The sequence below is a fragment of the Epinephelus fuscoguttatus genome, linkage group LG1, assembly GCF_011397635.1.
Source record: "Epinephelus fuscoguttatus linkage group LG1, E.fuscoguttatus.final_Chr_v1".
Classification (NCBI taxonomy): domain Eukaryota; kingdom Metazoa; phylum Chordata; class Actinopteri; order Perciformes; family Serranidae; genus Epinephelus; species Epinephelus fuscoguttatus.
Genome location: NC_064752.1, coordinates 29,451,622 through 29,706,662, shown reverse-complemented (window position 1 = coordinate 29,706,662; position 255,041 = coordinate 29,451,622). Strand labels below are relative to the sequence as shown.

Here is a 255,041-nt window from a genome sequence, read left to right as displayed (position 1 = left end):
CACAAATTTAAGCTATAAATTAAAGTTAATTTTTTAAGGAATGACCAAAAGAACACACGGCATTTTTTACATCATATACTGCCTTTTTACTTAATTTACATTCCTGTAGCCTAAGACAGATAGATATTCCACTATATTATTGCAGCTGCAACTACAGTAACATAGGTGGATGAAATATTTGGATCCTGAAATGCTGAAAAGAAAAGCCACTCCATCATGAGTTGCCTTTATTCCAAAGCAAGTAAGCTTTAAAGTAAACTTTAAAGACCCAATAAGCAAGACAATTGCTGCTGCCAGCATCATATTGTTGTATATTATATAGCTTGATTACTATTATATATTAACATGTACCATGTACTTTAATATTAATATTCAATAGCTTGACAGTGTTAATCTATGTTTCCTATTTTGTATATATGTGGGGTAGTTTCAGTCAAGTCTAGTTTATTGTCATACACATTGAATGCAACGAAATGCATCTGCCCTGGCTCTCTCTGCCCTTAAATCTATATGTAAATAATAAATTAAATACACTAATAATATAGAATCCTACAGCACTTCAAAACACATTTAAAACATTTTGAAGTGCTTGCAGTGTCTCACTTTTACAACTGTAGCAATGAATTAAGGTTTATAGGAGGAATATGTCCTATTCTTATTTTTATTTAACCACGAAGTCCCATTGAGATTGAAAATCCCTTTACAAGAGAGACCTGGCCGAGGTAGCAGCCGATCAAAACACATTTAAAATGCAACATAATACAACATGTAGTACAAAAAAAATCCACAATAAAACAACAACTATTCAAACATAGTGGCCTCTCAAGAAAAACAAGCACATTCTTTATGATGCCCTTAAATTCATCGATGGATGTAAGTGTTTCTAATTTTAGATCTTTTTGAAGATTGTTCCATGTCCGAGGTGCAGAGTAGGAAAGTTCAAATACCTCAGAGCTGTACTTACACACATACACATTATTTGAGAACTTAGTAACATCCCACCACTGTATCATACCATATGTTTGGATTTTTAAGTTAAGCTCTTACAGATTATAAATACCTGTTTTTGCAGATTTCATTAATATTCTGATTATTGCACAGACTCACAGTCGCACTGTTTTTCATCACTGTAACTTAATTTGCATATTGAAGGAATTAAAAACAGCTTGTCCCCTTCACATTTTAATATAAAAGCTATTTAAAGAGCGTCTGCTTACATCTGCACAGATGTTTTGCCAGACCAAAGATAGCATCAGCATTGCTGTGCTGTCTTGTAACAAAGTTAACTACCAGGCCTGTTTCTTCGAGCTGTTGCAGTAGCCTGTAAAAACTTTTTAAGAAACTTTCTTTTTTTCCTCTTCTTTTTTTTTTTTTTTTTTTTTTTTTTTTTTTTGCCCTCTGTCCTAGGTCGCAGCTGACAGGGCGGAGGGAGGGCCGGGTGGGCAGAACAATGGGAGTGCGGTGCAGGGATTGTGGGAGAGAATCTAGGCTGGAGCCACAGTGTCTGGAGCGCCCCTCCACTCCCCTCATCCAGCTTTTGTTCAGCTGCAAAAGCTATCAGCACTTCCTACTGACACCAACAATAACTCCACACAGCTGGGCCCTTTTTAGCCTGTTTACAGCACATCAAGGCGAGGGGAGAGAGAGAAGACAGAGGGAAGAGGCAGAGGAGGGGAAAGAAAAGTGAAACATATTAGCTCCTGATTTTAACTGACAGAATGGCAGTGCCCTCTCCCAGCTCCCCTTCCCTCCTTCAGCGCTGACACACAATTTATTCCCCAGCGGACTCCTTACACGTGAGCCGATTATCACTTGCTGTTTTATTTCTACGACGGGCTACTGTTTGTGTCAGTGCTGTTGCAACATCCTGCATCCATCAAACAACAGAAAATCAACACTTGTGTGTGTGTGTGTGTGTGTGTGTGTGTGTTTCTTCTCTCTCAGGACATTGTGTATCTTGGCTATATTTATGCCCGCGGCACACAAACCGTTTCCCAGTAGCGTTTTTCAGGATAAATTGTTCCATTTGGTGGACGGGAAACATATTAGCTAATACGCCCTCTTTATCGCTTCAGCAAATAGATCTACAAAAGCACACTACAGGAAGTTGGTGCAGGAATCCATTCAGAGGAAATAGGACATTCCAGCAATGCTTTCACACTTTTGCTGCTGTTATTACTGCAGCGGGGACAATGAGCAGTGCGCGGACTACTTCCTGAAACATGAAAGTGACCGAGCCACAATAAAGGCAGAGGAGAATAAATGGTTTCTTAGACTTCAGTATGATTATTGAGATACACTGCTGAAAAGAAGTGAGCAGGAATTTGATTATGAGAGGACCACATGCAAGTTTTCAACAATTTTTACTCACACACATACTCACACACACACTCACACACACACACACACACACACACACACACAGAGGCCATCTCCTCGCAGCTGTGGGATTAGTTTCCAGTTCCCAGTCACGCTCTTCCTGTTTGCTTGATAATGATCACACCTGTGTGCAGGTGTGTGGAGAGGCTCACATGGGACTGGGAGGGGGGAGTGTGGTGTCAGATACAAAAACTTTTACCACGCCACAACGTCACATCTCGGCCCAGCTGGGCGACGGCTGACTGGTGGTACTGAGGACTCATCAGTCACAGGTACATGTGGAGGGAGTTTGTGCTGAATGTGAAGGTTTGTGAAACTGTGTGTCACGGTGTCTGTGGGTGTGTGTGTGTGTGTGTGTGTGTGTGTGTGTTATGTATGTTTCTGCCTAGATTCCTGGTATGTCCCGGCGTGGCCTGGCACCTCCCTGGGCAGCCCAGCCTCTGTAATGACTGAGGACCCGTGGTTGGGAGTCACTTCCTGTGGGAGTCCTGGTTCAGAGATGTGTCATCAGCAGTGCAGACCGGCTGGAGCCTCGCCGCCTGTTGGGTGTTTTTCCTGTGTGCAGGGAGGCAGCAGACTGGGTGGGTGGATGGATGCCCTTCCCTGAGAGCCAGGGGCACGTTACGGGAACACTATCTGCATCTGATAGTTGATGTGTGGCGAAGCCTCACGGAAATCCTTGAAGCCCCACAGGTGTCCTCTGCTTTGCGTCCTTGGCCCGGGAGGACATGCAGGGACAGCTTGGTCTCTCTCTATCTCTTTCTGTCACGTGTGTTCGTGTGTGTGTGTGTGTTTGTGTGTGTGTGTGCATTCACCGGACCCAAAGCTCCCCCCTCCTTTACACCCCTGTGACCATCTCCCTCCGCCTGGTTCCCACACACACTATCAAAGCCCTTTAATGGCTTCTAATTAGCTCCCCATCTGCTGGTGACAGCGCACTGGTGGCATGCTAAAGCACCCATTGAGAGCATAGGCATTGTGCTCTGGAATACTTTCCACTCCAGTGGCAATTGCCTGGAGAGAGAGCTTTAGTTGGGGGTGTGGGGGTGCCGGGGTGGGGCTGGGTGAGGAGGGGGTGATGAGGAGGAGGGGATGCTGGGTAGTGTTCTCTACAGTCAGGGGCTTGGGGGAGGGCAGGGGTGGAGGGATGCACAATGGGAGACAGTGTTACGGCTTGTTGCAAATCTAATAACGCCAGATTCCCTTTCCGTCCACTGGTCATCACCCCCCACCACCACCGGCAACTATTTTACAACCCCACCTCACCCCTCCCTCGACTTCTTTCACTTTAGCAACAGTTTGCTGCTGACATCACACAGGCGATGGTTGGTGAGATGTGACTTTGCGCTGAGGCCACGGTGAAACTGGCAATGCAACCTGATGAGGTGCTTCATTGTCCTGAGGAGCCCCATAGCTCCTGCTCCCCTCTCAAAGCCAACAATAGATGCACCTCTATAGGAACTGTAAATGTGGCCTAATGAGGCCTCTTCATTAGCAGAACCTGTCTATGTGTGAATGCGCTCTGTTTGTCAGATCCTATGAGGCCTTCTCCTCTGCAGGACTTCCAGCAGGGCCCAGGTCCACCAGTAGCAGAAGGGGGGACCAGCTGTTCCCAGCTGGGAGCCAGAGGATGCCTATGGGGGACAGGCCTGATTGCTGCTCACCAGCTGCCCCCTGCTTTAGGAGGGAGATGGAGGACAAACAAATAACAGCTTCAGCTCCAGCATTGTCCTCTCGCCACTGTGTGATCATCTACACACTACACAGCATCACTGCACCGGACAGAGGGCATTATGGGTAAATATATAAACACATGCTTATACTGTAAATATAATTTAATTCACACAATTAGACTGATTTAGCTTCAGACATAAACCCTTCTGTCATCATCAACACCAGAGGTGAGACCTTTGCACTCAAGTCCCAAATCAAATCCCAAGTCAAGACTGGCAAGTCCCGAGTCAAGTCCCAAGTCAAGACTGACAAGTCCCAAGTTAAGTCCCAAGTCAAGATCGACAAGTCCTGAGTCAAGTCACAAATCAAGACTGACAGGTCTTGAGTCAAACCCCGAGTCAAGACTGGCAAGTCACAAGTCAAGACTGACAAGTCCCAAATCAAGACTGACAAGTCCTGGGTCAAGTCTGAAGTCAAGACTGGCAAGTCCCGAGTCAAGTCCCAAGTCAAGACTGACAAGTCACAAATGAAGACTGGCAAGTCCCAAGTCAAGTCACTAGTCAAGACTGACAAGTCCTGAGTTAACTCCTAAGTCAAGACTGACAAGTCCTAAGTCAAAACTGACAAGTCTGATGTCAAGTCTGATATCATGACTAGCAAGTCCCTAGTCAAAACTGACAAGTCCTAAATTAAGTCCCAGATCAATTCCTGTTTTTAGACCGACAATTTCCAAGGCAAGTCCCAAGTCAAGACTGACAAGTGCTGAGTTAAGTCCCAAGTCAAGACTGACAAATGCTGAGTTAAGTCCCAAGTCAAGACTGACAAGTCCTGAGTTAAGTCTTAAGTCAAGACTGACAAGTCCCAAATGAAGACTGGCAAGTCCTGAGTCAAGTCACTAATCAAGACTAACAACTCCTAAGTCAATATCTAAGTCAAGACTGACAAGTCCTGGGTTAAGTCCCAAGTCAAGACTGACAGACCCAAGTCAAGTCTCACTAGTCAAGACAGACAAGTCTTGAGTCAAGTCTTGAGTCAAGTCTCGAGTCAAGTCACTAGTCAAGAGTTTTTAGTTCCTAAACAAGTCATAATGCACTCTTTACCAAATGTGATGCCATTTTATCAACAGAATAATAACATATCAAATTTACAGAAATCATTCATCTTTTTAAAATGTGTATTTATTTATTTATTTATTAAAAACAAGTGATACAGAACTTAATCATAAAAGGCAGTGCTGACATTGCACTTTCACAGCATACAGCACTATTAATCAGAGTGAATTTTGTCTCTGTCCGGTCTTGTTGTATAACTCATATTGGAAAAATGTCAGTAACTCTATTTTCCCAAATTGGCTTGGGAGACAGTTTCAAGTATTTTCAAGTCAAAAGGCTCAAGTCCAAGTGAAGCCATGAGTCATTGGTCTTAAAGGCTGATCCGAGCTATATGTCTTTTTTGATTTTGTCAAGTCTAAAGTCATTTGTGACTCAAGTCCAAGTCTTGTGACTTGAGTCCACACCTCTGATCAACACCCAGCATAAAAACAACGAAACTGCCAAGTGTGTTTTTGTGATTTTGCCAGATCGAAAAGAAAAGCAGAGAAATTAAGAACCGTGTGTTGTTGTTATTGTTTACTAGACAAGAATATATTCCCCTAAAGACGTCCTGATAAGAAACTGAACTAACGTAACAAAGTCAGGAACTCATTCTGGCATTTTTAAGATTCCATGGCAACTGAATGCACCACTTTGAAATGAGACCCTATGTAAGGCCACATATTTGTGTGTGTCTGTGTGAGTATGAGACGAATGGTCTGTCACCTAACCTCTCTCTACATCCCACACACACACACACACACACAAACCAGCACATCCCCACAGCTGCACAGAGGCGTCCAGTCAGCACGGCCAGGGGACATGGGAGCCAAAGCCCAAAGATGGAGCATGGACAGTGGCAGCTGGGGAGCTGACAAAGCCCCATTCAGAGGGCCCAGGCCTGGGGACAATGGCTGGGCCAGGCTGAGCCCTCTCCTCCACTCTTCCACCCAAAGATTAATACTTCAGATGGGCTTCCCGGTGGCAGGCAGGGCTAAAAGGAGAGCCCTCCTGTTTGTCACTGGGCATTGTGCGAGTCGCCTGAGAACCAACCTCTTGGATGGGCTTGACAAATGAGAGCCGCCATTGACAGTGAACAGATTGGGCCTGCCACTTTTGTTTTGATTGTGGAGCGGGTATAATCAAGTTATTTGGGCCTCGGGGAGTTTTTGTTTCTCTCTCCTGATGCTCTTGACACTTAAGTCCCACCTTAACAGCCTCTGCTGGTTCAGCTGTGATCTGAGCCCGCTCAAGTTTCGCCTCTTGTTTGTTGTTTCTATTTATCAAAGCTGTATAGACGGCGAAACAGAAAGAGGAAGTTAATTTACTTGGGTGTGGGAATCTGGCTATCTATTCATGCGCCCTACAGAAGGCAGTGCAGGTGCAACAGGTGTAGGTGTGTGTATTCTTGTCACATTCAATAGGGCTACAGTGCAGAGTTATTGTAATGTTTTCTGTGCAGATGTCCCCCGTACACCTGACCTGAATAACGTGTTAAAAGAACAGCATAGCCAGGGGACTACAGTAACCAGAGAGCCTGTAAGGTAAGGGTTGGGGGTAAACACAGGCAGCTCAGGTGTACCCCCTCCACCCTCTCTCACCTTTTTTCTACAACCCTGTGAGTGCAGCGCAGGTGTTTAGCCCCCAGCAAGGTAGCATTTCAGGTTAAACTGTAGGAACGCTGCCCCGCCTTTAACACCGGGAACTAGAAGTGGCCGCAGAGTACACACCGTCACACCTGCACACCTGTGCATCCAGTGGGTGTGAGTTTTTGTTACTGTGATCACATCACATGATTTCACAACGGGAAATACTCTGCCACAGAGTCATGCCAGAGAAGAGAGCACCCATTCAGACCATGTGCTGTATGCAAATGTCATTTTAAGCCCCATGGCTAAATTAAACAGACATAATATTTATCTTCCAGCGCCACTCAACACCACGCTGTTTGATAAAGCATCAGCCGGGAATTGAACATTTGTTTTCATGTGCTGTGGCTACAGGAAGGGACGCCTTGGGGCCATCTGCCCTGTCTGTCCTGGTGTTTTCGTTGTGCATCGACCAGCCATTCTCACGATAAAGGAATGTGCCCTCCTTGTAAACATGCATCGACCCCCTGCAAGACCCACAAGCGCCATTCCCTGTTCCCTCCTCTCACGCCCGGGTGTCCTCTCATCCACCCCAGTCTCCATCACCCTCTCATCCAACCCCCCAGGTTCTTGTACTGCCAGTCTCCCTCAGCTGCCCATAAAGATCCTCCCCTGGTTCCCATGTAGAGCTGAGAGACACGCAGCTAAGACAAGCGCCCTGTTTTTCACCCAGAGCCCACTTTCAGGAATCTGCTTGTGTGAAACTTCGATGCGGCAGAAGGTGCCCTACTTTTAAACTTCATTCTTCTCCCTGGGATTGTTTCAGGGGGTTTAACAAAAGGGCGAAAGAGCCTGTGTGCGGGTCAGCAGGGGTGTGTGCGTATGTGCGTCTAGGTTATACCGGGGTGCGTGTGTTCGCGTGCACGCCTGTGTTTATGCAACAGTGTGTATGTGTGTGCGCACGTGAGGGGAGGGCTGGAGGATTATAAAGAGGAAGTGAATGGGAAGTACACACTCAGTGACAAAATAAGAGGGAGACATTCCTTTGCTCCCCTCCTCCTCCTCCTCCCTTCTCCCTCTTTCTCTCCTCTCCCTCCGCTGTGGCAGGGCCCTGGGAAAATCAAACAGGTGGTTTGGGCCTGGCAGGAAAGCTGGCTGGGCCCGGGGTGGGCAGGCCTACAGGCTGCTGGGGGCTATCAAAAGCTCTTAGGCCCAGCTTTAGGCCAGCACTCTGAATGGCCCCGGGCTTCATTATCATGTGAATTCTGGGAACTGCCCCGGGCCCCCAGTAACACCAGTGAGCTGCCCATATGGCGTTCGCTTGGCAACTAGGGGGACCCAGCAACCCCCCCCCCCCCTTCCAGTGCTACTCCTCCATTCCAGCACTCCTGATATCAAAGGAGGACAAGGAGGAGAGAGAGACAGAGGCCCAAAGCCCCCCAGCCCAACCCTCTCCTGGGGGGGCTGGACCACACAGAGCAGCGCTGGACAGTCCTTAGGGACCCTGGATAACACCGCTGCCCTACAGGGCACTACAACTAGCTCGACTCTGGGTGGATTTAACCATTGAATTAGCATTAAAGACAAATTCTAAAGCTGTCAATTTAGCATCAGAGCCAAAGCTTTGACAGATAAAGATGTCGGCAGCCTCTCCACTTCATGAGGGTGCTCCTCCTTACACCATACCATTTCTCTACCCCTTTTCCACCAACATAGAACAGGTTCTGCTCCAGTTCAAGCACTTAATTTCGAATCGGTCAGCATTTTGACAAAAAGTTATCAGGTTCAGAGCCTTAAAAGTTAGGTCCGTGCTTAAACCAATAATGGCAGGTTTCCCTTGACCTGAAGTATAAACCATAACGACATCAGTGCATGTCATATTCTACAGGTTGAAAACAGATGATGAAGAAGGCAACAACGGAGAGGTCAAGTGAGAAACTGTCAGAAAAATGAGAGCGATGCTTGCTTGAAATTGGATAAAAAATATTTGTAATGACAGAACAAAAATTTGCAGGTAATCAATGTGGTCCGCCATCTTGCTACTACTGTTTACTTTCGTTGTGCATTGTGTGATGCACTCCATTGTTGAAAAATCCTTGTTTACAATGTTTCCACTTTAAACTGGTGGAAACGTGACCTGGTTCACTAGATAGACGGAACCTGATTAACGACTAGTGCTACTTTGGTGGAAAAGTTGTGACTGAGGACCCTAGAGGGTAAATTCTCTCTGAACGATCTTCAGTATTAGTAGTACACCTCATCAACTACCACCACGCCACTGCTAATGGGACAATAAATTGTATCTTTGTAGGTTACCACTGACTTGTGTCTCGTAACTGTCTGCAGACTAATCCTTTTTTAGTGGAGCAGTTTGTCCTCTGACACTAAGTAAAAAGTTAAACAGCTAAAAAGCCACAATAGCCTCCTCCATTTTGGACTCACTAGCCCTTTTTTCACAGATCGGGCTATAGAGATGCTACGAAGTCACTTCTTTATGCCTCCTTTGCATTTTACACAGAACCAAACAATGGCAGCATCATTGCGCTCCAGTGTGTGATTGTATACTACATTACAGCTTTGAGGAATCAAAAGAGGCAAGACAGGCGTGGCAAGTAACACAACAGCATCGGCCTCTGGTGTGACATGAAACATACACGTCAGCAGCACTTTCTAAACATCAACAATGGCATTAACGTGCCAATAAGAATCATTTACCGTGCCTGTTGTAGGGCGACTGATCTTGTCCTCTGCTCGGAGGGTAAGGAGCTCCTTGACCTCATCATTTTCCCAATGTGCGGACATTTAAGGCTGCGATTCTTCTACTTTGAGTTAGCCGCTAACAACTAACAACTAACAGCTACTTTTTAAATGTTCCGCAGTGGGTCATACATGTAACACATCATCAAAACATTGCACCTGTGCCGCCCATGACCCCATCTTGCAGACTATCTTGTTTATACAGACACTGTTTTTGCACGTTACCACCTCCTGTGGCGTATTAACCGATCATATCTGTACAGCATGGTGAGGTGGCATAACAGTGTGATATTCCCACCATGAACAGGCAATGTGAAAGGGGCTTCTGGCTTTGTGACATCAAAGGTCAGTGCTCTTGAGATAGCTAGCTATTGGTCAGTGGCTCAAATTTTTTATGAAACGTATGGATTTACTTTGTCCCTGTGAGCAAATTCACCAATGGACTAAATTGATTTTTCCACAAATTTTGCCATTTTAAATGCTGGTTCAACCGGTCCTATTATGAACTGTAGCGGCCAAATTTTCCTTTAATTTCTATCTGTGATACATGTGCAGCAATATGATGTAGGTACACTGACCTAAAGCAGCCTCCATAAGCATTCCAGATACATTAGAAGTGACATAAAAACCCCAGTGAGATCCATCTGAAGTAAATAACCTTGTGAGTCATCTGATTTTCCTGGATGAGGATGAGGACACTTCTACAGAGGAGATGTCACTTAACAACAGAGCAGGAATGCTGCTCCGGCTGCTGCAGTCAGCCACCTGCGTTACAGTGTGACGGGGGGAGGAGGTGGAGGAGGAGGAAGTGTGTGAGCGATGTGTGTTATATGTGCCACATGATCTCATGCTGATGAAGAGACTTTGGATGGCTCCAGCATTGTTCATTGTGATTAGCGAGGTGTGTGTATTTGTGTGTGTTTGCATGGCTGTGAGACTGGGGTGTGATCGTGTACTGCACATGTGGATAATCTAGTCAGCTTACTTCACTGCCTGCACCTGTGATAAAGAGGGCGAGGTATGGAAAACAGAAGAGAGCACAACAGGGAGGGAGGGAGGGTGGGAGGGGTGTGTGAGAGGTAGAGAAAGAACTAGACAGAGAGAGCGAGCTGAAAGTGTGATCTGACTTCTGAGGAACTCTACTGGTGATTCATGCTGTTACACATGGAGCGATTCACTCCCTCTGCAGCTGTGCAGGCCACATGCGCAATATGATTTCACAACATCTTCCCTGTCCTTGGAAATTCCTTTTTTTCATGCAGCCCTCTCACCCCCTTCCCTCCTGTCAGTGTGTTGGCTGTGTTACCCTGACAGAGAGGCAGGTGCACGACTTAGTCATTCTTTTCTTCCCCGAACGGCTCTGTGCTTCACTGAGGCTTTACTCAGCTAGAAGAAGGGCTTGACCAGAAAGCCCTGTCAGAGTCATGTGTTTATCAGACAGAAGGCTTCACAGTGCTGCTGGTGATGGTGTTGTTGCTATCACTCAGCCCATCACTCCTCCCTTCCATGTCAACAGCCAGCTGGGAACATAACAGTCCGCAAAACTGCAGTGACTCAGCATTTCTAGCTTTCAGTTCCTGCATGTTGCCCTACAGTGTGAGTTTCTTTACAGTATCACTCCCCCTCTTTCTTTCTTTTTTTTTTAAAAGATTATTTTTTTGAGCTTTTTGCCTTTAATGTACAATACAGAGTGAAATGGGGTGAGAGAGAGAGCAGGGGGTGACATGCAGCAAATGGTTGCAAGCCGGAGTTGAACCTGCGACCGCTGCAGCGAGGCATCGCCTCTGTACATGGGGTGCCGGCACTATCCACTATTCTACCGACGCCCCACTCCCCCTCTTTCTAGGATTCGGTCCACTCCGTGTCCAGTTGTGACCCAGGGGTGTTATCACACCCAGGATGACGTGTGTGTGATGGGGCTATGATTCATCCCACAGCTGCCCCCCAACGTTCAGACTGTTTACAACAAACCCAAAGCTCACAGCAGCGAGGGAACTAAAGCCGCTTTCGCACTTGGAAGCCGCAATGATTCCATGTTCAATTATCCAGGTAACATGATTGTTCCAGATAGGCCAGGCTGCGGTCTTGTGAGACTTGGCATCTTGCAAGGCTTGATTTTGTCAAAGCTTTGTTGTCCTTCAGTGGTCATGCACTTCAATGCAGAGGCTAAATATCATAGAGACTGGTTAAGCAACTCTCCTGCTCTCAGCTGAACTAAATTTCATAGCAAATGAGCATCACTGTTCCCATGGCATCCTTGGTTGTGTGCACAGCCTACTGTGAATATGGCAGCTGTGGCTCAGTCATAAGGGACTTGGCTTTGGAACCAGAGGGTAGCTGGTTAAAGTCCTGCACAGACAGATGGAGTGTGGACTGGTGGCTGCTCGGGGCGCTGTGCTGCAGCGACCCATCATTCTGACATCTCTCCACATTTGATGCACATGCCTGTGTGCTTGCATGTGAACACAGAAGAATAACAACAGAATGAAAAATGAATTCCCCCAAGGGGACAAACAAGGTGCATGATTATTTATCGTTATTATGCAGTAGGGATGCACCAATCCAATCCTTGAGATCAGTAGCAGCTGGGATGCTGATGTTATTAAGATGATTTAGTATTGACCATGATGTGCCTGTTACAAGTTTAATAGTTTCTTTGTCAGCGTTATTACAGAATTTTTTGTCATTCAGTCACAGCTGGCCACCAACACCATTTTAGTGTCATAACAATCCCTGGACTCATGTTACCTTTAATAAAAAATACTTCAGTGAGTTCCTTGTCATGAGAAAATAAATGCATCAGTACTCAGTATCAATACAGGCCAATATTTGGAGTAAAAGCATCAGAATTAGTATTAAAAAAGACAAACAAACAAAGTCCTGAACATTCGCTAATCACTGACGTTTTTGAGTTTCCTCTGAATGTTGCACTCATAAAAACAACTATATCAAAGAACATGATAACCTTTTTGAATGCTCTGGAAACGTCTTTAACAGTGAATCAGCTGTGGTACTTGAGACTGCAATGAAAACAATGAAAGGTGCCATAAGCCAAGTTAAGTTGTTTGGGTGAGAACACAGCGAAAAATTCAAAACCATCACCTGTCAAACAGTTAAAATGAGGTTTCTATATTTGAACTGGGGTGATTTATTAGCACTGAACTATGTAAAACTTCAGTTACACTTCACTTAATATGTGGTGATACTGAAGCCAGTGATAGAGCCTATAATAGAAATGATAGAAAGACAACAAATGGCAAAAACAAACAACTGAACATCAACCACCATTGTCACCACTTATTCATTGAAATGGAAAAGTGATATAAGAAGTATTTTAGCAAATACTCATTGCCCTTAGGGAGTCACTTTTTCAGCAGCCCCTGGAATTTATCCATGAGCCCTTTTCCATGCAGATGCTCTTTTGGTGTGACTCAGTTTGACTCAGCGCATCAGCCCAGCGTGGCAGGGGTTTGCATCTCCATACAACAGGGCTACCTGCTTGAAGATGTGTCTTTAACTGATAGCATAACTGATAACTTTCTTGTACTGTTGTCAGAGTTTTTAAATTTTTTCTCAGTACTACACAAACATACGACGGATGTCCATCTCCTGCCTACTTGGTCTTCCCACTTCAAACATCAAGCAGGGCTTGGGTTTCATCCCCATACCAAGCGCTTACCACTCGGCTTTCTCTTTGCTGAGACTGATGATCTGCTATGTCTGGCAAAAGCAGCAGAGACTATTTCATCTTGTCACTAAATTGTCACTGAATGTCGACCCTGAATAACATCTGACGTCACTGCAACTTGCTTGGAGGCGCTTGGGCACACTTTGGCCCAACCGACATGGCGCAACTCAGTGTGTTTGAACTGGTAATGGAAACGCAAATCAACGCGGCATGGTTTGACACTGCACGACCAAAAGTGCCAATGGAAAAGCCTTACATTTCACTGAGTATCGAGTTGGCATCAAATGTAAGCTCAGCTTAGGCTATATATAAGTATTCTGATACTTGATATCAAAACTCAGGTAACACATTTGCACAAGTATTGCAATTTTCCAATAACACCCTGCTCCAGTCATGACATTACCTCTGAGATGATGATGTTAAATATGATCACTTGGTCATCTTCAGATAAGCTCATTTGGTAACATCAGTTATTTCTTTAAAACTAGGTCTTTATAATGAATTTAACCTGTTTGATATGGATGCATAGTATCCAGTAAGATAGCTGATATATTCATTGTTTCGTGAAGTATTTAAATTCCTAATCCCCCTCTCCAACCACCCACACACCCACACACACACACACACACACACACACACATACACTTCTTATCCCTCTTCGCGCCAAAAGAGCCAGCAGGAGAAACTGAAAGAAAAGAGAATAGGCCTTCGAATGGCGAGGAATGAGAGTTGAGTTGAGGAACAAGTGAGTGAGTTAGAGAATGAGAAAATGAGAGGGAGAGACAGCATGGATTCTTTTCTTTGGGGCCTTAAAGACATGTTTCCCTCAGATGTTGGCTCTTCTTCAGATGCTAATGGTTCACTCTTATTCCCAAGCTGGGCCTTAGCATAACAATGCAGTGGAAGTGAAAGAGCTAAACCTCTGCTTTCTTTAAGAAGCCAAAGCTGGGCTTTTCTTGTGGACTAATGCCCCTCTCTCTCTTTGTGCTCCCAGTGAAAGGCCTGTGGAACGCGAAGGCAAGGTGATCACAGAGTTTACTGAAAACGAGACTGAAACAACACATGGGCCCAGGCTGAAATTGCATTGGTGAAGTCATTTTTAAGCCAGGAGAAATGACCAAATATAGAGCAGTGAGCTGGCTGGCCCCGAGCCAGAGTACTCACTCTCTCGAGTATGATGACAGCAGTCATTTTGAATATTATCAGCTTTTGCTTTTAAAGCTGTGTTGAATTATGTCTGTTGGAAGACTCCAACCCAAATGTTATGACTGTGTGTCCCGTGCTGACTCCAAGACGCCAGCGTCCCATCTGAAAAGCAGTTGTGAGCCTGAAGGGTTTTTGGATGAACTGCGGTCTGACCTTGACAGGGCCCTAGTAGATACTGTTGGAAGGCCCTGATAGCCTCTGATGGCAAAAGGACAACACATGGATATCTGCTTTATCATTTATCAGGAAGATAAAGCTCAGATAGAAAGCGACACACATCAGCACATCGGAGGTAAAGGACATGCAGGAGAACACAAAGACACAGGTCACACTGGCTGTGCCAAGATATAATGATGTCAGCATATCTAAAGTCAGACTGTTCCTTCTTATTATTCGTCATTCAATTTTCTGCCCTTCTGCGAAAGCGGTTCTTAGAAATTTGGAGAGATCTCAAAGGGCACATTTTGAGATGTGGTTTCGAGGCTGGCTGGAGTTTTACGACTGCATCTTTATGACCGACACACATAAAAATATTGTATGCTGAAAATACTATATTTACATGGCATCCAGAGGGAATGTAGGCTTTTAAAGGAGCACTGTGCAATAGTTCATACAATAATGGAAAAAAGTTATGATAAGGGAAAAGATGAACTTCACTGATCCCATGTGGAGAAATTAAAGTGTCACAGCTGCAAATGGAAGTTTAAAAACAGATGCATGGCAGAGGTCAATGTATCCTCATACAGCGGTTTGTATGATATCTAACAAATGAGTGAATTAGTGACATTACGTACTTCACTTAGAGTGACGTAGGTCAGGTTCAGATAAAGAAACATTGTGACAATTAGGGGTGTAACGATACATCAATCCACATCGATACATCGATTCATTGATTAACGATCCTATTACATTGATGCAAAATGAAAACATCGATCCATATCGTCATCTTAAAGATACACCTTTATTTTGAAATTCACTTAAACATGAGGAATGTGAGACTTAATGAACAGGTCTATTTTTGTTATTTTTTGTTACAGAAGAATACTGTTTTTCATTCAAATGCCTGATACCTGGAAGAGCTCAGAAATAAAATGGTCAAATCATATTCTAGTTGTTTTTGTGAGTTGATGTAAATGATTGTGTTAGATGGGCATATGATATCACATCATATTGATCGCAGGCTCCTGAATTGAATCGAATCGAAATCATATCGTGACAGACTCTGTGATATCGGCAAACATCGTATCATCATCCAAACGAATCGATATAATATCGTATCGTGATGAAGCTGGTGATTTACACCCCTAGTGACAATGTACCTTAAAAGGACTCAAAGATCACTAAAGGTACACAGTTCTGAACACCGGTCTCCTGTTGAAATGGCATAACGTTTGGTGAAGAACCCATTTTGAATCAGGGCTCAACACTCGAGATTTGTCTGTCTTGACTTGGGAGTTGAGTCCAAGAAGATTTGAGATTTAGTTGCAAAACAATGACTTGTAACATACTATATAACTAGAGCACTGTTTACAATATCAAGCACAAATATATAAAGGTGCTACAAAAGCACAAGAGGTAGTGAGTGATGCAACAAAACAAAAGGGTTGAGACAAAGACAAAAAGTACTGGAAGAAATGACTGATCTGAGTCAAGAAGCATCTGCACTTAAAGTGACACGTGAACTCCAAGAAATCCAAATGAGGCTTCATCTGTTGTCCCTCAGGCCTCACGATGACAATGGTAGACTAAGTACCCCCCAATTATCAGGTTTTAACCCATTAACACCTCTGATGTTCTCCCTCTTTCTCCCTCTGTCCTTGCAGCTCTCCTTCACTCCCCTTCACTCTTTATGCAGATGAGCAATCGGCCAGGTGCAACACAGAGGAAGTTAGCACCTCCTCAGCACAGCGACACACTATTTACATGCAAAACGCTGGGCTTAGTCAGAGAATGTGTGAACACAGGTGTGTGTGAGTGGGACGTGGTGGGGATGTTGTCACGGGAGCCTGTAATCTGTTTGTCCTGACGTCCTCTGTGTTTGCTGCGATAGTGTTGAATCACAGTATTGTGTAATTAGATGAACTGTAGAAACACATTTCAATTTTCTGTTGTAGGAGTTTGCAGAGGAAGGATAGAAGCAGCTGAAAATATGCCTCTCACAAACACAAGCCTGCATTTACATGTGCTGAATTGAGCTTTTTGTGCTCTTTCATTTGTGTGCGTATATACATATGTGTGTGTGTGTGTGTGTGTGTAGGTTGAGAGGAAGTCGTGGTGGCACCCAGTGTCATTTGAAGCGGAGCGCCTGGCGCCACAGCATCAGGAACATCACTCCCTGGTGCCAGGCTCATTTTTATAAGCACTCACTAAATGACACACAGCTGGCGGCAATGGAGACAGCTGTCACTGCCGTCACTACGCCCTAACTTGTCCCTCCCTCCCTCTCTAAGTGTCTTTCCCTCTCTTTTCCTCCTCTCTCACACTCTGGCGTTCAGCTGGGCTGCCTCCCTTCCTCCTCCCCCCTCCCTCCCTTCAGGGTCCAGACTTCGTGGAGCCGAAGCTGCAAAAACGCACTTCCTGTAGCTGGTGCTCACTTCCTTTTCTTTTTGTGGGACTTCCTGTGCTGCCTCTGTGATCAGGCTGGTCAGAGCTGACTCTCTGGGAGAGACTTCCTGATGCACAGACAGCTGGGGAGATAATCCTCTCTTTCTGCTTTCGTCAGGATTTTTTTTCTATCTCTCCTTCTGTGTCTCCTGAGGTCTTCTTTTCCCTCTGTTCTGTTTTTCCATTTACTCTGCTAAGCTGCAGGTTTATTTTGATACGAAGCGAAGCAAATCTGATCCCCCAGAGATGGATCATCGTCTGAAAAGGCAGACCTATGTAGGACAACATCATAGGAAAATGAGCCTAACAGATATCATACTGCCTAATGATATCAGACCGAGGCACAAAGCTCAGTTCATACCTGCTGATCTGGAGAAAATATCCTGCAATATTGCGCCAGGCTGTCCCATCCGTTAGGGCTGATGTTCACCTCATCCAGCACCTCACCCTCCCCTCTGGCTGTGAGTGGAGGAATGTAGTGGGTGTGGGTGTGTGGGCCCTGGTAGCGAGCAGAGACTGGCTCTCGTCGGTACGCCAAGCCTGAAAACAGGCTCCTGTGATGGGGCAGGCAGGGCAAGGTGGAGGCCTCAGTGGGTGAGCAAGCATAGGCTTACATAGAAAAAGGGAGCAACACAGAGGAAATAAACTCAATGTGTGTGTAGGAGAGAGTTTGATTTTAGGCGCCTTTCTGTCTGAGCTAATGGTATATCCCATCCTGCAACACATCACCCATCATCCATAAATGTTGGTTTATCACTGCAACATTTTTATCTCTCACATTGTCTCTGTTGCCAGAACAAGAACAAATGGACTTCCTTGCAAAAGCATCCACCTCTTTTTTGCAGCATATGTTCACCTTATGCCGCTTCCTCCCTGTATGTCCATCTGGCCACCTGGGCCACTGGTGACAGCAGGGTGGCAGGTCCGGGGTCACGCCTGAGGAGGGAGCGCAGCAGGGAGCACCTTTAGCCTAAGGGACAGAGGGTAAGGTCCTGTGGTGCTGGCCAGCCTAACCTGAAGAGAGGCTATAGACTGCTGAGAGCCAGTATGCCACCTCAGCGTCCCCCCACACAGAGGCCAAACTGTGAGAGTCTCCTCCGAGGGATGTGGTTAACACATGGGCTCCTTACAGACAGAACATGTTGTGTGTCAGCAGGCTCTGTGCTTTGTGCAATAGATAAATGGGTTTAGTGTGTTGCTCCTCTGTTTGCTCGGCTGCTCTCATATGTTTGAGGTCCTCTGAGGGGAATGACCCGGCAGGGGCAATAAATAGCTGCACTGGATAACTAGTGTTGTTTCACCTGAACACTCAATCTGTAGTCAAACAAGCCCAAGGGACAACTATTGGAGCATACAGCTGCTTAAGGTTTAAAATGCCTTAACTGATCTACACAGATAGTATCAGGGTGTCTAGAATCTGAACCATGCAAACAGAGCTAAAACACACAAGTGAAACTAGACATGTGGAGATGCCTTGGAGAAACAGCAGTGATATACTGTAAAGTGACATACGGCAGTTTCACTGTCCTGACAGCCGAGACACACCAAGCCGACAGTCGGCTGTTGGTTAATGTCGAGCTGTTGGTAAGCGTGTCGCTCTAGTTTTAGCGGGACACTGTTGGGACCAGTTAGCCATCGTCGGCCCTTGCAGACTTCTTGTCGGCTGATGCAGCTTGTTGAATTGGCATCGGTGTCAGCAGAGCCCATTGGTGAGTAAAATCCCTCTGATTAGCTTAGTGCACAAGGAGAGAAATGGAAGTGAGGACAGCAGACAAATGGCTAAAGTTAACAGGGCATGAGATCGAAACAAACAAGCCATTGAGCTCTTGAGCAGAAACTGTTTGTAATTTTGATATTTTAGTCTAGCGCACGATAAATATCATTTGTTCTTACAACATCAGGTTGTGTTGTTAATGTGCTAACTGGCTAAATAGTGTCTTGAATCCGTCCTTGGTCGCTGGCTCTTGGCTGCAGTGTGTTCAGGTGCAACTTTTTAGCCAAGATATAGGCAAGGTGAGGCAATGCACTACTAGTTCTTTGATGTCAGGTCAATTGGGCCTTTACACAAGATGCAGCAGCAAAGATACAATCTTATACTCAATCCATCATAATTAAGGTGATGTGCTTTTTAGGACTCATCCTCAGGGATTGGATGGAGGGAGAGCTGAGCAGTGGCTCCTGCCCAGGACGAGGCCTGTGCTCTGGGCATGTTCTGACGGGATCCCCCAGCTCTGCCGTGCTCTGGCCCCAGTCCGCCTGGCTCGGCCTGGCTGGCTGTTCCCTGGAGTGCTGAGTGACAGGAGAACACGGCGGCCTCTCCACACGTCCTCCACTTCCTGAGCTACTGCTGGGCCCGACAGCCCTCGGGAGCTCCACATGGCAGCAGGCTAAGTACACACACAGGAAGAGGTGACATCTGAAACAGCAAATGCTGCAACAGTTTGTTTGTCGTCTCTTCAAACTGGGGAAAGTTTTGAGTGTGTGCATTGTATCCCCAGGAAATTTTATCACACCGGAGCATCTGCCAAATTACAATATCCAACATTCAAATTCAAAATATACTAAACATTCCGTTACCTGAAACTGAAGTAAAGCAATTCTGAATTCCATTTGTTCATCATTTCTTTGATGCAGCTTGAACAAACATGCTGTCTATGATGAACATGGATTATTATGAAAGAATATTAGGTATAACCACCTGGCTTGATTATCTAAAGAGGCATAAGAGTGAAGAATTAAACATATAGGACACATTTTGTATCAAAAAAGTGCTAATATTGGTGCGTTTATCACAACAAACAAGCTTCAATTTGATTATCTACTGTGCAATACTTTTATTCTTTTGCTTTATATCATTTAAACTTGTTTGATAATTACATAAAAAAAACTAATAATGAATTCAAACACTTCCTAGGTATTAACCAGCTTAGTCCAGAATGTTTTTTTCATATAAAAGGAGATGCTTTAGGAGAGCTCAGGGATGAATGTGTAATGAGCTCGAAATAACCTAAAGCCCTTTTTTCTCTCTTTTTCTCTTCGCTGTGTGTCCTCCCTCCCTCCTCCCCTCCCTGCCTTTTTTTCTCCTCTTTTGGGAAACATGCCTTTCCCAGCTGCACAGCCCCCACAGCGCGAGGCCAGGCCAGGAGCACAGCTGGCCAGACTTGGTGGAGCCAGTCGACAGGCGCATGGAGCGCAGCCCGCCCAGGGCCCGCTTCCTCCGCAAACATGCCCAGGTGTGGGGCCTCTGAGCTGGGCTTCTGATCTCCACCAAACAGCACTCTGTGTGTGTGTGTGTGTGTGTGTGTGTGTGTGTGTGTGTGTGTGTGTGTGTGTGTGCGCACGCGCGCGTATGTGTGTGTGTAGGAAGGGACGGTGGGATGAGGGATCAAGAAGGCAAAAGGGGGGAGGAGGAGGAGGAGGGGAGGAGAAGGGGGGTGTCATAGTGTAGAAGGGGGTGTCCCTGCTGAAGCTGTGTCAACATTGTGTGCTGATGTGTGTGAGTATGTGCATCTGTATCTGCATGTGTTTGTGTTTCGGGAAGTGAGGGGTCACCCCTGGGGGAGACAGTGGGCAACAACAATTACTGCAGCATTGTAGCTAAATTGTGTCTGAATTGTTCGTCCCTGCCCACAGCCAGCCGGTGCCAGGAGAGAAAAGCTTAGAGTGGATACGTAATTACTGTGCAGTGGCTCATTTGAAAGATACAACAGTGCTTATTAGCATATAATGGAAAATAAATGATCACCTGCAGGATGAGTACACACTCATGCAAAGCTCAGAGGGCTGTTTGAAGAATGTAATTCTGTACAGATTACTGATTACCTTCCACATATAACAATATTGGACTACTTTCTGTTAACTGTTGGTTTCTGCACATTGTGTTGTGCTGGTTGAGCTGTGGTCTTAACACACTTAAACAAAAACACACTCCTGAACATATCCAGCTCAGGCCACAGAGCTCGCCTGAGTAACTTTCCCATAAATCACTTCATAAATCACTGCACAAATGTACGCTTAAATGATTTCAGATTGCCTCGTAACAGTGACATTACCTGTGGTTGATTTGATATGCACCCCCTCCTCTGCTCCCCCCTTTTTTTTTACTGTGTTACAACCGATGGTGACCTCACACTGGCCTGGTTGACATCCAATCCAAGCATTTAACATTATAACCAGATTCCAACTCACACACAAGAGCCTTCAATTGCATACTCGCACACACACAGGAACAACTTCCACACTCTGCACCAGATGAAACATAGTGTAACAGGAGGCGTATGAGCTGGGGTCAGATCAGATAAGGCGAGGCCAGACAGCCTCAGATAAGCTCTTTGAACGGCTCTATCTGCAGCGTCAGGGAGACGTTCTCCCCTCCAGCCGTTTCACATGATGACTGTGGGCCAGGCGGCGGCTGTTGGCCTGTTTGTGGCCTAGCCCTGCTACTAATTAACTGGGAGAGCCCAGGGCCCTCTGACTGACTGCCTTGTCTCCTGCAATCCCCCCACTCAGGATTGCTCATGCATGCATGCTAACAGACACTCACGCATATACACACATGCACACACACAAACTTCTATCTGTTGTGGACCCCAGGAGGATCTTAGATGGTGTAGGTGGCCCTCTTGTGGTATAAAATGGAGCCTGTTGAGGATGGTAGGTGAGTCCTGTTCACTTGCTGTCTATCTGAAAAGTTTCTTAAAACCTAAAATTTAAATCATTAAAAAAAAAATTTAGGCTCAATTATCAGTTCTACATTCTAAACTGGTATCTAGGGCTGCAACTAACTTAATATTATTATCATAAAATAATCTGTCAGTTATTAAGAGGATAAGCAATTCATTTTTTAGTTCAGTCACTCCCACCCAAAGTTGCATGTGCATTACCCCTCAACACTATGTGTTGCAATTGAAATGCTAGTTGGCAAGCAAGCACAGAAGTAGCCTAGGCTATAAACTGTAGGCTAAACACAAGGAATTAAGTCCAAATACTGTAGTTATGCAAAAATAATAAACAGCTGAAACAAACAGCTAAGTTTGACCTATTTGGACAAATCGTTTACCGGTTTGCTAAGAGTAATGGATAAACATTTGACACAGATAGCTAAATTTGTTGGACAAATAGTTAGCCTAAAAGCTAATTAGATAGATGAAAAATCCAAATGATAAATGATTGAAATAGCTACAAATAATGGATATATATTAGAAGGAGGAAATAGATTAACAGCTGAATCAGTTATATGCTAAAAGTTTTCTTTTATTTTATACAGTCCGGGATTTCAATGGTTGAAAAACCTCGTTAGCTAAGCTAATGGATAAATGATATGAAATAGCTGAAAGTATAGGATAATGGTTAAGTGGTTGGTTTAAAGTAGCCTAAAATGGATAAAAGGTTGAATAGCTACAAAAATTCACTGAAAGGCAGACAATTAAATGGTTAAAATGGATAGTAAGACTAGTATATTAACAGTTGAAATACCTTAAAGCTAGCTAAAAGTAAGGGATAGACAGTTGAAATGGATAGCTAAATTTGTTGGACAAATGGTCCAACAGTTAGCTTAACAGCTAATTAGATAGATGAAAAAGCCATATGATAAATGATTAAAATAGCTACAAGTATATATAGGCATATGTTAGATGGAGGTAATGGATTAACAGATGAATAGCTGGATAAATAAAAAAGCTAAAAAATTTCCACCCGTTTTATTTTGTACAGTCCAGGATTTCAAAGGTTGGAATAGCTTGTTAGCTAAAGTTAATGGATAAATGATCAAAATAGCTGTAAGTATAGGATAAATGGTTAAACTGTTAGTTTAAAGTAGCCTATAATGGATAAACAGCTGAATAGCTACAAGAAGTCAATGAAAAGGCTGATGATTAAAGGTTAAAATGGATATTTACAGTAAGCTCGTAGATTAGCAGTTAAAATAGTTTGCTGGAGATATTAAAAGGCTAAAATTTAAGGTATTTTGACAGTTTAAATAGCTTAAAGTTAGCTAGAAGTAATGCTACTCCAAGTTGTCATAGTTGGCTACAAATGCAATCTTGACTTTTGTGACCTAGTAATTGGCAGTTCAGTTGTATGGAAAAAATACTGTAACAATATCCACTTTTCCTCAATTAATAGTGTTTCTACATCCAACTTCAAATCAATGCCACTTGACATGATGGGTGGTGTTGATGAAGGGGTAGCCTACTTCAGTTTATCTGACAGGGCTATCGAGGTACATCACACAAAAAAGCTGGGAAATACAGGTTTACTCCATCATAACTTCCAAGAGCCTAAGATGACGTCTTGGCCAACTAACAGCCCCAAACCCAAAGATAATCACTTTAGAGTTATGTAAACTGGGAAAACAGTATTCTCATTAGAGGAGTGGATGTTTGACATTTTTGTTGATAATCCTTTTCTGGCAATTAATCAAATAATCACTTCAGCACTCCTACCAACCCATAAACAACCCCCCTTTTTTATCTCTGTGTGTTTCATAACGTCAAGGCATACTGTAGGTTTTAAACAACACTGACTACAAATCTCACAGTCGTCATATCGTTGAGACTTGTAGGGCCTACGCTTCATTGTCTAATGTAAGCTTCTGATGACAGTCCAGTCGGAGGTCTGTGTTGTGTTTCAGCAGCAATCCCCTCCCACAGTGCGAAGGTTAAAGCCCAGTTAACCTCTTATGTCCAGGAGCATTCCAAAGGCTGTCAGCTGTTTTTTCCTGCAGCGTCCCATGCAGGGTCTGGGCCTTGATGCTGGGAAATCTCCCACCAATCCCCTACAACAAGGAACAACACAATCAAGATGTTTGAAGAACCCCAAAGTACACACACTTACATATGGTCACTACAGGAGGAAGCTGTGTGAGGGCTGCTGCTACTGCAATCTCACCATGACCTAGCATAGAAAGGTTTAGAGGGATCAGCTGGGATATGTGTGAGTGTGGTTGCGTGAATAGGTGCATTTGTGTGTTTCAGTTAATGTGTTTGTGTCTACTGGTTGGACTTAAAATGGTGGCTTGCTCACCTGTTCACACACAGTGGACAGAAGGGGAGGCCGCCTCTTTTCACGGGGCCACAGTCACGGCTGAGTGTACACGCACACACAAACAGACACACACTGACCTCCACTGTTTTTTTCCCTGCGCTCACCTGTTTGTTCAGAGGATGTCTGCAGCCTGATCAACTTAAACACAGCTCCGATGTTTCCACGCTACCTGTTTGAACAGCTGAGTGACGCGTTGACTTTAGCACTTTGCACAATAGCACGAGATTGGTTTGGAAACACACACAGGCCTCCTCCTCCTGTGCTCCTTCTGCTCGTGTGGACTTGGATGTGTTAAACGCTGCACGGTGACCCACTGTAAGACTTTTTTCCCCCTTTAAAATAGCTCACTCTGGTCTGATGGAGTACAATAAGAAATCTGGTTTTAAGTGCATGTTTGTGGTCTACATTGCTTACTATATATGGGCCGGGCCTCCCAGTCCAACGTCTAATTATGTGTTGAGCACTGATGGGAAAGGATTACACACACACACACACATACACACACACACACACACACACACACACACACACTCACACACACACACACTCACATCCAGCAGGAATCTGTAATTGTGTGAATGTTCTCTGTGGATGTTGGAGTGGATGTGAAGTATGGGAAGCAGTGTGCTATTGAAGGAATGCCCTGGTGCCAGTGAGACTAGGGAGCAGAGCAGCAGACGAGCTGTGGTGGATCTAAATGAGGAGAGACGGCAGCGTTTATGACACCAAGCTGCATTCCTCTCTAATCTATAGTCAGCTGCTGTGCCCTGGTGCTGTACCCCATCTGCATTTAGAGGAACACCTACACATGCATGCAAACACACACTTAAAACCAAGAGGCAAAAAAGGGTGGTAATTCTTTAAACTTGGAGCCATAGGCAGTGAAGGAGACTATTACAGGCTTAACGCGGCACAGTGGGCTCATCGGCGTCCGTCTGTCGCTGGCCAGCCCGTTTTGGGGGTCCGGGCGGAGGGGTTTTGTGGCTGCGGTGCTGCCTGAGGCCTGGCTGGGCTGATTTACAGGCGGCGTGGGGACATGTGCCGGGGATACTCCCAGAGCAGCCTGGTGGGGGCCAAAACAGCCACACTGCTGCTGCCTGCACATCTGGAGTCTAGACTGAGTGGCTCTGCCGAGCGCCTCACTCCCTCCCTTCTTCCCTCTCCACATCCACATCCATCCATCCATCCCTCTGCCTCAGCTGCTGTGTCTCCCCCCCTCCCACCTTCATCCACTGTTTGTGTAGCTGCCGGGGCTCAATTGAAATTTAAGATCAGCTCTCACTTTTTCCTCTCTCCCACTCACTTTCCTTCACCCTTGTCTCTCTCTCTCTTTCTCTTCTTTCTCCTTGTTGCCCAACCTCCAACACATCTGATGAAGGATGAAATAGTCAGGGGAAAAAAATGAGTGCGCGTCATGGAGCGCATGTGGAAGACATCATAGAGGGGATTGTTATTCCTCTCCCTCTGAAAGCCAGAGCCTAAGTGTTCACAGGGGGACCCTCCAGTGATCTCTCAAGGAGTTGTGGACCAGGCTCCTGAGCCAAAGAGCGGTCACATAAACATATTGGCTCTGACATATATAATAAACAGCAGTGCGATAAACATGATACCTCACATACTCATTCTCTCACACACAGCCTCATTTTAATGGTGGCTCCTGTTGGCTGCTGTCAGGACAAATGTTCCTTGTTCTGCTGAAGACCTGGTAAAGATGACGGCTCCTGTCCATTCTGCTCTTTATCCTCCAAATGCATACACACACACACACACACACACACACACACACACACACACACACGCACACACACACATGCACACACACACACACACTCACAGAACAGTTTGTGTGATATCTCACAAACTAGCAACCCACGAAACGTAATGTTACGTACGTAGTAAAGTTATATAGTTAATGCAAAGTAATGTAGGTCAGGTTTAGGCAAGTAAAGCTATGTAGGTTAGGTTCCTGAAAAGAAATATGTTGTTACGCTATGTACTTAGGGTAAAATTACGTACAAATAGACCATCATAACCACCTGCAATGTATGCTCATACAGCGCTTTGTATGATAACTTACGATAACTTACAATAAATACAGTAAGTTATATCTAACAAATTAGTCGGCTAAGAATGCCGTTGTAACATTACTCACTTAACACAAAGTTTCATAGATTAGATATTTAAAGGAAAAGAAACATGTTTGGGTGTCATTAGTACTTAATGTAATGTTACATACAAAAGATGCATGAGAATACTCTGCAACGTATCCCCAGACAATGATTCGTATGATATCTAACCAATTAGCAGCCCAAGAATGTTGTCATCATGTTACATACTTAAACTAAAATTACATTCTTAACACAAAGTTTCGTATGGGTTTGGAAAAAGAAACATGGTTTGGTGTCGCCAAATTACATACTTAACATAAAGTTTTGTACTTAATGTAAAGTTATATAGGTTAGGTTTAGGCAAGTTAAGTTACAGAGGTTAGGCTTAGTAAAGCAAAGTTACGTAGGTTAGGTTTAGACAACTTATGTAGGTTAGGTTTAGGAAAGTTACCTTGGTTAGGCTTAGGAAAGTAAAGTTACATAGGCTAGTTTTATGCAAGTAATGTTACCTTGGTTAGGCTTAGGAAAATAAAGTAACTTAGGTTAGGGTTAGGCAAGTTAAGTATCTTAGCTTAAGCTTAGGAAAGTAAAGTTATGTAGGTCAGGTTTAAGGAATAGAAACATGATCACGACACACCTCAAAATAACAAAATAATATAACAGCAAAGTTTACTTGGTTGAGAAACTATCACTGGTCTCCTGGGGGCAAGTCCTGTGTTTGTTTGACTCCTCCACCACCCCAACCTCCCTCCTTACACAGAGTTTCGCTTCTTTCTACTCTCTACTCTACTCTCTATTCTACGCTCATCTTTACTCCTGTCAGCGCATTGATCATGGTTATATACAAATTCTGGTGCATTACTTTTTGTAGCGTGAAAACAGCCTGCAGACACACACACACACACACACACACACACACACACACACACACATTTATCTCCCCTCTCTCTATCTCACACACATAAAGCCTCTAATGCTGATGTTGCTCTTCCATAGCTTTCTCATACATACATCACATAACAGAGCACTCATTAGCTTTGTCTGGCAGGCCTTAATGTGTAAACAGAGACATACTGTATGTGTTATCTCTCATTACATTGAGCTGATGGATGAAGCTCCCTAAGATAAATATGTTTTGGTAGGTCAGATGGTCTTGGGAGGCCGTTAAGGAACTTCTACTGTCTAGAGACATGAATTATCATGCAAATGATCCATTGTGCCTGACAGTGGCTGTTTTAAATTTCATAACTGCTCCTCCAGTCAGCAGCATGCATCAGGGTTTCCCCTTGGCACATGAGCACAATAACAATAGTGTCCCCCTCTTAAACAGTGGAAAGTTGTTGTCGAAACAACTTGTATCAGTGGATCCAAAGAGGCAGGCGTCAGGGTAATTTACTGCAGACAAACAGGGACCTCTCTTTCTTTCCATGTAGCCTGATTTCCTCTCCCAGTAATGAACATTTTGAAGTTTTTTTTTTTTTTTTTACTGTCGTGTTCACCCTATCGCATTCACACCGTGTCATACACTGTGGGATAAATGGCTGCGTTCAACTCTCTGGTGTTAAACAGGTCATAAAAGCGGCTACATGATACCCTTCCAACAAGGCCTGAACCTGTGAGGCTGCGCGCCTGAGTGTCGCCTGCCTGCCCCCTCCCCTCTCCTCAAATGGAACAAATTATCCAGCTACTTGGTTAAAACAAGGTAATATTCATTTAAGAAAAAAGCAGTAAAGAAAGAAAGAAAACATCTGGATTGCACTGGTTGCTGTTTGCCTTCTCTGGAAGCCATTAGAACAAACAGTGTTCCTGGTCTATCTGAATGGTCTTCTCTCACTCTCATGTTTCACTCTGGTTGAACTTCACACATCCTCGCACCACCTGTATCAGCTCTGGTTCCCACCCTTGTTTTCTGTCACAGGACAGATACTGAGGGTGAGAGAAGGGAGAAAGACACCAGATACAACACAGGTAGAGGGAGGGTTTTTTTCCGTAAAAGTCAAAGAGAACAAGTACTCCCAAGTGACGGAGGTGACCTATCATTTAGGCTTCCGGTTTCAGGTGTAAGCTGTTAGCACAGCTCTCACCTGCACAAAAGCTGCAGGCCTTAAAAGGGCAGTTCATCCCCAAATTTAAAAAACATATTTCTCCTCTTACCTGTTGTATCTACATCGCTCTGGTGTGAGTCGCTGAGTGTTGGAGGTATTAGCCATAGAGGTGGCACTCGGCTCGTGGTGCTCAAAGAGCCAAAAACAGAAAAAAAAGGGGAAAAAATCTCAACAGCAATGTCTCTTTCCAAAATCTTGATCCTGTTACTCAAGATAGTCTTCAGACCTTGTCTCAAACTCAGACCAAACTGTTAAACTAGGCAGTGCTGATTAAATGTAAACCAAGATTCTGTTACTGGATTGCTCATTTCTCACCTAAAATGTCTTTTAAAATGTCACTAAAAACATATTTTAGTGCACTGTTTAGCTGAAATATGAGAATTCATCAACAGGAAGTGGGCACCATACTGCTTCCTGTATTATAAAAAAACACAGAGGCTGAGAAAAAAATTAGATCTTAACTGACAACTGTAATTTGAGATTGTTTTTTACCAGTTGACTGCCATATTGTTTCCTGTGTCAAAATGGACAACCTTGCATTAAGTCATCCACCAGCAGATTTTTTTGGTGTCTTTTAATGCATTCTGGTCGTAGCTTTATTACCGTAGAAAAGCGAAAGGTTAAATTGAAAGCCACAGCTTTTTCTCTGTTTTCTCTGGTCATATAGCATTAATTTCAAAAGTATCTGTATCTTCCTTCTGCATTAACAACCCAGTTTTATGAAAAGACTATCTTTCCAGCAGTGAAATACGTCCTTGTCAGCTGATCCGTAATGTTAGCTAGCTCACTGGTGCTAGGTGAGCTGGCATAAGATAACACTCCCTTCCTGCAGCGATACAGTTAGCGGGTGTAGTTCAGTAGACAGAAATTAATAAACATTGCGTACGCACCAAATGAGGCCTGAAAGAAGCGTAAGCCACCTCCCACGCAGGTGAGGTGGAAGCCTGATTGTAGAAGTTGTCAAATAGTTTTTGGCGCAAGCTATTTTCGGCTTTTGTATGTACATTTTGAGTATGGGTCCAACGTACTGTTTTATGAATGAGACCCCATGACTTCTGTAAAGACACATTGCAGTTGGGTTTTTCAATTTTTTTTTTTTTTTTTTTGGTGCTTTGAACATCAAAAGCTGAGTGCCATCTAGCTCCATTTTATTAGAGAGAAGGAAGACATCTCTACAGCCGATATATCTCAAACACTTAGCCACTCACACTATAACAATCGAGATTCATAAAAAGCACTACAGGTAAGCGGGGAAATATGTAGTTTAGATTTTGGGGTGAACTTTTAACTGTCACACTTGACAAAGGTTGAGGCAACAGGTTTTCCCCACTGTGCTGCTTTATGACAGCCATGTGGTTCAAAAGTTCTCCTTAAGCGCGTGCTAAAATGTCAACGTCACCCTGGCCAACCAGAGAACAAAAGGTGTTCTCTGCTGGTGTCCTAAAATACCTTCTATTGGTCACTGACAAAAGCTAAAACATTTTATTCAGTAGAGAGTCATAAAGACATTTTTTGACCTTTACAAACAATACAGCAGTGGTCAAAATGCTGCCGACATACCTATTTCTCCCCAATTGACAGCCACAAATAGATCTTAATGCCAAGTGATTTACTGCAAACCAGACTGAAAGGCAGCTGAATGGATTGTTATTTCAAAACTAAGTGCTGAATCATATTGTCCTAGTACCTATATGTTGCACAATAAGTGTGTGCTCTCTGTCCAAGCCAGAAGGAGTGTTTTCTCCTCATGAGTCAAGAAGATTTTTGGTGTCCTGTCGTTGCACAATAAGCCACCAGCTGGTTAGGCGTGTGCACCGTTGGTGTACGTTGAGACCTGCAGATTGGCACAATATTGTGTGTGAATCATCAGGCTTACTGGGGCAACACCACTGTCAACACAGGCCTGCCAAGCTCCCCACTGGGAGAGGCTCAACAGCAGTGGTGGTGCACCCACAGTGGTATTAGCTGTGTTTGAGCTCAGAGAGTAAGGTAAATACAGGCTTAACGTGTTATCAGGAGGCTTAGAATAAACTCTGACTGGTGATAAAGTCAGGTATGAAGCAAAGCAATCAGACTGCTGCAGTAGGTGAGAAGTGTTGTGTATATGATTTGACTACTGATAAAGTTATAAAGAGAGGTGTGAGGAAAGCAATTACACAGCCATAGTGGGTGAGAATTGCTGTGCGTATCATCCGCCTGGCAAGATAAATACTGATTAATGTAAATGCTCCTTTCACGTGTTTCCATCAATCTCCTGAAACCTCAACTTTAAGGTGAAGTGAGTCGGATTTAGAGGCATCTGTTTAACATATGACATTCACAGTTATTGCCAATTCAAGTCCCCTTACAGACCTGAAATGTAGTGTGGACTAGCAGCTGGACAGGTGCCCTCAAACAAGGCATCACACCCCTAAACTGCTCCGGGGTGCAGTACTATGGCTGACCCTTCTAAAATGCATGTTTCTGGTGTATTTAAAGGAGGGATATGCGAGGAGATAAATTTCAACGACCTTGTGTGAATTTACCTTGTGTAAAATTGCCTTGTGACAACTGACGAATAAAGATCATTTATAGATGCCACTAAATCTGACACACTAGACCTTTAAAGTGAGAATAAATCATTCTTCAAAACGGTGAAATTATAAAATGCAAAGTTGAATTCAAAAGCAACTAAATGCACCCTTGTTCGTTTCAGTTGTCTCACTGGTTTTGCAGTTACAGGCTTTGTGGCTCTAGAATGACCACTAGCTTATGGTGGCTAATGTTAGCAAACTGTACATGCTTATGCTTACATTGCTTGTACATCACTATGTTACAGACAGTACTGAGTGAGCTCATTCACTCTATGACTTATCTCTTACACTGAATTTGATCACATATAAACACATTTTTTTAAATATGAGAACTAAACAAAATATAAACATGTCATACCTCACCAGTAGAACTCAAACCACACCGTACACTTTACCTTCATATTACTACTATCTGTTTTACCTGATTACACCACGTCTAACAGTTTCTTTAAGTTACTTTATTCTATTTCATTTTTATATACATATATATATATATATATATATATATATATATATATATGGTGGAAGTAGTTTCATTGCCAGCGACTACTCTGCTGTAGCTGTGTACCTACATATGATATGACAAATAAAGACTTCAACTGAACTGTTTTAATGGATTTAACAAGTAAACTGGAAACCAGACTCAAGGATGGAATCAACTCTTTCCAATCAAAGTTGCTCACCCAGCTCAATACAGTCCTCTCTTCACGGTTTGCCTCTGCATTATCCAGTTCACTGAATATACACATACATTTCTCTTTCCCTGTGAGTCCATCCGATAGACTTTATGATATGATGTCACATTTATAAATAAAATAGCAGTTCTTGACTCTGGGGGAGTTTTACAAATGCTCACAACTTTCGAGGGTTCCATTTTGATAACACAAAGAGTAATAATTAGCTTCATTTGCAGTTTGTATTGTATTGTCAACAGTTAACAGTCTTTTTTATGATGGTTGACAATAGGGAAAATGCTGCTGGGATGCAGAGGATTTTTTTAAAGTGCAGTACCGGAAGTGGCCACTGGTGCTAATTGGCAGTGAGGTCAACTGGTGGCATTTTATTCAGCTCATACATCCTAATATATCCAAGCAAGGGTGTAGGTTTCATTTCAACACTGGTGGGAATGCATATGAAATGGGGAGTTTGGGGGTCCTCCAACAGAAAATTTTGAGTATCAAACACTTAATTTCCTGCATTATGTTGCATTTTATGCACCAATTTGTGCCTTTGGTACATCAATTTATCACCACCCAATCATAACAATTTAAAATCAACTGACTGAAGACACTCATGTTGGATGAATAGAAGTTGAATGTGTTGTTTGGCAAAGGTTACATGAAGCTGCTTTGATGTTACATCATATTCTGTGTCTGTACTGAAGCTATATTGCACTTTGCTGACTGAAAACTGAAGTATTCAATCCAAAATACAATGTTTTTCAATGGAAAATTCCGCAGTTGTTGTGCCTCTAACAGTGGGATATTATGAAGATTTTGGAATTGAGTGAAATTGGATTATATACTGTATATATATAAGGCCCTTTTACACTGCCTGTTCAAGGTGGCAAAGTCACATCATTATTCCGCCTCGCCATTCTTAATAACAGGTACAGTCAGTGAATGGGGGGGACAGAGCTGTGTTCACTTTAACTAATGGATAGATGGATTTACTAAAAGGTTTGCATCCGTGTTGCTAAAAATAAAGCATTGAATACCCTTTATCAAAGGTCGTATTGTGACTGAATGTGGGAGTTGAAAATGTCAGAGTGGTGTCAGCCGTCATGCCCTGTCAGGTAGAACCAGACCAGAACAGTCTCAATGTCAAGTGACAGGTGAAGTGTTATTATAGCACTCACTCAACTGGATCATATCAACATAAAGATTATAGTTCCAAAATCTGTGTGTGTGTGTGTGTGTGTGTGTGTGTGTGTGTGTGTGTGTGTGTGTGTGTGTGTGTGTGTGTGTATGTGGTGGTATCTGCCAGTCACAGTGACTGTGTAAAGTGCTTTACTGTGCATCAGCTCCAGTTGTAAACTGCTCCAGTGTGTTAAACTGGTTTGTAACAAACTGCCTTAAGAGGGTTTTTACGACTGTGTTGTGGCGTCTTGAATGCTCCTCTGTCTGCAGGTGGCTCTTAACCTTTCACTCAACTTCTACTCTCTGCAGCTGCATATTTCTCTTTCTCTTTCTCTTTCACTCATTGGTCTCTTTTTTTACATCAGATGCACTGGATTCGACGCTTGAACTAAAATCATGCGTCTGTCTATATATCATCAGTCATCCAGAGACTGTTGTCATCAGGGATCTCACCATGCTTGTGACAGTGAACTGAACCATTGCCATGAGATACTTGTCAAGCTCATGGTAATGCCTGTAATAACAGCTCTATTGGTAATCACAACAGCAATTCACAGAGACATATTTAAACAGATTATGGGCTCCTCTTGCTGGGTGTAGGCTGTTGATCCATCTGCAAAGGCTTTACCATCACCTCTAGAAAACACGCAAACACTTTGAGAGTGAAGCCGTCATTTCGTCTTCATGGTTACAGTTGTTTTTGAGACTAAAAATAGGACTGCGAAGGTTCAGCTTGTAGTGTGGATGCGACGCTGTTCAGTTCAGTTCTGTGTATGAGGCCTCTCTTCCAGGAGCTCAGTGCCGCTGGGAAATAATGAAAAATAAACACAGAGCCTTGATGTTGACTCAGAGAGAAGTGATCCACAGGTTATTACTGCACTCCTCTCTCGCCTGCTCTCCCATGGCTCTTGGATGAGTTTATGTAATATAAACAGATTGCCCCCCCCCCTCCACACACACAGCCTCTGGCCTCCTGGGCAATGGATGTCAGATGCTGCTGTCATGTCTCATTTACACCTATTGCTTTGCAGCTGTATTAGATAGAGGGAGGGTGTTCATGATACTAATCGTCTTGAGCTGAGATTTCTCACCCAAGGTTAAGGTCAATTCAATTAATCTAATCAATACATGTCATAAACAGAAGCAGCAATTCACACTCCGATGATGCAGCAGACATTCATTGTGGTTATAGACTGGCTATTGGAACGGATACATTTTCACCTCTCAGACTGAAGAGAAAATAAGCATCATGATGGTTTGATACGAAAGAAAGCTGACAGTGTTTCCTGACTTCCATGGTGGACTGTAACTAAGTACATTTACTCAAGTACTTTAAGTACAAATTGGAGGTACTTTTACTTTTTAATCTCATGCCACTTTCTACATCTACTCCACAACACTTCAGAGGCAAAACATTGTACTTGTTACTCCACGGTTTATTTGATAACTTTATTGACTAGTTACTTTACAGATTCTAATTCATGTGCACAAACCATATGAAAATACACAAATGCAGCTGAAATGATTAGGTGATTGATTAGAAAATTAATTGGCAACTTTTTTAATTATCATTTGCATTTTTCATGCAAAAACATTTCATGGTCCCAGCTTTGCATATAATGACTAGTTGGTTTTCCTTTTAATAAGTTAGTTATTTTTGATGTATGAAACTGATTTAATTTTTTCGGTACTGAATACGTTTTATACTTAAATACATGTTCCTGATTGTTCAGATGGACCAGACTCTTTCAAAGTTATACCTTAAAAAAAAAAAAAAAACAGTAAAATCAAGTTTGGACACCAAAAGTCCAGTTAAAGACAGAGATTGCTGTGCACACAAAAAACATTAAGATCTTTTGTAAAGTGCCTTTGCACCATGTGTACCTAAACCCACAGCTGATTTAAATGATCTATCTATCTATCTATCTATCTACCATAAATCTACAAATAGGCCTATGACATTTGTCACCACAGCATTCATAGGCTTTAAGTCAGAGCAGGATGATAAGGAAAACCAATAAAAGAGTTATTGATTGGTGTAAAGTTATTATTAAATTAGGTCAGACATCTCGCATCCATAAATTCACCCACTTAACTAAGTACAAACAAACTTTCATATTACTCAGAAATATAGGCCTACTCTGACATGACACATAGACTGACACATTTTCCTCTATCCTACCACCTGAAACTAAAAACTAGAGCCAGTGCTGCCTGCCTGCTTGGACTGGCACTACTTGTGAAAATAACCCAAGCTAGTGGCGCCCTCTTGTGTGCGAAATGGATAGGTAAACCAATACAAATAAAGCCAGTGTTTTTTAAATTCATTATTTCTGTTATTTTATCACAATTATGCTGTTATACCTGCTTTGAAAAGTTAAAATGTACAATTTAAAAGCCATACACTGAGCGACATGTTGTCAAATCACCACCCTAATCTCAGCACACCTGGCTGTGACCGGATAACACAGTGCAAATATCAATGCGCTGACTAACCGTAGGCTTCTCCGACGACCTCGTTTTGGGGAATAAGGAAAACAGCGACTAAACCAATGAATAATCGTCATTATAAATTATCTGCCTTTAGTTAATTACTTTTTAATGCAGTTTTATTAACTCAAGGGAGAAGACATTATGAAAAATCGGTAGAGGTCGCTGTGAAGCAATGTTAGGTCGGACCGCAGAGAGGCTTGAGGATAACTTTACACACACAGTAGGTAACGTTAACGGTAGAATATGGTGGCACAGGTGTGTGTGTGTGTAAAAATGTCTTTATTAATTACTTTACGAGCACCAGTGTATCAGGGTTTGTGTAAAACTGTTTCAAAATGTCCATAGTGACAAACACAATGTAGGGTCAAGCGTTTATCGGCCTGCTAGTGGCCACCAGTTAGCATAAAACACCTGTAAACAAAAAAACTATCCGTATAAAGTGATACTCTCCTCGTTACTAATGATTTATGTCCATTTAAAAGGTAAAATCAGATGAGAAGTCTGATGCAAATGGAGCAGTTATTGAAATATATGTGTGTTAGGTTAGTCTAAGTTTCGTCCAGGCGGTTTGTTAAAGGCCTACTGACAAACACTGAATTCAAGTGTTAGCAGTTGTGTCATGTATGCAGAGACACTTTGATCTCACTTTTAGTGTGTGAATTTGATATTAATAGATTGTGAGTGATGTTGGGAGATTCAATAGACTGAATGAATTATAGATGATATGTGCTGGAAAATATTACTCTAATCTCTGAACAAAACATGAGAGACCTCCAGAGCTGTGGTAGCCTGAGCTCTCCCAGTCTGCCCCAACACAGCCAGCCAAGGAGACAGACTGCCTGTCTGTCATAAAATACTACACTGTCTGTCGGTCTGTCTGGCTGTCTGTCTCACAGACTACAGCACACACAGACACAGACACAGACACACACACACACACACACACACACACTCACTCAGCCTGTTGTTAGGTGTATTTGGGACATCTGTGTCTCAGTGTGGCTCTCACAGTAAGGTCATTCACTCACTGAATTGTACTCTGTTATTCTTTTTATAGATGTCCTGTGACAAACGCTGTTGTGAGGCAGCTCCATGTGATGCAGATCTCATTTTCAACCAGCCAGCAACTGCAGCTGTGTTACAGAGGCCGCCCCTGTACAAGGTAGGAAAATACACATTATTGATTACAGCTGCTGGGGAAGAAACTCAGATCCTTTGCTTAACAATATCAATACAACAATGTAAAAATACACCGCCTGGCATGTCCTATATCCACAATTTTACTAAAGAAAAATGTGTGTCAGCAGTACAATGTTAGTAAGTAAGCAGTAAGATGCTGTATTCATCCTGCCCTGTTCATAGTGTTTAAATCTAAGCAGCATATTTATGTAACAGCTGATCCTGGCTACTTTACATACTGTTAATTCTAGACATGTTTTGGTTTTCTCATATGGATGTATGTAAAGTCTTTATCTTCAAATGAACCAGTGACTAATACAGAAGTTGGTTTAAAAGAAGTGCCATAAAAGTGTAAAACTGCACAAGCTAAAAACACTGTACTTCAGATGTGTACTTGCATACAGTACTTAAATGGCTGTCCTTAGTTACTGTCCACTAACTGTATTGAATTGCAATCTGTAATGTAGCCCATTTGGAACATTTTTGGATTACTTGCACATTGTCAGATTCCCCCTTCTCTCAACACATCCCAAAAAACCCACAACTACATACTTTATCATTTTGTACTAACAGGAAAATATATGTGACATCAGACATCAATGAAACTGTGACTTAAAGTCTCCTCTTGCAATGAGGCTGTTTTTTTTAAAGATTTAAAACTGATCTTTTTGTTTTCAAAGATCTTTCTGGCAGTGGCGCTCCCTGAAGGAGGGTCATCAGGACTCACAGCCGCCCCTATACAGTTGCTAGCTGCCTCAGCACACCCCCTGATGAAAAAAATGGAGGCTGACATTACTGACTCATGCTAACTTTTAAGATAGCATGAAGATAGTGCTTTGGAGCTAGACAACCTACGGCTTCCATTGGTACCATCTGACATAACTCACTCTAGAAGGGTAAAGGCTAAATAACGCTCCAAAGTTAGGCACACTTTTGGAGAGGGAACGACTAGCATGGTCATTTTCAAAGGGATCCCTTGAACTTTTACCTCCAATATATCTGAATGATAATGGGTTCTATTGGTACCCACCAATCTCCCCTAAACTTGGAAGGGCTTGTTCCTAGTCGATATTTTGTTCCTTACAATCAATGTGCTCCTCCATATTAAAGCCACTTGTCTTGTAAAGGAAAAGGACAACCAGCCTATCTGAACAACAATGAATCGCCTAACATGCATAGATACATTAAATATATAGACATAAAAAAAAAGATTGTTGTGTAACTCAAAATGTTAACTTTATCGGTATCAGTCTATAGTCAGTCAGATAATTAGTGACATCAACTGTAACAAAAACAAAGTATCTCAGTATGTGAGTCCATAACTCTCCATTTAAACATAGTTTTCAAATAGACTACAACAGCAAAGTCAAATTCCTGAAATACAGTTATGGCTTTTGGTCTTAATGTGCCACCCCAAAGTTTTTTAGTGGCTCCATCCAGCCACCCCTATGAAAAATTGTTTGGGAGTACTTCATTTTGTTACTTTTTCCAGTGTAAACACACCTACATACTAAAAAACCTGCCTATGATTAGCATGTGATTTAGACTGGGGCATGCCATCTAACTAATAAGTCACAGTTACTTAACAAGTAACTATTTTAATATCTCGCAGATGGTAGAGCATAGGTGCAAATAATAAAATTAATGAAGGCTGAATTCCATTCGGCTGCTTTAATTTCAAGGTCCTAGTATCGAGCGTGTTGGCTTATAGAGTGGTGCAGGAATGAAGTGTGCTGGTAGGCCAGCATGTATGTGAACATCTCCCTGGTTCCCTCAACAAAGATCAAATGTGATTTTTCCATTGGATTTTGGATAATTACAGAAAATACGCTCTGTGGTAAACAAAACACACATTTTGTTCAGCATGATAATCTTAACAAATTAATACAAATTTTAATGATTTTGAAGCATAAATGGACAATGATCACATGACTTAAACGTCATGGTCACATGACTTCAACGAGGCTGCCGTGTTCAGCGTGATGACGATCTGCAGTCTCATTTAGCCACTTGTCAGCGACTGCTTTTTTAAGACACACAAACGTTTCAAAAATTCATGAGTGGGGGATTTACAAAACATGACAGTCTCTTTAGTTTGTATTAAACACACCTTATTTTAGGCATCTAACCAAAAACCCATTCAAAAAACCTGTTTACTTTGAGACGAGGGAGCAGGGAGTGCTAAAATGCTAACTCGTGTTTGAGGACTCATTCCTGCACCGCTCTATTGTCACATTGTCGTGGCTTATTAGTACACTTGAACAGAACAAAGCTATTTTTGACGTTATTACTAATAGGGATGGATATTTTAAATAATTTCCATATTGGAGCACTCTGATTCTGTTATTATTGGGTGCTCTAATATAATAAAAATCCATCATAAGAATAGGGTCTGAAATGAACACAAGCAGAAATTACAGGGAGGGGTTAGGTTTAGCCTACCTTTTTGCGCCGTATAGGCCATAAAGATTAGCAATATTACCCAAGTTTAATGTTACATAGCTTCCACTACACAGTAATTTCATTTATTTTGTCAAAATACTTCCTAACATCCCTGTTATGCCGGTCCCCGTTCTGCCCATAACATTAGATTGAGTGATGTCTGACTGAAAACACTGAGTGTTATCTGTGGCTGCTGTATCATTTTTGCTCTACAGATCAGTGCAGATTTTTATAGTTAACTCACTGCGTACTGCCCAAAAAATGTAAACCTGTAATATATAACAGGATCAATTTAGGCTGATTATTCCTTTGCAGTAAACTTGTTATAAGCATACAGTGTGTTGTTGCATACTGTACAAACTATAATCAGATTACTGTAATCTAATTATGTGAAACACAGCGCTCTTCAGCCCGTTCTTGTCACCTCATCTCTGCAATAGACTGAGCGCACTGTGTGCTGAACACAAGTTTGCTTTTTCTCTGTTGGTGTGCCTTTGTCTCCCCCCTAGTCTCTCCTATCCATCCATTTGTGCTCTTCACTCACTGACTTTGCCTCTCCTCTGAGTGTGTTCCAGCCATATTGTGGTTTGAAGTGTTTCTGCCTCTAATGAGCCAATTGTTCTTGTGTTTTGTTCCCCTCGGGGAGCGTTGTGTAGCTAACAACATTCTGCTCACAACCATTTTAAAACATATTCACTGCACCGGGGAGGGATTGGGGCCAACAAAACAATAATGCCTTGGAGCATGTACAAAATGAAAAATGTGTTAATGACAGCCGCACCAGCGAAGTGACAGAGCATTCTTTTCCTGTCAATTAGACCTTGGTTATTCAAAAGCAATTTGCAACTCCCTGCGGAGTAAAATGTGTGCCATCTCCCAGGCCTTAGTCTATGATTGTGTAAGTGATGTATTCATTCCATTTCTCTGTGTGCGTCCTAGTTCAAGACATAGAAATTATATTAAGGTTACAGACAAGCCACGGTACCCTATCCACATAGCGTTCCTCATGAAAGCAGAGAAAAGTATCATTCTATTTTGAGGTGTGTGTGTGTGAGTTTCTTTCTGTGTGGACAAGTGTGCTCATGACCGTGTACAAGGGGTATTGATACAGCTGGCATTCAAGGCCCTGATTAATTGCCATGGCATTTGCCTGTTTGGCTGTGTAAATGCCATATCCCATGCTGAGTGCTTGGTTAATGGATGTCTGCCCATTGCAGGCCCAGCATCGGCCCTTTCTTTCTTTCCTCTCCCTCTATCCATCGTTCCTCCTCTTTCCTCTCTTCTCTGCTCCTCTGCCCTCTCCTCCTTCTCCTCCTCTGCTTTATAAAAGGTTAGCTGTGCTTTATCAGCAGGAATAGACACATGAGTGGAATGATCCTATACAGCTCAGATGTCCATGCTCTTGACAGTTTTGTCCAGAGTGGGCTCAACGTACAAAGGCTCAGCCTGCTCTCTATTTCTAGCAGCACCAGTTCAAAGGTATCATAAGGTTACGTCCTCTCCCTTTTTCTCTTTAATCTACAGTAAATGTGTTATGATAAGAGCAGGGAAAAAGCTCTACCTTCAAGTGTGTATACCCCGAAGACCCAATTTCGGTTTGTCTCTATATCTCTGGGAAAAAAAAAAAAAGATATGAAGAATTAGCTTTCATCCTCAAGTGAATTAGTTTGCTCTATCTTAATGAGGTTTGCCATGTCAGAGGGAACAGTTCAGACCCTGCATGCTAAACAGACTGAAATTGGAATAGAGTATTAGCTCCTTAACTGCAAAAATACCTTCTCTCCCCAGCTCTAATTCCAACACTGCCACGCAATTACCCTTATACACAATTTAATCTTGTCACTTCCAAATGGGAATAGAAGACCAAGCAGAGGAGAAATCATGTTTTTTTCTTTCTTTTTGGAAAAGTAATTCCAAAATCTAATTAACGGCAGAAAAACATGCCACCAGTTTGACTGGAAACATCGAACGTAGTTATGCAAATGGACCCAAGTATTGTAGAATGTGATTTGACAGGATCTCATTCTGGATGGTGCAAAGCCAGATAGAAAGATTATTCAGCCGTATCTGAGTGGAGGCAAACAGGAAACGATGAGCCTGGTAATTTATTGTGTTGGTATTTCTCCTGTTTGACTTAAGACAGCTCATTAAAGGGTGAGTTGTCACCCAGCTGGACAGAAAGACAGACAGGAGCATTTCTCTAATGGGCTCTCCTCCACTCTGTCTGCATCAGCTCTTTTCTGTCTTTTGCGTTGCTGGCTTAATCTCTGACTTCTTTAATATGAGGTGCCAAATAAGATTTTACACAATTCATCATTTTGCTCCTCACAGGGGAGAGGGAGATGCTATTTCATCCTCCCACTTGTCTTTAGTCTGCTTACGGGGCTGTTTCGGGGCAGTCGTGAAGAGATGGCCACTGGGCTGTGATAAGGAGAGTAGGTCTGCTGAGCAATATTTCAGAACAAGATGAAGCGACAACATACTTTGCTGTATTGTGACAGTCTGCTGTACAGGTGTCATTCTGCTGTAGCTGGCAGGTATTCCTTTTGGCAGAGAGTGGCTCATATGTTGCCAGAGTGCTGAAACTCAATTAACATTTGTCTCACACAGTGTGAGGATTTTACACTGACTATCCTAACCATGAAACTCTCAATGACCTGATCCAAATCTAATCCAAGCCTAATCTCAACAACAAACCTGAGGTCATACACTAAGCTGGCCTCACATCTTCACTTTTGAGAGTTCTTGTAATCTTTCTGGACATTTGGTCATCACAAGTACAAAAATAAACATACTCGCACATTATGAGAGTGCCCCCCTGCAGTGGTGACCTTTTGTTGTGATGTCAGTCTTTACACTGGACTCTTCAGGAGCCCTCCTCACACCCTGACAACTCCTGATTGCATGCCAGCGAGTGTTTGTTTGCAGACACAGGGAGGCATACAAAAAAGAAGCAAGGTCCACTCTGGTACAAACAAGTAATTAATTATTGAGGACACCAAACATGGCTCCTTACTAATCTACATAGCCGTTTAAAGCCTCTTGATTTATAATTCAGGCCCTTCTCTCACTCCGGTGAGTGCTGAGATTGGAAGGCTGCACTCGAGGGCACTTGAAATTTCACTGGGGCAAGGTGTGCCTTTTCACTGAGGGTCCTGTGTGGCTGTGTGCATGCATACTTGTGTGCCTAATGCAGAAGTACAAGCATGTGAAAAGTTGAATGTGTGCACCAAGCAAGTTCACGCAAATGTTCTTTTAATTATATTGTTAGATTCACTCCTGTTTCAGAGTAATTCAACTCCTCTGTGTAGCCGCCTTGACAACGTTTTTAAGTGATTACAAATGTATTTGTGCTGGGGTGCCTTGTTAGACAAACCCACGAGCGCTTCCTACTTAATATGTGTGGCAGATATTACACTGAGTGCTGTACATTAGGAATGCAAATAACATGGCGTCAAAGGGGTTTTAGTTAATTAGCTGGAGTTGTGATGTGGGCTCTGGCCCATAGCGGCTTGTGTTCCTCGGGACCGCAGACCTCAACGGGGGGCCGCTCTTTGATCTGTGGATCCCACGGTCTGCTAACGGTTCCTCAACCTCTGCAGTGCCTGCTGCGCATGGACAGATGGGAACGAAGTGTGTGTGTGTGTGTGTGTGTGTGTTTGTGTTTGTGTTTGTGTGTGTGTGTGTGTGTGTGTGTGTGTGTGTGTGTGTGCGCACCTTTGTGCATGTGACAGATCCAGTCTGTTCTGATTTTGTTTTTACCACAGCTTCCCTAAGGTGAATCAATGAAGTTGAAAAAACTTTTCAAGTTTGACCATTGATTGTTAATGTTGCTCACCTTTAAAACATGCTTGAATTTGTCCTCTCTTTCACAACATCACAAAAAAATGCCTGCACTGTACTAGATGATATTCAACAGCATCTCAATTTGGTTTCATTTCTTTCAGCAGTTTAAGTTTAAATTCATCATAAAATGTCCCATTCTGCTCATGTTTTGATTTAACTGAATTTCAATTTTGATTCATCCAAAAGTGTAAATTGCAAAAGGTATTTCAAGCGATTCTTTTAACATAAACTACTACATGTAAACATTGCTACGAAGCATTTTCAAAGATTGACGTTTATTTTCAAGGCCTAAATCTGTTTTTAAAACACAACAACTAATTACGTTTAGGAACACAAGTGAACAGAAACATAAACCAGAAAAGTAGCAGACAGCTTTCAGCATTACTGTTTCAATGAAAATCTAATTAGTACAGTTGTCTTTGCCACCTCAAATGATGAATAAGGTTTTTTTACACCCCTAATGCACAGTGGAAGATATATTCCTTCCAGACTTCAGTACACCTCCCCCTGCTGGCTGATCATCAAACAACATGGGCTCCTTTAGTGAGACTGGCAGGGTGTCCCAATTCTAATTACTATGTGCTAATACACCGTGTACTAATGTTGACAGCACACTGTTTTGGCAGATAGAGTACACAAGAAATCAATGTAGTGTACTGTTTTGTAACAAGGAATTAAACAAGCCATGTGGGATGTCAATGAAGCAGCAGCATAGGAAGAAAATTTTAAAAATGAAAACTTAAACTTTTCAGCTGAAAATCTTTTTCCAGAGATATTTTGACTTGTCAAATACAGGTGTAACTAATAACAATGCTAAGTGCTGTGCTACGCTCTGGTGTTTCAGTTCCATGGCCCTGATATTAGGCTCACAATATACCTAATAGGACATTATGGAGTCAAAATAGAGTCAAAATTATTGTAGCTGTGGATGACCATATCTGAATGTGTGAAAACATTTCGTGTGAATACATCCACATGTGTAAAAACGTTTGGTCAAATAATCTCAAATTTTTGAATGTCCAAAAAACATCTGAACCAATAGATTTTTGAATCGGTAAGGAGATTTGTATGTGCACGACAGAAAGATTTGTGAGTGCATAAGAATTTACTGTTACAGAGAATGTTTGCAGTTACACATCTATGGGTTTGTGGGTGAAACATGTTTGCACAGAACTCAGTTTTATTTGTGAGTCCCAGATTTATAGCCACAATCAAATCTACGAGTACTAATCAAAATTTTGACTGAACCATAGACTGATGATTCTATAAGTCATTTTTGGCAGTATGCACTATGCAGCAGAGTAAGCGCTCCTCGCTCCTTCTCTTCCTCCAAGCAGCTGCAGACACTGAGGCAGCTGCCTGCAGAGAGGCTTTGCCCAATCAGGCTCTGAGATAATGCTATCTCCTGCCCTGTGTTTAGAAATGGTGAATTTGCAGCTCACAGCATCTTAATACAATACAGTCTCTGGCTTTTGTTTGATATCTTGTGTCTGCAAAAATGTTGTTGCACATTTCCGATCTGTTGTTAGCTTTGTTAGCGCACATTAGCTCTCAACCTCTCACACTCTGTATGGAAGAAACGCATTATTAAATGGTATTGAACAGCCAAATCCAATTTGACTGACATAATCCTGAGTCGGGTACAGCTCTACAAATTGCCTTGACGCACATTTGGCGCTTCCTCTTGAATAGCCAATGGCATTGCTCAGATTAACATATCATTCCACTACTTTGACTCTATTTTGGCTCCATAACCACCTCAATGGAGTGGAGCCATCATTGATGCTGTTAGTATGACCGATGCTTATCCTGCTATGACAATCAAAATATATATCAAAGGTTTATTAAAGCTTGACTCACTTAACTCCAGCTGTCAGCAGCTCTTTCATTCCTGTTGTGCATTGCATTGTGGGACAATGGCATGCACGGTGGCATTTTTAAGTATAATTCAGTTTGACATTTTTACACACACACACACACACACACACACACACACACACACACACACACACACACATATGTATACACACACATCCGTATCTTTGTGTCTGTCTGCATATCTCTGTCTTTGTTGTCAGTTGTCCTCATCACTTCCAGAGTAGCTATATAAGAACTAGGAAAACTTCCACCCACTGCAAACTGTCTCAGGAAGGTGCTGCAGGGGAATCCACAGTCTGTAGTACAATTAAGGACTATAATGGCTTCCTCACAGTTTCACTTTTGGAGATTTCAGATTTTATTGCAGAGCTTTTAGTCGGAGACTTTCTTCAGTATGAAAAATGTCTATGACCAAAAGCTTAGCAATTAAATTTGAATCTATTCTGCATTGTAGGAAACTTCACTCAAGCCCCTATTCTTTTTAATTGTATCACTCAGAGTTGTGGGATGCTCATGAATGAATTATAACATCACCTCAGGATATGGAACCAACTGCTGGAAACCGATGGTCGCTCATAACTGACTTATTAACTATTTATATTTTCAATGGGAGTGTGTGATGTGACAAAGACAGGAGGAATGAAATAAATAAGAGGAGAATACATTAGACATGACAGGACGAAGTGTGGTGTGCATGGTTGCCAGGATGTAATGATGTCGGGGTATTCAGCTAATCCATGCCTGGCATTCTGACGACCTTCTGCACCACGGGAACTTGAGTGCAGGAAACACGGTCCAGGAGCAATGAGCACAGCTGCAGAATGTGACTCATTCGACTATTTGCATTTGTAATTAGCCAAGAAAGCTGTCCTCTGGACATATGTTTAATCTTCTGATGTGTGTGTGTGTGTGTGTGTGTGTGTGTGTGTGTATGTTGTTGTTGTTTGTGTCTGGTCATTGTAGTCTAACACACACTGGAGACATACTTATAGTACAAGATGGGCAGAAGCATGGTGTAGCTATAATGTGGCTGTCTGCCTCTGTCGCCTCATGCTCAGAGGTTAGATGGCCCTTTTACTATTCTACCTGCAGTAGCCACTCTGCCATTTCCAGTAGAGTTGTTTCGAGGTGCCAGGACTTCTCTCATCCCCAATTCTGTCAATCCTGTTTTTTTGAGTCCCCACATTGTCAGCTGCTAGGCTCCTCTTCTCTGTTTCTCTCTGTTCTTCTCTCTATCTCAGTTTCTCTTCACAATGTAGCCATGGTGATGTACGACTGTCTCTGCACTGGACCAGCTTGCACATTCACACACACATTCACCCAGGGAATCACAGACTGGATAGGGGGCAGGGTGCAGGGGATGTCTGCGCATGGTGGTGGTGGTGGTGGTGGTGGTTTAGGGATTGTCAGCTGTGAACCAGCTAACCAAGAGAATAATAGGAGTACTCTCAGAGATAGAGAGAGCTGGCAAGGAGGAGAAGACAGTGAGGGGGTCTGCCTCATTTGCACTGGAGTCCTCCCCTCTTCACACAGCCAGCTGACAGGGGATATTTTTATCAGCCTGGCACACACAGTGCAGAAAAGGAACAAATTCATTTGTGAAAGCCGCTCCCAGCCAAGGACAAGATCTCAGCAGGATAGAGCATAGCTGTCTTTCTGTGCTATCAGAATAGAAATCATTCATTCTTATTTATGCACCTGCCTCAGCACTATCATGCAAAGGCCCCACTGACTTTGTGTCCAATGACGCAGAAAACAGAAAAGCAAAAAATGTGCTCCCCAAGGTCTGGACCCATCCTGTGCGTTTAAAGTGCAGTTTCTCTTTGTCGACACGCAGACATTTGTATTCTTTTTGTTCATCTTGTTGTTTTCGTTCTTTGTCTGTCCATTTATGTCTGTGTCTTTTATTCCTGACCCTCTGTGGGAGTACCTCAGAATCCAGTGGGGTTGGAAGATGTAAGTCTGTAGTTGGAGACTTTGCCCTGATGATATACAGTGGGTTGATGGAATATATATGCATCTGTTGATCTAAACCCAATTTGAGGTATGGTATGACACAGCTTGTATGTGCGTGAGGGTGAGTGAGACAGACAGAGGGGGAGCATGAATAAACAATGTCCTAAAGTGGTGTCACTGGGCTGCTGTGTTGGCATGTCGGCACTGCTCAGGAAAAACATGGCCGTCTCTGGGGCATTGTCTGTAATTCAGCATGTTAGAGCAGCTAGATGGCGTCTTTATGTAAGCAGTCCCAGAGTCTCAGACATCATCTGATATGCATACAGTGGAGAAATAAATAATTTTCCAGCAGTATATTTTGTTTTAAGATGATTATGAATAGCATTAGAACAAGCTAATCCATTCTTACAAAGGGCTCATGGTTCCAACTGGCTTGAATGACAATACTTTTTTTTTCTCCACCAGGATTAGTGTTGAATGCACCTGACGTTAAAGCAGGAAATATAATTTTCTTTATCCTCAAATGCCATGCAAATCCCCCGCTCTGAATAGTTTGTTTTGCATCTGCATTGAGGCAGTCATGGCCGGAAAAATACTGTTTGATTTTCTCAAAGCAGCATGGTTTCATCTCATTGCAGTGACACAAATACCGTAGTGTGCCAAGCTGACAGATAGATGATCCATTGCAGACGTTGTAATTGAAAAAACTGAGAGGGGGTGGACAATTAATCTCTCTTTCTCTCCCTGCTTCAATTTTCCATAGAGAAATACCTCAAAATGCAGATAATAGATAAGAATGTTATTGATTAGATGGGGTGGGAGAAGAGGTGAGGAGGTGCAGAGGTTCTCCATCACTAATCTCTCTGGCTGTGACTGCATCTAAATAACCTGCAGAGAGGGATAAACAGGCGCATCCATCATGGGACGGCTGGTGCGGACAGTGATGGATGCCTCCGCCCTCCGCCACCCTCCGCCGAACCTCTCCCTCCTGGTCAGGGATAGGAAGTGACACCGGCACTCTGGAGAAATACCTGGCTTAAACTGGGCAGAAAAACGCCTACTTTAGCTCTGCTGAGATGGAAAGATTCGGGGCAGGCTTTGTGTGTGCGTCTGTGCGAGTTTGTAGAATCGTCCCCCTGTCCTCCGTCCCCTTGTCTCTTTGAGTTTGTAGGATTATCCGTCTTGATAGATCCTGTTTGTTTTGTCAAAGAGGAAATTGGTTTTGTGGATTTGTGTGTGTGTGTATGTGTGTGTGTGTGTGTGTGTGTGTGTGTGTGTGTGCTTGTGCTTGTGCTAGTGTATGTGAACTCACCCATATATATATATGCCTTTCCTGTGCTCGTGTATAAATTGATTTGGGTGTGTGTTTCCTCTCTATCTGCATGCCCATGCACTGTGAGCCAAATCCCCTGTGCTGCCTGGACCCAGTGAGCAGGCGTGCCCACGCCAGCTCGCCTCAGAGGTGCCAGCCTGATAGATACGGTGTGTGTGCCAGGCTGTGCCTTCCCTCCCCACCCCTGCAGCATTAAGATTGATCCCTCGTTCCCTCCCATTCCTTTCTCTCTCACTCCTCTGTGTGCCTCTGCCTTTATGAGACTGTGAATAGGTGAAGCTCACAGGCTCCAACAGATGGCCGGAGCTGCCCTGTTCCACTGTCTCACACACACACACACACACACACACACACACACACACACACACACGCACACTACTGCCCGATGAATGAGAGCCTAGAGAGAGAGAGGAGGAGGCAGAGTTAAATGTGACAAGGAGAAAGAGAAGAAACAGGAAACAACACACGAGAAGAAAGACTAAAACTATTGGAAACAAAGACTCAGTTAGGAATAACACGCAGAGGGGAGGGCGCAAAAGGAGAAGGAGCGATAGAATAACAGCAGGAATATGCTAAAAGAAGAGAGAAAAGAGAGGGACAGAAACGCTGCTGAAAAAAGGAGTGAGGGTAAAATTGAATTGTAGATTGAGGGAGCCTCTCTCCTCCCTCTTTCCCTCCCTCTTTTATTTATCTCCTGCGAAACCACGCCTCTCTCCTTTCACTTGTCAGTGCATCTATAACAGTGAGCTGTCTGCACCGGGCTGCGTGGGGGGTGAGACGAGCTCCTCACTCTGCCAGCACAGAGGACCGGATCTGAACGGACCGGACAGGACTGGATGGTACTGGACCGGCCAGAGCAGGTGTGTGGTTTTATGTCTGTGCATGTGTGTGTATTTGTGATAGATGACAGAGAGCTGCATATGTATCCCTCAGTGTGTGATCGCTTGTTCCTCCACAGGACTTGCTTCCAGAGTAGCATATCTAGAGGGTACAGTGTTGAAGCTTTGCCCTAGTTTACACTTGAATGCTCTGATCCGTTCTGTTCGCCTCTGAGATTTATGCATGGAGTCGCTAACGGCTCTGCTCATCAGGGTAAGAGAGATAAGACCTCTCATTCATCAGATGCACTGGACTCTTTTCACAGTCTGAATCAGAGCAGCGTGGACAGGAGCTGCTGTTTATGTGGTGGAACAAGTTGGTAGTTTTTTGAGCTGGACGCTGTCGACGTGCTGTGTCTCCAGTAGTTTGTGTTTATTTTATATATTAACTGTCTGTCCTGTAAGTGATGTTCATGTTTCTACACACTGGGGGAATTATTGCATTATGATGGTGTTTAGAACAATCCACTCAGCGAAACAAGTCAGTACAGCTTTCTCAGTTCTTTGGTGTGTCTTGGTGTTGACTGTAATTTGTGATTAGTTCTCTTTGTCTTCCTGTTTCACAGACTGTGGTGTTTTGAAATATGGAACATTCATTGTCTCAGCATTGCTTTGTATTTACTCAGCCAAATATAATCATGACTGTTGCTGAATGTGTGTGTGGGGGGTTTAAAAGCCAACAACAACGACTACAGCAGTGAAAATATTACTTTTTCAATATACATGACTGGTCCAGTTTTGGACTGGGATTTTGATTTTGAGGTATCTGGCACGCAGCATTCATTCAGGAGTCGCCATTTCAACAGTTGCAGCCGCAGCCACTCCTATAGATGCCTGCACGGCTTTAGTCTGTGAGGCTGGTCCCAGTGAATGTACTCACTATCAGTGTTTTGTCAATATCTTTATGGGTCAAAAGGCTGTGTCATCACCAAGTGGTGGCGGTTAAGAGCAGCGGAGTGGAGGGGGGTGTGAGCGCTGACCTAGAGGCTGAAATATTTATGATGGAGACAGCTGAACGCCCCGTGCTGTTTGTAGCAATATGGGTGGATGGATGAATGAATGCAAGGATGGAGGGATGGATGGAAAGTAAAGAAGAGATTCAGAGATATGTTCTTTAAGCATTCATTATTTATCACAACACACTCTGCCATGGAAGCTCTAACCCCCACATCAACTGGCCTCTTTTCTCACTGAGATGCCAGTGGACTGAAGGAGGATGCTCCTGCTAAGTCTACCTGTCAGCTAGTCCCCAGGCATGTCAAGACTGCAGCATGCGTGCTCCACACACACGCATGCATGATGCACATGCACACACCCAGATGTACAGATAACACTTTGCTCAGATTTATATTTACACACACAGTAAACAGTAATTGCATCGTTACACATCAGAGTAGGTGTGCTGCATAAATCTGTTCTCAAGCTCATACAACACACACACACACACACACACACACACACACACACACACACACACACACACACACACTCATTACACCCTAACCATTTTATTTTGCTCACATCTTTCTTCAGTTCCTTTTTTTCTGCCTCCATTGTTCACACACTTTTTCTAAGAGACATGAACACACACACACACACAATCAGTGGGAGTGACGACCTTGAGACCTGTTGACGTTGTTTGCAGCGGCCGTGTGGGGAATGCATAAGAGGCCATGTGGGACTCCCGGCGAAAATGGGGCGCTTGACATTCCGTTTGTAAAAATGACTGGAAAATGTGCAGGAGGGCCGGCGATGCAGTTGAGGGGAGACACCGGCATGAATATGTATTGTATGCTAATGCCACACGCTAAAGCTGTTGACTCAAGCTGTTGATGAAAGCAGAGGACATGTTCTCCCATCGCCACTCTGAGGAGGAAGTGCTATCGACAAACCCATTGTCAACGCAGCCGCATCCCTGGCCGCGGGGGCAGCGTGGTGACAGGTGGCAGATATCAGTGACAGCAGCCAAGGTGACACCGCTTGATGGTCTCAGCGGGCCCGTAGGCGGCCAGGGGCAGCGCCGGTGTCTGCTCGTTTTACCGCCGCCTTGACCTTTTGTGGTTAGACACAGTGAGGTTAGACTAGAGGGTCCTAAAGCTAATGTCTCCCATTAGCTCCATTCAGCAGTCTTAGAGCTACATCTTCTTCCACCTGCTCTACTTGCTGTTTTTATGCACATTTTTAATTTGCCCATAAAAACCTGAGTGGAAAACACCAGGAATATAAGAAAAGCTGAAATAGTACTAAAAAGTTTTTATGCTTGGCTGAGGAGGAAAAGTTGGCACACTGAAAAAGAGAAGATGCAATAAAAGCTGATGGAAACAGATTTTTCCAGTACAGCTTGACGTTATCGTACCTGCTTCTTCATCTAATGTAGACAAGGCATTCATATCATTCTGCCACACACCGTTACGAGGCACCAAAAAGGAAAATAAAGAATAAAGAGAGCAGGATTTCGGGGGTGTAGATAAATGTGATGTTGCTGGTTTGAAAAAAGAAACACAAAATGGCATCTGAGGTGGGAAGCAGCAATTAAATGTTCCGATATATATTAGGGGTGCTGGTGCACAATTAATTATGTAGTCTCGCTGCTTGAATAGATAGATATATATATATGTCAGCAATACTGAAATAAATTTGCATACATTTAGTTAATGGACACACACTAATACACTTTTTGCATAGATCTGAGGTTAAAACTTGAAACATAGTGTTTCATTATTCACACCTATGATTCACACACAGGGCTGCTGTAGAACACATTAAAAGTAGCCTGACAGTAAGTAGCACTCACGTGTTCCCTCTCTGAGTCCCTGTTCATCTGTATGTATGAGCTGCTGTTAACAGGTCCTGCGATGAGGCGGCATCAGGAGATCAGTGTGTAAATCTCGGTGCTGCTGCTCCTCTCAGCTCTAATGATAGAGAGGCAGAGGGGCTCTTTGACGATGCCTCTCAAACACTCCTCTCTCAGCAGTGTGTAGAGCGCGGAGAGTAGTCTACGGCTGATAGGAGCAAATAAGGAGAAGCACGTGTGTTTATTCGTGAGTGTGATTGTGTGTGTGTTTCTTATGTCTTGTTTCTCTGTGCACAGTGTGTGTGCGTGTGATTCCCAATGTTCACGTGTGGACAGCCATTCTACTGCTGTGTGTGAGTGCAATCAGATTTCAATCTCTTCCCTCTCTATGGTTGAGCTGCAGCAGCGGAGGTGCCCCACGGGGAAATGTAATTATACCCTGCTGGCCACAGAGTACGGGCTTCACTGCCCTATCCGTCTCAGGAGATACAGCGGCTAGAGGCCCCTTCTCACTTGCAATACCAAACGGCTGAGATGTCACTAAAACCCTGCTATATCTCTGGAATTTCCGTATTAAATCTGCACTCCAATCTCCTCCTCTAATCAGATTTTAGATCCCGGGGATATCTGTGGCCTTTTGCAACAGTTTTGTCACAGTTGTGAATAATTTATGACTGAATTAACTGCGGTTGCTAAGAGCAGTGATTGGGAGATTTTGGAACACAGCCAAAATCCGACTCAAGTTCAAAGCCAACAGTTTTTCTGTCTGATAAGCAAAGTCTCATCACCGTGAAAGTAATTATCACCATAATTATTTCCATCTGCATTCCCACCACCTGAGTCCCTCATGTTTGGATTTGAAGTATTTTTATTGATCAATCTGCTGCATATTCCTCTCATCCTGTCTCTGTCTCTTTTATGTCCATGTCTCTGCTGCTGCTTGCCATTGGCTCCGCTCGCACTGAGGTGTGTGCTGAGATGGTGTCCATTAGTACGGCAAAACAAACAGACACACCCCACTCTCCTGGATTTAGGCAAACAATCAATGGGAGCACTCAGATAACAGCATTCTAAGTGGCCCATTGATGTTACGATTAAATGAATACAGGATGCAGTGGTGACGGTCGGACACACTAATCCAAACCAAATGAAAGAGATTATTTTCTATTCTGGAATGCTATTCATATATATAAAACATCACCCCAACCCTCTGTGCCGTTTAGGCTTTTAAAGCAAAGACAGGTTTGTTTGGTAAATAAAAGAAGAAAGAAAGAAAACAAAAAAAGAACAAATTTAAGAAATCACTGAATAACGTGGCATCTGTGAAACGGGGATGATGAATTCAGCAGCAGTGAGGACACTGATTGTACACAGTGACTGGCAAGTTGAAAATTTTACCCTGTGAATCTCAGTGTGTCACCCGTTTCATCATGTTGTACCTAGTCACGGTAACTCACCAGAAGTGCATCCGTGCCAGAACACTTCTGTCTTCTTCATTCCCCTGATTTGCTACACTCCGACTCTACCTTAATCTCCATTTCAGTGTTTGTCACCCTCTCTCCGTGCCTGTGTTTGGCCTGGTCACAACTTCAGCTACCCACCCTCCCTCCACACGCTCACCCCTCCCTCATGCCTCTCCCTCAGGGTGTAGCAGCTATTGTTGTGCCTAATAAGGTTTATGGAATTACAGATCTCTGAAATTGGATTTTCTCACTCCACCAAAGCATTGGGATTACGGGTTTAAGGCCGGGTGCATCGGGGCACAACTGACCTGTGTCTGAACTGCTTTTTTCTTACGCTACCCTCAAGGTGGGCAGATCAAGAGATTGATGTGCCAATAGCTCTGGTGGGAGACAGAAAGACAGGCAGATTCCTTGTATCCGTATGTGTACCTGGCAATTAAATTGATTCTGACTCAGACAGCTTTTTGGCTCCTACGTCTGGATTTCTGTTGCTCTCACGTCGACCACTCTCACACACTCCTCCTCTGTCTGTCCTCGCAACTTTTGACTGTGTTTGATCTAATTCTAATCTAATGAATCTTTTGATCTTCCTCGCCTGACACCCAGACACATCCCAGATTTCTACATCCAAAGTAGCTCAATTCTCTCTAATCCTTAAAATCTGGCCGCTGGTGAAGCAATTGATTCTCGGTGATGTACAGAGATTTGGACTGTCTACCCTGAGCTTATGTTTAATGAACTGTGGAATTCTTTTGCTATTGTTAACCCCCCCCACCCACCCAAAAAAACCTCTACCTCATCACAAATCCAGATCAATTCCTCAGTTGTTGTTCAGATATGACTACACATTAACTACGATTGGAGCGGAGGACTAGAAGACAAAAGTGAGAAATGAAGTGAGACAGCACCACAGATAGACAGCGCAGTGTATGCAACATTGAGATGTTGGCAGGAAGGTGGTATTCATTAGGACCAGTCCATACTAGCGGCTTAGTGAACTCTTAATTGGGGAAGAGACAGGGCTGGGGATAAGGGATCAATAGGGGCAGAGCCAGGGTTCCAGCCCACTGAAATCAATCAGCCCCCTGCCCGACAGGGAGAATGCAGCCAATCAAAGAAAACATGGCTGTGGGCTCTGCTCATTTACCCTCGCGGTCAAACTTCATCACGATCAACGCACAGACGGCTCATTGCATCTTATCTCAGTCAGAAGAAGATGGAGTTGCCTGATTGGTTTTATTTGACGTGGGCATTTGATCCTGAAGCTTCGAAATGCCATTACAGTTTTGGTGTAACTCTGCCAAGAACAGGAGATTATTGCATCTAATAAAACATGATTCATTAACACAGGAGCGCTTTATGGAAAGGAATATTAAATGAATCCCTGGCGTATTTTTACACTGTTGCTAAAAATAGTCACTTTCTCCTCTTCTTCCTCTTTATCTTCCTCTTTGCCTGGGTAATAGCCATCTTTCTGCCCTGTCACTTTTTGATGTATCATCCTCTTATTCACATCAAGGACAAGGCCAGGTGTCGCATTTTCTCTCAGTTGCCACACTTGTCACACTGCCTTGTCACCCACAGCCTGTTCCAATCCCCTCACTTCTTCCTCCCCCTCTCTGCTTATTTATATTAAATCTGTCACTCCTTTATTTTAGCGAGAGAAAAGGAAAGTAAATCACTTTTGCCATTTGCAGCCCGCGGTGTCTGCTGAATGCTGCAAGTTTATTTGGATGTCATTTTTGGCCATATAAAATCCTGTCAAAATAAATGACGTCTCTGCTGGTTTGTATTGTCGCTGCACAGCCGAAATTCCTCCTCCTTGTTTTGTCCTTGGCTTCAAATGTGTTAAGCTATCTAGGAATATGCTTCAGATTGAAAGGCAAGCCTTGACAGAGGTCCTAGGCTTTTATATTGCTCCAGATGGACAGACAGGCAGATTGACAGACACAGGTGTCCGGCGCCACCTCTCTTTGATGCCCATGAGTGGCTGGCTGGCTCTGTTAGAGAGCAGCTGGGGTCAGAGAGACGTGCCTTGGCGGTGAGATACACGTGGGCTCGTAAGGTTCTGCGGTATATTCTTAGCCGTGCTGCACATACCATATGTGTGTGCATCACCACATTGTTGGGTGCAAAGCATTTCACTGAAGACTGCATATGACATATAAGAGGCTCTATCAGAAGAGAGAGAGACTTTATGGAGATGTCAAAGCCTGTTTGGTTGGGCTCAGATGTTTACATGCTGGACACCGACACCTGTCCAATCAGAACATGGATCAGACAGCTCCATTCCTGTCAACATGTCTTCACAGGCAGACACAGAACAAGGCGTTTTGGCGTACAAGATCACAACTAGAAGCTGCTGGAGACAGAGTTGGGAAAGATGTGATGGAAAGAGCTGCGTGAAAACAGCTATTTTTCTGTACCTCAGCTTCTTGGAACACCTAGTTTAAAGCATACTTGTCTGCCTCACTGAAAATGAGCGATGCTTACATAGCATCACAAACAGAAACTAATTATTGTTACTAACGCTAAAAATATTCTGGAGGGTGAAAAGTAATTATGTTACAAATGTAACCAGTGTTACACTATTTCTGGCAGAGGTCTAATTAAACCACCTCCTGAACTACTGCCTGCTCCCTTGGGCGTCACAGCATCATTCAAATATGGATTTTACCTTGTGCTAATACCATGAAGTATGTGTCTATTTATGTGCACGTCCTACAGCTTGTCGCAGTGTTTTCGTCTAAAACAGATGGGTCACCATCCTCGGGGTATGTGTGAGGGAGGAGTGGCATCTGGACTCAGGAATGGCTTATGGTGTCTGTTAGGGAGGACAGAGAAAATGCAGGCCAGCATCAGGCAGGGATGAACCGGGATGTGTGCAAGATTCATAGATTTTAAAAAAAAAAAAAAAAAAAAAAAAAACTTTTTGAAAAACAAGACAGAATGGCACAGATACGAGAAAGTCTGGCTCTGTTTGAGCTCCTAAGTGGAAGTTGCAAATGTTCCAAGTATTCATCCACTCTGGACTTTGTGTTTGCTTACAGAACTTGGCAGTCGGAGGCTGATTTCTGTGGGAGAAGAGAACATCAGAGACAGCTTGTTTAGAAAGGAAGGTAAGACTGTTCACTTCTTACACACTGTGAAAGTGAAATCTCCCTCTGCCCTGTCATTTCTCTCTCACACACACACACATAGAAACATTTTAACTGGTGCATGTGGGGATGCAGGTGTTTGCATGATGCTACAGCTACTGTAGGTTTCTGTGTCTGTTTGCATGTGAACACAGTGCCCAGCTGTCCAAGGTTTGTCTCCACTGCAGTCAGCCTGTCTATTTATTTGTCTATCTCACCAACTATCTGGCTATCACAGACATAAATCAGGTTCTAATTATTGTTCCTGTTACCATGGATTCTACAGTCTCAGAGGAAACAAGCACAGCAGGCTACGGTTAACGTCAATGCTTTGTTTACTGTGGGGGATAGATTCGTCACCTCCAGAGGCGACTCGCGCATCACGCTGCTTCAGTCAGTCTCAAAATCACATCACCTCATTTGATCCACCTGCCAGCGATTTAGCATTTCATTCTGCATGAATAACAGGATGGTTGTTGTTGCTGGCCCCACTGAGATGGAATTGATGATCAAAGATGGCTGTGGGTGTTTTGCGGGTGTGTTACGGCCGCAGCAGATGCGCCCTCAGTTGCCGTCAGTCCAAATGGTAATAAGCAAGAGAAGAGAAAAGAGAGTGAAATGATGATGCAGAGAGTGGGGGTGAGATGAGGTGAGGCTGAGGGAAATAGTCACGAGATTTAATGAGAAATCTACAACGCTCAGAATTATTAAATCAATAGCTGAAAAATCGCCTTCACCCCCTGTGGCTTTGGGCTGGCTTCGTGTCTCTGCTAAACAGGCAGTGATGACTTAGGCCATGTTTTATGCTTTTAATCAGTAGTTGGAGGCAGTGAGTTTTAAAAAATGGAAATGCTGTTGTGTTAACACTGTTTTAAAGAGGTAATAAATCTGCATGATCCGGACACATGGCCGCTCACCACTGTCCTGTTGGCTGTTTACCAGTAACATGCTTGTGTTGCTGCTGCGATCAGAATCATCCTGTGTGAACAGTTGGATAGCAGCAGACGAAGCAGCTCTCAGCACATGTGGGCAAATTATGTACACAGCTGTGCACAGCTGACTCATTATCACTTGCAAAAACATCAGTATGCACGGCTGTAATCAACTCTCCTTTTTGATTAACAAACGACTCGCAACAAACGGCTCCTAATATAGCCGTGATAGTTTAGTGTTTTGTTTGTGAAAAAAAAAAAAACACTTGGCGTAACTTTTTGCTTCACGGAGCATTTTAAGGAGCTGAACTTTGATTTTCCTTCTTGTCTCTCTGAAACTAGCAAGAGCAGACAGGTGAATGATATGCCTTTGGTAAGCTATTCTGTTTGAGGACTGATCTCCACTTCAAAACCCCAGCGTGAGGACAGCATTCACCTCTCTCTTTCTTCCTCCTCTTCTTGCTGGCAGAGGGGGCCTTCGGCAGTGAAGGATAAAAACCAAAAGTCTTAAAGAGAAACTCTTCAAAGGAGCAGTTCATCTGCCGAGTGAAGACCTCATCTATTCATTTTTCTCCTCTTAAACCACTGTCCCTTCCAAAGAGCTCTGGTTGTTTACGAACAGCGTTATGTGATATTCCTTCTCCCCTCCTTGCAGCTGGTTGCGTAAGGTGCTTTTGATATCTTGTGAGTGACGGAGGATATTTTCCCCTAACGGAGTTTAGCCTGTTGTTGGTGGCAATTTTCTCCTTAGACCGGTTCCTCACATCCTCTCTGGGGTATGTGATGCACATTGCGGGGCTCGGGGACCCTCATTTTCCACATCAGCAAGACGGAAACCGCCAGCTTGCTTTCATGCCCCAGCCTGCCTTCTGCCCACTGATTAAAAGTCAAATATTAAAGTGCTCTGTTGTGAGCTTGGCCTAATTGATTCTTTCCGCCGGGTGCACACAGAATGGGCTGACAGCAGGCGATACCAGGCTTTGTCAACATCGGGCATGCTGCCTGACGCTCGGGACGGCACCCCAATAAAGCCCCCTGTGAGCGTGCCAACCTGCGGCGCCACACACAGAGAGGCCACTTGGCACTCTGGCCAAGCTTTATAGTAACAACACAGAAGCAGCTCATTCTTTTGCTGTGTGTCAGCTCCCATCGACTGGCTGGGAAGTCGGCTCTCTATTTGTAAGGAAGTGGCTGGCTGTGAAGAAAGTGTGTGTGTGTGTGCGTCTCTACACTTGGAAAAAAAAAATCTCTCTGCCCACTTGCATAATCACTCAGCTAACTTAAGCTATCTGGGGCGATGGTGCTGAAAGGAGGCTTCATCTAAATTCCACAAAAGGCCTTCTTGTTCTCTTCCGATCCCCAGCTCTCCTGCCGTTAAGATAATTGCTGTAATAACTTTTAATCACAGCCATGTTTAACAAGGAGCTTACCAAACACAGGATGGCACCAAGCATGTCATCACTGCCCACCCTGTAAAAAATGCAGGGTATGTGGTAGAGATGCTTCAATCAGAAGCCCCATATCTTTTGCTTGTAGTGTCTTCCTCTCCCTTAACTACAATGCAGAGATAATTAATTGTAACTCTACAGCAGTAAAAGTGTGCCTCTCTCCTCCACAGACCGTCTGTCCCTCTCTTGTCTGCTTACCCTATGAATTTACTGGCCATTTTATGTGCGTCTTGAATTGGCTGTACTCCCCATTTATTTTGAAGGCTTTTCTGCTTCACATGTAGGAGAGTGCAACAGCAATCCTGGCGCTATACAATGCTCATTAAGCGCAGACATTCATCCACGACGCTTCTCTCATGAATCTGATTGACCTTTTCACTCATTGTGATCCACAGTAAAAGGTTATTAATCCCCCTCCCCCTGGTTGAAAAGCTGTGTATATCTCCTGTCCTGTCTGATGCTTAATGTTCCATTTGAGCTGATAGGAAGGTGTGATAGGACGGTTTGAAGGTGCGTGGGGGTGGAGGTGGGGTGATGGAGGTCAGAGAGCTGGCCGTCGGTGCGGTAATTACTCTATTAGTGAAACAGGGCCACGCTCTGCGCTCTGACACAGCATTAATTGCAACACAAGGGTGATGAACTTGATCAAGGCACTGCTAATTCATGTTTAATAAAACAGAGAGGGAGAAAACTGAGGAAGAGGGCAACAAAGAGGGCGAGCAGGTTTCCATCGGGGGTGTGTGAAGAACATTTTGAGGAGGACATAATCACAACATGTGCCATTTCCAACCGTGCAAATCCAGCGCATTTGGTAGTTGAATTTTTCCACATCACATTTCAGTGTGACCGATCGGCAGCACAGTCCTGGAATGGTCTCTCAGCCGCTTCAGTAGTAAAGGCCACTGAAAAGTAATCACAATGCCCTCTCCCCTGGGTACTGAGCAGGGTTTCATTTCTACCTCCATCCTGTTACTCCCCTGCTGTAGATCCCAGGGGGGTCCAGAGGCTGAGAGGGGGTCATGATCACAACCACAGGGGGGCTAACAGCTGGCTGCCTGTCTGACAGGAGCCTAATGGAGGGCTAATAGGACAGAGTCAAGTCTCAGAGACCACTGCTGTGACCTTGACATGAGCCTGTGGAGGCAGGTAAAGAGGAGGAGGGATGGAAAGGCACCATTATAGAGGCTGACAGGCAGGTGGTTTAAATATCTATTTTCTCTTCTCCTTTCTGTGACTCTCCATTTGTTTGTTTGAACTTTGCTCACCTCTGTTGTCCAGTTAGTGACCCATACAGAGAACTTAAGCATAAAGGAAAGACATGTTGCTTTTGCTGTCCTGTGTGTGGGTGGGTGGTTCACTCAGTAAGAAGTGTATGTGCGTGGGTGTTGCCATGCATCATAAAACTTGTTTAAATATTTTTCAACTTTCCCTAACTTTAGTTTTTTATTACTGTAAGTTGCTATTTCAGCCATTCTCTTTACTGAAAGAAATGCTTAAAGCGTTGTTTTTTCTGTGTAAATGCTGATAAAGTATTCTGTTTGGGGGCATAATTATTGAGATTACAGCAACTTGATCTTTTTATAACTACATGCAGAGTACAACTGAACAATTTTTTGTTACTTTAGAATTCAATTTCAAGTTTCTATTATGTTCTTGTAAAGTTTACTGCCAGTAGTATTTTCCACTTGATGAGACTGGCGGCTGATTTAGTCCCTTAACAGTTACATTGTGTTTCAGCTGTTGCAAACAGACTCCATCACCACTGCCACCTGAACCTTTATGATGCTCCAAGTTGGAGCATGTTTGTAACTAAAGCAAATACTTTTGCTGATGATCATTTTAATCACAACTAACTGTTGTAACTTCTAACTTAAAACATCCCTCCTGACATTTTTGCATTTCTCCATTTCTCCATGACATATGCCAGCATGTGTGGGTGTGACCATGTACTGTGGGCATGAGTGTGTTTGTCTCCCTCCTCAGTCAGTGATACAGATCAGAGGGGGATCAGGCCTGCAGGGACAGCCAATGAGCATCATCCACAATAACGGGAGAGCCACTACCGCCTGATCAATCTGAGCTCTCATTAAAAGGCTGCCAAGCCCTTTGCAACCCGATACAATATCAATACTGTAGCACCACAGAGAGACCTCCAGAGCTGTTAGGCAAGCCGCTGGCAGCTTAACTGTCATTACTGGGCGGGCAACATGCCAGAGACCCCCTTCGTGGACCACTTAGGCTCCCCCCATGGTCCCAAACACAGGTCAGCACAGACAGATGGGCTGTCTGGGCATCTGTCCAGGGGACGAGGCAGAGAGAGATGGATACCGACCTGTAGAAGAAGAGACAGCCTGCGCTCTCTTACAGTATGGACGGATGATGTGGGCTGTGTGTGTTGACTGCACGCAGTTACACATCGCTGTGGTTTCACCTGAGGCTTGTTTGTTTGCCGTCGGTATTTTCTGTGTTGGTCGTTTATTGTGGATGATTACAACACATGTTTGTGCTTAAATTGAACAAAAGACAGAGTTTAGTATAAAAAAAGACACTCTCTGAACTCTGTAGGTGTTGTTACAGATTCAAAAAACATGCACTCTCGGTGTTGGCATATATCCCAAGATTCCTGCTGGGAAAACCACAAGCACTGAATGGCGCTCTGTGGTGATTTCTGAGTCGAGCAAATGGGGGGAATATAAGTGGCCATACATAAAAATCCTGTGTAATTCAGATCATTGTGTGGAGGTCTCCCCTCTGTGCTCCAGTCTTAACCCCCTGTGTGGTTCCGATAGGGGAGGGAGGGATCAGTGTGTGCGTCTCTAAACCCCCAGTAATCCGCCGACAAAAGGGCCAGGAGAAAGCCAGCTAGCGAGGGGTAGGGGGGTTTGGACAGAGAATGGGCGGAGTGAAAAAGTAAAGAAGTGGCTGTCGCCTCTCCAACCCCCAAGGGTATGCTTAACACCAGAGAAGATGGCCCTTACGGCGCCTGCAGGCCTCCACCACTCCAAGGTAAAAATTCCCTCGGCTGTAAGTAGTCAAGACCCATTGTTTGTCAAACCATTAAAAGAATCCCGAGCCTATAGTGGTGATCACTTATTCAGCAGCTGAACTGTTACTTCCAGCCAGCGTATTGATTCATCTGAGCGGTAATTTATTCAACAGGCAGGCAGCAGTTGTTTACTGAAAGTTGAAACCGATATTGTCTGTAATCATCATTAAGTCGGGGCCATTAGGAGCAGTCCCCACTGCAGGTGCTAATTTGATGATGGGAGAGAAATGGCATGTAATTAAAACACAACAAATGACAGCTTAAAATCTATGAGTCCCATGGAACATGATCTAATTTTACCAACGCGTGTGCTGCTTGTAAACTAGAGGCAGACAGCTTTGTTTAGGGGGATAATTGCATTATCCCAAGCAGATAAATATCACTGTGTGCATCCCAATAATGTTCCTCTCATCAAGCTTTTTAATGTTATGCAGTTCTTAGCAGATTATACTTTGAGTGATGTTTGATTTCTCATTGGTGCTGCAGCCACACAATGTCATGCAGAAGTCACTTGGCTGCACTGAGGTCTCAGTGAGGTAGTTAGGTCTGTGGAACAATCGGCCCCGGCTGATTTGTCTGTAATCCATTTAGCTGAGATGTGACACACTGTAGGGGGGCTTTGCCTCTGGTCAATAAGTGCCAATAAGAAACAGCCATCACTCAGCGGGCTGCCCTGTCCACCAGCTTGCTCACTTGTTTCAGCTGTCAACCTCTGTCTCAAAGGAGCTGGCAATTGTGCCGCTCTCTCGGATGCACCACAAATGGCTTTCCCATACAAACCTCAATAGGACAGGAAAGGCAAGGACACTGGCAGACTGCAAAGCAGGCACATTTCCCTCTGACATCAGAATAAACCCATCTGAAGTGAAAACAGCTACGTATTTACAAAACACCATTGACAGTTGCTCATTCTCTCAGTCTTAAACCCCTGGAGGTGGGGCCGTGGGGGGTTGAACCCGAGTCAGGGACAATCGGGGCTCTGTTTGTGTTTTCTCTAACACCTCCGTGTTCTCTTTGGGCTCTGTTGGAGCGTACTGCAAGAGTGCAGAGGAGGGGGGGTAAATGCCGTGACCCTGCCGTGGACCCTGACTGAAGCCTCCCCAAAAAACCTGCAGACCACCACGCTAGCCTTACATGCCTCTCTGTTGCTGCTGGTAACAGGGAGCAGGAGCAAAGTGGACGTGTGTGGATGAAAGAGAAACCTAGGGTCTTCAGAGATGGAGACCAAAATCAGTTGCCAAAACATCCTGACTGCAGCAGGTTTTGATTTAGTTATTCGTGGTGTGGCTGCATTCCTATCTCATTATGAGGAATATCTTGACTGAGTTATTTTGTTAAACGTGGAGGAGACAAAGAGGCATGCAGTAGCTGTGTGATGTCCCTGTAGTGCTGCTGGGGCCAAACAATTTCAGAACAATACAACAATACGATGCTGTTCATTTCCTCCAGATTCAGAGATAATTAGCCTAACTGCTGTGCTCTCCTTTTATGTCCCCTTGTTGGAGAGAAGTTTGAAGTCTGATACGCAGAGTGTGGGTGTGTTTGTGTGTGTCTGTCTGTCGCTCTGACTGCATGTGTATGTGTGTGTGTGTGTGTGTGTGTGTGTGTGTGTGTGTATGTGTGTGCAAGTGTGTATGGGGTACATTTATAGTCAACAGAACAGACCCAGGGAGTCTGTCAGAGCTCTTTGTTCTCAAGCGAGAACACATCATGACTGGGCCTTTTGTCTGAACTGACACCATCATACAGTCTCTTTCTATTCCTACCTCTCTCTCCCTCTCTCTCTTCCTTACCCTCTTATTTTTTCCACCAAGCTATTCACCCGGCATCCCATCACTCGCACCATTTAAAAGATAATGGGCCCTGTGGATTATAGTTGCGGAGATACAGATGATTTTTCATCCCTGTGTCTGTGTACCAAGCTCTAACTGTGTGAGAAAGTCTTCCAAAATATAGCGTGACCAGAAGGTGACTTCTGTGGACAGTGCATCTTTGCATTTATAATTTACTAGTTTATTTGTTTATTATTCCATGAATGATATTTGCACTATGAATCTCAAAATCACCACTTAAAAATGTACATGGCACGGCCAAATGTATGTGGACACCTGCAAATTGCACCCAAGTGTGACTGTTGAATGTCTCATTCTTAATCCATGAGCATTAATAAGCTGCTACAACAGACTTCACTATACCGGGAAGGTTTTCCACAAGATTTTGGAACCTGGCTGCAGGAATTTGCTCCCAGTGAGCCACAAGAGCTGTAGTGAGGTTCGGCGGTAAGGCCTGGTGCATGGTTACTGTTCCACTTCTGCCCAAAGGTAATGAATAGGGTCTAGATCAGGGCTCTGTGCAGGCCAGTCAACTTCTTTACTTGCGTGGAACTTACAGGTGCCTTGCTTAAATCATAAAAAAAGCCCAAACTAGGAGTGTTCATGTACTTTTGGCCAGTAGATAAACTAAATTTAGGTGGATGTACCTAGAAAAAAAAATCAGTCTTTTCACTCCTGGAAAAAATATATACACAAATGGAATGTGCATGAAAGATAAGTGTGTGTGTGTGTGTGTGTGTGTGTGTGTGTGTGTGTGTGTGTGTGTGTGTGTGTGTGTGTGTGTGTGAACATATGAGAGTTTTCCAGCCAGAACACATCACAGCTTCACCCTTTCTCTCAGGGCAACAGACCCACTGCAGGATTAATGATGTGTTAAGTACTAAAATTACACTCGTTCATATTTCACTGTCTGGGCAGCACATTCCATGCGGAATTAAAGGTTAGAGAAGAATATAATGTATAAACACGGAGAGATCCACACAAATGAAGAGGCAAACAGTTTAACAGTAACAACACAATGAAACATTTCACACTCGAGTCTCCTCATCGAGGCACAAATCTCATTTTCTCACTTTTAAAGTCTAACCACTGCTCTTTGTGTCTGCGTATTCAAACAGAAAATTGCTGTGCAGGTTCTGACTGTCATCTTAAATGTCTGCAGAGTACCAAGCTTATCGGAACCTGAGGGAAATCTAAATTAAATCTTCCCGGTGAATGGGATCAGCCTCCGCATTATCGCTTGTCATGCTCAACTATTAAAGTTAGTTATTAGGAAGTAAAGGCACATTTGTCAAGAGGATGTGCAGGCACTATTTTAACCCAGAGAGCAGTTAGAGAGTTATTGAATATAATTTCAGGGTTATCAGCCAGGGACGGGAGATTTTTGAGGGGACAGTGCTGACCTGTTCAAGGAGCCATTGTTTATTGACAAATGGCTTAGAGGTCATTGGTAGAACAGATCATGTGTGACGCAGCTGTACTACCAGGATGCTTAAAAGAGAAATGACAGCATTGGTCGCTCGTTTAAACAGCGCAGAACTACCAATGTTTACATTCAGTACTAAAGCATGAATGTTCATTCAGACCAGAGAAAAGTAAAGAGGTAGGTGCTGAGATAGTTTACAAGCACACAAAGCATTTGAAACCAGAAAGCTTGGTTTGTTTTTGACATAAAATACATTCTGAAAGTTTTGCCAACAGTTGACCCATTACCTTTAGCTATGATGTTCGTCTTTCCCTAAGTTTAACCAAGTTTAGTTTTAGTTTGGTTGAGAAACAAGTTGCTTGTATCACCTGTATCTGCAGCTCCCCTCAGCTTTACGTAGCTTAGCAAATTTTCCTCTCATTGCATCGTGTTTGGGCGCAGCAGATGGACATTTTTAGTGAAAACTTATTACTCGTTTGCATGAATTGGGGGCTTCTTGCAGTCAGTACACGATTGACAGTGTAGCATGACGTTGCATTACGTTTGAACTTTGTGCCTCAGGCCACTGCTGGTTTATTTAGTATTTAGCAGCTAACAAGCCAGAGACATTTCCCTCAGGAGTTGGTAGAGACCAAAAACAGAGCTAAAAGGAAAGTGAATATCAGAATTATGTTCACCAGGGAGACAGGAATATGACTCTAAATGAATGCTAATGTCGTCTGTAACTGCTGGACATGTGAATAAGCAACTGTTCACCATCATTGTCAACTCAAAAGCGGATGATGTGTCAATTTTGTGCTCACAACTTGTTTCCACTGCTCCCAATTGGCAAATAAAAGTTAATTTATTGCATTTTTTTGACCATACCTCAACTATATGGGTGCATATGAGCAGGATATGCTCATATGGGTCAAAGAACATGAAGTCGACCTGCCTTGTTGAGAAGAACAGTTTTGCGGTTGTGTTTTTCTAGATTGTAGTGTTGGAGCAAAGATTTGCAAGCAGAGAATGATAGGTGACGGATGGCAACAAACCATGGCTTCTTATTATCATGAAAAAAGCATTCCATACTGTAGTGATTACTGCAAACCCCTCCCTCCACCGACACATACTCACCCACATGCACGCACACACACTCAAACACACACACACACACACACACAGGCAAAACTTCTCTGAGAGAAAGTTACTCTCACATAGATGCATGCCGTTGCAGAATTTGCATCTGAATACCAACTTTTGTTGGTAAATTCAAGGGTCCTTGGAGATTTTGCACATTCTGTTCAGAGCCAGGCAGGCCAATGGGAACAAAGTCACACATTAGCAAAGCCCTGCCAGCCTCAATTATGACCAAAGGGATCGGCTTGATAGTGTTGCGGCGGGCCACATTCAGAACTGGATGTGTCTATTTAAACTTTCCCGGCCACTTCCTTTATGTTTACCAGCGCTAGAATACAGTGGATGGCAAATTCCTCCATCAAGAACGACACCGAAGAGATTTGGAGGTTCTCCGCTACTGTATTCTGTTTTATTCTGTTCTATTTTATATGGAAGCCATGGTCTGTGAATCCAGTTTTCATTTTTGGGAAAAATCCATCTGCAATGGAAGTGCTCAGGCTTTGTTCTCTCCAGACTGTATGCCTAGAGGTTCTTTCCTTTTCTCACACTCTCCGTCTTTTTCTCTCCATCTCCTCTCAGAACATTTGTGATAGAGAATCCAGGAGTCTGACTTCAAGCTTGTGGGCTTTCTCCTCCATATTTCATATGCATTATGAGACACAGCTGATTAAATTGCAAGTGTACGCCATGACTCGTCTGCCTTCAATATGTAATAAATGTCTGTATTTTTTTCCCTCGGTTTTCTCATATTCTGTGTTTCGTGTCTTCTCAGGGGGCTGCAGATTGGATGAATCAGACTTTATGCCTGTTTCAAAGCCCAAGGTGTTTTATTTATAGGGAAAAAGTACATTAACGCCTCTGCAAAGCCTTTGGAAGATTTATCAAGCACTCTCTCAGCTTCCTCACTTCAACTGTGAAGTACAGATGCATGTTGTTGGGCAGTGTAACCTATCTGTCTGTCGATGTGGTGTGTGTTTTCATCCCTCCACTCTTGCCACCGTCTTACCATCATGCCCATGCTGTGACATGGCCAGCTCTGTTGTCATGGCATTTATAATTCAGTCTTATCAATAAAAGATGGATGGCATTAAGTTTTTATCCGGTGATGCAGTGCTGCTGTCTCTTAGAGCCTCTTTACAAGCGAATGACTGAAGAGCAAAACTTTCCTTCTCTGTTCTGACTTCCAGGCATCACTTGGCATTAGTATAACCTTAGACGATCCTTGTTCCTCAAACATGCTTTTAGAAGCTTATTCCCTGTGATCTCATATTCTGCTAGCTTTCTTCCCAACCCTTCCTCCCTGAGCCCCCAGCATTTAATGAGTTTTGCTGAGAGTTATATTTACTCATGTTGTCTTGTGCTTCTGTCTAAATGGCAAAAAATCCTCTTTCATTCTGTGTTGTCGGGCTGAATCAGCATTGTCGTTTCGCAGTTCACTTAGTGCAAAGAGCTGATGTGGGCAGAGCTCTGTCAGGAAAACGAGCTCTAAATCATCCCAGTTTACAGAAACAACATGACTCGTCTTGCGTTATGAATGCATAAAAACCATCACATTGGCCATGTTTGTTGGCAACTGAGAACAGCATGGCTACTGCTGCTTTCTAATGGTTGTCCATCTCTGTTTCCCCCACACATCTTCAAGGTATAATGGCTTCTGTCTGTTTGGACGTTATGGTTTCCTCTTTTTTTCATTGCGGTTTCATGTAGCATCTGCCACCCGGAGAGATAAACAATACGGGTAGATAAAAGAGAGAGGGAGAGAGCAAACTGGAAAGAAAAGGACTGTATGTGTCAGTTAGAGCTGATTAAAGCCTGAAAATCCAATTAGTCTTTAGTATCAGGGGGAAGGAGGAGGCCTCATGGGAGTAATGTCAGAAAATATCCACCACCGTAGCATGTCAATAACACAACATTTACATACTTGGCTATCGATAGACCAGCATGTTAAATCGAACTGGATGGGGTTTTCTGACTATATTTGGTACTCTTCCCTGACGGGTTTTGCCCACATCAGCTTTTCGAACAGATAAACAAATATCAAAGGAAAGTACTGTACCTTCCACACCACAAACCACTCTGAAAGAGGAGCCAATGGCAGAGTTTTAATTTGAGCACACTGAATCTATTCTTTATTCACTGTAGATGTTCTGGAATCCATTTTGGTGATAGAGTATTCATGGCTGGTTACAGACTGAGCTGGTTAAGTATGTGTCGTTCTTTCACTAGACTTTTTTTTTTTTCTTCTTGTAGATTTCCTCATTGCTTGTGTCTTGTTTTCATCCCATGCCAGACATGAATGAGGGATGCGGGCAGGGAGTGAGCATGAGAAAGAAGCAAGGACAATTTCAAACAGCACAGTGCCCCTGGGTCAGAGCTCATGTGTTCCTCCGGGGAAGAACCACATGCCCTGGGAGTAGGAAACCAGAGCAATCACAGCTGCTGTTGTACAGATTTATTTGCCTGTGTGCGTGTGTGTGTGTGTGTGTGTGCGTGCGTGCGTGCGTGCGTGCGTGCGTGCGCACATATTCACATGCACATGGTGTGTAGGTGCGTGCGTTTTGTGCAAAGCAAAACCATGGAGGAGGGCGGAGGACATGTGTGGGTGTTTGGGAAGACCTTAATGAGCACAATCTGGACAACAGCAGAGACCAGAGAGGAACAGGGAGCTTTGTGTTCGGCAGACGAGCGAAGTTCCTCTTCTGTAATTATCTCTTAAATGTTTAATACATTTTAGATTTTCACTTTTGAGGTCTTCATCCTGTCTTTGTTAAGCGCATCATTGCAGTTGAGAACGTGTGCATCCAAGCAGGGCAGGCATGTGTGTATCTGTTCATGTATTCCTTCTTGTCCCCCGTGTCAGACTGTATTCCAGTTGGGTTGTCGTTAAGGAGGAGTTGCCATCCCAGCAGAGAGAGGTTGCCGTTGTGTTGTTGTTATTGTCTTCATCTTCGGGCTATGTCGGCTAGTCCTTGTGGACTAACAAACACACACACACACATGCCCAAACCCCCGTCTGAAAGACAGTAGAGCATCCCAGTGGGCGTACTGATGCTGCTGCTTGTAAACTGTGTTTATGATTATGGTCACTGAGGTGTATTGCTTAGGGTGACCATATTTTGATTTCCAAAAAAGAGGACACTCGGTCGGCCACGACATAGCCTACTTAAATGTATGGATAGAAAATTCAGTTATATTACAAAATAATATCTCTCAAAGACAGAAATTCAGATGGGCCCCAGTAGGGGACACATACACACACTAGAGTGTGGCGATCCGAGCCCGATGGTGCCCGACAAGTCAGGCCGGGTTTGGTCAAAAATGTAGCTATAAATTGTATTCGGGCGCGGGACGGATTCGGTCAGCTTTCAGTGAAAATGTAGTGTAAAAATAAATAAAATCCTATTGTCTGTCCTGTTTATTGCTTGGGCACTGTTATTTACGTGACAACACCTGAACATAACACACACAGACACACATTGGCTGTTTGTTTCTACCTCTCTCCTCGCTGGAAGTCTCGGACCTCCAGCCGCCCGCCTCCGCCTTGATTAAACGCTGAAAATAAAATAAAAGAGGGAGACAGGTTTTTCCTATTTTATCTTATTTTGTTTTATTTCTCCCTCTCCTCTCGCTAGAAGGGTCGGACCTCCCGCCTCCCGCTCCCGTCTCAAACACGGAGGTCTCTCTCTCCGTAGCTGAGCACCCACGGCGCACGCCCGGCCTGTTAAATAGCCCGTAACCACTGTGTGACACAAACTCAGTGCTTTAGTCATTAAATAATGTCGGTTCGGGTTCGGACAGAAATATGCTGCCTGTGCCGCACTCTAACACACACACACACACACACACACACACAAACACATGGAAAACTGGACATTATCATCAGTTTATAAAAAACCCCCAGACGCCCCGGATGGGATGTGAAAAGTGGACATGTCCGGGCAAAAGAGGACGTTTGGTCAGCCTAGTATTGCTGCTCTGATGATATGACATGAAAAAAAAATGCACAAGTTCAGCTCCTCTCTTTAACCTTTAGATATTCATTGAATAATAAAAGCTCAGTGAAAGGTGTGGGGAATAACATGATTTCATTTTATATATCTTTTAAGGCAGCTTTTTGTTTTAGCTGCTGCAAGATTAACATGGTTTTTAGATTTTAGCTAGTTTTAATCTTATTCTAATGTTGACCTTTCAGTTTATATTGTAGACTAGTTTTATTTACTTTTCAGAGTGTGTTTGCTAGTTTTAATTTAGTTTCAGTTTTCAGAAGGGACTAGTTTTGGTTTTTCCATATTCAGTTGTAGTTTGACAGTGGTTTATTAACTTTTGTTAGGGTCAGATAGAATTTCTTAAAAGTATGTAGCTACATACTGTATTTTGTACAAGATACATGGTTGAGGAGCTATGCAGGACTGGCCATAATATTTAAAGTTTGTAGTGTCCAAATTGAAGCAATTTAGGCATAGCACCATCTCCTGGAATGTCAAGTCTGTCCACTTTATGTGTGTCATTGTTGACGGCTAGTCATGCTGTCTCTTTGCAATAGTGATATATATATGTATACAAAAATAAAAATGAATTCACATTATCATCTAAAAGATTAGGGTGCTGTGGGAATGACCGTAAAATCTGGAAATGAGTTAGCTTTTATTACATTCCCAGTTCTCTTGTCTCAAAGTAAATGGGCTTTTTGAATGGGTTTATAAGGTCTGTGGTTAAAACAAGCTTAAGAGACTGTTTTTCTACGACATAAAATTGTCAGTAAATATCCCACTTGTGAACAAGTGGCCACATGAGACTGCAGAATGTCGTCACATTGAAAACGGCTGTACAGTCTTGTTGTGGTGGTGACGTTAGGTCATGCGACCATGGAGTAGTCACTATAAAGCCTAACGTTAGCTTTTAATTTCTGCCAGTTGCGTTAAACATCATAAATCATATAAGCAGATGTCATCTACGCGCCACTCTTTATTACTTTCTCTAAGTTTCAGTTTATGACAGTATTTCTCACTGCTTATTTTCGTTTAGTTTCAGTTTGAACTCCTGATAGTCAGGTAAAACTGCAAAATGTTTGCAAGGGAGTCCAATCAACAGTTGCCATGGTAAACTCAGAGGGGATATACTGTTAATGGAGAAGAGTTATGAGAGAACTAATAGGATTGCAGTGTAATTTTGGTGAACTGCATGTAGAGATTAATTATGGAAAAGCTCTATTTAGCACGAACATGACTCTAATTGTTGTGTTAAATTTACACAAGGAGAATTTGTAATTTTCTGCACATCCAGAGGCAGTTTGCTTTTATTGACCTTGGTGATATTGCCATATTAATATTACCTGCTTTCTTTTTCCACGGATAATTTAATATTTTTCTGTTCCTCATGGTGTGTTCACTGTAAGTATAATCTAGAGTCAGTGTTTTCTAATCTTTAGGACTGGAGTCTTGCTCTCTCTTCACATTGTCACTCTGCTCATTGACCCCTGTCTTCATTTTCCTCCTCTCATCCCCTCCTCTTCTGTCTCTCCCCTTCACCTCTGCCCCCCCACCCCACCTACCCACATCGCTCACATCCACCCTAACCCTCTCAGGGGGAGGTGAGTCCTAAGCTGGCCCTGGGCCCAGGCCCATTAGCCCCAGCCTGGCAGCCATGTGCTCATCACCAGAGATCATTACACCCAGCCAATGACACCACTCTAATGCATCATTAATGATTGATTAACGAGCTGAGCTCAGCCCAAACGGGTGCATTTGTACGGAAGAGCACCCTGTAATGGCTGTTCAAGGCTTGCATCTGCTATTTTTCAGCGTGTTTTGTGTGTGTCCATGTGTGTGTGTGCATTTAATTCTTATCAGTCTCCCACTGTGTCACATCTCTCAGGTTGAGTGAGGGTGTTGCAGACTCCTGTGTGTGAAACGAAGGACTGAGGAGGTGACTGCAGGGTAGCGTGATGGCAGGGCGGGGGCTCTCCGCCCCTCTCCCTCTTCTTCTCCTCCTTCTTGCCCTGGTGGGAGTCCTTCCTGTGGCCCAGAGCTCTGGCTACCTGTCTGGATATCGCCTCAGGTCTCGCCTGCAGAGGGACCGCCACTACCGCAATATCCGACCCAACATCATCCTCATCCTCACTGATGATCAGGACATAGAACTGGGTGAGACATTTTCCTCCATTAATCCTTTTCCTGTGTGTGTTTACTGTGTGCATGTGCATCTGTCTCTGTTTGCTTTATGTCCATGTCCCATGGGTATGGGTATTCTCTCCATGTGTATCCAACAGCATCAGCAAGGGAAAGTCAGCCTAATGCTGCCTCTTGGCACCATAACAACTGGCCTACTCAAAGTCATGCGCTCCCTTTGCCAGCTCCTCCAATGCTGGCATGAAATGAGGGCGGCCTATGGCTTCCATTGTCTGGGTGCCAAACCCTGGCCATCTCCCTTCCCGCTTAAGTCCTTTAGCGGCGTATTGGACTGGAGTGGCTGCATAATGGCCTCGGTGACATCCTTTGTCCTCCTGTGATCGCTAGTGAGAAGACTCCCATTGAAAAGCAGGAATTTATGGTCAAGCATCTGTTTTCCCAAACAATCACCATCAGCCTGAAAAGCTTTTAGTACACAGGAATCCAAATGGGTTACACTTTACCAAAAAGATTTATTCCCTCGTTTACTTTATCCCCTTCTTTCTCTCTTACCATGTTCATAATGGTTTTTATTCTTAACCCCTTATGCCCTGTATTTATATTTTTCACTCTCTGTTTTCCCCAATCTTTCACTCTCGTCTTTTCTTCTCCAACGGCTTTTTATCCGCCTGTGTCCCTTTCATTTCACTCCTTGTCCTTTGAATCTCCCCTCACCCTCCTTATCCCTCTTACAACCTCCCCCTCCTCCCCTCGTTCTCTCACTGTTTTCCCCCAGGCTCGATGCAGGCCATGAACAAAACTCGGCACATCATGGAGAAGGGCGGCACGCATTTCTCCAACGCCTTCTCCACCACGCCCATGTGCTGCCCATCCCGCTCCTCCATACTGACGGGAAAGTATGTGCACAACCATCACACATACACAAACAACGAGAACTGCTCCTCACCCTCATGGCAGGCCCACCACGAGCCGCACACCTTCGCTGTACATCTCAACAACTCTGGCTACAGGACAGGTGAGCACCACGAGTCTGACACCATGAATGTCAAAGTAAATTCAGACGGGTACTTTCACTGACTAACCACTCAACATAATCCTCGCCTTTTTGTTACTCAGCCTTCTTTGGAAAGTATCTGAATGAGTACAACGGCTCCTATGTGCCCCCTGGCTGGAAGGAATGGGTAGCACTTGTGAAGAACTCACGCTTCTACAACTACACTCTCTGCAGGAACGGAGTACGAGAGAAACACAGCAGTGACTACTCAAAGGTATTTATACACCCCCACTGAGAGAGATCACACTTACTTTCACAGAATGATTGCCTGCATGAAGGTAAAAGTCAAACAAATTATAGATGCTTTGAGAGATTAGCAATACAATTTAAGCAGTTAACATTAGATTAACCATGATTCCAATAATTACACATAATTATACTGCTATTGACTGTGATTTAAAAATTAATTTCTGATATCATATTAATAACACACATATGATAATATCATGTAAATAATCCAGCGCCTCTTAAACAATTTACATTTCTTTTAGTTCATGCTTTGTCTCCCTCCCCTAACGCCCTTTGGTTGCCTTTTCACTATCCAATCAGTGTAATTGCTCTTTTTGTATAATTTAGTACAGTTACGGTTATAGACTCTCTCTTCAAGTCCCTACACTCCTAGTTTGAGTGTAATTCATTTGCCAAAAAAAGCACGCAACAGATGAAGCAAAAGATAATTTTACATTTTCTATAGATATGGTGATGATGTCATGATCATGAACTCTTTTGGCCACGAGAATCGTGTAGTGAAAATCTGATGTCGTTCCAGCCCTACTGTAGAACTGAAAAAGCATCACCAGCATTTAGAAATGACAGTTTTTGTCTTTGCAAAAAACTGTACAGTTACTTTTTCCATTTCTCAAAGGTCTAGTGTGTAGGATTTAGTGGCATCTAGCAGTAAGGTTGCAGGACTGAAACTTCTCCCATGTGCCAACTGTGTAGGAGAGTTACAGTGGCTGACGGGAAAAAGTGAAAATGTAAATGGCCCTATCTAGAGTGTTTGGTTTACGCAGTCTGAGCTACTGTAGAACAACATGGCAGACTCAGTGGAAGAAGACTCTAAATGTAGATATAAACAACAGCAATTCTTATTTTTGTGTGCTTATAAATGAATAAAAACATACTTATCAATATCATATATCACCTCTGCCAAAATTTGCCCCTAAATCCTAAAGACTGAACCTTTAACCTCCTCACACTGTTTAAAAGGGTTTAAAAATCAGGGCTGAAATGGTTAAACTGTTGGGTTTGGTACCAAATTCGGTACTTTAAGGGTACCGTACGAAATACATTGGTGCTATTGAGTACTGATTTAATTGGTGCCAAATTTTGTAACCTGAGAGTGCATCTCAGTGAGACAGAAACTCAGAATACAGAGAGAAAGAAAGAGAGCAAGCCTACATCACCTCTGCGGCTTCTTCAAGTCGCAGTGAGTCAGGGCAGTCGTGGGCTGAAAGCAGTCGCAAGTGTGGCACACATTCTTTAAAACTCGATGATGACAACACCTGCTGCGAGACACACACGACAGTGTTCTCACGCTATGCCCTGGTGACAGACTGTGACAGGCTGTAGGGACGTGTTTGGGAGGGGAGAGGGAGGTAGGGAGGGCATTAATTTTGCGTGTGGGTAAGTAAACTGTTCTAAATAACTGTAGCAGAAGGTTATGAGCTGTGTCTATACTAATGAAGGTTGTAACATAATAACACAAGGGCTCTGTGGTCTGAACAGAGATGGTAAACTCTTCGTTTCTTCCCACGTTGTATAAGGCAGCGCATCGCAGCTTCACTCCTTCTGCTCTTACCTCTCACAGTAGGAGCCTTAGACTGTAGACCCTGTATTACTGCTCACCAGAGGGAACTTAAATTTACTCAGAGCATTTCACTAAAATGAAAGTCTATAAAATGGCTTACATAAATAGCAAAATCTTATGAATAAATTACAATGTCAAAACTGATAAGTTTGGACTTATTTTTTACAACTGAAATTACATTTTGTTATTACAGAGAGAGTAAAGTACCCAAAAAAAAAGGTACAGTTGGATACTGATACCGAATTCCACGTATCAGTACCAGTTCAAATGTGAATGTACCCAACCTTGTTAATAAACAGCAGATGAAATCGATCGTGAATCATTATTTAGATACAGGATTATCATTATTTATAGAGACTGGATTTAGTAGTTGTACAGTAGTGCTTGGGAATGGTTGTTGACACACTCCAGGTCAGTAATGAGCGCTAGTCCAGCACAGTACCACAGACTTTGAGATCTGCTCTTTTACTCCCTCTGTCACTCACTGAGTGCCTGATGGACAATGTCTGCTCACTCCACAGGACTACCTGACAGACATCATTACCAATGACAGCATCAACTACTTCCGCATGTCCAAGAGGATGTACCCTCACCGTCCTGTCATGATGGTCCTGAGCCATGTTGCTCCGCACGGTCCGGAGGACTCCGCCCCACAGTACAGCGCTGCCTTCCCCAACGCATCACAGCACATGTAAGAAAATGAGTAAGCTTTAAAATGATAAAACCAGCTGTATGATACTCACCTAGTATGAATCGGACTGGCTTTGCCTATTTAAAAGGCGCTGATTTGGTTTATTCTGAACAAAGCAGACAAACACAAGGGCATTATTTATTTATTTATTTATTTTACATTTTCACATCCTCAGCTTTTTGCTTGCATGAGTCATCCACACATTCACGCTCTCTTTCATTTGACCCAGAATGACACAAATTCCATAATCTCAGCTCGATCTTATCTTCCTCTGCCTGCAGTATGCTCTTGGCAGCTGAGCCCTCTCCACGCACAGCCAGTGTTTCGCTCCAGTTTATTTGGCTCATGCGTTGTTCACATTAGTTTTACCAATGTAATGAGCCCCGCTAATTTGTACCATTTTGTCAGCGGTGATCAAAGAGGGGCATGAATGATGTATGTTCAATGCATAGGTAATGATTTAGGCAGTTACACACACACACACACACACACACACACACACATACATGCACACATAAAATTTTCAGCCTTTGTCTTCCTGACCCTCCATGCTCCTGACTGGCTGTCTAGTGCTGCTGGCTAATGGCAGGCCTGATATTGGCCTCCAGAGACAGATCCAAGGCCCGTAATGAGACTGCAGTTTCTGCCCCCTCCTTCCAACCCCCTCACACCCTTCTCCTGCTTCATCTAATCCCTCCAGCATCATTAACCTGTGCCACGCAGGCTTTACACACAGAATATTCTGAAAATTCAGCCCCAGTGTCTCTGTACAAACTTTTAATTGCTCTTTCTCCATAAATTTGCTCTCCCTCGGGTGATGTTTTCTGAGAGCGCTTCTGTGGCTATTTTTCTCACTCCATCTCCCTCCACCCTTATCAACACAATGAAGAGAGAGAGAGGCAGTAAAAGTCCTGCACTCCTCCGGTGATAAACCTTCTTCTCACCTTGGCTGCTTGCAGACACATCTTCACACTACATCAGTGAGTTTCCACTGTGGAACACACTGTGAGACATTAGCATTTCTTAAAAGTCAAATCGATCGCTTTAAACGTTAAATATATTTTCTTCTAGGATTCCATTAGCTATTTAGCAGTGTTTATTCTCAAATAATTAAAGTTCCATATGCCTTGGAGTTAATTATTGATCAAACTGTGCTCGCTGCGTACAGGCCTATCGATTGCAGTGCTACGCATTTTACACGGTTTATGTAACCCCCAGTTTAGCAATGCATAAACAGTTTTCTTGCTACTTTAGAAAGAAAAGGATAGGAGACATCAGCAGACACAGGCAGAGGATATTGCTGTGAATGCACAATGTTACTGTAAACACACTATAATTCAATTTACAGCTATAGAATATGAATCTCATTTGTAGAGACGGACAAAAACAGCTGAATGCAAAGGTGTGGGGAGTGTAAAAGAAGCAGCAGAAATGAAATGTTAAGTACACCACATTGAGTTTGTTATGGTTAAGCTTGATGTTTTTCTGCCTCTTTCAGAACACCCAGCTACAACTATGCCCCTAACCTAGACAAACACTGGATCCTACGCTACACAGGTGCTATGAAGCCCGTCCACATGCAGTTCACCAACATGCTGCAGCGCAGGAGGATGCAGACCCTGCTGTCTGTGGATGACAGTGTTGAGAAGGTAGGCGTACATGCAGGCAAATAGACATATGCTTAAACACAGAAACAGACACAGACGCTTAAACACAGACACGCACGCACGCGCGCGCACACACACACACACACACACACACACACACACACACACACACACACACACACACACATACACACACACATTTCATCTGACAGCCTAAAGTCCTGAGAGATCTGTGCTTGTTCTGACTGGGACTGTATAATGTATTCACTGACACACTTGGTAAATTGTTCAATCCCTTTTCCTTGAAACTGGCACAGGAGAGTTGAGCTATCAGACATGAAGTATAACTTTTACACTGTGTGAGTGTTCAATGAATTATATCCCCCTCCGCAGGTGTACAACATGTTGGCAGAGACAGGGGAACTGGACAACACATATCTCATTTACACCTCAGACCACGGCTACCACATCGGCCAGTTTGGTCTGGTCAAGGGCAAATCAATGCCGTATGAGTTTGATATCCGTGTTCCCTTCTACATACGAGGACCTAATGTGGAGCAAGGTGCCATGTGAGTGACACAGACGTTTATGTTATTCATTAGACTTGCCGTGGTAGTCATTGTTACTGGTGTTACACGGTGTTTGGCAACTTCTTTGCTCACCTGCCACTGTGGCTGGTGGTCGTCAAAATCTACCAGCCACTCAATAGATTACCATTGTTTTTCACTTTTTAACTTAAAGCCCCTGTGAAATGTAAAATACATTTTAATCTCGTGTCCCTGTATTAATTTATCATTTATCTGTTGGTATATGCGAAATATAAGTAAAAAAAAAAATCAGTATCAGAGTATAGTCACATCAAAATCCCTGTCTTTTTTTCATTATGTAAAACCAGGTTAAATGCTTTCAATTGTTTTAATGACCCATCCTGCACTCTGAGGCGTCATCCAATCAAATGAGATTTTCAGCCACTAGTTAGCTACACTGGACATATATAACTGCACTTCACCATTTGTGGGTTGTAGCTAGCTAGCAGGACAATACAGTGAGAGATAGGAGGAGATGTGTGTGTTTTCAGATATCAGTGGCAAAACCTTTGTTTTTTAATTTCCACAACATTGTAGTAGAGGTCAAATTCATTCATCTCTCGCCTGTCCTAACCCTGATCTAAAGGCAAGGGAGGTGGGTGTGGAGAGCAACAGTCCACTTAGGGGCGGACTGCGCTGTACCTGCGCATCACACTGAACTTCTAAATGGTCCGATGAAAGGCGAACGATTTGATTTAAATCCCTCTTGTAATTGTACACTGTTCAAATATTCCATTTTACTGGGAAATACATCACAGTAAAGAAGTGAAAGGCGCTCTAAATTCCGTTTCACAGGGACTTTAATACAGCACTTTACAGATACTGAGCTTCATCAATGAATATGTGTTCTTGTAAAATGTCCGGTATATTCAGTAACACCAGTGTTGTTACAAGTGTATGAACTGGTAGGAAGATTTCCTCAATATGGCATCTCTATTATTCATTCAACATTCTGATGTTGATTCTGTTTTCCAACATTATATGTGTGAGATTAATGACACTGATCATTTTTTTTCACTAAAAATGAAAATTATCACCCCATTCTTGCTTCCCTGCAGTAATCCTCATATAGTGTTAAACGTTGACTTGGCACCGACTCTGCTCGACATGGCTGGCGTTGATATCCCTGCAGAAATGGATGGCAAGTCTATCCTGAAGCTGCTGGACACAGACAGGCCAGTCAATAGGTGAACACACTGACACACAACAGTTATTTTACTCGGTGTCCTGGCATTCAATAGATATTTAAAGAATGGCATTTATAATGTTTAAGATTAGATAACAATGTGCCAGAAAGCAATTTCCCTGGACTTTGTGAAGTTTTACTAAATCTCTGCTCTTGGTGTTTTCTTGGACATAATGAAACCTACAATCTAAATATGGAAGTGTAAGATCACTCCCCTTTCAGTGTCACACGAGGATGGCATTTAAAAAATGGAATTCATGTTGTTCAGTGCAAATATCACAGAGTGGTCTGACAGGATTTTCCATTTCTTTTTTTCTCATTTTCAGGTTCCAGTTGAACAGGAAGGGTAAAACATGGAGGGATTCTTTCCTGGTCGAGAGAGGGTACGTTTTATTGATTGACCTTTTGCAGGACATGTTCTCAGTCCAGGCATTGTCTTCTGGTGACATCAGACTCCTTGTCTTTGGTTGGCTGGAAAAAAAACTGCATGTGTTTTCCTGTTCTTTCAGGAAGCCTCCGCACAAGAGAGCCGATGGGAAGGAAATGGCCCAGGAGGAGAACTTCCTGCCAAAATACCAGCGGGTGAAGGACCTGTGCCAGAAAGCAGAGTACCAGACCTCCTGCCAGCAGCCAGGACAGGTACCTGACCTGCAGGAGCTAAAAAAGAGAGGTTATTTAAGTTTCAGGGGAACAACATGGAGTGTAGCTCATGCTGGGTGATAATTTGCAATCTGTTTGACAATATACTGATGATAATATGCAGTCATTGTCCTCTCAGGGTTCAATTTGACATCAAGTCTCTTATGTAGTCCTTCAAAATGAAGTGTGCTGAGTATAACATGTGTGCACAAGTGTATGTGTGTAAAGAGCCCTTTGATTTGTCAAAAAATCTGAATAGAAAGACTATTATATCTTGCCACCTTTTATGTGGACATCCAATCAGTGGTGATGTTAAATATAGTCAGTTTAGGCAGTAAATTCTTCAGCACATGCTATATTGACTGAGAAACCTGAGTTTTCCTGCTCACCAAGCCATGCCATCAGTGCCTACATGTACCAGGAGATCGGATACATTACCCACAATAGCCTATGTTATGAGTTTGTTGGCCAAAACATAGTGTAGTATTTATGAGTTACATCCATTGTTCTGCAGGTAACAAAATAAAAACATTGAGGCTACGTAGGTAAAACCAGTGTGAACCAAGACAGCAACAACTCTATTATTTCCCCATATCCATGGCAGCACATCACTGCTTTACTCCATGGGTTTTTGTATCTTTCACAATGAAAGCTCAACTTCACAGCATTTTGCTAAGAGGCAACTCAACAAAATAGCTTTCAATAGTGTCAGGTGATTAAAAAATATTCACCCAGTGGTCGTCTGCCTGCTCTGTCCTGCTGGCTCTGGTTGTCTTTTCCAGTTTGTCTTCAGGATCTTGAAGAAGGTCTCCAGCACACCTCAGTCCAAGTGAGGAGAAAAACTTTCCCATATAGTAACACAAACTCAGGCTCTCTGGGGGTTGCAGTTGTGGACAGCATCCAACAAAAACTGCCCACACTGAAATTCTTTGCAGCAGAATGATTCAATCTCTGTTGGCATCAAAGCATAACCTGAGCAAAGGCACCACCAGTCAGTGTTTGCTCTCGGCAACTCAGGTTCTAGGGGGTCCTCACTGGCCATAGCCACAGCTTCGGCTCTCACCGCTGCATTTCTTCAGCTGTATACTTTGGCTTTAATAAATACAGCTAAATATCTGAGTCAACCAACACTAACATGTATCCTCATTGCTAACAACCTCTGACCAAGGAAGTTCTGTTTTTTGAGTGACATCTAGAGCAGTGATTACGCCAGGTATGTGAAAATATTTTAAAAAATTGGGATAATTAAAAAATTGTGATTGTTAAAATCTTTTTATATATATATATACTACAGACAGAATCATATAAAAAGGTCCTAAATACTCATCTCTGATGCAATATTCATCGAAATAGCTTATTTTACACAAATGTGTTCACTATTTAGATTATTGGTACAGTTTATCAGTTACAGTTAATGTTATCCATGAAATATCATATGTAATATCCCTAAAGTATGTCACTTAGTCAAGAGGCATCACTTTACTCAATGATAGAGAAGGGGTCCCTAAAGGAACCACTGACTTACAGTGAGCCCCCTAGTTCACTGAAATAGCTTGTAGGTCTTCCTGCCTTTAACTACAACACTGTCATGTCAAGCCGGAAGAACAGATTTTGCAGCTGCAAACTCAGCTTTCTCTGCCTCTGTAGCTCACACTGAGGAATTGACTGAATTAAGCATCTACATTTACTGTCAGCATTGATTGGACATCCACGTATGTTGTGGTGAATTTTACCTTTAAGGGTTCTTCAGAGCACCATTAGAGATCTTTGTAGGGGAATTTGAGCCTAACACCATAAAGACATTTTAAATCAGTGAGTTTCTATGCATCATAAATGAAGCTGTGCTATAGTACCATGCCATGTTATTTCCCTCTTCCCTATCTCAGAAGTGGCAGTGTGTGGAGGACCCGACTGGCAAGCTGAGGCTGTATAAGTGCAAGGGCATGGCTAGTCTCATTGCCCCTCGCATGCAGGCTCTGATGGCCAGCGGTGCCCCTCAGCTGCCTGCCACATCTAACTCCGACAGCTGCAACTGTGACAACGTGGGCTTCAAAACATCCGTCCTGAAGAGGAAGAGGCTGCTTACCAAGAAGAGTAAGTTCCTCTTGTCACTCACATGTACCATTGTTCTGGTGGTTATTAATAGATCTGATTTTGTTCAGAAAGACACTTGTGATTTACTTTGAAACGTCCTTGCAGTAGCCTACAAAGCCTTGCCAAACAGGGCCATTAATCGTAAGCTAAAATAACCAGCTTCTGAAGTATTCATGAGATGAGCAGCATGTGTCTGTGCTGCCATCAAGTGGTGGACTAGAGTAGACAAGTGAGCCTTTAATCACAAGGCCATCAAAGAAACAATTATTTGTATGAATTATTATTAAATAATATATTAATAATTATTCCTGGAATGTGATACCAAGTGCGTGAAACTCTTGTTTTATATCATCATCACCTTCTGTTGTCATGTGCTGGTCTTCACATGTCTACATCCTCACAGATCTTGATCTTGAGCATCAGAAACACATCCCTCTTTTTAATCTTATTCAGGTCCCTCTGTCTCGTCTTATTCAGAGATGAAACCCAGTAAGACTGTCTCAAGGAAGCGCTGGGCCCGCTCTGTGTCGTTTGAGCTGGATGGTGACCTGTATGCCGTGGATCTAGAGGAGGGCTACCGGCCATTGGGCTCCAGGAACAGCAGCATGGCCGCAGACAGAAGGAGAGGAGCGGTGAACGAGGAGGACAATGAAGAGTTCAGTGGCATGGGCGTCACAGCCAAACCCACCACCAGCAATAAACTCATGCCACCTGCTGCTCTTAAAGTCACCTACAGGTGCTACGGTGTACATCTGCTTGCATTGAAGGGATCATTCACCACAAAAAATATACATATTTTTCCTCTCACCTGTAGTTCTATTTATCTCTCTAGATTGTTTTAGTGTGCGTTGCTGAGTGTTGGCGATATCAGTCGTAGAGATGTCTGCCATCTCTTGAACATAATGAAACTAGATGGCTCTCGGTTTGTGGTGCTCAAGGGCCAAAAGAATAGACTGTTTCAATGCATCTTTCAGTTGTTAAGACACAACATGGTTGTTCCATTTAGACTTCCAGTCCAGTCACTACTGCACGTAAACAGCATGTAAACACAAAAATTTTGTTTTCCTAAACTGAAATACACTCATTTTGGGAAATGGCAAAGCTAATTTCAGGACCTTGCTGCCCAATGGTAGGTTGTTCCTTTTGAAGGGGTACAAACTTGACGTCAGAAATAAAAGTCTACCACTTTCCTGAAGAAGCGAACCAGCGCAATACATGTAGAGGCTAAAAGAAAGAATTGGGGTCCATTTCACAAAGCAGGTTTAGTGAAAACTCAGAGTCTGTTAACCCTGAAATGAGGGAAATTCTGAGTTTTCCGTTTCAAAAAGGGAGGTAACTCAAACCAGAGAAAGAGGGGTAACTCTAGCCTGTTTCAGAGAGAGAGGTAACTTAAGCTCACGGTCAGTTACCGTAGTAACAGACTCTATGAACCTAACCTGGTCAGGACCAGGTTTTTCTCAATGAACCTCAAGTTTCTCTCTGTCTCCGCCCTCTTTCAGAGCCACACACTCCATTTGATTTCCTCATTCATTCAGTCAGCAGGCGAGTTTTGGCGTAGCCGTTCTGCCGTCTGTCATTTAAAAAAATCAGAGTCAGTATATTAGAAGTCCATTAGGTACAGTAGGTGAGGACTTTTTTCACTAACATGGCATGTCCTTTTGATAACCATCCCGTGGATGAATGTGCAGCATTGCTGCGCAGAGAATTAAATAGGCCTATTCGTCAGGAGATGGTTATCAGACCGCGCATAGATGTTTTGTTTCCACACAATTATCTTTTTGAGCGGTACCGTTTCACGTCACAGTCCATCATCTACATACACAACCTAATCCGTCCTTACATTTGCAACATTACCAATCGTAGTCATGCTCTCACATCCCAGCAGATATTGTGTGTTGCGCTGCGTTTCTTTGCAAATGGAAGCTTTTGTACAATGTCGGAGATGCTGAGCACTTGAGTAAGGCAACTGTATGCAGGGTGGTCAGAAAAGTGTGCTCGTTTTACAGGCATCTGCCTTCTTTCTGTTGGCTGAGTAGAAGTCTGTGTTAGTTTAAATAGGCTTAATTAGCTTATTTAACAGAACATGATATAGATGAGAAGATATTTATGTGTGTGACAACAGCATTATGTTGGGGATAAAACAACTGCACAGTCAAACAGCCACTTAATATTTACTTTACAATGTAAAACATGATCAAAATGAGGTACCCCCATGAGATTATGCCGAGGTCTTACCTGTTTGAACAATGTTTTTATATTTCATCCTAAACTGCTGCCAAGTGCGCTTCTCCCCCGCGGGATTGCACCTAAGTGAAATAAATTAATAGGCTACCATTCAAACAGTTTTCAGTTTTCCCCTGTAATATTATTGTGATTGCAAAGGACTACATTTAAACTTTGCATTGACCCGAGCAGCAATGTTCTCCCACGTCTCCCTCTCTTTTGCAGCTGCAGCGGTGTTGCACTTCTTTTTGAAAACGTGTGCAAACTCGCCATATGAGCGCATTAAGATTTCTAATTCTAATGGGGTGAAAAACACAGCCCTCCTCTTCCCCGTTGCCATGGTGACTCGTCAAATCGGGGCTCCATTGATGCTGGCTTTTTATAGTTGTGGTGCACGTGCTTAACTCCAGGTGAAACTACTCTGAGTTGATTAAACTGATTCAAATCAGCTGTTCTGGAACCGGAAACTCAGAGTTTCCTATCTCAGAGTAGATCAACTCAGAGTTCAGGATTAGACTCAGAGTTTGTTGAACCTGCTTTGTGAAACGGATCCCTGAACACCATTTGTAAACTCTACTGTCTGTATGTTTTGCAGTTGTTTGGAGAATGAAAATGAGAAGACAGACCCACGGCACACACAAATACAAATGCTCCTCTCTCCCTCTGTAGACTGTTGGCTAGCTTGTTCAAGCTAACAATGTTGGCTAGTGATTGTTAGCTTGAACAAGCAAATTGAATGATAATGAAATGAGTGCTACAGACTCTGGAGCTTACGACGCTGTCCTTTTCTTTTGTTTGACCGCTGGAATCCCTCCTTTTTATTTGTTTCTTTAGGGAAGCAGAAGACTTTTATTTCTGAGAGTAGTGCGTGGATCGGTAGTGGAACAACAGTGTCGTTTCCCAGCATCCAAAAGACGCTTTTAAATGATCCATATGTTTTTAAAAAAAAACTCAACAGCATTGTCTCTTTCCAGAAATCATGACCTGGTTATTCAAGATAATCCACAGACCTTGTTGTGAGCAGTTTTATGTAGGAGCTACTTTGTTTCTACCAAACTGCAACTGCCAACTGTATCACTGCACAGAAGGAAGCATGCATCTACTGCTAGACACTGAGCTAGCAAACGTTACAGCTCAGCTGAGGAGGACTTTATAAATGTTTACATCTCGCACTGTTGTGAGCATGATCCTCTCGACCATGAGTAGATGCACGCTTCTTTCTGCGTGGATACAGTTAGCAGGTGTAGTTAGTTAGAAGGAAAATAGTTCCTACATGAAACTGCTCACAACAAGGTGTGTTGATTATCTTGAGTAACCAGGTCATGATTTCTGGAAAGAGGCATTACTGTTGAGTTTTTTAACTTTGTTTTTGTGGCACTTTGAGCTCCACAAGCTGAGTACCAGCTAGCTATGGCCCTGTTTGTAATTCTAGGATGAACTGTCCCTTTAATGTTTCTTGTGATAGAAGAGGAAAAATAAAATGCTAGGAAGTAATTGGGACTGAACATGCACGATTTTTAGTGGTGCTATTTTGTTTTTTTATATCCTGCAGGTGCTCCATTCTTATGAATGACACAGTAAAATGTGATGGAGGCCTCTACAAGTCTCTTCAAGCGTGGAAAGACCACAAACTGCACATTGAGCATGAGGTGCTGCGTCATTCTCTTCCTTGTTAACTCCAGCCCATAAAACCCATTTCACAGGTTGTTAGTAGCTTGTAGTGTATAATGAGCTTTGTGTGGCTGTGTGTTTGTTCCTCTTGTGTGTAGATTGAAACCCTGCAGACCAAAATCAAGAACCTGCGGGATGTCAAAGGTCACCTGAAAAAGGTGCGGCCGGAGGAATGTCACTGCAACACTCCCAGGTGAGGATGTGTCCAAGTCGCACTGTCACCTGCATGTAGATCTGATTACATATATGTGACAGCTGTTTCTTGTCTTTACAGCTATCTTCTCAAGAATAAAGAGAATTTCAGGCTCAATGCAGGACGCATGCACTCAGTCAGGTAAAAATTTACATTGTTTCACTATTATTTTTATTTCAATTAATCAGTCATTTTTTACAATATATATCATACAAGGTACACTTCCATTGGAATGCAGTCCCATCAGCCCATCAAGTTTTGCTTTGCAACTCAGACTTTAGGGTCCCCTCTGATTTGCCTGACTGTTTCCTGAACTCTGGCTTCAGTGGGGGCTTGCATTGTAGTTTGTTGACATATTTCGACCTCATCAGTCTCACTTTAGTTAATTTGTTTTGTTCTTATCAGAATGCCATCAAAGCAAAAGACTCAGTGGCTGCAGAAGGAGCAGAAGCGCAGAAAGAAACTACGTAAATTCCTCAAGAGGCTCCAGAACAACGACACTTGCAGCATGCCCGGCCTCACATGCTTCACCCATGACAACCATCACTGGCAGACAGCCCCCTTCTGGACAAGTGAGGAATAACATTCAGCTGTATAAAGAGATTTGACTACTGTTGTTGTGGAACTATTTTCCGAAGCAGGGATGGTAAAAATAATTTTCTGGAACATTCTTGTAATACCCCTTGTTTTCCCACTATCACCCTTCCTCTCCCACTCCCGCTCCCTTCCTCCCTCCCTCAGTGGGTCCATTCTGTGCATGCACCAGTGCCAACAACAACACCTATTGGTGCCTAAGGACCATCAATGACACACACAACTTCCTGTTTTGTGAATTTGCCACCGGTTTCCTGGAGTATTTTGACCTCAACACTGACCCATACCAGGTATTTCATTTGTACTATATGGCAGATACACAAATAGCTTACCAACAATAGCTATAAAATGATCCCACAACAGGATTTGTAGTGCATTCCTGTTAACACAAACGATACTGATTTTCCAGAGATTTTCCGTAGTTTTCAAAGTACTCGCTGACATTTTGTCCTTATTATTTTTATAGCTAATAAATGCTGTCAGCACCCTTGACCGCAACGCTCTGAATGCAATGCATCAACAGCTCATGGACTTACGGGGCTGCAAGGGACATAAGCAATGCAACCCAGAGAAGGGTGAGTAAGAAGCCTCTAAGGCAAACATGATTTATTATAGTGTCTCAAGTAATTTCAGACTGGGACTAATGTTACCTCAACTTCCTTTCAGGAGGAAAAGAGCGAAACTACTTCAGTGAATACAGGTATTTTCATCTTCCTCTTACAGCACACTTGATTACTTTTACAAACACCACAGATGGAATTCATGTTACGATTTGAACTCTGGGAGGTTACAGGCTCCCTAGTGTGCCTTTGGTTATGTTTCCTCTTACGGCGAGTCTTCTGGGGAGTCAAGAAAATAAAATACAGTGATGCTCTGCTGAAATTGAACCTCTTCAAACTGCCATGGTTCCTTAGTGTTGTGATCAAAGCCTTTTTAGCATGCAGAAGCAGAAGCCAAAGAGGGCCAAAATGCAAGCCTGCTTTTCAGCTTCTGCTGTTCCCTTTTTGTAATGAAGCCTAATTGCTTGTCTCTGCTGTGCGTGTGGGGGTGTATGTGTGCGTGCCTGTCTGTTTGTGTGTATGTGTGTGCGCATGCATGTATGTGTGTGAACCTGTATGTGTGTGTCTCTGTGTGTGTGTATATACCTGTGTGTTTGTCTCCATGCACGTGCATTTGCCCTGCACGTGTATACGTGCTGTGCATGCTTCAGGCCAGTTCATCGCCGAAAGAGGCCAAAAGTGAAGAAGCCTTCCTCCAAATCGCTGTGAGTTTGTCATAACCCATCTGTTCCTCTGTAGTCAGCCAAGCTCTACTCCTGTCTCCATCCAGAATTATTTCAGCTCGGTCAGATGACCCAGCAGCATGCGCCCCTCTCTCCTATTTACTGTAATTCTGTACACCTATACTTACAGTAACTCTCACTTACCTGCATTGCAAAGCTGCACCATCTTCTTTTTCATTCACTCACTCAAGTCAAATTCAACAAAGCAATGCAGATGTGACATTGTCTCATTATGTTGCGTTCTCAGTCCTGTTATCGTCATTTGTTACTTTTCCTCGCAGTGTTGGTAAGAACAGATCACAACTGGAGTCATGGTTTCCAGTGAATGCCTCAGGTGGCACATTTAACTCACACTCTTTGTTTCCCCTGCACAGAGGGCAGATTTGGGAAGGGTGGGTTGGTTAACCACCAGCATCCCACAATCCATCACATTGGCCTCCTCTAGAGAAGGAAGAAGAAGAAGGGGGAGTGCAGGCAAACCCTAGGACCTTGACCACACTTCGATGGACCATAACCTGAGATGCTACTTTACTTTTATCTGGGTTTTCATTTTTTTAGAGAGCTGCTCTTTAGAAGTCTCATCCAAGCAGGGGAGATGCTGAGACTGAGAGGACAATTAAAGACTCTCCAATTGTCAATTCTACCTTCGCACACGTCATTCTCATTTACATCTTCTGTTAAACCCAGCCGTCAGGACCATTAACATTAACAGGATGCTGTGAATCAGGTGGGACAGTTTGATGTCCACAAGCCATTCTGTCTAACAGTACTGCTTGTACATAATATATATCAGCTTTAATCAGCTTTCTTTCGTGTCATATGGGACTGCGTGGAAACATGACGAGTTACATGTCAACTCTGCTGCTACTCAATGATGTCATGGCCTCATGATGTCTCTGTGGCACATGCTGATTAGCTAAATCGTTAGCGTTCGGAGTAACAACAAGACATATGTTCTTTCTCTGCACCAACGTGTCTGCACATGGAAGTGGTATGGACTTTTAAATGACCGACTTTGCCATAATCTTTTGTATTATAGTTGATCCTAACGCTGATGAATGTCCTTTATGAAGCATCATCTTCCTCAAAGCTGTGAGATGTGAGGTGACTAGCGATTGCCTGCCTTGATCCACCCCCATCCAGTGTCAGCCACACCTCGAAAACAGGCCTACAATAACTACTATCTCACAATGATACAACCCAAACCTCCAGAATATTTGACCACTGGCAGAATGCGTCATTAGTAAATGCCATTTTACTCCTTTGTATTGTCAGTACCACACTGTAGAAGTATCCAAATAGTTTGTTCAGCTTGCTATACATGGTGCTACAGGATAACAATACAGAAGTAAAATCTTGCTGTACAGTACAGTATGTATTTGAATGTATGTTGTGCAATTAATATAAATGTTTACAATATTTTTTATAATACTGAAGAGGCAAACCTCATTGTATGATATGAGTCAACAAAATGAACTTGTAGGGAAAAATGTAGCTTGAGAAATTTCAGTGCCCGCAACTTGTATGTTTGTCCTTTACTTATTTACATCGGAAAAGCACTTGAAGGGTTCACTGTGAAGAGATGCGCCATGTACATTTGATGGATATATAGTTTACTCTGTGCCAGAGGAACAACACAACAGTGTAGTACTTATTGATGTGAATTTTAGCTACAAGCCTTTGTTAGCTTCTTTTTTTTTTCTTTTTTTTTTAGCAAATATTTCCATAGACCTGAGCGCTGATAGTAATTGTGAATAAAGTGTTGTTTGACCATAAACATGAGCTGACTTTTATTCTGAAACTGCTTGGTGGTTTATGTTCCTGTCCAGCAGGTGTCTCTGTCTGCTTGTCCTCCAGCTGACACCAATGTAACAAGGTACTTACTGACTACAATTACAGTAGTGTAAAGGCTGCTAGTTGTGATATAAAAAAAGAGAGAGAGATAGGTGAGGCCCTCGGCTCTCTGACTGGCTCAGTCAAGTGAGAATATGCAGTAAAATTAGCATATCATATTTCTGACATGATATTCAAATGTGAATCCATTAATCTAAGATTATCTCTCAAACTGTCAGAGTGTTGTACTTTTCAAAAAGATGTGCCTTTAGCAGAGGGATAAAAAGCTGCTCTTAGTTAGGTTAGCTATTTGAATGCCACGTCTTTTATGACTAACGACCTAATTTAAAAAACAACAGTGTCTGCCATTTTGTATCAACCATAATAAATAAACTGTGAAAACAAACTGTCTAAAATATGTCCATGTCATTTATTTTACAGAAAGACAGACAACTTTGGTAGCCTAGAAGTCAAGGGTATAGGTTTCATTTCAATATTGGGTGGACAAAAATGAAACTGAGGTTTGGGAGTCCTCCGCTAGGAAAATTTAAGCATCAAATACCTAATTTTCTGAATTCTGGTGAATTAAATTTTTATTCAACACTTTGTGCCTTTTCTGCATCTATGTATGGTATTTTGTTCTAAATCTTCAGGGGGTACGTGTTCCCGTGCTCCCTGCCCCGAAATCTACACCTATGCTAGAAGTTGTAAATTGCTCCAATTACAAGAAAACTTGGCAGACAGTTAAAGGCTGTAATGAAAATAATGTCAAAGCATGGCGTGATGCAGTTATTTTAATTCACAGAGAAATCTGACTTTGGTAGCTTAAGTTAATAATCCATAGGTAAGAGCCTGGGCTCTCTAACTCAATGAGTCTAGTGAGAATATGTTGTAAAATAAGCATATTAAAATTTGACAAAGTATCTCATATCAGTGTGTCGCTTAGCAACTGCAGTGTTATGGTACTTCTCAAGATGTGACTTTTGCATAGGGATAAAATCTGTTCTCAGCTTGGTCACCTAACTACTTAATAAAACAATAGTGCATCCCCATTTTTGAACAACCATTATAAATACTGTGAAAAAAAAACTGTCAAAAATAATGCAGTTATTTTAATTCACAGAAAGATGTACACTTCAGATGTGGCTTTAGCAGAGGGCTAAATGCTACTTTTAGCGAGGTTAATGTTAGCTACCCTATTTATTGGATAGCACAACGACTTGGTTAATAAAACAATAGTGCCTGGCTTTTTAATAGCCGAATAAAAATTGTGAAAGCAAACTGTCAAAAAAGTGCAGTTAGTTTAATTAACAGAAAGATGGACAAAGATGTGGCTTTAGCAGAGGGCTAAATGCTACTTTTTGCTAGGATAACATTAGCTAACTTAATTATTTGAGTAGCATGCTTAACAAGAAATAATGATTTAATAAAACAATAGCATGCCCCCCTCTTTAACAACTATATAAATGCTTTTAAACAAGTTGCCAAATATCATGAAGTTATTTTAATTCACAGAAAGATGGACACTTTCAAGAAGGGGCTTTAGCAAAGGGCTAAATGCTGCACTTCACTAGGTTACTATTATAACCCGCTCCTGGCTAGGTTAATGTTAGCTAACTTGATTATTTAAATAGTACATTGTAGAAAATAATGACTCAATTAATAAAACAGCAATGTTTTTCATAACCATAATAAATACTATGAAAACAAATGGTCGAAAATAATGCAGTTATTTTAGTTCAGAGAAAGATGCCTTTTCAATATGTAGCTTTAGCAGAGGGCTAAAAGCTGCTCTAAGGTTAACGTTAGCTAACTTAATTAGCCTATTCAAATAGCACGTTTTACAAAATAACAACTTAATTAATAAAACAATAGTGAGTCTGCCCTCTTTAACAACCATGGATACTGTGAAAACAAATGAATTCACAGAAAAGATGGACACCTTTAAAGATGTGGCTTTAGCTTTTCGCTAGGTTAACAACAGCTAATTTCATTATTTGAATTGCACATTTTACAAAATAATGACTTGTTTGTTCAAACAAAGGTGCTCCTGTCTTTTTTAACAACCAGAATAAATGCGGTGGAAATCAAATTGTTGTTTGTTGTCAGTTATTTTATTTCAGAAAAAGATGAACAACTTTGATAGCATTTAAGTTATAAATCGGTCCAACTAAGAACGGTTGAGGACCGGTGGTGTTCTGTCGGCGCGAGCTGTGATAGCTCTAGTCATATAACATTTCATCACTCTGTTCTGTTCAGCCATCTGAGCCACTAAAGATGTTTTGCTTTTGGTTTGGCCTCTACTCTTTCCAGCCCCAACTAGTCGAGGGAATAAAGGGTGTGGGGGGTAGTGGGGGATAAGAGGAGGGGTGTGGGTGCAGACTGGGTGACCCCCATCCCAACCTATGACTCACGTGCGAAGGCGGAGACTCCATATCGGATTCACCACCGGAGGACCGTCCCGTACTCACTCGTCGGACCGCTCTGAGCGCTCTGAAACTCACCTTCATCCCGATACCAGCTCAACATCGCTTTCCTCTTGTTTAACGTTACGCCTCGTTTACAATGTGAAGAAAATGGCCGGGACAAGGTAAGTTAACGCTCGCTTTAATCTCACATTGGTACAAACTTAACCAGGAGAAAGTTGCGGAGCTAAAGCCTGGTCGCCTCGCTATCACCCCGCCGCCGACAGCTTTTCAGAGGGCAGCCAACAGACAGTGAACAAGACCACGCCACTCAATGGATACTCACATTGTTCAAATACTTTACAGCGTTTGTGGGTAGTTTTAAAGCTTAAATGTTCCCGAAAGTTTGTTCAAATGAATTATATTATTGAGAAAATTCAGCAGTGTAAAGAGAGTTGGTAGAAAGTTTTCATTTTAAACTGAAATTCAAATTGTACTTTGCTTGTGGTGGTGTCGATATTTTATTTACAACATGGACAGTTACAATCAATTGGGCTGTTTTGGCTTGCTAGCACGTAGCTTGGTAAACTATGAGAGAAGTTTTGTTTTGCCACCAGTGAGTATTTGTAGTAGAGTTAAATTAGCTGTAACAGTGGGGGAGATAGAGCCTACTTTAATCTCTCACCAACAGCCCCATCTTTTGATTTTTTTCCCTCAGTCTTTGCTGTGGTTAAGAAGCCAATAACCTAAGCGGAAGGCACATTTGTTGCTCCCATTTTTACTGGTGGAGGGTAACTGGGGCTCCCACTGTAGGTTCAGCTACTGGTTTGATCCCCACATGTTGAATTTCTTCAGCATCTGCTTTGGCTGCATTAAAACTTTGTTTAGCTTTCATCGGTTTCTTGAGACAGATGGTTTGCTTTAGCCCTCACAGTCTATTTAAAGCTACTGAGATGTATGAGATAAGCTACTTTGGTTCCTTTATAATTTTCCCTCTGAGTTTTAGTGCTTATGACTATGTAAAGTTCATATTTTTTTAGCTAAAGCTTAAGTTTTGAGAGTCGTTGATGTGTTGATATTCCTTCTTTCTATGCATGTACCTCTTGTTGAATGCTACGCTGTGTCTGACAACCAAGCTGCCAAAACAGATGTCATTTATGTAGCCTGAAGCGCTTAGTTTGGCACGCAACGCCAACCTGACATCCTGGGTGCAGTAGTTTCTCCAACTCCTTGCCAGCTGGTGCTCATGTGATGACTGCTTGGTTTTACTTTCTGTAGACGTGTTAACGTCTCTATCTGTCCAGCACTAAAACTCTATCTGTTCAGCACAATATTACCGACAGAGACAGTGGTTCATTTGGTGTTGCACCCTCCTAAAATGTGTCTGCCATTTATTTGAGCTTATCAATGTCAGGAGCAGAAATTAGAATAGGATGTTGTCTCACTGTTTGCCCTGCTTGCTGACATAGGCATAAGGGAACAAACCATGCATCCCCCTTACAAGATGAATCAGAATTGGGTCTTTTGACAGGGACAAGGCAGGATGTCCATCCTACACAGGATTTGACAATGGACAAGTTTGTTTGCCTGTTGAGAGGAAGTGATTTTGAAGCTTGAACGGCTCGCTATTGGTTGTGACATGTTAATAATAGAATGACTGTGGAAGATCTTTTTCTCTTTGGATGAATTTTTTATAGCTTCAAATCATATTTTCCAGCTTTCACCCCCTTCTTTCCTGCTTCCTGTACTTTAATCCTTGTTATACTGCTGTAAATCAGACGCTCTTAACACTCTCCACACGCTTCTCGTCTGACTTTGATTCTCTTTGGCCTGCCACAATGACACTGTAATGAGGTTAAGGTGATATGCCACAACACATTTATCTGTACCTGTAAAACAGCTGACATGTCAAACTGTTCCTCTGCAGAGATTTAAGGCTGGGTTAGCTTCTTGGCCCACACTAGCTTGAACCTGATGGTAAGAGTGCTGATCATAACTCTCTAGCATTACAGGGGATTATGACTCGTGGGATGGTCATATGCTCAGATAGGCTGTAAGGATGAATGAGTTATTTGCTTCAAGAGTTGAACAAGCCAGTGAGCAGTTAACGCAAAACTTTAATGAGCTCTGCACAAAATTACAAAAGCAGTACACACAAAAATGTAACACTGAAACATGCAGGGATGAGACATGACAAATCCCCTTAGAGAAGTGAAGTTTTATTGGCTACTGAAATGCAGTGTCACAGTTGTCTATCCCTTTAACAAATCTAAAACCCTGTTGATATTAGGAAATATTAATTTGTCTTTACACTGCTGATCCCCAGCGATGGCCTCTTAAATCATAATCCACCCCACGTCTCCCCTTGGGCCCACACAGACCCAGCGTTAACATCTTCACCAGGCTGCTTTGCTTTTCTAAGCCTAAAGGGCCAGTCGTCTGCACCTTCACTTCCTCTGTGGGACAATCTGGACGTGTCTTTCCTGTGTGGGTCCTCGGCCAGCCGCTGACCCCCCTCTCACCCTGTAACTCGGCTCTGGGATTAGACTCTGGCCTCGTTTGTCATGTCAGCAGGGGAGGATTCAGGGGGATGGTGTGGTCCAACTCAAAATGAAGTTACAAACTGCTGGTGGTGGTAGGCAAGCAGGTCAGAAACTAATGTCATTTTGGCTGCACGCAGATGGCTGAGACTGAATGCTTGAGTTTATTTTTGAAAAAAGGCCATGTCTTCATGTTGAACATGCATGACCTGACAAGATAAAGTTTGGACAATGAATGTTTGGGGTTATTAAACACAATTACATCCTAAATAGGTTCGTTCGTTTCTCTTGTTTGGATAAGTGACCCCATTGTTCCCGCTCTGACAGCTGGTGTACTGGACAGAAAGGCCGGCCTGTATGTGGTAAACACCCTGATCCCATCCTCAGCCTCTCCTGCACATGTTCACTCTCGTCCAGAGTCTCATCTGACCCAAAAAATCCCCATGTGCTCCTCAACTAAGCAAAGGGGTGGCTTCAGGAAGGACAGGGACTTCTGTTGGGTCAGGCTTACCCCTATAAAAGGGAATTTATTGACCCTGTTGCTGAGTAGTGTCTCAGACAGACAGAGACTGTTCAGCAGAGCAGCAAGGGGGCCGGAAGTTCCCAGCATTTCTGCTGAAAGCTGCAGCATTTGTGGGAGAAGGGAGGATGGCAGGACAAGACAATACTCTCCATACAGAAATCACAGAGCGCTGTTTCTCTGCGGTGAGTTTGTAGGCGGATTACAGTGAGAGGGTATCTGAAGTAACATCCAGCACTGCCAACACGAGATTGTTCTGCTGGAACCGGTGGCGAGGTAGGCACTTTTATCTCACTTCTCATGAAGAATCAGTTTGTTGCAGTGGGGGGTGACCATTTTGGCATCAACAGAGAATGAATTCACAGAGTCCATGTAAAATCGCTAGTTGGAAAGCAGCATGGGAAAGACTGGCCTTGCTGAAGGTGGCTGAATGACCTTGTGAGATCCAGTCTAATCCGGTGCCAATGGAGAGGGGAAACTGTCTCTAGTTCTGGATTAGGGCAGCTGTTGAAGGAGGTCACCCCAGACCTCGTATACATGTCCCAGGCTCCTCCCCGCCGCAGCTCTGATTGGCTGCGCTCCGCTGTTTGGAGGCACCACAGAGAGTTCTCGTTGAATGAAGTCTGCCTGTTGATCTGACAATAGGCTGTATTGTTTTGCTCCATCACAGGCTTCAGAGTAGGGTGCATTTCACAGGCTTTGTAATGCATATGACTGTGAGTCATCACAGGACATTCTTGTCAACTAGGTAACCATTTTTTTTCTACTCCCAGATCGTCCGGAGATTTATGCATAACAATAAAGTGTTGGTGGCTGCAGCAAAAAAGGAATATTTTTCTGACTTCACGATCAGAATGGTGTGTTCATGTGGTTGTCTTTCACAAGCAAGCAGTCAACAAAGTCCTTTGTATTCCTTCTTGCTGAAGGCAGAGTTTAGTCTGGCATTGTGCAGAAAGCGTCAAAATCCACTTTGCATTTTTTACCACGCATTGATTTTAAAATAGACCCCATGTCCAACAGTGAAGCATGTTCATATAAGCCTAGCATATAGCACACAAACCAAACCGGACCATCTGGTTCTTGTGGTTTTAGGAGTGTGCATTTACTCTTGTGACAGAACTGCCAATTATACTGTTCTCAGTCGATACTAGACAAGATGTAAGAGGTCATTGAAAGTATATTTACTCATCTTTATTGAGTGTTGATTTTGCTTATTGTAGGGTTGCCGCAGGAGAATTATTGTGCTTGTCTTTACAGATAATGTCAGAAAGGCAGTGTTTGCCTCAGAGGTGTTCTTCAACCTCACAACTGCAGCAAGAGAAACTCCAGTGTGTCACAGATATCAAACTTTACTGTCATGTCTGGAGCATCATGCAACTGTACAGTATCTCTACTGCTTTTCCAGATCAGTACTGTCATAACAGAACTGTCACGTCCAGTATTAACAGCTTGTTTGCGTCTTATCCGTGCAGGTCTTTTGGAGTTGAATCAGGTGACAGAGTGAGCTCAGGAGTCTCCCCCTCTGTTCATCTTTATCCTCCCATGCCAGCCTTGTACTCTCTGCCAGGCGTGTGGGTGCCCGGCTGTTTGGTCTTAATGTGCTTTACCTCTCTCCCCTACCTTGGCAACCTGCAGTCCTGGTGCCTGGGTAGACTCACATAAGGCCGGCTCTATCATGCCTTACGTGTGTTGCCGTGAAAGACGACCCCTGAACTCGTTTGCCAATGTCAGCACACAAGGAGTGAGGAATGGACATTGACAACTGCAGCTGAGGGGTGTGGGGGGGGGGGAGTGAAGTAGAGAGAAAAAGTATGAATCTTTTTTTAGGCCATGTCCCCATTAATGTGGTTCATTTTAAAAATGCTCAATGTAAGTGTTTTCTAAACACATTAAACTGCAGAACATCTTTACACCCTCTCTATGATAACTTCTTTATAACACTATCTCAGTGTTAACATTGGCCAATCTGTGTAATTTAATGTATGACTCATAGATATAAGCAGATTTTTGAAAGTACCATTGGTAGGATCGTGCATTTGTCCGTCCTTTCAAGGTCTCTTCGATTATCCCAAATTCTTTTCCATTGATTTTTCACACCCTTTTGATCATCTGAATTCTTCAGGGGTTGTTCAGGAGATGGATAACACTTGGCCATAAGGCAAAGCAAACCAACAATACGCAGCATAGAGTTAATTGAAAGATGTATAAACCTTTATAAATCTCAACAAGGGGCAAGAATAAACAAGACAGGCAGTATGCAGCCCTGTGGGTCTGGTTTACAAAGCACATCACTGTTAAAGTCAGAGAACAAGATAAGTATACAGCATCCTAACTCCGAGCATTAACTTTATGAGGGTTTCTGTGGGGAAGAATGCCAAAGTGCCTCTCAGAAGTCTATTACTCTATAACAGACTCAGCAGTCTTTATTTGTTGTTAAATTAAATGCAACACACCCACACACAAACAGACCAATTGTGCCATGAGATCTACTGACCTCTGACCTTGGTGACAAGGCAGGAACGGGAGGTGTTAAACAAAAGAGCCGAAGAATGTGAGTATAACAGGTGCAGAGCTTTTTTTCTGTCATCTGAAACATGTGCACTACCCCGATTGTTCTGGGCGCTTGGGTGGAGTGTAGGAGCCTCCTCGCACATCCCGCACAGAGACGACCCACATACACCTCGTCCCAACTCTGTTTCCAACAGAAACATTTGGTTCAGTGGAGACACTCCTAGGAAACAAACATATGCCTTTGCAAAGGCTGAATTATGCTTCTGATGAGGACAGGATTAGCCTCTCTCAAACCTGATTCATGTCTCAACTATCAGCAAACACTACTGGCAATGGAAACATGACGGCTGAAACGCAGCAGACCAAACTGGCCTGTCATTTCTTGCCATGTCCCATATTCTTTTTTTTTAACAAAACACATTCAAAGGGCAGGTCCATCTGCCTTCTCTGGATATTATATGTAAATAGAAAAGCACACTCAGCTTTTGGCAGTAAGCCGTGACGTTGGTTTGAGTGGCAATTGCTGAAAATATTAATAATACCTGAAAGGCTCAGTTCGGATTTTTCTTGGAACTTGGCTTGTACTTATCCATAGTCTGTGATACTTTCACTGCTTCACCTTGCCGTCAAACAGCCCTTTCCAACAGGGAAATAAACCTGTCAAATCACTCTCTTACAGGCCACCAGACTCCACTGACAAAAACAGTAATTTTACCTCACAGAACACAGTAGTTGGTCTACTGCTGCCTTGATCTGTTGGTTTGTTTGTGTTCATGTGTGACTTTCAGATTCGAACTCACAAGGTCATGAAGAGGCACATTAGACAGGCTAGGGGGTTTATATGTAGCAGCATCATCGTGCAGAAACTAATGTCACATGAGAAAGTAGTTTATAAGAGACAAAAGTATTTTGACGCTAGAACATATATTCTTTAACCACAATTTGAATGTATGGGTTCGCAAACATATGGAACACTTCTGGCAAGCCAGAGAATGATATAAAAACCTCTAATAATAATAATTATAATATTGATAATAGACCCACATTTTAATAACACCAGTAACCAAATATCCAAAGTGAAGTGGAAAGTGAACCCAGATATAACTTTTTTTAATGGGTCTCTCCCTGTACTTCAGTGCCGTTGTGTCTTGCACTGCTGCTGATGGGGTTACACATGCTAGAGCTGCTGCCCTCTTCACTCCAGTAAACGGGACCGTGGCCACACCACTCAACATGCCAGGTTTACGATTACTCTCTTCGTTAGTCACAGCTACTGGAACTGCTGCCAAGCACTCAGTAGTCGCTCCGTGTCCCTGCTCTTGTTTTACAATATTTAGATAAGCAGGTTGCCTAGCAGCCATGCTGAATAGACTTTGCACATGGTTTATTCATAATCAAACAGCAGTCTGCTTATGGTGATCACTCCTTGTATTATATTGAGGTGCAGGCCTCTGCTTGCCCCTGGGAGAGCAATTTACCAGTAGTTTGTCATTGTTGCTGCATTTTTAATTGTTTTGTACCTGTGCAGCTAGGTGAGTCTGAATTCTTCTCTGAGCAGTGACTTATTTTAAGGCCAGTATCTGAGGAGAAAGGATGTTTTGTGTCTCTAAATAGGAAATAGCAGGCCTGCAAATATACCGGCCAGGGTGGACCTTGGCACTTGTTGCTGCGCCTGGTGAACAGAGTGCTAAGGTTTCCTAAATGAATGGCAAGCCCTGTGTGAGAACTCAGCTTGCCTTGGTCCACAAGGGACAGTCACAGGCAACTGCTCAGAATAGTCTGTTGTTGGAAAAGGTTAGAGGTTACCATACAAGAGTCCTGATTGGTAAATGGGTGCTTAGCTGGCTCACTGGTTTTGTCTAGTATCTGACCTTAACAAGTTTATGGACAAATGACTGCAGTAATACCCTCATTTGGCTCCGTTTCTGAAGGCGTGCTATCTGTCCATCAGAAATGCCACGATGGCATTGAAGCATGAAGCTGCATTTCAGCCATTACTAGACTATCTGATGAAACACTGCTACCATAGTTTGGTCAAGACTCTGCTACACAGAAAAAAGCTTTTCTCTCTCTGTATTGTGTAGCTTTTTGACGAAATCAACGACCACAATGGTATCTGAGTTTGTTTGAAATCCAAAGCTGGACAATGACACAAGGCAGCTTGTTGCCCCATTTCTAGTGAATGTATTGTGCAGTCCTCTATGTTTACCGTTGCTGGGAAAAGTGCCATTTACACTTTGGCGTTGGCTTTGAACAATGGGGCAGATTCCATGAGCTATATTCTGTTGTTTCCCTCACTCTGGGAAACCGCTCTTAGTTATTTTTGGAGCTGACTGTAAATTGTGGATGATGGATGAAGTATTTCTCCTTCAGAAGGAGACCTTCAGCACATTGGGACTGGGAATAACAAGATTGTTAAGAAGGTGTGCTTGTGTGCATGTGCATGTGTTTGTTTTGACCTCTTGGTCTCAGTGGCAGGCTCTGTTTGCAAGGATTTTGTTTTACAATTTGACAAGCTTTATTTTTAGTCGCTGTGGAATAACCATAGGCTGCTGAAGCGTCTCCTTGACCCGAATGGGAGACAAAGATCCTGTGTGCCAGGGGAGAGCACAGTGTTATTACACACAAGAGTAAAAAGGACATTGTACTTTATACTTAGATTTCCAAATATTTCAAAGCTGTGGACAGTTTTTGTCACCAGGTGAATGATAAGCCCTCTGTTAACAATTAAACAGTGTGTGGTAGATGAAAAATGAATGTAATTTTGAAGGGACATTGTCAGGAAAATAGATTCCTTGAAATGGAGAATTTAAAAGTCTTGTGTCACTTAAAAGTTACTATTAATGAAAACTCGGAATCTGTAAAGTCCTACTCCTTGACTCTGTATGTTCCTGTTCCTGTCTGTGTTTACTAAAGGCAATCAGATGCTGCTGTTGGAACACACAAACCCCCATCAAGGGTCTCTGGCATGCAAGTCTGCTTCAATTAGATTGAGTTTCCCCAGAGGTAAATCAGGTGCCGTGTCCTTCAGTCAAAGGGCTGTGTGTGTAATAAGTTAATTTTAGATCAATATAAAACATTTCTGTCTGAGTTAAACTTCACTGAGCTGGTGCAGACTGCATTCCAAACCATTTATGAACATTTGCAGCACGAGGCAGACTGCCCCAGTTGTTTGGAGTCCTGCTGTATACTTTTATGTCTGCCTCTCAAGTCTAGGGAATCGACTAAGCTGAGTAGGCTGGAGTTCAAAACATGCTGTTGCAGACAGTATCTTTTCACCAGAAATTTATAGCAGAGGACAAATCCATTTGTATTAGACAAACCCATGTAATGCACATCATTCATGTTGTTTCCCAACCGTGATGTTCCAGGAATTTCAGAACCTGAACACTGGCCTGTCTTCCTGCTTATCTGGTCTTGTCAACAGAGCCCAGCAGGCTCGCTCTCAGCTCTAACTGGTGTTTATTTACCTAGAGGGAACAGTCCTTATGCAACCACTACACCCCGTGCTGCTAAACTCGTCAGCCATGGCCTCCACAGTTGACCCTCAAACCCCAGTTTCCTGTTGGGGTGTTCAGGACACAGCCGGGCATGTTCAATTTTGTGCTGGTTTCCTCAGTGTCGTCTCTGGCGTGGAGTTTGGAGACTCAGAAAAGCACAGAGAGGGACACACGGCCTCAGCTTTCTGTCACTGCATGTTCATACGGGATTAGTTTATTTGTATTCTGACACAAACACTGCATTTACAGAGAGTGATGGCAAACACAGGGCTGAATAACAAAGAATGCAGCATGGAGGGATCAGTTTCTCAGAGTTGGAAGGCCTATTTTGGAGGTCAGGAGCAGTAAAAGGATGTAGGCTCTGGTATGTGTGGGGTGGTATTGACTGTTTGGCCTCGGCTTTGAATGCCCCATTATTTGCAAGGCTTCCTTCCCATGAAGTGTTGCAAATCTAATCAGTCTGTAAGTCATCTTCTGGATAGTCGAGCCTCATTGTAGTACCTCACACTACTCTGTGAGATTGAATTCTACCCCTGCAACACAGACAAGCACATTCACGTATTTTTTACCCTTCCTTACAGACTACATCCAGACTAATACATTTTCATATGAAAATGTGTAACTATTGCTACATTTACAACTAGTGTCCACATTACTCCGACTTTTTGGGGACCCACAAACGGATACCTTTTAAAACACTGCTGACCCCATTTTAGTTTGAATACTCATGGGTTGGGTTTTAGTCTGGATGGGCCGAAACGGAGACTTTTGGAAAGGATGACGCAGACACCAACATTAGCTTCTCGACTGGGTCTTCTCAGTCACGACTTCTCAAACCAAAACATTAGAGATAGGTGTACATACCTTTCATGATTTTATACTTTTTGCGTGGACTTCTTCCAGTAATGGATAATGCTTCTGACCGGTACCGCTCTGATACATCGCTGCATTTGCTTTTACCGCCAACTTGACTGTCTTAAACTCCACCTTCCACCTTGTCGCTAGTCCAAGCTTAAAAATCTCAAGTCTTACTTTTGAACGTCTGCATAGCGTTTTCTGTTCCTTAGCAATCAACCAAAGAGTGGACAATCTGCTTCCTGTGGATGGAGATTAATTCTGAAATGGTGCTAAAACTCTTGTGTGTACAGAGACGTTATTCGTGTGGATCTTACCACACTTTTTATTCCTAAATTTCCACTCTCACCTTCTTGTCGTCCCAGGTGAGATAAAAACAGAGTATAAGGCCCCGTTTATACGACAACGATTTCAACTGAAAACGGTAAACTTTAGTTGCGTTTTGGCCGATCGTTTACACAACAGCGGCATTTTGGGTGCCTGAAAACGCAACGATTTGAAAACGGGTTCCAGAGTGCAATGTTTTGGAAACAGCAGTGTCTCCATTGTCATGTAAACTTGCAATATGCAGCTCCTCTGAAAACGGACTTTTCGCACATGCGCATTGCGGTTCCAGTCACTCAGCATGCCGACCATTTCGCCATTGTGTCTTCTTTGTTTTGGTTTGTAATCACGGCGTTGTAGAGGAAGGCGCTTCAGCGCAGGTGCATGGTGTCATGCCGTGGTGTTGCTTTGCAAAGTTACATTGCCACCCATTGGCCTGGCGTGCATACTACAGTGTTTCCAGTAGATTTTGCGGCTCTGTGTGAACGGGGATTGTTTCAATAATGTCGTCATATAAACGCAGAAGTTTTTTAAAACGCAAAGGACAGACTTTTCCGTTTTTACCAAAATCGTTGTCGTATAAACAGCCCCTAAAAGCACCCTTCATGTTGACTCCACTAAGGTCAGGGCTGCTTGCCTAGTGTGAGGGATTGGACCAGATGGCCTCCCAGCATAGAGCACCAGGACACATGGGAAGACAGTATGCAAAAGGCTTGTATATCCTCTGCTCTTTCTTATTTTACCTGGCTGTTAAATCAACCTGTGCAGAGCCTGGTGCTGGCAGCACATAAAAGAGATGCTGACTGACACTTTATACTTGGTGAACAGGTACGTCAAAGTTGATGAGGTTAAAATGGAGAACAGCTGTTGTTTTCCAGTGAGTTGCAGTCAACACTGTGACATTGTAACCCTGGCAGACCTGACCGGCACCACACATCCCTGTGTCTATTTCTGAGGCTGGGGGTGCACACAGGGCTAATTTGGCAGGAACATAAGGAGCAAATGTGGGTATATGTGGTGGACATTGCAGGCACTCATATCCACGCTAAGTTTCATGCCCTTCTGATCATCACAGGTAGCTTGGACAGAAGGCTCACACCACAAACAACCATGACGGGGAGAAGAAAAGCATCTCTGTCCTGAGAAAGCTGGGAAAATATCCCAACCTGTAGCGGATTGTTGTGACACTAATTCTTCTCCACTGGCACTTTTCTCCCAAAGATACTAGGCTAGGGTTGGGTGGGATACTTGAACAAGAGAAATGACCTAACCTTGCCGAAGCCTTCAAGTGGTCATTATGGGAGATGAGAAAAGGAGCGTGGTGATTTATTGGATAATTTGAGTCCTTTCTCTGGCTCTGATCTAGACGACGTCTACTGTGTCTGGGTCTGGAGAAAGGAGTCTTGCTGGCTGTTTGTAGTGTTCCTGTTCCCACATGGATTTGCTGGCACAGTTAAGGCCTGCATTAGGGAACTGGATCAAAGGAGACATAATGGAGCCCACTAAAGGGTAGCATGACCTGGATATATAGCACCAGCAAACTGCAGCCTTTGCTTATTTGTCAGATATATTTATTGACCCTGATTTTCTGTAGGTAGCTACAGCATACACCTGTTAATTGCAATATGCCACACACTTTAACAAAGATAGATAGTGTCCTATAATTTCTCTGAAATTCAGTTCATGGTCCAACTGTGTGTAATTGGTTGTCCCATTATCTGTCCCTTTTGCATACTTTTCTTTAAACTGGGTTGTCTTTCCCTCTCAGCCTCTGTCTCTATTTTTGCACCTCCCCTCTCTACTGTCTCTTTTTTGTTGTGTGTATGTGTGTGTGTGTGTGTGTGTGTGTATTGTGCTGAGCTGGCTGTTGTCACTCTGTGATTGTAGATGAGCTCTGTGTTTTTTGCGTTAGTAGCACTCAGAGCTTTTGGTTCTCTTTGGGCCTTGTTGACTCCATGCCTGGTGTCTGACTGAGCGTGTCCACCTGTCCTCAAATTAAGGAATCGCACACGCACACCATCACTTGCTCCGTTGCCTACCAAAGAGATGACATCATTGCTAACGCACACACACACACAAACACACACAGATGGCTGCATGTCAGGAACACAAACACTGACACTCTCTCCATATGGGCAAGTGGGCATTTTGGGGCCTCTCAGTCTGTCAAACAGTGTGAGTTGTTTACTGCTTGTCGAGTTGATTAGTACTCAGGCGTGACCGTGGCCTCTAATGCATCATCATATCCTGTTGATGGATAATCTGTTGTCATTTTCAGCCATAAATAATACTCTGCCTTGTTTCTTCTCATTCAGCTCTGATTGGGTGGAGATCCTGGAGCCACGCTCCCGGGAGCGTATGTATGTGAACTTGACCACTGGTGAGTGCGGCTGGGATCCCCCCTCAGGCGTCCCTGTTCGCCAGGCAGACGGTAACCAGTGGTGGGAGCTGTTTGACCCTCACAGTGGCCGCTTCTACTACTACAACTCTACTGGGCGCCGCACGGTCTGGCATCGACCCCAGGGAGCTGATATAGTGCCTCTATCCCAGCTCCAGGCCATGAGGCGATGCTCTGAGGCCAAGCGGGCTGGAGGGGGTGCGGACAGACACCATCACAGCACCACGGGGAGTATCGGCAGTGTAGGGAGCCAAGGACGCTGCACACCTCTGCCCGAGCAGGACGGAGACAGTCCTGTCCCCAGAACTCCAGAGACCAGTGAGGAGGCTGCCAACCCCGAGGTGGACCCAGCAGTAGACAGCAGATTGCAAGGAGATGGAAGCAGCTCCGAAAACAGCACAGACGGAAGTAAAGACCCACCGAGGTAAGCCCGCCCAAACCTTCAGTAGCCTCTACAGTAAGTCTGGAAAGGGAATTGTGCTTAATCATTAGTGGATCATATTACTGGGAAATGTGATAGTCATCACAACATGTGGCACTGTGAATAGTAATGACTTTCAAATGCTTCTGCTATGAGAACTCGCAGGATTATTTTGACTTTTGACCGCTCAGGCCGAACTCAAACTGCCTTTTTATTTTCATTCTGACTTATCTGAACATTCCATATGTCCCATGTTTCCATACTATTGCCTGTGAACCATGCTCAGCCATTTCAGCAAATCGCTACCAAATGGGGAGAACGGTCAGTTATATTACAGAGCACGACACCCAACCCCCCTTAACGCTAGGGTTACTGGTGCAGAACGGCCCCTAACAGTAAGTCATTCAGAGACCCCATCATGTGCTCGACGTTGCGGCCTCGTCCAAACCACCATCTCTTCCCTCCAAGCCAGATTCCAGACATGCCACTTCTGTTTCCCCTGGCGCAGGGCCACTGAGTCCGTCTTAGTGTCCTTCTGTGTGCTCACCACCACCACCCTGCTCCACTCTGCTCCGATGCTCATTTAATTTTCCTAAAACAAATCTCGGCCCCAGGCCATCAAAGGCTGTAACACCCCGAATGGGTGAGAGTTTAAATGTGCATGCATGAGAGGCATGTGAGAGAGTGTTGTCTGTGGTTAATAACAAGCAGAACCGCTACATTCCAGCTGCATATAAACAAGGCAAACCCTGCTGGCTTTCAGAGGCTCTACCATGGCGACTCTTGCTCTCCGCTTCATCCTGGCTCTTCTTTTTCCTCACCTTGGCCATTAGGAGGTCTCTTCTCTGACCCTCTGGTCCTTTGGGATCACGTAGAGGTGGAGGGGGAACTAATTGGTCAGCAATGGCAGTTGAATGACACGACTGGAGGCCTCGTTGCATTGCCTCTGGTGTGTATGGGGAGTGTCAAAACCCCCCACAGGGTCCCACTGTGCCCCAGTGATTCAACCTCTCCCAGAGCATTTTCTGTCTGCCACTTAAAACAATGGCCAGCTGTGTTTCTCAAAGGCTGAAGAGTCTTTAGTCTACAGAGGCTTGATACCCTACTTAGCCATATGGCCCTTCACATGCTCTCCAGCCTCCATCTTTTAACAGGTAATTAGAAACCACCACAAAATGCGCAGAGACGGTGGAATGTGACAGCTCAAAATGGATGAAAACAAACTCTGAGACATTCTTGTCATCGGTTAGTTAACCGCATTATTGATAATGACAAGGATCAATGGGTAAAAGAAGCGAGGGAGAAAGTTTAAATGAAGGTTCACAGTGGTTTGAGGTTAGCTAATTGTTCTGTCCCACCCAGACCAGAGCAGTGTTAGGGACTTTCATGAGAGCATAGTCCTCTTCCTTATTTTGATCATACTACTTCTGGTCAAAACCTTTTTAGGTTCCATCGAGTAATGGGGTATTTCATTGTTCCTCAATGTTTGGTTCAAATGTCTGAGCTATTTTAGACATGTCCTTACATGTTCTTTTCTACTTCCTTTTTTTTCTCTGTGAAATTTCAACGGAGATGAAATGTTATTAAATTATGACCTTTGAAAAACAAAGCTGTTCTTTGTGGAGATGGGACAATCCCAGTTCTTCCAGCACCAGTTTCCTTTTGTTTCAAGCTATTAATATAAATCTGTTCATAATAGATAGAAGAGTTCCCAAAGTTTCCACACAACACACCCTGTGTGTTATTCTAAGCAGCAGCGGTTAGTTGATGCTGCTTCCTTTTGCCGTCTGTTTCTCCTTGTCTTTATAAAGCTCATATCTATGTTCGTGCTTATAGAGGCATAGTTGTGGGTCGACTTGAGTGCCAAATCTGTTACTCATTGGCCAAGTCTTATCACATGTACTGGGAATTTCTGGGTACTTTGGGCCTGTGGAGCTCATCAGGGAAGTACCGTGGTTTCTAGAGGTAAACATGTCAGTCACATGTGGTTACATGCACAGGAAACTGAAACAAACTGATCTCTTTCCATGATGTAGGACCTGTAGGTGTTACAGATCAACTAGCTTATAACATCTGTATTGAATTTCACCCACCTTCCAGTGTGTGTGTCTGTGTGTTGTGGTCATCAACCAGATAACATCTGCATGGGATTTCACCGTAGATGGTGTGTGATCCGTGCGTATGCCCGTCTTCACTGTGTGTGGGCTCCACACCGCTGAGCTTTCAAGTTACAGCAGACCTGCTGAGGTTGAGTGGATGTTAAAAGTCTGATGAGGACACATGGCAGCAGGGTTTAAGACAACCCAGAAGTGACCCAAGGTGGTTCACATCAGGGTCACAGCAGTCTTTTTGTCTTATGAGCTGGACCAGGGGTGTATAATGGACCACTAAAAGGAACAAAGGCTGTTACTTATACCCAGTTGTCCCCCAGGGTCAACGGAGAGCTTTCTCTAAGCAGGAAGTCTACGTATGCTGAATGGAGAACACCAAATGGCTTGTATGTTCCCTCTCATTTAGGCCTGTAATGATATAGTGGTGCACCATCATTCAATCTAAGGCAGTCACACTGACATTAGACACATAAAACTCGCTTTTCCTGATTGTTGACTGGCCTTTAAAAAGATTCAGTAAACGTACAGTGTTGAGTATCTAAACGTCTACTCTGTCTGGGTTGTTTCATTGTTATATGTTTGTGCCTGTACCAAAGTTGAATCAGTTTTTACATATTAAAGGAGGACACAATAGCTGGCTTTGTAAGCATGTGCAACAAGTTTAGTTCAAATTTTAGCGGTTTAATTTTAGTCTGACTTTAAGGAACCTGAAGGACAAATGTAGAAACCTCCCCCCAAAGGTGACAAGTGTCTGAACACATAAAAACGGAACTGGAAACATTTTGTCTCAGTTTTATTTTCTATTTTGGGGAAGTTTGCAGAGACATTTTTAAAAATGAAATACGGGCATGAAAGCAAAAGTAAAATCAAAACAAGCTTCTCCTCATGCACTCGAGACTGTCTGGCTGTGAGTCATGTAGGAGAAATCACCACCGGGTTTATTTAGGATAAAAGGGGGTGTCTTATGGGGTAGATAAAGTTTTTAAGTTTTTAATGAGTCGCACATTGTCTGCATGTTTACTGCGAGAGCACAAGCCTCTCATGCTTTTCATCTCCCGCCACGCTGAGGCCGTAGCCACAAAATCTTTACGCACACTGGAAAGACATGTTTCATCTCTGCTCTCCCGGTGTGGTAAGCTCATTTTCAGCTCTTTCCACATGGTGTTTTAAGTGTGCCCTTTTTTTTTCTTTTCTTTTCTTTGTGAAAAAGTTGCACTTTGGACTTGAGATCTGGTTATGTGCCTCAGTGCTTTGGTCTGGTTAACAGTGACAATGTCCTTCTTTTGTTTTATCTCTGCGCTGTTTCCTTACACACTCCATGTTTCACGTAATTGAAACTGTAGTATTCTCAAGACCTAGAGAGCTACAGTTTTGTGTGTCTCATTGAAGCAGCGTAAAATCATTGAAATTCTGCTTTTACAGTTAACTTCTCGATCTGGTTCTGTGCTGCAGTATAATATCTCCAGGGTTTTCATGAAGAACCAATGTCACCACATGTGAACTGGCCTCAGGCATGCTGCTCTGACTGCTTCACCTCGTGTCTAGACCGCAAGCGTATCAGACACGTTTTCACTCGCACTTCTCACGCAATAGATTTGCTCTCATTTTGAGCTCACATCTCAGCTGTGTCTCATGGGCGTAAACGCGACATGACATTTATTTATGTTTCAAGTCTATGTTAATTGCAAGGTTGATGCGTAATATAAAGGCACTGAATAAATGTGTTTATCCATGTTTTGTACCCCAGGTGGAGCAGCGTGCTCTGCTCCAGTTTCCCACAGACTCTCTCTTTGCCAGTGCCTCGCAGCTGGGAGGTAAGGCACAGGGATGTGGTATTGAGGAGTTGTAGTGTATTTATGGGCAAACTGTAATCTACACTGTACATTTACTACCACTACTGCACATAAAATTTGGCTGCTCTTTCGCTGCTTGGCACTTAAAAAAGTCTTGTATAAGACAGAACCAGTATACCAGCTTCATTGTACCGTGAATGTTGTTGTTACATGAGCCTGACGCTGAGGTGACACTTGTGGTCTAAACATGGGGTCAGCTGACTCGCAGCATGCAGAGATAGTATTTTTCTGGGTGTTTACGGGTTTTCCCACTCACACCCGTTTCTAATGAGACATTATTGGTTGTTACCACATGCTGCTCTTTTGTGTCCCTGATCATATCTCTGAGATTTGGGACTGACTGAAACAGGCTTTTTGAATGTGTGTGAAGAGGACGCAGCCAAACAGTGTTCTCATGGGACCTGCCCTCACAAAAAGAGTTGCAGATATTCTTTTTCAAATTCCAGAGGCGGGTCTCACTGGAATCCAGTTGGGTTTGGCCGCATCCCGTCTGTCCCTACAACATGATCCTAGTGGCTGTCCTCTGGCCCAGCCCAGTACTTCTCATGGGGTCGGGCTGTGGGAGCCACAGACATGCACAACTGGTAGACATCTTGGCTCAGAGGAGGGAGGTGCATCAGTTCAGCTGTTGCAGGACAGCTGGCCCTCTGGAGGTGCCTGACAGGAACTGGGGGGCTGCCAGCTCTGCCTCAAATTTTATTCCTCTGCTTGATATTTTTTGTGATCGATTATTCAAAAGTGAGAAGAAAAACCAGTTGTGAATGTTGGCGTAATGGATACAACATTGTCCTCGGTGAATCCTCTTTGTCTTTTTGGTTTCCTTCCTCTATGCGTATCGCAGTGATCTCATTGGTTTGTGCTCTGAGGTGTTTGTGCAGCAGAAGCTTGGCCTGTGCGACCTCATTTCCTCTTCCTGTCCAGCCAATGTTAATAATAACCCCTGTTTTTCAGACCCCTCTATTCCCAGGGGGTATATTTAGGAGCCTCCAAATCCATATCCCTATCCGCCAAAGTGACTCAGCTGATGGCTTTTCCAACAACAGTTATTCCAAGCTGGAAAGAAAGGAGAGACCAAACATCTGCTGACAGCAGAGTCACCGTAGTATATTTAGTTGGTTATTGAGACGACCTGACCACAGCAACATTAAGAACAGTGACAGAGGTATCTGAGACTGTATGTGGGTGAAAGACACCAGAGCTGCTGAGACTAATTGAAATTTGCTGACTGTTAAATTGATTTGCTGCCCCGGAGGCCAATCAGATTACCCTGTTGGTTTCCAAAGGGCCTCTAACTTCATTTTATCTTACATTTCTCTGTCTTCCTAAAGGTCTCACATGCTTGCTCCAGGCTCTGAATGAAGGGGTTTGTACAAGTGCATATGTGAGCCTAGATACGTGCATGCACATGCACTCCGTGTCTAGTCATGCGTGCTTAAGAAATAGTTGAAATGGAGATTATCGTTTTTCAAACAGTGAGGGATTTGGAAAAATTTGGTGTTTTTTTTTACACTGAGAATGATAATTATCATGTCTCCTTTAACCTCTGTGATAAATTGCTGTGTATAATCCCCACCTTCAGCTAACATTCAACACCTGACAGGCAAGCTACTAGCAGGCAACACACCCTTTCCAAACAACTTTCATTATAGAGTAAAGTTCGGGCCTGTTCACGGTTATGTAAGAGCCTGTCTAACTATGGAAGTTGAAGATGGCTCTTTCAGGTTCAGCCTCTTCCCTATCATCTTTCTCTCCCCCCACTCACACTCCATTGCTGTCGTTAAGGGAGGCGTCTCCGTGACGATGGCACAGCCATGCATTGTGTAAGGCTCCCCACACTGCCACAGAGGCCCCTGAATGAGCCCTGAGGAATGCCAGTCTTCCCGCTCATTCCCTTGCTGCACTCTCCCACGACTAATCCCCACCCCTTCTCATTTACACATGCTCACACCCTCCTCTCTTGTCTCTCTAGCTCTGTTCTCCTTCACCCCCCAAACTACCCACCCCCACATATCGTCTCCCCACACTAGGCCTGTTGTATTTTCTCACCATTGTACTGTCTTTTGGTTCAGGGTTTGTAATCATACTTCATTTAGTTGACCAGAGGTTTACTGATATGCAGTGTTGTTCTAGCTGTGTAATGGGATTAGAGGCTTTGGATAGAGATCGAAGACACTGTAAAGCTTTACTGTTGGAGTTGGCTCCCGGCCACCATGCGATCGCGGTGATCATCGCACCCAACTCTCTGCTGACATCCAACATAATATGCCAGTGCTGGAGGGGGTGAACATGCTAGACGTTTGCTGAGCCTGAGTGGGACAATGGCAGTCAGACAACAGAGACAAAGCCTGACAAAATCCCTCTCTCCCAACACTGTGAGCTGAACTTCCTCACAGGCCTCCGAATGTGTTCAGTTTCAGGCTACATCCACACGAATTAATTTCTGTTATAATACGTTGCTGCGTTTACCCCTAAAACACAGACTTTTGAAAATGCTGCTGATCCCATTTTTTTGTTTGAAAACTCTGTGGTTGCATTTTTGTGTGGACGGGCAGAAATGGAGACTTGAACACGATTTCGTAGACACCCACAATGTGTCATGTGATATATGTTTTCAGGCGTGGTAGAAGGAGATTATTTCTAAAACACTTGTGTGTGTAGAGATAGTTTTCGTTTTTAAAAGGTTGTTTTGAAATGAAAACATAGTGTGGATGTGGCCTCAGTCCCTGAAAAATAGTTTTTATTTATTGTTGCTACTGAACTTATCACAGGACAGGAAGGAATAGTATAGAAGCATGCAGTGTTGTGTTTTGGGATATTGATGTTTAGCCTTTAATCTGTTAAATCCCAAGAATACTTTGACTGGTTATATTTGTTGGCTTATAGGTTAATTTTGCCACTCTTCACTTTACAGCACTGCATACCACTCGGGTCTGGTGGGAGCTAACTAGTGGTGTCACTCATTCAGCGATTGTTAACAACTCTTAGCTCTGTTAGCATCATTAGCAGTGTCAGGCCAGCTAGTGGTGCTAACATAGCTACCAATACCAAAGGGGTTTTGTTGCTCAATGTGAAGCTGTTTACTCACTGGGACCACCTGGTGGAAGACCGGAAGGTGGCCATCATGTGTCTGCAGCAGCGCTGCCCCACCAACATCAGTGGAGCACCAGACTAAAAGGAGAGGCCTCCTGTATGTCACATCATTTTGCGTATTAATTCTTAGAGATTAACCAGTTAGTTACAAGTCAGTGGGTGTCAGGCTATCAGAAGCACAATTAACCAAAATTGACATCCCTATTTGTCTTCTTTGGACATGAAGATGGAGCCTCTAAGGGACTGGAGCCCAAGGATATAGAATTTCCCATGTATGATGTGAAACTTTTTGTAAAGCTGTACATAAGCTCCCTATAATTAAGATTCAGGCCATACTTCCGCCCTGAAAGCAGTGTGTGAACATTACCTTCGGCATTTCCTGTTTGTGTTATACATGGGGAAGCCCTCTCTACAACCCTCCAGAGGACCTCCTCATACAGGAAGTAGTGGTCACTATGATCTCAGGGTCAGTCCTCATAAAGTACGTCACCCACCCACCCAGAAGATAGAAGACAGATCCGTGTTTTCTTTCACAGTTGGCCATCACGTGAACCCTGGATTGTTTTATGTGTGAAACAACAAGGTTTGATTTGTTTGTGTATAATGAAAGTGGAATTTGATTATTGTGGTTTTATGTGTGAGGTCCGCTGTGTTCTTTGGCCGTCCCATTATAAGAAAAGCCTTGATGTCTCATGTGTGAGCTTTTCCTGCTGTAGCAAACTGGTGCTAAATGGTCAGCTGCCGAGGTGGGAATGATTTTGTATCATTGGTATCGCCTCCTCCTGTTTGACAGGGCAACAGTGAGAAAACATACACTGTTTCAAAGAGTGCAAACAGTGGCTTCTCATGTTTACAGCTGTCACCCAACAACACCCCACCCCCCCCACCCTGTGTAACACACTCACACATGCTTGCAACAACTAAACAGTGGTGGTTTCGGGTGAATCCCATCCATCAGAGCCTCTTGTCTTCACACGTGTCTGTCTGAGGGAGTGTGTGTGTTACGTGTTATTTAGGCAGTAAACTTCCTTCATTGGTCTGAGTGAGGTGGGGGCCTTGTAGCATTCCCAACAACAGTGATTGTGGCAGGCTGTCTTGGTGCTGTGCCAGGTGGCTGAGATCCAGCTGTTTATAGGCTCTGCCTGGCCTGGATGGTGATGTGTGGGACCGTTTGAAGATGAGAGCCTGTTTACATTCAAACCGCTGAGGTGCTGTGACTCACTGTAGATGGGGGTGGCACAAGGTCCTGAGAGAGAGAGAGAGAGAGAGAGAGAGAGAGAGAATGAGCTGTAGCTTGGAGGACTAAAGGAAGTTTGCCGTTGGCTGGAGGACCTCAGGGGAATTGTTTCAGCATTGTTCCACAGAGATGTGGGGAGGAGAGGGGGGGTCACTCCGCCTCTTTCCTCCTCCTTCTGCGTCTTCTTACTGCTGTTACAGCCCAATTCTCGACTAAAAACTCCTAATGCTCTTGGAACAGGGAAGCCTTTGAACACTTGCTCAGGCTCTACCCTGATCTGTGTTTATGTTTGGATTTATGAGGACAGAAGGTGATCCAATTTGATCTAATTAATTAACCCAGTGAATCCTAAGAGGAGGTTGGCGGGAGGGAAGGTAAGTCTCCTTTGCCTGCCTTCAAACTTACTTACCTGCTTGACCTTTGATTAACGGAGAAATCTACTGAGCTTGTATATGCTGTACTGCGTCACATGTGTCCTACTCAGGCCAGCCGCCAACTGTGTCCATGCGAGTATGCGCAATAATGCCCGCTTTAGACACACTAAATGGTTTAAGAGGGCAAGTTTTTGATCAGTCGAGGAATGAAAAGTCCTGATTGCGGTGGAAGATTATGAGGGGACAGCAGAGTGGAGGGCAGCAGACCAGAGCAGCGTGACCAGATTGATGGCAGATTGTTTTAGGTTGCTGGGATTATCAGTGGGCCATTGGGTTTGAAGTTAGCCCAGCCGCTCAACCAAAAGGAGAAGAATTAACCTTTGGACCCGAGTGAAGATATTCTCAGCCGTGAACTACTGCAATCCTGACTTCTCTCAGAGCAACCTCTTTTCATGTGGCCTCCTGCTTTACTGTTCAAATGTTGATTCGTTGGTTCAGATGGCAGACATTACTGCCATGTGATAGTCGTATGAAACTAGCATTAGCTGCTTCACAGACATACATCTACTGGCAATTATTTTCTGTAATGTTACCCTATGCATTCTCCAGACATGTTGGAAATCTGGATGCGTTCAGTGAGATGTGTAATCTGTAATTTTAGGCACTTTACACAACACACACTGGAGTTATTGTCTCATGGGTTTGACAAGGCCATTATGACTGCCAGACTAAAAATGGAGCAGAGTCTTTAGAGGTCAGTGAAATGTTTGGAGAGGAATTTGTGGATTGCTGCTGATTTTCCCAGCCCTGTCAGCTTTGGATTTTTTAGAATAGATGAAATATAGCTAAAGGCTTTATGCCTGTGTATGATTGTATGTGATCATAATCATTTTATGGCACTCTCCATTGACTTATGGATGTTTATTTAGACTTTTATATACTTTGTTGCTTTGAATCTCATTCGACTTATATTTTCTCCCTTTTAGGGATGCTTCTCAAAGATGGCAGCCTGCACCTGGTTCTAAGGCAGCCATGCTGGTGAAGGTGAACAGCATGAGCCGTAGCCAGCCCATCCCAGCCTTGCAGCAGCAGCAGCAGCACCTCCAACACAGTGCAACCAGCAAATCCAGCACCTTCACCCTGCACCCCTCTGGCAACAAGGCCCAAGGAGGACACTTAAGCTCTACCCAGGGATATAAAACTGCCCCTTCTGGCAAAATGGCAGCTGACACACGTCAGGCCCATCACCTGAGAAAAGCTAGCAACGGCAGCTTCTGTTTAGTTCCATCAGATGGTAGCCATCCCAGTCCGCTCCTTCACAGGTCACAGACCAGTACACCATGCCCTATCTCTCCCCAGTATGGTTGCACTGCCCCAATCTATGATGAGCCAGTTTCAGAATGTCCCATATATGATGAACCCCCAACAGACATGGAGGTAGAGGGGGCCCACCTGTACAACGGACAACCTCTTTCTCGCCTGACACCTACCCATAGCCTCCAAAAACCCAGACACCTCCAGCACCCTGGTTCATCTTATCCAGGGTCCAGACACAGGAGAAATCCCTCGTCCTCTGACTACAGCCCAGCTGGTCTGGAGTGCATCAAGCACATGATCAACGTTGACCCCAAACAGGGGCTTGTATCTAGCTCTCCTGTACCCACACGCACCCCTTCCCCTACATCCAGACAGGATCCTGTCTTGACCCAGCCTCAGCCACATCCCCAGCCGCAGGCCCACTCTCTGCCCCAGGCTCGAGGTCAGTTAAGGGACAGAGAGCCAGGAACCCCAGGCCCAAGTACACTGGACAAAAAGCAAACCTGGCGGGTCCTTGAGGCCACTGTCCAGCGTGCCATGGAGGCACGACACAGCAGGCAAAGCAGCCAGGCCTCGCAGGACTTCCCTTCATCGACCCCACAGGCCACAGCAAACTATCAAGACTCTGGCTACTCCACCGGCCCCTCCCCAAGTCTGAGAAGAAAGAGCAGGAGGAGGGTGGGAGCCGGTGGCGGTGCAGGAGGCAGGCCGGGGTCAGTGGGCAGCAGCGGGGAGCTCTGCGCCCTCAACGAGAGGCTCATGGCCGAGATGCGGGAGGTAGTGAGTCGCTCCAACACCATGAGGGAGGTGAGAGCGGGGCTGGACCCAGAGATGGGGGAGAGGGTTGTCGTACCTCGGACGCGCTCTCCTGCGGACTCACTCAGGTGGTATGGAGGAGGGGGGTCAGCAGCTGGCAGGTGCGCTTCTGGAGAGGAACTCACCGGGGCTCCCCGGTCACTGAGTAGGGCAGGTAACCATGGCAACCCTGCGCTTACACCTCTGGAGATACCAGGGAGGCAGAAAAGGACCTATGAAAAGGTGGACACCTTGGAGATGAGTGTGAATAGCCAAGCCAGTCTGTCCTCACCAGAGACCCCAGGACCGCCCTCCCAGGTAACCCCACCCCCATGTTTTGTATATGTATGTTTGCGTTTGTGTGTGTGTGTGTGTGTGTGTGTGTGTGTGTGTGTGTGGCAAACTAACAAAATAAATTGTTATTAACAAAGCAGACATTGTAACAGAATACATGGTTACTATTCCAGTATTGTGATACTTTCTTGTCTGATTAAGAGTTCAGCTGTGTGTAGGTTTTTGTGTGGTCTGTTTACCTTAACACGTTTGTTTGGATGCAACTTTGTTTTGTCTGGAAGTGGTCTGATTGCTGATATCTCTCCAGATTCACCATCAGAGAAGAATTCAGTCTGACAGTGTCAAAAGAGGCCGAGTCATTCCTTAACATAGTATCTTTGCACTATGAGAATTTTTAGCTGTTGCTTTTGTATTGTTTAGTGCGTCTAGTCCTCAGAACTATAAGTGGAAGAATGGACAGATTGTGTCACTGAGCAGAAATATTCCACTATTGGGGCAGATCAGACAACACTAATAATTTGGTTATTTTTTGACTTTGCAGAGCACTAAAATACAAAGAGACACATGTGGAGGAACTGTGACGGTGGCTTATCTTACCTTCAAGGGTCCTTACAAAATATGCACATGATCGAAGATGAAAGAACTATTTGACTTCTCAAAACAGTTATATAAGTAGCAGCATGTGGAGCCAGTTCCAAGATCTGCTACGTCTAATCTCCAAATCCCCTCATGCAACAGAATCACACCCCATACCTCCATACATTATAGTGCTGTTCTCAGAAGCAGTCCCACTGGACCTCTGCAACTAAAAAATGAATGTTTGAGTCAACACAGAGCTGTGGGATGAAAACAGTAGAGCTAATCTGTCTCTTTGAAAAAGAACACAGAGCATTTTGTGAGTAATGCCTTTAACATTCCAATCTTGAGTGCCTAAATGTCCCCAGGACATTAAGCAGTGGGCAGGCTGGGCACGGCTGACTGTAATGGCCTCAGGCCCAGCATTACCTGTCATCCTCTTACCACCGTCCATCTGCCCTGCACTGCAGGTGCTGTATACTCATATGCCAGCTCTTTGCTTGGGCATCTGGGGCCCATGCCAGGCCAGAGAGATTCAGGACATGGCTTCCCTCGGTCAGGAAGGAGGGCCGCTGCGGCCCATATGGCCCAGGCTTGGCAGGGAGATGAGGAAGAGGAAAAGGAGGAGGCAGGCTGGCACCAAGGCGTATTGGTACCACTGTAGTTTAAGCATGTTAGACATCAGCCAAAGAGCACTGAGCGGGCCCCCTAAGTCTGTCCTGGAATGTTATTCAGACCTGCTGTTATATCACTCACACACACACATTATAGCTTGTGATGTATTTGCAGCTCTATAATTCCATATTTGAACATTATGTTCTTGCTGAAAGACCTTTACCAGCTTGTTCAAAGGATGCACAGAAAGTGTCCATTTCCACAAAATCCATGAATAATTCATGTTTTCAAAGTTGAGAGTAGTTCCCAAAGTTACACTGTTGCATTTCGGTCCGTAGTATGACTAAATGACCATCCTGTGCTGCTGCATCTGTAAGCTATCTGTACAACAGTGTAATTTACTGAAAGTAGAAGTTGTACATTCCCGTTCCCTAGTTAAACATGTGCTTTGTTGCATTTGATCTTCTGTAGTTGACCTCTGTCGCCCATTTAAAAAAAAAACATCAACTCTGCACGACCGTATAAACCTTCTGCCAAAGCCAAACCTCACATCTGCTGCATTTGATTGAGAAACCAAAATGTGAAGTCCAGCTTGTCTGGCAGACGTGAGCTCCACATTACATCAGGGTCTCATTGAAAAGACATGTCAATGCGTTTCATGTTCCATTAGTAAATTTGAGCTTTGATTCTGGCGCAGATTTGGTGTTGTTCCTGGCTGTTTGCAGAGCATAGCTTGGTTACTGGCTTTCTCTATTAAGGGAGGTGAAGTGTTCCTTATGGTCATAAACTCCACCGCAGGGATCAGTGGGAGGTCCAGAGCATAGCTTTGGTTTCGCAGGGTAGATGAGCCCAGGGCGGGAAGGGGCAGGAGTAAGGACTGTTACGCCACTATCTGGTCACCTGCTCCTGAGGTAGGGATTCACAAGTTTTGTTTTTTTTTCTGGTACAATTTTTTTTGGCATCAGGAAATGAATGTGCCGCTCCTGCAACAACTCCCCCTCGAGCCCCAGCACTGCAGAGCAGAGCACAGTAGGCGGAAGGCAGCACAGCTCCTAGTGTGACACAGTGAGGACTCTGCAGCTGCACACACACAGTTTTGTACCTCTGCTGCACTCTTGCCTCACCCCCCTCTGTGTCTTCTATCCGCCTTCCTCCTCCTCCTCCTCCGTACAACTCTGCTCCTCTTTCTCATGTCCACCTCTTGTCTTCCTGCAGGCGGGCACCCTAGAACTGCAGGCTCAGTTGGAGAGCAGGAAGAAAGGCATGGTGGATGGGCGGACCGCCTCCCTGGGCCCTCACCGCCCTGCCAACCATGACAACAGAGAGGGAGCTGATGGGGCAGGAGGAAGAGCACGTGGATCGTCCTACCAACTCTCCTACGCCACCCTGCGGCAGCCCCCACCTCCCGACATGGGTATGGAGGACTGGGCCAGCAAACACCTCAACATGCACACGCAAGGCCTGTTCCGCCGCCGCGTCTCTATCGCCAACATGCTGTCGTGGAACCGCGGATCCATCAAAAAACCCATGCTAGTCACCAGCAACCGTGCCGTCAGGAAGGAAGCCTGCGAAATGTTCAAACTGGTGCAGGCCTACATGGGAGACAGGCCCTCGCGCCTGGACCGCCGTCACTGTGCCCTGCTCATTGTCACCAAGTGCTGGGACATGCCAGGGCTGCGGGATGAGCTGTATGTGCAGCTGGTGAGGCAGACCACAGGCAACGCCACCCCTAGAAGCTTGGCGGCAGGCTGGGAGCTGATGGCAGTCAGCTTGGCGTTCTTTGCCCCCTCGCCCAAGTTCCGCTGCTACCTGGAAGGCTACATCCAGAGACACACGGAGCCCACCAGCGACAAGAAATGTGAGTCTCAGAGTGAGCAGCAGGGTGGGTCACCTTTCTTTCTTCTGTACCTCCCTGTGTTGTGTGATAGTTAGCTTTGTTAATGTAGACCAGAGAGATGTTTCTCTAAATCGCATTTTCTTCCCTTTGTATTTTCCGTTTGGAATCATAATTTAATTTAGTCAGTATGATCGGGCTAGAAAGCACAGTATTGTTTTTGATAAGCCCAATAATCTGATTGTCGGCCTTGAGTTTATCTAATTGACTGTCAGAAGACTTGACCTTTGCTGTCTTGTGTTTCATAGTGACTCAGTTCATATTGGAACAGCAGGAGCTCAAGCTGAAGAAGAATTCAAAGTCCAGAAAGAAGCGCAAACAGAATACAGATGAGGAAGAAGGTAAATCTTTGTTCATTTACTTGTACATCCGTCCAAAACATCACTTCAAGAATATTGGATCTTCAGTATTTCCCATTAGTACCTAGCGTATCTGTTTGACAGAGCACAGTGTCGGCAGGGGAGGGAGCCCCAAAGATGTTTTTCTACTCTCTTCAAAAGCTGTCTAGAGTCTAAGCCGTGCAAGCCATTACAACTCTAACATATCGCTCCCTGTAGAGTGACCTCTCTTGAGTGGGATGGAAAATTCAGTACTGTGCAGTTTGTCAGAGGAGTACATGTTGATGTGCTTGCAGGCACAATGAATGGGTTTCACAGAAAGTCGAGCTGAAAAAAAATATGTAGGATGAGAATCTCAGAATGTTCTGTACGCGTACAATGGACCACGCTGTGAATCATATTTGCGGTCTGTCTTGCCACTTGCATGTCAAACAGCCATTTAAGGGGATACCTACTCATCAGCACGCGCCCTCATTAGAGCAGCCCACACTGCCAGCTCGGGCGATGAAGTCACCAGAGAGGAACCCAATCGTCTCACAGTAGACACCACAGCGGTGGCCTCACACATTGTGCTTCAGTGACTCAGACCCCAACTGACTAAGAGGTCGAAGCCTACTGAACGTTTCTGACTAAGTCTGAAGGTCTTTACAGAGGGGGATTCTTGATGAAAGCCAGCAAGAAAACAAAAGTCTCACATGTACAAAAACAGCATCATGAGAGCTGTTGTTTGCTTGATGAATGGAGGAGCAGGGACACTCACACTGTGTCTGACCAGAGTAATGAGCAGCTGTGAGCAGCAGGAGTAGGAGTCGCACGTGGGAACTGGAGGTCTCTTTTCAGGCCAGGCCTGATGTGGACTTGGAATTTAACTTCTTTGGGCTCAGGGCCCTGCGAGTGTTGTTTTCAGCCAGCACTTGGATTAGTGTAGACTCATAAACAATACCCAAGATGAGACTGAAGTTGTCTCCTCGACATCCATTAATGCAGCGATTGTCAACTGGCTCCCTGCAGGCCACATACGGTCCACCAAAGCTTCCCATCTGGCCCGCAGAATATTTTTGAATTCAGAAAATGTGAGGAGGCAAAAAAATGCGTTCTGATATTTAGGATTTCTAGCATTTTTTTTTTTGCTCCCTATAACAAAGTAATACCAAAAACAGCTGAAATGGAAATAATTCTAATCTGGAGGGATTTACCAATCCTAAATATGTGCGCTCAACCTGCAGGTACTAAGACTTTTTAAATCCATCTGTCAACTTATGTTAAGCAAGTAGCTGTAGAAAGAACAATATCATGACAAAATGTGATATGTGATAACGTTGTCGTAACCTGCACAGCCTGATGCAGTATTCAGGCCTACCTCACTGACAAAGCTCTGCTTGCTTTGCTGTTTGTTTACTGACTAGCAGTAGTCTAGGATCAGTGGAGCGAAAAGGAATTCTGTCTGTCAGAAATGTAAAGCAGCTTATGCCGTATCTTCATGTGCGAGCAGGGCCAAACTCATATTTCGCATTCAAAGGTCCTGTGTAGGATTTGCGGCATCCAGCGTTGAGGATGCAGACTGTGTGTAGGAGAACAAGGGTGGCCGACTTAAAAACATGAATGGCCCTATCTAGAGTCAGTGGTTTGTGTGTCCGCTCTGGGCCACTGTAGAACAACATGGCAACCTACGTGGAAGAGAGCCCGCCCTACATGTAGATATAAACGGCCCCTTCTAAGGTTACAAAGATGCAATGATTCTTACTTTCAGGAGCTTATAAACTAATAAAAATGTAGCAGTAATTTCCATTTCTGGCAAAAGAGGCCCCTAAATCCTACACACTGGACCTTTAACATTTAATTTTGTTACATTTAGGAGTCTGCTCACACTGATAAGGCTAATGAAATAATATTTATTTTGTAAGAAAGTAAAAATATTAAACAATGATAGACTAATTAGGCCTAAATGATTAAAAATACATATATTTGAAAGTCTGGCCCCCGCAGTGTCTCCTTAGAAAAATTCTGGCCCTTTTACAAATGTAGTCGACCCCTGCTCTAATGGCTCTGGTTTTTGTCGTCAAATTTAGCTTCAGCGCATGTGTAGACAGGTGTCATGCCGTTCTCAGTCTGGTACAGTACACTCAAGCTCCTAATGAGCTCGTATATCTCCTGGGCTTTGGTTGCCTGGTTGTTGTTGTTTTCATTGCATCAAACCTGATATAAATATAGACCACCAGTCGGGTTTAAACGCTTCCTCGCTGCAGCAAAAGGGCTCTACACTCTCGCTTTTTGTGCTAGCGTGTGTACAGCCTCTATGTTGGGAGCCCTGGGACACATAGCTGGTCTTTGACAAGATCAAGGGCAAATTATTGGTATGATCTCTCTAATTAGACGTAATTACAGTTGAACTTGGTCAGATTAGCAGCAGTTGTGAGCGTGCATGGGAGTCACCTGTTTGCCATAAATCTGGGGGCTTTGACTGTACGCTGGAACGTGTTTGCTACTTTTTAAAAACCCCACTGCGGGTTTGTCCATGTGGCCGTGGTTCAGGTAGCTGATTGACTGACTGTGGAGACTCTAGGAACGGGAATAGACCCCCTGAGAGCTCAGTGTTTAGTGTAAACCAGAGTTACCACAGCAATGCAAGATGGGGGTGATTTCTTTTCATGAGTGCACATGATGACACAAAAAAATTTGTATTTCAAATTGTTTTGTTTTTTAGTTGTGTGAGAACAAGTGTACAGAAGTTTTGAAACTTATAGGGACAGATTAGGTTCTTCTGTAGCGTGTGTCTCTTGAAGAACATCTCACCTCGGTACAACAGCACTGTGTTATTTTAACGCAGTTAACTTCCGAAATAGATCTGGGCCTTACAGTAGCTACTTAGGGCAAGTAGCAGACAGGGAGCCTCTGTATTTCTCTTTCTATCCAGAGCCCTTCATGTCTGTGTACGCAGATGAATCACCTGAACGCTGGATGTGTAGGCTGGATCCTGTCTCTAAAGCTTTTGTTCAACAGCAGTAAATCTTCCCTCAGCCTGACAGTTTAGCCGGGCCTGCTCTAATCCCCATATGCCAGAATCACACCATCAACACGTCTCTCCAATTACAACTGCCTGCCTTTCATATGCTATTTGACATCTGTGGGAAAAAAGACACTGTTTGTCCTTTTTGTGGGAAAGAATTTAAATCATTTATTATTTTGTGTGTTCAGTAATGCCCAACGCTTTAAGGGTTTTACACGGGGACTTTGAGGACATAACAAGGATGTGCATAGTGTTTCTCGTGGAGTCAAGTCTGAATTTCCCTCTTGTGTCAACCCACAGGTCTGCCTATCAGCACATATGCCAAGTTCTGCCATCGGAAACTGCAGAAAGTGGCAATCACTGGAGGCAAAAAGGTAAGCTAAAAAAAAATAGGTCACTTCCACATGATAAAAATAGGACCTATCAGTTTGAAAACTGTGACTTGCATCTGAGTCATCCCAGATACCATCACAGTGAGCAAGACATAATTACAGGCACACTGACAGTCACAGGTAGAGACATAAACACAGATCCAGTCATAGTAGCACAGCTGCAGACACAACCTTGATTAGTATCATAGTCCCTGACATACATAGAGTAGTAAATCTTCTCCTTTCCTCGCCTCTCGCCCCTCCAGGGTCTACGGAAGCCCACCTTGGAGGAGATCGACCACAGTAGGCGGGCCATCGTCACTCCCTCCCTGTTTGGCAGTTCTCTGGAGGAGGTGATGGAGAGGCAGAGCGAGCTCTTCCCCGACAGGAAACTGCCATGGGTGCAGGTTCAGCTTTCCCAGTATGTTCTTGCTCTGGGCGGAGCTCAGACGGAGGGCATCTTCAGGTAAGATAGACTCAGCCAATTACATGCCTCGACTTGTGCAGCGTGAGAGAGGAGGAGTCTAGGAAATTAGAAGGGGATCTTCTGTTCTGTACTGTACGTGCCTTATTGTATGTACAGTGTGTATAAACAAAATGTGTGTGGTCTCCTGTATCTCTGTATTTCAGCGTAGGCTCTCCCTGTGTACAGTACACACAGCAGACAGCAGAACAAACACAGCCCACAAGCGCTGTTTAATTTGATACTTCATAATATGTGTTTACATTACTGCTTAAGCTTACAAGCACGTGGGAACTACACGGCTGTGTGTTTGAGTAGGGTTTGCTCCAGCAAATGTGACTCTGTAACATCTTGACTTGTTTAAAAACGTGTTCCCTTAGCCTCAAACGTGCTATATGCGGATCTCCCTGTGAAACACGTACAACATGAGGACTGCCCCGAACAGTGTGCTGTTTGGTTGTGTAATGTTTGTTTTTGTTTTGTTCCAAAGAAGTACTGCAAACAAAGAACTGAGTACTTCCAGCCACCAGGCCACATTTGAGGCCAATTGGGTGTGCATGAGTAATGGTTTTGCCACAGGGCATGGAGAATCTGTAGCAATAGAAGCAGAGGTCCCTCTTGTGGCCACAGAGTGTAACTGATGTACTGTTTTATTCTCAGAGTGCCTGGAGACATTGACGAGGTGAATGCGCTGAAGCTCCAAGTGGACCAGTGGAGAATCCCAGAGAATCTCTCTGACCCCAACGTTCCTGGTGAGGATGGATGTATTTGGATGTTTTGTTGTTGTGTGCTTGTGTGCACACAATGGGGATGAATATGAAAATGATGTTTGTCTCATTCAGCCTCCCTAATGAAGCTGTGGTACCGGGAGCTGGAGGAACCTCTCATCCCAATGAACTTCTACAAGCAGTGCGTCAGTAACTGTGACGACCCAGTAGCGGCCATTGCTGTGGTTCAGTCTCTTCCTGAGCTCAACAGGCTGGTGCTCTGCTACTTCATCCACTTCCTGCAGGTAACCAACATGTTGACAAAGATTTAGAAACACAGACTTTAAAACCCATAATTTACTCTAACCAGCGTCCATATTCCACCAGCACCATTATGACAACATCTGTCAATTTTTTTTTTGCCTTTGTGCTTTTCTTGTGTTTTCATCTTTAGCTTATTTTAATGAAGAAGCACCATGTTACTTTGTCACACATGTTCACATCAATTTGTAATAATATTCAGCCCCTAAAGCAAAATAATCAAGCCAACTAATACTAATAGAAAATAGTTATAGCTATACTATGCAGGAGTCGTCAGCTACTGTTTGTAAATCATATCACCAGGGAGAGTGAAAGTGAAAGCCAACCCCCGAATCACTTCTGTTTTGGAACAAGTTTTGTCCGCCTGGCTGGATTTGCATTCTTTTGGCGCTGTGTCCACCATTTTCATAGCTTCCTCTTGGATGCATGCCGCTTATGATCTGGCACCTGGTCACTTCCTTTTTTATAAACAGCATATTAAGAAGAAAATAAGAAAGGACAGGCAGAGGGCAGAGTCACTGCAGATATATACAGTGCCACACATTTCTGTTGGGTAACAAGTGATGACTGACAGAATTACCTATGTCTGAGTCTATACATTGTGTTTAAGAAAAAATCTTCTATAGTTTGTCTTTAAAGAACCAAAGTAAAAAATGAATTAACTAAAACCATCTTGTCCATTGTGTGAGGGGCTCTTTGCATGGGTGAAATATGGCCTCATTAAAAAATATAAAATACAAGTCTCCTTCAGAAATAATCCAAGGTATACTGTAGGATTTGTGCAAAATTAAAATGCCTGTATTTTACATGGCAGTATGCATTTAAAATGACCAATGCATGGCAACCAACACAGGCCTTCCTCAGTTTCATTGCACGCAGATGGTTATTTTAAATACATGCCGCCATTTAAAATTTTAATTTTACACAAATCCTACAATGCGCCTGGATTATTTTTGCAGGAGACTGCATATTATAATTTTATTGAGACCATTTTTCACCCATGCAAAAAGCCCTGCACACGATAGAGTAAGCACAGAAGACTTGAAGTATCCAAAGAGCACCTGCATGTGATCACCAGCAGCACTTCAACTCTGTTATATACTAAATAGATCATAAACTCAAACCTCAGAATTGCTCAAAACAATTTTTGTGTAAAGTAACTCAACACTGTACACAAACATTTAAACTGAGGAAATTAATATATGTGAGCTCATGGGTAACTGAATGTGACTCATACATTCCTCACTGCAGGTCAAAGGTCAGTCTGTACACTCATTGTGCTCTCTCTCCTTCCATCCCGATTATCTCTAGGTATTTGCTCAGCCATCCAACGTGGCTATAACCAAGATGGACGTGAACAACCTGGCCATGGTGATGGCCCCCAACTGCCTTCGATGCCAGTCCGACGATCCGCGGATCATCTTCGAGAACACGCGCAAGGAGATGTCCTTCCTGAGAATGCTAATCGTTCACCTGGAGACCAGTTTCATCGAAGGGGTGGTGTAGACACTGTGAACCGTAGAGCTCACCTCTGGTGCTGAATCGGCACCTCCTGTTACACATTTACAGTCATGCATAAACACTGTCTCTGTTCAGACCACACTGGAAACTCTCGGGGTGAGCTATTACAGCTCTTACGACACAAGCAGTGTGAACACAGCTTGGACTCTGGACCCTCGTTCTCACTTGCTTTTTTTTACTGAGAGACAACACACATCACCTTCACTGTGTTTTTTGATACTAAAATCAGCAGTGATGGCTTTAAAGTGGCTCACTTTAATGACTATTTTCTAACAGCTGCGTGTGAAAACAGATCTACTCTTCATTTTGTTACTGAATGAGGTAGTCCTACAGTTTCATAGGACGACCAGGCTGTGTAAGTGAGAGTCTTACAGTATTCACTTCAGAAGTATTCACTTGCACAGCAAACCTAAAGACAGCAGTGTTGATGCGCTGCTTTTTTTTAACACTCTGGTTTCAATCAAGTGTGTTCGTGTGTGTGTGTGATTGTCAGAGTGTGGACGAAAGACACAGCCTTCCTTTATCATGTACAGAAAAAGTGAAAATATAAAAAAGAACTCTTGTAATGGTGTCTTATTAATAAGCTTGCCTGTGCTGTTTTGAGTAGTTGTACTGATAGCTGGTCTCTTCGTATTTCATTTTTACGAGACACAAGAAGCCGTGCCGCCACAACTGAGTGCAAAGCTTCATTTTAAAAGCACAAACTGGACAGATGTGCAGACGGATGGTGGCGATTTTCTAAGAAAATAAACTTAGAGGTGCTTCGACATTACAACTATAAACACTCAAGTGAAGCCAGATGAGAGTGTTGTAATTACAGTTTGTGTCATAGTGATGTGGGAGGTTGGTAATTAAACTGATAATACTCTTTCTCTATTATCTATTAAAAAAGTCTTTCAATTGGAGTTGTGTTCTCTTTTGTTTGTGGTCTGTATGTTGTTGTTTTTTTTTTTTTGGCTCAGGTCTTATGATAAAACGGGTGTTGGATGTGATAACTGTACATGGCCTCCCTCACAGAATGAAAATTTGATGAATCTACCATAAACCCGTGTACTGAGAATGGAGTAATCAACTGTCAAGCACTATGAGAATGTAGATTAAGCTTTTGGTGTCCCCTCTCAGGCTTTGCCGATGTAAATAAATTCAGCGTGTAAATAGTATTAACTCTCCTTAAGTGTATTCTAATGATCCAGGTTTAAGGGTGAAGTTAATGTTGCTGTAAAGAGCAATAAAAAAAATTGTTTTTGTAATTAACTTCATTTCTCTGCTGTAACCGCCTGCCTTTTGAACATAGGACTGATTCAAACCACTCTCCATGTGTGTGTGTATATGTGTGTTTGCATACCTTCCTGTTATAATATGGATTGACTGTCCATAAATAAAGGTTTGTTCAATTGTACAGTGGGTGTCTGGTGTTTGTGTTGGCACTTCTTTCTTTGTTTTGACAGTGGTTTGCAGAGAGCAGACAGGAAATGAGCGAGAGGAGGGACAACATGGAACTAACCCCCTGGCAGGAAGCTGTGGCCACATCATCAACGTCTTAGAATTAGTCACTGGAGAACATTTAATTTGCCTCCAGTGAAGAATTACTTCTAAATTACAGGATTTCTTCATTAGCTTTTATGACAAAATCAATATTCAAGCTTGGAAAAAGGCACTGCATGCATTACTTGAATAATAAAACGACGTAGTAAAATGAGCTCATCGAGCACAGACGGTAAGGCACAGCTGAATTTGTAGGATATTTGTCTGGCCACCAAGATCACTGGGATTTGTCAAAACAAAAATACTTGCAGGTGATAACTATAATTCAGAACATTGTCCTTTTTACTCAGAATATTATTTAGGTTTAATTGAGTGGGATTGTTGTTTCATTTCATGTGAAATTTAGTGATATCTAAATAGTACTTGTGTATGTATGCCTCATTTTGGGCTTATGAAATGGCTAAACTATTGATTATTATATGTTAAGGATTTTCAAACAGTTTAAGGGGTCTATAAGGGGTCAAATCCCTTTAAATTTGCAAAATAACTTTACCTGTATGCCTTAATTTGGACCTTAAAAAGACATCAACTTTTCAAGTAAGATGAAAACTCAAGAGTGTACCCCAAAACATTTTTAATATTTAAACTTTTTTTTTTTTTTTAAACATAATTAAGAGATAACTTAGTGTGTAGTAACATATTAATGTTATTGTTTTGGATAATATGCATGGTTTTAGGGATTGTTAAGGAGTTTATGAATCAACAAAAATATGAAAATCATTTAGTTTTACTTGAAAATGTATGCCCTTTATGGTGTTTGCAAGGCTTGTAGTCAATTTTAAGGATCTTTACTCCCTAAACTGGAATATAAGTAATTAAAAGTACCATTATGTATTACAATCAATTAATTTATCTATTAATGAACCCCTTAATAGCCCAGTTAAATGCCTAATTACCTCACTATTACCCAGCGTCTGTATGTGGGGCCCATGTGGGCAGTAAATGGGTTTAAAAATGGGACATGTATGGGATTGTCCATGGGTTCCATACTGGCCCCATGCCACTTGCCCACATCAATGGCTTTACCCAAGTGGACCCACATGGTTATGTTAGGGTGACCTGGGTACCAAGTGGGTATGGGCACAAAATGGAACTCTTATCCAGGGCCCACCTGGGTAAACCCACCCATGTCGGCAATATGTAACCCATGAACAATCCCATATATGGCCCATTTTTCAGCCAGTTTACTACCCACATGGGCCCCATACTCAAATGTTGGGTGGGTAATGAGTGAGTAGGAGGCTCTGTCTGGTCTCATAATAATAAACTTAATAGTTTTGATTCAGCGGTGCAAACTCTCAGTATCCTTTGAAAGCAGCGGTGGTAACCCTTTGCATTTCTCAATCCGATAGTATTTCTCAGACAGGCTTTTAAAAACTGAACACTTGCGATGAGTTACACAATCAGACACAGAGAGTAAGGATCTATTTGTCTCATGTGTCTGTAAGGCTAAAGATTGCATCAGCTTTACACACACAACATACTTTGACTGCTGAGTGTATTTGTCCAGAGTTATGAAAGTCTTATTCTTTTGTCTCTGTGACTACACAGGTGAAAGGGTTGGGCAAACACAAGCTGCTCACCATCCTGTCACACGGCATCACCCTCACTCATCCATCTGTACATTTTCATCTGTTTGTCCTTTTATGCACATCACTGCACAGAACTGCCACCTGTGTCATCCGTCACTCTCTTGCAATCATGTAGCTGTCTGCCACCGCTGAAAAGCTGGGCAGGCACTGTAACTATGACAGCGGAGTAAGAAGACCTCTGGCCTCAGTTTGTGCGACTGGAACATGTTAGAGAAAACAGACACAGGAGGGAAGAAGAAACACTGACAGCCTCTTTCAAAAAGCACATTCAGTGACAGAGGTCATGGAACAGGCAGCTTTTATTTTCAAATCATCCTGACTGCAAAAACTTAAGCCATACTTTACTGTGTTTACGAGCCACTGTGGTTCCACTACAGTACTTTGGTTACATTTATTATGAGTGTTTCATAGAGTTTATTTTCATTATCACAGTGAGAGCAGCAAGGGCAGAGGTTTCATTTCAACACTGTGAGGAACCACCAATCAGGACCAAGCACTGGACCCGGGGGACAGAGTCTTCTCCCTAGCTGTCCCCTCCCTCTGGACCTCTCTCCCTGAACACATGCAGGACTGCACCAACCTCTCACAGTTCAAATCACTGATCACAACTGCGCTTTTCAAAACTGCTTTTACTGTGTGAATAATATGTATTTTAGTGTATTCTTTTTTATGATCATTTTAACTTATGTAAAGCTCTCTGCGTACTGTGAATAGCACTCTATAAACAGAAATGTATTATCATTATTATTATTATTATTATTATTATTATTAGGCTATATAATGCAGGGCACTGGGGTTATGGGGGCCTCTGCCAGGATATTGTAAGCATAAAGTAAGCATGAGAGTTTACAAAAAGAAAAAAGCAGACAAAAAAACAGTAATAACAGGCAGGGACATCAAAGGCAAAGGTGAAATGCTCCACACTGAGAAAAACAGAAAATAAGAAGAAGCAAGGCTACACTACAGTGCCACTGACAGTGGGTCCTCCATGTCGTTCACGGACATGGAGGACATGGAGGACTCACAGAGGTCCCCATGGTCCCCAGCTTTGACCCCTGGAAATCCAGGGCCCCTCCAGGGAGGGAGAAATCTTCCAGTCATCCATGAGCCACCATTCATCCCAATTAGTGCCTTTTCTGCATAAATTTCAGGTGGAAATGTCTTTATTTCTGCTCCCTGTGGGGACATTAATGCCAGCCTAAAATGGTGGACAAACTGAAACCCATTCACTGGTAAACAGACTTCACCCTGGTCACCCTCCACTTCTGTAAATAAACAACAGTTCCCATGGGTGGACGGTGGGTGGAGCTATGCGCCCAGTGATTTGTATATTGTATATAGGCGTGAACGGTGATTTATAAGCTGGTCAGGGCCTTTATTCACTTACATATGTAGGAAGAAGCAAATAATAATGTTGTTCTCAGTTTGATTAATGCAACTGGTGAGGATACTAGAGTCAGGTTATGTCCTAAAAGCTTGATTTGCTCATTTAGGTCCATTCAGAATATATTTAAAGTGCTTTGACTAACAAATATTTACATGTTTATGGGAATAAATAAACAAGACATTTTAAAATCAACATATTTTTGCAGTATTTAGGTGATAAATGATAGAGAGATACTGAAGCGCCCTGTGTCGTTGCAGGCGCATGCGCAGTGTAGCGCCACACTGCCCGCGCGCCGGTGGTAAATGCATCTGGGAGAAATTCAACTGCGTGATCTGGTCCAGACAGGCGGAGGCGGCGGGACCTGCTCTTTAAAGGGATTACTCCACACATTTAACCCCAACCGGACAAAGAGTGACTGGAGAACAGGTAGGAAGCCTAAATCTTGTCTCCCCATCGCTCCGGAGTTTATAACCCCGAATAACATCGCGAACGAGGCTGGTTTGGTGGATGCGTCAACAGCTTAGATGGTGTGGTGCCGCATGTCGGCTTTTTGAGTTCAAAACAAACGTGACGAAGTAGGTAATAAAATGTAACGTTTGTACATTTCGTGGTCCTATTCGTGTGACTACGGTGTGCCTCTTGTTCGTCATGTTCGTTTTTCACCGGGTGCCTTTACATGGCTCCGTGGTTTCTCAGTTAGGGAAGTTTAATGCTTTGCATTTCCACGCTGCTCGTTCACAGCACGAAAAGTCTGAGAAAGTAGGCCTAGCGCGAGGCCCTGAAGAGCTCTGTGAGTGACAGCTGCGCGGCCAATCAGATGCGAGTATCCCGCCCATAGCAGACTCGTTCGACCAGTCATATCTGCTTAAAGCGCTGACGTAATCACCTACCGTTACGCCCACTGTTATAAAACACTGGACAATAAAGTGCTATTAGCAGAAGTGGTCAACAGGAGAATAGTAGGAGCAACGTGAGGCAACGTGTCCTCGTGTAATCTATGAAAACACAATTTAAAGACCTGTGAAGTATACGTATAAATGAAGAGGGTGTGGGATGCTTTTTTGCCACTTATTACTACAAAACATTAACCTACGATTAAGTGAATCGTTGTTTGTTGGTAACGTTACTATTTAAATCTACAACCATCACCCGCTTCCTGACTCATGATTGTTGCATCACCAACTCCCGGTTTGCGCCCTGCCTGTGTCGCTGTCGTCTGTCTGGCTCCTTATGCAGGCCATAAAAACGCACAGTTTCATCTTACATATTGAGTTTTACTGACCAGGATATTGTTTCCTCTTTGCTAACGTGCTGGGTATGTGCCTGCTGCAGACGATTGATGATGGGGGTCTTTTCCATTGTCTTCTATTGTGTCTATACGTGAAATCGCCTGAGCAGAAAACACGTGGGCCGAGTAGTGTGAAGATATCCGGTTTGTACGTTGCACGGAAAGCCAATAACTCCCGACTGCCTCCGCTATGGTGAACCGAGTCAGATATAACCTGGACAAAAGTAAGACATTGTAATTTATAATGTAGATCGTTTAGCTGGTAATGAAGGGCGCCGTTATCTCATGTTACCCTGTATGTGCCTGACAAAGGAGGCGCCGTTATCGGGAGGGAATTTACATTTTCTGTACAAGACCAAACGATCATCCTCCTGAACCAAGCCCTTTATTTCAGCTGACAGCAGCAGACTACGGGGCCGTGTTTGATGAGACTGCATGGACAAGGACCCAATTTAAGACAAAATACACTGTTCATCAGTCGAGTATTAGCTTGGTGCATGATTGCTTGCTGACTGTACTGGTGGGTAGGAAGTTAAAGCCATGATCAAGTTATGTAGTCATTTTTCTACCTCCTCTCATTGTGCGTTCTTGATAGGAAGTAAAATCAATACAGGATATTTAAATACTGCTCATTTTGATTTAAAAATCCCCATAGAGGTCGTTTTTAGACATCACTGAACATCTGGTATTAGTTGCACATTTCATCACCATTTGAGGTACATGGCTCACCCGTATAATGTCAGTTTTTGCTTTTCACCGTGTTGCACTATGTTACAACATGTAATCTGTAGCTTGTGTATGTTTACACTGGTGATATCTGTTCTCAGCCTGGACTGCATTGGTGTTCTGCTGTCATACAATGGGAGTGCCCTACTCGCCTTTTAATGCCAAAATTGCTACTCGGGTGCAAAGCTGTGATTTGCCACAGTCTCCTGGTAAAATAATGATTAGTGCTGACCTGAGAGAGACGAGGCTGACTGCAAGACTGTCTGTAAATTCCTTGATAGTCATGTGCATTGTGTTCTTCTTGGCTAGGCACAATGTTTTTCTCAGTAGTGTACCCAAGGTCATACAGTATGGGTCTAAGTTTGATTGGTATGTTTATTGGTTATTGTGTCTGTATGTGTATGTGTGTGCACAGGAAGGGAGCCTTGATGTGGGCAGTATGAGTAAGACGCCCCCTAACAGAAGAGGGATATCTTTTGAGGTGGGAGCTCAGCTTGAGGCCAGAGACAGCCTCAAAAACTGGTGAGTCATGGCCTCGCTCATTCCTCCCCATCCCTGTTATTGTTCACTCCCTTTACTCTCTCTCATATACCCTCATACTCTCCATCCCGGGCCAGTCTTAGCTATTCTGCATTAAATGTTAAAAGATTAAGAGCAGAGTGAAGAAATCACTGCTCCTTTGCCAGCAAATGACAGCTGGTGATGGGTGTGTGCTCTCAAGTAGCCTTTGATCTGGATTGTTAATGAAGGATAGTAGAATTAAACTGTGACCGTTTAATCATAATTTAAATTTTCTTAATAGCTGCTATATGGTCAGGATAGAAATCAAGACTGTTGTTGGTACCATAGAATTTTTTAAAGTAAACTATGTGAAATTGGTGTTGCAGCACAACTGTGTGAGCCACCTTCTTGTAGGGACACTTAGCCTAGTCCTTTGGCGGACACATACAAAAATACAGTTGATGTTGGTCCCCCTGTTTCACTCCTGCATATTACTGGAGGTTGCAGGGTTTTGTTTAACAGTTTGTTTATTACTTCGTAAACAGAACACAAAATTTATCACAAGATATACATACCAACCCCCCACCCAGAATCCCCCAACATGTCATCACTACATACACAGTTGTCCTTGGCTGTCAACATAAACATGCTCCCTCATATACAGTGGAAACAGATATTTAAAACAAGGAAGAACTCGACAAATAAACAATTGCAAAACAAGGAAGTAAAAAACAAATCCACATTTTGTCTACGCATAGACGAAGACATTAGACTAGGACTGTCATATTGGGATTATTTTTGACAGATATTGCGACTGTGATGTGTCATGATTGAGTAGGAATGGTAATTTTCGCATTTCATTTTCACTGAAAAAAATATTAAAATGATGATGATGGGATTTTTGCTGGAACTGTACTAAACAAGCATGTTCCCTTATGTCTAGAAAATGATTTGTAGGTCGGGGAATCTCTGTAGCACCACAATGCTTCATTTATTATGATATTGTGACACATTTACCCCCATCAAAATATTGCAGCTCCAGCTATTTGAATATTTTGCCTGACCATATTGCAATGTTGATAATATTTTGATTAGCTGTGCAGCCCTACACTAAATATAAAAATGCAACTCCCCACAAAGTGTGAACCATGTCAGTGGCCCCCCAAAAACTCATTAATATTTGCCCAATTTTCTAATACATACATCCAATTTTATAAATTGTTAATGGGACATATTTTCAACTGCTGCCACTCCTGCTGTCTCTGCAGCCCATTTGTGGGCTTAAGGCACCCTCTCAGTCATCCATCCTCAGAGAAGAATCTATCACTCATAATACTTGTTTGGACCCATTTTTTAATGTGTTCGTCTTTTCCCATAACCTTAAACAAATAATCTGGGGCTGAACAGAATTTGGGCCTCTGAAGTCTCACAGAGATTATCATAAATCCTGGCCCCAGAATTCTTAAACTTTGTCACAAGATTATAAAACATGACTTAGGTGGCCTTCTTTTGACTTGCATCGCCAGCAATTTGGCGTGTCTCTCGAGGCTCTAACTTAAATGCTGTACTGAATTTGTAATGGAAGAAAGTAATCACATTACAGTGGCATGTGTCAATACTCAACAGTGTCACCAGCACACCATCCTCTTAAGTTAAAAAGTGTTTCATGATTCATGGCTTCTTTATGTTTGACATTTTCGAAATTTACTCATTTTCACTTACTTGCGTTCCTCAGTTGTTTGAAATAGTGGAAAAGGAACATAAACCTCTCCCTGTCCAATCACACACTGTTGATATTTTTCTGTCATGTAGGTATGCTGCCAACATAGAGAAGATTGACTTTGAAGGTGAAAAAGTACTAATCCATTACCGGCAGTGGAGTCACCGTTACGACGAATGGTTTGACTGGACGAGTCCCTACCTGAGACCCGTGGAGAGGGTTCAGCTGAGGCGGCAGGGCCTGCAGGACGACACTCCTGTACCTGTAAGCTAAGAACATTGTTCATGCTTGCTTTAACTTCTGTCGCATAGAGAAATTTGAAATTCTGCCTCTCTCTTGTGTGCCTCTGGCCTATATTTCACAGTGTATTTCTGCATAAAAGAGTTCTTTATCTCCTTCTAAAAAATTGAGCACCATGTCTTTTTTAAAAAAGAATTAACAACAATGATGGTTTTGTAAGAATTTAACAGCTCCACCTTTCATTAAACTCTGACAACATGCCTCCAGTATGTTCCAGATCGAATGTCTCCTTCCTCCCTCCAGGGCTTTCATGTGAATGACAAGGTCCTGGCAAGCTGGTCTGACTGCCGTTTTTACCCTGCTAAGGTCATTTCTGTCAATAAAGATGGTGAGTATCAAGCGCTATCTTTGTCTTTAATGTTTAGATCCATAGTGTTTGAACTTAATGATCACAATAACTTTAAGCAGATTATTTTTGGAAGATGTTAAAGATTTTAGTTTGATTATTCAAATTAGATGGGTTTAATACAAGATTGTGTGAACTGGAGCATACGGCGGTCTAAAATATTCGTTTCCCTTTTGCTTTCGAAAGGGAAGCTGTTGTGTTGAATGGTGTTCAGTAACATCAATATGGCTTTTTCTTTCACTGGCACAGCAAAGAGAAACTGTGAAGACAGATCTGTTTGATGCACAATTACAAAACTCTAAATAGGGGTACATCTCTCACAAGAGGCATTTATACACAGGATGTGACAAATAAATGGCAAAAAATGTGAATTACTCGCCTGCGATTATTTTGCAACAAACCATTCATATTGGCAGCATTACAAATTCGTGACAGTTACAACATGTGTTCAATAAAAGGTGTAAACAGATTAGCCCTGAAGGAGTTTGACTTGCCTCTGGTAAAGATTTACACAGTGTGTAAGTCAAGGGCTTTTATTGTGGAACGTAAGGATTGAGGGAGTGGATCTTGCACGTGCTGCCTTTGTTGAAGTTGAAAAGAGTAATAAAGTTTGTTGTCTTGATTCAGACTATGGACCGTCCATGTTGTTCAATAATGCTACTCCACACTAGGGGTTGGGGGATGGGGATCGATACAGTATAGTATCGTGTATCGACTTGAGAACGCCAAGCATTGATTTTTTTTTTTTTTTAAATTATTTAAATTATTAGTATTGGTAATACCATCTTTTTGGTAGCCTCCTATAACACTAAAATCCATTGCTTTTTCAGTCTGTTGGATACATATTGCTGAAATAAAAATGACGTGAAATGAACAGACTGAAAGCTTTATATCATGAGATAAAAAGGATGTTGGAAAGTTTTCCTTTGGAGACATTATTTGCATTTAAAAAAAAAAAAAAAACGGGTAATAAAACGCAGTACATTTCAACATATTTTATTGCAATACGCCGCATATCACAAAACACATGATAGACGAGAATTTGCATGAAAAAAATGCCTCTGGTGTTTAAAGGCTTTTACAACAAAATGAACAATTGAAGTGTCGCTACAGCTTAAAAACTATTGTCATCAGCTACCCGACTAGCAGCTGGATCTTGTGTGAAACATGTTTTACATCTGTTTATCTTCTTCCACGTCAGCATCCTACACTGTGAAGTTCTATGATGGAGTTATCCAGACAGTGAAGGGGATACACGTGAAGCCTTTTATTAAAGAGGTAAATGTAATAAGTGAGCATGAACATCCAGAATAATTAAAGCATGTAGTCTTTGTCTTGTGTGCCATTGTTTCCTAATTTCCTCTTTGTCTTGCTGACAAATAGAGAGGTGGTGTTGGTGGAGGGAAATCTCGGTCCACTGAAAGGAACATGGTAAGGAGGGCCCCGACCCGCAGAGACAGGAGGCCTCAGGAGAACGGTGGTCCCAAGAACAAGCGAGCCAGACGCAGCACCTCTGACCAGGAGGAGGACAGCAACAGTGAGGACGAGGAGCGGGAAGAGAGGATGGTGAATGAGAAGAGCAAGAAAACAAACGGTGAGGTAGAGGCTGCACCCACTATCAAACAGGAAGAGGAAATACAAGAGCAAGCAGACCAGAACAAGCCCAGGGATGCAGAAAAGGGGGCAGGACTCACAAATGGGGTGAAGGTGGAGGAGGATGATGAGCATAATGAGAAAAGGTGTCACGTAAATGGAGAGGTGAAGAAGGAAGAGGAGGAAATAGAACAGAGTGGAACAAAGCCATACACAGAGACGCCGAAGCCATACACAGAATTTCCCACTCAGACGTCAGCACAGATGGAGCAGGTGCCTGTCACTATGACAACCACAGAGTCCAATGGAGATGTGGAGCAGAAGCCAAACGTCCAATCAGAAAGCTCTCAGCCTGCGGCGGACGTGCCGCCACCTCAGCCTGTGAAACGTAAGTGTTAATGAAGTAAATTAGCAGAGATGTCATCAGATCTGTAGGATTGTGAAAATTAGTTACTGGGTGCAGTTAATCTCACATCGCATCTGGGCATGTTTTCAAGACGTGAATAAATGAACTTCTTTCTTTTGCCTTTGGTAGCGGTGAGGAAGCAGGGTTTCCACAACCCCAACAGATTCAGCAGAGAACCATGTGAGTACAAAGCAAAACTTAGTAAACAAATACAGCCATCACTTCTGTTTCATTCTTTGATGTCCTTTCTTCACACACCTCACTTGTGTTATTCCTTGTTTTAGTGTACCGAGTTATCAAAAACCAACCTCCCCCCGTCCTGTCCATCAACCTCGACCACAACCCATTCAAGTGCAGCGCTCCCGGCTGCACAAAGTCATTCCGTAAGGCCAAGCTGCTGCACTACCATATGAAATATTATCATGGCGAGGAGCAGCCTCCGGAGGGGGAGCGCAGCCCCACCAGGAGTGTCCAGACCAGGGCCTCTGAGAAACAGGCTACTACTACCAGTTTGGACGGCCCGAAGAGAAGGCGCACCATCTCTGCTTCTATGCGTGAGCTCCTCTTGAGTTTTTTTAGAAACTGGCTATTTCTACAATTCAAACAAATGCATGTTGCGTGACTACAAAATCAGAAATGCTTTAATTACTAATCATACACTTCTAAAACAAGTATTTCACTTCCAGCCATACAAATATTTCAGAGCCTTGGGCTTATAGTTGGTCTTTGATTTTTCTCAGACTCAGTTGGGCCTACTGCAGCTCCCCGTGGCGAGGTGAAGACTCCAGGCAGGCGCACATCAGCCCCGCCTGCAGTCAACACCCAGAGCCATCAGCACAGGGCACTGCTGAGGGAGAAGAGCAAGGAGAACCAGCTGGACAGGAACGGATGCCAGCAGCAGGACAAGGACTCAGACAAGAGCGGCTTTGACATTGGTCAGTATCATGCAGTATGAGGGTGTTGTTTATTAATGTAACTCCTCTGCCTTGAAATGCCTAAAAACAACTGGAGATTGTTATGTATTTTGTTGAGTTGTATCCTGACATTATCTCAAACATTTAAACTGTATTCAAGCCCAGAGAAATCTGTTGTTTTCAAGGACAGGCTCTGTGTCATTTGGTTGCTGTCAGCTGTCAGTGGCGTCATATCCCCTGTGCACATGTGTAGAGTTGTGGTTTTCTCCCAGAAGCTTTCATAAATTGACTTTTTATGCTGTTTAAAGCAACATCTATATGATTCCCTTTTTAGATCTTAGTCCTCTTTAACTGTCTGTTTTTAACTGGATGACAGATGTCTGGATCATCAAGTTATCAGAGAAACAAGTTGAGCAAACGTTCGCTGCAGCTGGGCTCCAGCCCCTGCTGTGCCAAACATTACTGGAGAAACAACATTTTTAATGTAAAACTGCTTTATTCAGTGTTTTTTACCAGTGTAAATCACTGGGTCAGGTTGTTTTGAAGAGAAAGAGACTTCAGTGGATAATTCGGCTCCTGGTAAAAACCACCTGACCATCTGGATCTTAATTTATCCATGGAACAAGCAGGCACAAATTAGCAGGAGCTGGGCTAGTAGCCCCTTTGTGACGAGCCATACAGCATTGGATAAACCGGTGAAAACCTCCTGAACACTGTACACTGTAGGAATGTTAACCAGGGGAAACTAACTGCAATGAGACCACAGCTCCATCTTTGATTGTTATTGTTTTGATTGTTATTGTTTTGATTGAGAGAACCCCAGCAGCAGATAATTACACCTTGTATACTAAAGCTAGAAAATGACTACATTGTGTGTTACATAGAGTCCTTCTTGTTTACTGTTAGTTTCCCTTCTTGCAGTACAATTTTGCTTATAGAAAAGTCAACCTGGTGTGATTGCTGTGCAGACACAAGTCTTAACTCTCGACTCTTAATGGTCCCCAGGGTCAGTGAAAGACAAACTGAAAGAGAAACCGAAACAGAAGGACTTCCTCCGCATTAAACTAAAGAAGAAGAAAAAGAAAAAGAAGGCCAAGTCCGGTAAGAAGGGGTCCCGGGCACCGGGCCTCGTCACATATCTGCTGCTCTGCATGTGCACTCACTGTGACATCGTGGAAATGGCTAGCCTGCAAAGCATAAAGTACTCCATTCACTCCTCTTGGTGTGGTGGCTGAGCCTTTGTGTGTGGGAAAACTTGTTACATCTGTTGCTGGCCTCTGTTGCTCCATTATGCCAATCAGAAAGCTCCAACTCATTTCTTCTACACCATAGCTTGCATTTGCTCTCTTATACGACAACTCTGACAGCACTGGTGATAAAAAGCCAGATGTTGTTGTGGCACTGATATTGACTAATCCAAACACAAATCCAACACTGTATTCCTAGTTGGCACTCACATGTATGTAAAGTATGTTTGGCATGAACACAGATACTGTAGGTTACATTCCACATTGGTTATTTCATGCTATTAAAAGGCCTGAAACACGGCCGTGTGGATTTCATCAGATTGATTGTCCCTGAATGTTCTTGAGCCATTTATTTGTCCATGTTTGTTGTGCCACAGTTTCTCACCTCCTGATGGGCATTTGTTTGGCATTTACAAAGTTGACATTTTGTTCTACGTCTGCTTCCCCCCTTCCCTGTATTAACAGACTACACAGGTAGTGAGGAGAATATTGACATCTCAGTATTGGGTCTTCAGTCCAAATTGAATTTGCCACTCAAATTCCCCCCCTCACACAATCACAAGCCTGAGGCCTACCCCAGCAGGCCTGGATACAGCTACTCACAGCAGATACATGTGGATGGTGGGTATCTCTGTGATCGTGTGTGTGTGTGTGTGTGTGTGTGTGTGTGTGTGTGTGTGTGTGTGTGTGTGTATTACTTTGTCTGTGTGACTGTACATGGCTTCCTCTCCCTTCCATTCTCCAACTCTGGATTCAATCCATCATGCTGTTCTAGTTTGATGTGCGTCACACCTGAGGGGTGTACCATGAAGCCAAATTAGTGGGTTAGCGAGATAAGTTAAATCCAAAGCAAGTATTTTTACTGTCACAGAAGTGGCTCTCTTCTTACCTGACAAGATCACCATGGTAACTTAAGCTGCATTGTTGACCTGGTGGGGACCAATTTCTGTTGAGACTTGAAATTAGCTAAAAAAAAAAAAAAAAGCCTTTTGCTAATTAGCGCCTTGGAAATAGTGTCACCTTGTATTCAGTAGGCAATTTACAACCTGTTGCACCGTAACATTACATTAGTAATACCACCGAACGAAGCTATGTAATAACAGCACAGCAAACTGTATTCTTCACATTGCCACAGGAACTTGTATGCATTCAGTTAGTGATGCAGAAAATCTGAGGAAGAATATTGTTATATTTTATTTGCAAGGCTGTACTGCTGACTATGTTTTGGTGTTCCCTGGTCTGTTTGTTCCCACTGGCTCTAACAGCAGAAACCTGATATAAAACCACAGGTACCATTGTACAGTTAATAGTTAACTGTATTATTAATCAGGATGACGTTGAGTTGCATATGAAATGCAGTGTAATTCCTTCAAACTATAGCACAACATACCTTAATCCTGATTTACTGAAGTTTGTTTTTCATTTTACACTGCTGGTATATTACAGCTAATTGAACACTGATTAGAAAATTGATTAGTCTATTGGTATTCATCACAGTTATTCAATCAGTGAAAATAATTTTACTTTGATTTGACCAAAAGTGATTTCCACATTTCCTTCATTATGGGACAGTGTCTGTAAATGTGAATACAGTTCTTGAGTATAACATTTAAATCGGCTGCATCAAGTTCAGAGTTAAAGAGCTGTAGAATGAGCAGCTGTCATGTTAATTATAATTATACTGAGTGATAAAATACATTTTTTTTTAACTTAAGACTTTACACAGTGATTACTTTTCCACTAACAGTCCTCCATTGCCTTCATTGCATCAACAGTGTTGCTTTTTGCTAGAGCTGCACAGTTAATCTAAATATTACCATGGCCAAGTGCGATATCAAATTACAGGAGCTGCAGTTTTTTGATAAAGGTAGAATGTGTGACAGCATACCATTTTAAATGAAGCTTCCTGGTGCTGCAAACATGCCCCAAACTAAGAATTACATTCCAGAGGTAAGGGAACATGCTTGCTTGGCACAGACACCAGCAAAACTCACATCATCATTGTTTATTTTTCCCAGGAAAAATGAAATGCAAAATTACTATTCCCATGAAATTGCGACTCATATTACATTTGTGAAAATAATTTTTCATATTCTCCATTTTGTGTGGTACTACAGCCAAAAGATGCACCAGATGCCTCCTTTTATGGGAACACGCACAGAGCCTGAGGAAGAAAGCCTGGGTTAACAAAGCAACTTGATAACCACTTATCGTGGTACCTGTTATCTCTGACTAAGGCTTTCGGCTTTGTTGTGCCAGCTCAGGCAAAGAAAGCCTTGCTCTGTTGAACCTGCTTCATGGTACACCCCTCTGGTATCTGTTTCCAAATGTTGTTGCTCATCACATCTCACGACCTGCAGAATTAAACTTGCTGCTGTCACAGATGAGACCAGATTTTTTTATAATGCTTGATTGATTGAATCCGGAGCTGTTCTTTGCTGCTGCAGCTTGCTTCATCATGTGATCCACAAATACTCATTAAAACTCACATAGTACAGTATGATTAATATTAATTGAGCTAAATTGTGGAGGAATAGTTCATTTTTGTTGTCGTTCCCATGAAAAACCTGTAGCTCTGTTTGTCCTTGGTACTATAGATGAGGACAGCATCAGTGACTGGTCCACAGACAGCTGTGGATGGAGCGACGATGACTTTGGGGTGGATTTGGATGTCACCACGCCTCCCCTGAGTGTGGACTCTGGTGCTGTCGATACAAGTGACCAAGAGATTGTGCGATGTATCTGTGAGGTGGAGGAAGAGAATGACTTCATGATTCAGGTGAGCTGAAGCACATCTATTTTTAAGGCATTGCAAGCTTTGTTTTCTTTTTAGTATTAGGGTTGCATTAATGTGAAACAAATGTGTCCTTCCCACAGTGTGAAGACTGTTTGTGCTGGCAGCATGGCACCTGCATGGGCCTGCTGGAGGACAATGTTCCAGACAGATACACCTGCTACATCTGTAGAGACCCACCAGGTGAGGAAAAACCAGCACCACCTTAAGCTATAAATTATAAAATGTCATTAGGATTTGTTGACTTCAAAGCATTTTCTGAGATGCCTGTAGAGATCACTGCAGATCTGCCATCTAGTGGACAATACGTAAAATGACACCGTGTACAGTTATCAGTGGACGTTAATGATTTTTACGGAAACTTCTATTTTAAAATAACTATTAGACATTGCATTATACAAATGTGCTGTTTGACATTATGATTCTGATCAAGAATGTGCGTGATCAGTCGACATAGTGAATTAAATGTTATTACCTTTGTTAGTCAGCACCAAAATGACTAGTTGGTTAAATTAAATATTGAAATTAATAATAGTTTATGCCATTGCTTTCATCCAATCAAAATGATATTGTATTAATCAGGCATGTCTCCTAAAGATTTATTTATTCAAGGATTTGTTTTCAATAAATGTTACTTACTAAGTGAGTCGTCGTGTTTGATAGCATAATTAGTGATGTTTGCAATGCACCGTGCCAACATTACCAACATTTTAAGTACGATTTTGTTTCTGAAAAGTGCAATTAATGATTTTGAATGGCTCCTCTAATATATGCAATATTTTTTCAGACAGTGTTTAACCTCATAGATAAATTGTGCTCAATTTGAACCCTTCTCTAAATGTTTTTTCTTACTTTTAGATTGGTCATCTAGTCTACGTTTAAACTTCTGTTTAAACTGTCAGGGAAATTGAAAGTTAGAAACTTCGCTAATTCTGGTGTTAATTTTTTAAGTTCCTTTTTTTTGAAACCAATTTTTGAACATCAACATTTTAAAAAATAGATGGTCCACATGGATCTTGCCCCAGATTTTATGCTCTCACACATCAAAATATTTAACTGTTTCCTGCTGAAAGAGAACAGTGTGTATCACAGGATACAGTGCAGCGAGCACAGTCCAGAATATGCTTCCAGTTATAGAAAGTGATGAGAATAAATAGAATACACTGAAGCATTAATGTGTCCTTCAAGCTTATAAAACAGTGAAACTACAGAGGGTTTGTGCTGCAGAGTGCCTTTAAGGTCACTGATTTACAAAAAGAAAGAAACTAAAAATAACAAGCTGTAAGTATTGTCCCTTTGACCTGAACACTGCTGCTCATTGTGTTTGCTAAAGGAAAAACAAAAACTTGTTTTTTTAAGAGCAAACACTCTGCCAAGGTGGAGGAGTAAGCTGGTATGCATGATCAGAGTACGTTGAACTGTCAAGTATTTTGTTGACTTTGAACTGCACATCAAGCTAAAGCTCCACCGAGCCTGGTTATGACTGCACACTGCATCTGAAGGAATGCTATTTAAAATTCCCCCGATCCAAAAACTGTTACACCCTAACCAACCAACCAACCAACCAACCAACCAGGGCTGTACCAAATGGTTTGAAAAATCAAAGCTTAATTCAAGAACCTGCTGTCAGTCATTTCATTTTGCTGACATTTAACTGCATGTTGTTGATTCTTTCCAGGTCAGAGGCAGAGTCTGCGCTACTGGTATGATCGTGAATGGTTGAGCAATGGTCACATGTACGGCTTGTCCTTCCTGGAAGAGAACTACTCTCACCAAAATGCCAAAAAGATCACCACCACCCACCAGCTGCTGGGAGACGTGCACCACGTGGTAGAGATCCTCAACGGACTGCAGCTTAAGATGAACGTCCTACAGTGAGTACAGAGGTTAAATGTGGATCGTGACAGAAATTAAAGTTGTCCAAATCACTCAGTTCCAGTTGAACATCTTATTATTTAATTTTAATTTATGTGATGGTCACACAGAGGTCTAATCTGTCCTTTTGGCTTTTCAGGAGCAATACCCACCCAGACTTGCAGCTGTGGCGGCAGCCCTGGAAGCATATGGAGAGGTCACGGACCGCCTCTGACTCGTGTCGTGGCAGTGATGCAGCCCCATCTCCTATGACCCCTGATGAGGACATGAGCCGAGGTGAAATTTTAATGTCCAATGCTCTGGAGAAACTGAGCCGGGCTGCTACAGCTGCCACCTCCTCTTCGTCCTGCTCCTCCTCCCCCTTCCCATCCTTCCAGGACTCTTACATTACCAGTGAACATTGCTACCAGAAGCCGCGGGCATATTATCCGGCAGTGGAGCAGAGGCTGGTGGTGGAGACCCGACAGGGCTCCGAGCTGGAGGACAGCATGAGAAGCACAGAGGAACTGCTGGAACGGGAGCAGCGCTATGGGAGCCTGCTGGAGACAGACAAGCCCAAATCAACAGGCACCAGTAACAAGGTAAGACCTTAGTCCACAGCAGACAAGGATGTTTGAAGGAGCTGTATGCGACATTCAGAGCATATCTATGATTCAGAGTCTGAGTTGGGATTGTCTGCACACATTATACAACATGGAGGTAGCTTAGCCGGTGGCTAGCAGCTAACGGTGCTAAAATTTAGCAGTGTGAATCTGGAAGGGGAACCAGAGGGTCGGCAAAACATTTCTCTGACTACGCCATTATGCCACTGTGAGTCAGGACGATGTTCTCAGTGAGGACAGCATGTGAGCACAGTGCAGAATGGAAGCACTTAGCTAGCCAGAGGGGTACACACACAGGGACTCGCATGCACTGCACCACAACAAAGAACAGGCAAGCTCGGATTACAGCATACACAAAAGGAATGTGACTCCATCTTCTGCTGAGGATGCCACTGCTCCACTATATCTTCACATTACAAATATTGCTTTACTGCTGTCAGTCAAATAGCACTGAAACACTACAGTATCCATGATCACACTTGCTGGGGAGAAGATGTCTGCCACAGGCGGAGGGAATCTGGGATTTTCAGAATGCCTTATTGTTGCAGTCGATGACAAAAATAAAGCTCCAGTTGCAGAATCAGTCTTGAATAAATGAAGATTCTGTATGGCAAGTGATTAAAACTGCACAACATGTTTTATAAAGCTCAACTTCAGAACTCCCTGCTGCTGTTAGTGGCACCAGCAGCACATTTTAAGATGTTTTTGTCATAATGTTCCTTTGAACTCATCAGTGGCTTCTCCCCCAGAGTTGCACAGTCTTGATTACAGAATGGGCAACAGAACATTTTAAATTGGAAGGAGGAGAGTTGTCAAGGCAACGTTACTTCTGAGTTACTCAAGTGATTAAAGATTGGGCCAAGCCTCTGTTTGACCTCCAATCATGACATAACAACCCCTTTTGTTTGTTTATGTCTCGTGTGCATGATTAATGTGCAGTGATTTGAGAGTTGGTGGAAACAGAGGTCTAAAGTTAGTTGTGTTTAAAATCTTGTCTGATGATGTCACCTGAATGTCTCCAGGTTTCAATGGGTGGCTGTTGGTCCCAGGCTGAGACTAGGGAAGAGGGTGGAAGAGATCCTGGAGAAGCTGCAGATAACAGCAGGCAGCATCAGCAGAGGCAGATCAATCTGCTGGATCACATCGATGCAGTCCAGGATGAGGTCTCACACAGGATGGACTTCATTGAGAGGGAGCTGGATGGTAAGCCCTGCGGTGGCCTTGGCCTAGTTACCGACTTTGTCTCTTTAGCATGGTAGGAATCTTTGAGATTAGATTTAAAAAGAAATGGTGAAGGTGACACCTGCTTATATCACTGGTCCATCTGTCCTTAATGTTAGCTGATGTGTTTAGCTTTGATGTGTTTTTTACTACCTTAGTACGAGGGAAGTAAAGCCTGCTTGCAAAGCAAAAAGCTAATACGCCCACACTAGACCTTTGAACTACAAAAATGTACGGGTGTGAGAGGGTGGGTCAAGCACAGAGCCTCCATGTACAAGTCAGTGTTACTCAAGTGTTGTTGAGCAATGAATGTAAACATGCTTGCTTTTGATGATTTGTGAAATTATGCAACAGCCCAGAGATTGTCCTGCACAAATGGCTGTGAGGATTACATCATACCTGGCAGGGTTGCTGTTAAAAAATTGGTGCTCGTCCACATGTCCTGGTAGAGTTAAAATTCCCTAATAAGAGGGAGAAATTACTGTCAAATAATGTGTTTATTAATCATAAAAACAGTTGATAAGCAAGACATATAAAGACATCTTTAAGGCATGTAGCTTTATAATTTACTATGGAAAAGAACATAATTCCCGTGAATAGACTCATATCCATAATAATGTTAATTGAAAATAATCTTAAAAACAAATATTACACTAATGTCCCTTCAGCTTTATACTGTTCTTACTGAATGTGACTCGAGCAAGCATTGGCTACAAAATTAGTTTGATTTTTATGTCGTTCGCTTTGAAAGCGCTGCAGTGAATGAGAAACAGTTAATTCATGAAGTTGAAATGAGACGGTATCTATACAATACTTCCTTAGTTTTCTACAAAAATTATAAAAACAGAGGTACAAATTTCTGGTTTATGACCACTGCCAATAACAACCTCCTTGCTGTTGGTTTTATTGAATGTCATTTCTGGTAAATATCGCAATATATATAAACTGTGTGTTCTTTAAAAAAGTAGAAATGTATGAACTCACCCATCTTTCAAGTGGCTACATCTCCAGTCTGATAAGTGTGGACAGAGTGTCAGATGTGACACGACACAGCGTTTTTTTTGGTTCCTCATACATTCTTTAATCATATATTCAATATGACAGAGATTAAAATATTTTGGACTTTAATGAGCATGTGTATAGCATGTGTATACATCCAGTGGGCTACAAATGTAGCCCACTGAATGTATACACATGCTGCTTTTGCTTTTTAATGATTATTAAAACACTGAAAAAAAGACTTACCCTGGTGTAAAGGGAAGCAGGGACACTGTGCTGATATTCAGCCAGCTGTGTGTCATCGCATTGTGCGCAGATGAACATTGTTTGACTTCCCCCAGAGATCCCTGCCCGTGTGGTGGCAGAGGTCCGGGCGCTGGCAGCGGCACAGGATCAAAGCCAAACACTGTCACTTGCATACACTGTGATGCCACACAGCTGGTTCAGTATCAGCAAAGTGTCCCTTTATATTCATTATCTTTTGTGGCGATCACCAGTGATGTGGTGGTTCACTTTTACACTGTGATCTGTAGCCTATAGTTCGGCTTTAGCTTCTAACTGTCTTTGTCTTGAACTGAGACACACCTCTGGAGTGTGCTTGAGAGACAGAATCTTTGTGGGCTAAAGAAAGACATGATGTGTAACCATGTGCTCACCTGTGGTCCTTCTTCTGCTTGTCCTCCTCAGTGCTGGAGAGCTGGCTGGACTACACCGGGGAGCTGGAGCCTCCCGATCCTCTGGCCCGTCTGCCTCAGCTCAAACACCGCATGAAACGGCTGCTGACACAGCTGGGCAAGGTGCAGCAGATCGCCTTGTACAGCTCCACATGAGGGCGCCAGAGCACAGCAGCGGCTTCAGTCCCCACACAGCATGCAGAGACGGTGCAGCGGAGGCAGCTCCCTGGTCCCTGGCTGCAAAGATAATGATATTAATGCAAGTGCGAGAGATTGTTCAGCGCATTCGCTCTGACCTGACTTCTGCAGCTGTTTCTCCTTCTCAAAGAGGTTGTCTGTGGTGGAATCCGATGCTACAGCCAGCCAGTGTCATATATTGATATTTATATGAACATGTATGGAAAGAAAGCATCATAAATCAGGATTAAACACAAAAAGTAACCTCGTAAATGCAGGAGAAAATCCTTAGGACCAGATTACACTTCTGTGGTTCCCATGCAACTTTAAACCTAATGAATGCCTTGTGTCGGAGCTACTGCTTAAGGTTGCCCTGTCTCTCTCAGTACACAGTGCTTTACATGCAGAAGCTTTATATTCGGAATTGCAATCAAGTTCCTGAACCTACACGGCCTCTTTGCAATAGTTTCTTGAACACGTTTTCAAATGGTCACTGTTATTGCAACAATGTCCCAAAGTTCACTTTACGTCACCTGTCATGTCATGTCACATTGCATTAAAACCCTCACTGTAAGAGTGGGCAGACGTTAACTTGAAGACATCCAGTATGTAAGGACACTGTTGAAGCAGTCTCTACAAATAATCTGTTCTGTTTGACCTCCTCAAGGTTTTGTTTTCTACTACACTGTGAAGTTATTTTTGTCTGGAATCAAAGGCATCTTATTTTCATTTTTAGAGACATTAACAAGTGTGATTTCTGTTTTGTCTTAATCTGCAAGGCTTCTTTTCTAACAGTCCTCCCATCCGTGTACCAGTTTAATCAGTTAATGTGTTTGTCAGTTACTGTATCCTTTACTTCAGTTAACTCTTTGCATCGTCGTTGCTGTAGCACTTGACCCATGATTCACTGAAAACTGTTATGTGGACTTGTCTTTTCTTAACCTTAGCATCTTGTGCTCTGTCTGTGACAAATACTACTTAGGAGACCTGTATATTTCTTTTTTTCTGTTCTGTTTCATCCGTTTATTTTCAGTATTTGGCTTGTTTGTAAATATGTTATCCAAAAAAATGTCCTATTCTTTATTGAAAACATTCTCTGAACTCATATATTGTATGCTACTGTACTGTAAGTGTCTGGCTTAGAAGCAGGGAAATGTCAAAAACAATGCAAACAGATTTGCTGGTACATAAATAAACTATCATTGTTATTAATCACGACAGGCATATTCTTGGCTGGTTTCTCATTGTGTCTCTGACACGCCGGGTGTTTGAGGAAAAAAGAAAAGTGCTCCCTCTGATCCTGTTTATCAACCTGGCAGTAACACTAACACACAGTGAAGTCAAAAGTTGCATCACTCAGTTTGATGTAACATGTTTTCTTAGCCGCTGATTTGTGCTCTTACACAATCAGATTGAAATTGGGGCCAGCAGTAGTTTGGAAGGCTGAGAGTTTTTCCTGAACTAAAGGAAAACCCTGCTGACATTCCACTGAGCAGAGCAATTAACTCCACAGCAGAGCTGCTAATGACCCAAAATGGCACTAGTTGCACTGGGCAGCTGCAGTCTGAACGAGAGGGACTTATCTCTGGTGGAAAAAACATGCCCCTCCCCAAAAAATAGATTGCGTGCATACTTTGATGTAATGTGTTTTTATCACATAGCCGATTTGTGCAGTTACGTAATCAGATTGAAAATAGAAACTTGATGGGAATTCTAATCGGTTAATCTCTAAAATTTGAGCCAACATCACGTGGTGATAGATCAGAGCAAATGATATACTGCATATGAAGAACTTGTGTAGTGTCAGTCAAAAGAAGATGTCTGTTGATTTTGATGGTGTTGGACTGTGTGGATCCCAACCTTTTCTCCCTTTTATATCATTGAGTAAACGGATGACCCCTTAGTGACATATTTTATGAATGCTATATATCAGTGATTCCCAACTGGTCCAGCTACAGGGTCCAGATTTCTTCTTAGTCATTAGTTAAAGGTCCAAGCAGTTCAGCGTCATACATGACACATTCGTGAGTCATTTGTGGTCCATTGACAATGGACCCATGACCCACTTTTGGACCGCGACCCACCAGTTGGGAACCACTACTATATATTATATTAAGTGCATGACAATAACAGTATAGCGCAAGTGATAAACTGTACAATTAACCCAAATAGTGAACAAAATAGCTGCAGAAAGTTTGTGTAAAACAAGCGCTTTGGATGAATTTTGAGCAGATTATTTCCTGTGAATATTAGATGAGTTTTCTGGATATTTTTATATTATTCTCTGTATAATACTCTGTATAGTATTTTTTTAACAATCATACATACTTAATAGGCTTCTTTTCTGACATATTCAGAGTTCTCTTCTGCCCAACCATTGATCTGTTAGCTCTTTGGTTGTTTAATTTTCAAATGCACAACAAGGCTGTTGAGCAGAAAGTGAGGGGTCACGTTGGCAACCCCTTTTGAGGGTCAGGACCCCTGGGTTAGGAACCAGTGTAGCCTATGTTAAATAGACTTATACCCTTCAAGGGTGTCACTGCACACCACCCAGGTCTGGTGGGAGCTAGCTAGTGGTGCCGCTCAATCAGCGATTAACAGCTGTTCGCCCTGTTAGCAACATTAGCAGTGTCAGGCCAGCTAGTGGTGTAACATAGGACGCATTCACACTGGTGCTATTTGGTCCGCTCTAAACAAATAATGGTCCACTTCCATGGGTAGTTTGGTTCGTTTGGAGTGGTGTGAACGCTCATTCGAATTCTGGTGCTGACCAAACAAGCAGACACTGGTCCATTTGAAAACTGGGGGTCTCTGTTAACTTGCAAGTGAACCCTAATGCGGGTCGCTTACAGTGGGAAATGCAAACAGACTGGAAGTGACAGGAAGTGACATTGCATTTTGGTGTTTGGTGTTTTTGTGGTGACTAAGCCAGCTGAAGGGGATGGATTTCCGTTTTCAGTCCTGGCCAATCGATGAGGCGGGTTTTCTTGTTCCTCATGCTTTTTTTTCTCCCTGGTCAGTGGTCGTTTCAGGCAATACAGGCCCCAAACGAGCAGCTGTTGTAACTGCGTGACGTTGTCCAAGCGGTTTGGTCTGCTTTAAAAAGTGCAGTGTGAAAGTGAACCGAACCAAATGAAGGTGTGAAATTTTTCGGCATTCCCCGCCCAAATGGACTATCCTGGTGTGAATGCGCCCATAGTTAACAATCCTAAAGGGGTCTGCGGTTTAATGTGAAGCTGTTTACTCACCGGGGTTACCAGATGGGAGACCGGAGGGTGGCCACCATAGCGGCCATAGTGGGGAGAAAAGTGGGACTGACTATCCACGGCCCTGGAGGGAGGGGGGTCCTCAAAAGCCTAAAATAAAAAGTTGTGTTTGCAGTTTTTTATTTCTAATTAGTAAGTGTAAGTTCTGTGGAAGCTGTCTGAGGCCACTTTGACTTCGGTCATCCCAGCTCGCATTTAGAGTCGAGTGAGTGACTGCTTATGCTGCTGGAGTGCCAGTGAACACTGTCATGTCTTTCCCCAACAAAGTGAAATGAGGGTTTTGATAAAGAAAAGAAAGAAAACAAGGGAAGGAAAAGAAAGCAAAATGACTGTAAAGAAAATTCAAAAGGTGTGAGGGACATGGATCAAGAGAGGATGAGCAAGGGGCCCACAAAGATTGTTGATGCATGGGGCCCTGAATTTGGTGCTATGCCCCTGATACCCTTGATATGAGAAAAAATAAATGCTATTATCTCACCTTTTTCTAAGACTGAGTCCAGTCTGGATCATGGCTGAAGTAAAGTTGGTATCCAGCTTAAACAGTAACCTCAGTTTAAATACATTTGACTTGTCAGTATGACAGCTGGCGTGAACCCTTTTTGTGTCGTTACTGGGATCAGAGTCTCGTCTCCATGATTTCGTATCAAAGTGAGACCTCCTGCCTCCCCCACCTGTCTGTGGTGTGCACCGCCTCCTCCCATTGGCTCCTCCGCGGTGTCTGCGACGCAGCGTGTAGTTCCGCCCAGAGTCACATCGAAATACTAGTTGAGGCAGAGGAAGCGGCAGGCAGGCAAGAGCAGCGTGTACTCTAACACATACATACACAAATTACCATTGATATTCAACGATATACCTGGTGAGGAATTACCTGAGAGCCACCGGACACTTGTTTCACCGACGAGGTAAGTCTCACAGCCGTGTTTTCGCGGTAGCATTTCCCCGTTTACCGTTTACAGATGTGCCCGATGCCACAGAAGATTATCTCAGCTCGCTGGATCTCCCAACCTGTTCACGTTGCTGTCCATATATCGACTCGTTTGTGAGAGGGACGTTGGCAGCCGTTAGAACAACAAACCGTTATTGTACTTGATAAAAACAGACGTTTAAAACACCGGAAAGAACTAACGTTGGTACTTGAACGAGCGCGAGCGAAGCCGTTCAGTTAGATGAACTGCAGCTCAATTGAATTGAGTTGTTTGCTGCTGCTCTAAACAGTAATGCGACATAACGGCTGTTTTAACACCGTGTCTTCATTTTGGCAGGTCAGTACGTTTCGGTATTAGTTTGTTTTCTGTTACATTGTGTACCTGCTAAATAATAACTTAGGTTCTCTCGGTGTATTAAAATGAAATGAGGCCTGTCACGATGCGTTACATCGTAAATTACCGCGCTTAAACTGTAGAAATGATAGCCAGATAGCTTGTAGCTTGAATTTAACAGTCTTGCAATACACATTTAACAACTACAATCCTTATAAAATGAGTATTATTCTTATTTAAAAGTCAATGCCTTCCGGTTTAAGGCTGTAAACTTATTGTTGAGTATAATAAAATACAAGTTTTCCTTAGAGGAATATTAATATTATTTTCAGTTGGGAATTTGTCTGGAGTTTTGACAGGAAACCTTTAACGCTAGCTTAAAAGGCCTAACGTTACAGCTGTGTGTTGAATGTGTGGCTTGCCGTCTCTCACGGTGTCACTGTACTGTACATGTTACTCTTTATTCTGCACATTATTTTTCCAAAGTCGATTGTAGACTTGGCACATCCGTCATTATCAAATCAGTCACGGTGATATACCTGCAGGTGTTACACCATTCAGACACCACATGATGGATGGCAATGTCACTGGTAGCAATGCGAAGGTCACACAGGTGGGAAGTGTAAGAGACTGGGCATCAGGTGTTTCCCCCTAAACTACAAATAACCAGGGTCATCTTGGGAAGTATTTTAAAAGGACATTATGTTCTACAGTTTTACAGTAAAACTATTAGAAACAAAGGGGATATAAAAGTTAATTTATTTTTAGGAGATTTAAAAATACCATGAAGTAGAAGGTCATTATAACCTTTGTACTAAGTACCACCGATACACATCTGAAAGCCTTAATTTTGGTATCTACTGGGTTCAGTCTTAGTGTGTTATAGTGTAATGGTTTTAGGGTTAAATTCAGGTGTTTTATATAGCAGAGTGCCCTCCATAGTGTCACATGATCTGTAAGGCTCGAATGGAGCTTACACAACAAGCAACCAGCAGGCGTTTGTTGTCAGTCACAACACTGTTGTAAAAGACCATTGTCTAGACTGGAAAAACCAATAGATATCACACTGTTAACAGAAAAGCATCTCTCTCCATGTGGATCTGTAAAGTAGTCTTTTGTTTTAAAAACAGGAGTAAGAGCGAATGGTGGGTAGTCTGTGGTTTATTGCCATATCGATGGAAGCAGTCCACTCCTGGTTGATTATTACAGAGAAAATCTACTGCTTAACTAATGGGAGTGTCACAAGTTGTTAATTAAGCCACACATTGTACTTGAGGTCTTGAAATCTCTAGGAAATGTGTTCACCTGGTTTCTCTAGGCTCTGATCGTTCGCCCCCGTTGAAAGGTTTAATAATTTAAAATGAGTTTATGCAATCTAGGGAAGTACTTTGCTTTAAAGCTGTCAGATTTTTGCATATTCTTTTCAAATGTGTGGGGATTTGACCTTCCACAAGCGCTTGGAGAAATTAAAACAAACTCGTCTGAGTATTCAGAGTAGAGTTGTTCCAGTACTGATACCTGTATTGAAAATGACGCTGATACTGCCTGAAATGCAGGGTAGGGTATTGGCAAGTACTCGAGTCAGTCCACTGATCTGATAAATTTTAACGTAGTTTCACACTAGGATAAAACTACATTTTTTTGCTGCAAATGAATAATTCTTTGCTGCACTAAAGCAGTTGCCTACACAGCAAGTTTGCACTGTGCAGCCACTGGCAACTGCTGTTTGAGAGCGGCAGAGAAAAACTGATTTCTGGTGAATAGTTTAACGATAACTGTTAGCAAAATGTCAGCAATTTGGCAATATTTTACACTGGAAAGTCCCACCAATAAAAAGGAATCATGTACAATATGTAAGGCTTTAGTTTCAAGAGGTGGCACCAAGGTTGGAAATTAGCACCAGCCACTAGCCAAATACTGGGAAAATATACAAGTGCCTGCTAGATTTGCTTTACTCACCAGTAGAGTTGCAGTGGTCTACCGGTTTCACAGTATACTGTCACATAAAAATTGATGGTTATAATACTGTGTATATTAGCTTATTTTCGGTATTGAAAAAATGCAACAGGACAGAAAATCTCGTTTATTTTAGTTATTTTCAAAAGGGAGACTTTTTACGTATACTTTTATAAGAAAAAATAGCTTGAAGTTTAAATTATAGTAATAAAATATTGGTTTTACTAAAACCCTCCTGTTTTTATGCCTTTAATTGTCGTTGTAACTGATAAAAAAAATAATTCTGTAATACTGTGACACTGATATTTTCTGACACAATTATCATAGCGTGAAAGTCTCATACTGTTGCAACTCTACTCACCAGCCTAAAAAACATAGGTCATCGATTCATTTGCTGGTAGATTTTGAAATCCACCAGCAACAGTTGCAGGTCGATGAAAACGTTAGTTTCCAGCCCTGAGTGGCATTAGTGTTGCCAATTTCAGCACCAGCTTTCTTATAAATCATTTGCAGACGCAACACATATGTATTTAGTAGATTTAGTAGGTTAGTAGTTAGTAGTATAGGTTAGTAGTATACAGCTGTTATTATATTTACTTTTTAGTGCAATGGTAGGTGTTTGATTGATGTACTCTGTACTGGCTGATATGCAAGTTCAAGTATCAGAGTTGGTATTGGGAAGGGAAAAATTCTATCAGAACATCTCTAATTCAGAGTGAAAACAAAGTCAGCATAACATAACTGTACTGTACTTTATATTGCATTCATTCTGTAAGTATGATGTAAAGTAATTTCAATATGTCACCATCAAGAAACGACACTATTAAGGAGCATTTCAGCACAGATTACTACTTACACATAATTTATTACAGGGATTACAGAGTACTACACAAAAAGTGAGAAGTGCTCTTGTGTAGAAGAGGATTTCATGCAGGAATGGCAGGGATGAGTGTCAGGGAATAACACTCACTGGAGAGATGGAAACAGTAATTAAGCCACAGTGCTGACAGTCAGTCTGCCTGTTGTTCAGTCTCACCTCAGCATTACTGTTTCCACTGGTCTGCCAATCCTGCAGGGCAAAACATAACCTGTGCCAGTCCTGGACGTTTACTAGGACTTCTTGTCATAATTGGAAATGCCAATTATGAGTTGGAGCTCTGGTGCTACTGTTGTGTTTTTGTAACGGAACTGCATCTGTAATTTAAGCTGTACCAGGCTTAGAGTTACAGCACAAGCTATTGCACAGCAGCTTCAGGCTTTCAGAACAAAAACAGCTGATGCATTCAGACATCTATTCCAGGTTAACATCTTAAATTTCCCTTGACCCCAGCAGAACAGCATATGCAGACATCTATCCCATCTTCCCCTGCTCTCTCAGTCTCTTCTGCACGGATGGAATTGACAATAAATAAATGTACTTAGAGCAAACGAATAAATGACAAAATATCAGGGACATTCACTGCTTGTGTGCAGCAGCGACAGGGTCCACACATTTTTCAGACACTCTTATCTGCTGGATCACACCCCTGCTGGAGGGAGGGCTCTGTCTGTCTCCATTTTCTTTATCAGCATCAGCAATAAAATCAGCAGGTGGTGATGAGGAGAGGCAGAACACAGGTGGTAAGCTTGTTGATCCAAAGTATTGGACACAAGCCAAGCTGGACCTCTGGATGTCCCAGACTGTCCTTCAGTGCCGCTCTTCATTTAGGATCATATATTTTAAGAGCCTCGCCTCATACCCTTGTATTTTAGCTAACTGAACTAATTGCATCACATTAACCCTCACTTTCCTCTTTTCATTTAGTTTCTCTGGAGGTCATCATCGATCGCTTCAAACTATTTCCTCTCTAAAAGATGTCATTGTGTTCTTGTTGTTTCATGAATATGTGTGTGAGAGGGATGGGAAGCAAAGAAATAGGATGTTCCAGCTCTCAACTGAGACAAATCCCAGTTTGTCATAGATACAAATAAGCATGCACACACAGCACGAGGCTCTCAAACATGTAATCTGTAGCATTCAGCTTTATTTACACTATCTCACAATAGGCTGCACACAGCACAAATCATTTCATACTCTGCTTGCTTTAATGGTCAAGGGAACATCCAGGGAAGTTAAATGCTTTAGTGGGTGTTATTGTGACAGAGCAAATGGCAGATAGATACAGCGCCCTAGTGGTTTGAAGATCCTCCCCCTCAGGCTGTATTTCTACTAGAAACCATTCAATTCAGACTGAGATGAGACGCAAAGTCCCAATCATCAAACATTTGTATTTCACTTGGAGAGATTGGGTCCCTGCTGAGTGTGTAGCTCAGTCTAAGTTGTGACTTGTACATGTTACATATATACTGTTGATACATATGAGGAAGAGAAATTATTGTCTGTGCCTTTTTGTGACTCCTTTGATGCCTTTTTGCTGCATTGAATGTTAATGACAAGTACTTCAGCCTCCTGAGAGCTGAGTGGAAGCTACGCTTGTTGGTAAAGCATTCCACGTTGCATCGGTTGTCGTGATGAGAAGAGAATAACTTTATGTAAATGACGGTGAAAAAGGTCATTCGATTTCAGCCGCACCACCAGCTGAGCTGAGGGTGGCTCGGGGGGGGTATGGTTGCCAAGGACACCGCCAACCTCGACGGCGAGTATTCACAAGGGAAGGTGCCAGAGGAGCCACCTCTGTGTTTCTGTGGGAGATTGAGTTGTCAGTAATCAGTCATTGTGACAGCCACGCTGACCACATGGATGGCTCTATTAGCAGAGTCTGTGTTCCTGTGAGGCAACAGGCCTCTTAGCACTGATTCATACTCTGAAACATGCTGAGACATGTTCTGATTCAAAAGCCTCAGTGGATTCAAGAGGTCTTCATTATCTCTGGGCACAAGGGCTCTCATATCTCTGTGCTGTGTTAATGTTTTATGGAAGCGTTTCTAACGTTTCCGCCCAGCTTGTTGGACTGTTTCTGTGGGGGTGTGTGTGTTCGAGGTGGTGGCTGGGCTATACAGATGGTCTCGCTGCTGCCTCCACAGCTGCCCTCCGGACAGTCTGACCACGATCTGCAGGTCCTGCTGAGCCTCCAGCAGGACTCCGCTGTTCTGGACACTCTGCCTGCTCACATTAGCCAGCTGGGACCCAGGACACACACACACACACACACACACACACACACACACACACGTAGCATCCCTCTCTCACTTTGTCTCTCTCTGTGCTGTCTGCACAAGTGAGCATGGCAGAGGAAATCCCCAAAGAGTGAGCGGTGGCGAGCCTAGCGTAGCAGAGTAGGGGCAGGTACTCTGTTAGCAGCACTGAGTGCAGGTCCGACAGGCCTGGTCATTCAGTCTTATTTATAGCCAGATACCAGTAGGAGCCAGGAGAGACTCATTCAGCTGGGCTCACACTTCTCTTTGACCTATCGCAGCAGATTTATTGAGACTCGTCCGTCTCTTGGCTCCCCCCTTAGTAGCAATGATATGTTTTTTTTTCTTTTGCCTCATTCTCCCTCCATGCCTGTCTTTGTGTGAGACCTGTCTATGCTAGTGTGTATTGATTTATTGATGATGTGTGTCATGTAGCTACAGCTATCTAAATGGCTGCCTGTATTGCCATCCTCTTATTGGTCTATTAATCATCGTTTGAAAGGATCTGCTGTGGCAGTGCCTTGCAGGATATTATGTGGAGTCAAAGGATAGATGAAAAACCTTTTTACGTGTGTGTGTGTGTGTTTGTCAAGCACAGAATAAATGTATCATCTGTTGCCATTGTTCACACTTGGTACTAGTTACGTGGAGCAATAAGTGTCTTTGTTAGGGCTGATGATGATGACCAAAACCTGAAAAAAAGATAATTGTTTACATTTACCTCAGAAGCAATACAAGTGAAAAATGGTATAATATTCTGTTTCTCATTTCCGATATCTTTGTCCTGCATACCCCATTGACTGTATAAAAATAATGGACATAGCTGCTGTGATTTCACCTATTGGTTTGTCAAGTCCCATTTTAAAGCCTCGTCTGGCATTTTGGCCATCGCCATCTTGGATTTTTGGAGTCAGAAGTCACATTTGGACAATAGGGTGGAGCTGTGGAGGAGTGAGAGGTGGGTCTGATTCATGGCCTGTGGAGATGCCACGCAGACAACTTTTCTCTCAAAGCAGCCACACCCTTTATTATGGGTTTACTTAAGCCTTAATATAATGTACATTTGGGAGTTATATAAACATTCCACCCCGTAAAGAAAGTCAGTTATCAAGACCAAAATGTTTTTTGTACCAGTCTGTAAACATGTTTTTTTTCTGCTGGATATTTCAGCATATTAACATGGGGGTCTTTGGGGATTGACTCACCTTTGAAGCCAGCCTCAAGTGGCCATTCAATGCGCTCCAGTTTTTGGTGCTTTACACTGGCTTCATTTTTCAGTCTTGGAGGTTTCTGCTTGGCATGCCACCACAAAACAAGAGCTAGATGTCATCAACTGATAGGATGGTCAGATCTGCAAATGCTCATACAGTCTAATTGGGCCCATGGGTGTTAACCGATTGGTTGGTTAAACCTCCTGGTTAGATATAACTGAGTGCTGGAGCCATTTTCAGTTTTATTATATGACATTCAGACTATTTTTTTTTAGTTAAAAATGCAATATGAGGAAATTCAGGGCAAAATTTTGGTTAAATGTCCAGTCTTAGTTTTTAGTCCATTACAAGAGAAGAACCAGAATACAGGGTTGGAGGGCATGAGGACACAAACAAATCACATTAACCCATATGACTCAGTGAAAATTGATATGCAGCTTAGTGTGGCGACCACGTTTTTATTTATACATGAAGACCAAAATAGATGACTCTGTGGAGCTGTAGCGTACAATGTACTGAACAGGGAGGAACATGGGAGGACTGACTCACATCCCAGCTGCCCTCACACACACACACACACACACACACACACAGACTCAAGGCCTTACATATCATGCCCATACAAAATTCATAACTTCTACGCACACTTCCTTGTCTGAGTCAGGCCTAATGGATAAATTGAGTTTCCAGTTTGCTGGTCCGAAACATCACGTCACCAGTGGAAAATATTGCTGTTGGTCTGTGGGTCTGTATTAGTGCCATAAATTTAATGTGCCACTGGCAGTTATGACAAATAATTTTATGAACCATAGCACTGTATTTAGGAAGCCAGTTAGCTGTCCTCCAAGACTCTCTCTGGTTGTGTGAGTTTTCATGTGAGAGGTGACGCATGCTGATGATGCGAATAGATATGTGGTTATAAATCAATACAGCCAGATGATGCGCTTTAATCTCATTGGACCATTAGCAGATAAAGTGGCCCCTCAAGGAATAATGTAATTCTTTAAAAGCCCTCAGAGAGTAATAAGTGGGGTCTTGCACTTAGTGGCTTTGCAGGATTAAAGGTGTGTGAGTGTATATAGTTGGCCCTATGTATTGCTATGTGTGTCTGTATGGAGGTTATGTGTCTGTTTATTTCTGCCTGCTTCTGAATGCAACAGAGGCAGTCCCCAATCCTGCGTGAGCATAGAGGTCAGGGTTTGGATGTGCGTAGAAGGGGGCCCCCTTTTTTGGCAGGCAGATCAGTGCAGTGGCTGCTACGTGCCAATGAGTATCTTTGCTGATGAACCAGGCTTTTCCTCACAGACACACACACACCAAAGAATGGAAGAACTGATGGAAGATCAGTTTAGGATGTCTTCTACAAAAAGATGCAGTTGTGCGCTTCATTTGAAACATGCTTTGAATAGACAAAGATGTGCACACCATGACTCAGTACCACAACCTAGAAAACAAGGTCACGAGGTTCCTCCCAAGCAAAAATGTATTGGATGTGTGTGTCTTGTACTTCTACAGCAGCACTCGCAATATTGTTCCTGTGTGTAATATCCTATGTCCCATCCAAGTACAGCCTCTACAACATTTTTATCACTTGCATTTTGAGTTATAGCTGGCCAGAGGCTCAGGATATTAAATGTGGTAGTGACTGAGTGAGTCTGCCTTCAGATTCGCTTTCCAAAGAGGGGATGAGTCAATTATAGTAATGCAGTATTTAGCATTTATTAGACCTTTTTTAATCCTGGAAAGATCAAAGGAGGAGGTCGGTGTTTGAGGAGAAAGATTTGTTTCTCTTATTAACTGTCTTAAAATAGCTTCTGCGGCAGATGGAGTGGTTTATCTTTCCTTTTGTCTTTGCAAAAAACAAGACAATATTTTTGCTTTGTACTCTGTTCAGTGGTCATCTGCATGTTTCCATATGTGTACATTCATTATGTGAATTTACAGTGGAACAGGATTATGTCTTGAAAGAACACCAGTATTTTCCAACCTATCCAACCTATTTCCCATGTTCCTGTGTCTAAGTGACTAATGTAGACTGCTATTTTTAACACTGGTCCAGTACTGAGAGAGAGCGCTGCAACTGGCAGCAGCAAAACAGGCTACAATAAAACCACTTTGGGCATTTGGCACTGTCAATTTACATCCACTTAATGTCATTATTAAGTGTCTGACAAAGAAATAAGACGTTTGTCTTTACCTTTCTCTCGATCCAGTCTGTTTGTTACTGTGCGTAACCAAATCATGCTAAAGGCGAAGTGTTGCTGTTACCGAGCATTAGAGGAGTGCCAGGGAGTATTGTTGTCAGGGTGCTACAATTTCTAACTTCGATATGCTACCTTGAAAATATTGATATGCCATGTCCAAAGACATGCAGGTTAATTGGTGACTCTAAATTGGATGTAGGTGTGAATGTGAGTGTGAATGGTTGTCTGTCTCTATGTCTCAGCCCTTTGATGGTCTGGCGACCTGTCCAGGGTGTACCCCGCCTCTCGCCCAATGTCAGCTGGGATAGGCTCCAATACCTGGTGTATTCATAATATGGAGAATGAGTTTTGAATTGGTCAAATATTCAAAATCGATATGTTTATGTTATTGAGCTTATTTTGACACTGAAAAAGTCAGCAAGATTTCAGATTGAGACTTCTCCTTGAGTGAGACGTGGTTACACACAATAACAAACAGACTGGAACAAGAAAAAAAATTAATTTCCCCGTGTGGTCCTTTCCATAAAGTGGTCAGACACTTATACTAATATCTGAGCCTGTCAGTGGCAAAAACAAGCACTTTTAGTGGGCGTGAATTGATGTTTCCAAATGCCCTGGGTGGTTACATCGCAGCCCGTTTTGCCACTGCTGGCTGCAGCAGTCTCTCTTAATACTGGACCAGTTTCAAAAATAGTTGTCTCCATTAGGCACAAAAACTTGGAAAAAATAGGGTCCAGGTTAAAAAATACCTAAGTGTCTCTTCAAAGCTACCGAACACAGGGTTCTCAATTTGGTTTCAAAACCAGAGGTGGGTGTTGTTCCACTTTTTGAGATGGGATACTGGATAAGAATAGACTATTTTGGTAGAGTCATGACAGAAAAAGACATCAGAGAAGTGTCTCATCATAGTTTTTGTTATATCGTGAGAGGAAGAGGAAAAAAAAGATCTGTCAGCCAGTGTCAAGAGAATCATATAAACCGTAAGGAGGGTGATGAAGCCTCAGGAGAGCAAGCTGTCATTTAATTAAGTAGACGTGGAGCATGGGGAGCTGTGTGCGAGTGTGTGCGCATGTGAGTGTGTGCTCTCTGTCTCCGTGCTCATTCAGCTGTGTGTGGTTGCTGACAGTGTCAGCAGGAGATGTTCTCTGCTATAGGTCAGCTTTCCCATGATGGAGAACAACAAAACAAACTTCAGATCACATTCCCTCCTTGGTTTTACCCCTCAACATCGAGAACAGAACAGAATAGACTTCAACTCTCCTAGTTGTTGTCACCATCGTTGTTGTGAAGGGTGGGGGTGGTGGGTGTGGTGGCTGAAACACCAAACTCTCTTATAATTCTCTTACCAAACGGCCCGGGTTAGAGCAATAATCTGGAACTGAGCCTCGTCACAGTCCATTACCTTTACTCCAGCGGGATTGCTGCCTCTGCAGACTGGGAACTGTAAACACAGATTTGGCCTGGTTAGGAAAACTGAAGGGGAAAGAAATTTCTAGTGACGTTCCTCTGGATGGAAGAGTAAGGCGTCACCACAGTGGTGTCTCGGCAGGGATAAGTTGTTTTCACTTGTTTGTAGCCCTGACAGCAAAACCCTCTAGCGCATAAAGAAGGGCGGACATAGAAGTTTGGCTGTCTGAATGCTTGGCAGGCAGGTAGTATCTCTGGAATTTGTGCTGGCCTATTTTCTGTTGTGATGTGAAGCCTGGCGAAGTGCTGTCTGAAGACTAAGGCTCCAGTTGAGGAAAGACATGCTTGTGTTCCTCCGTGATAGGAACTGTCATTAGAATAATTTGGCTCCCAGAGAAAGCAGACAGGCAGATGACACTACTTCCTCTTGCTGAAATTGAATTGGTTATTAGCTGTGTCCCAAATTAAGGGCTGGATCTTCTGATTGATGCAGCCCATTTAGGTGTGTCCTCAGGATGCTTCGAAGGCCTCAATGAACCTGCTCATTTGCTCTAAGGAAAACAGTCTAGAATCACAGAGTGCAAAAATAATTTTTCATTTGAATGGTCTTTGTTAAGTATGGACAACTGGAAAAAAGTGTAATTTCTATGTAATCTCCAGGCTGCTAACAGGAACAAATGTTTTTTAAATTTTGGCAGCAGAAAGCTCATTTGGGAAAGACCTTGTCATAATGTACTCCTTCTAGAAATGCAAATCTTTTAAGACCCAGCCCAAGACTTGGGGCGCACCAACAATGCTCTGTCTGAAACATGTGGTGTTGACGTTGAGCAGGAATAAAAGATGAGTACAGTTTTTTCTTTGTATGATACTCTGTCAAGTCATAGTTGTGTCTCCCAGGGAAAACTACTGCAGCGCCTTTCATAATTCATGATCAAAGACCTTTACTGCAAGTCAACAGAAATACACGGTTTAGTGTAGGAAATATTGTAGCTACTTTTTCGAAACTGGCGGAAACAGTTTGTGCTACAAGGAAACCAAAACATTCATCTAAATGTATGCACTTTATGGACGGCTTTCAAGCAAGAAGTGCTTTTGCATGCCGCAAAAAAACATCCTTTAAGTAGAGCAGCATCAGAGGGTAGTTTGAAGTAAATATAATAAATAAACCATCATGTTTTCTAATACACAAAGACACATCTACAATGATTGTAGATGCTCTCTTTACTTTCTTACTAACTGTAACATTTGTATTAGATAATAAGTCATCACGCTGCACCTGTCTTGGTTGACAGTTGCATTTAGGTTTGTTCAAATTAGAGCCAATGCGCTGGAAGTGACACGTTTGTTTTTTTTCTACATCAAAGTCTTACATAAGCCCATTTTTATCACACTTTGTACAATTTTGTCTTACGTGGCAGATTGAGTTTAATAGATAAGTCTTTGCTGTAAACCTCTCCCCACTGCAAAGGATGACAATGTGGCGTCAGTTAAGGACTTCTGCTTTATATCACCATGGCAATACTCCTGATGGCTGAGTCATAGTCTCCATAGAGACCCGGAGGAAGGTTAATATGAGGTCACAATGGTGACATTCACCTTGGTCAACCTCATGCCAGAGAGGTCAGAGTGAAAGAACAGCCATGACGGAAATAATTATGACAACGAGTGAATCGGGAGTCACGGTTGCCATGGCGATAAAGAGGAAAGAGGACTAATCGAAGGGGCTAAAGGGAGGGTCAGCCTCACAGCTGGGCTCTCAGTCGTCCATCATGCAGCCTGCCTAGACTTCCTGACAGCCCAAGGTGAGATGGAGATGGTTAGACAAAGACAGGGAGAGAGTGCAGGAGGAGGAAAATGTGGGAGGGAGGGAGGAAAAGTGGGAGGAGGAGGTGGGGATGTGTTCATCGATCACTTGGCGCCGTCTGCTGACATGGCAGCTACAGGACTCCTTTGTGTTGGCAGAGACACCGTATATCTACAGTAGGTGTTTTGGCGCACGTGCCTGTCCACACATGCATCCATTCTGGCACCTTCGCTTCAGCATTAAGGTAAAGGCATGTCCTCTCTCTTCTTACAGCCGTAGAGATCAGAGGATGTGAGTGAGGTAGGTAGCAAGTGCTTGCCATGAAGAGAGGAGAGAGAGGGGGTATGCTAAATAAGTTATAAATTTATTAAACTGACATATCTCACCATGCCTTTGCTGTAAGTAATTGTGTCAAAATTGAAAATTATCCAGTCTCCCAGAGGCAGCACTGACACCAGGCTATAGGTTGACCTTTGCAGCGCAGACACCGGGCCTCATGTGGTTTCCTTCTGACACGATTTGTTTCTGCTGCCGTTTGTTCGCCCAGCTCAGTGTCCTTGTCCCTCGCTGCGTGGCATGATATTTAGTACTAAGATGAGGCCCTTGCTGGCAGCTACATGCTGTGCAGGGAAATGGACCTGAGGAACAGATGATGGAAATCATGTGTGAGAGCCAGCATGCAATTCATGTGTTACTCATCTCCAAGCAGAAGAGTGGAGTAAAACGGAGTCTGATGTCAGGGAAACCATTTGTGAGAGCAATCCAGCACAACAGACAGACCTGCTGCCGAGGCTGGAGGGACTTGTTCTACATCATCAGCTCTCTTCTCCCCATCCTCATCCACATTAATGGTATGGTGTGAATATGGGACAAAGCTCGCTGCACAGATTGCAAATGGAATTTCTCTCCTGTCATCTGGGACTACTTTTCCTGATTTTCCATTCCAATTACACAAAGCTTTGCTGTCATATCTAGACAGTTTGCATGGCTCATTTGAGTTCCTGTTATTGTCCGGGGTAAACGCTGCTGAAAGCACCTGCTTTGAGCTTCTCTTCATCAATTCTTCTCATTTCTACTCTCTCTCTATTCCCCTTGTCTCCTTGCTTCACATCTTGTCCCTTGGGGCTAGCCCAGCTTAGAATAAACATCGGCAACCAGCTTTGTCTCTATGGCAACAGCTGCACATACTGAACGGTAGAACAGGCATGGAGAAGGTAGAAAAGGGTGGTGATGGTGGTGTGTGTTGCTAAATGGAATCTAGTGTTATTTCAGGTGATTTGGTGCTCATTTGTGGAAGTCTGGGATCTTCTTGAGCCCCCCAGGGGACACGTCTTTCTTTCAGGTAGAAACCAAAGGAAGAAGCACAGGATGATGGTGGGGGAGTGATGGTAGCTAGTTGCCCGGGTAACCCAGTATAAGGGGTCAGTGGGGTTGGGCTGTGAAAGCTACCCAGTCAGTCTGTCAGTTGGTTTAAGCTCACCCTGACCCCGTCTCCCTTAACACTTCGTTTACCCAGCTAGCCTGTTTACAATTAAAGCAGCTTTTGCCTCCATCCCACTTTCTGTGACAGCCTGAGGAAGTGTTGGATTGATCCGGCCAATACGTTCAATCCGCTCAAGCATGCAGAGTATTTGTTTTTCTTTTTTCCTTGTTCACTTGTCTAAATATTATTTAGTTCCACCATTGAGCCGGATTTGTCAGCAGGGATTTTGCTGGGCATGTTTTCACTCCCCATGCTGATGGCTGAGTACTTCTAACACTCTATGTTTTTACAGTATTTTCCCCCTGACTGTTTTATGTAATTTGAGGATTGTGCTCAGTTGTGCCCATCTGCTTCTTTGGTTGTTTCCAAGCAAGTTGCAATTTGTTGCCAGAGCAGGATGGCCTCTGACCTGATTCATGCGTCAACAGGCAGCTGTCTGTTCAGACCTTTGTCAGGCAATCAGAGGATAAAACCGCTGGTAACACAGATATGGTGTGACGTCATTACTGCTGGAACCTCCCACTGTTAGTTCACTTCTGTATCTTCACTGACCAACCCTGAAGGTTATCTGATACCAGCATCTCAAGGTCGTTCCAGGGAAGTTGGCTCAGACTCCTCCAATTGGCTAGTCAGCTGCCCAATTGCATTTGCCTTTTCTTTTGTTTGCTATATGTGCATCTGCTCTGATAAATGCAATCTTCCTGTATCAAGGCTGTTTGTGGTGTGGTGCAGGCCAATTTGGCTTTGTCTTCCAGTTGTAAGCATTGACCTAGAAGAAGCAGACACTCCATCTGCTGCTATGTGCAACATGAGCCACCCTCTTGGGCTGAGCCAGGTAATTCAATACCACTTCCCGTCCTCACCTTGTGCTAACAGGCAAGGCCGAAGAGCTACCATTTCAGGGAAAGTGGGGGAGGGGGACACTTTTGTGTCAGTGTTCTTGTTCCGTAATTATGTGCACGGACAAACGGCTGGCTTCAAGGAGAAAACAAATGAGGTAGGCTCTAGAGCTCCTTGTTAAACCTGGGCTGATCCATCTTTGTGTGTGTGCATGTTTGCACACCACCTGTGTGGACTGGAAGTGTGACCTTTCCTGAAGAACTGATAGAGAAAATGCCCTCTGTCACATTCCCAGCTGACTCTTGTATCATCATATGTATCAGAGAATGCCTGTGTGGAGTCAGGAAGACATGTTACCCTAGAGAGAGAAAAAGACACTGTCATGGCTGGACTTGTGATTTAGCTACCTGCTGCCACCTCCTTCAGTCCCATACTAATTGATCAGTATCACACGAGTAGGTTGTGTTGTCATGAACTGCACCTACTGAAAGGAATAGTTGATTAATCATTCATGTCATTGCAAAGCTAAACTGTCTAACATGCTATAGTTCCTGTTTCTTAAACTTATGAATTTGCATTTTTCTCAGTTTTAAATCATTTGAATAACTTTGGGTTTTTGGCCGCTGTTCAGACAATACAAGGCCTCTGGTTACCTCACTGTCAAAAAAAAAAATTGATGAGCATTTTATGTTCTCACATTGTATAGTCTAAACCAGTGGTTCTCAAACTTTTCCTGTCATGCCCCCCTCAGAAGCTTAAAACAGTCATGACTTGTCAATCATTAAAGGAGCTCAATTCAATAATCAGAGTATTAATGTAGCAGCAAACAATTGTTTGCTATGTAAAGATACAGTGCAGTCATGGCGTCCTGAGCAGAGAAGTCACTCTCCTTCAGTGTGTTGTAATCAGAGCTTCTCTGTTCTTTGTTGTGGTACACAGCTCTTATAATCATGATGAAAGTCATGTACAGACAACCTCAGAATCATAGATGCGCTTTAAATATTGTATAGAGTACCTTTAACAAAACTGGGGAAATTTGTAATAAAATCAGCTAAATTGAATTTTACTGAAACTAACAAAAATTCACATGGCGTTATGACCGCCAGTTTTAGAACTAAACTGGTAGAAAAGATTTCACACTTAAACACACTTAAACCTATGCAGTGTTTCACTTTATTCTTGAGCTTTCCGTCTATTAGCCCTTCATCAGACCTCTGGTCTAAACAGTTACTCAGTTAATTGAAAAATGAACCACCTTATTAACTGATAATAAGAAGAGGTTATTAGTTACAACAAACAGGACCACCATCAAACATGATTCAGATATGAATCCAGACATCGTTTGAAGAATGTTATTCAGTCATTTTGGGCATTTTCATTTGTGCTAACAATTTTTTATCTATGCAATGCTCTCACAATGCACAGTTTTGCTTTCCTAACTGTTGATGCTTATTATTAGCAAGTATAATGTCTTCTCTTTGTCTTCTTGGACAGAGTGGTTTACAGTGACGAGACAGGAAGATGGATGAGTTGCAGGATGTACAGCTGACTGAGATCAAGCCGCTGCTGACCAATAAGGTGAGTCATGGGTGCCCAGGACACTGACAAGCTGCTGAGGCAACAGGCACACAAGTGATCTCATATGTAGCACCACACGTACAAACTAAACAGACATGTTGTGTTTACTTTAAGTGAATTAGCACCCCATATGGTCCTCCTGGGCAAATACATATGCTAATACACTCTGCATGCACACTTTGCAGTCCTGTTCATCAAAGTGAATTATTCATATCTGCTTGACTGTTGAGTTGGAAAAGAAAAAAAAGGGAGCGAGCAAGTCAAAAGAAAAAAAAATGTTGTAGACGGAATGAGGCAAGAGAGAAGAAGAGAAGAAGAGAAGCAGAGCGTATAGCATAAGACGTCCAGAAAAAACAGACAAGCAGCAATGAGGAGAGATCAGAGGAGAAACTTTGAGAAACTCATCTCTCTATTTCTAAGAGCTTGAAAGATTGTAGCAAGTGAGCGACTGCAAAAACAGAAGGGAAGTATGGAGGGGAAAAAAAACCCAATGGCAGATCAAAGCTCTTCCCATCCTCTTCGAGCCTCCTCCGCCTCCTTTTCCCTGCTCCGTCTCAACAGCTGATTAGCTGATTAGAAAGACTGTTTTGTTCTCCCCCCAGGCAACTGTCACTTACAGTCAGGAGGGTATAGTGCCTCAGAGGAGAAGTGAGTAGTGAAGTATCAGGTCTGAGGGGATTGTGTAAACTCAGTGGGGGGGGGGGTTTAAGGGAATGAACAGGAGCACATTTCCTCATGTCGGGATGCAAGCTGCGTAAGATAGATGTCTTGTGTGAGGTGACGGGTGGGGACCATACATTATAAAAGCCATCTGAATGAAGGATACTGGTACTGACCTCTCACTCCACCTAGTGGCCAGCACAATAAAAAGACAAGTCAGGAGTCTAAAAGGCAGATGGAGATCATGACATGATGACACTGATGTAGGAGGACTCTCTCTGATCCAGTGTAGAATGAAAACATGTTCTGATTTCCATACAGATAACACATTTATGAATGATTGCACTGATTATTCAGTTATGTATGAGGAAGAACTGAGCACTGTCAGTAGCACCAAAGCAATCTTAACAGTAATGTTGACTCCTTGTGTAGTGCAACAGCTGGCAAAATAGTAAGCATCAAGTTTTTAGCCAATCAGATTATGTGGAATAAACTTGTAAATTTATAAAAAAAAAAAACTGTCATCAATTTCCTCAAGATCTACATTTAGAGGCTAGTACACCTGGTATGAACATGCATCTTGGGTGACCTGATAACAAGTGGACAACTCTTAAGTCTGTCTGCTCACACCTGGCTTTAAAATGCGTAACAGCTGCAAGAGTGTGAGCTCCGCGCTGGAAACAGTTGGTGAGAGTCCACGTGCACACACACAGTGACAGGGCTTACTGTTAGCATCATACGGCTATCATTACCTATTGGTTATTAATGGGTATAATGACAAATTCCAGCTGGTTTGGTGTCGGTTTGGGTTTGTGCTAACTGGAAAGACATTAAAATTACTGTTTGGGTGGAGAGTGGCTCCAGAGACGGTCCTTCAGCTCTGTGTCTAATCTGTGTAACAGCAGCAACAGAAAGCTTTTCTGGTGGGGAGTCAGATAAACAAGGAAGTCAGCTGAGTGGGCTGTCCATCAGTGTGGCCCAGGACTCATTAGCGTACACTCTTTTAAAAGGATGTGGTCATATGCAGCCCAGACCACCTCCAAATGTGGTCTGAGTGAGTGTATTTTAAGAGGTATTGAGGACACATTTGGTGTACTTAGAGCGGCCTACTTGTGATCCAGTCACTCAGGGGGCATGTTAATACCAGGTGTAAACGGGGCCTTAGTTACTTCCTGTACTTTCATCTTGTCAATACAGTATTTTAGCACCGCATTACAGCAAATAGTGTTCACTTTATCCAGAAACATGTTTTTCCCATGATTTCAGTTTATTCTATTTCAGCAGGGAGCAGAAAGAGAGAGCTTTATAGCCACCATCTGCCTCTACACCCATGTGCACCCTACTGGTCTGGCCTACAACTGAATCCCACAAGAATCTTCTTTGTTGTCGCTGCCCACTCTCGCTTTTCTGCCCATCTAGTCTGTAGCTTCCTGCTGTCTGATTAAAGACAAAACACCAACTGAGATAATACTCTGTAAAAATGCCTCACCATTATTTATGTAATACATTTGCAGAAAATGAAGTTGTTAGAATACCGAAAACTAAACTAAAGTAATGATGGCAATTTAATGTACGTAGAAGACCGCAGTATGAGGTTTGCTGTGAAAACTGGCTGTGATCAGAAAATTGACACAATTATGTACCCCGACTCCAGTCGGTTGGACCAATAGATGCATAAACAACTAGATGAAGTGCTCGCCACAGTTTTGTGATCTGGCCACAATTGTCTACCTAAATGCCACTGCCACAGTGTGCTGAAAACAAACTGATCAGACATGATTATTGTTTGTAATAACCAAATGATTTGATCTGATTATGACAAAATATAGTACTAAACAGAAGTCGTTAGAGCTTTAAAAGTGGGTCGCAGCCAGATTTATCTATTTGTTCACACATGACTACTTGGAGCAGTATGTATGTTGAAAAAATCCTGCATGTCATGTGGCACCTGCACTGCAGTGCGTTCCATTGACAGTGAATAAACCTGCATCTGTGTTACACAAGTACAGTATAATTATTGGCTTTTTGTATATAGAAATATGGTATGAGCCTATGGTAAATTTGAACTGCCTCTTTTGCTTTTCTTGCAGAATGCACGCAACTTTCAGGATTTTGACTGCCAGGTGAGTGCTCCTCTCTGCGCCCTGTTGTGCCATGGTTTGAGGAGATGCTGTCAGTTGAAGGGGGGTTGGGGTATTGGGACATGGCCCCATTCCCGCCCCCCTACTGCTGAACCCATTTGTTTGCTTGCCCTACATCTGAACATTGTCCCCCACAGGCAGTATCCAGTTTTACAGTACACCACATGCTAGTGAAATATAGGATTTCTTTTGTGTGGATACATCAATGAGGGTTATCCAACACACTGGCCAACAGCTTTTCAAGGTGACAGCATTTTAATGTTTTTGTGGCAAACCATTTTGGCCCAGCTTGTTCTCCAAGTTTGTCCTTTGCTTAAGCTGACTGTGAGCACAACAGAAAAACAATGTTATAGCAAAACAGGCTCCTTCCTGATGGACCTGTTGTTGTTGCTAATGTGCAAGTGTGTGTGTGCACAGGGCAAAGGTCACATCACATTGGTCTTATATCATTTTAAATTCTCTATAAGCTCATGCTATTGTACTACTACCAGGTTGTATACAGAAAACAATCATGAAGAAGGTTAACATGAGTAGAATAGACTATAATTTGTTAGGAAAATGTTAGAAACAAAGAGCTTAAGTTCAGACATTGATTTTAGGACTTCTTGTTTTGTATGGCTGTATACTGTACTGATTTTCCTGGTGTTTTCGTAGACTGAGTGTGGGTCATTTGTACTGATGTGAAAATCACATTAGTGGCCTATTTTTTGTAGTTATGGCATAGTTTGGGATACGGAAAGTTATACAAAAGCACACACATCCAGACGATTAACACTTGGCGCTGGACAAGAGATCAAAGATGGAACACTGAACTATACTCCCATAAACATACTTAATTTAATGACCACCAAGGTGACGTTTTCAGTGCTCATCAGGGTTTGGGATATACCTTGTAAGGAAGATTTAAAGGTTAGCATTGTGTTGGCTTGTTTTTCTTAAAACAAAGCCTATGGGAGTGACAGCTGGATCAGCCATACTAATGACCATTTAAAACACAAACAACTCTCACCCAAATCTAAAAATCAGAGAACTGTTCATTAATTCATGCAAGGATGGACATCCACCCAGACCACACATTTAACCACTAGTACCCAATGTGAACACCGTGAGTCAGACGGGAACCCTTAATCACATGTCAGCCCACACTCTACTGTCCAACCCTGCAATAAAGACAGAAAAACAAAAAAGTAAGCAAACAGTGGACTTTTTGGAGTCATACAGTTTTTGTCTTCCTGTGCAGGGCTTTAAGAACATCGTGCTGGCCAGCCGTTGAGAACAAAACGTACAGATCAAGTCTGGTACAAGCGCTTACACTGCCTCTAGGGATCCTTACAGAGTATTCTTTCTTAGTAAATGTCAAACAGAGACATACAAGTGCAGTGATTTAAGACATCTTTTATGTCTTAGCTAGTGTCCTCCACAGTAAGACTGTTTGTGTGATTGTTTCTGTGCTTGCCTTTTCACTGTAAGCATCTCAACTACAGTCAGGTCTTTTTATGTGATAATTTAAGCGTAATTATCACCCAAGAAAAAGAGGTATTGGCCTTGAGCAGGCACTGTTCCAGAAACCCTTCTTTGATGGTTTATTTGCATGGGGAGTAGGATCGCCAGCCCTCCTCCTCTTTGCTGTAAAAGCTGCTTTTTTTTTTGTTTTTTTTTTTGCAAGGAGTCTCCTGCATGAGGAGTGACTTTCTACAGGCAAGCCCTCTGCTGTGTTTCATGAGCATCCCGACTGCAAAGGGTTAAATCTTTCATCCCTCTCTCACTTTCTGCAGTCACGGCTGCTTCCAGCATCCCACCAGAGCTAAATATAGCTCCTGCAGGCAGGGGAGGAGAGTAAAGCATGTTAGCTGGAGCAGGCATGCTACATGCTTCATTCCTGTCTGCATTGTCACAGATACATTAACATTCATAAAACGCTGCAGTCACTCAGCTGCTCATATTTTCAATGTCATAGTTCTTTACTCATCCTGTTGTGATTCAGTTCAGGTTCTGCAGTTGTACTTTAAAGAAAGGGTTGTACCAGAATTTGTGTCAGTGGTATTGAGGCAGACTTAAGTGTATGTGACCTTATTTCCGTGGCAGCCATTTTGACCTCACATGTTCATGTTACATTTGGGAGTCGTGACGAATTATTAAGACAATCCTTAAATTGGTGCTTATTTAAATGCTACTTGCAAATTTTTCTTTTAAATAATGTTACTTTAATAATGAAGTGAGATATGATTAAAAAAATAAATAAATAAATAATGAAGTGAGATTTGATAAGCCTTTTTCATGGAAATCCAAATTGACATATCTTGGCAGTAAAGCACATGTGTATATCATAAAATTAAGGATTACTGAATTACATTTAGTTGCTTCAGTTTCAAAGTCCTGATAGTATGCATCCTGACAGTATGCATGCCGGCTCACTGTCACGCTGTCATGGCTTGAGTGGCACACTTGAATAGAGGTGTTATTAGTAACATGAGAGTCTTTCCTACTATGATAAGTCAAAATGTCTGCTGTAAAAATGGCCAGTTGTCAATTTAGCATGCAGTTCTTTTTTCTGAACCTAAACTTTGGTCCTTATAGAAATAAAAAATGTACGTGTATTTCTGTTTTACATGCCATAAGCCAAAAATAGGATAACCTGATATCCCAGTGCAAGTCTTGCAACTCACCTGCCTGATTTTACGGGCAAGTGGTAAGAAAAGAATTAAACGTCTTTTTTTTTTTTCTAGAGATGATGATCGAAGTAGCTAAAGAGTGAGCCATCACTCTTCCTTCCCACCTCTGTTGAAAGGTGTAAATGCACAGTGCTGATTGGGCACTCTGGCAGCAGGTGAAGACAAAGTTTATGAGCTGAAGTGCAAGTGAACACTTTGATTATCTTGCTTGCTTACTAGATATTTACCAAATAGCCCATCTAAGCTAAATTGTGGTAGCAAGCTATATTTTACTAAAATATGCGCTAAATTAAAATGTGCTATTCACAGATTTTTTTAACTTTGGTTCCAATTCTCCTCAGTGGAATTGTATGAAATGGTAGCTATTTTAATCTCATGCCTTTCCTTTTCAACAACTGTTATTTGATTTTGAAGAGCAATTTCAATTTAATTTATAAAGCCCAATATCATAAATCACAATTTGCCTCAGAGGGCTTTTCAGCATATGACACCTCTTTGACCTTGACAGCAGACAAGGAAAACCAGTAGAAACCTCAGGAAGAGCAACTGAGGAGTGATCCCTCTTCCAGGACAGACAGACATGCAATAGATGTTGTGTAAAAATACAGTAAAACAACCACAACAACAGCAAATGCACAGGAAAAAAACAAGAGTGAACGAAAGAACAAAACAGAATATAAGCACTAACACAACCTTAATTGTTTAGTCGGAATAACGACCAGTTGCCAGATTTTCTGAAAGAGTCCCTCCCTGTTTGACAAAGTGAATCAAATTTTCTCTAAGTGTAAAACGTGTATAAACAAATGCACAAGATTTTTCAGTATCATGCATTTTTTGTCCAGTCAGGACAAGACTCAGCTTGTTGATTTAAATGAACTGATAGAAGCTCAAAAGTGATGTAAAAAGGTTTGTAATTTCATTGCACCTGACTACCACTGCCACACAGTTTAGTAATGCAATAACAGCCGGCGCCCACATGCAGTACAAGACATCAGTAGCAGACTTCCCATGAATACAGTCTGCATGTGGGGGAGGGGTCCTCATCGCTATCACTCTGGTTAACGGTGTGACATTCCAGCAGCTGGAGGACAAATCCAGCTGCTCTTCTCTTGACTGCGACCAAAGCTCCCACCACAGGCTGTCCTGAGGTACTGCAACAGTAATATCAAAACCCCTCTGCACCTGCATGAGGAGAGAGGCGTAGATGGAGGTGGTGATGACGTGAGATCAGAGAGGAGAACCCAAAGGGTGTGGTGCTGCAGTCTGGGAACCATAAGATGTCCTTCTTCTGCCATGATGAAGCGAGGGGTGGGGGGTTGAGTCAGCCTTAACTGCCCATGGGATCTGCTGTGTTTAAAGTGCATTCTTAAGAACACTGAGTTACCTGATGGTACTGGAAATGGCTGACTGTACACTTTAAAAATAGAACATCTTAGGGTTGATGGTGTTTGCTGTGGAGAGAATAACATTATGATGGTTTCCATGGAATCTGAACAATTGTGATGTTTTTGTTGATTAACTCAAAATATGTTGTGTATTTGTCATTATGAGATTATTTTTGACATTATTTCCACATAGTCTATCAGTCATCACCTACTAGGTTTCACATTTTGTAATTATGTCCAGTTATGATACCATATCTCTTTTTGACCTTGTACCATTCCAACACAAAAACTAGAAGAAGCTGTCTACTTTGTTTTCCACACAAATGGCTGCCAAGTCATGTCCTCACTGTCTCATTAAGCTCAGCAGAGGGCGCCATAAGCCTGTCAATTGTGTGGCTGGAGGGCTCTGTTTTGTGCTGTGCTTTTAGTCCGCTGTGCTTTTCTTGTTGTTGATTGTCTGTTCTGAAGATAGGCTCAGGCACTGCAGAAACGTCATGTATTGCACAGATGTTGCTCAGTCACCATCTTGGAAGAGGATTACATTGACAGAGTCATGTGGTACACCATGTCATGTCATGTAATTGGGTTGACATTTTAATACAAAATGTTTTCCCGAGCTTGTGCATTTTTAATTTGCTTGTACATGTGGTAATTACACCTGAGATTCTGGCTGTGTTAATGCAAAGCTCTACACTGAACTGAGCTATGCAGACCAGAGCATCACTGTGTGCCTTTATGGCTGCAGAGTCCTGCTGAGACACACAGTGACTCACTGTATGACACAGAGAGGCACCTGCTCTGTCGAGCAAAGGGTGAACATGTGTTTGGTCACACACACCATCTCTATGAGCTGATGTGACCAATCACATGTACACTATAACCTGGCATAGCATCACAGTGTACGTGCAATTAGTCATGTTCCCCTCCTATCTGGCTTGAAAGAGTGGAGATGGAAACAGGGTGTTATTCATTTTTTACAGTCCCCCCTACCCTGTGGAAAAAAAGCTCTATGGAAATAAAATGTTTAGAGATTCTGCTCTCTTGTGGCATTATATAGCATAGATCATATGTGTAACATTGATACCTGCATTACTTTATTTGTTTAGTCTGTAATTAAGTGTTTATTCCTTAAAATGTACATACATTACATGTGAGTCAGTGGCACCCTCTGTGGGTTAGGACAGGAAACATTTAGAGGAGAAACAGCAGTTTGCAACCAAACCTGCTGCTACATTGACTAACCAGTGAAGTGCCCCGTGTCTTTGTAATCCCACCCACTCTGTGTGGTTTGCATGTGAGCCATTGGCAGCACAAAGAAAAGCGTGATACTCTGCACTGCCAGCATTTGTGCAGATGACAGAGGAGAGTAAAAAAGGAGAGATCAATAAACTATGTGGATCAAATGATTCAGAGGCAGGTTGAGAGGAAATAGATCCTCTCATGCAGGGTTGTGAATGGGAAATAAAAATAGTAGCTTGGCTTATTTTCTGGTAATCCTGGAACATAATGAGGGTTATCTTTTGAATGTCAATACTGAAATGAATGGTAGAGCAGTGCAGGAATATTAACACGATAATGTTGCAGTATGAGCCAGCATATGCAGCAAAGCTGTTGTAGGTGTATGTCAGACTGAGACATTAGCAGGGTCTGATTGTTTATATTTATGCTGAGGTATTTCTCATTTGGATGCTGAGGTCACCTACAGTCTTCTCCCTCTTCAAGGTGAAGCTAAAGTGAACCTGGAGACAATTGTTGCTCTGTCCCAGTGATGAGCAGCCATTTTGCTGATGCAGACCACAGCCCAGGGCGAGCTGTCAAAGTCAGCCTCCTCTCCTCTCCTCTCTCTTCACTTTATCGGTATCATGGCGTGACGTCAGCAGCCTGCTCATTTTCCAGGACTGCCTCTGCATCCTTTGCACCCCATCACCCCTCTTCCACGCACCCATCACTCTTCCTCCCACTCGTCCCCTCCTTTTCTCTTCTCTCCTCTAAGCCCCACCCTCTCCCTCTACCCACCTGACCCTCTGCAATCCAATTAGACGCACCGGTGGCTGGATGTACGGACGCGCTGTGACTACCAAGCACAAACTGCAGTCTCACTCTCCTCCCTCCTCTCTCTTTTCCTGCTCTCTTTCCCACCTCTTGTCTCTGTCTCTCTCCTGTTCTCTCTGCATCTTATCCACCCCCCTCTTCTGCTTTCATTCAGATTATTTACCCATCTCCTCCTCACTCCCTCTGCTGTGTCTTTCTCCTCCCTCTCTTCTTCGTCTTCCTTGTCGCCGCTGCTCTTGCCGCCTCACCCCTACATCCCTCCCTTCCTACCAACGCTCCCGCCCTCCTCCTCCTCCTTTTGGAGATCTTCAAAGCTGCCCAGCACACACTTGCACATAGCATAACACACTCCTCTCCTGCGTGGGAAAAACATGTCAGCTATTCTGGACCTGGACCAGATTGCATGCTCTGGGAATGGAGTGGTGAGTGACAAATGCATCTTGCCTGTCTTGACACACCTGGCTGGGTCCTTGCAGCAGGGGGTTCTGGTTAAGATTAGGTATGGAGGTCGTTGTGCTGTTTCCCCAAAGAAGGTGACAGCAGCTGGTACTAGGGAGGGAAAAGCTGGTGGTGGTCTTTCCTGGCTTGGCTGTCACCACCTTCAGGAGATGGCTGAGACTTTTGGCTTTTTCTCTCCGGGCAGCTGCTAGTGTGGGGTGAACATTTGTTCAGTGTGTGTGTGTGTGTGTGTGTGTGTGTGTGCACGCCTACAGGTCACACAGTGCCCATGTGTGCAGTCTGCATAGTCAAAACATGCTGAGGGTGCAGTGGTGCATTTTTATGTGATGATATGAAAGATGCATGTGTGTAGTGCTCAAGTGTCTCTGAATCTGCAGATGCCACAACCAGAGGATGTGTACGTGCCTGTCAGCATATTGGTGTCCATTCATACTGTCATTGGTGTTTGTATGTTTCAGGTTGCATGTTTCTGTATGTCTCAAATGTGTATTTTTGTTGTCATCCATAACTGCAGGAACGTGTGTTTTCTGTGGATAGTGCATACTACCAGCATTGTCTTTCATTCTGTGTTATCACCAAAAACAGGCAGGGAGGTCACTCACCCCCCACACACTGTAGCTACACACCAAAACCACTGAAGCGGCTCCTTCCTTCCCCTGCAGAGTTTGTAGTTTCAACCCACTGCTTTGATGACACACATACGTACTGTATGTGTGCTGCAGGTGGAGGGGGCTGTGTTTGTGTCAGAGGAGAGCAGGCTGGCGTGTACCTGGGATGATCCCGCTGGAGAATATACATAGGAGACATTAATGTGTGAATGCACATGTCTTCGTGTATACAATAAATTAATTTACAGGCTGCTGGCTGCTTGGTGTTTCTTGCCCTGTAATGCTGGTCTCAAGGGGTGATTGATGCTGTTCCTGGCAGGGCGTGGAGAACAGGGAGGAGGGGGAGGAGGGATTGATAAGAGAAGGATTGCGGGAAGAGGAACAGCATGACATACTGCTCTCCTTTTTCACTTCCCTCATCCTCCTTCAGTTAGGGACCAAAACCCAAGTGCCTACCCCCCATTTTGCCCCAGGCAACTTCCTGAAGCCCCTCTCCTCAAAGCATGCTGCACAAAAAAAGCACAAACCCCTACTCAGTATTCTTGTCTCACATACGTCCCTCCAAACATTCGCACACACTTATTGTCCAACTACCAGCCACTATGAATGTTTAAAGATGAAAAGGGGTTGCTGCCAATGCAGTGCTCTCCTTCTTTTTTCCCCTCAGGCTGTCCAGGCTGGCAGCCCCACCCCATGTCTGTTTTCTTGAGATGCTGCTGTGTGTACATATATACCCATATGTGTCTGTGATAGGAAACAGTGAGAGGCAGCACTCCCAGATCAATACAGCTTTTAAACTATGCCAAGAGCTAAATGAATAGATAAAAGGTCCTTTTCTTTACTTCCTTTCCACAGCCCTTGTCTCCATGGTTCTCCACCCCTGTTTGTGCCAGGACATGGCTGGAAGGCATGATAAATTAAGCAATGCGTTCCTCCTGTTTTAAGGCACCCTTCAGTTAGTCATACAGGACTCCCCTGTCTTCTCTGTCCTCCTGTGTCTGTCACTCTGTCTCTGCTTGCTTTTACGCTCTATTTCCTCCTATCCACTTCCAGACTCTCTATCTCTTGTACTATCTGTCTCATTTTCTTTTTCTACCCCCCCCCAAGTTCCCCATCACCTTTTTCATTTCCTTTCACCGATGGGGTGTACACGCCTGCTTTTTCTGGCGCATGTACAGTGCACGTACATGACAGGAGGCAGACATTTGCACAAGTGTGTTTGCCTTGTTTCTTCGAGCAAAGCCTCTCTTTCTATACTGAGTGTCCTTGACTCTGTCCTTGCATTAACAACAAAAATTCTGCAGCAGCACAGCCACGGAGAGTTTCCTCTCTTCTCCGTCTATAACAGGTTGTTCTGCCGCCCCACCAGGCCGAGGTGGCAGAATCGTTTCATTATCTCTGAAAAGGTCTTCGATGAGTCCGAGGCCAGCTGTCAGCAGGAGCATTTCTTCGTGGTTTATTCCATCTCAGGTTGATAGGTTATATTCAGTATTGGTAGTTTGTAGTACAGAGTCAGTGAGGTTTGCTTTGTGTTGTTTTCATGTTTTGTGCGACAGGCTAATCTCTGTGCCAACACCCACACAGATGAAGATATCTTGTTCCGTCGCTGACAAGAGGAGTATTTTTTCCTTTTGTGTTACTGTGTCCATTACAGATTGCAGATGCAAATTACTGCAGCCTTGTCCTTGAGAATGTACCTTTTTCTCCTCTGTAGAGATTGTGACACATATCCATCAGACAAATGCCTGCAGTGGGAACCCAGAGGAGGGAAACAGTCAGAGTCACGTTCCCTCTGTGTCTGTCAGCCATAACCTGTGTCTCTCGTCCGCCCAGGCTCACTCTCTTTATTATTGATGACCAGTGGGCCTTGAGACCAGGCAAGCATTAGGCCCCACCCTGGTGCTCGCCTGTGCAGTACACATACACATGCACGTTGCCACGTCATGCACACCCTTGTATGCAGCACTAAGTCATGCTCACCTTGGGAAGTGTGTGTGTGTTTGTGATGCTGTGAATCTGAGGCATGGATGTATTTAGAGACCTGAGGCATGTCTGGAAACTGGCTTTGTTACTTCCTGTATACCTTATCACTTCCCGTTATATCATTTCCTACACTCTCTCTGAATCTTATAAACATTCATGAGAGCCTCTGATGTTTTTGCTGCGTCATCTTTAAAGTACTTGCTCTGATTTATCTTAACCACATTTCTGTCTTACAGTCCAAGTAAGTGTCAATTTAAATGGAAGTTTTTAAACCTGAAACCCATTTTCTCATGTTTTTGTGTGTACGTGCAAATGGAGACAACAATTTTTGAAACTGGTCCAGTATTGAGAAAGAGCACGGCAGCCGGCAGCAGCAAAACAGACTGCAATGTAACCACATGGGGCAATAACGCAGCTTCAGTTTACGCTCGTAAAAAGTGCTTGATTTTGCCACTGATAGGCTCAGATCGTTATTCTCAGTGTCTGACAAAGAAATAAAACATTTTTCTCTACCTTTTGCTTGATCCGGTCTGTTCTAATTTCTGTCCAACCAAGTCTCGTTCAAGGAGAAATCATGTTCTAAAGTCTTACGAATTTAATTGAGTTGCAGGAAGGCAATAACGGACGGATATCTTATTTCCTTGTCAGACACTTAGAATAACAATCTGAGCCTGTCAGTGGCAAAAACAAGCACTTTTAGTAGTCATACATGGACAATGCACTATTGCCCCAGCTGCCAGCTGCTTAACCAGTTTTAAAACTTGTTGTTCCCATGAATCACTTCGACACAAATACATGAGAAAATAGGGTCCAGGCTGAAAAATACCTGTTTCCCTTTGAGCCATTGATGTGTGTTTTTTGTAAAAGCACTGTGAAGTACTGTGGGTACGTACGTGTGGGCTTCCTCGTGCTCGATAGAAAAAGTTATTGAAAAGAAAGCGAAGGAGAGAATGAAGCTGGTGTGAGCTCTTTGAATTTTAATGGGTCTTCCTGCAAAGACATTCATTTTTGCAGAGTCATACTTGTGAATGCGCTGTGAGTTTCAGACCCTTGGATACAAAGACTATTTTCCCCGGATGAAAAGACTGTTTCCCAGACAGCCCAATCTGTGCTTTGTTTGTCCAAGAGTACAATGAATGTGTGGTGGAGAGGAGGCGCATGCTTTGCATCCTCAATCTGAGATAGGAACCCCAAATGTTGTGATCTTTGAGTGTTTACTTTAGGAAATATGCATCCCCTTTATCTGTATTTTTGTAAATAAAATACTCATCTCTCTGTTCAAGCTTTGTTTTTATGTGTAATTTTTTCCCCTTTTTTGTATTTTTTTATTTATGGCTGATGTGGGAATCCCATGGATTGCCTTGTGTTCTGTGCTTGGCTGAGATAATGTTCATGTAAAGAAAAAAAGCCCACACAATATAATTGATATTCCACAGCCTGAAGCATAAATCTGTCATATTTTAAAACAATCCTATGAATTAAACAGTCCTGAAATGGATTTGTGGTAGTAATAATATTGTCTGTGCAGCCACAGCCTGATGTACTGTACTGTAGCTTATCTCTCTGTGCCATAGAACTCCAGTAATGTTAATTTTTTTTTTTTTTTTTTTTTTTTTGAAGAATGCACAGTGTTGTTTTTTTTTTAGGACTGCATTTACTATCTCTAGTGAGAGAGCATGCTCGAGGATTTATACTACTTTCCTAGTTTGACAAGCCAAAAGAATTAAACTGCATTGGCAAGGCTCATCTTAATGAAGGTATATGTCACCCAAATGGCTCCTTTAGATAGATTTTAATAGTTTTTAGTTGAGGCTGGAGTTCTGGGGCAAAAGCTATACCAGGCCTTAGGTACAAAGACAGATTTGTTGTTGTTTTGTTTATTTATTAACACCAGAAATATCCTTTAAATGTGACAACATTGGCCATGACACAAACTGGACAACACACGTCACTTTAAAGATAAACATAAAAAGAGTAACAGACAATCTTGCATAGTACACTTTAAAGTATTGGAATATTAGGTCTTATGAGCAAGCCTTTTCTCTTTACACACACCATGTTTTTTCCATCAGTCTTGAATGGTACTTTCTTCTTCTCTGTGGCTGCAGGAGCATGACATTGAGACTCCCCATGGCGTTCTCCATGTCACAATGAGAGGTGTTCCCAAGGGCAACAGACCCGTCATCCTCACCTATCACGACATCGGCCTCAACCGTGAGTCAGCCAAAAATAGACACATCGATTCACAATGTCATTGATGTGATGCAACTGCTTTGTTTTAGCCTCTGCACCAGACAGTCTCACTCAGGTCCTTGACGGAGTTTAAACTCCCGACCTCTCACATTCTGTGGGTGTCCTCTGTTTGCATCCTTCTAGACAAGTCATGCTTCAACACCCTGTTCAACTATGAGGACATGCAGGAGATCACACAGCACTTTGCAGTGGTTCACGTTGATGCACCCGGCCAGCAGGAGGGTGCACCTCCCTTCCCCAGTGGGTGGGTGTCAGACTGGTTTTACATGCACTGATAAATGGGAACACATTTATTCCAGTGCTGATGTAGCAGCTGCAATCAATTTATTTAGTAAGAATGAAAAGTGAGCTGGTAGTTCATTTGCTAATGGATGCACATTCATTGTCCAAGCTATTAGTCAAGAAGGAGTTAGAGTATTTGAATTTATGATGAACTCAGTTTTCGTGATCAATTCAAACATGAATAAATGACTCCGTACTCACGACTCACATGGACTCACGTGCATTTCATCTGTCTCCAGTTATCGCTACCCGACCATGGACGAGTTGGCTGAAATGCTGCCCTCTGTGATGACTCAGCTCAAGTGAGTGGCCCCTGTGTTGATGGCTGATCAATGGTCATGTGCATAAATTAACTATTCACCTCCAGTCCCGCAGTAACCAGCCATTTCTCTGCAGGGTCAACAGCGTGATCGGCATCGGCGTGGGCGCAGGAGCATACATCCTCACCCGCTTTGCAGTAAGTCCCCATCCTGACCAGAGCGCCTACACTTTCAGCCCTTCCATTTTCCAGTCTTTTGCCCCCCTCCTTTCTGTTTCGCCTGTAATAATTGGAGGTTTTCAGGCCACACAGCTTGTTATACTGAACATTAAAGCCTCCCATCAAGCCCACACAGGGCATCAGGTTGCTCCACAGTCTGCTGCATGCGCTTCCGTTCCCCAAATGATGAATCACCTTGGTGATTCTCTCCTTTTTAGTTGCTTACGTCTTGTTTCCGCACAAGCTAAAATAAGCACGATGTGTACAATAGAGCAGAAAGAGCTAGAAGTGACAGAGAGGAGCGAGGAGGCAGTGAAAGATAAATAATAGAAAGAGGGGATGGTGGCCAGGGTAAAAAGGGGAGGTGTAGGGATTAGTAGTCGTACCGCCAGGCTTTCTATGGAGAGTCTGTTCTTGTTTAGAATTAATGAAGAACATTGATTCTGAAATGCATTTGCTCCGACCGACTTGGAACATAATGTCTTTGCTAGATTTATAGCAGCTGTTGCTGCACTGCATTTGTATCGCGTTGAAAGCAGCGTCCGCAGTATTCCCTCAGCATAGGGCGAGATGGAGTTTAGATTTCCCCAGACATCCTCTTTCTGTCTTCAGGCCATTCCAAAACCGCACTCCTTAATTTAGAAGCTCAGGATTCCATCTTCATTGTTTCATGTCTTCATTTTAACGAACAGACATGCCTCACTTTCTATCACTTTGCAGTGGCTTCACCCTGCATCTGCACTGTTAATGAAATGCACAAAATCCTGGGCAAAAACTTGTGAAGATGTAGCTATGCATAGGCATAAACCACACACGAACACTAAACCACACTGTAGGTTTGCACAAGAGGGAAAACTGAACATTTTAAGTATAGCACAGCACGCACAATGCAAGATAACACCAATGTTGGGCTATTTCACTGGTCAAAAAGTCATATTCTAAGTTGGCACTGACATGCGTCCTTTCCCTCCCAGCTGAACAACCCCACCCTGGTGGAGGGGCTGGTTTTGATCAATATCGACCCATGTGCTGAGGGCTGGATCGACTGGGCAGCTTCAAAGGTCAGTATTACCACTGCATCATAAACCTAGAAAGTCATCAGTACATTCTGCAACATAGAGCAGCTTAAATAATTAACCAGCCATTTCAGTTCAGTTTCCAGCCATTTGTTAGGTTGCTATTAATGAATGCACTCACTACCCTAAGTATACTATTTTAAGCTCTCTGCTTAATGTTGTTTATGTCTGGCATTTTATTTTGAGACTCGTTTATATGATGCAAAAACTAAAGAAGATTACTTGAAATAAAATCATGGATGCTGACAACGAGACACTGTTTACATTTCCAATGTTTATCAGCCTGTCAGTTTATTATATTTTGCTTTTTACTGTTTACTTATTAAATTGCCTCTTGGTTTTCACTGTTTACTTATTTTAATTATTTTTACAGGTTGCCCTGTATTTTCTTACTGTTTACTTATTAGACTGATCTGTGTGTTTTTTACTGACATTTACTAATTATATTGCTTTTTTTTTTAAATGTTGCTTCTTGTTTTCACCATCTCTAAAAATGATTATTTTATCTTATCTTATACCCATGATACACCTGATAATATATTGTTATGAATAAGGATAATAATTTAAAGAGACTTAAAAAAAAAAGTAAGTGTACAAGTTATAAGTGTTGGATTAATGGCATAAAAACACAGGCAGGGGCTCTAATCCTGTGTTAATTTGATTTTACCTGCAGTTTTTAGGGTTAAGGGTCATTCATTTAGATTAGTTTCATTTTGAGTTAGTCGTGCTCTGAAAGTGCAGGTAAGAACACAATGGGTCATAATATAGTACTGTACTACTGCACTTACATACTGTTGTGTGTACTATACAAGCTGCGTTAGTGTTACACACAGTAGTCACAGAGCCAGGGGGAGCTTAATATGACCTTTGTCCCATAAAGATTATAATCACCACACTTCACATGTTCTTCAGTGAATATTTGGCCCAACTAAGCCAAATGTATAAAAGAAAATGATAAAATTACTTAATTGAGAGATTTGTTTTAACATTTTGTTTTTATTGGATGGTGACAGTATTGATGGAGAAAGAGAGAAAGTGACAGAAGTGTTTTACTTGAACCAAAGCTGCCTGGCTTGAATCAAATGGCAAGGTTGCATTTATAATAGTGTAAGTGTTGCAACTAATAATTAATATCATTGTCTCCTAATCTGTTGTTTATATGTTTTTAATCAGTTGGTTGTTTGGTCTATAAAATGTCAGAAAATGGCGACATTGTCAATCAGTTTTTCCCATAGCCCAAAATGACATCCTCGAATGTCTTGTTTTGTCCACAATCCAAAGATATTCAGATTACAGTCAGAAAGGAAAAGGGAAACCAGAAAATATTCACATTTAAACAGCTGGAATCAGAGAATTTTTAAATCGGGGTGTTGGTGGCTTAGTGGGTAGAGCAGGCGCCCCATGTACAAGGCTGTTGCCACAGCGGCCCGGGTTCGAATCCAGCCTGGGGCCCTTTGTTGCATGTCGTCCCCCCCTCTCCCCCCCCCCCCTTCAAACTTACCTGTCCTGTCCATTAAAGGCAAAATGCCCTAAAAAATATCTTTAAAATTACTCAAGTCTTTTAATCAATTATCAAATTAGTTGGCAATGAATTTAATAGTTGACAACTAATCAATGTGCAATAGATGCGATAGATATGCTGGCTTGGTTTAACTCAATTTGACATATTTGTCTTTGTCAGCTCAACGTGGCAGGGATTTAGATCTCCATAAAACAGGGCAACCCACTTGAAGATATATCTTAAGCTGCTGACACCCTTGTCTTGAGTCGATGAAGTTTAAAAAGCAGTGTCCTCTTTGTGCTGTTAACTAACTATACTACTGTGCAACAGTTGATGGTAGCCAGCTACTTATCTTTGAGGATTTTCGGGACGTTGCTGAATCGTTACTGAATGTTGCTGAAATGATTGTGAGGCCCATCTGACGCCACTGCAACCTGCTTGGATGCAGTCAGACAATGGTCCATCGTGGGCATTGTGGGCCACATTTTAGCGTATTTAAACTACTAATGGAAACACAAATCATCACATGGTTTGACTCGGTGTGGCCAAAAGTACCAGTGGAAAAGCCCTACTTGTCCACCAGGACACCACTTCCTTCACAATTTCTAAATTTAGATAAGGCTAAAAACATGAAATCTCTCAGTGCATACACAAGGTATGAAGACACAGGCATGGCAACATAGCCATAACCATAATTTTCCTACATGAATAAATTAAAAAAAAAGTCATCTCTGTCCTAACTGGATCTTTCCTTTCTCCTGTGCAGCTGTCTGGATGGACCAGTAATTTGGTGGATATTGTTATGTCTCACCACTTCAGCACCGTGAGTTTCCCTGGCAGTACATCAGTCACCATGTGCTTTTTTTGTAGTGTTGTTGACCTTTTCATTGACAATGTGAAACACTAACTGAACGTCAGGAGGCTTTTCTTGATTTCCCTCGATGCCTTTACCTCATCTCGCTCTTATAACACACTTGTAGTAATTATGCTATTTCTGTCCTCCTGGATATATAGACCGGTGGATTGTGACATGTAAGATCACAGACTCAGTTTAATAACTGCAGTGCTGAAGCTAAGCATACTGTATATCCCACAGCTTGTCTGCAACAAGACTAAATATAAACAGCTCCCTGTACATTCAGTACATGCTTCTTACATGCACTTTATACAGAGACTACTACTTATTTCATCGGAGCTCTTGATGGCTGTCTGCTGCAAGGCAGGATTTATTTACTCTGCTCTGTTCACCAGGATGAGCTGACAGAGAACCAGGAGCTGATCCAGACCTACCGCCTCCACATCGCCCAAGACATCAACCAGGACAACCTGGCCCTCTTCTGTGGCTCCTACCAATAGTGTGTACATTCACTGTGCATTAATGTTTTTCTAAGCAGCATTTTCCCTCATTTATTGTGGTTTTGATAGAGCTAGGAATCTCCAGGCACCTCACAATTTGATTCTGATTCAGAGGGCTACGATGTGATCATTAATGCATTTTATTGCATCTAAATTTTATATTTCTATACGTCATTTATTTATCTCACTGTGTGACTACTTTTAAAACAAAACATATATATGTTGCCTAAGCTGGGTGCAAAGCGGCGCAAGGAGCAGATGGGTTGTGTTTTGTCTCTTAATTAAAACATAAGTGTTTGTTCGGTGTAACATGAATTCAAACAATCGGAGTGTCATCTCCCATTCTCTTCAAAAGCCAGGTGCACCTGCACCTTTCACAGCATATTTTCCTATTAATGATGTATTAATTTACCCACCTGCCACTCATCCATGCCATCCTGTGTGTGTAACAAGCAGAGTGTACGCGTGTTATGATCCCACTTATGTGGGTGCATTCTACAATGTGAATAATGCACCCTTTAAATGACAGGAAAATACTGCGCTGTTGACTTTAGATCAGGTTTGCGTTGGTCAGTGGTGCAGTCGCTCTCTGCTGCCTCAGAGTACCAACAATGACCTGACACCACACCTCATTTAAGATCTACACATCTATAAGTGCACAGATGGGTCCAAGTATATTTGCTACTTTGACAACCTGGGCGCTGGCTGTGAAAATGACAGCTGCGTTAGTCTGAAACTGTTGAACTGGGCTATGCACCACTTTACGCCAGGTGTAAGATAGGGCCCATATTCTTTCAAGAGAGAATCGCAATGCATCTAAGAATCTATTTTTCCCCCAACCCTAGTTCTTGATCACATTTATGAGTGTGGATGAGGCATGTAAATTCTGTGAGTGTGTGCTAAGCCAGATGTGAATACACAGAATAAAGCAATGCATCACAAAACACATAGAACAAGTATTTTATATCAACTCATGAGGTGCACAGAGAATCAGGATTTCTGCTGAGTCACCCTGTATTTTAGCCAGATCACATTGTTTCAGCTCTGCTAACTAATTGTAATTTGTCTCCCTGCACCAGCCGCACAGACCTGGAGATCGAGAGGCCAATTGTCGGTCTGAATGAGGACACAGTTAACACACTAACGTAGGTTTTGAGACTTAGAAAACACAGAATACCATTTGTTTCGGAGTCCACAGTTTTAAAAATACTTACACTTCATCTGTTTCTCATCCAGGTGCCCTGCGCTGCTGGTGGTTGGTGACACATCACCTGCTGTGGAGGCTGTGGTGAGTTATGATCCATCATCTCAGTAACCTAAGAAGCCTTGGGAAGCATTTGCAGTTATTTCTCTCTCTCTCTCTCTCTCTCTCTCTTTTTTTTTTTTAGCTCAGTAGTAACCTCTTGTTGATGTTTCAGGTGGAGTGCAATTCTAGGTTAAATCCTACCAAGACCACACTGCTAAAGGTGAAACTTTTTGTAATAAATTTGTTAATTAATAAAATATAATAAACATTTTTTTGAGTGTACAAAGACTGTATTAATAAGACTTTTCATTTTACCCAGATGGCTGATTGTGGAGGTCTGCCCCAGGTTGTGCAGGTTGGTTTTTCAAGTTTTTGGTTTGATCACTCATAGGGATGTGAATCGAGAACCAGTGCCAGTTGAGAACCAGTTCCAAATTGTCCGATCCATCGGAATCTTATGCCTCAGAGCTTATCGCTTCCTTTTGTCGATGCCGGCATATTTTTCTGACAGTTGCGCATTGCAAAATAACGATGTCAAACACATGCGCCGACACTGCTCGAGACTTGCAAGTGTGGCTTCAGTTCACAAGAAGATGACAAGATGACATCAGTGCTGCTTGTGATGTAGGGGTGTAGGGGTGTAGTAGTAGGTCCACAAATGTCATGTATTTGACATTCTACCCACGAGAGTCACTGCGGCTTGACTGAACAAGTGAGCAGGTGTCATTGTGCAATCACAAAATTTGTGTAGATTAGATTTAGGAGTGGAAATCACCAGATACAATATTATCACCATACTGAAGTCACAATACAGTATTATTGTGATTTTAAATATGTTGCAGTATGCTAATAATACAGTAAAATGTATTGCGATTATATTCCCCTTTTTCAGCTGTAAATTGTGCTCCTAAAGGAAAACGTTGTCAACATCTGTTTTCTCTAATAAGATGAAGTTTTCAGTCTGTTCATCTAATTTCAGCCTTTTTTTTGCAGCAGCAAAATGTATCTAGTTGACTGAAAAAAAACCCAATTGATTATATTATTCTAGTAGGCTACCTTAACATTAATCTGCATTTGTCATATTAATAATTTATATAATTATAAAAAAGATACCTGGCACTGTGTGACGATACGATATTTCCAGACAAAAATAGCGCGATACTTTGCTGTATTGGTTTTTTCCCCTCACTCCTAATTAGACTAGCTGTTTTCCAAGAAGTTAGTTATGTTTCAGCTACATGCATTTTTTTAAAACTCTGTTTCTACACTGTGTTCAGACTCAGAGATGATAAAACAGTTACGTTGATGCTGAAACCCTGTGTAGGCCTGCTTTTTTTCCACTTTGAAAATTGATCAGGAGTCAGTAAGGAAACTGAATCAGACCAGTAGGTGGAATCAATAAAGGCATTGGTATCAATAAAACCGTATTATCATATTTCCATCCCTAGTCATTTAGCAGTTTTCTTGTCTTAATGATCCTCTAACTTTGATCTTTTATCTGTTCACAGCCAGGGAAACTTGCTGAGGCCTTCAAGTACTTTGTTCAGGGAATGGGCTACAGTAAGTAAACATGCTCATATGTCTCTGCTTCTTGTTGTTAGTCAGTAAAAACATCTAAATATAAAATGATACAAACCAGTCGTCTCTACATTGAACATCTAAGAACTGTTTACAGGCTAACACCTTCTTAGGATGACGCGTTTGTGGTCGAGGTTGGTCTGTGTTATTCAGAGAATTTCCTGTTGACGTGAGAGCACTGACAACAGTTGCTTGAGGATTGTTCAACTGCAGGCTCCTACGAGCTGTTGCTAACAACACCCCCCCCCCCCCCGCTGAAGGGGTTTGGACTGTGGCCTGCAGTGCATGAAAAGACGCGTTTTTTTTGTCAGCCTGGTCACGCAAAGGCAGCCTGATCGGCTAGGTGGACGCTAACGCCATTTCCTCTCTGCTCTTTGCAGTGTGTGGTCCCCACAACCCTCAGTAGGTGAGGTGTAAGTGCTTCTAGCATGACTGAAATGACACTCGAGATACGCTGAACAGCAATTCACTTCCTGTTCAGTTCAGAGTGGGCGTCAAAGATACCCTCTGTTCTTTTTTTTTTCTTTCTTTTTGACCTCGTGTGATTTTCTTTTCTATCCAGAACTGTTTAACGATGCAGTCTCTTTCTAGAGAGATCACAGTGCATACTTAAACAGGCCTTCAGGTCATTCATCTGCCGAGAAAACAAACACATTTCTGTCAGACCTTACTGACGTCCAGTGCACCAACCAGAATCTATGGATGGATGAAATCATGATGAATGTAGGTTTGCTTGCTGTGGTCACACAGATAATGCCTGTCTGTATGTGTATTTCTGTAATGCTAATTCTCTTTTGCTCTCTCCCATTCCCAAACCTTTTACTGTGGGAGGCACCCTCGGGTGTAGCCAGTATGTCAGTGCTTCAGTGTTGCTTTAAAGGCCACCGAGTCCCCCTGTTGAGTAAATGCCACTGTAGGATTAAAACTGATTAAAAAGAGTGTTTTCACGCAGAGAAAGTGTGGAAAATAAATCTTAACACCTCAGCATGTTACTGAAAGCTGCTTTTCCCTCATTAACACATTGCCACAGTGTGAAATGCAAAAGAGAAACAGCCAAAGAGTACAGGAAATAAAGACTCTAGTTTGCACACATGCTATGATTCCCTACCTGTTATTGATAGCAAACAGCTTTTTGTGACCAACGACCACCAAGCTGCGACAGAGCCTCAGTCAGAATCAGAAATACACTGTGGCGGGATAAAGCAACACAAGAGCTACCTTGTCAACATCTCTCCCTCTCTTTCTTCCTCCTTTAATCATTGCTTACAGTTCCCTACGTTCTTCTCAGTCACCTGAGCAACGAATCAGGTACCGGGTTCTTGAGCAGCTGCCAGACTAGAGGACTTTAAACCCACTGGCCTTTCAACACTCCTCAGCAGATGAATGTCAATGTATGCAGAAATTCTCCAGAGGGCACTGGTTCATATTGGTATTCAACAGCAGCTCAGTGTGGTGGATACAGGCAGTCAGTATTAACCACAGCGAGATCATTCTGCATACTGACACACATTCATCTCCCTGTAGGAGTTTAGTTTGTCCTGTTAGCATGGATTCTGTTCTCAGTGTCCTATTTTGTTGCATGACCTGCTGTTGTTGCTTCCTCAGTCAGTTCAGTTGGATTGCAGTTGCTGTATTCTGCTGTTGTATTGCTTTCATATGTTTTTAAACAGTAGAGACACACATGCAGTCATCCTCAGTTACTTTTATTTGACTGATCTCCATATTTGAGAATCGTTTGCATGGTACACACTTTTGTTGGTGTTGCATCTTGGTATCTAAAAGGGGAATGTCACCTAAATTAAGGATTCCAATGTGTTATTTCTGTCCCCTCAAAAAGCTCAGTCAATATTTGTGAACATGAGCTACTAACCAGAGAAAGTGAGTTTCAACTAGTGATGTCATGAAGTATAAAGTCTGGAGCTGCTCCGTCGACAGTGAATGGATGCCTGATTTTGTGCACCCACACAATGTTTTTTTCCTTTTTTTTATCCTAAATAAGCTTTATGCTTTGTAGTGATCTCAGTTGTGAGACAGGAAACATTTCCATATAGACAATATTTGTTTCCAGTAATTTCCAGATAGAAGAACGCCATGTCACGTACATGAAACAAAATGGCACTGAGCAAATGCTGCCTCAGTTGGTTAGTTTTTAGCTACATAAAAACAGCAGGGTTCCCACAGTCATGAAAGCTCCTGGAAAAGTTATGAAATTAGACAGTTTTCCAGGCCTGGAAAAGGTTTGGAATTAACAAAATGTTATGGAAAAATTTTAAATATACACAGTTTTGGCTGTTGTTTAAAATATACTCATAAAAATCCCAGAACATGTCTAACGTTATGAGAAATACCCTCCTTGTATGACTCAATTAAAATCCAGCGCTGAGGTTCGTGACTGTTGGCTAGTGTCACATGATTGGCAAAGGCCTCTGCAGCTAGTTGGCAGCAATAATGTCTGACTAGTGAGTAAAGTTGGCAAGTGTTAGTTTTATTATGTATGGTTTTCAAAGGAAAAATATAAAACATTGCTCGAGAGAGGCAGACCCTAGCCACGCTGCACCAAAACGTTTGACATTGGCACCATGGGGGAAGTGGCTCTGATCAGCAATGCTAAAGGGAAAAAAGCATCAAGACAACCAAAAAGGTAGCTCAACAGAGCGCCAGCATCGGCACATATTCCACACAGGCCGTAGCCAGGCCTGATACTGTTACCACTTTGTGTCTGCTGCATTTGTAGACACAAAGACACTCCGTGCCAGAGTCCATGCTGCATTTTTGCTACGATTCCTGTCTTAGGGCAGAGCACACAGGAGTTAAAGCCTCAGAATGGCTCCTGGTGGCTATGTAGACCTACCTAGTAAGCTACTTAAATAAAGCCATGGAAATGGGGTAGAATATTATAGAAAAAAGTTTTTAAAAAATCACTTGTAAAAAAACATGTGGGAACCCTGAAAAAGGCCTGTCTAAAAAAAAACTGATATCACTTTAAGTGTACATTATGTTTAGAAATGTTTTCACAGCATTATCTTGTTATCAGACAGCCATTTTTGATGGGTAACTGAAGCCACTATCTCAAAGCCATCACACTAAACAGTTATTTTACTTGGTAAAACACAACAGTTAATGATCTACCACGGCCTCCATCAGTTAGTGTGTAAGGTAAAGTGGTGACAGGGATCCCAAATATAGCTTACACTTTAACAGATACAGACCTTTTAGGTGGCTAAAATATGTTTTGCTGCAGCCCCTGTCGACAGCAGTACATTGGTATATGGTTCTTTGAAGATGTTAGCAAAGCGACGCAGTACATAAAACAGGAACAGCAGAAACCACCATGTTTAATGATATGTCTTACAGTTACGGCTGAAAGTGAAGACAGAAATAAACAAGTTAACTGTTTTTACATACCTCTGTAATTGAAAACAGTTGCCAGTTGTTCACCCAAAGTGATTGTTGTGAGTGTGACGTCACGGCGATTCAGTCTATACCCAGGACATTCCCCAGAGTGCTCTCAGTTTCGTCTATAATATCTTTCTCACTTCATTGTCTGTGGAGCAGCTTCAGACTTTATACTTGGTGACATCACAAATTTGAGCTTTAGCACTCTAGTTTTTGGATTTGGAGTGGTGTTCATGTTTACTAATATTTTGTGACTGTCTTAGATCACAGGAGTAGCATGTATGAATTTTTAAAATGGGCGTAGTTCCCCTTTAAGTGCTCCCACACTGCTCTGAGTCTCCGTGCCGTGTGAGTGGAATATTAATGCGCGGTTCTCTGTTTCAGTGCCGTCAGCAGGAATGACTCGTCTGGCTCGCTCACGCACCGCCTCCTCTTCCAGCATCACCTCCATGGACAGCAGTCGCAGCCGCAACAACCTCAACAGCCTGCTGGAGGGCAGCGCCACCGGGGCCCTGGACAACCAGGCCACACCCCAGACCATGGAGGTGTCCTGCTAAACCTCACCCTCTGCACACTCCTATAGTAACTTATGTGCCCTCTCTTTCTCCCTCTGTCTCTCTCTCATCCCGCTCCCAAGCAACTCAACCCCAGGAGGAAATGTATTGAACTATGTGATTAGAAAAGAGGATGTAATAAATATATTAAGAGATGCATATTATTAAATATTGAATATACTGTAAAAGTCACATTCCTACCACAAACCATAACTACATTCAGATGTGTTGTACATTCAAATGGTCAAACTAAATGATCGACTCAACCCCCTTGTATTTATTTTTTGTTCACATTGTCTTTGTTTTTAATGTCTTCACACACTGTAGAACTCCTCCATCTGTTCAGAATAACTTGATTGCACAACTCTTTTTACTGTTTAACCATCTCTCCTGTTGTGAACTCTAAACCTGTGGGCTGCTTTGATTTTGAGTCACTATGTCTTTCTGTTTAATCCCAAACTTGGTGCAGTGTGAGGCCAAACTGGTCACAAAGTATGTCGAGGGATCACTCCACCTACTGTAGCTGCAGAAGTGAAGGTAAAGTGATACATGGAAGAAGCACTGCAGACTGTAGCACACTAAACTAAAGCTGTGGAGAGAGAACATTCAGTGTTAGGGGGAGACGTCATGCACCAGTGTGTCCCTTCACATATGTTCTTTTTTTTGTATTCTTTTTGTAACTCCTTTTCTTTCTGCTTTGTGTTGATGTTTTTGTTCAGTTCAATAGATTATTAAGTGATGTTTTAACAACCTTTAACACGTGGGTACTCCTGTGAAAAGTATGAGTCCCTTCACTGAGGGGCCCCAGTGGTGCTTCTCACTGTCTGCTGATTCAACTCATTTATATTACTACTGAATAAAGCTACAACATGACGACACCTTTTAATGCTGTTTTCATTTATCAGTGCATTGCCAATACCTCTACCAGGTGCAGATGAATAATACGTGTCGTGGACTGATTTGAATGAGAGAAAGAGAAAGTTCTCAGTGTATCGTAGAGCAGTGCGTGCTTGTTCTTTTCCTCTGCTGTCAGTGGAAAAGAGGTGACTGTGGTGAGTTAGTTTCCAACCACACTTGTTCTTATTTCCTCACAATGTTGTCACACAAGACATGCGTCTATATTTAGCACGTTAAAAAAAACAAAACAATGGTCAGCTGCTCTGCAAATGAGATGAGGAGATAGTCTTCAAAGTGAAAAGGTTGTTACTGTCATGGGAGCAGAGAGCTAAATGTCAGTCCGTGCTATCAGCCACCTCTAAGGTTTCTCTTATCATGCTGGGTGGTGCATCAATATGGTTTTCCTCAACCGATGGCAAAAACAAATTAACCTCTCACTGAGGACATGCAGGGGTGGAGACGGTATCTGTAGAGTGTGATGCAGCAACCCTAGCATGAATTAGGGGTCTATGACTATGATACACAATTTCTGACATCAAAGTCTGTGATGGTTCAATTTCGATTTGATTCAGTTGAGGGGCCTGCAATATCAGTATATATTCTCATGGTCTTTCTCCCGGCTGCTTAACATGATCTGCCTGCTGCTAAACCGCTAACACTGTTTGAATATTTATGAAGGAGGTGTGCTCTGACAGAAATGGTGACACAGACGTGCCATGGAAATTTCAAATTAAAAAATGTATCTTGAGATGACAATATGTATCTATGTTTTCACGTTGCAGCAATGACTTTGCATTGTTGAGTCAATACATTGATCCACCCAGCTGACATTCTGATGTTTACTCACTGTCCAATTAACATCATACACCATGGCTGAATCACTGTTGAAATATGTTTTGATATTGAAAGATGAATCAACGTCAATGTTTCATAAACTCAAAACCTTGTTTCAAAATGTCTCAACGTTGAAACAGATCTTTCGGAAATTTCAATGTAGTTATTAACCTTTTTAAAACCATAAGAATTAAATGTTTTAATGTTGAAACAATGACTGGTCATGTGCCAAATCCCCATCCATCCATCCATTTTTGTAACCGCTTATCCTCTTGAGGGTCGCAGGGGGGCTGGAGCCTATCCCAGCTGACATTGGGCGAGAGGCATTGTACACCCTGGACAGGTCGCCAGACTATCACAGGGCTGACACATAGAGAGAAACAACCATTCAGTTCAGTTTAGAGTCACCAATTAACCTGCATGTCCTTGGACTGTGGGAGGAAGCTGGAGTACCCGGAGAAAACCCACACCAATGCTGAGAGAACATGCAAACTCCACACAGAGGGGCTCCCTCCTGGGATCGAACCAGGAACCCTCTTGCTGTGAGGCGACAGTGATAACCACCACACCACCGTGTATTTATTTACTCATTTATTTTTTATTTTTTAAAATTCAAACATATGGAAAAAAAATCATCCAAAGATCTAAAGCTAACGGGGATGGTCAGTAGTAAGGGTACCACCTCTAGTCTTGGCAGTGCTGTCAATCTAAATGTCTTCATCAGTGAGTGATCATCACAGTCAGAGCAATATGGTGGAGTGAGTCTACAGCCCCTTTTACACCACCTGACAGCACTGAATCAATGTCTATGTAACGGGCAGCTGGCAAGACGCACAGAAATGTTGCTGAATGTGCCCTGAGCACTAAATCCAAACAATTTAATTGCAATCAGAACAAAATTATTTATATCATCAGGAGTGAGAAAACACACAAACAGGAAATGTACACAATGTGGGGAACCAGTTTAGAAAACCATTTGAGAGAGATATCCCACACGCTGATGTGGAATGATTCAATCTTTTGACAAAACATTCTTTCCATCTGCGCTAACATGCAGTTCTCAGTGACTACAGCTCCAATCTGACCCTGGTTCTGGTAAAGATTGTTTTATTTTTTCCATCCATATTAGAGTCGTTATTTTGCTTCTTAAGAAACTCAGTGCAGTTCTCACACTTATTATGAGTAAGTAAGAGATCAGAGAACATTTTATGACCTTATCTTAATAGCATCTGTGAGCATGATTATATCAGCAGAGACTGAAACCAACAATTCAAATCATTTCTACCATCTCTGATGTACATAAATTAATATGTCTTGCTCAAGGTGGTGCACTTAATAAATTATTAATTTCAAATCCTACCCTTAATTTTCTTTGACCTTTTGTACACCTAAAAGATTTATGAGAACAAAATGCTCTTATACCCAGTCATGTTGCTCCACTGTGAGGTTTTGACTCAGTGTCAGCATGATAAATGAACTTATGACTGCTGGTAAATCAGGGCAGGAGTAGGCTGGCAGGGGAAGCTTTGTCGTGTCTCTGTAAGCTTATCTGAAGTCAACATCAGTGGCAATATTTTCACATGGCCGAGATTATGGGAGCACTGGGCTGACAGGGAAAATGTGGTCAACGCTTTCCATTAACCAGACATCACAGTTCAGCTGCAAAATCTAAAGGCAGATAAGATATAGCCTGTATCGACCTAATTTACACAAAGTGTCTCTGTGATGTCACTGCCTCAGCCCACAACATTGCATCACATGTTGCATGTACATGTATTTGTGCACGCTGCTTACGAAGACACGCAGGTCATTCCATAAACAAGTGATGAACTTCTGGCCCCCCTTGAAAACATTCTGCACCCGAGAGATCAACAAGAGCTGCTCTGAGTCAGGATGTCAAGGTCTTGAGCGTCACAGGAAGCTGCAGCAGGGTGACACACATAAAGGCCGCGAAGGACGCCTCGCCTCTTCAGTCAGCCATCGCTATGAACAGCTGCGAAAACACAGCCGTCTTCATGGGAACAGCGCAGAGGAGTGATTGATCAACACGCCTGACTGGGAACCTGAGCTCAGACACATATAACAGAGTGTGTGTGTGTGTGTGTGTGTTGGAGGCAAACGAGCATTTTTCCATTAAGGAGATTTGGAATTTACCAGCTGACCTGACAAGGTCGTGGAATATAAATTTGGACAAATATTTTTTCTACAGAAATTGAAGGAGGTGAGTATGTTACTTCCTCTGGTGATGGTCTTTTGTTGAACTTAAGCTCTTTCTTTCTGTCTTTTTGTTGAATAACTTAAGTTTTACATCCAGGAAATGAGTAAACTTATCACCCGATTACTTGTATGATATGAAATATTAATTATTTCCCACGTAGCAAAAATCATGCACTACACATTAATGGAGAAATCAGTCACTGTTGAAACTGTTTATTTTATTTTATTTGCAGATCCCCAGATTAATAGTTTTGCACATGATGCACAAAACTGCACAGCTCTTTGAAACAGCTATATTGAGCATATTTTTTATGTTATAGTAATTTTTAAAACTATCATTGTCATATTTTTATTGTATCTTTTGTAGTACTTTGCCTTCTTTTTTATTTCCTCCTAACATGTTTATTGTACGCTTTATCTTTGCTCCAAAAACCAAAGCAATTTTCCTCCAAGTGAAAACCTACTACATTACATTTCAACCTGATCCTGATTCTAATTAAAGTCTCATTTATTCATTTTTTAAAAATCTCTCACTCTCATGTGAGGTAGATTTAATTCCTGGCAAACATGCTGTCTGGAAATGTAACACAGGATATCAGTACCTCTTGTTGTGGTGAGCCCGCCTTCCTGTTTCACAGGTTTTGTTGCCAGGTTACAACGGTGTGCAGTACCTGCAGTCATAATGTGATAACTAGGGGGGATAATTAAATCATGAATGTGGAGGTTATTGACGGACTGTTTTCCAATTATGCTTATGTTTCTGTTTTTTTTTTCCCAGGCACAAGTGCTATTTCAGCTCAGCCAGAAGCCGGAGAACATGGGGACCTGTCCCATCAGGTGTCGATCCAATCTGACAATCCTAGAAAATCCACCTGAACCTGAATCACCAAGTAGGTTATATTCCGGAAACGTCTGCACACACAAAATAAAAATGTAACAAACTGAGCTTGGTTCATGATATGTACCTCCTTCTTTCTCTCTGCAGCCCCCGAGGACAGCATCATTGTGTCCCTCTGTGACTACCCGTCCCTTGAGCATACAGAGTTGACAATGTGCATCGGGGAACGACTCACAATCATATCAGAGTGCGTGACATGGCTCCTAAAGTTTCACCTTGTTTTCACCCAGACAGACACAGTTAGTCATGACTGCTTGTTTTCGCCAACAGTGACGGTGATTTTATGACAGTGAGATCCACAACCACAGGCCAGGAGAGCTACGTTCCCACCAACTACACCGCCAAGGTGACACACAGGTGGGTCACTGTCATGAGGACACGTGTCTCATTACTCTGTGTGTGTGTGTGTGTGTGTGTGTGTGTGTGTGTGTGTGTGTGTGTGACAGAGACAGCAGAGGAGTGAAATGAAGGCGGGGAGTCCCCTGACAGGTGGGAGGAGTCTGTATAGGTGACCTTTACCTCAGGGGAGACAGTTTGGAACAAGACTTTTGTTCTCTCTGATGACATGACATCAGCCTCTGCCTCCTTTACTTTCAGTCCTCCTCCAGTGGGGGATGTATTTTCATACTGTTGCAGTGGATTTTCCAAAACTGAAAACAACAGCAAAATATTCGTTTTGTCTTCGTGACAGCACAGTCTTATTGTCCCATTGTGTCTCCTCTCTGTTCAGGTGGCTGTTCACAGGCATCAGCAGGTACAAAGCAGTGGAGCTGCTCATGCAGCCGCATAACCAGAGTGGAGCCTTCTTGATCCGAGAGTCAGAGACAAACAGAGGTGAGAGGGTTGTTTGTTTTTTCCCCACTGTGAGCTGCAGTAGATACATATTCAGTCCAGGCCAAACACTGTGGCGCCAGTATAGGTGTCCATTTAGGGGAAAACACAAGGGACATGTCCCTCCTGAGTATGTATAACGTGAGCATTTGTTTCCCCCAATGAGGACATGAAAGCAGCTGAGACATCTCTCTGCCATAAATACAGATACAGAAAGGTACATATGGGTGCTTAAAATTTCACCAGAATGCAGGAAATGAAGTATTTGATGCTCAAAATTTCCTGGGGGAGGACCCCAAACCCTCCATTTCATATGTGTCCCTGTCCATGTTGAAACCTACGGCCTTGGGCATGGGCAGAATGAGACATGAGCCCCTGGGCACAGATATGCAAAGTGCCCCACCACCTCTCCTCCATAGGAGGACTCAATCTTTGTGGTGGTTTTGCTACTCCTCATAACTGTTATGTTATTTTTGTCTTCTCTGAAATAACTGTGCGTCTTTTTTGGTCATTTTGTGTCTCTTTGCAGCTGTTTTGAGCCTTTTTGTCGTCATGTGGGTCTCCTTTAGGTAGTTTTGTGTTTTATTGGGGTATTTTATGTCTCTTTGGTCAGTTTTTGCCTCTTTGTGATTGTTTCAAGTCTATTTTGTAGCCATCTGGGTTTCCTTTAGGTAGTTTTGTGTCTTATTGGGGTAATTTTATGTCTCTTTGAGATAATTTTGTGTCCTTTTTGGTCTTTTTTTTTGCCTCTTTGTAGTCACTTTGTGGTTGTTTAGTGTCTATTTTGTCATCATTTGGGTCTCCTTGACGTAGTTTTGTGTTTTATTGGGGTATTTTATGTCTCTTTGAGATAATTTTGTGTCTTTTTTTGGTCATTTTGTGTCTCTTTGCAGCTGTTTTGAGTCTTTTTGTCATCATGTGGGTCTCCTTCAGGTAGTTTTGTCTCTTACTCAGGTAATTCTATGTCTTTTTAATGTAATTTTGTGTCATCTTTGGTCATTTTTTGTCTCTTTGTAGTTACTTTGTGTCTCTTTGTGGTTGTTTAGCATATATTTTGTTGTCATTTGGGTTTGTGGTTCCTTTGCATCTCTGCATAGTCATTTTGAGTCTCTTTCTGACTGGTATGTGTCAATTTGACATCTGACATTTTGTAAGTGAAGGCCAGGGGGGCCCTGACATTTTGGGCCCTTGGACCTGTGCCTGGTAGGGCACTACTACCTAAAATTAGCTTTTAAATATTAATATGTGTGGTGGGTGTAAGTGGATAATTTTCATTGTTTCTAATGTAGTTTCCACTATTTAAAGAACTTCCTTGCAGAGGTGGCAGTATACGAGTCAGATCATCAAAATAGCTCAGTGTGCCATAGGAGCAATTATGGTTTAGGAAGGATAAGGAATATGAATAAGTGCTGAAGTAAATTAAGAATAAAGAGCTGGTAGTTTAGCCGCTGTTTTTTTTGTGCCCAGGTTGTTACTCGCTGTCTGTCCTGAGGAGGACCAACCCGTCATACCTGGACAGTGTAAAGCACTACCGCATCTCTCAGCTCCAAAATGGCTGGGTCTACATATCTCCAGGGGTCACCTTCCCCTCCCTGCACCACCTGGTGGAACACTATTCAGGTCTGCACTGAGGACGTAAAGCTGTTTTCTTGCCTGAACGTACCAGAGACGACTTTAAAAGAGTGATATTAAAATGTTGCCTCCTCTTCCAGAGTCTGTAGGTGGATTGTGCTGTCGGCTGATGGGGCCCTGCTTCATCCAGGGTCTCGACAACGCCAGAGAGGCCAGGCCTGTACCCACAGCTATCAGGAGGCCTACTATCAACTGGAAGGACATTAGCAGGTGTGGCAGACGCTCTGTAGCCTTGCCTTTACTGATGACTGCCACAAGATGTCACTCTATTACAGTAGAGCACGAGCGCCTGGTGGCGTCATGGTTAGAAACCAAGTGATAAATCTTTGTGAAGCTTATTATTTCAGTTGTGGTTGACACTGTCAGAAAGATTATTCCACTCTTCACTTTTCATTTGTGAGAAAGTGCTGAATAAACTGAGTGAGAATTGAGAAATAAGAGAGATAAGACTGTGGTTGTACTTGATATCTGCCAGATTTCATTGTGGGTAATGTGTAGAGCTGGAAATGAGCACTAACATTTGGTAAACCCACCCCACCCCCTACAATAGATTATGATGATTTAATGCAGTGCAACTTCTGTCCATGTGTGCACATCACCTAAAAATAGTCCATCCATGTTTGGGACATTGTGGCAAAAGTAAAATTGTAGCATTTTTTGACAATACCATGAGCACTTTACTCATCCAAGTCTTTGCAAATCCTTTTCTGCATCCTCCAGGTCAATGATCTTCAAGAGGAAGAGAACAGAGTCAGACAACTCGCTTGTGAGCGAGGGACTGAGGGAGGCCATCACCTCCTACCTCCAAATGACAGAGGGCAACGATCACAGCTGGGACACTTGAGGCGAGACAGTGGATCAGTCTGTGAGAAAGACATCAGAAAGACAGAGTGAAGTCAGATACTGTCCTGTCACCTCTGCAGTTTGGGCAAGCCAGAGGAAGTCATCTGCACGCCCAAATGTGGTCTGTGCAGACCGCCCTGACGTGGCAGGAGGGCTGAGACACTACAGTGTATGCTGTGACATACTGTATGCCAGCAAGAGGAGGCACACAGCGGAGGAGTGCGGTGAAAATATGAGTCAGTGAGACATTTTGTTCTCATTTGATCTCGAAAGTTGAATGTTTCTCTTAATTTATAACCGATTTCTGTTTGAATACACTGTGAAATATGTTAATTATATTGGAATATGATTGTTGTCATTGTTATGTTATTGGAATCCAATAAAATATATTTGCTATGTGATAAATGAGCACATAAATATAAACATCTAAACGCAAGTGAGTTTTGCCTGTTTTATTTAGTATCATTATATCCATACAGTGCATGTTTATATTATTATTATTATCACTATTATTATTTTACCCAGGAAAGGCCTCATTGAGAGTAAAAACTATACTCTGACACACTGAAAACCTTTCCCGTTTGTATAAACGCACAAAGCCAGACTGTCAACATTATATTTAAATTAATACAATTTAAATGGTTAGGGCATAACTCCATCCCTGCTACATCGCTTTTATGGTAATAGTCCTGATTTATGTAGCCCCAGTTTTTTTCATGCCTTTTGCACCAACTTATGTTTGTGAAAGAGGAGTTTCCTGCCTCACCAACCTGAAAAACAAATATTTATTTTTCATTTATTTAACCTTTATTTAACCAGGAAGTCCCATTGAGATTGAAAATCTTTTTTTTTTTTTTTTTTTACAAGAGAGACCTGGCCGAGGTAAAGACTCCAGATGCAGCCTATTAAATGTAACCTATAATCATTTCATTGCCTTTGGAGCCTTCACAGCCTTTAGCTGTTCTATCCCAACCGTCGTCCACGTCCCGTCCCCCCCCTCCCCCGAGAGCAAGCTTGGACCCCCCTGTGCCTCCCCTCAAAAGGAAGAGGCTACGTCATTAATAAATTTATAGATTTTTTTGCGATAATTTGACCCTAACGAGAGATGCGGAACCAAAGTTTGGCTCAAGTTTCCAGCTGGATCCTATAGAGCGATACACCGCCAGTGGCAGGCTGAAGCCGGCTGAAGCGGATTTCTAACCGCCTGCTCGGAGCGGTAGAAAACGCAGCCAGACTACAGAGGAGAATTAACGGTAAGCAACTTTTTATGTAGGCTAATTTGTGTAACAGTGACAGAGTGGGATGTGTGGCCAGGAAATGTTCCAAGTGACTAAACTAAGTAGTAAACAAATTGAAGCCACCGTACAACCGTTTGCTTGAACTAATAAGTGTTGGAAGTTTTATGATAACGCGTGGAAGTAATTTTCTAAATCTAGTAACGGCTAGCCTGAGTAGATGTTATGCTATAAATCCATCTCTATCAGTTTTACATTGTTGTTTTAAATAGTAAGCACAGACGATAACAAAACACATTCATTCAAGCAAACCAGCAACAGTGTATTTATATAATGGGACTCTAAAGTGTTGTTTGTTTTGTTTTATGCAGTTTTTAACCAAAATGAAGTGAAAAAAGGACAACATGTCCTATTTCGCCCCCCAATGTAAAACCGAGAAAGAGCGTGAGACAAAGCCAGATGGTCCAGATGTTGAGGGAACAGAAGAGGAAAAGTAGGAAGTGGAAACTGAGGGAAGGACAGAGGACTGAGTAGAAGAAGAGATGTACAGGGAGAGACTGATTTTGATCAGGAAGAAGAGATGGATTCTGATGTTGTGGCTGAGGGTGATGCAGGCAGAAGATACAAGTGCATCCACAAGCAATGGACCATCAGGTTTGTTGTGCTGAAAAAATGCTAGCTTTCTCTGACAGCAGTGCAACTAATGTTTTGTAGAAGTTAGTTGTTTTATGATTGAGATTAACATGAATTGGACTTAATTATCAATAGGAATCCAAATAGTGTTTTATTCTGGCCATTATATATGTGCATTAATCTTCTTTTGTTTTTGTTTCTTTTGCTGAACATTTCCCTCAGATATCAGCAAGACCAGGGAGGACCCACCAATGCAGCCAAACCTGAAAATCTTTCCACGGACCTTGACGGAGGACCGTAGGAGAAGTTTTAAGGCGGCGTGTCAATCGGTATCTGCATATTGTTATGCTTGCAGACATTTTAGCCAACCTAAAACCACAGACACTGTATTTGATGCACCATCTGGATACAAGAAGTGGAAGAAGGCAACGTACAGTTTTTCAATCCATGCCAAGTCTGAGAGGCACAAACCAGCATGGAGGGACTATCAAATAAGTGTAACTACTAATGCAACACTGGCGAATGCCCTGAACAAGGACAATAGGAGAAGTGCTACTACTTAATGCCACTCAGAACATTGCTCAGAGAGGACACAACGAGTCTGCTGCCTCAGATAATGAAGGGAACTTTATGGCAATTCTAGAAACAATTGCTAACCATGACAACACTGTGAAGTAAAGGTTGACATCTATTCATAAAGTAAGGTACACAAGTAAAATCATTCAGAATGAGATTCTGGATTGCCTGGCAGACATGGTTCAACATGAAATTACAGAAGAAGTAAAAAGCAGTGGAGTCTTTAGCATCATAGCAGACGAAACAAAAGATGTAAAAGAAAAAAAAGGAGCAAATTTCAGTAGTACTCAGATACTATTACAATGGAGCAATTAATGAAAGTTTTCTCCATTTTGAATCTGCTGAGAGGCTAGATGCAGACGGGCTTAGTGAGAAAATAATCCACATATTGGAGAGTCATGGTCTAGAATACAAAAACAATCTTGATGGCCAGGCATGCGATAGTGCTGCTCAAAATATGCCCTTTACATCCATTGCAATGCCCACTGTCTTAATTTAGTTTTAGTAGATACAGTCAAAGCTGTCCCAGAGGCAGAGGAATTCTTCTCATTGCTAGAAAAACTGTATGTGTTCACTTGTGGATCATATGTCCAACCCAAATGGCTAGCGATACAAAAAGACATGTATGAAGCTGCGCCAAGAGAGCTACAGCAAATGAGTGACACACAATGGGCATGACGATTTATATCGCTGCGAAGCATTGTGGATACATTACCTGCCCTTAAGTGAGTGGTGCAAGAGATAGCTCAAGATCACAAAAGTGAAAGATCTATTGAGGCCCGAGGTCAACTGGCACAGATAGACTTTGCTTTCATAGTGCATCTTGTGATCCTCTGTAAAGTGTTTGGTGAAACAAAACTGTTGTCTGACATGCCACAGTCATCATCACTTGATATTTCAAGAGCTGTTGATTTAGTTAATGCTTTGGTTCAGACATTGAATGACTTCAGGCAAAAGTCATTTTTTGATAACTTGTGGAATGAAGTGTTGAACATTCCTGAGCAATGTGATTCTGCAGTACAAGCAGCAACAAAACATCCAAAAAAGCTAAGCTGTAAACTTGGTGAATATTGTGTTCTGACTAGTGTTGGTCAGAGAGAGTCAGAACAAGATAAAGACTGTTTTTGGACAGCCTTTTTATTACCCTGTCATTGATCAGATGCTCAATGAGCTCAACAAATGATTTTCAAAGACAAGCTGTGACATTATGAATAGCATCCAAGCTCTAAATCCCCAAAGTGATGCATTTCTGAATGAGACAACGCTGTTTTCATTTGCTCGATTGTATGATTCAAATGTTGATGACTTGGGGCACGAATGCAAAGACCCTCTACTGTAGTGGATCTGACACTGTTTATTGAGCTGTATCAAGAAGCATTTTTTGAGCTCTTCAGACTCTGCAAAATAGCAGTTGCAATCCCAGTGAGTACTGTGTCTTGTGAGCGGGTTAGGGTTAGTTTTTCTACCCTAAAGCTGGTGAAAACCTTCCTTGGTTCAAACATAACTGATGGGAGATAAAACAATCTGGGTGTACTAAGTATTGAGTCTAGGAGGGCAAAGGCTTTGAATCTTGACCTATTTTTTGATCGGTTTGCCAAAAATCACATAAACCGCAGAATACAGCTACTGTAATATAGAATTTTACGAACATACAGACTGGGATACAGAGTCCCACTTTTACAGTGGAGCTGGTACTCATATTGTCACTGAAACAGGTAACATTCTCTGAGAGATTGAAATATTTTCAGCAAAGTAGAGTTATATTTTTTTAAATATTGTTACTGAAAAAAATATTATATCTGAAACAAGTGACTGTAACTGAGTTGATTTAAATTCTGCAGTAAAACTTTGAAATACTCGAAGGCTGTCTTTGTCTTTTTTTTTTTCTCACATAGAATGTGCCTCTCTAACAAAGCAACTGGCCCCAGCCTGGTCCTCCTCTGAAGCTGGTCTAGAACCACCAGTGAAAGATCTTCAAGAGTTGAACATTTTCAGCAAGAGTAACAGGAGATGTTCACCCTGGCTCAGTCACTTACAGAATGATCAAGGTTTAGGTCTGGGAGTCCAGAGTGGGCGGAGCTTCCCTGTTTATCCAGCTGACCATGGCTGATTCATCTGATCATGTCTGACTTATCTGACTGTAGCAGCCTAGAGGGCGAGAATTAATGGTTTATTGAGCCCTATCAAGAAGTATTTTTTCTTTCTCATATTGTCACTGAAACAGGTAACATTCTCTGAGAGATTGAAATATTTTCAGCAGTTATATTTTTTAAATATTGTTACTGAAAAAACATATTGTATCTGAAACAAGTGACTGTAACTGAGTTGATTTAAATTCTGCAGTAAAACTCTGAAATACTTGAAGGCAGTCTTTGTTGTGTTTGTTTTCTCACATAGAATGTGCCTCTCTAACAAAGCAACTGGCCCCAGCCTGGCCCCCCTCTGAAGATGGTCTAGAACCACCAGTGAAAGATCTTCAAGAGTTGAACATTTTCAGCAAGAGTAACAGGAGATGTTCACCCTGGCTCGGTCACTTACAGAATGATAAAGGTTTAGATCTGGGAGTCCAGAGTGGGCAGAGCTTCCCTGTTTATCCAACCGACCATGGCTGATATATCCAACCGACCATGGCTGGTTGGATATATCAGCCATGGTTGGATATATCAGCCATGGCTGATATATCCAACCGGCCATGGCTGGTTGGCTGATTTATCCAACCGGCCGGCTGAAATATCCGACTGATCATCGGAGCGGCTGGATATAAGTGCAGTAGTCCTCCACTGTCTCTTAGTTTGCGCTTCCCCACCGCGTCACTCCTGGACCAGAGGTGTGTTATCTTAAGAGAACAGCGACAGAGTGCACCGTGCTCCGGTCTCCCCCCTGGCCTCATTTTGCATTGATGAATGCCGGTAGTCGAGTAGGTTCCTCTCTCCCTTCGTCTTCCTGTACACATTAGACTCTACAACCAGGAAACGCTCATCAGCTGGCCAAGGACGAGACGTCACCACCAGCTGATTTGCTGCTGCTGCAGTTTCTCTTGTTTTGTCCCCGGCTGTGTCCCGGCTCTGTATTGCTGTGTACTGCTTGGTGGCGCTGCTGTTCGGCTCGGGCTACAGCCAGCTTGGCTGCCCAGTGGACTGCAGACACTACCTGTTGCCTGGGTTTAATTCCCTTATTTTAATCGTGTGATTGTGTGGAGTTACTCCCTTATCTTTGTTAATTTTGTTAACAAATTTGGATCAGCCCCCTTAACTTCCATTGAATTTCAATAGTTGGTTTTGATTAATTTGATTTCTTTGTGTAACTTAGATATCTGTTTGGGGCAAGCGTTTTTATTTCCTTACTTTGTTTATTCATCTTTTTGTTTTTGGGCAGTTATTTTGTTTAGCTTGTTGTTGTCACCTGCCCATATTAACTCAGTTTGTATATTTTGTCTTATATTTTATGGGGCGTCGTTTGTAAAGTGGCTCACACTGATATTAACAGCAACATTTTGCTACATTTAGCTTTAAACAACGTTTAAAAAAGTGGTGTGAATTTTTTAAAGTCAGCAATATTATATAGCAATATAAATATGTTAAATATAATGTCACAGTTAAATCTAAATTTTAAATGTTAAACCTAAATGTTAAATGTTAAATCTAAATCTATATGTTAAATCCAAATGTGCTTGGTGAAACTAAATATTTAGCTAATATGCAAATCCACAATGCCAGTCGCCAGAAGTACCAAATAAAAGCCCGGGTGGTCAGACTGTGATTATAGCATCAAATAACGAATTAAAACCAAAATAATCGGAGAAAATGAACACTTGAACATACATCAGCGTGATAAGAACTACCCAAAATGACAGAAACCATGTTTGGGGAAATTTTATTTGACTTGTACTTTAAGTTTTTGGTAATGCGGTAAAAAGTGACTTTAAAAAATTCACACCACTTTTTTAAACGTTTGAAGCTAAATGTGGCAAAATGTTGTTTCAGTGTGAGCCACTTTACAAACGGCAACCCATTATATTTTGGTTAACTAATATCTGCTGTAATTCCGTTTTGTTTTATTCCCTTTTCATTTGCTGCAGGCCGGTGGTGGTGGTGCTGGTGACCTGGGTGGAGGTTTCCCCACTTCTGTGTGCTGTGTCTCCCCTGGGATCGTGGGTGATTTCATAAAGTATGTGTGTGACTGTCACGTGTGCCTGGGTGATTTACATATATTTTTTTTTCAAATATTTTTATGTGTTGGATCTCCATCCCCTCACTAGCTCCTGTCCCACTAGTGGGCCTCAGCTCCTGACTAGGTCCCCTTTCTTCCATTCCGGTATGAATGGTGTTTTGTGGTTTTTAAAAGAATATATATACATTTTTTTGTAATTAAGCGTACCTTTTTTTTCTTTCTTTTTTTTCTTTTTTTTTTAAAAAGATTTAGAAAAATGTCTCTTGCCTCTGAGTAAAACAAACCTGTGTGTCTTACTAATAAAAATGGTAGATAATACTTTGGGTGAAATGCCCAAAGTAGTGTTGTCAGGCAACCGTATGAACATACAGTGGTGTGAAAAAGTGTTCATCATCAAACAAATTTAAACATTAGTCAAAGATAACACAAGTAAACACAAAATGCAGTTTTTAAATGAAGGGTTTTATTAATGACGAAGGAAAAAAAAACAAAGCTACATGGCCCTGTGTGAAAAAGTGTTTGCCCCCTAGCTCCTGTTAAAACATAACTGTGGTTGATCACACCTGAGTTCAATTTCTGTAGCCACACCCAGGCCTGATGACTGCACACCTGTTCCCAATCTAGAAATCACTTAAATAGGACCTACCTGACAAAGTGAAGTAGACCAAAAGATCCTCAAAAGCTACAGACATCATGCTGAGATCCAAAGAAATTCAGGAACAAATGAGAAAAAAAGTAATTGAAATCTATCAGTCTGGAAAAGGTTATAAAGCCATTTCTAAAGCTTTGGGACTCCAGCGAACCACAGTGAGAGCCATTATCCACAAATGGCGAAAACACGGAACAGTGGTGGACTTTTCCAGGAGTGGCCGGCCGACCAAAATTACCCCAAGAGCGCAGCGACGACTCATCCAAGAGGTGACAAAAGACCCCACAACAACATCTAAAGAACTGCAGGCATCACTTGCCTCAGTTAAGGTCAGTGTTCATGACTCCACCATAAGAAAGATACTGGGCAAAAATGGCCTACATGGCAGAGTTCCAAGACGAAAACCACTGCTAAGCAAAAAGAACATTAAGGCTCGTCTCATTTTTGCCAGAAAACATCTTGATGATCCCCAAGACTTTTGGGAAAATATTCTGTGGACTGATGAGACAAAAGTTGAACTTTTTGGAAGGTCTGTGTCCCATTACATCTGGCATAAAAGTAACACCTCATTTCAGAAAAATAACATCATACCAACAGTAAAATATGGTGGTGGCAGTGTGATGGTCTGGGGCTGTTTTGCTGCTTCAGGTCCTGGAAGACTTGCTGTGATAAATGAAAGCATGAATTCTGCTGTCTACCAAAAAATCCTGAGGGAGAATGTCCGGCCATCTGTTTGTGACCTCAAGCTGAAGCGAACTTGGGTTCTACAGCAGGACAATGATCCAAAACACAACAGCAAGTCCGCCTCTGAATGGCTGAAGAAAAACAAAATGAAGACTTTGGAGTGGCCTAGTCAAAGTCCTGACCTGAATCCTATTGAGATGCTGTGGCATGACCTTAAAAAGGCGGTTCATGCTCGAAAACCCTCCAATGTGGCTGAATTACAACAATTCTGCAAAGATGAGAGGGCCAAAATTCCTCCACAGTGTTGTAAAAGACTCATTGCAAGTTATCGCAAACGCTTGATTGCAGTATTGCTGCTAAGGGTGGCCCAACCAGTTATTAGGTTTAGGGGGCAAACACTTTTTCACACCACTGTATAATAGATCATTGTATTTGTAGATCCCCCTATGCTCGCCACACAACCATGGCCAATCACGGCGCACGAACCCTCAGGAGGGTCCAAAGTTGTGTAGGAGAGGCTCAAGAGGGTCTGACTTTTTGGTCTCGACTGAAAGAACTTCAAGAGTTGAACATTTTCAACAAGAGTAACAGGAGATGTTCACCCTAACTTGGTCACTTAAAGAATGATAAAATTTTAGGTCTGGGAATCTAGAGTGGGCGGTGCTACCCTATTTATCCAACCATGGCTGTTATCCAACCGCAGCCGTTTTATCCAACCATGGCTGAATCGTCCAACCACAGCTGTTTTATCCAGCCATGGCTGAATCGTCCAAAAATTTTATGTCTGGGAGTCTAGAGTGGATGGAGCCACCCTATTTATCCAACCGCAGCTGTTTTATCCAACCATGAGATGAACCAATGAGAGGGGAGGGTGGAGTTAAGGATGAGCCTATGAGAACAGTGGGAGGTGGTTGGAGGTGTTAAGAAGTGGATAAAAATGGGTTGTTTTTCATTCTTTCATTCTACTTTGTACTCAGCATGGATCTGAAAATGTTGGAATCGGTTCGCGTGGACAACACGGTTTCTAAACTGTTGGATGAAGAAGAAGAGATGAAGAGAGAGGAAGACTCGCCTGACAACTGGTCCTCATCAATGCTCAGTCAGACACCTGTAATAATCTATCAAGACCCTACTGAGGTACCAGGCGCTCCACAGAAGAGCTGCCTGATGTATCTGTGCCATACCCAGATGCTGCCGTTAGGAACTCTGCATAAAGAATGGTCTCTACAACCGTGGATGTCTGGATCCTGGGGTTATGTGTTCAAGTACGAGGTGGGCGAACTGTGTTTGTATCAGCTGGGTGATGGGGAAAGTCTGAGTCCCTCAACCAACATGACGGTGTTGACCACCGAGGATTGGGGAATGATGATGATGATGTTAAGGATGGCGGTTCCTATGAATAACAAAGATGTGAGTGCGGAGAAGCCTAATGAAGAGGACACATCTGATAAAGAGAACGAGGATGTTGATGCGACGACGTCTGAGACAGGGTATTGTTCAGAGGAAGAGGAGGATAAAGAGGAGGAGGAGGAGGAGGAAGAGGAGAACCGGAAGAGAGTGCATAGTGAGAGTGAGAGTGAGAGTCCTCCTCAGGAAAAGCGTCCAAGAATGGTTATTCAGTTTGATGACAATGAGTTGTCTAAGATGAAAATCATCTTAGGGGCATTATGGCAATCCAGAACCACAGTCTCAGGCAAATGGATGACTCATGCCAGTCTGCGTTCAGAAAATTGGGAAGGGAAGAGATCCGTCGACATTTTTGTTTTGGAGAAACTTAATCCTGACTGTGGGTTATTCCGCACTGTCTTAGTCATACCTGCGACAGAATGGTTCGACAGGATGCTGGAGATAAGGGAGAGGATTTCAAACCTTTTCCAGAGCTGCCGCAACTGGAGAACATCGATGGTGGTGAGAACATTTCTAAACCTTTGAGCTTTTTTTTCCTCTGGGAAAAAAACAGAAAAAATTCCCATGCCTCCCTTCAGGGAAAAATCTCACAGTTTCAAACCACGCCTCCCCTCTGGGAAAAAAACCTCCCACTTCTAAGCCACACTTCCCTTCAGGTATTATCAAGAATGCGGTTGTTGCCAATGCAGTTTTTGAGATGCGCAGCACAAGATTGAAGTACTTTCTCCATCCTCGTTCACTCTTCCCATCTTCTTCTTTTTCCAACTTCACCTATATCTGCTCAATGGACTCTACATTCCACACTCCATATGAGGAGCATCTGACTTCTGACGAGGCCGAGGAGGTTTAGCAGACTTCTGAGCCACCACGTTCTCATGAACGATTTCAGAGTCCAGGTTGTGACAGGGACTCTCCTGCATGAGTTGAGATTGGTCAAGAAAATCTACGCCACTCTCTCCGATGTGTACGAAAATCTGACTGGACAGGATCCTGTGAAAATCAACCAGCTGCAGATCCTCAGTGACTGTAATACCGTAGCTTGTTAAGATGAAATTAACGGATTTATTATTACCTTCATGAATTATGATTTTGGAAAACAAACAAAAAATCCTGTAAAAAAAACAAAACACAAAACAACGTATAAGTTGTAAGTTTTTTTTTACCTTGTCAGAATATTCAGACTCTCTTAATAATGACTTTTTTTTAAATCATGTAATCAATTTGTAACCAGTTTTCTTGTGTTTGTAGGGTTTTTTTTTTAATTTTTAAAAAGTTTTTTTAATCATGTAATCAAATGTATCCTGCTTTCTAGAGTTTGTAACTTTAAAAAAAAAAAAAAAAAAAAAAACTTTAACCAAATGTATGTAACCAAATGTTTTTTAATCATGTAATCAGTTTGTAACTTAATTTCTTGAGTTTTTCACATGTGGGCCCCCCCCCCAAAAAAGAATGTTTTTAGTCATGTAACCAGTTTGTATATTCAACCAAATGTTTTCTTGAGTTTGTAACTTGTTGACATATTCAAACAAGTAAAAATGAAAAAATAAAAGTGTCTGTTTCATGTCTTTTTTAAAGGTTTAAAAATTAGCTCGCACAGAGCATTAGAGCAGATGGTGCTTGAAGGTTTTAGAGTGGGCGGAGCTACCCTGTTTATCCAACAGTTGCTGAATCGTCCAACTGCGTCTCTTTTATCCAATCATGGCTGAATCGTTCAACCATGGCTATTGTAATCCAACCATGGCTGATATATCTGACCATGGCTATTTTATCCAACCATGGCTGACCACGGCTCACGAACCTTCAGGACGGTCCAAGGTTGTGTAGGAGAGGCTCATGAGTATCTGACTTTTTGGTCTCGATTGAAAGAACAAGAGTAACAGGAGATGTTCACCCTAGATAGGTCACTTACAGAATGATAAAATTTTAGATCTGGGAATCTAGAGTGGGCGGAGCTACCCTATTTCTCCAACCATGGCTGTTATCCAACCATGGCTGAATAGTCCAACCGTAACTGTGTTATCCAACCATGGTTGAATTGTCCAGTCGTGGCTATTGTAATCCAACCATGGCTGATTTATCCAACCATGGCCGAACATGGCTCACAAACCTTCAGGAGGGTCCAAGTTTGTGTAGGAGAGGATTACGAGGGTACAACTTTTTGGTCTCAATAAGGAAATGTTCACTCTAGCCAGTCACTTACAGAATGATCAAATTTTTGGTCTCATCCTCTTGGGGGTCACGGGGGGCTGGGGGCAGGAGCCTATCCCAGCTGACATTGGGCAAGAGGCAGGGTGTCAGTGTTGCCAGGCTATCGCAAGGCTAGAGACAGACAATTTAGATTCACCAATTAACCTATCCCCAACCTGCATGTCTTTGGAATATGGGAGGAAGCTGGAGTACCTGGGAGAACATGCAGACTCCACACAGAGGGGGTCCCTCTTGGACTTGAACCAGGAACCCCCTTGCTGTGGGGCGACAGTGCTAACCACTATAACACCATGCCGCCCCCAATTATTTCATTGCCTTTGGAGCCCCAAAATTTAAAAAAAAAAAAAAAAAAAAAAATCTATTATTATTATCTCTACCTGGCTGCCTGTCTGCCCTCTGGTACTTGGACTGATGAATTAAGACTTTCAGGTGCAAATAAAAAGATGACCACTTTATAATGTATTTCAACCACCCGGAGAAACACTGAGTCACCTACAGGTGGCCTTTTGTTTGCTGTTTAGCCATGGAAAAACTGACTTCCGCCACAAAGGGGAAAATACAGAGTTTTTTTTTTGCTTTTTCTTTTCTTTATTTATTTATTTTTTAAATAAAATTTGGGCACACTTAAATATCTTGAAAGTCAATTACCAAGATGTCTGCTGAGCACATACAGAGAGACTTTTGCAATTTATAAAGATAATGTCATATTATTCTGCATAATGGGTACTAGGTGTTGCGGTATTTCTTGATAAAAACAAACAAACAAACAAAACAACAAAAAAAACAAACAAAACAAAAAATTAATATAATTTAAAAAATGTACCAAGACGGGTAGCAACACATTTGTACAAGACAAAATATCATATATAAATATCATTGAAACCATTTGACAGTAGTAGAGTTGTGCTCCTCTGCCAGCAGATGCCGCTTAATTACCCACAATAATTCATCAAAGCCTTCCACTTCCTACCCAACCATAGACATATATACATAGACGCCGCATTGACTGCCGCTGCCTATCAGAGCCGACGTCCTCGCCGGCCGCCATCTTGGATGGGTCTCGCTTCGCCTCCACAGTGCATTCACTTCTATTGAGGAAGGAGCTGTATGCACAAGTAAAGTAGAATAACTCTGAATTTTTAACTGATTTTCACGCGGTTTGGTTTGTTACAAACGGCACACATGTAGTAATGATACAGGATGCTTTCGTACATTAAAAATACGGGATTTCATGCTTTCATGCTTTTATACTTTCTGCAGATAGTTATTTAGGTCACAACACAATTCTTCACCTCAACCCCAGAGTGCGATATATATATATATATATATATATATATATATATATACATACATACAGTATTTATATACTGTATAAACATACTGTATAAACACAATATACACAATACAAAACATAGTATAGCATATTATATATAGCACACCTTTGTGCACATATTCACTTTTCCACCAGCTGTGCTGCAAATATCCCCTGCTGCTCATCCTTCTGTATCTTTTTTCAAATTATGTTGACCACAGTCTTATTTTCATAGTTATAATATGAATAACAAAATTAATTTCAGTGTTTATGTAAATATTGAAAATGTTTTTTTACTACTTTTGAGGGATCACAGCAGTCAGTGTAATAAGAATAAGAAGAACTTTATTAATCCCCAAAGGAAATTTCAAAGAAGTCTGTAAGATCATCTATTTAACAAAGAACTATGAAGTCTGATGGCTGTGGGTATAAAAGAGAGTGAGTGTGTGTGAGAAATAAACTCAATCAACAATCAAGCTTTTTCTTTATTAAAATATATTAATAAATTTATTAAAATGCTATACTATGTTTTGTATTGTGTATATCGTGTGTATATTGTGTTTATACAGTATATACAGTACAGCCTATATATATATATATATATATATATATATATATGTGTGTGTGTGTGTGTGTGTGTGTGTGTGTATCTATCTATCTATCTATCTATCTATCTATCTATCGCACTCTGGGGTTGAGGTGAAGAACTGTGTTGTGACCTAAATAACATGCTGTTGCTATCTGCAGAAAGTATTAAAGCATGAAATCCCGCATTTTTAATGTACGAAAGCATCCTGTATCATAACTACATGTGTGCCATTTGTAACAAACCAAACCTCGTGAAAATCAGTTGAAAATTCAGTGAGTTATTCTATTTTACTTGTGCATACAGATCCTTCCTCAATATAAGTGAATGCACTGTGGAGGCGAAGCAAGACCCATCCAAGATGGCGGCCGGCGAGGACGCGCTCAGGCACTCGATACGGCGTCTAAGTACATATGTCTATGTGCCCAACAGTTCAGTTCAGGAAGAAGAAATAATGGCGACGCTTCTGGGGTCCGAGTCCCCCTGTACTGCAGGAAAACGAAGAAATTGCCACAGCAATATCATCACAAAGTTCACGGCTAGTAAAATTACTGGCCAGGGTTTCAGTCGGGGGACACAGGTAAGAGAAACGATGCATGTTTGGATAGTAAAGACATCTGAAACTTGGTCGACTGAGACCAGGGACTTGCGCTGGGAATCTAGCCCGAAAACGAAGACGTTGTCCTGGAGACTTGTCTGGATATCTAGCCCCCGCTGTGACAGCTTTGTCTCCACAGCTAGCTACAACATTACGGGGCATTTTAAAAACGCAAACCTTAAACGTTGATGCCATTTAGTTAAAGGTAATATAATCTGTTCGCTGACGAGCAAATAACGTTAGCATTACAACAAGTGTATGAAACAGCTCCGCTTCCTAGTGGGTCTTTTGTTGTTAGCCTTACGTTAGCTTAGCATTATATGTCAGGATATCTACGATATAAAAACGCTGTGAACTGAATGTTAGACGGTGTGATGTTGATTTTATCAGACACTGAGGATGTCAGTGTTACTAAAGAGCCCGTAGTTCAATTTTGGAAACGCTTAAATCACGTAATCAACGGCTGTAAACGTTTGCTAATGTTAGCAAACGGGGTAATGTCAGCTAGCTAAGCCAGCTGAACAGCTCAGGTGATTACGTAACGACACACAAACCACAATAACTATCGTTTCCATAAATGGATGGACTACACCAGCTGTTAGGACGAGTTAACGTAAGCAAGTTTATTTTTATTTTCACGCAGGGAAAGATGTATTGGCATACAGCGCTAGTTGACGTGAACTGTTTTGATTTTGACGGCTCTGTTTGCATATGAACGTCACACCTGCACTGACATTTTGACACATTCAGTCACTGTATCTTTGATTTCGCTGTGTTCCTTACACCACCGTGACTTGAGCCCTTAAATTGCACTGCTGATAAAGCCCATTATTCCTGTGCAGTCAGTGTCGTGCCTTTTACCTTCCTTGCTGACTTGCAGTTTTCAAGGTAGTGAGTCTCAGTGGTGAAGTGTTAGTATGATGCAGACCGCCCTTAAATCTGAAAATATCCCTGATAACCTTGAAAATTAAAATTTGACAAGTTTTCTAACACTGTTAAGAGTATTGAGACAGCTGCCGTTATTTGAACAGTCAAAATACACTATTCTTTAGTCAGTGCTTTTTGATTTCCAGGAAGGTTTTCCAGGGAGTCAGCCATCCTTATTATGCCCAAAGCTGCTGCAAAGAGGTCAGGAACATTCCCCAAGAAGGGAATGCAATGCAGCACAGTTTGTAACTTAGAGAGGGAACCATTCGTGACACAAAATTAACGGTGTTAGTTTAATATAATATAGCCAGCATATATACACAAACAGTTTAACAGTTCATGGAAAGAGAGTTTGAAAGGAATATTTTACCCTTAAAATGACTGATAGATATTAGTCATGTCGTGTTACAGTTTAACAGTTCATGGAAAGAGAGTTTGAAAGGAATATTTTACCTTTAAAATGACTGATAGATATTAGTCATGTCGTGTTAAATTTAATTCGAGAAGAAAACTCGCAGGCTTCCACAAAAAATGGCAAATTGGATTGATTGATTGATTGATTGGGAACCACATGTAACTACAGCAAAAATGTATCAAAACATCAGTTTACAAACTCACACAACTTGTGCAGTATGATCCAAGTCTCATTTATCCTGCTGTATTGTCAGTACTTAAGTGTATTCTTGCTAAAATGTTAACATTTAAAACTGAAGTGGAAGTAAAACGTGTCTGTGCTCTCTTAAAAGCCAGACTCCAGTATTTATGTTTTTTAGTGAAAACACGTGTTTGGGAAGCACTGAGCAACCGACTGGATAAATCAGACTTGTGCAAGCTTCTGCTTTGTAAGCAGATGTTTTGATGTAGTTTTGCCGTTAAAAGTGGCCCTTAAGCGATCAACATATCAATCTGTTCGCTGTTTTCCTTGGAGGCCTTTGTTTTCTTCATAAATTCAAGGTAACGCACCATGACTAATTGATTTTACAAATGGTAATTTTGTGAATGAAGTAGTCCTTTAAAGTATGGAATCAGATTTTAGAGCTCATTGGGCTGCGGTGTTTGTGAGTATTGCATTCTACAATTTAAAAAGAAAAGGATAGTAGATGGATGGTAATGTTTAGGTTTGTTTTTGGAGCTAATTGCCTCTGATGCTTTAGCTATAGGGTGTCAGCATATGATTACATTTAATGTCTTAAATGAGAAGAGTTAGCCTATATTGAGACATTTGTGAGCTCCTTGTTTTGGCCATACTCATTTTCAGAGCTTTTAAAAGCATCTAAGTGCCAGTTGGGTGGGTGTTAAATGGTAATAGGAGAATTGGGCTTGTTTGCTGTTATCACACTGATCACCTACGTAGCAGAAATGAGCCCCAGCAATTTTTCATGCATATCTCAGAAGTCACACTGATGTCACAGCGTTTTATTTGTAAGATGGTTTCAACAGTGAGTATTGCTGTCACAACCAGACAGACATGTGTGCATGCATTCATTACTTCTAATGTTAACAAATACATTGGGTACGTATAGAAATTACCCTCCGTGACCTTTCTAAAAAACACAGTTCAGAATTCCCCTCTTTTTTTTTTGTGACTGAGAACACCTCAACACAGCACACCTATGCTTACGTCACTGTTCTGGCATCCAGTATGCTGTAGGGTCAAATTTCCTGCTACACCTTATGGTCTTGCTCCACAGGCACCCACTGACTATGAGCCAGGCCAGGATTCTCTTGTCCTACAGTTCTGGTTATTACAGGGATAAAATCAAAATCTGCTAAAGTTGGTTTCTGTTCTCCTTCTTGCAGTAGTCTGCTATATGAGCCAAGGCTTGGCTTAACAATAATCTAGTTTAAAAGAAGATGTAAAACCTTCCTTTTCTCAAGGACATTTTGTTTGTGTTCAAAGTTGTACACTTGTTTTCCAGGAAGGAGGATTATCAGAGACTGGGTTTCACATATAATATGTTAAATATTTACATTTGATTGATCACATATGCAAACATTTTATAGATTACATGCCATTTTTTTTACTCTAAATCCACACAGTGCTTCCCTCTTTATGAAACCTTTTATTAAAGCATAAATAACATACATTTTTCTCAAATGTGGATGTTTTAAACCCCTTCTGAATCCTAAATAACCATGCATATTTCACTGTTCATATTGCACTACTTAGAGTTGCCTGTGTTTATGTGTCTTAGCTCCCAGGAGGCCTGCTCCAGGAGAGAGATAAACGGGCCAAGTGGCATGGCATCCCTACTCTGTTGCAGAGGCTCTACGAGAGCAGCCATCCCAACAGTGACCTCTCCCATGCTCACAGCTTTCTTAAGGTAGCCACACAGCACCGGTCCATTCATCAATGAGGCTGTGGTGTTAATGTATTTAGCAACTCATCACTGAATGTTTTACTTTAAAGCCGAAGTAATGTAAATTACTTGTGAACAATGTGTTTTGTCAGGTATTATCATCCCAGCTCTCCATGGAGGCTATGTCTTTTGTTACCGAGGACAGGAAGACCGCTCAGGAATCCACCTTCCCCAACACGTACACCTTTGACCTCTTTGGTGGAGTCGATGTAAGTTTGACATTTCTCGTGCTTGGAAGTGTTCTAATGATTGGGCTCAAAGACAGTGATGCTTGTTATCTCTGGATAATCAGTTGTCTTGTGTAGCACAACTCAGAGACGGAGACATTGCAGATGTAAAAACATTAATTTTGAACACTCATTTTTCTGTTTCCCTGAAGCTGCTTGTGGAGATCTTGATGAGACCCACATTAACTATGCAGAAGAAAAAACCCAATAGTAAGTTGTGACATTGCATATGTGAATATGTCCGCTTTCATTTGGAAGTTAACACGTTGTACATGATGATAAGTAATTTCAATTTGATGATTTGCTCTGGCAATTAGAGTGTTAAACATCCGTGTTTCTGCTCCACAGTGAATGATGACCTGGTCAAAGACTGCCTTAGTGTTCTATACAACTGTTGTATATGTGTAAGTATCTCATTACGTTTTGTGCATACCAGAGCAACTCAAAGTTGCATCATGCATTGCTCAATTTAGTGCATGTGTTTAACTCAGTGTTTTCCTTGAAGGTGGTTTGTGTCTCAAAACAGGATGAGCACACATAGTTTAACAAAAGCGCAAATTTTCGTCTTTCAATTTATAGACGGAGGGGGTCACAAAGAGCCTGGCAGCGAGGGATGACTTTGTTCTGTTTCTCTTCACCCTGATGACAAATAAGAAGACTTTCCTACAGACCGCTACCCTAATTGAAGATATTCTTGGAGTTAAAAAGGTCAGAGTTCTAGTTTTATTAAATCCTCATCACATAAACATTGTTCATGCCCCCCCAGAGTGAAAAGGCCTATGAAGTCACTTTGTGATTATGCAGTGACAAATTTGGCAAGTCAGCAATCCTCTCACAACTTACGTTTCATGTGTCCCTTTTTCTCTCAAGTCAATCAAATTTAATAATTAATCTTAATTTTTCTATGAAAATAACATCCTTTCCAAATTTTTCCTTTGTGGATACATTTGTATTGTTATCTACTGGCTCTGTCGTCCATGTACAGACACCTCTAATGCCAGAAGGATTGTGCCTGGCAGAACTGCTGACACCCAAATGTTGCACCCATGCCTTAATTTTAGAATCATGTTGTGCTCCGCTTGAAATTATTCCTCAATATTTTAAAGCACATATCACTGTCTTTGCTTAGCTCTGTGCAGTGAGTGTTTTGTAATTTCTCAGATTACTTGGCACACACTGTGTACTCTGCAGTCTTTTTACTTTTTTTTTTTTAACCCAGATGCGTTATGTGTGTTATTAAATCCTCTTAATGTTAAAATAATTCTACTCTTTCAAGGTGTTGTGGTGCCTACATGTGGAGGTTTCATAGGCACTCCTAATGTATCTTGTACATCTCCTCAAATATTAAAATGACTTAATTGTCTTAAGCCACCTAAATTTTCCTGTACATTGGAGCTCCATGTAGATTGCAAAAATATAGTTGCTTTGTGTTTTCACCTTCACATTTCTGGTCCTGGTAGTGTTAACAGGTGATGAAAACAATGAGGAGCAGATTGACAAAAGTGTATCCTCTTCTTTTTAGTAATTATTGCAGATAGATTAATATTTTGATTTTTCTTTTCAAAGGTATTTCCAGTGCAAACCAACTCCCCTCTGTATGTCACAAAGAGAATGTCAGTAGAAATATTTGAGGCAGAGATGGTTTTACATTTGACATTTTAGATTAATTTTGACTCACCTCTGCAACACCATGACAGGAGTGTAATTCTTTATAGAATAGACCCAACAACTGTGACGTTTGGCTGATGACAACAGTCACTTCTGGGTAGACAACTGGCAGTGGATTAAATTGTGGAGATATGTGAAATCAGCAAACTTGTTTATTTCTGTTGTTATTTTCAGCTGTAACTATATCGTTCAAAGATAAATAGTTAAATGTGGTGGTTTGACTCTGACCTATCTCACATTTGTGCTGTGCTCATTTTGTGTATTGCGTTGCTTTACGAAACCAAACCTACTGGCAAGGAAGCCAAGCAATGCACTGCTGTTGATGGCGGCCACAGCAAAACATATTTTAGCCACCTAAAAAAAAATCTGCATCAGTTTAATTGTATGCTACAATTGGAGTATTTTCCCTCTTGTCCTTAAACACTAATCGAGGCAGTGGTGAACCAGCCGTACCTGTGTTCTGCGAACTAAGATTACTGTTACTGTGACGCAAGGATTTTCTACCCGGAAGTTACTGTATCAAACATAGTGGCTTTTTGGGTAGCGTTGGTAATCCTTTTTGTAGCAATGAAGAATTATAAGTATAAAACTTTCATGTCCTCTTCTGTTTTAAGGACCCTGTTCCAATATTACAGTGTTGTTTTCTCTCCTTTTAAGGTTTAGTAGTATGTATAGGTATACCTTGCATGGAATATGTTATCAGTCCGAAGGAAGAAATCTTGAGATCACTGTAGATCAAAACATCAAAGGGAATACAGCCTGGCAAAAATTATAATAAACCATTGCTGCAGTAATGTAGTGTGAAACATACAGGACACAATTTATCTTTTATCTATTACCATTTTTTTTTTGTTGCTTTCAGTTTGATAGCAGTTCATATGTTTGCATTTTCCAGGAGATGATCCAGTTAGAGGGCATCCCCAACCTGTCAGGCCTGGTCCAAAGCTTTGACCAACAACAGTTAGCCAACTTCTGCCGCATCCTGTCTGTCACCATCTCAGAACCCGATGTAGGAAATGACGACAAGCACACCCTGCTGGCTAAAAATGCACAGCAGAAACGCAACGCTAGCCCCTCACGGGCAGAGGTCAACCAGGGTAAGTGTCTTTAGACTACAGAGGTCAATTTGTAATGTATTTTGTGCCTTTGCAAAAGAACGGATCAGTAATTTGTGAACTATCAATGCTGTTTCTCTAATAGTAACCCTGCTGAACATCCCTGGCTTCATTGAGCGGCTGTGTAAACTGGCCACTAGAAAGGTGTCTGAGGCCACAGGAGCTAACTTCCTGCAGGAGCTGGAGGACTGGTACACATGGCTGGACAATGCTCTGGTCCTGGACGCCCTCATGCAGATGGCTACAGAGGAGGCTGAACAAAGCAGTACAGGTGAGGCAACAGTTAGCTGTGCTGCCGGCTCTTCACACTGCTTAAATCTTGTGAACTTTGTTTGAGATATTTTTTCCCCTCTCGTCTACAGAGTCATCAGATGAGAGCTCCCTGGCCACCAGCCCTCTGAGACATCGACTGCCCCAGTCCATGAAGATTGTCCACGAGATCATGTATAAAGTGGAAGTGCTCTATGTACTTTGTGTCCTTCTTATGGGTCGACAGAGAAACCAGGTACTTAAGGGCACACATCTCTTTCCTCCTTAAGTTTTAAGCTGAGTGCTCTAATCAGAGCTAAAAGGACAGTTTATCCCAAATTTTAAAATTCATATAGTTCCTCTTACCTGTAGTGCTGTTTATCAGTCTAGATTCTTCTGGTGTGAGTTGCAGAGTGTTGGAAATATTGTCCGTAGAGTTTTATGTAGGAACTATTTTCTTTCTACCAAGCTACACCCACCAACTCTATCACCGCACATGAAGCGTGCATCTAATCATGGACAAGAGGCTTGTGCTTGTGACAGTGCGAGACGTAAACATTTATGATGTCCTCCTCAGCTGAGCTGTAATGTTGGCTGGCGCCGTGGTGCTAGGTAACAAGCAGCAGAGCCACACCTCTGCATGGAGATTCGGTTGGTGAGTGTAGTTTGGCAGACAGAAAATAGTTCCTACATGAAACTGCTCACAACAAGGTCTGTGGATTATCTTGAGTAACCAGGTCATGATTTCTGGAATGAGAAATTGCTGTTGAGTTTGTCAGAGGTACCTTTTTGGCGCCTTGAGCACCATAAGCTGAGTGCCATCTAGTTCCATTATATTCCAGAGAAGGCAGAGATCTCTACGGTCAATATCCTCACACCAAAACAATGTAGATTGATAAAAACCACCACAGGACAGACAAAAAAAGTATTTTTGATTATGGGGCAAACAGTCCCTTTTTAACAGCACACATCTCTTTGGGATTGAAACTGGAGTGTTTGGTCTAAACAGAGTTCTACAATATATATTTCAATGAGCCCTTTATGATGTCTCTGCACAGGTTCACAAGATGTTGGCCGAGTTTCGTCTTATCCCGGGGCTCAATAACCTGTTTGACAAGCTGATCTGGAGGAAATACACTGCCTCAAATCACGTCGTCCATGGCCAGAATGAGAACTGCGACTGTAGTCCGGTATGAACTTTCAACACTCTTGTTGGACACTGGGCTCTGGGAAATTACATAAAAATGTTTCCAAGTTTAACATTGACTCTCTTTATTTGCCTTGTGCAGGAAATATCCTTCAAAATCCAGTTCTTGCGGCTCCTTCAAAGTTTCAGTGATCATCATGAGTAAGCGAATCACCTTGTGGCTGAATTCTCCTTTCAAATTATGTTTGTTTTTTTAATATGTTTTACCTGTCTTTCAGGAACAAATACCTCCTGCTGAATAGCCAGGAGCTGAATGAACTTAGTGCCATATCCATGAAGGCTAACATCCCTGAGGTTGAAGCATTGGTCAACACAGACAGAAGCCTAGTGTGCGATGGGAAGAAGGGTCTCCTCACACGTCTCCTCACCGTCATGAAGAGGGAGCCTCCAGACTCATCATTCAGGTCAGCATCATGTAGGCCAAAGATTAAGATGCAGGAGATAAAGATGCAGATTTTGTCAAACGTCTTAAAAGAGTCCCCATATTGGAGTACCAGGCACTCTGCTATTTATGAAAGGATTTGTCTCTCTAGTTCTGCTTTTTATAGCTTTGCTGAAGTTTTCTGTTTTGTTTTTTTGTGTAGATTCTGGCAGGCAAGGGCAGTGGAAAGTTTTCTTAGAGGAGCCACCTCCTATGCAGACCAAATGTTTCTCCTCAAGAGGGGACTACTAGAGGTAAAACTACAACCACAGATTGCTTTTCTCATCATCCATGAAGATGATCCACATTGCACAGATCTGTCTTTGCTGAATGGCTTCTCACACTCTGCTTCCATTGCTCGGCAGCACATCCTGTTTTGCATCATAGACAGTGGCTGCACATCTCGAGATGTCCTACAGAGCTACTTTGATCTGCTTGGAGAGCTCATGAAGTTCAACATTGATGCCTTCAAAAGATTCAACAAATATGTCAACACTCCAGAGAAGGTATAATTGCACACTTTATATGCTTTACAAAAATGAGATGTATATGTTGGCCCAACAAAATTAAATTAAACAGCCATTTCTCAGCTTGTGTGGTGGATGAAAAGTGTGTCTAAAGGGCTCATTTGATATCTCCTCTGTAGTTTCAGACCTTCCTGACGCAGATCAACAGTTCTCTGGTGGACTCTAACATGCTGGTGCGCTGCATCGTCCTTTCATTGGACCGCTTTGAGAGCCAGACTGAAGATGTCAAAGGTAAACTGGGATGGAAAGTTTACACATTAAGACTAGTTGATGAGATAATGTTTAAAAGAGAAGTTAGTGAAATCATTTTTTATTTTGGATTGATTTTTGACCAGTTAGATTTAGGTGTTTTTCCTGCACTCGTTCCTGATTTGACAGACTGTAAAATATGAAATAAAGAGTAAAATAGAAATAAAAATCATGAAAAACAGTTGTTAAGTAGTGACTGGGTAATTGACAAATACTTATCCAGTCTTAGAAAAATCTGAAAACACTTTTTATGTGTTTATAGCTTTGTGCATATTAATAGAATTAACATTTCTTTTTTTTTATCATATTCATCATCACCTCAGCGTCTTAGATAACCGTTAGCAACTTTAGCTATTCGCTCAGTGTAGCACCAACGTTAGCCTGATTTTTCAGAGCTTAGCTAACATAAGGTCACTATGCGTCTTTTGGCACTTGGTACTTGGAGGAGCTGCCAAAAATAAAGTGACTAATGTACACCGTCTTGCAAAAGCGAGCAGTAAAGCTCTGATCTCTGATATTTGAAATATATGTGTATACAGCTAGGCTAGCCGACCTGCTAACCTCACTGTATAAAGAAACCGAAGTGATTTATAGAAATGATCAAGAACACTACACACAAAAATATACCGTAAATAATATTTCCAATATGTGCAACACTAACTGTGAAAAGTCCCTAGCTTAAGGATGAAAGAGCACTGTGATCACTTAGGTTGGAGGTGAAGGTAATGTTACCACAGAGCTGTCAGGAAATAAACAGACGTGCTGCTCGTAAAATGATTATGTCACACTACATTGCATTAGTAGAGAATAGTATTTTCAGATCATTTTCTATTTGCTGACCACACTGGAAAAACAGTTGAAAAATACTTCCTTTTTCTGTGTAAAGATCACAAACAGGTGGAGGTGCTCATCCTATTGAATATTTTTCTGTATTTTCCCCAGTGGTTGAGGTACTTTCTGAATGCTGCCTGCTGTCCTACATGGCCAGAGTTGAGAACAGGCTGTCCTTCCTCTTTCGACTGATCAACATCATCAACGTACAGACACTCACACAGGTCTTTTTTCATTTTCACTTTGTCACATGTATTCAGAGAAACTCACATTTCAAGAATAAGGAAGTATTTGACTCCCAGATTTAACCAAAATAAGTTGAAGTCTATTTCTTAACTTGAAGTAACATCTGCTATCTGCTACCATCCCATCCCATTTTTCCTGCAGGAGAACGTGAGCTGTTTAAACACCAGTTTGGTGATCTTGATGCTGGCCAGAAGAAAGGCTAAACTGCCCTTCTACCTCAACGCCCTGCGGGAGAAGGAGTATGCTGAGAAGTACCCAGGCTGCCTGCTCAACAACTTCCACAACCTACTGCGCTTCTGGCAGCGCCACTACCTCAACAAGGACAAAGACAGCACCTGTCTGGAGAACGTGAGTAGCTCTGTCGTAACTTTGCCACAGTATGCACAGGCAGTGTACCCAAAAGTGTCTACTGTTTGCGCTCAGTCATTTGTCTGTCACACATTCAAAACATTCTTACAGGGAAATCACATGTATGCATGCTGGGAAAACAAAGACTTAGTATGCTGCTTCACAGTCACATGTGTGTTATAGGGTCGAAACACAGAGCTTGTACAACTAGTTTAGACCTCCATTTTGGCTAAAGAGGAGAAAAATTCCAAGAGAGATGATATTTAAAAAAGCAGCTGAGTTGTGTTCTGTATAGATAAGATGTGCATGTTTGGAAATGTGTAGACTGTTGTAGGTTAAACACCCTGTCCACTGCAGGAAATATTTGAAGAACTTTGGGAATGTTGTCCTTTTGCACTAACAGAAACTGGTTGTGACTTTGGCTCCTTAGCCATCGCTCATTTCTCAAAGACAAATTTCCTTCTCACTACTCAACATTGCTAATTGGTCAACACAAGTGTTAAGTATCTTCTTAAAGGTTCATTCTTAAAGCAGAAGCAAGTGTTAAAGGCAAGTGGAGATTCCAAAAAATGATCATATATCTTAATCACATCTATCTTATTTCTCCCAATTTTCCATATCATCTTAACTTCTTGAGGTTATGTAGACAGGAAGTAGTTTCCAGACTTTGTGTTACCACTTTCATTTATGATTTTTCCAGGTCTGTTTGGTGAAAAATTGCCCTCATTCTTGGTTTTGCTTTTAGGTGTTGTACTGCACTCTCATGGTGGTGGGCATGACGCTGCAGTGTTGTATGCACTGTTAACTCACTGGGTGACCACAACTAAATACTTATATTGACTCATACTGTATTGATAAGGTGGATGCACACAGTAAACATGAAATAGGACTCGAAAGACAAACATGTAAATGTATTTCACTTCTCATGGAACAGGGTTGCATGACATTCTCAAAACAAAAATGACAGGCTGAAGTGATTAGAGCAGAGCAGAGGTTTAGTGTCGCCTGCGCACTCAGAATCAAGGAAATAGAATATTTGCAGTTCACATTCACCGGTTGAATTTCACATCATTTGTTTAAGTGCGTAAAGATCCAATCATCACTAATGTTATGCTGGAGAGTCAATAGAAATGAAAGGAATTGTCAGAGTTGTCATACTGAAATGTAAGGTATGTTGATTGATTCACGACATCAACTCATGCATTGAGTAACATGCAAGAAAACATTCCACCTCAAAAGTTGCCGGTAGTTGCAGGTGGTAAACTTTGAGCAGCACAGTGAATTTAAAAAAAAAAATGCAGTCTATAACTTACTGTAAACTAGTAAAGATGAAGAGGCAGCCAAACATCCTTTCATTTTATAGTTCTAGTTGATTACTGTATATAAACGTGTTGCTGTAGGAAAAGTGGTTACAGTCAGCCGTAGTTCTTGTCGAGCAGCTGTGTTGATTCTTTATTGACAGTCAACAGACAGCAGTGTTTCTAACTTCACCTTTTAGTATTGGATCAGTGTGCTAGGGACCTCAACAGAGGAGAGACCTAAAAACAGGACAGAATGGCGATTCAGTTGTCAAACTGGCTGTCGGCATTTCTTAGTGGTGAGGTTTCATACTTTGTACTTGTTAGCTTTGCGTTACAGCTGCATTCATTAGTATTTTTATATTAACAATGGGGTCAAAGGACTACGTGACAAAGAGACAGAGTTCTCACCAAGTCTTCTGTTCCCTTAAGCTCTGCAGTTATAGCCCACAATTTATTTTTTTTCCACTCTCACTGCTCTCATCAGTTTCTTTCCAGCTGCAGCAGGCAGATGTTTACAGAGTGGAAGCTCTGCGTAATCCACTGTACACTACTGGCCCAGCACCAGACAGCAGACAGATAAAGTTAATGAACATAGTGGAGTGTTTAGCAGCTCAAGACCCAGATACTTTTCTCAGGAGTTGGTTAAGATCAAAACATTCACCAGGTGGTGACAAACATGACTCCATATCAGTGCTATATTGCTCCTCAGCAGCTGGATTTATAACTAGACAACTGTTTACAAACGTGTTAGCTGTAACCACTTAATGAGATATCAGTGTTGTGTATTTGCTTGTTCTGCTGCCCCCAAGTGGCAAAAAATGCATGTCATGGCTGCCTCAACATTAACAGTGTTTCAGAATGTTTTCACAAGTATATACACAAGACAAAAGCTGAAGATGTGGCTTATGTAAACACAAGGTTTTAATCTCTTTGATGTATCCTCATTTACTGTATTAACTGATGGGGAAATTATCAGCTAAATATACATAAAAGAGTTTGTGCTGATCCAGTAGTGCTGCAGGGACGATGTTCGATGTTTATTTGTAGGCCAACATGGAAGTTAGCATCACCATAGTTCCTTCGACAAAGAGCCATTGTGATTTTTTTTTTTTGGATTGGATTTTAGATTATTGTAAAAAAAAAAAAAGGTCCATGGCAAGAAAAATTACACTTGCACGTTTTGTTCAGCAAGATAATCTTCTTCACAAATGAATGCCTCTTTAATGATTTTTCAAGTGTTAATACAGTTGCCAGAAGTAAGAATCTAACGGTAGCCTATAAAGGAACTACACCTGGGTCACATGACTTCAACACTGCCACAGAAACAAGGCTGTAAAGCCATGTTCTGCATGATGACACTCTGTTGTCTCATTAGTCACTTATTAGTAGGGTATCAACTGACGAACGTAATGTCGTAGAGCAAAACATGAAGGTTTCTTAAACTTGTGTTAAACACAGACCTTATTCCAGGCATTTAACCAAAAACCCACTGACTTCAAGACGAGGGAACTGGGAGTGCTAAAATGCTAACTCATTTCTGGGATTTGGGAATCATTCCTGCACCACTCCATAGACATCCAAAACTACAGCTGAGCCAGGCTGATTTCTCCGTTGAGCCTCCAAACTCTAGACAAAAAGGCTAACTTAACAGCTAATTGCATCTACTAATCACTACCACATACTGTGGTTAGCTTGCAAGCACTAAGTCAAAGTGATTTTTATTGTTCTAAATCCTGTCTGGTCTCCCTCCTCTCAGAGCTCCTGTATCCCCTTCAGCTACTGGAAGGAGACGGTGTCAGTGCTGCTGGGCTCAGACAGGACTTCTCTGTGTGCCATTGCGAGCTACATTGATGAGCCCTTCATGGATCTGGACAGAGACCTGCTGGAAGATTGACCTCCAGCGTGTGCAGGGGGTGGGACAGGGCGGAGGGTCACAGGGAGCATGGACACCTAAAGCTGGTGATGACTCCACTGAGCTGAGCCATCCAGGCGCTTCGTGACTGCGTTCTGGATGTAAAGACTCACCTGTTTGCTGTCTGTACCTTTGCATCGAGGCCATCGTCACGGTTGTGATGGGACATAAATTTGCCTGGCTATCATCTTGTTACTAAGTTACCGTCCTCTTCTTCAAAGAAAAGGGAGGGGGACCTGTTTGCCCACCCCAAATTGCCCACATCGTTTAACAGACAATGAAAGGACCTTGTGAAATGACACCTGCGTTGGTTGTTTGCTTTAGGTGAAATTCAAATAGAGCCTTTTATATAACCTATACAAAATTCTATGAAAAAAATATGTATGATTCAACAAAGTATATGTTAGAAAAAGAGTCTTTTCACGTGGACTTGGTTTGGAAATGGCCACAGATTGAACCATTGTGCAGGTCAGTGGTGCGTCACAGGGCTGCCAGGAGTCAGCGGCCTCACTCTCCACTACCTACACACTCTGTGATGACTCCACGCCCCTCCACTGCCTGACCTGCGTGGGGAAACTGGTGATGTTGGAGTTTTTGCAGGGGTCTTCTCAACCAACAGCATTTTCATTTAACCCGTCTGTGGGTCTATTTTATTAGGTGGCTATTGTCGATCGGTGCTTTCTGGCTCTACTCAGCACATTTAGGTAGCTTGTGAGCCGGCTGACATGTTTCATAAATCACACGGGGCTCCTCTCACCTAAAACCATCCACACTCTGTCGTGGCTTCAGAAGCTTCACCCAGGGACTTGTTTTCTTTACCAGGTTTTTTTTTTTTTTTTTTTTTTTTTTGATTTACTTTTTGTCTTGTTGAAAACAATGGCTTTTAGCTCTGGATAAACTGTAGAATAAAACATTGCACAGATTAAATTGTTTTTATTGTTTATTATATTTTAACACATTTGTTGATTAAAAACGTTTTTCATTTTGTAACAGAATTTGTATCCATGTTGTGAGAGATGCTTTGGGAAGAGAATAAACTATGCAGGCGCTAGTGTTAAGAAACCACTTTCATTGTTCCAGTCCACGCCGCATTGATGTGAATTAGCTTTCTGCCCAGCGTCATTAGCATCGAGTGGAAGGTGTACCACGATGTGCAGTCTCTCAAAATCTCTGACTACATGCTGAGAATGACAATCTTTCTGTGACGGCTCTTTTTGCATGACACCACTCGACCTTTAGTTTGGATAAAGATGAAGCAGTGGGCATGTTGACGATGTGTCCACAGCCTGAATGTGCAGCTCTTTAGTGGGAATGGAAGGAGTGGAGCTGAATAGATATTTGTTGTCTCAAATTAAAAGCCCCAGCCCTGAGATAAGTACAAATGGATGAGCTACCTCATATTTTATCCTGACACAGATCAAACCACTCCTAACGACAAGTGTACAGTTTTACTCCCAGCATGTCATGACTCATAATACATGTTCATGTGAATGTATAAGGGCATTTCTACAGTTGGCCCCTGATGCCATGAGTTACTAGTGCTATGCCGCCTTTTGGGATGCAAACACAAACGTCCTTTACACTTTGAAAGCCTTTTATTTGCTTTAAAGCTAATTAACCAGAAATGTTTCCTCTTTTTCTAGCTTTCATTCAGCATGTCTTAAATCTCTTGATGGGTGTTGCACATACTTTGAATTAGTTCATCTTTTGTGCTTTGCAGTGAAGTTAACACACTTTACAAGTGCTTCTCTCTTATAAACTCTCAGTTTCTTTGCTGGATGGATGCCCGAGATAATTGCTACAACAAAATGTGATTTGACACAGGGTACTGACTGTGTGTTATCATTGATCCAGATCTCCTCTCGCCACTCCAGTCATTCACCATAGAAGTCACTATCGGCATAAAAACATGAATGTTGTGAGTGCTCTTCTGGAGCGCCTATATAAACAATCTCTGACTTCTGTAGCTTTGTGATCTGAATTTTCAGAGAGAGTGATCCCTCTGTATGATGCACAAGAGAAATGGTTCTCAACACTTAATGCTGTATGTGGTGTGATGCTCCTAGTAGGCCTTAGCTTTCAGTCATTAGTTTGTATAGAAATGGTGAAATGTTATCCCCTTGGCCAAGAACATGCTGCACAGTGTTAAACATAACACTACTTGGTTTTTATTTTAGATCCCTTTTGACTTTTATTAGCTGGAGATTTATGTAACGTTTGGCATGATGAGGATATTCTTAGATATATTTTGCAGCCCGCCCTAAACTCACACTCAGATCTCAGACCATGTGGTGCTTTTTTCGATCAGATATGATTGTCTCACCTCACCATGATCGACAGCATCTGTGGTGTGTATCGAAAGGAACAACCTTGAGATGCTGACGGTGGATAATATTCATGGTGTAAAATTAAAATCCATTTTAGATAACGACCCATGTTTTTCTTATGTGTTGGCATTAAAAAGATGCATAAAATCTCACGTGGTTGTGTTAAAAATTCACCTCTGCACACTCCAGTCTTAATCTTTCTAACCCTGTTTGACCTTCAAACAAACAGAGAAAAGATTCATGTTTTAGTTTCTACTATAACAACTTCTGTAACCGACATTCACCCACATGTTCATTCTCTAATGCTGGTATTGAACTTCATTTTCTTTATTTAACAGCTGTTTGTCAAATTAATAATATAATAAATTCTTCTTTAGACCTCTTTTGTGGGATTTCTATCTTTATCACATTCACACTGAAAAAACAAATCAGTCATATTTAAAGTATATATTTGAAGTCTTTATTTGGGTGCGTTGTCACAGTCGAGCACAGCTGTTGCAGCTGGCTGGCTGTGATATGTTTGTCCGCAGCGTTCAGCCTCACATCATTCAGCATGCTGAAATACACAGGACAGGGATGTTTATTAGCAACCATATACACAGTATCATAGAGTTACTCATGACTGCACTAGAGATCACATGAGAGGGCTATGTGAGGTCATCTTCAACAGAGGATTACATCCAGTCTCTTCTCAGATTAGTTCTTGTTGTAAAGCCTGCCGGCTAATTTTAATAAATACTTCTAAAGGTCATACAGTTCGGCAGCATACTGTAATATGAAATGTATTTAGTTCACTGACCTTGCTACCTTGATCCCTGGTGCGGATCCGGAGCTTGTTGACCTGCGATTCGGCCGTATCAGCCCTCTCCTCTGCATCATCAAGCTCATGCTGGAGCTTCCTGTACTTGGAGAGGTTGGTGTTTGCCTGCTCCTCCTGCAGAGTGGAGGAAACCATGAAAACCATTTAGTGTACAGTGAAGTGAAGAGGTGCTTAGGATAACTTATCACAGATAAATACTTCTAAACTGCTGATAGTGGACTCACCGCTTCCTCAGCCTGTCTCTTGAAACTCTTCAGCTTGACCTGCAGCTTGTCGATGAGGTCCTGCAGGCGGGCCAGGTTCTTCTTGTCTTCCTCAGCCTGCACAGACAGTACAGGTGGCTCTTACAAACATGCCTTCATATTTGACACTATAGCATGTCATATGTGCAAACACTCTGGTGGTTTACCTGGTAGGAGAGCTCTTTGATTCTCCTCTCATACTTGCGTACTCCCTTCTGATACTCTTGACTCTTCTTTTGCTCAGCGTCCAATTCATTCTCCAGTTCTTTGACCTACCAGCAAGACCAGAAAATGACCAGCCAGTGTGAAAAGTCATGACCTGTTAAAAGGATCATCAGGTGACTACATCAACATTTAATTTGTCTAATCTCTCACCCTAGCTTCCAGCTTCTGGACCTGCTTCTTGCCGCCCTTGAGGGCGATCTGCTCAGCTTCGTCCAGACGCATCTGCAGATCTTTTATGGTCTGCTCCATGTTCTTCTTCATCCTCTCCAGATGGGCGCTGGTGTCCTGCTCCTTCTTCAGCTCCTCTGCCATCATTGCCGCCTACAAGAAGTCAGAGGATAAATGTTTAATGGTAACAGGTGGAAATCACTATCAAACTCCATGCAGATCCATTTTAAATTAGTGCAATGTCTTAAATCATGCACTTTGTATCTCATATATTCCAGATCTTACATCAGTGATGGCCTTTTTGGCCTTCTCCTCTGCATTGCGGCACTCCTGCACAGCATCATCCACCTCATTTGACAGTGTGGACAGATCATGCTCCAGTTTCTTCTTGTGGTTGATCAGCCCAGTGTTCTGCAGCAAAAGAGTAAGTTTGCAGAATCATTTCAGGATTAAAATATCAATTTCTTGTTTTCAATTTTTTCTTTTTTTTCCATTTGTGACACTAGCTGGGATTTAATGGAACCAAACATACCATCAATAATCACAGCAGCTGAACCAGAGAGCAACAAATATGCGAGAGATACTTGCTTCTGTAGGATATTTACAGCTAACAAACACTATCCAGCCTGAAAATAAGTGACCATCCCTTTATTTATTTGAAGTGAATTATGAAGGCATTTATTTTTCGTCCACTGCACGGGGGTTTTAAATGTTTTTTCCTACCTGGGAGTGCAACAGGTTGACCCTCTCAGTGGCCTCAAGCAGCTCATGCTCAGCTAGCTTGCGTGCACGGTCATTCTGCTCCAGCAGGGCCCTTAGCTCCTCCACCTCAGCAGCTAGCAGGTTATTACGGCGCTCCGTCACCGCCACCTGCTCCCTCAGCTCCTCGTTCTTGTGAAGAGTGTCATCCAGCTCCAACTGAATGTCCTGGACTCACAGATAACATACAAGCAAAAGATTTGGATGGATGGAATTTGTTCTGTGTACTAATGAATCTGTCACATCAGCTAAGTTCATCGACTGGCTGCTGGATGAACTCACCTTAATCTGAACCTGCAGGTTTCTCACGAGTTTCTGGGACTCAGCAGCCTGCCTGTTGGCATGGCTCAGCTGCACCTCCATCTCATTCAGGTCGCCCTCCATCTTCTTCCTCAGGCGGACTGCCTCGTTGCGAGACTTGGCCTCGGCATCCAAGGTGGCCTGCATGGACTCCAGTGTTCTCTGGTGGTTGCGGCTAAAGACGTCATGGAGAGAAAACTGTTTGTACAGAGTGGTGATAGAATCACATCTCTGCTATATATAAGGACGAGTAATCAATGAATCTCACCGAAGGTTTTCAATTTCTTCATCCTTTTCTGCCAGCTTCCTGTCAACATCAGCCTTGATCTGGTTCAGCTCCAGCTGGATGCGGAGAGTTTTGCTTTCTTCATGCTCCAGAGTGCCCTGAGACAGACAGACACTTAAGCCTTAAGGATATTTTGTAGGTCTCCTCTGTCCAAAAAAAAAAAAAAAAAAAATCCCAGACTGCAAGAAAGAGGAAGTCAGAAAACTGCTTACTTCGGCTTCCTCCAGGGCAGCTTGAATCTCGCTTTTCTCCATGTCCAGACCCTTCTTTATTTTCTCCAGCTCACTGATGGTCTTCGCTCCCTGACTGATTTGATCGGTCAGGTCAGCAATCTCCTCTGGAGAAGCAGAGATAGAAATACTGTCTATATTTTGTATGAAGTCAAGGAAAAACTAGTCATTTGTTTTAAGGTAACCTTCTAACTGGATATTCATGATGTGAGCTACATCGTTAGGCACCTTGAAGGTTCTTGTTCTCCCTCTTGACAGTCTCCAGATGATCCAGGGTCTCCTCATAAGAGTTCTTCAGTTTGAAGAGCTCTGTGCTCAGACCACGCGACTCTTTTTGAGAGCTCTCCAGCTCTGCCTGGCACTCTTCATACTTCTGTTTCCATTCAGCCAGCACCTGGAGGAAACAACATGACCAATTTTTGCAGCGGAGCAAGAGTCATAAATTGGCATTGTTGTAGATGATACCAGAACCCAATCCTACCAAGTCACCAGGTAATAAAACAGATGTGCAATAAAGTCATCTAACTAATTAGAATGACCGCTAATGCAATCCTCTCACAGCTGCCATCAGCTAATACCTTGTCAAAGTTGCGTTGCTTCTTGTCCAAGGCAGCGGCTGCAGCATTGGCACGCTCCAGATCAATAACCAGGTCCTCGATCTCTGTCTGGAGCCGATGTTTTGTCTTCTCCAGAGAAGAACACTTGGCATTGGAAGCCTCCACTGTCTCTTCAGCGTCCTGCAGACGTGTCACCAGCTTCTTCCTAAGAGAGAGGCAAACACATGTGATGTACACACATGTGACTGATGCCCTGATGAAGGCCAGTGAGCATGGCCGAAACATGTTTGTGATTTTAATGTTCATTATGAACTAGCCATTTAATAAAGGCCTTTTAACTTTTACACCAGAGAAGAGTTGCCTTGGATTTTGTTTTTTTCAAACATGTGATGTACATTCAAACAATCATTGTGTACAATCAGATTCTGCAAGTTAGAAATATATCTCACTCACTTGGCTTCCTCCAGCTCCTCAGTCCTCTGGATGGCGTCAGTTTCATACTTAGTCCTCCACTGAGCCACCTCAGCGTTAGCCTTGGACAGACTTCTCTGCATCTCAGCCTTGGCTTCCTGCTCCTCGTCATACTGCTCTCTCAGAAGATCACAGTCGTGACGGGATGACTGCAGTGCATGAGCCAGGGCGGTCTTAGCCTTAAGAGACCAATCATGATGGTAGAGAGCAATTAGTCGAAATGGTGGAGCCCTGAATTTCTGCAGAGGTAGCAACCAGTTTTGTATATAACCACCACTGACTGATGCAGTGATAAGGAGCTGACCTTATTCTCCTCTTCCAGCTGTTTCTTGAGCTCCTCGACATTTTGGCCGAAGGAGTTCTTGGCACGCTGGAGCTGGGAGACCATGGATTCCCGCTCTTCAAGCTTCCTGCTCAACTCGGCTACACGGAGAGGAGAAAAATCTGTGTTATGAACTGCTCTGTGAAATCTGTGGATTTATCATAAAATGAAAGGTCCTTACCACTCTCGGACTGTGCACGGGCCTTTTGGGTTGTGGTGTCATTGAGCTGCCTCTGGAGCTCCTCAACCTTGGCTTTAGCCTCATTCATTTGGTCTTCATACAGGCGACAAGTCTTCTCTGAAGTCGCCTGCAAAAAAGAGATAAACATTTTTTTGAAGGAACTGACCTAGTTTGGTCCCATACTACTTTAGATCTTATCCTCTTTTTTTCGACCTTGCCCTTTGAGAGCTGCTCCACAGTAGAGGCCAGATCATCAACCTCCATCTTTGCCTCGCTCCTCTCCTTCTCCAGCTTCTGCTTGACTCGCTGCAGACTGTCGATCTGCTCGCTCAGCTCTGCAACGCTGTCGGCGTGCTTCTTCCGCAAGGTAGCCGTCGTGGCCTCGTGGTGCAGCATGGCTTCCTCTAGGTCTCGGCGCATCTTCAGAAAATCCGCCTCTCTCTTCTTGTTGATCTCGATCTGGGCCGAGGTGGCCCCACCAGCCTCCTCCAGGCGCTCGCTTAGCTCTTCGAGCTCACGAGCCACATCTCCACGCTGCTTTTCTACTTTGGCCCTGCAAGCGCGGTCAGCCTCCAGTTCCTCCTCCAGCTCCTCTGTGCGAGCCTGGACAAAAGCAATGGTCAGTTATTTTGTCAAACTGATGTCATATGACAGCTATAGTAGAGATGAAGAGACTAGTTTCACCAGTAGCTCCTTTATCTTCTTCTGGAGCTGATTTACTAAGGCTTGCTCATCTTCAATCCTTGAGCTCATCGCATTTATTTCAAAGTCTTTCCTGGTAAAAAACAAAACAAAACAAAAAAAAAACATTTGGCAATCATTATTAATCATTACTTCTTAATGACAAGATCATGTTTTCCCGTGAACATATATGAAAACTCACTTTTTCAGGACCTCTTCAAGTTGTTGCTTGTCATTCTCCAAGTCCATAACCGACTCCAAGGAGAGTTTCAGATCTCCCTCCAGCTTACGTTTGGCCCGTTCCAAGTCCAAACGCACCTTCTTCTCCTGTTCCAGTGATCCCTCCAGCTGATGCACAGGAAGAAGGTTGTAAATTTTACATATTACGCATATGATATGTCACCACCTGTGCTTTTTCAGATCATAAATAAACTCACATCATCTACTTGTTGCTCCAGCTTTGCCTTGGCTTTGGTCAGACTGTTGACTTTGTCTTCTTCTGCCTGCAAGTCATCCAGAGTCTGCTGGTGAGCCTCCTGAAGAGCCTTCTTCTCTTTGGTCAACTTCAGTATGGTTTCATCTAGAACTGCCATTTCCTCAATCAGGTTCTTCACCTGCAGGCCATAGGAAGAAAATATATGTGACACTCATGAAATGTTTATGGCCTGTAAGCGCCCTCTGGAGGCAACTCATTCCTTTTCCAGTTTCCTTACCTTGTTCTCAGTGGCATGTTTCTCCTTTTCCACTTTAGCCAGTGTGATCTCCAGATCATCAATGTCTTTCTTCAGCTCAGCGCACTCGTCCTCGAGCTTGCGCTTCTTGGCGAGCACATTAGCGTTCATCTCCTCCTCGTCATCCAGCCTTTCCATGAGTTCTTTCACTTTGGCCTCCAGCTGGATCTTAGTTTTGATGAGTAGGTCACAGCGGTCCTCGGCATCTGCAAGATTGTCCTGCTCCTACAGGAGAGAAAGAGAATGTTTTCAGTACATTCCCACAGTACTATCTGTTTTTCCAAAAGCTGGATATGCGAATAAATGAAGTGTGCCACTTACTGCCTGCAGCTGTAGAGAGAGATCATTCTTCTCTTGGACCAGGCTGACCTGTCTCTCCTCCAGCTCTTTGCGTTTGACCTCAGATTTCTCCAGAGCCTCCTTCAGCTTGGCCATCTCCTCCTTCAGAGCGACCAGCTCTTTCTCGGTGGCAGCACTTTTCAGTAGAGGCTTGATTTTGAAGAAGAGCTTCATCCAGGGCCAGTGCTTGACAGCATTGAAGGCCCGGATGTTCCACTGGATTATCATCAGAGCCTCCCTGTACACAAGATGAAATAAAATTCAGGGATTAGAAGATTTTTCTTAAAACAAGACCAGTGATTCCCAATCAGGTACACTTCTTCTCCAGCAATTACCATGGCATACACAGAAATATTGAGATGTAGTTCAAGTAAAATAAAAAAATTATGATTTGACTGAAGTATATAAATCCACATACAAAGTCAGCTCGAACACTTGAACACCACAGTTTGGGATTGAGAGTGCATGAAAACTAGTTAACAAGCAAGTAGAAATGTCTAAACAAGGGATGCTCGGTTTGCTTTGACGCTTTTGGGTCACTTCTGCAAAATCAATTCCCAGTGTGAATAAATTTATTTTCACTGTAAATCAGAAAATGATCAACAGGTCACCCAGCACCCTATCGCCCGTGGCCCGAGGATCACTGGTCTCAACAGTTAACTAGAAGTATGTGATAAATAATTAAAAATGGCTAAGAGCAATAATAATAAATTAACAATTAAATGGTTGAAAAATACTTAAGTAGTCTAAAAACTAAACAGTTGAAACTGTTAGCTAAAAGTAATGAATAAATGATTCAAGTAGTAAGCTAAGTAACTGATAAATGGTTGAAAGAGTTAGCTAACAGATAAACAGTTTACCTAATTAGCTAAAAGTATTGGATAAATGGTCAAAAATAGCTAAGAGTAATAAATAGACAGTTTAAATCGTAAAAAAATAACACTTAAAATGGTTGGAAGAAACCTTAAGTAGCTGAAAAACTAAATAGTTGGAACTGTTAGTTAAGTTGCTTTATACATTGATTGAAGCACTTAGCTAAAAGTAATAAAATAATGGCTGAATAGTTAGCTAAAATTAGCAGATAAATGGTTAGCTAAAAGTACTGTATGAAACAATGGTTGAAGAAGTTAGCTAAAAGTAATGAATACATTATTTAAGTACTAAGTTAAGCGAAGTAATTGATAAATGGTTGAAATAGTTAGCTAACAGATAAACAGTTAGCTAGTTAGCTAAAAGTACTGGATAAATGGTTGTAACATGTAGCTTTGCCACTAATATTACAGATGCAAACTTGATTAAATCAAGCTAAATATTTGCACTTCAATTGTTTAAACAAATATTGTGCCTGTATGTACTTTTATATAGATAATAATGTTAGCATAGCTTATTAAAAATGCACACATTTGGTACATGTCTGGTGGTAGTATGGATGAAGAGGTAGATATGAGTTCATCTGACGGGGTGGTGGAGGGGCGACCACTGTTAAAACCAGCAGAAGTGACGTTCAGATCAAGTTAAGAGAAGAAGGTCAGAAAGATTTATCCTGGAGTTCCCCGTTTATTTATTTAGTTACTTATTCTGGCACTAATCCTGCTGCTATCCACTCTCTTGCATCTAATCATACACAGAGGGATGCGTAATGAAATCATACACCTAATGCTGCTTTTGATGTTTCACAACTGTGACTAAACAGGGTTGCCAGATTGATTTGGTCTCAGTAGAATGGCGTCTTGCAGCCCTAAATATGGACCCAGAGCAGACTGGTCAAGGACTCCCTGTCAGTGTTTAGAGGGTGAGTTTGAGTGAGCGTGCACACGTTGGGGTGGGAGGTGAGGGTGGGGGAGCTGATTGCATTTTTGACATGACTCCATGCCGGGTGCCTCTCAAAGGTGAGCGTCTGTGTTTATTTAGAAACCAAAGCCCTCTGTCCGACGGCCGACTTTAATCCTCTGTCACCCACCACATATCCCATCAATGCACTCACTTAGAAGTACAGGCGCCGCGGACAAAAGGGGCCAGGGGCCATCGGGCATCCAGGGAGGGGGCCGGGGGTTGTATTTTTAGGGAGGGCCCGAGCAGCTGCCACTTGACACATGTCGCCACCTGGCTCTGAGGACACCGTCAGCATTGTTTAATTTATAGAGAGTGGATAGAGAGAATGGCCGGAGACCTGCAAGAGGGGTGTGCGTATGCATGTGCCCGTGTGTGTGAGTGTGTGAGAGAGGGATGGAGCCCTTATTAACAGTAAGGCCACACACATGCCTGGTAACCATACATGGACAAGCACACGCCTCACACACGCCGATAACACTGCCCTTGCATACCACACATACTAGAGCGAGGGAGTGAACACTAAGGTATAGTGTGTCACAAGCTGAAAGGCTCGCAGCTGATTGTGTTGCTATTGAACCTGTTCAGAAAAGCAACTGTTGGGGGAGGTCTTTTTTTTGTATCCATGTCTTCACCTTCCTGCGAGGTATTAAGATTCCTCCACATATGCATACATTTTATATTCAGTTGGCTTTATTTTAAAAAAGTGAGTTTGTCAACAAAAGTTATCTTACTTCATTTCCATGATCTTATTTAGCTCCATCCTCATGAGTCTGCCACGAGCGGCTGCCTGCAGCAGCATCAGGACTTTGGCCAGACGCTCATCCCTCAGTTCTTCGAGGTGACCCAGCAGGCCTGCTTTGAAGAACACCTACATGAGGCCAACACGCCAATTATTAAATTTGACAGCACTTTTTTGAAAAATTTAAATAACCTCATCATAAAACATGTTTATAAGACTTTATTAATCCTACACCAAGAAAATTCACACATTACAGCAGCTTAAAAGTCAGAAGAAATGACTGAGTGGTAAATAAGGATGAAAAATATAAATTAGATAAAATTTGAAAAAGTAATAATCATGTAAAATCTTTACACGCCATATACACCTCTCACTTATACAGATACTGTATATCCACGATTGACAGTTGCATAGTTGAAACCATGAAAACTGAGAATCGATCACACACATTTAGAGATAATATTATAGATTTATTACCAGCGTTGGGAGTAACTTTGTAATTCCATTACTTTTGGTGGCTTTTATTGCCTTTATTACAGTGCAGCTTCAGACAGACAGGAAGGGGGGAGAGAGAATGGGCATGACATGCAGCAAAGGGCCGTAGGTTGGAATTGAACCCAAGCCACTGCAAAGGCTAAATGGGGCGGACACTCTACTCGCTAAGCCAGAGGTGCCCCACTACTTACTTTTTTAAATCAAATATTGCAATTACAATTACTGAATTTTAAATGGGCTTGTTGCTCATTACTTATGTCTTGATCATAGCTGACAATGCAGCTTATTCCCCAGACTTTTTCCAGGTTATGATCTAACTTCACCCAACCTTACAGCAGCGCAATGAATGACATGTATCAATTAATCAGGATTAGACTGTCACTGCACATAATTTTGAAGCAATTTGAGCTTGTTGTCTTGTAAGATACAGACATTATAATTCAGTCCTTGAGATCAAGAACAAAAAATATATTGGTCCATGTGCTGTGCTTGTGTTTTATTGTTCCACTATACTGTTATTATACTGATAATGGGTACAATCTTAGATAACAATTTACAGTTGATTTGTTCCACACTCTGTCACAGCAGCACTAAAAAAATATAGCTAAATGTGTTTAAATAAGAAAATTGAAGCAGATATTTAAAGGAATGCAAAAGTTACATTCCTCAGTAACTAATGACTTTTATATGCTAACTGGTAAAGTAATTCAATTTGTTTTGAGAGAAGTAACTGCAACTTATTCCTACTTTGCAGTAACTTGCACAGCACTGAATCACACGCTGATTTAAAAAAAATGCTATCACACTATCCATTCTTTAAATAAAGTTTAATTTAGCTTTTCCCTCCACTGGCTATTTTGCCATTCACAGCTCTGCTTTACACAATCTGCTACTTCCTACCTTTGTGTGTCCAAATCTAAACTGGCTTTGGTCGATTTCCAGGGAGGCCAGCAGCTTCTCTGCAGCCTTCCTGCTGTCCATGAACTTATCATCTGGGATGGCATGGGGGTCCAGGATGCGGTAGCTGAATAGATGGAAAAAAAGGAGTGTTTTAGGACAGATTATCACTCTGATTCCAAGTCCATACCATGTAATGCAGAAGTGATCTAAACATGAGCTGTACCGCTGTTTAAATTCAGCGTAGAGGATGCGGTTGGGAAAGCCTTTTCTGCAGATCCTGATGCCTTCCAGCACACCGTTGCAGCGCAGCTGGTGCAGCACCAGGAATGCATCCATGATCCCTGCGCAGAACACATTTCAAACATAAGTCTAGACCAGTTTTGTTTAGCTCGAGATGATGTATGAGGATTATGCTGTGTGTTACCTGGAGTCTTGGTCTCATTAGGGATGATGCAGCGAACAAAGTGTGGCTGGGTGCTGCGGAGATTGGTCATCAGCTTATTCAGGTTTTCCTGTTGGAGAAACATAAATGAAGTTAAACAATAACACCTCCACCACAATTAAAACACCACTCACTGCAAAAAATAACAGCAAAATCTTGATGTAAAACACTTAATTCTGCCAGACTTTATTTTCCTCACATGTGAAATCCTTGATGTAAAGGAGAGAGGAGCCAGCACAGACTTAAAGTGATGTTCATGTGATCATTGCCCTAAACATCACTGCAAGTCTTAACTGCCTCCGTCCCAGCTCCGTCCCAAGTTCTCGCACCACACAAAACATTGGAAAAACCTCTGTCTGCTTTCACCTGCATCAGTAATGGAATATTTTATTCTGTGTCTTCAGTCTCACCTTGTGAAGCTGAGACACGGTCTGGAAGGAGGCGGCCTTCTTCCTCTTCTCCTTGCTGCCACTCTTGTGTTCGGGCACTGCAAGGTAATTAGCAAAGTCATTCATTTGACCTCCTTAAGGTACTACTGTCTTCTGTCAGACTCCTGTTTACTGTACCTGCATCTGAGGAAACATAATTTTCGTACAGAGAAGCTAGCAGCTTGTTGGAGGATTTCCGGAAACACGCCACTACCGTTTCGTTCAGTGGGTCCTTATTTTTGTCCAGCCAGCCAATAGTGTTATATGGTACCTATAAAAACAGCGGGGACATCCATCTTACTGAATTCTGTTTCTAAGGATTCATTAATCTAAGGATTAACTCAGAAAACACTTACCACTCCGGCATAGTGCACCAGCTCAAAATGCGTCTCGTACTTGCGCTTCTTGTCCGGCCTTGGCTTTTGGAAATTAGGTGATTTGCCAATGTGATTGTCAAACAACTTGGCTTTAAAGCTGCTGTCTGTGGCCTTGGGGAACATGCACTCCTCTTCAAGGATGGACATGATGCCCAGCGGCTGGAGGAAGAGCAGAGTGTTAAGTACGTCTCTGTGAAACTCATTTATGATTCAATTTCATCTCTCTACCTTTTCAATGAGATCAATGCAGGCTTGAAGGTCCAGCCCGAAGTCGATGAAGGTCCATTCGATGCCCTCCCTCTTGTACTCCTCCTGCTCCAGGATGAACATGTGGTGGTTGAAAAACTGTTGCAGTTTCTCATTGGTGAAGTTGATGCACAGCTGCTCAAAGCTGTTGAACTGCAATGAAAGAGGAACAGGTGTTCAGGGGAAGCGTTAGATGTGAGCAGCATGAAAAACATGTCACGGAGATTCACCCTGCAGTAGAGCTAATTCATCACGATAAGAAAGGACGAGGCACAAACAGAGCACCTGTTGATATCTAACCAAAATATGGAAACAGGAAACCAGTCTGACAGTAAATAGTTACTCATAAATCTATTCTGAATTTAAAATAATAATAATACTAATAATACTACTACTAATAATAATAATGCTGTATGGATGAACTTACTTCAAAGATCTCAAACCCAGCGATGTCCAGCACCCCTATGAAGTACTGGCGAGGCAGGGAGGTGTACAGGGTGCGGTTGATCCGTCCCACAAGCCATTTGAACATGCGGTCATATGTGGCTTTGGCCAGAGCACCAACAGCATAGTTAACCTACAACACCCACCCACCCACACACACACACACACACACACACACACACACACACACACACAGAAGGAATACAGCTGTCATTCACATGAATAGCTTCTGTTGCTTAGATACCAGATTCCACGGTGTGTGAAGTGGCAAGTGTATTGATCGACTGGGGATTAAGAAGCTGTTCCTCATCAGCATACTAGTCGTCCAGCAGAATGAAAGGAAGCTGAACACACTGAATTTTTCTTTCCACCCTGTAAAGTACGTTTGACACCGCAGTTCTGCTTCTACATGTTTGACATGTTGTGCCTTATTTTTCACTTCATATTACAGAGAAATTATCTCATTCATTCTCTCTCTGGGTATCAAAATAATGACACACAGACCAAACAGACGATGCATCTCCTCACCTGTTCGACATTCTGTCCCTTCACCACATATTCATTCCCCACCTTCACCCTTGGGTGCAGGAGGCCCTTGATGAGATCAGCTGAACTGACGCCCATCAGGTACGAGGCCTTGTCTGCACCTGGTGACCAAACAGGACAAAAAAAAAAATCATAAATTTGCTTTTAAATCAGATTCCATGCCAAACGTCTTGTTATTGGTTCTTACTTTCAGTGCCGTCAGCCTCCGCCTGCTCCTCGCGCTGCTTTTGCTTGAATTTCATGTTGCCGAAGTGCATGATGGCTCCAACTATTTTATAGCAGCCATACTTCTCATCGGCCAGGAAGCCAAGGATGTCCATGGCGTGCTGTAAAAAAGCCCAAGATAAATCCTCTCACAACCTCACAAACCTATGTCTAATCTAAATCAATGCGCTCTATTAAAATGCAGCTGGATTTCCCTCCATGTGGACAAAATAAAAGCTCTTACGTCAGTGGCCATCAGCTCCTGTCCGTCATCCAAGTTCTCCACGGTGGTCACGCCCTGGGAGCAGAAGTGGTAGTCGTACGGGTTGGAGGACACCAGCAGCATGTCTGGAACACAGAGTTTACAGGATCACGTAGCAGTCCTGCAAAAGTATTAAAATATCCAAAGCAGCCAGAATGACTAACCTAACAGTTCTGGTTTCTTCTGCGACATGATCTGGTAGTAGATGTGGTAGCTCCTCTCACCAGGCTGCTGAAATATCACTCTGGATTTTTCCAGAAGATCTGAAGGGCAGAAATGAGAGAGACATGTTCATATTAGGCATGGAACAAGAAGAGAAACACATGATGATGATGGATGCATGTTTGACAATTAACTCACATATATCAATATCAGCTGAGGCCAGTTTGCCAGTAGGTCCGAAGTGGATCCTGATGAACTTGCCCTGCGGAGGATATATATCTTAAATGCTCCAGACATTGTTAAAAAAAAATAAAAAATACATCAACATGGGCTCAGAGTTACTGCCAAATTATTGTTTGATAATTTATGTTCAAATTGAAGTTGCTGTTTTGTTTTTTTTTCTTCAAAAATTTAAACATGTCTTCAAATACACATTAACATGAATCCAACATATCATTAGCAAAGATGAATCTATTGATTAAAAAATACTTTACAGCACACGGCACTGATTATTTAACATTAAACCATGACATATATTGTAGGCCCAGTTTAATATGCAACTCAATTTTATACAATATATGTAGGGCAGTCCCTGCTGTCTCTTATTTATTCCATTCATTTAACCTTTATTTAACCAGAAGTTCCACTGAGATTGAAAATCTCTTTTACAAGAGAGACCTGGCCAAGGCAGCAGCCGATCAGAACACATTAAAACGCAACAAATACAACATGTAATACAAAAAATTAAATTAAATAAAACAACAACTATTCGAGTATAGTGGCCTCTCAAGAAAAACACACACATGTCTCTGTCACCACATTCTTTATGATGCCCTTAAATTCATCAGTGGATATAAGTGTTTCTAATTTTAGATCAGTTAAGGGGTCCTTGGCCTGAAAAGCCCTGTGTGACTATGTACAGGGGATTTTCCAAGTACTCACAAAACGGGATGAGTTGTCATTTCTCAGCGTTTTGGCGTTACCAAACGCCTCCATGGCAGGGTTCGCCTCAATGATCTGATCCTCAAGAGTCCCCTGGGAGAGAGGATTAAAAGTTGTTTTTTGTTTTTTTTAAACCAATTTCCAGTCTGCTTCTATTAGCTGTTAAACATAATGTGGGTGCATTATATTTTTTTCTGCAGCTTAAACCTACCCCTGTTCTGGTGGCAGGACCTTGCTGCAAAAGAATAAATAAATAAAAAAGAATGAGTCTCCTGTCATATAAAGCATGATTGAAAAATGCTTTCACAAGCAAAGGGAAACATCATAACCAGCTGGAAAATTAGATAGTGGTTGTTAAAGCTGTGGTAAAAAAACCAATGGCCACCTTGTTTTATATGATGAAGTGTGGTGAACGCAGGGGAGAAAAAGGAAAAATGAAACACAGAAAAGTCAAAAGCAAAACTTAAAGCAAAGGGAAAGATAATGGAAAATTTTGAACAATAAAAAAACAAGGAAAAAATGACATGGAAAGGGAAAAAGAAAAATAATTAAAAAACAATAAGAAAGAGTAAAGTGGCTGGAGAGGGCTACACAACACATGAGGGTAAAGACTCAGACATGAATGTAATCAGTTCTCACAATCACCATTTCAACAGTGAGGAAAATGTATGGACAAGGTTTAAAGGGGAAACACTGAAGGATTCCTGGGACCAAAAAAAAAAAACATGAAGAAAATAAAAATAAAATACAGCAAAAAAAGCTGGGAAACAAAATTGTTGCCACATCAGCCTTACTCCTTTTTTGGCAGTTGTTTCCCCAATGGCTGCCACAATGGCAAAATACTGAATGACACGTTTCGTGTTGACAGTTTTGCCAGCACCGGATTCTCCGCTATAGGAGTGTGAAAAAATAACAAAGTGTACATACAACAGGTAAAAACTGGTGGTCACGAAACTGGTAATGGTTTTGTAAATTTATATAATTACACTGCTTGTTACAAAAAAGAAAAAAGTGAATAACAGATTTCAGTAAAGCCAAAAACTGTGGAGGAAAAAAATATCACATCTTTAAAGTGGTTGTGTGTGGACGGTCTACATGTTATATGGCTGCTTATAAAGTTACAATCTGTCTGTTTGTTCTCTAATTTGTGACAAGACAATAAAACATATCAGTTTAAATCAGATGATACTTACGTGATGAGCATGGACTGGTTCTCCCGATCTGAAGAGGAAAACATACATTTGACTGATGAGTATGCACCATTGAAAGAAACTAGATGTTTTAACATAAAAAAAAGTCTTTTTTTAAGTTGACTGAACTTGATTAGCAATTTCAGAATAATCAAAAAGCAATCTTAATTCAGTTGTACTTAAACTCAGGATTTAAGTACAACTGAATTAAGATTAAGTTTATATGACTAGAAAAGTTTATTTCTTTTGAATCATGACAAAATTACTTTTATTTGTTTTAACTTAAAATAGCTGTGTGTCTGGGTTGCCTTAAAAAAAATAATTTCACCAAACTTAAAGAGACAAGCTTCTTTTTACACTGAATACTTTGCACACTTTATATTCAGAGAGTTTATATTCGGTGTATGAATGTGCTAATGTGCACTGTGTGTGGTTATATTTTAGTGTACACTCACTGCGCAGCATGTCATTATATGCACTGTCTGCGATGGAGTAGATGTGCGGCGGAACCTCAGTGCGGCGTTTGCCTTTGTAGGCAGCGACCACAGGGGCTGTGTAGACGGGCAGCCATTTGTATGGATTTACCGTCACGCAGAAGAGCCCGGAGTAGGTCTGAGGAAAAAAGGACATAACCCATTGTGATGCATCACCTGAAGGCAAAATTACCAGTTCTGCTGCTGACAGGTTGACATTGCTCAAGCCTTCAGTTGAACTCTGTAATTTAATCTGGGTAATCATGCCTCTTCAGGGAACATGGAAACATGGGAGAGGGGAAGTACCATCAGTCCATAAAGGGAGACTCACATAGATCATCCAGGCGGAGTAGCGTTTGCGCAGGTTGAACAGCACAGAAGCCTCGTTGAGGTGTGTCAGCATGGCCATGTCTTCGATCATGTCATACTTAGGAGGGTTCATCTGCTGGATGTCACATTCCTTCACTGTCAGGGTCTAAAGGGATGGACGCAGGCAGTCATGAGAAGGGAACATGGGATTTTACTGTACTGCTGGAGATGAGGTGTAATGGTTCAGGTTTTCATTCATTGCTGCATGCAGAGGTATGACCACTTACCCTCCCATCTTTGGTGTCAACAATGACTTTGTCACCGCTGATCTCCTTGATCTCAATCTCAATGTACGCCTCTTTATCATCAGGGATCCAGGCTCGCTTCTTACCTAAGAGCACAGCAGAGAGGGTGCACTGAGTGGGATGATGTGGGGACACAGCAAAACTCTTCATTACGCAAATATTGGCAGACACATCAAATTTAAATATCACACAAATTAGCCTGTGGCATAAATATTCATCCGCAAGTGTGTTATTGTAGAAATTATTTAAAAACTTTATTTATATAGCAGTTTCCAAATAATGTTAAAAATAAAATAGGGAAAAGTTATAACATTTTACTTCTACAAAACAGCTGGATGCAATTATTTCATTTGTTTAATAAAGTAATGTTGTTCATATATATTTTGCCATGTTTCCAGACTGTTCATTATTTCTTTAAAAACTCTGCAACAAATACACCTGCGATGACAAACAGATATCTCACACCATCAGCCGTATCTTTGCCTTATTTAAATACAAACACGACTTTCACACTGAATCAAAAACTGAATTAATTTCTAACATGCATATATTGTAGATGTGTTTTATCCTATAAGTTTCCGCTTCTTTGAACTCTCCTCATCAGGCCTACCGTCAAAAGCGACAGTCTGCACCGCCATCAGCTCCAGGTCCGTTTTGCGTAAAAACGGTGCAGCCTCCCCGAAGTCCTTCATGTCATAGCGCGACATGGTGGCAGCTCCTCGCCGGTCCCCAAAAGCGGACGCACCAGTGATATGAGGAATTCCTTTGGTAAGAAAACAAAGCTTTGCGTTAGGGTCAGTAGTTCTTTATGTGTTACAGCTGTTTCTTTGTTTTAACTTCACCCCTCCATGAAAGCGCTGCCTGTGCGTAAAGAGCGCAGATCCTCTATCACAAAGTGAGAACAATACAGAAACCTACAACGCGTTAACTGACACGTGCCAGCAAAAGTCAACAGTATAACCACACTGCTGTAAATCAAATTAATACTCTACAGGACGCTTTAAAGGGCAGCCAGCCCGCGCGTAAAATGTGATCAACCTACCAAACCAAAGGCAAAAAGTTGTCCACTGACCTCAGGACGACCACAACGAAATAACAGCCTGGTGAGATGTGCCCTCCTTTATACTGTGTTTCTCAAGGTCACGGTCAGTGGACATTTGTCACTCATTAGCATATGCCACCTCCTCCGGCGCCTATTGGTGCTGAGCGCCTGTCTCAATTGACACAAAAGGAAAGCTACGTTTTTGTCATTGCGCTAAACCCAAGCCGGCTATTTTTGTATCCCAGTTATTTTATGCACTGTACACACTGCGAGGGGAGTGGGACAGGGTTGCATTTGGAGCATCCCTGTAGGGGGGAATTTTTTCACTCTGTAGATTTTGAAGGGCAGTGCATCATTGTGTCTACCAGGACTGTGATTTGTGTCCACACACAGAAACAAAAACTGGAAAATAAATGGAATATTCTCAGAAAAAAAAACACTGAATTAAAATGCAGAGAATATTAAAATAAAATTAAAGTGACAGTCATTAGTTTTAAGTGCACACCCAGAATTTGCTTACTGTTTTTATCCACCTTCAACCTCCTGATAAACACAAATTAACTCTTCCCACATCAGGTGACTGCGATGCTTGAACTCACGTTGGCCTCTAAGTAATAGCCCAAAGTGCCAACAGGGATGTTTGCTATTGTGTGTGGCCACAGAGGATGCAACCTTAGAAGAGATTATTTCAGGAGCTGTGTGGCATTAAACATGCTACTATAAATACACAACATTATATTAATAGAGAGAAACATGGCGCGTGGCTCCTAATACACAATGAAGTGCCTCATGTGAATTTAAAAGCAAAGAACATGAGTGACGATTAAGTCAAGATACGTGATCAAAGACTTTAAATTTAATTTTAGTGTATAAGAATGTTTCGATGAAGCTGCAGCCAGCGATATGTAGAGCTGAAGCACTGTGGGCCTCAGATGGAAATAAGAAGTATCTTGCTAACTATCCGCTGGTGGCACAGTGTTTTATGTTGTTGCTGCGGTAATTTTGTGTATCCAGTAATTCTGGCATTAGCAGAGTGCCTCTTACACTCTGGTTCCACCAGATCTGACCTTCAGAGCAAGGGGAGAGGTTGGTGCCTGGTATGAGAGCAGGGTGACAGTGCAGCACGGGGGGAGGGAAAGGGGACCACAGTTTCTCAGAATAGACAAAGCCAGAGTCCAGCATTCCTGATAGGGAGATTGACTGTTAACTGTTGGCTGCGAATTCTGCAAAAGCCACGTAGATAAGCTCAAGACGGTCTGCTGCCAACGGAGACACTGTAACTTTTACAAACCCGGAGAGGCGACGGGCCGTCTTTAGTACGACAGAGAGGGTTTGCTCTGTTTTCTCTCAACACACTCAAACACACACAGAGATAAACAAGAAAACAAACCACTAAACGTCTTGACTTGAGGGGCGGCCATCTTTGTTGACGCTGTTATCTGTTGCCGTGGCAGACTGAGAGGTGTTTCCGTGATGGCTCAAACTTTCTTGGGCATCAGTTAGATAGAGCGGGCCTGAGCTATTCTGGGACAAGGGGCTCTTCAGAGAGGCAGAGGCTGGTTTATGTACTATGTCACTTGCTGCACCATTTCAAAAGCTGGCATGCTGATAACACATGAGGAGGAGATGAATCCCAAAGTCCCCGGAGCTGCCGTCTTTAAATAAGTCCACATACTTCGGCACGTAAACACACACACACAAACACATAGTGAAGTGCATGCAGCAGTGTTTGCGTCGTCCCCCAGCACATCTCTCTGCACTGCTATACTGCAGCCCACTGCAACAGCTGACTTCTCCGAGCCACAGCTCTCCTTACATCCCCAGTGTTCCTCAAAATCATTTAGACCCTAATGTGGTGAGGCCCATTGATGCTCATGTTTTCATTATTACACATTTGTGCAGCTTTGAATATCTTCCCCGTATAAAATGACCAAACTGACATCCAGCTGTAGGCCTCAGCCCCAACATGCCGGGACCAAGTCCTCGCTTCATTCTGCTGGACTGCCCGGCCGACAGTTTGGTGATGTGCAAGTAAGGAGCCGACATTTTGGGCATCAAGACTTGATCTGGGGGTCTGTCACAGTTGTTTTAGATCATCATGCACCGAATGCCAGCAGGCTTAGGCAGCGGGATGGGGAGAGATCGGGAATTATGACTGCAGTCATTCTCAGCAGTGTTTAATCGCACTCGACACAGTCACCTCTCTCCCCATGTTCGACTCCTGCACAGGTGGAACTGTTCATCAGAGGCAACACAAAATGTTACTACACTAAAATAATCGCACGGCTTTTAAAATTCAAATCCTACTGTAATTTTTTTTTTAAAGAATTGTGTAATGATCACTGTGTATTGTCTGATTTCTTTTGACTTGTCAATTGATCACTCTAAATTTAAAGCAGTTTGAGATGCATTTATTTTTGCTTTTTTTTTAAAAAAAAATTGAATTTACTACATTAACATACACATTTACAATTTGTCAGAAATGTGTGTATATTACCAACCATAGCAGAAAAGAATTACAGCAGTAAATAGTTTCTATACAATTTTCCAGTCATTCAAATTTATGAGTTTCCAAAAATGAGTTGCATTTCTTGTCACAAAGGTGAGAATTAAGGTTTATCATCATTATTATTACTATTATAATAAACATTAATTTCATTATACATAACATTCAGTTTCTGAAAAGGTGCACTTGCATTTGTCTATCTCTGTGTATTAGAGCTGCAAATAATAATACTGTCATTGTCGATTAATCTGTCAATTACCTTCTCAATTAATCGATTAGTTATTTGGTCTAATGTTTATTAAATGTAAGAAAACAGTAGAAATGTCAAGCACTGTTTCCCAAAGCCCAGGAAGACATCCTCAAATGTCTAGCTTTGTCCACAACCCAAAGATATTCAGTTAACTGTCATAGAGGAGTGAAGAAACCAGGAGCAATTCATTATTTTTTCTAAAAAAAAATACTCAAACTGATTAATCCGTTATCAAATTAGTTTGTGGTTAATTATCGACAACTCATTGATTAATTGTTGCAGCTCTACTATATGTCTGTCTAATCACTTTTGAGCCTCACACAAACTCTGATAAAATCAGTGCAGATTTTTTCCACTGCAAAACGACTTAAGAAATGTTACTGAAACTGTACAGCACAGTACGTACTGTATAATATAGTACGTACTGTGCTGAGCTTTGTGTGCTTTGTCCTTGATTTTATATATCATCTCGTTCGTCTGTTTTATGAGCTCATTTTCTTCCGTCTCCTTCTGTAAAACTTACTGTATACAAGTTTGCTTGCTTGCCGGCTGGAGAGCACACATATTAAGATCCCTATCTTGCTCTATAGCAGTAACCTAAAAATGGGCGGTGGAGCAGTGTTTCATTTTGGATCAAAGCATTCATCGAGGGTGGATATTTCTGTAATCGCCTCGTGCCTGCCCACAATACCTTGCAGCAACTGTGTGGGCTCAGGTCTTAGCCGTCGGTTCATCAGAGTGGAGACGGGCTGACGCGTGGCACAAACACACTCTAAAGCCCCAATTACTCTTCCACACCCACTCCACCCCCCTGACATCCACCCATACACACGCAGCAGTAACACACGGCAGAGTTAATCAGTCTTTTAGCAGACCGTTTGGGGGTTTGATACCTCCGCTATTAGCCTCTGGCTCCAGACAATACCCCGTCTCTCATTGTACTAAGTTGTGGTCTGGGTCAGTGGGCCCGGCCTGCCCGGCCAGCCCTGCCCTCAGTATGCATGGCAGCCCTCAGCTGTCTTTCTATTTCAGGAGCATGGAGGCATACCACGGCCCAGCTGGGGCATCAGAGACAATGGGCATGCTGCCTTATCCAAACACAGGCTCGCAGACAATCTGACGCACTCCAGGATCCCAGTGAGAGCCCCGCTGCAGCCCCTCCTGCCCAATAAAGCAGAAGTAAAGGGTTAACAAGGCTGTGCAGACATTTAGACACATCACTCAGGAGCGCCACAGCTTCCTTTACACCCTATCATGATGAGCAGTCCATCGCCAGGAGAGATACATTTCTTGTGTGCTGTGTGACAACAGACAGGAATGTAGTGAAGAGTAAACACAGCTACTCTCAGTTTATCAGTGCACTTTCTTATTTGGCTGACACGGGTCTTTCTGATATGTATAGAAAACAACCACCACCAAGATGATGAAAAAAAAGATGCTGTAAGTCATTCTCATGTGAAACTTTATTGAAATAATAAGTTAATATATCAAATTAATTAGTTAATAGGCCTATCTCAAAGGAATGAGTAACTTCCTCAAAATATTGACCTCAAACCTTTTCCCACCAAAATGACCATGCCAGCAGTAGATAAGTATGCTTATCTGTTTGTTTGTGTTTTTGGTGTGTCACATTCGACATCACGGACGGGCCAGAAAACAGGTTAGTATCCTGTAGAAAGCAGCATGAGGGCCAGTAAAAATGTTACAGTGGTTACTTCTTTTTTATTTCTCCTACCTATTCAGTCTTTCCTTCAGACTCTCTGCCAACAACTTGAACCATGTTTAAGAGCTGCTCAGACTGAGACGGACAACATTGTGTGGCGTCCCATCATTGCCACAGGCCGGCAAAGGGGCTAAAATTATGCGTCTACCTGGGTTTCGTATTTCCATCACTGCCACTCGGAGCCAATTGGAGCTGGAGCCGAAAAATACCTGTGAGTACTGCAGAGTCATTTGTCTGTAGAGTGAATGTCATGGCTGTGAACTGTTTGCTGTAGATCTCTGTAGATAGAGTTTACTCGTGCAAATGACTCAAATTTAGTATTTTCATGCATTTATGAAAACTAAACAATTTCTATTTGTATTGCTGATTTTTGTCTGTATCATGATTTAACAAAAATATGATGATTCTGGGGGGTTTATCAATTTACCATCACATCCCAGACACTGTTATACCAGTGTGTTCATACTGTCACAGCTACACAGAACAGTGCAGTTCACACAAAGATATATTTTTAATCTCTTTTATTTCGGCTCCAATGAAATCACCGTTTCTAAACAGCGGCCCATGACTTCAGTTGCTCTGCTTGACTTTAAATAGACTTGGAAGGGAAACCTGTCTAGCTGCTTGGAAAGACCTTCAGTTAGTGACCTACAGCATCTCACTGTCAGGGTGGACATAGCTTCACCTAATTTACTGTCAGTCCCGTTGGGGGTCTGTTAGAGACGACCAGGGGTGCAGGTGGCAGTGCTCGCCCTCTGACCATAATTGCTGTTTAGACAGAGCTGCTGTCACAATGAGAGGCATTTCAGCGAGCCGCGTGGCGACTCTTTCACAGTTTACACAAGCTCCAAGCGCTCCTGTATTTTTTATACACACATTCACCAAAGTGCACGCATACACAAAATCACTATCACCACCTCTCATCACAGAGGACGTCACCTGTCGCCTGTGGCAACTGCTCAAACACACAGGAGAGAAGTGGCCGACTGGCAGCACATGTGTTACACCATCAAAATTTGTGTTCAATTAATTCACTTGGTTGCTGGGCAAGTAAACTGACAGACATCATTCAGGGGAAATATCAGCTGAAGCTCAGAGATGCTCTGAGAACAAACACGCAGAACAGAGGAGACCTGTGGTTCGGCCCTCAAACTGTTCTGTAATAAAAATGAGTCCAATAAGAGCAGCTTTGAAAACAGCTTTCTACAGGGTTCCTACAGTCAAGTT

General features: G+C 42.6%; 7 protein-coding genes and 1 long non-coding RNA gene across 20 annotated transcripts; 7 read left to right on the top strand and 1 right to left on the bottom strand.

Annotated features, from left to right (window-relative positions):
- The first annotated feature begins 35,254 nt into the window (after positions 1-35,254).
- sulf2a (sulfatase 2a) lies at positions 35,255-89,833 on the top strand. Of its 5 annotated transcripts, XM_049582487.1 has the most exons (24): positions 35,255-35,390; positions 36,228-36,332; positions 48,534-48,664; positions 55,990-56,058; positions 71,754-72,022; positions 72,783-73,022; positions 73,124-73,275; positions 75,393-75,562; positions 77,061-77,211; positions 77,563-77,738; positions 78,815-78,943; positions 79,269-79,325; positions 79,452-79,581; positions 81,468-81,675; positions 82,129-82,411; positions 85,451-85,547; positions 85,668-85,762; positions 85,844-85,903; positions 86,168-86,334; positions 86,504-86,646; positions 86,823-86,931; positions 87,023-87,056; positions 87,567-87,620; positions 88,013-89,833. In XM_049582487.1, exons 5-24 carry the CDS (start codon positions 71,824-71,826, stop codon positions 88,041-88,043), a joined length of 2,685 nt encoding a protein of 894 aa, XP_049438444.1. In that variant the 5' UTR covers positions 35,255-35,390; positions 36,228-36,332; positions 48,534-48,664; positions 55,990-56,058; positions 71,754-71,823; the 3' UTR covers positions 88,044-89,833. The 5 variants fall into 5 exon arrangements, with proteins under 5 accessions (XP_049438444.1, XP_049438452.1, XP_049438454.1 ...); XM_049582495.1 differs by lacking the exon at positions 48,534-48,664; XM_049582497.1 differs by lacking the exons at positions 35,255-35,390; positions 36,228-36,332 and having other exon boundaries at positions 48,282-48,664; positions 82,153-82,411.
- Positions 89,834-91,870: 2,037 nt separating this feature from the next.
- Positions 91,871-127,228, top strand: arhgap46a (Rho GTPase activating protein 46a). 2 transcript variants are annotated; one of them, XM_049577265.1, is made up of 10 exons: positions 91,871-92,061; positions 104,442-104,948; positions 114,597-116,040; positions 118,423-119,089; positions 119,350-119,442; positions 122,747-122,820; positions 123,084-123,283; positions 123,941-124,032; positions 124,123-124,292; positions 125,620-127,228. In XM_049577265.1, the coding sequence occupies exons 1-10, from the start codon at positions 91,877-91,879 to the stop codon at positions 125,812-125,814; spliced, it is 3,627 nt and encodes a 1,208-aa protein (XP_049433222.1). In that variant the 5' UTR covers positions 91,871-91,876; the 3' UTR covers positions 125,815-127,228. The 2 variants fall into 2 exon arrangements, with proteins under 2 accessions (XP_049433222.1, XP_049433230.1); XM_049577273.1 differs by having other exon boundaries at positions 91,874-92,061; positions 118,423-119,065.
- A 3,404-nt stretch (positions 127,229-130,632) lies between these two features.
- On the top strand, positions 130,633-148,951 carry phf20a (PHD finger protein 20, a). 5 transcript variants are annotated; one of them, XM_049577912.1, is made up of 17 exons: positions 130,633-130,779; positions 132,783-132,889; positions 134,681-134,852; positions 135,132-135,216; positions 136,436-136,512; positions 136,618-137,215; positions 137,363-137,413; positions 137,518-137,787; positions 137,974-138,168; positions 139,153-139,248; positions 139,860-140,015; positions 141,992-142,173; positions 142,272-142,371; positions 143,867-144,062; positions 144,203-144,644; positions 145,688-145,868; positions 147,573-148,951. In XM_049577912.1, exons 2-17 carry the CDS (start codon positions 132,807-132,809, stop codon positions 147,713-147,715), a joined length of 3,027 nt encoding a protein of 1,008 aa, XP_049433869.1. In that variant the 5' UTR covers positions 130,633-130,779; positions 132,783-132,806; the 3' UTR covers positions 147,716-148,951. The 5 variants fall into 5 exon arrangements, with proteins under 5 accessions (XP_049433869.1, XP_049433851.1, XP_049433885.1 ...); XM_049577894.1 differs by having other exon boundaries at positions 135,096-135,216; XM_049577903.1 differs by lacking the exon at positions 130,633-130,779 and adding an exon at positions 131,469-131,865 and having other exon boundaries at positions 135,096-135,216.
- Positions 148,952-151,737: 2,786 nt separating this feature from the next.
- Positions 151,738-194,437, top strand: ndrg3a (ndrg family member 3a). Of its 3 annotated transcripts, XM_049573578.1 has the most exons (17): positions 151,738-151,904; positions 167,796-167,879; positions 170,630-170,662; positions 181,948-182,053; positions 182,216-182,336; positions 182,614-182,676; positions 182,771-182,831; positions 183,827-183,913; positions 186,196-186,252; positions 186,681-186,784; positions 187,865-187,930; positions 188,022-188,073; positions 188,204-188,251; positions 188,351-188,386; positions 189,540-189,591; positions 190,879-190,917; positions 193,390-194,437. In XM_049573578.1, the coding sequence occupies exons 2-17, from the start codon at positions 167,823-167,825 to the stop codon at positions 193,560-193,562; spliced, it is 1,155 nt and encodes a 384-aa protein (XP_049429535.1). In that variant the 5' UTR covers positions 151,738-151,904; positions 167,796-167,822; the 3' UTR covers positions 193,563-194,437. The 3 variants fall into 3 exon arrangements, with proteins under 3 accessions (XP_049429535.1, XP_049429542.1, XP_049429551.1); XM_049573585.1 differs by lacking the exon at positions 190,879-190,917 and having other exon boundaries at positions 151,740-151,904; XM_049573594.1 differs by lacking the exons at positions 151,738-151,904; positions 167,796-167,879; positions 170,630-170,662 and adding an exon at positions 176,816-177,211.
- Positions 194,438-197,233: 2,796 nt separating this feature from the next.
- sla2a (Src like adaptor 2a) lies at positions 197,234-202,147 on the top strand. The gene is made up of 8 exons (XM_049585892.1): positions 197,234-197,511; positions 198,286-198,397; positions 198,493-198,592; positions 198,676-198,762; positions 199,136-199,239; positions 200,704-200,856; positions 200,949-201,078; positions 201,589-202,147. The coding sequence occupies exons 2-8, from the start codon at positions 198,325-198,327 to the stop codon at positions 201,710-201,712; spliced, it is 771 nt and encodes a 256-aa protein (XP_049441849.1). The 5' UTR covers positions 197,234-197,511; positions 198,286-198,324; the 3' UTR covers positions 201,713-202,147.
- A 721-nt stretch (positions 202,148-202,868) lies between these two features.
- LOC125889652 (uncharacterized) lies at positions 202,869-206,309 on the top strand. Its single transcript, XR_007449480.1, has 3 exons — positions 202,869-202,964; positions 203,318-203,600; positions 203,802-206,309. It is a non-coding gene; the product is annotated as an uncharacterized LOC125889652 (long non-coding RNA).
- Positions 206,310-215,591: 9,282 nt separating this feature from the next.
- trpc4apa (transient receptor potential cation channel, subfamily C, member 4 associated protein a) lies at positions 215,592-232,060 on the top strand. Its single transcript, XM_049575265.1, has 18 exons — positions 215,592-215,751; positions 218,892-219,020; positions 219,149-219,265; positions 219,436-219,493; positions 219,632-219,687; positions 219,863-219,991; positions 221,847-222,048; positions 222,152-222,337; positions 222,429-222,571; positions 223,374-223,505; positions 223,605-223,663; positions 223,741-223,926; positions 224,107-224,197; positions 224,309-224,449; positions 224,590-224,701; positions 225,662-225,774; positions 225,938-226,144; positions 229,202-232,060. The coding sequence occupies exons 1-18, from the start codon at positions 215,626-215,628 to the stop codon at positions 229,337-229,339; spliced, it is 2,325 nt and encodes a 774-aa protein (XP_049431222.1). The 5' UTR covers positions 215,592-215,625; the 3' UTR covers positions 229,340-232,060.
- A 61-nt stretch (positions 232,061-232,121) lies between these two features.
- Positions 232,122-249,390, bottom strand: myh7ba (myosin, heavy chain 7B, cardiac muscle, beta a). Of its 2 annotated transcripts, XM_049573277.1 has the most exons (44): positions 249,336-249,390; positions 248,904-249,056; positions 248,276-248,379; positions 248,011-248,154; positions 247,662-247,818; positions 247,210-247,237; positions 246,811-246,907; positions 246,228-246,251; positions 246,017-246,109; positions 245,273-245,336; positions 245,077-245,175; positions 244,895-244,998; positions 244,634-244,772; positions 244,429-244,547; positions 243,884-244,033; positions 243,439-243,609; positions 243,190-243,369; positions 242,972-243,104; positions 242,816-242,892; positions 242,388-242,475; positions 242,187-242,304; positions 241,964-242,087; positions 240,561-240,697; positions 237,979-238,234; positions 237,640-237,882; positions 237,364-237,540; positions 237,129-237,274; positions 236,930-237,020; positions 236,459-236,848; positions 236,246-236,372; positions 236,047-236,165; positions 235,725-235,921; positions 235,293-235,476; positions 234,943-235,108; positions 234,697-234,821; positions 234,467-234,582; positions 234,181-234,373; positions 233,863-234,066; positions 233,425-233,550; positions 233,122-233,292; positions 232,914-233,018; positions 232,729-232,824; positions 232,484-232,618; positions 232,122-232,240 (listed from the first exon to the last, which is right to left on the bottom strand). In XM_049573277.1, the coding sequence occupies exons 2-44, from the start codon at positions 248,998-249,000 to the stop codon at positions 232,229-232,231; spliced, it is 5,826 nt and encodes a 1,941-aa protein (XP_049429234.1). In that variant the 5' UTR covers positions 249,001-249,056; positions 249,336-249,390; the 3' UTR covers positions 232,122-232,228. The 2 variants fall into 2 exon arrangements, with proteins under 2 accessions (XP_049429234.1, XP_049430046.1); XM_049574089.1 differs by lacking the exons at positions 246,811-246,907; positions 248,011-248,154; positions 248,276-248,379; positions 248,904-249,056; positions 249,336-249,390 and having other exon boundaries at positions 247,662-247,707.
- Between the last annotated feature and the right edge of the window lie 5,651 nt (positions 249,391-255,041).

Coding starts and splice junctions, on each gene's coding strand:
- sulf2a (XM_049582495.1), top strand. CDS start 71,824: ATGGCAGGGCGGGGGCTCTCCGCCCCTCTCCCTCTTCTTCTCCTCCTT. Junction 77,212..77,562: donor TGGATGACAGTGTTGAGAAG/GTAGGCGTACAT, acceptor CCCCCTCCGCAG/GTGTACAACATGTTGGCAGA. Junction 85,904..86,167: donor GGACGCATGCACTCAGTCAG/GTAAAAATTTAC, acceptor TGTTCTTATCAG/AATGCCATCAAAGCAAAAGA.
- arhgap46a (XM_049577265.1), top strand. CDS start 91,877: ATGACTCACGTGCGAAGGCGGAGACTCCATATCGGATTCACCACCGGA. Junction 104,949..114,596: donor GGAAGTAAAGACCCACCGAG/GTAAGCCCGCCC, acceptor TCTCCCTTTTAG/GGATGCTTCTCAAAGATGGC. Junction 122,821..123,083: donor CAATCACTGGAGGCAAAAAG/GTAAGCTAAAAA, acceptor TCGCCCCTCCAG/GGTCTACGGAAGCCCACCTT.
- phf20a (XM_049577894.1), top strand. CDS start 132,807: ATGAGTAAGACGCCCCCTAACAGAAGAGGGATATCTTTTGAGGTGGGA. Junction 132,890..134,680: donor AGAGACAGCCTCAAAAACTG/GTGAGTCATGGC, acceptor TCTGTCATGTAG/GTATGCTGCCAACATAGAGA. Junction 142,372..143,866: donor CATCTGTAGAGACCCACCAG/GTGAGGAAAAAC, acceptor GATTCTTTCCAG/GTCAGAGGCAGAGTCTGCGC.
- ndrg3a (XM_049573578.1), top strand. CDS start 167,823: ATGGATGAGTTGCAGGATGTACAGCTGACTGAGATCAAGCCGCTGCTG. Junction 182,832..183,826: donor ACATCCTCACCCGCTTTGCA/GTAAGTCCCCAT, acceptor TTTCCCTCCCAG/CTGAACAACCCCACCCTGGT. Junction 188,387..189,539: donor GTCTGCCCCAGGTTGTGCAG/GTTGGTTTTTCA, acceptor ATCTGTTCACAG/CCAGGGAAACTTGCTGAGGC.
- sla2a (XM_049585892.1), top strand. CDS start 198,325: ATGGGGACCTGTCCCATCAGGTGTCGATCCAATCTGACAATCCTAGAA. Junction 198,593..198,675: donor CGACTCACAATCATATCAGA/GTGCGTGACATG, acceptor TTTCGCCAACAG/TGACGGTGATTTTATGACAG. Junction 199,240..200,703: donor AGAGTCAGAGACAAACAGAG/GTGAGAGGGTTG, acceptor TTTTGTGCCCAG/GTTGTTACTCGCTGTCTGTC.
- trpc4apa (XM_049575265.1), top strand. CDS start 215,626: ATGGCGACGCTTCTGGGGTCCGAGTCCCCCTGTACTGCAGGAAAACGA. Junction 222,338..222,428: donor GGCTGAACAAAGCAGTACAG/GTGAGGCAACAG, acceptor TCTCGTCTACAG/AGTCATCAGATGAGAGCTCC. Junction 223,664..223,740: donor AGTTTCAGTGATCATCATGA/GTAAGCGAATCA, acceptor CCTGTCTTTCAG/GAACAAATACCTCCTGCTGA.
- myh7ba (XM_049573277.1), bottom strand. CDS start 249,000: ATGTCGCGCTATGACATGAAGGACTTCGGGGAGGCTGCACCGTTTTTA. Junction 244,773..244,894: donor AGGAGCTGATGGCCACTGAC/GTAAGAGCTTTT, acceptor GCTTTTTTACAG/CACGCCATGGACATCCTTGG. Junction 242,476..242,815: donor CCGTGTCTCAGCTTCACAAG/GTGAGACTGAAG, acceptor TTTCTCCAACAG/GAAAACCTGAATAAGCTGAT.